The 257500-nt window shown below is 45.7% G+C and overlaps 4 protein-coding genes across 5 annotated transcripts in view; 2 read left to right on the top strand and 2 right to left on the bottom strand.

Moving 5' to 3' along the window:
• Nucleotides 1-14175, top strand: part of RRP8 (ribosomal RNA processing 8) — a 29688-nt gene extending 15513 nt beyond the window's left edge. The window contains exons 4-8 of the mRNA XM_077451309.1: nt 6172-6982; nt 8968-9097; nt 9923-10029; nt 12499-12595; nt 13828-14175. Of these exons, the coding sequence (XP_077307435.1) occupies nt 6172-6982; nt 8968-9097; nt 9923-10029; nt 12499-12595; nt 13828-13941 (1259 nt within the window). The 3' untranslated portion in view covers nt 13942-14175. The remainder of the gene's footprint in view (nt 1-6171; nt 6983-8967; nt 9098-9922; nt 10030-12498; nt 12596-13827) is intronic.
• Nucleotides 14176-23549: 9374 nt separating this feature from the next.
• DNHD1 (dynein heavy chain domain 1) lies at nt 23550-197353 on the bottom strand. Of its 2 annotated transcripts, none has more exons than XM_077451307.1 (45): nt 197293-197353; nt 191533-191602; nt 190565-190661; nt 188848-189442; nt 177604-177789; nt 177325-177528; nt 175121-175231; nt 173747-173903; nt 172987-173211; nt 170518-170661; nt 168181-168253; nt 167796-168025; nt 166068-166305; nt 159478-159635; nt 148994-149119; nt 147377-147653; nt 146505-146632; nt 145904-146102; nt 145733-145824; nt 137045-137261; nt 125374-125499; nt 123365-123462; nt 117028-119980; nt 116825-116957; nt 107269-107419; nt 106796-107078; nt 100553-101930; nt 93651-93811; nt 87335-87521; nt 84329-84431; nt 80324-80473; nt 72463-72645; nt 64017-64448; nt 62796-63195; nt 60915-61013; nt 60485-60727; nt 60232-60410; nt 57559-58452; nt 55801-55936; nt 55547-55621; nt 46340-46544; nt 39834-39925; nt 38159-38311; nt 36440-37341; nt 23550-24062 (listed from the first exon to the last, which is right to left on the bottom strand). In XM_077451307.1, the coding sequence occupies exons 3-45, from the start codon at nt 190635-190637 to the stop codon at nt 23718-23720; spliced, it is 13494 nt and encodes a 4497-aa protein (XP_077307433.1). In that variant the 5' UTR covers nt 190638-190661; nt 191533-191602; nt 197293-197353; the 3' UTR covers nt 23550-23717. The 2 variants fall into 2 exon arrangements, with proteins under 2 accessions (XP_077307433.1, XP_077307434.1); XM_077451308.1 differs by having other exon boundaries at nt 55547-55618.
• Nucleotides 197354-213160: 15807 nt separating this feature from the next.
• Nucleotides 213161-219388, bottom strand: TIMM10B (translocase of inner mitochondrial membrane 10B). Its single transcript, XM_077451306.1, has 3 exons — nt 219255-219388; nt 217398-217493; nt 213161-213946 (listed from the first exon to the last, which is right to left on the bottom strand). Exons 1-3 carry the CDS (start codon nt 219288-219290, stop codon nt 213698-213700), a joined length of 381 nt encoding a protein of 126 aa, XP_077307432.1. The 5' UTR covers nt 219291-219388; the 3' UTR covers nt 213161-213697.
• A 222-nt stretch (nt 219389-219610) lies between these two features.
• ARFIP2 (ARF interacting protein 2) overlaps nt 219611-257500 on the top strand; it is a 141370-nt gene continuing 103480 nt past the window's right edge. The window contains 1 exon segment of the mRNA XM_077451304.1: nt 219611-219902. The gene's annotated coding sequence lies outside the window, so the exon portion shown is untranslated.

Genomic DNA, 257500 nt, shown 5'->3' with positions numbered 1-257500 from the left:
GGTCTGGCGCTAGAATTATTGCTCTCACTCTACCGATCGCAGCGATACCTCACATGTGTGGTTTGAACACCGCTTTCATATATGCGTTCGCTTCTGCACGCAAGCTTGGCGGGACAGGGCGCGTTTAAAATAATTTTTTTTTTTCTTATTTTAACTTTTATTTTTATTTTTTTCACTGTTCTTTAAAAAAAAAAAAAAAAAAAAAAAAGTGTCACTTTTATTCCTATTACAAGGAATGTAAAAATCCCTTGTAATAGAAAAAAACATGACAGGTCCTCTTGTATATGAGATCTGGGATCAGAGAGACCTCATATTTACACTAAAATGCAATTTAAAAAAACTTTGTCATTTGAAAAAAATAAAATGTCCCTCTAAGAGCTATGGGCAATGACTTGGAGACAGGTGGGGGGCTGGGGGCGCTATCTTCCCCTCACTCGCAAATTTGTCAACCCCTGTGTGTGTGTGTGTGTGTGTGTATGTATATATATATATATATATATATATATATATATATATAATGTGCGTGTAAAATAAAAATCCTGGCATAAGTATCATAGTTTGTAGACACTATAAATTTAAAACCAAACAATATACACTTTATTGGGATTTTTTTTTTTTTTTTTCCCACCAAAGACATGTACAAATACATTTTGGCTAAAATTTATGAAGAGATTCGATTTATTTTTTTTGATTATTGAATGTTTTGATAGCAGAAAGTATAAATTTCTCAGTCTTTTTTCCATTTGTACTCTGGTGTGCCGTAGTCACGAGGTCAGTATGCCTAACAGGGGGCATACCTAAGAGTAGTTAGAAATAAAATAAAGTAAACCTAAAGAGGAATGGGTGGGTGGGATAACGTGGCAATGAAACATCAAGATTGGTGGGATGAGGCCAGGCTTTTAACAGGGCGAGACTCCTACAAATTCAAGCTGACCTACAGCCAGCCTTCCCACTTATATCGCAACAAATATAAAAAAAAGTGATAAACACCACCAAAAGAAAATGTGAGTGTGAAAAACAATCATAACTTTTGTTTGTGTACAGTGTTGCATGAGCACACAATTACCAGTTAAATTAGTGCAGTGCCAAACGAAATGGCCTGGTCATTAAGGGGGTAAAATTTTCAGGAGCTGAAGTGGTTAAAATCTTCATTATGTTATTCAAAACTTTAATTTTAACCACTTGCCGACCGCCGCACGACGATATACGTCGGCAGAATGGCACGGGCAGGCATATGGGCGTATATATAAGTCCCTGCCTTCCCGCGGGTGGGGGGGCCCGATCGGTGCCTGCGGCGGTCGGTATTCGTTCGGGAGCGATCCGGGATGAGGGGGCGGCCATTCATTCATGGCCACCCCCTCGCGATCGCTCCCGACGAATAGAAATGCTCCGTGACATCACTTCCTCTCCTGTAATGTAAGCACAGGAGAGGAAGTGATGTATTATCTCCTCCGTGTCGGTATTTTTCGTTCCGGCACCGAGGAGAGAGCATCGGTGAGTTGCACCAACACACCACACATACAGTAGAACATGCCAGGCACACTCACACCCCCCCTTTACCCCCCCATCACCCCCCCCCCAATTACCCCTGCCCCCCCCAATTACCCCTGCCCCCCCCAGTCAGTGACACCAATTGCATTTTTTTTTTTTTTGCATTGGTGTCATTTGTGACTGTAATAACTGTTAGGGCAGTTAGGGTTAGCCCCCTTTAGTTCTAAGGTACCCCCCTAACCCCCCCAATAAAGGTTTAACCCCGTGATCACCCCCCCGTCGCCAGTGTCACTAAGGCTGGGTTCACATTGCAGCGGTTTGAGAACGGATGTGATTCGGACCGCACTGCAGTGCAAATCACATCCGATCTCTGTGCGATTCGAGTTCAGACATACAGATAGTATGGCTGAATTCGTGTCGCAACCCGCCGCAAACTCGCACGGGACCCTTTTTTTGGTCCGCAGCAGAATCGGATCGCATGGGTGTTCACACCATGCGATCCGAGTTTGCAGATCGCACTGCGATATGCGAACTGATCTGGGGGTGTCATTAACATTTCACTGACACTCCCAGCAGTTCGCATAGGGCAGTGTGAACTGCCGCCGGGAGGCATGCGATGCGGGAACCCGCCGCGGATTTGTGGCGTTCCTGCATCGCTCCAGTGTGAACCCAGCCTAATAAGCGATCATTTTTCTGATCGCTGTATTAGTGTCACAGGTGACGCTAGTTAGGCAGGTAGGTATTTAGGTTCGCCGCAGCTTTTTATAACGCCAGGGACCCCCATATACTACCGCATAAAGCCCCCTGATTGCCCCCTAGTTAACCCTTTCACCAGTGATCACCATATAACTGTTACAGGTGACGCTGGTTGGTTAGTTTTTTTATAGTTTCAGGGCACCCGCCATTTATTACCTAGTCTCACTAGTGTACCCCTAAATTTAGGGGTGTCTACTTTCCAAAATGGGGTCATTTGGGGGGGGTTTGTGCCATCTTGGCATTTTATGGCCTTCAAAACTGTAACGCCCTTAGAAAGCCTGAAGGCGGTGCTTGGTTTTCGGGGCCCCGTACGCAGCTAGGCTCCCAAAAAGTCCCACATATGTGGTATCCCCGTACTCAGGAGAAGCAGCAGAATTTATTTTGGGGTGTCATTTCACATATGCCCATGGCATGCGTGAGCAATATATCATTTAGTGACAACTTTGTGAAAAAAAAAAAAAAAAAAAAAGTTTGTAATTTTCCCGCAACTTGTGGCAAAATATAAAATATTCCATGGACTCAACATGCCTCTCAGCAAATAGCTTGGGGTGTCTACTTTCTAAAATGGGGTCATTTGTGGGGGTTTTGTGCCATCTTGGCATTTTATGGCCTTCAAAACTGTAATAGGTAGTGAGGAGTGAAGTCAAATATTTACGCCCTTAGAAAACCTGAAGGCGGTTCTTGGCTTTCGGGGCCCCGTACGCGGCTAGGCTCCCAAAAAATCCCACACATGTGGTATCCCCGTACTCAGGAGAAGCAGCAGAATTTATTTTGGGGTGTAATTTCACATATGCCCATAGCATGTGTGAGCAATATATCATTTAGTGACAACTTTGTGTAAAAAAAAAAAAAAAAAAATTTTTTTTTTGTCATTCAATCGCTTGAGGCAAAAAAATAAAATATTCAATGGGCTCAACATGCCACTTATCAATTTCCTTAGGGGGTCTACTTTCCAAAATGGGGTCATTTGGGGGGGTTTTGTACTGCCCTGCCATTTTAGCACCTCAAGAAATGAGATAGGCAGTCGTAAACTAAAAGCTGCGTAAATTCCAGAAAACGTACCTTAGTTTGTAGATGTGACAACTTTTGCGCAAACCAATAAATATACAATTATTGACTTTTTTTTTTACCAAAGACATGTGGCTGAATACATTTTGGCCTAAATGTATGACTAAAATTGAGTTTATTGGATTTTTCTAATAACAAAAAGTAGAAAATATCATTTTTTTTCAAAATTTGCGGTCTTTTTCCATTTATATCGCAAAAAATAAAAATCGCAGAGGCAATCAAATACCATCAAAAGAAAGCTCTATTTGTGGGAAGAAAAGGACGCAAATTTTGTTTGGGTACAACATTGCATGACCGCGCAATTACCAGTTAAAGCAGCGCAGTGCCAAATTGTAAAAAGACCTCTGGTCATTTACCAGCAAAATGGTCCGGTCTGAAAGTGGTTAAACCATTTCATTGTGGCCTGCAACAGGTTATCAAATCACTTAAGCGGCCCGTGCTCTTTAAATGTTGAGCACACCTCATGTAGGAGGTATTTATTAAAGGAGACACAGTGGAACAGTCCATGGGCCAGGAGGGGCAATGAAATGGAGGAAACATTGGAACAGTCCATAGGATGGTGGATATTAAAGGAGACGACATAGTCAAGCAGTCCATGGGGGGATAATGAAGGAGGTGACTCGCTGGAACAGTCCATGGGGGGGGGGGGGGGGGTATAAAAAGAGCGCACAGCGGTCCAGTCAATTGGGGAAAGGAGGGGTAGATATTAAGGGAGTAGACACAGTGGAGTTGTCCATAGTGTGGAATAATAAGAGGACACAGTGGAGCAATCTGTTTTGGGTGGGGGGTGCTTATTAAAGGAGAGGACAAAGTGAAACAGTCTGGCGGAATGAAGGAACCATAAAGAAGAGAACACAGTGTATGGATATGGAAGACCCAGTGGAACAATCCAAGTAGGAGGAGTAATAATAAAGGAGAGGAAACAATGGTAAAATCGAGCTGGGTTGGAAAATAAAAGTGGGGACACACTGGAACAATCCATGTAGGGGGTAGAGATTAAAGGAGGGGACACAATGCAACAGTCCATGGGGGATAATGAAGACGACACATTGGAACAGTATATGGGGGAGGGGGAAGGGTAAAGGAAGGTAAAGGCACAGTAGACCAATCAGTGCGGGGGGGGGGTTAAGATATTGAAAGATAGGTGTGACCAACCCTCTGTGCTCAAACAGAACTTTGTCTGCCGTCAATGCTTCCTTCGTCCAGAACCAGCACTATCCAAGACCCTTTAGCCCACCCAGTCACCAGACAACACCAGTCTTGGATTGGCAAACAGCAAACTGCTTTATTATCACACGTGGACTTCACACCACTTCCCTCGCAGCCTTGGAAAACAGGGCGGGGTAAACTGTCCAATGACAATGGACACACAGGTTAGGTGTGTTCAAACTTCTCAGTAAACAGTCTTATACGCAGGGGGGCTGCTAGAGGAATCCCCCCTCCCTCTTTCCTCATAGCAAGACACTTTCACATCCCATAATATTTGAAGCAGACAGCCACAATAGAATACAGCCACACCCCAAACGAATCACAACAAAGTCAGACAATATATCCACTTAAGGACCGCCTCACGCTGATATACGTTGGCAGAATGGCACGGCTGGGCACAATCACGTACCTGTACGTGGCTCTTTAAGTGCCCAGCCGTGGGTTGGGAGCTCGCCGCTGGCGGCACGCTCCCGACGCGGTCCTGAGCTCCGTGGCTGCGGGACCAGCGGACCCGATCGCCACTGGTGTCCCGCGATCGGGTCACAGAGCTGAAGAACGAGGAGAGCTCTGTGTAAACAAACCTCTCCCCGTGCTTGCTAGTGTTGCTCTCGCCGATCGCCTGTTCCCTTTTATAGGGAAAGACGATCAGTGACGTCACATGCCAGGCCACGCCCCCTACAATAAAAAAAAAAACCGCATAACGTCACACATGCCCCCTAGTGGATAACTCCTTCACTGCCAGTGTCATTTACACAGGAATCAGTGCATTTTAAATAGCACCGATTGCTGTATAAATCCCAATGGTCCCAAAAATGTCCAATGTGTCCGCCATAATGTCGCAGTCACAATGAAAGTCGCTGATCGCCGACATTACTAATTTTTTTTTTTTTTTATAAAAATGCCATAAAATTATCCCCTATTTTGTAAACGCTCTAACTTTTGCACAAACCAATCAATAATCTCTAATTGCGATTTTTTTTATTTTTTTTCCCTATAATATGTAGAAGATTACGTATTGGCTTAAACTGAGGGTAAAAAATGTTTTTTTGTATATATTTTCGGGGGATATTTATTATAGCAAAAAGTAAAAAATATAGAATTTTTTTTCAAAATTGACGCTCCATTTTTGTTTATAGCGCAAAAAATAAAAACCGCAGAGGTGATCAAATACCACCAAAAAAAGCTCTATTTGTGGGAAAATAAAAGGACGCAAATTTTGTTTGGGAGTCACGTCGCACGACCGCGCAATTGTCAGTTGAAGCGACACAGTGATGAATCGTAAAAAGGGGCCTGGTCCTGCAAATTGGTCCGGGGCTGAAGTGGTTATACAAGATTGCCCCTATTAGAGACACGGGGTGATTTACACATAAGAGGGTCCGGGGAAGCTGGAGAAGGAGCCTCCAGAACTCTCCAGGGCAAGCTGAGCTCCACAAAGCCCCGACCTAAAGTCACTCCTGTCACAATGGGACACATGGGAACAGTCCAGGGATCTGGACCGCCAATAAAGGAGAGAACACAATGGAACAATAAAGGAGAGAAGGCACTGTGGGAGAATCAAGGGTGGGGGGCAAAAAATGGGGAGGACTTCTTGGCACAGTTCCTATTCTAATATTCTAATAATGTTTGCTCTGTTCCTTTCATCTGTAGGTATCAGTGCTACAAAGTCTTCCACACCCGAGTCCGAGGCTCCTTCCACTGACACAGGAACACAACTGAGCCGCAAGCAATGGAAGAACAAATTGAAGAACAGGAAGAGAAATCGAAACAAGTTCAAGCCGTGTCCAGAGAAGCTGAAGAACATGGATAGTGGAAAGAGAGAGGAAAAAGTGACAGATGGGGCGAAGTCTGAATGTCATCCCCTAAGGGACCCGGGCAAGGACCATGGTGGGAAAGGAAAAAGATTGAACAAAGGCAGAGGAGGACCAGAAAGTGGGTCCCACGTAATTGTCCAACCACGAGGTGTAAATGAAGTAGAAGATGACACTTCCCTCCCTGGGGATAGTCCTACAGACAAAGACGAAGGAAAGAAGGTCTATAGGAAGGAGAAGATGCCAAGAGACCATGAATGTGACCCAGGTTCACCCAGAATGACGCCAGCGGAGAAGGCCAGATTGGAAAAGTTGAAGAAGCTGCTGAAAAAAGAATTCGCTAGGGGGGAAAGAGAGATGGCCCCCGTTGAGAATCCTGAAGACACCACTGGTGCGAATGACCCAATTCTACCAGAGGGAGAGGGAACAGACCGCTCCGTGACTCTGCGTTCCCGTATGGAGCAGCGGCTGCATTCTGCTCGCTTTCGATACATTAATGAACAGCTGTATACATCAGAGAGTCAGGAAGCTGTACACCTCTTCCAGGGTGATCCTGAGGCCTTCACCATCTATCACACGGGATTCTCCCAACAGGTCCAGCGCTGGCCCGTCAATCCCATCACTGAGATCATCAAATATGTCAAAAACAGGTGAATATATGGGGGAGGATGTAGGGAGTATACAGGGGAGGGTGTAAGGAATGTACAGCAGAGGGGACTGCGAGGAGAAAGGTGCAGGAAGTGTCTGGGGGACCATGGATGGGTGTTGATGGTCTTGGATAGTGTTTGGGAAGGATGGAGGTGGTCCAGGGAATGTGCAGCAGTAGAGTTGTAGGAGGAGGAAGATGAAAGGTAACCGTGGGGGGAACACTGTATATACCAGGGCTTGACAAATTTGCTTGGAATCTAGGAGCCAGCTAAAAAAAATTAGGAGCCAGGTTTTTTTTTTTTTTTTTTTTTTAAACGACCAACAAACCCAACCCCCCACCCCCGCCGCGCTCCGGTGCCCTTCACTGCTTACCGTGGCCATTGGTAACCATGGAAGCGATCCGGACCTGTCCCTTTTTTTTTTTTTTTTTTATGCGTTTTAGTTTAAATAGGAGGTCTTTTTGACCCCAGATCTCATATATAAGAGGTCCTGTCATGCTTTTTTCTATTACAAGGGATTTTTACATTCCTTGTAATAGGAATAAAAGTGACACAATTTTTTTTAATTTTTTTAAAGAACCGTGAAAAAATAAAAAATTTGTTAACATAAATAATTTTAAACGCACCCTGTGCTGCCGAGCTCGCATGCAGAAGCGAATGCATACTTGAGTAGCGCCCGCATATGAAAGCGGTATTTAAACCACACATATATGGTATCGCCGCGATCGGTAGAGTGAGAGCAATAATTCCAGCCCTAGAACTCATCTGTAACTCAAAACATGCAACCGGTAGAATCTTTTTAAACAGTGCCTATGGAGATTTTAAAGGGTAAAAGTTTGTTGCCATCCCACAAGCGGACGCAATTTTGAAGCGTGACATGCTAGGTATCAATTTACTCTGCGTAACATTATCTTTCACAATATAAAAAAAAATTGGGCTAACTTTACTGTTGTCTTATTAATTAAAAAAAAGTATTTTTTCCCCAAAAAAGTGCGCTTGTAAGACCGCTGCTCAAATACGGTGTAACAGAAAGTATTGCAACAGCTGCCATTTTATTTTCTAGGGTGTTAGAATAAAAGTTATATATGTTTTGGGGGTTCTAAGTAAAGGGAAGGAGATGGGAAGGAACACAGGCAGGGGAAGCTCCATTAGCATAGGTGGTGGTCTTGTCATACCAACGGCCACCACAAGAGGGCTCCATATTCGAGAAGGAACCATGGGACTGCAGAAGGCCGCAAAGCCACGGTCTCAATTACCGGCGTGACCCAACGCGATCGCGCCGGAGGGGGGGGTGGGGGACGGTGTCACACGGAGATACCTCAGCTATGCCGCCCCAGGCGCCAGATCGCTAATTCTAGTGCGACCTGGCGCCTGGGGTTTGTCGAGCCCTGGTATATACTATATGTTTAAAGATTTAAATGAGCTTTTTGGACATTCTATTACAAGTGTTGCACCCAATCCATCCTTTTTTTTGTGGCTACAATGCAGCTAATTTTTTGGGAAGGCTTTCCACAAGATTTTTGGCATGCCTGAGGAAAGAGCACTTTTGAGGTCGGGCACTGAAGTTGAATGAGAAGACTTGGTTCACAGTTGGTGTTGCAAATTATTCTAAAAGTCAGGGCTCTGTGCAGACCACTTGAGTTCCTCTACAGCAAACTGGTCACTCCATATCTTTATGGAGTTGGCTTTGTACATGGACACAGGCATGCTAGCACAGAAAATGTTCTTTACCAAACTGTTACCACAAGGTTGGAAGAATCCAGTTGTTTAAAATATCTTTGTATGCTGCAGTATCAACAGGACCCGTAATTGGAAACACCTGAACCCAATCATTTGGAAGGGTGGGGTCTTCATACATTTAGCCATATAGTGTCTCCATATAGAAAATATATATGGGATATTTGGGGGGGGGGGGGGGGGGGTGGTCATTCTGCTGCTTGTGTTGATTTCCCACATATCACTAATGGTGGTCACTCTTTATGTTCTAGGCCGCCCTTACTGGTGGTAGCAGATTTCGGCTGTGGTGATGCTCAGCTGGCACGCAGTGTTCGAAATAAAGTTCACTCCTTTGATCTGGTGGCTTTGAATGATCTTGTGACTGTGTGTGATATTGCGCAGGTAAGGATTTGAAAATATTACAGAAGTGACTGCAGACTTGTACAATGTATCACTTCTTTATGTACAGATCTGGGGGGGGTCGAAAGAGCTTTCAGTGGGGTTGCATCAGCACTCTCCCTCTTGAGGTCCTCTGTAACATAACCCACAGAGAGAAATTTAGTACTCCCCCCCCCCCCACCGCCACCCAGGGATGTGACTGTAAAGCCAAACATAGACGGAGCGATTTTGTTTGGTTGCAGGAAAGAAAATCGCTCAATTCCCAATCAATAGTCAGTGCTGATGGGGAAATCTCTCCCGCTGAGCCATTGTGTTCTCCTGGTGGGGGAAGCCATCCCCACTTGGAGAACACAGCGATTATTGCTAGCGGCTATAATAGCTGCTAGCAATAAGCGCGTGTAAAATGGGACAGGCTGGTTGTACTCAAGTTAATCGATTTATCAACTTGGGTACATTCAGCCTGCCCATGGTTCAAATACCAGTCGGTCCCTGCTGAAACGGCCAAGATTTTAACGGCCTATGGCTGACTTTACTGCTGGTAGAGGAGAGCTTGCTGGGAAACACTCTAACTCCACCGATCAAATGAACATATTCGCCGGAACACCGCGAATCGTTGACTAATGTCCGAAATCTGTGTTGTCTCCCTGTTCGATGATCCGTAGTGTGCTGACGAATATGTGCATTTGATCTGTGATGTCTACAGTTCCGGCTGGTTGTTACTGGAGCACCCGTCACTCCCAGGCCTTATCCAGGAAAGTGTGCGATGGGAATATAGATATTATCTTGTGACCATCCCCTCTAGTGTCTCAGACTCTCGCCTGTCTCTAGGTACCGCTGTCAGATGGGATTGTCGATATCGCTGTCTTCTGTCTGTCTCTGATGGGGAAAAATCTCAACGATTTTCTAAGAGAGGCAAATCGGGTTTTAAAGATGGAGTAAGTATGCCACTTCCATCATTTCATGGTTTAGGCTTAGCAATCTCTTAACATGGGACAGTCATGAAGTGTCTTTTCTAACGTAGGTGTGTTACTGGTCATTGAGGTCTCCTTATGATATAGTCAGTGGCATCCTATCTCTCTCTCGTCCTGAGGTGTTACTGGTCCCTAAGGTCAGCCAACTCTTATGAGACAGGGAAAGTTTCTTATCTCTCTCCGAGGGGTTATACTGGTAACTGAGGTCAGCAGTCTCCTATGAGAGAGTCAGTAAAGGTCTTATTTCCCTTTCCTACTTGGGTATCGCTGGTCATGAATGTCACTGTCACGTAAGAGACTACTAACAGGCTGTTAGCTTTCTTTCTATCAGGGGCTGTTACCGGTCGCTAAGGTCAGCAGTCCCCTTTTGGGACGGTCAATAAAGATTTCTTGTCTTTCTCAGCAGGTATTACTGGTTGCTCCTATGAGACAGTTGGTGAAGGTTTCTTTTCTGTCTTAAGGAGGGTTTTACTGGTCATTAAAACCAGCAGTCACTTTAAAAAGAAAAAAAGGAATTCAAGGTCTCATCTCACTCTCCTACAGAGGTGTTTCTGATCCAAAAGGCCAGTAACAGTCTCTTATCTCCCTAGGGGTGTGGAATTTAATCGATGCATTGCGATTCGGGGGTCCCCGATGCGACATCGATGCATGCGACCCGAAAAATCGATGTCGGGTGACGTCATCCCGACTTGTCAAAATGCTTTTTTTTTTTTATAAATACAATTATCATGCATTAAGTGGTCGTGTGTGTGTGTGTGTGTGTGTGTGTGTGTGTGTGTGTGTGTGTGTGTTTTTTAATATAGGCAGGTTTAAACCTCATTTTTTTTTTTTTAGCGTGTGTATATAACTGTATACACCGCTCATGTGACTGCTCAGTCTGGCCAGCCCCTCTCCTCTCACGTCTCTCCTGACGTCAGCCCCGCCCGCCTCTCTTCTAATCTGATAGCTACAGTCGGTGGGCGGGGCTGAGAACTCCTACTGACCTGATGAGAGAGGCGGGCCAGAACGAGGAGAGTAGAGAGCAGTCACATGAGCGGCTTATACAGTTATACGCACACTAAGAAACGAGGTATGAAAAACTGCATATATTTTAGAATGCACATACAGCGTTGGGCACTTAATAGATTATAATTGCATTTATCACCAGTCTCACCACACAGCAGCAGCAGTATGTAGAGTACAAGTATGTTTGTACTCTACATACACTGGCTCCTACACGTGCTCTGTGATGACATTTACCCGGCCCCCCCTCGTTTGCACATTCCACTGTGTTAACTCCTAGTATGCTAAAAGGTACAAACAAGGGGGGGGGGGGCGAGTAAATGTCATCACAGAGACAGTACAGGGAACTTCACAGGGCTGTTTGTCAGTTGTGGATTTGGATTCTAATCCCTCCTGACCTCCCAGCAGCCGGGTGTGTGTGAATTCCTTTACCCTGTAGTGCACCAGATTAGTGCACTTAGTAAATCGGAGTTCCACCCGTTTTTTACTTTATTAAAAGTCAGCAGCTACAAAGTGTAGCTGCTGACTTTTAATAATCGCATTCACCTGTCCCACGGTCCATCGATGTGGCCGCATAGAGCATCGCTCCTCTCCCCCTCCTCTTCTCAGCGCCATCATCTATTGTGGGCAGTGACACCCACCCGTGACAGCTTACGGCCGGGCACTCACTGCGCTCTGCCATTGGCCAGACAATGGTCCCAGAAGATCGCTGGCAGAGAGGGGCCGCCTAGTATTTTTTTTTTTTTTTTTTTTTTTGTTTGTTAAAAGTCAGCAGCTACAAAAAAAGTGTATCTTCTGACTTTTAAAAAAGACACTCACCTGTCCCACAATCCAGCGATGTGGCCACCCGAACCCTCCATTCTCTCCCCTGCCTGTCCACGGTGCTGACAATACTACTGTGGGCATCCAGGTGTGACATCTTGCAGCTTCACAGCCAGGTGCGCATGTCTCACTGCGCTGTCCTGCACAGCCGGGCAATCTTCTGGGACCTGTGATGTGTCCCAGAACATTGCAGACAGGACGGGCCGCCTAGGTGGCCCAAGCGGAAGTGGGGAGCATGTCAGTAATCGTGATGCATCGCGGAATTGAACCGTTGACCAGATAATCGAATCGTGAGACCAGTGAAGATGCGCACCCCTATATCTCCCTCTCTTCTGTTTAGTTGGTATTATTGGTCACTGAGGTCAGCAATCTCCTGAAGGTCTTGTATCTCAGAGGGGTGTTACTTATTACTGAAGTTAGCAGTCTCTTATGAGAAGATCAGTGGGGGGCTCTTATCTCTCCTAGGATGGTGTTACTGGTCCCTAAGGTTAGCAGTTTCTTATGAGAAGGTCAGTTGGGCTCTCTCTCATCTCTCTGGGGGCCTAAAATTAACCCTAAAATTAACATTCTCTTATAAGACAGAAACCATCTTTTATCTCTTTCTCATAGGGGGGTGTTACTGGTCGCTGAGGTCAGCAGTCGGTTTGATGACGTCAGGCAGTTTCTTTCTGCCATATCACAGTTGGGATTCAAGTGCGTGAATAAGGTAAGCTGGGTCTCTGGATTCTCAAAGGTGGGATATTTTGGTCAATGAAACTCTAGCCACTAGCCGACCAGTGCACAACAATGTACGTTGGCACAATTGCACGGCTGAGCAAATGGGCGTACAGGTACGTCCCCTTTAATTCGAGGCATTGTGGGCGCGTGCTCCATGCTCGTGGGTCTGACTCAATGTCCACTTCAGACCCGCGATCATGTCACAGAGCAGAAGAACGGGGAGATGCCTTTGTAAACAAGGCATTTCCCCATTCTGCCTAGTGACGTCAGAGATCTACTTCTCCCTGTCATCGGGAGCAGTGATCTGTCATGTCAATGGAAGCGCACACACACACACACACACACACACACACACACACACACACACACACACACACACACACACACACACACACACACACACACACACACACACACACACACACACACACACACAATCTCAGCCTAAACTGAGAAAAAAAAGTTTATATATGCATTTTTTTTAATAGCAAAAAGTTAAAAATAGCTTTTTATTTTTTTTTCAAAATTGTCACTTTTTGTTTGTTTTTATAGCGCAAAAAAAAAAATGCAGAGGTGATCAAATACCAAAAAAAGGACATCAATTTTGTGTGGGTGCAACGTCGCACAACTGCGCAATTGTCAGTTAAAGCGGCACAGTCCTGTATTGCAAAAAGTGCTCTGGTCAGGAAGGGGCTGAAGTGGCTAGAGAGTTGCACCCGATGGCATCAGAATCAGATCAGGATACTGCAGTGAAGGTATTTAGTTGAGGTACACTTTTAGCGCTGCGGCCTCGTTCATCCTTTGGAAAAATTGCTGGAAAGTCAATCTATGGGATGGGAGGCATAAACAGAGCCACGGACATTTACTGATTGGCTTCTAAAAAAAAAAGGGGGGGGTTTCTCTGGGATCGTGCTGCAATTATTTATTTTTCTCTACATGATGCACAGAGCAAGCTGAAATGTCAGAATAGTCGGGGAGGTACCTGAAGGCTCCAAGCATGCACACAGCAAAGACGTACCTTATGGCATCAATAGCCGTAATTGCTTTGTGTTCCAATAGTGGGCAGCTTGGCCGATTGCTGCTTTTTCTCCATCACCTGATCAGGTGACACCAAGTGAGAGTGGTTCTTGAGGGTGGTTGGACCATGGAGGGTTAATTCTTAATGCAAAACCCCAGACTGCGATATACTAGTTTATGTAACACTGGTATTTCTTTCCCCAGAATACAGACAACAGTCACTTCTACCTCTTTGAGTTCAGCAAAATCCGCTTGGCTCGTGACGCTTCCAAACATCCAGGACTGCAGCTCAAACCATGTCTGTACAAGAAGAGGTGATTGGCCAGGGCCCCTGGGACACTTGTAGTGATTGGCCATCCCGGACATTCGGGACACTGGAGGTGACAAATCAGACACCTGGTTTGATTTACCTGGGGCTCCTTCAACACTAGAGGTGATTTAATGGGCATCTATGGACAACAGAAGCAATTGCCTGTACCCTCAAAAGACTGGAAGCAATTGCCCAGGACCCCCAGGATCCTTTAACTGTTTAAATACATTTTATTTTATACACGTCTTGTTGTTTTCATGCTGGTGGCTATGTATATTGGGGTGTGGGGGGGGGGGGGGGGGGCAGACATTGCGGAGGGGCAGACCGCACTCTTTTGGAGATCTTACCCTACCGTATAATCTATGGATCCAGTTTACACACATCTACATAAAGGGCTTTATCAACTATTACACCCTTAGCCCTGTAACATAACCTCTGCCATTTGGTGCTTGGACAGTGGCTGTGCTGACCCCCCTCCCCCCGTCTGAAAATACCAGTTGCTTGGCTCTTATGCAGAAAAATACTTTGAGTCCTTCTATGCCTACTTGTCCAAGGACTCAAAGCCAGAGGCCACTAACCTTTCCAAAGGAGAACCTTCAAATGCTTGGGATTCCTTCCTATCTCAGACTGGAAACGCTGGTTGGATGAGCAAGAGGGATTTCCAGAATAAGTCCCCTGTGATTTACCACAGCTAGAAATCTAAAATCCTTCACACACCTATTTATTTCTGACACTTCAGAATACACGTTTCTTAGAACTTTCTGCTCAATGATACATTTTGGAATCTTTTTACAAAAAAAATGAAAGCTGGTGGTAGTTTTGCTTAATTTCCTTACAAGTGCCATCGCCAAAATTCCGTAAAAAAAAAAAACACCCACTAAGAATACAGGACTTATTCTAACTAAAAAAAACAAATGCTCCACTGTCACAAATTACAAGCAGGCAGGTTGCACTGGGTGGTGTGTTGTGCGCTCCATACTGTCTTTCCCACTATTCAGTCTTGAGAAGGCATCATCTGCTGCTTTGCAGAGAACCACATGGAGCTCTAATATCCAGTCTTTCCCATCGCATGTCTACATTGACCTTGCTAGCCTTGGACCCTTCACTGACTGCCAGTTTTTTATTTTATTTATTTATTTTTTTGTTTTTTAGTACTGCAGCCTTGCCTTCTACCCTGATTTTAGTTACATCACCAACATGGTGGTCACAATGAGGTTGGTTTACTAAAACTGGACAGTGCAAAATCTGGTAAAGCTCTGTATAACCCTTTCATGACTAAGCCTATTTTCGGAATTTGGTGTTTACAAGTTAAAATCAATATTTTTTGCTAGAAAATTACTTGGAACCCCCAAACATTATATATATTTTTTTAGCAGAGACTCTAGAGAATAAAACGGCGATTGTTGCAATATTTTCTGTCACACGGTATTTGCGCAGCGGTGTTTTAAACGCAACTTTTTGGGAAAAGGGACACTTTCATGAATTTAAAAAAAACAGTAAAATTAGCCCAATTTTTTTGCATAATGTGAAAGATAATGTTACGCCGAGTAAATGGATACCAAACATGTCACACTTTATAATCACACACACTTCGTGATTGACGACAAAGTACGGTACCTAAAAATCTCAATAGGCGACGCTTTAAAAAATGTTTACGGTTACCAGGTTAGCGTTACAGAGGAGGTCTAGTGCTAGAATTATTGCTCTCGCTCTGACGATCGCGGCAATACCTCACATGTGTGATTTGAACACCGTTTACATACGCGGGCGCGACTTCCGTATGCGTTTTCTTTGCTTCGCGGGGACGGCGGGCGCTTTAAAAAATTTTTATTTTTTTTTATTTATTTTAAAATGACTAAATTGTTTTTTAAAAAAATAATAATAATTTGATCACTTTTATTGCTGTCACATGGAATGTAAACATCCCTTGTGACAGTAATAGGTGGTGACAGGTACTCTTTATGGAGGGATCGGGGGTCTAAAAGACCCCCCACCCCTCCTTTACACTTCAATGTATTCAGATCGCCGAAAAAGGCGATTCTGAATACCGTATATTTTTTTAAAACCGGCGCCATTGGCAGCCGAGTAAACGGCAAGTGACGTCATGACATCGCTTCCGTGTTTACTATGAGGAGACTGGAACGAAGCCGATTATGGCTTCGTTCCAGTTCCTCCCCAGTGGCCGTAGGCAGCGCAACTTGAATCGGTGCTCCCAATCGAACGGGAGCACCGGTAACAGCATCGGTTGTTATGGCTGGAAAGCCAATCGCCTGCTGAAGAAAATGGTACCGGGATGATGCCTGCAGGTGTGGGCATCATCCCGGTATACCCCCCGGAAGCCGAGTACGCAGATCTGCCTACGCTCGGCGGGAAAGGGATAAATACCAATTGACTTCCAGGTTTTTTTTTTTTGTCAAAACTTATGATCATGCTGAGGTTAGTAGCTGATTGGCTACCATGTATAGCTGGAAAAAGAGGGGAAAAACTGTGCTACGGGAAAAAAAACAAATAGTGTTGAACGGAAGCTGCAATTCAAATGTATACCAAAAATACACCAAACAAAAATAGAAAGAAGAAGAACTGCGCTAGCCACAAAATACCCAATATGATTAGGGTATATGAAAGTACCAGACCCACACTGTGGGTCTTAGTATCTAGTGTCTCAAAAGACCACCCCCAAAGTGTGGTATAAACCATATACGGATAAGTGCAATTAAATTCAAAAAACAAAAAAATAAATGCGTATCAATAATGTGAATTCCCCAAACACAATATATGTGTATCAGACTCTGTGTATAAACCCCTAAACCATAAAGGTAAGAATATGAAAAAAATGTATATTCGCTATTAAGCATAAATGACCTATCGAGAAAATAATAAATCTGTGTTCAGAGACACTCTATGTAATGTCCATACAGTCATATATCAAAAAAATGAAAAAATAAAATAAAAATAAATGTCCATATAGTGAATGAACACCAGTGGAACAAAACTTCAAATGAGGTACGGCAGTGAAGAAAAGTTCCAAACGGCTGGATTGCAAATACACAAATTGAAAATCTTCTCCAAAGATGTGGTGTGCTTATCCCATCACCGAAATAAATGAATCAGCTCCTTACCAGATCCAAGCGACCCCCCGTTACAGAGGGTCACCACAAGCAGCAGCAGTCAAAGGGTATCCGGATAGCGCCTCCTCCTCAGATGGTCACGAATCTTCCACGCGATGGGGTTATGGCTGTTACTCACTCCCAACTCGACGTGGTGTCACATAAGGGAAAACATAGGCTCCAGATAGTGTAAAACCAAATGACTTTAATTCTTAAAAGCGAACGTAAACACTTACATAAAAGACTTTAAAAGCAGGTTCAAAACAAAGACGTGCACCGGCCGGATACACGCCAACGCAGAGACCAACCCGTCCTTCCTGGTCCACAGAAACGAACACGACTGGGGTGACGTCGACACGTTCGCACCGCCCTACGCGTTTCGTAATAATTTACGTCGTCCAGGGGCACGGGCGGCGTGCGACGTCACCCCTTTTATAACCATATACTTAACCAAGCCTCACTTTGGGTCAGCGGCCATCTTAGATGTCACAAACATTAGTGATCAAAAAACGTAGGCCAAGCCTCACTATCACTCACGAACGTCAGATGTGCGTATCCGCAACGAACGTCCTATGGTTGCGGGCCATACCTCGTTTTCATACGAACGTCATAGGATCATAAGCCAAGCCTCGCTTCCAGGTATTAACCCTATCGGCAGAGTGACGTGGCAAATACCTTCACCTTAAGGTGCGCCTCCTGAACCCCGAAACAGGGTACAGTGTAGATCACCAAAACAGGGGGGTAAAATAGATTAAAAATCAATAAGGTAAAAAGGATAATGATAATGAATTAAAAAAAGTTGAATAAAATATCACAAATAGGGACAAAAATGCATCAGAAATTCTACGCTTCCTGGTGCATTCATACGGCCATCAAGTCCAATTACGTGTGGGCAAATAGGTGTGGAGGTACCTCAAAAATAGTGCGTTTACCCGGTGTATTTATATAGCAATCAAATTCAGTTAGGAAATGAGATTACTGTAGACATGTGTTTCAAGTGCCTTGTTGTCTCGCGCATTCCCCAGGGATTATTCTGGAACGCCCCAAACAATGTCGAGGGATAGACCTAACGGTGACCTAAAGGGCCGCCAGACCCAAAGCCAGGCCTATCACACAAGAATATGCTCTACAGTGATATACACCAAAATAAACAGCAAGAAAAAATAATACAATCGAGTGGTTTTTCACAGTAACTAATACAGTAAAACCGTTGTAGGGAAGCATTACATCAAACAGGTCACCTCAAGAGTTATTAATGAAGGCATTTACATCGGTGTCCACATTAAGGCCAAACGGAGCATATGTTTTTAATTTATGAATCCAGGCCATTTCGAGCTTGGATATCTCCCTAACCAAGGACCCTCCCCTCCAGTGGGGCCTATATTTGTCTAGGCCAACAAATAGGGTACCTGATGGGTCTCTCTTGTGTGTCTGGTCGTAATGCCTGGACACAGGGTGTTTGTCAAACCCCCGTCTGATATTGCCAATGTGTTCGTTCACCCTGACCCGAAGTGCCCTCTTGGTCCGCCCAATATACTGGAGGCCACAGGGGCACTGTAAAAGGTAAACCACAGCCTCCGAGGAGCAAGTAATAAAGGACTCTATATCATATGTCCTAGAAGTACTCGAAGATACGATACTAGAAATCTTAGAGCCCCTATACGAATTCAGGGTACAGACCTGACAGTTCTTACATTTATAGTAGCCAACTAGATTTTGAAAAAAACATCTATTGGCCTTAGGCGGGTCTTGTACACTGGGGGCAATCTTGTTTCCCAGTGAAGAGGCCCCTTTGAAAATTATTTGGGGTTTAGCAGGCAGAACTGGATTCAAAACATGGTCACTAGTAAGTAAGTGCCAATGTTTCTGAATCAGATTTCTCACACCACGATGCTGGACTGAGAAAGTCGTGACAAACGGTACACCACCCTGTGTGCCAGCCCTGGCACTTTGTCTGTCTGCCAGTAGTGAGGGTCTGTCTCTAGTCCGGGCAATCTCCATAGTTTCAACAAGGGAAACGGGATCATATCCCTTTTCCAGAAATCTACCTGCCAAAATCGCTGCCTGTTCATCATATTTTACAATATCCGAACAGTTCCGTCTGAGGCGTAGAAATTGCCCCAGGGGAACAGCTTTTAGCCAAGGTTGAAAATGGCAACTATCGGTAGGGATGTACGAGTTCCTGTCTGTTGATTTGAAATATGTAGATGTAATAAACTCATTACCAACCCTCCTGATGTTAAGATCAAGAAAGTTGACCTCGTCCTGGCTAGCCTCAAAGCTAAATTTAATTCCTCTATTGTTTTCGTTTAGACCAGCCATGAACGACCGCAAGTCTGACTCTGTTCCTTCCCAAGGTAAGATAAGCTTGGCTTATGATCCTATGACGTTCGTATGAAAACGAGGTATGGCCCGCAACCATAGGACGTTCGTTGCGGATACGCACATCTGACGTTCGTGAGTGTTAGTGAGGCTTGGCCTACGTTTTTTGATCACTAATGTTTGTGACATCTAAGATGGCCGCTGACCCAAAGTGAGGCTTGGTTAAGTATATGGTTATAAAAGGGGTGACGTTGCACGCCGCCCGTGCCCCTGGACGACGTAAATTATTACGAAACGCGTAGGGTGGTGCGAACGTGTCGACGTCACCCCAGTCGTGTTCGTTTCTGTGGACCAGGAAGGACGGGTTGGTCTCTGCGTTGGCGTGTATCCGGCCGGTGCACGTCTTTGTTTTGAACCTGCTTTTAAAGTCTTTTATGTAAGTGTTTACGTTCGCTTTTAAGAATTAAAGTCATTTGGTTTTACACTATCTGGAGCCTATGTTTTCCCTTATGTGACACCACGTCGAGTTGGGAGTGAGTAACAGCCATAACCCCATCGCGTGGAAGATTCGTGACCATCTGAGGAGGAGGCGCTATCCGGATACCCTTTGACTGCTGCTGCTTGTGGTGACCCTCTGTAACGGGGGTTGCTTGGATCTGGTAAGGAGCTGATTCATTTATTTCGGTGATGGGATAAGCACACCACATCTTTGGAGAAGATTTTCAATTTGTGTATTTGCAATCCAGCCGTTTGGAACTTTTCTTCACTGCCGTACCTCATTTGAAGTTTTGTTCCACTGGTGTTCATTCACTATATGGACATTTATTTTTATTTTATTTTTTCATTTTTTTGATATATGACTGTATGGACATTACATAGAGTGTCTCTGAACACAGATTTATTATTTTCTCGATAGGTCATTTATGCTTAATAGCGAATATACATTTTTTTCATATTCTTACCTTTATGGTTTAGGGGTTTATACACAGAGTCTGATACACATATATTGTGTTTGGGGAATTCACATTATTGATACGCATTTATTTTTTTGTTTTTTGAATTTAATTGCACTTATCCGTATATGGTTTATACCACACTTTGGGGGTGGTCTTTTGAGACACTAGATACTAAGACCCACAGTGTGGGTCTGGTACTTTCATATACCCTAATCATATTGGGTATTTTGTGGCTAGTGCAGTTCTTCTTCTTTCTACCATGTATAGCTGCACTAGATTTTATGAACTCCATTTTTTTTTTTTTTTAAAGTACATCAGCCCTACTATGTCTGTATTTAGACATGGAGGGGACAGTCACCTGTAATGGGGGGGACCCCAGCTCACACTCTCCAAATAGTTCTGGAAGACGTTTACTACTGTTTCTTCTGAGAATATTGATGTCTGGAATCTTGTTTCTCTATGGTTATGGGATCTGTCTCATCGGAGGCCTCCATGGCCCCCAACAGGTGAGGCAGAGTCCCCTGCCTTATTGCCAGGGACCTCAACTGCAGTCACACAAGACTCTGTGGCTGAATCCAGCCACTAACTTGGTGGTGATCATAGAGGCCCTGAGTGAACTCCTGCAGAATCAATCTCTGATCTCCCCATGCAGGACAAGAAAGGGGCTCTCCTAGTGCAGTATTAAGAACTGTTATTGTTAAAAAAAAAATTCCATATAAAATATAATACAAATAACAGCTAGAAAGCATACAAAACTGCTGCTGCCTGTTGTGATGTCAGCAAACTCTGCCCACAAATTCCAGCAGAGTTTATGCTTGCTGACATTAGATGCAGCGTTTTTGTAAGTTTTCTAGTCAGCATTTAACCACTTGATTCTGTGTTAACAAGTTTGTTTTTTTGAGGGGGAGCTTGGCAAGTTACCACAACACCATTATCCCATAGCTTTTAAGATCAAAGATACAACTATGTTGGTGTCCCTTGTTCATTTTAAATTGTATTTTTTAAAATGTAGCTGCGTACTCCCAAACTGTCATTTGAGGTAAAACACATAGCCAAGTATTATTCGCCACAAAAACAAAACAAATACAATTAGACATGCTATCTGCCAATAGAACATAACCAAAAAGTACATTCTATGCATCCAAAAGTATACCAAATCAAATCATTATTCAACCCAAAAAAATAAAAGCCTCATGCATGTGTCCTGCTTCTTAATATAGGGGGTCAACAGTGCCAAGAGTTGGTGAAAGCAGGGGTCCGTCATCCGGAGATAATTCTAAAAATCATCCAGATTATTCTGGAGCTCCCGCAGCAAAGGCATATGAAAGAATTGGTCACAATTAAAGTGGTTGTAAACCCTTACGACACACTTTGACCTACAGGTAAGCCTAGATTAAGGCTTACCTGTAGGTCCAAGAAATATCTCCTAAACCTATACGGTTTAGGAGATATTTGTCCGAAGACAGGCACCGCTGTCTACGGCACATGCGCCATAGACAGCGGCGCACTGAGCGCGGCATTTCCAAGAACGGAGCTGCCGCGCGTGTCGGCTCCCATGCGCGGGAGTGATGTCATCGCGGCTTCACGGAATGACAGTGGCGGAGCTGCGAGACCCACCGACAACATGGATGCGCCGGACTACAGGGGACAGCGGCGACTTCGCTGGCTCCTGTGTCAGGTAAGTGACACATAATGCACTACTATGCGATGCATAGTAGTCCATTTTGCTTTGCCTTTGCAGGGAATGAAAGAGGAAGTAAACTCATCAGGGTTTACTTCCTCTTTAATAAAGCAACCAATTTTCCTCCTGGACTGGACTTGGATCAAAGCAATAACTCAGAGGCCAATAATAAATAACACATTATCTCCTCCGATTCCGCAACATGTCTGGTTGGCGAATGGCCGTTCAGAAACAAACTGAAAAGTGCAAACACTCACCAAACTTCTACTAACATTAAATTAGCAGAAGGAGCCCAAAGGGTGGTGCTAGAGAATTGAAAAAAAACACGTAGTCAGGGCTGATGCAAGGATTTTTTACACCCTAGACGAAACCTTCTTTTGCTGCCCCCTTGGGTCTGCACCTGACCCCGCCTCCTTTGCACTTGCCCTGACCTTTTTTAGTCCTTAAAAAAATAAATCCACTGATGTAGCCTGTGATCCATATAGCCTCCAAAACAGTGCTGCACATCTAATTGCTCGCCAGATGTCATGTCCGACATATGCCCACACTATCGCCTGGCTGGCTGATGATGGCATCGGGAGACACTGCTGCCACCACTGAGCAGCATGTGCAAGGTAGAACTGATTCAGGTGCACATTCACTGTGGTCGGCCTGCCATCATGCCCTTGGGAGTGAGAGAAAGAACTTTGCCTGAAGGGAAATGAAGGATGGAACAGACCCTAACCACCGAGAACCCATCGCCAAGAAACATCTCAGCAATCCTCTGCACCAAACATTCCATACAATTATATAGAAATGCATTTACAGTGCAATACAAATATCATATAAAATGAACAGGAAAGAGAGCTGAAAAATACACGTATCACGCCTACAGTCTCTGACCATCTCTTGTATCATTTCCTCAGTCTCTGGCCACCTCCTGTATTTTGTCCTCAGTCTTACCATCTCTTGTATCATATCTGCAGGCTCTGGCCATCTCTTGTATTATGTCCCCAGTCCCTGACCATCCCTTGTATCATATCCAAAGTCTTTGACCATCTCTTGTATCATTTCCTCAGTCTCTGACCATCTCTTGTATCATGCCCTCAGTCTCTTACCGTCTCCTGTATTTTGTCCTCAGTCTTACCATCCCTTGTATCATGTCTGCAGTCTCTGGCCATCTTTTGTATTATGTCCGCACTCTCTGACCATCTCTTGTATCATGTCCACAACCTCTGAGATCTGTACAATCTCTATCCATTCAGACAGGCTGTACATATTTGATTTTCGGTCTAATTGTCACCAAACATTTTACAATCTGACCATACAATCTTTGTACAGTCAACTTTAGATTTACCAAATCTATTTAATAGAACATACCTACTCTAACCAATCAATTTGTATACATTCTGGCAGACCCTTACACTACATGCTTGTTGGTAGATCTAAAGAACATTGCACAGATTGCAACATGTATGGTTATGTTTTATAGATGGCAACAGCTGTCCTGTGTCTGTGTAAACTCTTTGTGTTTATGCCCATCAGTCAGGAAAAAAGTCACTCCAAAAAGATGTTTTTAGAGAAATTTATTCACTGAACATTAAAATAAAGTGATATTGTGAGGGAAAACAGTGGCTATAATTTCAGTCAATGGACCACTATCTGAGGATGAAATTCCATCTGTGATCTGCAAACAGCACATAGATGAGAATTTCCTGGCCTGGCTCCTCTCGGTGATGTCACAGCAGGCTGAGGGCGTGGACTCTGCGCAGGCTCCACACAGCAGGAGCCATCTTGGTAGGGAGAGGTATGTACAGTAATGGCTGCTGTTGATGCTGAGGGTTGTCCTCAAGAGTCTGATGTAAATACACAGGGCACAGATAACAACCTGATATATTCTGCTGGCACGTGGTTCTGCCATTTCCCTGCACAGCAGTGATGTGTATTTCCGGTAGTGCACACAGCTTTGGGGACAGGGTCTCCTGCAATGTACACAGCCTGGTGTCCCATAGGGCATGCTTCAGGTGTATCCCACCCAGCGCAATGCACACACTGTCCACCGGTGGTGCTCTTCTGTCTGACACCTGCCAAGAAAAGAGAGTAGGGGTAAATTCACGATTAAGACCTTCTGTAAATTAGTTAGCGTTTGGGACGGTCTCTCAGAACCCCATGCACTGGATCTATGGATACATGTCTGTTGAGTAGATAAAGTTGCACCTAAAGTGTAACTTTGCAGAAAATAAAAAATTACAAATTTGATGCAGCCCCCCATAATTGTTTGTTGATCCTGCCAGTAAATCTATTATTTTTCTCACTCGCTGTAACAGAATGACAACACTGTTTGCTCTACACTAAAATTGCACAGCAGCATTGTCACCCTGTGGACAGGGAAGTCTTCGATGGATGTATAGAGTAAGATGGGCTTTAATTTGCTTATGTTTTACTTAAAGTCTAACACCAGCTAACACTTTTTTTTTTTTTTTAACAGTTATCGTAACATGTTTTACATTATTTTGGTGAAAAAAAATGTAATTCACATGAACAAAAGTTGATTCCTATAAACACCCTCAGCAGTGTTGATTTGTTCCAACTCCTGTGTAACTTTATTGGAGTTCCCCTTCAAACATCCCCCCCCCCCAAAAAAAAAAAAAAAAAAAATCTGTACAATTTCAATGTAGAATGAACATTGTCATCCTTGTGACAGACCTAGCTTGGACTGAGGCTCTTGGAGGGGACTAAATGCGAGCCTCTTGCCTTGTGATTATGGGCCCTCGCATTTGGGGGAACGGTGCTCTTTGTGAGCTGTATGCCTGGGGACCCCTGAGATGGTGTTCCTTGGATTCAGGTCCGTGCCCCCCCCAAGACACACAGACTCTGGATATGTAAATGCCATGTTAGCAATAGACTGAATCACACTATTGGGACACAAACTCTTAGATGCTAATATCATCACCTCCAGCCACCTGTCTGTGTCTTGTATAATGTAAATGAGTCTAGTCTGGCTTGACTCAGATTCTAAAGAGTATTTCACCTATTGTTGTTTGTGCTAATTAACCTGCAATTGAATGAAGGAGTCCAGCGTTGATTAGCTCATGCTAATTAGGTTAGGTTAGGTTTTAGTCACCCCGCTGTATATATTTTGTGTGAGATCTCAAATAAAGGTCATGTCAGGTCACCTAGAGGCGAGGTGACAGGTGCACCCCGTAGGGATCCGGAGTGCACCACAAGGTAGTGGACCCTAGGGCTGACTGCTGCAGACGGGGGACAGATCCCACTGGGGTAAGAGCGTAAGATTCCCCGGGGCGCGGAGTCTAAGAGCCAGCTGGTGTTCACCAGAGCTTCGAGTGGTGAAGATGGTCTTGGCTGCAACTGGCTCCAGGTCGCGACCCCCAGCTCACACCCACAGTAGGGAACAGGAGGATAGGGATGGTGAGGGACAAAGCCAAGGTCGGGGCCACAAGCAGAACAGAATAGTCGGGTACACGCCAATAGGTCAGGGTCACAGGCAAGCAGGGATGGTCAGAACACGCCAAGGTCGGTAACGGAAATCAGAAGCAGAGCACACGACAGAAAACAGGAAGCTAATACACAAAGGAATACACAATGGTTGATCAGCACTGAGCCCTGCAGTGCACAGGTTTATATAGGCTCCCTGATAGGGCCTGGGGTGGAGCCATGCTTAGAGGAGAGGTTATAAAAACCACCAGGTGGAAGTAGCTGGCTTCTTAGTCTGAAGACATGAGGGAAGGTAAGCAAACACAGGAAGATCACTGCATAACCATGACAGTACCCTCCCTCTTACGAGGCCTCCCCCTTCCCTGCCTGGGTCCAGGCTTAAAGGGAAACTCCAGATGGAACCTCCTTAACAGACAGGGAGCAAAGACCTCAGATGCAGTGATCCAAGACCTCTTCTCAGAACCCAACCCTTTCCAAAGTACGAGGTATTGAAGAATGCCTTTACGGAGCCGGGAATCCAAAACTTGACTAACCTCGTATTTTAGATTATCCTCAGAAACCAAAGCAGAGGTAGGGAGAGGACGAGAGGACTTGAGGACTAAAGGCTTTTTAGGAATGGGTAAGGGCATGAGAAGATCAGGAGTCTGAGCAGGGACCCCCAAACCCTTAAAGTTGAGTTGGGCATCCATCACAGGACCACCAAACTGGGCAGAGGTCAGTGGATCCCTGAGGTCAGGTTGGTTAGAGGGTGACATGTCACAAGATTTAAGCTGGATAGCAGAAACACAAACAGAACCCAGAGAAAAAGATTGAAAACCCCTCTTGGCCGAATGAGGTATTCTATCCAAAGGATGGATTGAGCCTCTTAAATGGGTTTGAACGGACATAGTAGTAGTAGGGTGAGACTGGGTCACAGAAGGTCCTGAACAAGAAGCAGGAAGCTCATAGGGCATGGGCTGGACTGGCATAAGTGGTGTGGAGGCCAACTGATTAGTATAGTCAGATGTAGCGACCATCGCATCACAAGGCATAGCGACTCTGGAACTTGCAGACAAGTTAACCTGGCTGTGTGTCCAAGGGAGATTAGGGACAGGCAAAGGTAAATGGTTATGCGAACTGGAGTGAATGATCGACTCAGGTTCATAGGTGGGCTCCTCATCCAGAGTACCACATGACCTAGAGACTGCTCCAGTCCGACTATTGCAGGACGTATCGCAGGGATCGCTATATACAGCAGGAAAAGCAGAAGATACTGGGATGGTGGAAACAGGAAGTCTCTCCTTTGGGGTACCCTTGAGTAGGCAGGAAGAGGAACAGGAGGAACCCCAAGCCAGGATCTGTCCAGCAGACCAGTCAACGTGTGGAGAATGGAGCCGAAACCAAGGAAGACCTAATATGATAGGAGATGAAGCCTTAGGTAAGACAAGGAAGGAAATCCACTCCTGGTGGAGGGTCCCTACTGACATCTTAACAGGAATAGTCTGGAAGCGGATAGGGCCCTCTGGGAGGACCGTGCCATCAATCGCCAAGACCACCAATGGTGTTGTAAGGGGCAAAAGGGTAAGTCTCATGGAGGATGCAGTTTCCTAATCCATGAAATTGGCAGCGGCACCGGAATCCAGATGTGCTGAGACCGAACGAGAGGAAGCACCGACATGAAGCAACACAGAAAGGAGAAAACGAGAAGGTGAAGGTGATATTTCAGGGTCTAATACTCCACCTTCCAGATGTATTAGCCCTGAGCGTTTTTCCGGACGAAGAGAACAAGTGTCACGGAAATGACCTTTGGCCCCACAATAGAGGCATAGGCCCAGAGTTCTGCGCCTAGCGCGTTCTTCGGGAGATAACTTAGTCCAGCCCAACTGCATAGGTTCCTCGGTAGGCAGGGGGTGCTCCTCGGATCGAGGAGAAGGGACTGGGGACTCAGGCTGCCTAAAGAACGGGGAGTGCTGGCGTCTTTTTTCCAGGGCCCTCTCCTGAAAGCGAATATCGATCTGGTTACACAAGGTGATGACACTGTCCAGATCAGCAGGAAGGGATCTTCCTGCTAATTCATCCTTCACGCTATCAGAGAGGCCATGTAAAAAGGTTGCAACTAGGGCCTCATTATTCCAGCTCAATTCAGCTGTGAGGATACGGAACTGAAGAGCATACTGTCCCACAGAAGCGGACTCTTGACGGAGACGTAAAAGAGCGCTAGCCGCTGAGGAGACACGACCCGGTTCCTCGAAGATATTCCGAAAAAGTTTCAAGAAATCAGACAGGCTAGAAATCACTGGATCATTCAGTTCCCACAGAGGAGCGGCCCAGGCTAACGCCTCGCCGGACAGGAGGCATATGATATATGCGACTTTTGCCCGATCGGACAGGAAGTTTTGGGGCAGAAGTTCAAAATGAATTGTGCATTGGCTGAGGAAGCCCCTGCAGGCCTTGGAGTCCCCAGAGAAACGGGACGGAGCTGGCAGTACTAATGAATGCGTGGATGCGACTGGTGCGATAGGTGCAGTCGCAGATAGCGGTTGAGGTTGTTGAACTGGGGGTCCTAATGAGGCCTGAACCTGTTCAAAACGGGATGCCAAATCCTGAAGGAATTGCATCACCTGCGTCTGATGCGATTCTTGGGTCTCAAGTCGCCGAACTAAGCTCTGCAATGGATCATCTGCAGGAAGCGGCACGTCAGCTGGGTCCATGGCTGATCAAACTGTCAGGTCACCTAGAGGCGAGGTGACAGGTGCACCCCGTAGGGATCCGGAGTGCACCGCAAGGTAGTGGACCCTACGGCTGACTGCTGCAGACGGGGGACAGATCCCACTGGGGTAAGAGCGTAAGATTCCCCGGGGCGCGGAGTCTAAGAGCCAGCTGGTGTTCACCAGAGCTTCAAGTGGTGAAGATGGTCTTGGCTGCAACTGGCTCCAGGTCGCGACCCCCAGGGTCCCCCAGCTCACACCCACAGTAGGGAACAGGAGGATAGGGATGGTGAGGGACAAAGCCAAGGTCGGGGCCACAAGCAGAACAGAATAGTCGGGTACACGCCAATAGGTCAGGGTCACAGGCAAGCAGGGATGGTCAGAACACGCCAAGGTCGGTAACAGAAATCAGAAGCAGAGCACACGACAGAAAACAGGAAGCTAATACACAAAGGAATACACAATGGTTGATCAGCACTGAGCCCTGCAGTGCACAGGTTTATATAGGCTCCCTGATAGGGCCTGGGGTGGAGCCATGCTTAGAGGAGAGGTTATAAAAACCACCAGGTGGAAGTAGCTGGCTTCTTAGTCTGAAGACATGAGGGAAGGTAAGCAAACACAGGAAGATCACTGCATAACCATGACAGGTCATTCCTGATGTCCTCCAAGACTGGTGTCGGCTAGTTCTTGGGGGTTCCGATAGCCGGATCCATTGGACTTGTGTTCCAGGACTTAGGAAGCGGTATATAGACGGAAACACTCAATTGGAGTGTGGGGGACGTTCTGTCACAATCCTATTACAGGAAAATGGAGGCTCAGAAAAACAAAAATTGCTGTCCTGCTAGTGATAAGACTGCAGCATATACAGTATGCCATTTTATTTTTATTTTTGCGCAGAGTTCCACTTTAAAGAAAAGCTTTCCTTGCATTGCCAACCTCCTCCTGAATGACTGCCTATTACTTTGGCCTACTGAATTCATAACCTTCTGATCAAACTGCCTGTGCTTTTGAAAGAGCAGATGCTTTAATATTCAATTATATCTCAGTATTATCTCTCATGTTGTGGCTGGTATTTAATTAATTCACAAAAAAATTAAAAATAAAGCCCCAACTAAGTCAGAATATACAAACAGTAAATACGGAGGAGTCACCGGTATTACAAATTATAGGGAAAAATGAAGATAAAAAGTCTAGCTTGGACTCAAAACTCCACCATCAATCTGATAGTACATATATATAAAGATCAATTTTACTTACACCTGCCAGATGATAACCTGAATATGCACACATGAAATACAACATGGGCACAACACTGCAATGACCTTATAATGGGCACAGATCCACCCCATAGACACGCAATGTGATTCATGAAAGCCATGGCACCATAGTTTAAGCCATTAAAGACGCAGCTTAGGGATCACAAGGGTGATCAGGTTCACCTCATGATTGTGTAGTTTTGAGTCAAAGCCAGACCTTTTATCTTCATTTTCCTGGTGTTTTATATAGCCAAAAGTTTGTTGACACCTGACTCTCACACCTATTATATGGCCAAACATATCTGAACACCCCTTCAAATGAATGAGCTCAAGTGATTCCACTGAAAGGTACTGTTAATACTACAACATACAAACACATTGTAGACAATTGTGTTCTCCCAGTCTTGTGGTTAGGGTTTGGTGAAGACCCTTTTCTATTCAAGCATGACTGAGCCCCTGTGTACAAAGCCAGCGCCATAAAGACAAAGTTTGGTGCAGAGGAACTCAAGTAGCCTGCAAAGAGTCCTGACCTCAACCCTACTGGACACCCTTGTGATGAATTGTAATGCTGATTGTGACCTGGGAAAAGTGTGAGTGCCGCTCAGGCTCGATAGGGAGGGGGTATGTAGACAGTGCATCCACAGCAGCTACTAGAGTGCTGACGGGTAGTGATGGACGAACGTTTCGCCCGGCGGTCGTTTCGCGGCGAATTTCCGACATTCGCGGTCCGCACGTTCGAACGCCTTTTTCCGTCGTTCGCCGCGGCGGACTTACGTGTTTAATGTATACAAGAACTTTAACCTTTGGTGACACGTTTATCATGTGATACAGGACAGCCAATTGAGACATGACAGCACATGGACACTTGGACATTCCCCCTAACCTATAAATACACCCGATCCGGTGGCCATTTTACATTCTTTCTTCTGTTACGATAGGGACAGGTTCCTGTGTGGAGTAGGGAGAGATAAACCACTAGCTATTTGGTACACAAAAGTTCTTTTCAGGACTGGTATAGGTGTTAGGTGTTGATAGGTTTGCTGTGCTGCTGATTCTTGCAGCAGCCTGAGTGTCTTTTGTTAGTTTAGAGAAAGGGAAAGGACGGTGTATGCTACAGGGACAGCCAGATTAGTCTTTCATCATCATCATCATCATCATCATCATTAGCTGTTACTATCAAGGTCCACAAAAGAGCTGTTCCAGTAACCACTAATCGTTCTCTTTTTTTGCCAATTTGTATAGGGACAGGAAGGAAGCAGTGTTGTCAGGCAGTGAGGGTAATTTTAAAGACTTGCTGTTATTATTAGTTCCACAAAGGTTCTTTTCAGGACTGGTATCAGTGGTACAGTAATAGGCTTGTACATGTATAATATTCTTTCTTCCAAATATAGAAAGGATATTATACTTGACTGCTGCCCTTCTGCTGCAGTCTGCTAAACATTCACAACTCACTTGTTCCACAAAAGTTCTTATAAGGACTGGTAACTTGGTATAGGGTGCTACGGTACATAGGCTTGAGTGCGGTACAGTCTGCTGTTCTGTAAGGACCGCTATCGGTCCACAATAGATAGGGTTGACGTGCACCACTGCTGACCGCTGCCCTATACTGCAGCAGTCCTTCAGCGGTATAGGGACTGATGTACAGTCTGCTAAACACTAATACACAACCTGCTTGGTCCACAAAAGTTCTTATAAGGACTGGTAACTTGGTATAGGGTGCTACGGTACATAGGCTTGAGTGCGGTACAGTCTGCTGTTCTGTAAGGACCGCTATCGGTCCACAATAGATAGGGTTGACGTGCACCACTGCTGACCGCTGCCCTATACTGCAGCAGTCCTTCAGCGGTATAGGGACTGACGTACAGTCTGCTAAACACTAATACACAACCTGCTTGGTCCACAAAAGTTCTTATAAGGACTGGTAACTTGGTATAGGGTGCTACGGTACATAGGCTTGAGTGCGGTACAGTCTGCTGTTCTGTAAGGACCGCTATAGGTCCACAATAGATAGGGTTGACGTGCACCACTGCTGACCGCTGCCCTATACTGCAGCAGTCCTTCAGCGGTATAGGGACTGACGTACAGTCTGCTAAACACTAATACACAACCTGCTTGGTCCACAAAAGTTCTTATAAGGACTGGTAACTTGGTATAGGGTGCTACGGTACATAGGCTTGAGTGCGGTACAGTCTGCTGTTCTGTAAGGACCGCTATCGGTCCACAATAGATAGGGTTGACGTGCACCACTGCTGACCGCTGCCCTATACTGCAGCAGTCCTTCAGCGGTATAGGGACTGACGTACAGTCTGCTAAACACTAATACACAACCTGCTTGGTCCACAAAAGTTCTTATAAGGACTGGTAACTTGGTATAGGGTGCTACGGTACATAGGCTTGAGTGCGGTACAGTCTGCTGTTCTGTAAGGACCGCTATAGGTCCACAATAGATAGGGTTGACGTGCACCACTGCTGACCGCTGCCCTATACTGCAGCAGTCCTTCAGCGGTATAGGGACTGACGTACAGTCTGCTCACTTCCTTGACCCAAAAAAGCACACCGTACTATATGCCCCTACCCTCCTCTTTGAAGAGGTTGAGCGGTGTCATATTTCTACTGGGGCTGCTTATGATATCCCTGTGCTGTGCTGACTTCCTCCTGGGGGTTCTTATTATGAAGGGATCACACTATCCCTGTGCTGTGCTGACTTCCTCCTGGGGGTTCTTATTATGAGGGGATCACACCATCCCTGTGCTGTGCTGACTTCCTCCTGGGGCTGCTTACGGTGCTGCTGTCAGTGCTGTATGTCACGGTGCTGCTGTCAGCGCTGTATGTCACGGTGCTGCTGTCAGCGCTGTATGTCACGGTGCTGCTGTCAGCGCTGTATGTCACGGTGCTGCTGTCAGCGCTGTATGTCACGGTGCTGCTGTCAGCGCTGTATGTCACGGTGCTGCTGTCAGCGCTGTATGTCACGGTGCTGCTGTCAGCGCTGTATGTCACGGTGCTGCTGTCAGTGCTCTGTATTACGGTGCTGCTGTCAGATGCCTCTATCACGGTGCATGTGTCATTCCGGTATGTCACGCTGCTGGTGATCATCTCCTGCACCCTCTTCTTTGCCTACCCTGGTCCCTGACCTTCCCTCTCCTCCATTGCCTTCATTAGCTCCATAGTCCTGAATTGTTAGAACAATTTCCCAAATAAAATAAAAATGCTTGTAGTTATCGATCCCAAATTCACCTCATACATGTATTATGTCATTGTCCAGATGGTGGGACTACGTTTTACCCCCTAATAATTACCACGTGGCCGCAAATTCGACATGAAGGTTTGCAAAGTTCGCCTCCCATTGAAGTCAATGGGGCCCGCGGCGAACGTTCGGTTTCGCGAACGTTTGGGTCCGTTCGCATTTCGCTTTCGCGAAACGTCCCGTCGGAAGTTCGTCCATCACTACTGACGGGATGGAGCCCGTCCTGGCTCCTGCAATGGTTCAAGGAAGGAAGGGTGACCCCCGGAAGTCGCACATCTATGGTGTCTTGCTGTGATGAATGGAGTGGCAACTTCAGCCTGGACTCTGACCAGACCATACCCCCAACATGTTTTACTCTGTCCCCCGCAGCTTAGTCACGGGGAGGGCTGGGTGAAATGTGTTGGGGGCGTGGCCTGGTCAGAGTCCAGGCTGAGGTCACCACTCCAATGCTGATTGTGAGCCAGGTCTTCTCATCCAAGATCATTACATGAATTCACAAATTCCCATAGAAATAAGACTGCAAAATCTTGTGGAAAGCCTTCCCAAAAGACTGAAGTCTGTTACAGCTGCAAAGGGGTTAAATTCCATAATAATACCCATGGTCCTGGAATGGGATAACAAAACAGAAAAGGAGGCCGCACCAACCTAGTGCATTACCACTGATAGAGCTTTATTCAAATCAAACACATAGCAAAATGACTACTCACAAACGAGTATTGATAAAAGGCATAATCAATACAGCAGGGTCCACTTCTCTGAACATCAACAAGCCCGGACCTGATGTCAAGTAGACCGGACGATACCCCAGAGAAGTGGACCCTGCTGTATTGATTATGCCTTTTATCAATACTCGTTTGTGAGTAGTCATTTTGCTATGTGTTTGATTTGAATAAAGCTCTATCAGTGGTAATGCACTAGGTCTTTCAAATACCCATTATTCTGAGGAGGGCTGCAAGACGTTAGACACTACCTTGTGAAGCTGCCCGCACCACATATCGAGGACCTTGACACCAGAGCGCAGGAGAAGTGGTTTCTTTCTTGTGTCCTGGAATGGGATATCCATCAAGCTCATATAGAGTTGTGCTCATAAGTTTACATACCCTTGCAGAATTTATGATTTTTTTTTTACCATTTTTCAGAGAATATGAATGATAACACAAAACTTTTCTTTCACTCATGATTAGTGTTTGGCTGAAGCCATTTATTATCAATCAACTGTGTTTGCTCTATTTAAATCATAATGACAACAGAAGCTACCCAAATGACCCTGATCAAAAGTTTACATACCCTGGTGATTGTGGCCTCATAACATGCACACAAGTTGACATAAAGCTGTTTGAATGGCTATTAAAGGTAACCATCCTCACCTGTGATCTGTTTGCTTATAATTAGTGTGTTTGTGTGTGTGTGTGTGTGTGTGTGTAAAAGGTCAATGTGTTTATGGACTCCTGACAGACCCTTGCATCTTTCATCCAGTGCTACACTGATGTTTCTGGATTCTGAGTCATGGGGAATGCAAAATGATTATCAAAGGTCTGTGGGAAAAGGTAGTTGAACTGTATAATACAGGCAAGGGATATAAAAAGATATCCAAGGAATTGAGAATGCCAATCAGCAGTGTTCAAACTCTAATCAAGAAGTGGAAAATGAGGGGTTCTGATGAAACCAAACCACAGTCAGGTAGACCAACTAAAATTTCAGCCACAACTGCCAGGAAAAATTGTTCGGGTTGCAAAGAAAAACCCACAAATAAATTCAGGTGAAATACAGGACTCTCTGAAAATGTGGTGTGGCTGTTTCAAGATGCGCAATAAGGAGACACTTGAAGAAAGATGGGCTGCATGGTCAAATCGCCAGAAGAAAGCCATTACTAAGTAAATGCTGCAAAGTATACTACTTACAATATGCCAAACAGCACAGAGACAAGCCTTAAAGCGGAAGTCCGCCGGGACTCTGCGTTTTTTTTTTTTTTTTTTTAAAGCCAGCAGCTACAAATACTGCAGCTGCTGACTTTTAAAATAGTGACACTTACCTGTCCAGCGCGCCCGCGATGTCGGCACCCGAAGCCGATCTCTAGATCGTCTTGTCGGGTGCTGCCGCCGCCATCTTGGGTATGGGAATCAGGAAATGGAGCCTTTCGGCTTAATTTCCCGGTTCCCTACTGCGCATGCGCGAATCGCGCTGCGCAATAAGAATGGTCCCCGCTGCCTCTGGGATCTGTGTGTTTCCCAGCAGGCAGCGGGGCACTTGCGGAAAGGGGCGTAATCTACGCCCCTTTCCGCAGAGAGCTATCCCGGAAGTGGGTGCAGAATACCTGTACTGTACAGGTATCTGCACCCCCCTCCCCCCTGAAAGGTGCCAATTGTGGCGCCGGAGGGGGGGAGGGTTCCGATGAGCGGAGGTCCACTTTAGGGTGGACCTCCGCTTTAAACCTTCTGGCACAATGTCATTTGGAGTGATAAGACCAAAATTGAGCTTTTTGGCAACAACCATAAACGCTACATTTGGAGAGGAGTCAACAAGGCCTATGATGAAAGGTCCACCATTTCTACTGTGAAACACGAAGGTGGATCGCTGATGTTTTGCCGATGTGTGAGCTACAAAGGCACAGACAATCTGGTCAAAATTGATGACAAGATGAATGCAGTATGTTATCAAAAAATACTGGAGGAACATTTGCATTCATCAGCCAGGAAGCTGCACATGGAACGTACTTGGACATTCCAACATGACAATGATCCAAAACACAAGGCCAAATCAACCTGCCATTGGCTATAGCAGAATAAAGTGAAAGTTCTGGAGTGGCCATTTCAGTCTCCTGACCTCTATATCATTGAGCCACTCTGGGGAGTTCTCAAACGTGGAGTTCATGCAAGACAGCCCAAGAATTTACAGGAACTGGAGGCTTTGTACCAAGAGCTTTACCATCTGAGAAGATAAAGAGCCTCATCCACAAATACCACAAAAGACTTGAAGCTGTCATTGATGTTAAAGGGGGCAATACACAGTATTAAGAACTGGGATATGTAAACTTTTGATCAGGGTCATTTGTGTAATTTCTGTTGCCATTATGATTTAAAGAGTAAACACAGTTGATTGATAATAAATGGCTTCAGCAAAACACTAACCAATAAGTGAAAGAAAAGTTTTTGTGTTCTCATTCATATTCTCTGAAAAATGGCCAAGAAATCATACATTCTGCCAGGGTATGTAAACTTATGAACACAACTGTATCTGTGATGGTTAGGTGTCCACTTTTCGGCCAGGTTGTGTATTTTCACCTATAAGAATAAATTCCACCAAACTTCTTAGCCCTTGTACACACGGTCGGACATTCCGACAACAAAATCCGTCGGATTTTGTCCGACGGATTTTTCCGAAACTTGTGTTGCATATACACGGTCAGACAAAGTTGTCGGAAAATCCGATCGTACATAATGTGATGACGTTATTTCGTTAGGACGGGACTACGTTCAGGCTAGTAGCCAATAGCTTTGGTCTAGGAATTTGATCTGAGCATGCGTGGCACTTCTCTACACACTGGAATTCTCTACACACAATCAAAGTCCGATCGGATCATGTTGTCGGAAAGTTTTATAGCCCAGCTCTAAAACTTTGTTGGTCGGATATTCCAACGGAAACAGTCCGATGGAGCCCACACACAGTCGGATTATCCGACAACACGGTCCGATCGGACATTTTCCGTCGGAATGTCTGACCGTGTGTACAAGGACTTATACATTCTGTCCACTATCTCTACATCATTATAAACCCACCTTCTGTGTTCAGACAGATATCACCCACCACCCCCTGAGTACCTGAATGCTCAGAGAGTATTTGTCTAGTTCCTGATGATCTCTCAGTGCTTGCTGCATCAGGACAAGCTGCAGAATCTGAGCTGGATGGCAAAAGGCACTCAGGTTGTAGGTCACGTGAAGTGATGGTTCAGAGACATAGCTGGACAGAAGCTTCATACGGGTTATTAGGCTGGAGATCCAGGACAGAGGGCTGACTGTGGGAGGGGAGGAAGAGTAGATGTTCCACCATGTTGGCACACGGCTCTCTGAGATAGCTTCCCTAATCCTCTGACACCGCAAGCAGCAGCAGGGAGAGTCTGCATCCTTTAACTCTTGGATGACCTGATTGATGAGTCCACTCAGAAGATCCCACTCTTCCCGCAAAAATCTGAGTAAGGGCGAAGGCCTCCTCCATGCCAGTAATGGTTTGTTTTGCTCATTGCCTCTGGCTTGTGTCTCCTCCATTAGATCAGTAGTTGGGTTTTCTCCCTCTAACGTGTTCTCTCTTTGATGAGTATTACAACAATCTGCTTCTTCTATGCTGTTTTGAACATCCAGATTGTCTATCTCCCTCTGCCATGCTTCTTGAATACCTTTAAGGTCCATCAGCTGTGACAGACATTGACTTAAAGGGTTCTCCCAAATTATTTCTAATTTTGGACTACATGAAGAAGCTGAAGAACTGCTTCTAAAAGTATTTTCAATTCCAGCCAGGTCATTCATCTGCTGTCCATCAGTCTGACTGTCTTTTTTATTAATTTGGATGGTCCAGATATCTTGCGTAATCAGCAGGTCTGGTAGCACTTTGCGTCCATAGACTTCCATGGCTATATTATGCAGCCCCTCATTCAATCCCAGAGCTGCTGGGTTCCGCTGACTGGACAAGTTCCGCAAGAATCTCTGGATGCTGTAAACTCCAGGACCTATAATATCAGTAAAACAGGTCATCAGATACAGATAGAAGTGAAAACGTGGAGATTTCCTCATTATGAAATCTTCAATCTTTAAAAAGGAATATAGAAAACCTTAAAGTGGTTGTAAACCCTTACAACACACTTTGACCTACAGTTAAGCCTAGATTAAAGCTTACCTGTAGGTCTAAGATATATCTCCTAAACCTACACGGTTTAGGAGATATTTGCCGAAAGACTGGCACCGCTGTCTACGTCGCATGCGCAGGCGCACTGAGCGCGGCATCGTCAACGACGAAGATGGCGCGCGCGTCGGCTCCGGTGCGCATGTGTGGGAGTGACGTCATCGCGGCTTTGCCGAATGACAGCGGCGGAGCAGCGAGACCCACCGAGAAGATGGATGCTCCGGACTACAGGGGACAGCGGTGACTTCGCTGGCTCCTGTGTCAGGTAAGTGACACATAATGGGCTACTATGCGATGCATAGTAGTCCATTATGCTTTGCCTTTGCAGGGAATGAAAGAGGAAGTAAACTCATCAGGGTTTACTTCCTCTTTAACACCAGCTTTCCTGCTGAGTAATGATGTCTTTAGAAATCAAGGGCTTCTTGCAAACAAGCTGCGCAAAGAAAGCTGAATGGTGATTCTGATTGGGGAAGTGTAAAGGTTTCCCACATTCTTTATGGAAGAAGAGCCTTGTTTTTTTTCAATTCACTCCTTCCAAACAGATGACTGTTTGTGTTTCACATATGAGAATACTCTTTATCCAGTATCTTTATACAAGACAAACTTCAACCACCACCTTTTCATGCTAGGATTCATTCCCTTACCTGTCATTCTGCTGGCTGCCACTGTAGACAGGAAGCTGGAGAGTCCACGGCAGAGTCGGAGATTTGGCTGGTCCTGTAGGCATTGCTCCACAGCCACCATGACACTCTGAGCATCCCCTTCATCCACAATGTAACCTCCATATATGATGTCACCTATAAGAGGAACAAGGTATGAGCTTAGAGAATCAGGTCTGTGAGATGTTATCGGGAAATTGCACATTTCATATTTCCTTATTAGTATTATTATTATTCCTTATTATTGTTGGCTCACAATATCTTATAATGAATTCTAAACCTGGTTAAGGAGCCATACAAGACATATAAGGATGATCATTTTAGCTGACTTCATACTAAAGGAATGTCAGGATTGACCTATGTTCCTAGAAGCTAATGTTACTTATAATTGGTATTTTTTTACCAAATCATCTTGTATATACTACAGCTAAAACATGGAATAATCAGTCTCATCTCTAAGCTTGCTATCGTGCATGTGTCTGCTTCTGATTACCTGTGCCACACTGCTCAAGCGGGCGTTAAATATCTTTGTTGTATTTTCTAATATTATTACGGTGACAGACCCAACCAGGACAGGGGCTTTTGGAGGGGACTGCAGGTTAGCCTCTTGCCTACTGACTTTGGACCCTGGCATTTGAGGGTGCATTCAGGAAGATGTCCTGTTATTACCGCATTTAACAGTCAAGGAGTCTAGATGGTCTCTGTCAACTTGAAACTCAGTGAGAAGATGGATATGAAAATAAGCTGGCTAATGAGATCTGTTGCTGGACTGTCTGGGATAGGCAATTCTATAATTCTAGGGGCCTAGCTGTTGATTAGCTTACTGTTATATAGACACTGTTTAATTAGGTTACTGTTAGCTGCTAGCTGTTCATTAGATGTACTGTTAGATGTACTGATGATATTACTCTTTAAAGATTGCATTGTTTAGGATAATGTGCTCAAGTACCATCTGATTTTGTGTGGTTTATATTCTGTGTGAATTTACAATAAAGAGAATTCCAGTTTGCACCTAAGCCAGTGTTGTTTAGTTCTAGTGCAATTCTCAGCTATAATACCTGGTTCCTGGTTCTAGAGTAGAGGAAGCGGTATCTTGGCAGAGGCACCCAGGCAGGGTGCCAGGTGTTTCCATCACAATTCCTTATCTGTAGCTGTCATTACTTAAATAAATGTTATCCTTATAAGAATTTGTGTGATCTCTCCATGCACATCTCTAATACACCCCCAAAACCATAAACTATCACATATCTATGATAAAATAGATATACAATGTCAGGGAGTGTTGATCAGAGCCAACACAGTAAAAAATGTGCAGTGTTTATGGGTAGATTGTCTCCACTGTTATTTGCATATACAGATATTGAAATATTGTAACTATTATTAATCTAAATATAATTGCAAATACATTGACAGTTCGGGCTATTATTAGTGGTATCTTTCAGCAACATTTTTTTTTTTTAAAGTCTGTGTCCCTGTTGGAGAGATCTACAATTATGCCATGTTCTGAAAGAAAGTAAGGGGATCTCCCCAATAGGACAAAAATAGAAATATAATGCTTTAACCATTACCTGCTCTATTCAAAATGCAATAAAAAATGGCTACAGTTGGGCTTTAACAACAAATTATTGGAAATTTAGAGGTCAATAATAATTAGTTTTACCTGTGAGATAAGACATGGTGTCCGCCCAGTCTGTAGAGCCAGAGGTCATCCTTTCTGCACAATGTAGTGCCAATCTCAGCTCCTTGTAACCCCTAACAATGAGACACACACAGTCACATAACATGACTTTTTTTCTTCCACTCCATAACATACTGATGAATTGTAACCTGGTAAAAGTGGAGCAACTCATCTCAAGAGTCCAACCTATGGGGCAGAAGGTACACTATATGGCCTAATGTATGTGAACATCCCTCCGGGTAATTGTAAGTTTTCCATGTTTCCAGTAAGGCCAGACATAGACGGTTCTCAAACTCAAATTTGAGAATCTCAAACCGTGTAAAAGCAGGCTAAATGTACCAAGTTGGTTGACCGATTAACTTGGGTACAACCAGCCTGCCAGATTTTACTTTTGATTATCGCTAGCTGGGACAGTTTCCCCCACATCCCCCCCCCCCCAACCGGGAGAAGACAATATCTCGGGAGGATGGATTCCCCTGTCAACACTGTCTGTATTCTGGGAAAAGTGTGTGGGCTGCTCAGACTCGATAGGGAGGGGGTATGTAGACAGTGCATCCGCAGCTGCTACTAGAGTGCTGACAGGGGATGGAGCCTGTCCTGGCTCCTGCAAAGGTTTGCAAAAGGAAGGGTAACCCCTGCAAGTCGCATATCTATGGTGTCCTACTGCAATAAATGGTGTGGCGACCTCAGCCTGGACTCCGACCAGGCCAAGCCCCCAATGCATTTCACTCCACCCCCCGGAGCTTAGTCATGGGGAGCACTGTCTGTGTTGATGGGGGAATAGTGCAATTTGCACTGTCTATGGCCTGCCTAAGGGCTATTGTTAATGCTACAGCATGCAAAGACATTAGAGACAATTTTAGTTCCCAACCTTGTAGCCACAACTTGGTGATTGCCCTTTTTTTGTTTCAGAAGTACTGGAAAGCAGACACCATAGGACATGGTATGACCAGTTTGGTGTGGGGGCATAAAGTGGCCTGCATGCAGCCCTAAACCTCAACCCTACTGAACACATTTGAGATTAATTGGATTGAGAAAATGAAGAAGAGGAAAGTAAATGGGACTTTACATGAGACATGTCATTGTGTATAGAATAATACATCTGTCTCTATTGATTTAACATCTCAATCCCATACGGTCATCTATGATTGTAGAAAAAATAATATATCAATATCAATCGTATTCAGAAAATATAACAATGTAATCATAAAAGATTTACTCAGCAAATGTACGTGTTATCAGTGGAGGCCGTAGTGCTGGAATTGCGGGTTCGTTCCACCCTACATCGCGGTGGAGGTGAGTGGGTATCCACTGCGGTTGTACAATACCGCAAGTGGGTTGGTCCTCCCACTCCTCCAGTGCCGCCATGACGTTGGCGGAGACCTGCCCTGGACCTGGGGGGGTACTTCAGCCAGGAGTGGCCAGCTGTCCACTTCATGTGATTCCACCACAAGGAGGGACACTTTTTAAAAAAAACACATTTTCCTTATCCAGGTATTTCACACACACACTTTTTTACTTCATTCACATCCTTTTTTTTTTTTTTTTTTCTCAGCAGTCACTAGCGCACTCATACGGAGCGTGCTAACATTGTCCACATGTAGGGTGTGTCTATACACACTCAATTACAATATTAGGATTAATTTATATATTTTTGGTTTTTACCCATTTTTACAATTTTTCCACAGATTGGGTACAAGCAAAGTGCACACACATACACATAGTACACCAACATTTTGTTACATAGCAGCCTTTAGTTCAATGTTTTTTTAATCTGAATTATATATGATGGCTCAGAACACAATAGTCTAAGTTGGTGTTATCCCCTTTGTTATGAAGCCCATAAAAAGTTCTGGTGCAACCAATTACCTTCAGAAATTGCATAATTAGTGAAATGATGTCCACCTGTGTGCAATCTAAGTGTCACATGATCTGTCATTACATATACACACCTTTTTTGAAAGACCCCAGAGGCTGCAACACCTGAGCAAGAGGCACCACTAACCAAACACTGCCATGAAGACCAAGGAACTCTCCAAACAAGTAAGGGACAATGTTGTTGAGAAGTACAAGTCAGGGTTAGGTTATAAGAAAATATCCAAATCTTTGATGATCCCTAGGAGCACCATCAAATCTGTCATAACCAAATGGAAAGAACATGGCACAACAGCAAACCTGCCAAGAGACGGCCGCACACCAAAACTCAGGGACCGGGCAAGGAGGACATTCATCAGAGAGGCAGAACAGAGACCTAAGGTAACCCTGGAGGAGTTGCAGAGTTCCACAGCAGAGATTGGAGTATCTGTACATAGGACGACAATAAGCCGTACGCTCCATAGAGTTGGGCTTTATGGCAGAGTGGGCAGAAGAAAGACATTACTTTCAGCAAAAAACTAAATGGCACGTTTTGAGTTTGTGGAAAGGTATGTGGGAGACTCCCAAAATGTATAGAGGAAGGTGCTCTGGTCTGATGAGACTAAAATTCAACTTTTTGGCCGTCAAAGAAAACGCTATGTCTGGTGCAAACCCAACACATCACATCACATCACCCAAAGAACACCATCCTCACTGTGAAACATGGTGGTGGCAGCATCATGATGTGGGGAGGTTTTTCAGCAGTCGGGACTGGGAAACTGGTCAGAGTTGAGGGAAAGATGGATGGGGCTAAATGCAGGGATATTCTTGAACAAAACCTGTACCACTCTGTGTGTGATTTGAGGCTAGGACCAGGGACGTCTTTTCACATGGGCACGCTGGACAGTTGCCCGGGGGCCCCACTTGGCTGGGGGGCCCCACCTGCCCAGCGTCCCCAAAAAGCAGTGGCTTACTAATTGGGGGCGGGCCGCCCTGGGTGCCATACACTGGGGGGGGTGTCAGGCCGGTGGCTCCCCCCCATCCATGACTGAAGCAGAGATAGGGGATTAAGGATTAAGGAAGCGGCACCGTGGTGACCGGCACATGGACAGCCAGAGGCGAGGCAAGCTGTAGTGGTGCTTTGCACGGAGGGTGTGAGCCGCACCCGAGTTGCACCCGTCAGCACACCCGGGACCTGCAACGATCCCCTACAGGGGTCCAGAGCTGTGGGGGGCTGTGTAATGTAAAGGGGTCCAGAGGTGCAGAGGGCTGTATAATGTAAAGGGGTCTAGGGGTACAAGGGCTGTGCAATTTAAAGGGGTCCAGGGTGCTGTGTAATGTGAGGCTGCATTCAAGGGCACAGTGAGGCTGCAATGGCGAGCAGAGTGAGCCTGCTTTCATGGGCACAGTGAGGCTGCATTCATGGGCACAGTAAAGCTGCATTTGATGGGTGCATGAATGTGTAGACAGGGCCCCAGTGCACTGTATTGCCTGGGGGCCTATAATGTTCTTAAGATGGCACTGGCTAGGACGGAGCTTCACCTTCCAGCAGGACAATGACCCCAAACACACCGCTAAAGCAACACTTGAGTGGTTTAAGAGGAAACATGTAAATGTGTTGACCTAGTCAAAGCCCAGACCTCAATCCAATAGAAAACATGTGGTCAGACAAGCGCAACCCATCCAACTTGAAGGAGCTGGAGCAGTTTTGCAAGGAGGAATGTTCAAAAATCTCAGTGGTAAGATGTGGCAAGCTCGCAGAGACTTATCCAAAGTGACTTGGAGCTGTGATAGCCGCAAAAGATGGCTCTACAAAGTATTGACTTTAGGGGGGGTGAATAGTTATGCACATTGACTTGTTCTGTTATCTTGTCTTTTAAAAAAAATCTTCAAAGTTGTGGGCATGTTCTGTAAAATTAAATGATGCAAATCCTCAAACAATACATGTTAATTCCAGGTTGTGAGACAATAAGACATGAAAAATGCCAGGGGGGTGAATACTTTTGCAAGGCAATGTATACGATGGCTGGTCTGGCATGCCCCTTGGTCCCTATTTACCACTTTCTTTTGGGGGGATCCTCTGCCTCAACCCCAGGTGAGACAGTGCATCCTAGGCCACCGCCCTATTACAGCATAGAAGCTGGGTACAGCCTGTGAGCTGTATACGTAAGTAACTTAAAATTAGTTTTCCCTTTACATTTTATTATATACTAATGGATATTTATCTGATTTTCAGCATTTACTGTGCATTTTAGTCCAGATGATTGGCTATAACGCCATGAAACGCGCTTCGTTTTCAAACAAGAGTGCAGAGACATGCTCCCCCAAATTATGCATTTTAATATTACCATCTTACCATTTGCACATGTACTGTGTAAATTTATCTACATGTTTCATATCTTGTATGAATTTGATTTTATTCATTCTGTACTGATTACATCAATTATGTCTACCTGTATTAAATATGTTATATAAATTTGCTGAATAAATCTTTTATGATTACATTGTTATATTTTCTGAATATGATTGATGTTGATATATTATTATTTTTTCTACAATCATGGATGATTGTATGGGATTGAGATGTTAAATCGATACAGACAGATGTATTATTCTATACACAATGACATGCCTCATGTAAAGTCCCATTTGCTTTCCTCTTCTTCATGCAACATATAGGGATGGAGGCATGGCATTGTTTTAATATGGTTGTGACAGGCCACATATTCCTAATGGACTGAGAAAATGTAAAGCAGGTCTTCTCATGGAACATCAGTACCTCACAAATGCTCTTTTGCCGGAATGGGAATACAAATTTCCACAGTTAGCCCTTGTACACACGGTCGGAGATTCCGTCTGAATGTTTCCTATCAGACCGTTTTGTCAGATATTCCGACTGTGTGGACTGTCTGGAATATCCGACAGACCAACTTTTCCAACTTGCCGGTAAAATTTTCAGACAAAATGCTCCTATCGGACATACTCCGATCATGTGTAGCCTATTCCAACGGACAAAGTGCCATGCATGCTCAGATCAAATTCCTAGACCAAAGCTATTGGCTACTAGCCTGAACGTAGTCCCGTCCTAACAAAATAACGTCATCACGTTATGTACAATCGGATTTTCCGACAATTTAGTCCGACCGTGTGTATGCAACATCACTTCCGGACGTCTTCCGGAATTAATACGTCGGAATAACTCAGACGGATTTGGTTGTCGGAATCTCCGACCGTGTGTACAAGGGCTGACACTTCAATAGCTTGTGCAGGATGTTAAAGCTGCAAAGGAGAGCCAACTACATGAAAACACCAATGGCTTTTAAACAAGTTCATATGAATGTGATGGCCAGGGATCCACAAATCTTGGGTCATATAATGTATTTATCGTATCCAATTGAGACAAGAGATGGGGCAGAAACAAGCTTTTAAAGGTTTTAGTGCCTCCCTCTGTTTTCAGTGAATGTTGAAATGCAGTGGCGTAACTAGAACCTTCAGGGCCCCGATGCAAGAAACCATGAAGGGCCCCCCTGAACCCCAGCCAGGGCCCTTCCCTCCAAGTTCGGCGGTGGAACTCCAGGGCGTGGTCACAGGTATGACCTTTGTGAGCCCTGTAGTTCCACCACTGGCATCAGTAGTTTTTTTTTTTTTTTTTTAGGTGCCCCACTGGGGGACTGACCCTAGGCATGGTGGGGTCCCGGTCCCCAGAAGAGATGAGGTCCTTCTCTCCAGGGCAGATGAAGTTACTGCCCCCAGGTGAGAAGGGGTCCCTGTCCCCAGGGGAGGTGGGGGTCCCTGTCCCCACGTTAAAAGGGGTCCCTGTCCCCAGGGGGAGATGGAGGGGGTATGTAATGGTGTGTGGGGGATGGGGTCCTCTCACTCACCATGACCAAGCTGTAGTCCGCGCACTCATCCATGTTGGCCTGGGCTCCATACAGTGTGCTGGACGGGCGATCAGCATATCTCCCAGAAAGACCTTTCATCATCTGTGTATGACGGGGGAGGAGGGGGGCTGGCAGACAAGCCTGCAGTGTCCTCCGGGGAGGCGGCTCTCATAGGGCTGCACTGCATCTGTGTGCTTAAAGTTTGTTTACCCGGGAGAAGTATGCAGTGCAGTGTGGGGGGGGGACTCTGGCTGGGGAGAACGGACATCGGACTGAGCGGCAATGCATGGAGCAGGAGAGGGGTACTCTGAGGAGCCGGCTGAGGACACAGGTCACGCAGGGAATGCACAACTAAAGAGCAGTCAGTGCGATAGTCGAGCATTGAGCTCTGCTAGTCACCCTCCACCTCCAGCCACCCATGTGCATGGTGCACTGGTACCCCTAGCTGCCTATGCTGCTGCCAGCCATATGTAGAGGGGGCTGCATGGGCCCCTTGCATCACAGGGCCCGGTTGCGGTCGCAACTGCTGCACCCCCTATAGTTACGCCCCTGTTGAAATGGTTGGAAAGCTCTCAGCTGCTTTCAATGTAGGCCAATGGTAGAAGAAAGATGTGACCTTATCATGCCATCAGTGATTCCAGCATTGGGCAAAGGAGGGAGAGAAGACGAAGAGTGAAAGTTCCTGCTGGAGGGCTGTATACAATAGCAGGAAGACATAATATACACGAAGCAAGAGGGGCAAGTTGTTCTCACCAGGCATAGGCATCACTTTGGACATAGTTGCTGTATTCCTGCCTGAGGAGGAGAATGCTGTGGAGAGTCAGTAAACTCAGGATTCTGGAATCATTCAGCCTCTCCCCGAATTCCTCTGCATTTGCCGTGCAGCTCTGTGGAAGGAGGTGGCGGAGTGTGGGCCGAAACACGCAGGGTGTGGCCTGCCAGGAACGCCTCAAGTGAGCTGCAGAAGAAGAGAGGAGCGGTCAGAGGTCATCAAGTCTGGAAACATCATTTGGTATTGAGCGGGTAAATGGAATCACCATTTATTTATTAAAAAATGTAGTTATGATTATCAAAAACATGTATTCTGATTAAGCAGAGGTATTTGTTGCAAATGTCCAGGATGTATGTAACAGCTGTCTTGGTTGTGTCCAAGTGCCAATCACAACTCCAGCTGTGAAAAGGCATTTTCCCAGAGAACCTGGAAGCGATGTCTAGGTGCGAAGTGACCATCTGTTTTTGAATGTAAATAACCAACAAATTGATTAGGCCTACAAAGAGGCTCACAAGGTACCTCAACCCCCTTTATAATTGTATAAATGTTTTTAGGCTCCCAGCCTTGAGAGAGCAATTACTTCACCATGTGTACTGTATATGCTTGCTCCCCTGCCTATGGCTAAAACTATAGGCTTGAATATTAAATACATCTTTTTGAATGTGGTTCAGCAATCAACATGTTATTGGAATCCCCTAAGTTCTGGGATTTCCCTATCAGTATGATCAAATGTTATTTATTACAGGATGAAACCCAACAAAGCAATGCCAGGTAATCGGCCAGTGGGTAATGATACATGTCATTGTAGCGGCCATAACCCTTTTGGGTTTACCGGTTACCGCCTCTTGGATGCTGCCACCATAACAGTCCTTTAGAAAAGGTTTTTATTTTGTAGGGGTAACATCCAACAAACACAGTCTCGTATGGTAACAGAGGGCAAGGGTGAAGAAACTCAGGCACCTTGAACTGCTAATATCTGAAAGTCTCTAATACCACCCAGAGAGTAGCCACTCGCAGCTGGGCGCTTCAAGGCTGAACAAATCTCTAGCCAGAGATTATGGCAGTCAGCACTTTGATCCAGAACTTCTGAAATCTCTGACTTTAAGTAACTGGTAACAGAAGTGAACAGGAACCTTTTTCCTCAGTACCTGGAATGTTCTCTGTCTCCTTGACAGTACTGGAAAAAGCGTGAATTCATCAGTGTCCTTTACAGCTCAGCAACCAGGCACTTCTCAGGATGCCAGCTTGTCGGCCCTCCTCCGAAGAGTCCTCACCCGGTCACTTACATGAGCTGCGGTGCCCCGCCAAGCCGAGAGCACACCCGGACGCCTTGAATCCTCCCTCAGTTACTGCGCCTCGGAGCAGCCGGTTCCGAGACTCAAGAACAGACGGATCCTCACCCCAGACCAGGCGGGTCTATCGGGGGTAACCAACAGAAGCATGTTGACGAGCGACACCCGCTCCCGTGACCGGGACCCCTCACGGGGCTACCCCAGTCCAGAATCAGGAACAGACCTCTAAGGTCTCACGAATGAACCTTGAACACGTGACTTCAACATCTTAAGTACCCTTCCCCAGACTCCTCAGCGGGGCCAGACGCACCCACTGATTGGCTCTGGGGAAGCTGATACCCAAAACGTCCAACCAGGCCTGGTTCTGGCCTGTCATGTGCACCTCACTGTTCACATGACCAGGCAGAACTCTAACAAAGCCCAGCCAAACTGAGGCCAAAGTTACACCTACATAATTAACCCTCAGAACCCCATTACTGTTCTGAGGCAAAAAACTAAATTTGTACATGACAGACACCTTGTCCACACTGTCATCGCTACATCATGATGAAGGGTTTGTATTGTAAACCTCAAAGAACCCTCATTATCTCATTTTGCAAAGCCTATCCTATCCAGGAACCTCTCTGTGTTTTTGTCTATTCTGTCAACATATAACAGTTGGTAATGCCATAATTTGCATAAGGAATATCAGGAGTTATGCCTATTAGGGCTCGTTTACATGAGCAGCACTCTCCCCTGTGGGACGTGTGTTTTCCATGGGTGAAACCATTGCCTTTTTTAATTTACTTTTCACTCTATTGGGATTAGGTTTGCACTGATACTAGTATCGGTATCGATATCGGTGCCGATACAGAGTATTTGCACAAGTATCGGTACTCGTGCAAATACACCGATACCTGAAACCGATACTTTCAGGCTCGGTTCTTTGAGCTGTCAGTGGGGTCTCCCCTGTTGACAGCTGAAGTGTTAAAGAAGTCCAGTAATTGGAGCTGTAAAAAATAAAAAAAAATAAAATAAAAAAAATAAATAAAAGCAGCCGGCAACCCTGAAACACTAAAATAAAAAGAAACATTGTTTCTTTTTGAATCTTTCTGTTTCTTCATCTGCAGATCAAAAGGATGAACAAATGTTCCTTGGTTAACCCCTTATAAACCTGTAATTTACTCTAATCAGCCTTAATTAGCTCCCTATTCTCCTCTATTTAGTTATTTTCCTGTTTTTTTTTTGGGGGGGGGGGGTTCACATCTATTTTATAAACAAACAGTTAAAACTCGTTTTTGTTTGCTTTGTTAGTGAATATTTTTACACATATATATATATATATATATATATTAACATACATTTACACGTTCCACGTTGAAAAAGCACAAAATTAAAAAAAAATCTATTTAATCCATTTGTAAATAACTTTTCAATGCTTTGTAACATTGCTGACAGCTGAAGTGAAAACAAAACAGCTGCATTAGGTATCGGTAATTGGTATCGGCGAGTACTAAAAAAAAAAAAGTATCGGTACTTATACTTGTAAAAAAAAATGGTATCGGTGCATCCCTTATTGGGATACCATGTTAGGACTCCAAACCAATGACACTATTGCCTGCCAAATGCAAGAGGTAGTGTTAATTTTAGTGCCACACAACCATAGCAATGTGTACTAACATGTTAAATTGTGGATTGGCGGTTAAGGATGCAGTAAAACCACGGCTCAACAGCCTACTTTTACTGCCTCCTGGCCACCTGTGTAGGCAAAGCCATACTCTTGCTGTAGAAAGTCTCTAGCCACTATAGGCAAATGACGGCTGCAAAGTGGTTTCAAAATCCTGACTGGGCGTCATATGAAGTCCTCAGGATTTTTAGCCGTTGCACGCCCCCGGGGGCGCACCTCGCGACGATCGTTGTTGCGGTGTGTGTCAGTCTGACACCCCGCAACTACGATCTCGGTAAAGAGTCTCCGACGGAGACTCTTTACCACGTGATCAGCCGTGTCCAATCACAGCTGATCATAGTGTAAATAGGAAGAGCCGGTGATCGGCTTTTCCTCACTCGCGTCTGTCAGACGCGAGTAGAGGAGAGCTGATCGGCTGCTCCTCTGACAGGGGGGGTCTGTGCTGATCGATTATCAGCACAGCCGCTCGAGGATGCCAACACTGGACCACCAGGGACGCCACCAGACCACCAGGGATGCCCAGCACTAGGTATGCCACCCTAGACCACCAGGGATTCCAGTCAGTGCCCACAATGGATGCCAATCATTGCCCACAATGGGCATCACTGATTGGCATGCATTATTGTTTGGCACTGATTGGCATCCATCAGTACAAAACAATACAATGCCGCCTATCAGTGCCCATCCGTGCCACCTATCAGTGCCCATCCATGCCGCCTATCAGTGCCCATCCGTGCCACCTATCAGTGCCCATCCATGCCGCCTATCAGTGCCCATCCATGCCCATCTGTGCTGCCTATCCATGCCAATCTGTGGCGCCTATCCATGCCCATTCATGCCGCCTATCCATGCCAATCCGTGTCAGCTATCAGTGCCAATTTGTGCCACCTATCAGCGTCCATCTGTGTCGCCCGTCAGTGCTGCCTATCAGTGCCACATATCAGTGCCCATCAATGCCACCTCATCAGTGCCCATCAGTGCCGCCTTATCAGTGCCCGTCAATGCAGCACCATCAGTGCCCATCAGTGAAGGAGAAAACTTACTTATTTACAAAGTTTTGAAACTGAAAAAAAAAACATATTTTTTTTCAAAATTTTCGGTCTTTTTTTATTTGTTTAGCAAAAAATAAAAACCGTAGAGGTGATCAAATACCACCAAAAGAAAGCTCTATTTGTGGGAAAAAAATTATAAAAATTTCATTTGGGTACAGTGTAGCATGACCGCGCAATTGTCATTCAAAGTGCGACAGAGCTGAAAGCTCAAAATTAGTCTGGGCAGGAAGGTGTATAAGTGCCCGGTATTGAAGTGGCTAGGCCAATTTTGCTTGATGAGCATAGCTAGCGCTCTATTGATGAGGCTTTCCACAGGATTTAATGAGTCTGAGGAAATGTGTTCCCATTCAGCCAAAGGAGTACTTGGGAAGTCAGGTACTGATGTTGAATGAGAAGACCTGATTTAAAATCAGTTTTAATTCATCACAAAGGTGTCCAGTGGGGTTGAGATGAGGGCTCTGTACAGGTCACTTGAGTTTCTCCACCCCAAACTGGTCACACCATGTCTTTATGGAGCTGGATTTGTACACAGGGCATGTATAAGCCCTTGTACACACGGTCGGACATTCTGACAACCAAATCCGTTGGATTTTGTGCGACGGATTTTGTCCGAAACTGTTGCATACACACGGTCGGACAAAGTTGTCAGAAAATCCGATTATACATAACGTGATGACGTCATTTCGTTAGGACGGGACTACGTTCAGGCTAGTAGCCAATAGCTTTGGTCTAGGAATTTGATCTGAGCATGCGTGGCACTTTGTCCGTCGGAGTAGGCTACACATGATCGGAGTATGTCCGATCGGAGCATTTTGTCGGAAAATTTTACCGGCAAGTTGGAAAAGTTGGTCCGTCGGATATTCCGACGGAAACAGTCCGATGGAGACCACATACAGTCGGAATATCCGACAAAACGGTCCGATAGGAAACATTTCGTCGGAATCTCCGATCGTGTGTACAAGGGCTAAGAGTCCTCCCCAAACTGTTACCACAAGGTTGGAGATGCACAATTGCCTAAAATGTCTTTGAATGCTGTAGTATTAATAGGACTCTTCACTGAAAACACTAAAGCCCCGTACACACTATCAGATTGTTTGCTGAGTTTTTCCTTCAGATTTACCAAAATCATATAATATGAGGTCAAACCTTAGGAGTTTCAATGTGTATGCAATCAGCCAGGCCCTTCTACTACATGGTTTTGGTAAATCTGAAGGAAAAACTCAGCAGACAATCTGATAGTGTGTATGGGGCTTTACACTCAATAATTTGGAAGGAGGTTGGGATCTGTATTCTTTTGTCCATGTACGTAGGCGTCAGGTGTCCACAAACTCATGGCCGTAGTGTGAAATGGAATTATGGGCTTCATTCACAAAGCGGTATCAGACAACGTTTGCGCTACTAAAAAATGTATGAAGTCATGTGGTATTTTAGAAGTGAAAGCTTGCAGTAGCCGGCATTCTTAACACAGACTAGAAATAACTGGTTGTTAAGGACTTCACCAACCACGGGCATGCTGGGTCGGTGACATCACAAAGGGGCAGTGCCTCCTGTTGACTTTACTTGCTGGCACCGCCCCTTAATTATTTAAGAACTATCAGATGTTGGGAGACTTTGTCAGGAGTGGAGCTGTTTTGGTTCTTTTTTTTTTTTCAGGCGGTGGGCATTGTGATCGACAATGGATCTACACCAGGGGACATTTCTTTTTATTTTTGTTTTCAACCACTTCAGCCCCGGAAGGATTTACTCCCATCCTGACCAGAGCAATTTTTGCGATTCAGCACTGCGTCGCTTTAACTGACAATTGGCGGTCGTGCGACGTTGCACCCAAACAAAATTGACATCCTTTTTTCCCCACAAATAGAGCTTTCTTTTGGTGGTATTTGATCATCTCTGCGGTTTTTATTGTTTGCACTATAAACAAAAAAAGACCAACAATTAAAAATAAAAAACACAAAATGTTGTACTTTTTGCTATAATAAATATCCCCATTTAAAAATAAATAAATAAAATAAAATAAAAATGTCCTCAGTTTAGGCTGATATGTATTCTTCTCTGTGTATATTGATTGGTTTGCCCAAAAGTTATAGCGTCTTCAAAATAGGGGATAGATTTATGGCATTTTTATTATTAATTTATTTTATTAGTGATTGTGGCACTCTGCGATTTTTATCATGACTGTGACATTATGGCGGACACTTTTGACACTATTTTGGGACCATTGTCGTTTATCAGTGCTATAAAAATGCACTGATTACTGTGTAAATGACACTGGCATGAAAGGGGTTAAACACTAGGGGGCGATGAAGGTGTTGAGTGTGTCCTAGGGAGTGATTCTATCTGTGGGGGGGATGGGCTACCACTGACATGACAGAGATCACTGCTCCCAATGACAGAGAGCAGTCATCTTTGTCATGCCATTAGGCAGAACGAGGAAATGCCTGGTTTACAAAGGCATCTCCCCATTCTGCTGATCCGTGACATGATCACGGGACACAGGCGGACATTGAGTCCATGGTCATGGAGTCCGCGGGCATGCGTGTGCCCACAATGCCGCGTCTTAAAGGGGATGTACAGGTACGCCCATTTGCACAGCCGTGCCATTGCGCTGACATATATGGTCATGCACTGGTCGGCAAGCAGTTAAAATGAAGGACTTGTCAAAAAGCGCTTACTGTAATTTTTTACACTACACCCCATACTCATTCACATGAGAGAGGGGCGGGATCTGGGGGCTTCCAGGTTCCAATAAGCCTCCTGCTCACAGAACCCCACAACCACCGGCCACAGTTGTGGGGAAAAGGCCAGTCCCCCCCCCCCTTTTCTGACCTGCATGCTCGGATAAGGTTCCGGTATGGATTTTGACATGGTGATCTCCTTTAAAATCCATACCAGACCCGGTTCCTTGCTGACAGCTGATGACTCTTGGGTTGTTAAGGAAGCAGCAGCCACCCGCTCCTTAACAACCATGTTAAAGTGGTTGTAAACCCTTACAGACCACTTTTACCTACAGGTAAGCCTAGATTAAGGCTTACCTATAGGTGCAAGAAATATCTCCTAAACCTACACGGTTTAGGAGATATTTGCAAAAGACAGGCACCGCTGTCTACAGAAGTCCAGGATAGATGGCGGGGTCAGAGGAGGACAACGAGGGTCGCTTCGGGGGCTTGCATCTCAGGTAAGTTATTCATAATGAGCTAGTATGCTATGCATACTAGCTCATTATGCCTTTGCCTTGCATGGTCTATTTTTTTATTTTTATTTTTTAGTTTGGCTTTACTTCCTCTTTAACTGATGGTTGTTTACTGGTTGCATTGAGGTGAAAAACCTTCTGTAGTGCAGAAGCCCCCCAACAGCGCCCCTTTTACTTACCTGATCCCTATCTTTCCAGTGATGAGAACAAGCCCAGCAGCTCCAGCCGCTGTCTCAGGTCCTCATTGGATAGATTGATAGCAGCAGCAGCCATTGGCTCCCACTGCTGTCAATCAAATCCAGTGACATGGGAGCAGTGGGGAGGGGCCAAGTCCTGCTGTCTGTGTCAATGGGAGCGCGCCTATTCGGGGGGCCCCCTTGGAATGCGGGTCTCCGAAGAGGGCACTCGATGCAGAGAGGAGCCAGGAGCACAGCTGGGGGACCCCAGTATACCATGTTTTTTTTTTTTTTTTAAACAAGCTTTTACAACCCGTTTAAGTAGTGGGCGGCTGCGTGCTCCTTAACAACTATTACACATTCTATAAATTTGGCATGCCTTGACCACTTAAGGACCGGGTCTATTTTTTTTTGCTTGGTGCTTACAAGTTACAATCAGGTTTTTAATGCTAGAAAATTATTTAGAACCCCCAAACATTATATATATGTTTTTTCAGACACCCTAGAGAATAAAATGGCGGTCGTTATATTTTTTGTCACACTCTATTTGTGAAGCAGTCTTACAAACGCAATTTTTTGGGAAAAAATACACTTTTTTAACTTAAAAAAATAAGAAATCAGTAAAGTTAGCCCAATTTTTATTTTTTATTTTGTGAAGGATAATGTTACCCGAGTAAATTGATATCCAAAATGTCATGCTTCCAAATTGCGCTCGTGGAATGGCGACAAACTTGATACTTAAAAATCTCCAAAGGCAAAGTTTACAAATTTCTACAGGTTACCAGTTTTGAGTTACAGGGGAGGTCTTTTGCTCTAACGATTATGGCAATATCTCACATGTGTGGTTTGAACACAGTTTACATATGCAGGTGCGACTTGCGTATGCGTTCGCTTCTGAGCACGAGCACGGCGGGATGGGGCGCTTTAATTTTTTTTTTTTTTATTATTATTTACTTGACTTTTTATTTTTACATGGTCCCTTTAAAAAATTGTGTCACTTTTATTCCTATTACAAGGAATGTAAACATCTCTTGTAATAGAAAAAAAGCATGATAGGACTGCTTAAATATGAGATATGAGGTCAAAAAGACCTCAGATCTCACATTTACACTTAAATGCAATAAAAAAAAAAAGTTTTCTTTTTTTTTTTTCATTAAATTTTGTTTCCCCTTTAGGACCATTGGGAGGAAGTGACATTTGATGTCGCTTCCATCATCCAATGGTACGGAGTCAAGGGGGCGCCACCAATTCCTCACTCGACTTCCAGCCTGGGATTGTCTCCGCCACTACTAACAGCTCCAGTAAGAAGCAGAGATGACCGCAACGTGGTGATGTGGGGGGGTTGCACCTCTACCGCCGCCGATAAAAGTGATTTTGTGGCGAATCCACCGCAGAGACCACTTTTATCTGAAAGTGGACCGCCTGCGGTTTTTAAAAGCATCGGGGTTATGGCAGCTATCTGCTGCCATAACAATGGTGTTCAACGTCAAAGTACCGATGTATAACGCAATGTCCACGGTCCGGAAGTGGTTAATTACAACATGTATTTCTTTTTTTTTTTTCTTCTGTGAATTGAGTTTACCGCCTGTTCATGCAGTACTTACCAAGCATTTTCAGTGTTTTGCTGTAAATACTGCAGAACAATATAGGGAACTGAGAGTTTCAGGATTGCATGCGGTATTTAGGGGAAATGTGTTTGGACACCTATGTACCGCATGCGAGATGCTTTTGGGAATGAAGCCTTATGTCACGTATGTTCCGGATACACAAATGGTAGACAATACATGGCAGAAAAAAATCTGGTAAATTTACCCAACACAGTGCCAAGCTCCTCCTCCTCTACAATGATACACATCCGAAACTCGGGATTTATCTGTGCTGGATCTTCTGAAAAAAATAGAGAAGCATATTATCAAATACAACATCATACATTGTCTTTACCATATCTCCCACTAGTGCTCATCCTGCTGCCAATACCCTCCATGAAGGGAGTTGGATGGTATGAGGTGTGCCTTAGTATTATTGTCTCTTTTGATTTCTTCTAATAAGGGACTGCGGTCACTTACCTTTGGCAGCCTCCAGCACACTGGCCAGCTTGGGGTGCCAATACAGTAGGACCCAGAGACCCTCCTGCTGACTTCTCACTAATGAGTTTGTGATCTCATTATCGGGAAGGGATGAGCCGCACATCATTACTTTCACCTAAAAAAAAATATTTCAGAAGATTTAGGGATACGTTTGCATTCAATAAATAATCACATCCTATTTACTACTCCAATTTCATGTTCAATGATCTATATATATATATTTATTTTATTTTTTTTACATTTTTGTGTTTAACAAATTGATCAGCTTAAAGGCTAAGTCCACCTTTTGCTGAAAAATAATAAACGCATGATAAAAGTGCATTTATTTGTTTTTGAATATGAGCTTGCAAAACACTGCAACCTAATCAGTAGATTGTGGGTTTATTGCGCATGCTCCCGTAGGTTCATCCTCCAGTTCCATGTCTGTACTGAGGTACGGATTTTCAGTTACAGAGCTGACAGAAATGTCAATGGACTACAAGTGCAGTAGTGACTGCAGTTATGTTCCATTAATAACATATCCATCATCCACGGTGGCTGACGGGACTTATTGTTTATTCATTTACAGATCTCAGTGAATAAATGACACGAGGGGTTGTGGTGATTAGGCACCATGTTACGTTATGCCTTAAAGTGGTTGTAAACCCTTACAAACCACTTTGACCTACAGGTAAGCCTAGATTAAGGCTTACCTGTAGGTCCAAGAAATATCTCCTAAACCTACACGGTTTAGGAGATATTTACCTGAAGACAGCCACCGCTGTGTGCGGCGCATGCGCCGTAGACAGTGGCACACAGGCGCACTGGGTAAGCTGCAGATCGCGGCGATATGCCGCGAGTGTCGGCTCCCGTGCGCATGCGCGGGAGTGACGTCATCGCTGCTCCGGCGAATCACAGCACCGGAGCAGTGAGACCCACCAAGGTGACTTCGCTGGCTCCTGTGTCAGGTAAGTGACACATAATGGACTACTATGCGATGCATAGTAGTCCATTATGCTTTACCTTTGCAGGGAATCAAAGAGGAAGTAAACCCATCAGCGTTTACTTTTTCTTTAAAGCGGAGGTCCACCCTAAAATGGACCTCCGCTCATCGGAATCCCCCCCCCCTCCGGCGCCACAATCGGCACCTTTCAGGGGGGAGGGGGGTGCAGTTACCTGGATAATCCAGGTAACTGCACCCACTTCCGGGCTAGCTCTCTGCGGAACGGGGCGTACGTTACGCCCCCGTTCCGCAAGCGCCCGCCCCCTTCAGCAAGTGCCCCGCTGCCTGCTGGGAAACACACAGCTCCCAGAGGCAGCGGGGACCGTCCGGATTGCGCCGCGCGGCTCGCGCATGCGCAGTAGGGAACCGGGAAATGAAGCCGAAAGGCTCCATTTCCTGATTCCCATACCCAAGATGGCGGCGGGACCCGGCAGCCGAGCGAGCGATCGGCTTCGGGTGCCGACATCGCGGGCGCGCTGGACAGGTAAGTGTCACTATTTAAAAGTCAGCAGCTGCAGTATTTGTAGCTGCTGGCTTTTAAAAAAAAAAAAAAAAAAACGCGGAGTCCCGGTGGACTCCCGCTTTAAATTTGGGTGTAACATGCTAAAAGAGGTGGACTTTAACTTTCTGTTTATTTCCAAATACAGTAATGATTCTACAGGCAATTCCAAATCTTTGAGGAATTTAGGAATTGTAAGTTCTGAATTTCTATTTAGTCCTGGAGACGGTGTGACAATAGTGTCCCTGACCCTCACCTCCTTCCCATTGCTCCGAGCCTTGTGCAGGATAAAGTCTTGGGGATGGTACGGCAGCGGAGAACATCCAGGAATTGGGAATATAACTGGAGAACGTGCATCAGATACAGCAATAATATCTTCTTCTTGGCCTGCAGAATCTGGTCCCAGAATACAGGTGACAAGGTTGGTCAGCACCAGACCCAGGCTCTCCGGCTTCACAATTCGCCATAAGATAGCCGTCTGGAAGAGTGTGAGGTGGGAGAAGTTGGAGCAGGGAATGGGCCCAATCACTGTGGAGCTGAGTCTGAAGTATTCCTGCCACTGGCGGGCTTGTGTGCTCAATGAGGACCTGATACCCTTGAAACAAGGCATCCTTTCCAGTTGTTGGAGTTCCTCCCAGGCAATGGTACTCAGCCACTGGGGTCTCTGGATGTAGGATGAGGACGCCTCTGGAGCTGTCTTACTTGCAAGTCCCAAAAAAGAGAACCACTCTAAATCGGGTGGCTGTCCTACCGCTAGCAACACTCTGAATATTTTTTTGTGCTCTTCTGTAAGAGCAGGGAGCACATGAGAGAGGATCCCTGTGGTCAGTACTTTCTCTATGGTACTCCCCTCCTCCACCTTACTACGCAGAGCCCAGGCAGCCCAGCACAAAACAGACCTGGCGGAGAAGTGGTACTGCGGACATAGCCGTGATATCTCCTGCAGACGGGAGTACAGATTGCAGCACTGTTCTGCTGCAGACGTGTGCTGGGTAATATTATCTGCTACCCGCTGCTGAAGCACCTCAACGTCATTAAGGGACTCCACTAGTGAGCTCTGCCGCTCCTCACATGCGGTCACTTGGTGCAGAAAGTCTGTTCTCTGAAGAAGCGGCACAGAGTCGGAGGTGACGTAATCCAGAAAAGTTTCCTGTTAGCAGAAAGAGAGACATCACAGATGAAAGTGGCTTTATTTAATGTATGTCCTAGAATTACCCAAATTTACCCCCAAATAACCATTTCCTCCTTTTCAGATCATTTCCCAGCATTATATTTTCTTTATCCTGTTCTGTTAGTAAGGTAAAGCTTTTATTATTTGTTGCGATTTGATCACCAGTAGAAATGAGATTGCATTTGTTTGGAAACAGTTGCGGGTCCGAACCCAGATGCCAGCTGTCTTTCCTTGTCCGACTTGTTGCAGTCTGTGGATTCCCTCAGTTGACATCACCAAAGGGTGGGGATGCTCCTGACGTCATTGACCTAGTATATTCATAAGCATCCCTGTCCCTTCACAACATCAGCTGTGGGACGGAGACCCCCCCCCCCCCCACTTTTGCAGCACGTTGGACTAGGAATAAGAGCTGGCTTTCAGGTTCAGACCCAAACCCACTTCTGAACATTTGCAAACACATCCTGAATGCTTCCATTCTCAGCCATTGACCAGAGCCACTACCTGATACTATATCCCCACTGTAGATCTATGGGAGGGTGCACTTTCAGTTCTGGTGATAGGTATCCACAGGAAAAGCAGAGAGCAGAACCCCCCCCCCCATGTAGTTCTCTTTGTGAACCCCAGACAGGCAACCTTCTTTCTACTGTAGTTGATTCCTGAGCCAGAAGCAAATGTTCAGCATCACTGTGATGTCTGTGAAGGGTCACATTTATCCAGGTCATGGTATATCTAGTAGTAGTTGGTCACATTCAACTGGACTTGTTCTGTAATGTTGGAGAAGTTTTGTAACTTATCTAAACTGTTTCCCCAGTTCTAATGAGTGTCGGCAGCTTACCTTAGTATTAAAGTGGTTGTAAACCCTTACAAACCACTTTGACCTACAGGTAAGCCTAGATTAAGGCATACCTGTAGGTCCAAGAAATATCTCCTAAACCTATACGGTTTAGGAGATATTTACCTGAAGACAGCCACTGCTGTCTACGGCGCATTCAGGCGCACTGGGTAAGCTGCAGATCGCGGCGATATGCTGCGAGTGTCGGCTCCCGTGAGCATGTGCGGAAGTGACGTCATCGCTGCTCCGGCGAATCACAGCGCCGGAGCAGCGAGACCCACCAAGAAGATGGACGCTTGGAACCACTGGGGACAGCGGTGACTTCGCTGGCTCCTGTGTCAGGGAAGTGACACATAATGGACTACTATGTGATGCATAGTAGTCCATTATGCTTTACCTTTGCAGGGAATGAAAGAGGAAGTAAACTCATCAGGGTTTACTTCCTCTTTAATAGCCACACAGGTTGCACCAACACTTTAATCCAATCACCATGGAATGTGTTATGGCAAATGTTCATTGCTCAAGAACAGGATAGGAGGCACGAGAGCTTAAAACCACCTTTTTTCTAGTTACATTATTCTATCCTTTCCATGTCTTTCTGGCATCAATGATGGCATTAGAACTGGAACTAGGATTTAACTAGAACTACTCCAACCTTCCATCCTGTTCTTGGACAATTAACATCTACCTATCTAACATTCATTGGTGATTGGATTTAAGCATCTGTGTTACCGTGAAGATGTAAATGTTGGGATATGTTCCTGACACTCATTGGAGCTGAGGATGTGGCTTGGATAGGCTAGGACATGTCTTCAAGATTACAGAATAAGTTAGCAGAGATTTAACCCTTTGTTTCCATCTACCCTGACACTGCTCTCCATCCTCCTCCTGGTCATGTGGTATGTAAGGTGTGCACCGCGGTTCACCTTGGCTTGCTGCACGCTCCCAGTCAGTTTTAAATAGTTTGTGTAGAGACTCCTCCTCTCCTCCTGCAGGCGCAGATCTTTAAGCAACAGAATCTGGTGGATAAGCTCTTCCTTCAGCCCAGCAGAACCAAGACTCAGATCCATCACAGTTACCTCTTTTATGAAGGCTGGACCGGCTTCTGTAAAGGAAGGTAAAAGTGAGGTAACAGAATGAACACATGGCATCATCTTTGGTCTTTATAGCGGTACTCACCTTCCACAAACTCCCGCAGAGGGAGAGAAGTGCTCAGGAAAACTTGGAAAGGCAATGGTGCTTCATCCTCTGGGGTGGACACGGCTCCTCTGGGGCGGGGACAGCTTAGAAGCTTGGGGGAGGGTGGAGTTATGAGTAATGCTTCTCTAGAATTTGTAGAGTTTCTGATCCGATGGAATAATTCTTGTACGATATTCACACAGGATAAATTTTTCTCCATGTTGGCTATGAGAAGTGGCACACCTTTCATAAAAAAAAAAAAAAAGATGACTTATAAACGCAAAGATTTTATACTTGGTGTCACACAATGTGATCAACAAATTGTCTAGCCGGCGTCACAAACACAGATTACATTTCTGATGTCATACACAAATTATATCCTCAGTATCGCATACACAGAAGATGGAACCGGATTTGTGGGTTGTCTCACCTCCTCTCACTGAGACATCCAGTTTCTGAGATAGTTCCGGTTCAGAGGCGTCAATGACCTGCAGATTTTGTCTCTGCCCTGCCTGGGTTTCAGGTGAACCTGCACAGACAAGGAGGAAGTTAAAGAGGAGGTTCCCTCTGGAAATTCTCTTTTTTAAAGCTAGCAGCTTCAAATTCTATAGCTGCTGCCTTTTAATAAAAGGACACTTACCTGTCCAGGGATCCAGCCCCGTTCTCAGTCAGGCTAGTTCTTCACTAACCTTCGAGTTCCTGGCGCTAGCATCAGAACCGTGGGCAGCCGGCTGCACTGCTTGTATCTTCACAGCTGGCTGCCCACTGTGCATGTGCAAGCCGCACCGCACTCTGTAAATGGCCCCTCAGTCTTCTGGGATCTGTGACATGTCCCAGAAGACTGCGAGAAGGGGATGGGGAGAGGAGAACTTCCACTTGGCTTGCCCAGGCCCTAATTCAGCGATGGCGAACCTTGGCACCCCAGATATTTTTGAACTACATTTCCCATGATGCTCATGCACTCTGCAGTTTAGTTTAGCATCATGGGAAATGTAGTTCCAAAACATCTGGGGTGCCAAGGTTTGCCATCACTGCCCTAGGTGATCCAAGCAGAGGTTGGAGCAGGTACCTGTCAAAACCTGGTACCCCTATCCCCCCCCCCCCAAAAAAAGAAAAATGACATGCCAGGGGGAGGACTTAAAGTGGAACTTTCCCTTTTTAAAGAAAATTTGTTATTAGCACAATACTTACTGTATGCTCCTATTTCTGAACCCTGCGTGAAAATATTAAATTGTCAATCTGATTCATTGGTTTCACTGCTTAGTCACACAAAAGTACTCGGGTCTGGAGTTTTATTAAATAATTATTTGTTTTTCAAAAAGGGGTCAGGAATTGCAGCATGTGTACTTTGTCTTAGTAACCCTAGGACACGGAGGGGGGGGGGGGGGGGTGATTCACTAAAATTGGAGTACCGTATGTACTCGAGTATAAGCCGAGATTTTCAGCCCCTTTTTTTAGGCTGAAAGTGCCCCCCTCGGCTTATACTCGAGTCACCGCCGTCTGCCTACCCGATCAGCGTGTCGTGCAGACAGACGGCGGCCATTCCACTATTCAAAAGCCGCGCCTCCCTGTCGGTGATAGGCGGAACACTCAATTTCCCAGCAGTCAGTGGTCCGCCTATCATGGACATCAGCTCATCCTCATACTACGGACGAGGATGAGAGGATGTCCGTGATAGGCGGACCACTGACTGCTGGGAAATTGAGTGTTCCGCCTATCACAGACGGAGGCGTGGCTTTTGAACAGTGGAATGGCCGCCGTCTGTCACAGACGAGGAGGAGAGGTGCGGCTTTTGAATGGCATGGCCGCTGTATGTTTTTTATTCATGCAGATCGGTGCAAAATGGCACACAGAGGCTGCAGAAGGACACAGAGGCTGCAGATTGGCACATGGAGGCATGCACAGGACACAGGTAGGCTGCAATGGTCACAGGAATGGACACGGATGGTCACAGGGATGGACACAGGGAGGTATACAGCTGCAGATGGGCATTGTTGACCCTCTTTCCACTCTTTTAAGCTGTAACAGTAGCTGCTGCATGTCTCACCCTCGGCTTATACACGAGTCAATAAGTTTTCCCAGTTTTTTTGTGGTAAATTAGGGGCCTCGGCTTATATTCGGATCGACCTATACTCGAGTATATACGGTACTTAGAATTTGATGCAGCTGTGCATGGCTTCTAACTTCAGCTTGTTCAATTATTCTTTGGCAATACAACCTGGAAGCTGATTGGCTTCTATGGAGAGCTGCACCAGATTTTGCACAGGTTTTAGTAATTTCCCCCCCAGGGTATGCTGAAGCTTGCTCTCACCTGTCTCGCCTGTCCCCAGTAGAGCAGACAGCCACCTCTCAGCCATGTAATCTGGGTCTATGACCAGCATCAGGGTATCTGCATAATGGCTGCCGGCTCGGAGCAGTGTGGCACGGGTCTGTGTCTCTATTGTGACCGGTAATCTCCTTCTAAACCATCCTATCCTCTCTGTTGGAACGCTGAGCGCCTCTAGGAGGAGGGACCCTTCATTGTGCCTGGAGCGGTCCAGAGTGTCCCTAACATCATCTGGATCCAGAGGAACTTCCACTCCATTGCAGAGACTCTGCCACTTCTCCAATAATTCTGTACAGCGAGGCCATGGGAGACTGCCAAGGTAGGAAATAGAGGCAGCAACAAGAAGAGACTGAGATGGAACCAGCTGAAGACGGTTCTGTAATGTCTGAGGATGGAATGAGAGAAGATCAGTGAGTCACAGAGAATCCACATCCTCACCTAAATATTTTACACATGACTATCAACTGCTGACTCTGGAAAAATCTCTTCCTGACCTCTAAAGGGATTTATAGGTGTTATAACCCTCCCTTGCTCTATCCAAAATGGAAAAAAAAAGTTTTCCCTATAGTTCTATCTTAAAGAGGAAGTAAAGGCTATTTAAAAAAAATAAAATGCAACCTGCAAGGCAAAGCCATAATGAGCTAGTATGCATAGCATACTAGCTCATTATGAATAACTTACCTGAGAACGAAGCCCCCGAAGCAGTCCTCCATCTTCATGTTCGCCACTACCATGTATCCCGGAGTGACTTCTGGGTCTTGCTGCTCTGGCGCTGTGATTCGCCGGAGCCGCAATGAGGTCACTCCCGCGCATGCGCACAGGAGCTGACACAAGCGGCATATCGCCGCGATCTGTGGCCTGCCCAGTGCGCCTGCGCACCGCTGTCTACAGCGGTTGCTGTCTTTTTGCAAATATCTCCTAAACCATATAGGTTTAGGAGATATTTCTTGGACCTACATGTAAGCCTTAATCTAGGCTTACCTGTAGGTTAAAGTGGTTTGTAAGGGTTTACAACCACTTTAAGTCTTCCAATACACCAAGAAGGCAAGTTTTAGGGATCATGTATGTTAAGAAGAACTAAATTTTGCTTTTACCTTTGGATTATCACTGAGAGAATTTTCTATCAGCAGGCCGCTTTACTTTATATGACCCTCCTGAGTGTGCGGATACTGCCCCGGATAATCAGGTCCAGCAGGCATCACTTACCTCCAGAGCAGATCTCCATGCAGATTCGTGAGCTCTTGCCCTGTCTTCATACTCCTCTGCCAGTCTCTGCTTCTCCTGACACAGCGTCACCTGTCTGCGGAGGTCTTCTTCTGTCTTTCTGGTGTTCTTCAGTTGGAGGGATAGCTGCTCAAACTGGACCCTCAGACGCTCCAGTTGGAGCCTCCGCTCTGCTATCCTTTCAGCCACCTCCGAGTCCTGTGCCTCTGCTCGGGACAGAAGGCTCCTACTCTTCTCCAGCTTCCGGAGCACGCTGCAGTATTGGTGGAGACCACGCAACCACTCGCAGAGAGACGCAGCCGCTGCACTGGCCGGCCTGACACAAGAAGCGCTAAATTCAGACCCTCTGACTGCACGAGACAGAGCGTAGAACACAGCGTCTGACATCCCACGGCCATCATAGAACTGCAGATCCTGCAAATACAACAACTGACACTGAGGGATCGATTCATGATGTACTCATCCAACCTGGAAGATGTAGAGCCCCAGGGTGAGACATTTGTAGATTCTCTAACCTCTAACCTGGACACCTCCAGAGTACTCTGTATATACCCAGATACACCCATAGTACTGTCTATATACCAGGGGCGGACTGACCATTGGGCTACTCGGGCACTGCCCGAGGGCCCCATGCCACTAGGGGGCCCCATCAGGGTTGCCAGCCTCAGTAAAACCCAAGATTATAGTTGCCCCATCTCTCCAGTACCTTCTCAGCCAATAGAAACATGTCTGTGTGTACTGTGTGTGTGATATTATACTGTATGTGTGTTTGTGTATACTATGTGGCCCCATAATCTCTGATTGCCTGGGGGCCCCATAATCTCCTATTGCCCGGGGGCCCCATGAGTTGTCAGTCCGCCCCTGCTATATACCCAGACACCTCCATAGTACTGTCTGTATACCCAGACACACCCATAGTACTGTCTATATACCCAGACATACCCATAGTACTGTCTATACCCAGACATACCCATAGTACTGTCTATATACCCAGACATACCCATAGTACTGTCTATATACCCAGACACACCCATAGTACTGTCTATATACCCAGACACATCCATAGTACTGTCTATATACCCAGACACACCCATAGTACTGTCTATATACCCAGACATACCCATAGTACTGTCTATATACCCAGACATACCCATAGTACTGTCTATATACCCAGACACCTCCATAGTACTGTCTATATACCCAGACACATCCAAAGTACTGTCTATATACCCAGACACATCCATAGTACTGTCTATATACCCAGACACATCCATAGTACTGTCTATATACCCAGACATACCCATAGTACTGTCTATATACCCAGACACCTCCATAGTACTGTCTATATACTCAGACACATCCATAGTACTGTCTATATACCCAGACATACCCATAGTACTGTCTATATACCCAGACACATCCATAGTACTGTCTATATACCCAGACACATCCATAGTACTGTCTATATACCCAGACATACCCATAGTACTGTCTATATACCTAGACACCTCCATAGTACTGTCTATATACCCAGATACCTCCATAGTACTGTCTATATACCCAGACACATCCATAGTACTGTCTATATACCCAGCCACCTCCATAGTACTGTCTATATACCCAGACATACCCATAGCACTGTCTATATACCCAGACACATCCAAAGTACTGTCTATATACCCAGACATACCCATAGTACTGTCTATATACCCAGACACATCCATAGTACTGTCTATATACCCAGACATACCCATAGTACTGTCTATATACCTAGACACATCCATAGTACTGTCTATATACCCAGACATACCCATAGTACTGTCTATATACCTAGACACCTCCATAGTACTGTCTATATACCCAGATACATCCATAGTACTGTCTATATACCCAGATACACCCATAGTACTGTCTATATACCCAGACACCTCCATAGTACTGTCTATATACCCAGACACCTCCATAGTACTGTCTATATACCCAGACACATCCACAGTACTGTCTATATACCCAGACATACCCATAGTACTGTCTATATACCTAGACACATCCATAGTACTGTCTATATACCCAGACACATCCATAGTACTGTCTATATACCCAGACACACCCATAGTACTGTCTATATACCCAGACACACCCATAGTACTGTCTATATACCCAGACACATCCATAGTACTGTCTATATACCCAGACACACCCATAGTACTGTCTATATACCCAGACACATCCATAGTACTGTCTATATACCCAGACACACCCATAGTACTGTCTATATACCCAGACACCTCCATAGTACTGTCTATATACCCAGACAACTTCAGAGTGTCCTGTATATGTCCAGATACACCCAGAGTACGCTATATATGACCAGGTACACCCAGAGTATGCTATATATGACCAGATACACCCAGAGTACGCTATATATGACCAGATACACCCAGAGTACGCTATATATGACCAGATACACCCAGATTAGGCTATATATGTCCAGATACACCCAGAGTGCGCTATATATGACCAGATACACCCAGAGTACGCTATATATGACCAGATACACCCAGAGTACGCTATATATGACCAGATACACCCAGAGTAGGCTATATATGTCCAGATACACCCATAGTGCGCTATATATGACCAGATACACCCAGAGTGCGCTATATATGACCAGATACACCCAGAGTATGCTATATATGTCCAGATACACCCAGAGTAGGCTATATATGAACAGATACACCCAGAGTATGCTATATATGAACAGATACACCCAGAGTATGCTATATATGTCCAGATACACCCAGAGTAGGCTATATATGACCAGATACACCTAGAGTACGCTGTATATGACCAGATACACCCAGAGTACGCTATATATGACCAGATACACCCAGAGTATGCTATATATGACCAGATACACCCAGAGTAGGCTATATATGAACAGATACACCCAGAGTATGCTATATATGTCCAGATACACCCAGAGTAGGCTATATATGACCAGATACACCTAGAGTACGCTGTATATGACCAGATACACCCAGAGTACGCTATATATGACCAGATACACCCAGAGTATGCTATATATGACCAGATACACCCAGATTAGGCTATATATGTCCAGATACACCTAGAGTACGCTGTATATGACCAGATACACCCAGAGTACGCTATATATGACCAGATACACCCAGAGTATGCTATATATGACCAGATACACCCAGAGTAGGCTATATATGAACAGATACACCCAGAGTATGCTATATATGTCCAGATACACCCAGAGTAGGCTATATATGACCAGATACACCTAGAGTACGCTGTATATGACCAGATACACCCAGAGTACGCTATATATGACCAGATACACCCAGAGTATGCTATATATGACCAGATACACCCAGAGTACACTGTATATACCCAGCCAGACCTGATGCGTGTGGCTGGTGGCTGCAATGTCCGCCGGCCACCCACGATCGTTCCACAGAGAGGCAGAACGGGGATCTGTCAATGTAAACAAACAGATCCCCGTTCTGTCAGGGGAGTACAGTGTGATTGTCTGCTCCTAGTTACATAGTTAGTCAGGTTGAAAAAAGACACAGCCCATCTAGTTCGACCATAAAAAAAAATGTAAAAAAATAAATAAAAATATCATACAATCCCATATACTCAATCCTATAGCCACAGTTGATCCAGTGGAAGGCAAAAAAAAAAACAACCCAGAAAAGCATGATCCAATTTGCTACAGCAGGGGAAAAAATCCCTTCCTGATCCATAGTGATAAGGAACAGCAATCTCTCTCTACTCCCTGTCAGTTCCTCCCCCCCACAGTTAGAAACACCTCCCAGGGAACACACTTAACACTTTGATCACCAACTAGTGTAAACCCCTTCCCTGCCAGTGTCATTTATACAGTAATCGGTGCATTTTTATAGCATTGATCACTATATAGTTGTCACTGGTCCCAAAAAAGTGTCAAAAGTTTCCGATCTGTCCGCACAATGTTGCAGTCCCGTTAAAAATTGCTGATCACCGTCATTGCTTGTAAAAAAAAAAAAATTTTATGATAAAAATGCCATAAATCTATCCCCTATTTTGTAGATGCTATAACTTTTGTGCAAAGCAATCAATATACACTTATGCCGCGTACACGCGTAGCCGACTTCCCGCCGGACTGTCTGCCGGACTTTCCGAACGGGCTACTTGCCCACACACGGCACTTTTTCAGCGGACTAATACGGCGCACTAAGTCCGCCGGACTATCCGCCGTACTTTTGAAATGAACGGACTCGCCCACACACACGGAGGAAAGTCCGCTCATTTTGAGCGCGTCTCCAGTTAGGCGGGGCCCGCGAAGGAGATGTCGCTGGCCCCGCCACCTGGTATGGACTTAAAGGGGAACCCCAACGCCGAAAAAATCGGCGTGGGGGTCTCCCCCAGGTCCACATCAGACCCTTGTCCGAGCACTCTACCCGGCCGGCCAGGAAAGTGGGGGACAAGCGAGCACCCCCCCTCCTGAGCCGTACCAGGCCGCATGCCCTCAACATGGGGGGTGCCTTGGGGAAGGGGGGGCCGCGCGGCCCCCCCACCCCAAAGCACCTTGTCCCCATGTTGATGAGGACAAGGGCCTCTTCCCGACAACCCTGGCCGTTGGTTGTCGGGGTCTGCGGGTGGGGGGGTTATCGGAATCCGGGAGCCCCCTTTAATAAGGGGGCCCCCGGATACCGGCCCCCTACCCTATGTGAATGAGTATGGGGTACAATGTACACCTACCCATTCACCTGTAAAAAAAAGTAAAAAAAAACACAACCCACAAGGGTTAAAATAGTTTATTGCACAGCTCCAGGGGTCTTCCGTCTTTGGGGGTCTTCTCGCCGGACCCCCTCGCTATCTTCTTCTAGCTTTTTTGGTAGTGGAGGAGCCCGGCTTTCTTCCTCGCCGCCGCCCTCTTCTTCCGACTTCGGGGGTCTTGTCCCCCTCTTCGGTTCTTCTTGCCGGGCCACCGCGCCTTCTTCTAGCTCTTTTACAGGTGGTGGTCCGGTCTTCTGTTGCCGCTTTCGTCCGTCTTCTGTTCTTCTATTCAGATGTTGCCTCGTCGCATCCTCCGCTCACAGTGGCACGGACGCGACGTGCGCCGACTTATATGGGGACATCACCGGATGATGTTCCCGCCCATTATGGTGTCACAGTCCCAGAGGATGCTGGGACTGTGACATCATAATAGGCGGGCACATCATCCGGCGATGTCCCTATATAAGTCGCCGTGCGTCGCGTCCGTGCCACTGTGAGCGGAGGATGCGACAAGGCAACATCTGAATAGAAGAACAGAAGAACCGAAAATGGCGACAGAAGACCGGGCCACCGCCTGTAAAAGAGCTAGAAGAAGGCTGTGGCCGAGGGGGACAAGACCCCCGAAAAGGGGGACAAGACCCCCGAAGTCGGAAGAAGAGGGCGGCGGCGAGGAAGAAAGCCGGGCTCCTCCACTAGCAAAAGAGCTAGAAGAAGATAGCGGAGGAGTCCGGCGAGAAGACCCCCGAAGACGGAAGACTCCCGGAGCTGTGCAATAAACTATTTTAACCCTTGTGTGTTGTGTTTTTTTTTTTAACTTTTTTTACAGGTGAATGGGTAGGGGTACATTGTACCCCATACTCATTCACATAGGGTGGGGGGCCGGGATCCGGGGGCCCCCTTATTAAAGGGGGCTCCTGGATTCCGATAAGCCCCCCGCCCGCAGACCCCGACAACCAACGGCCAGGGTTGTCGGGAAGAGGCCCTTGTCCTCATCAACATGGGGACAAGCTGCTTTGGGGTGGGAGGGCCGCGCGGCCCCCCCCCCAGGCACCCCCCCATGTTGAGGGCACGCGGCCTGGTACGGCTCAGGAGAGGGCCGCTCGCTCATCCCCCCCCCTTTCCTGGCCGGCCGGGTAGCGTGCTCGGACAAGGGTCTGGTGTGGACCCCTGGGGGGGACCCCCATGCCGATTTTTTCGGCGTTGGGGTTCCCCTTCAAGTCCATACCAGGTGGCAGGGCCAGCGACGCATCCTTCGCGGGCCCTGCCTACCTGGAGACGTGCTCAAAATGAGTGGACTTTTCTCTGGGCGGGAAAAGTCCATTCATTTCAAAAGTACGACGGACTGGCATACGCAAGACCGGATTGTCCGCCGAAATGCAAGTCCGGCGGGAAGATTGGAGTGCAAAACTACTTTCTAAGTCCGCTGTACTTTCGGGTAAAAAAAGTCCGCCAGAGGCTACACACGGGGGGATTGTCCAGCGGACTTGAGTTTCCCGGACTTTTCCACCTGATTGTTTGATCATGTGTACGCGGCTTTATTGTTAATTTTTTTACCAAAAATTTGTAGTAGAATACATATTGGCCTAAATTGATGAAGAAATTTGTTTTGTTTTTTTACATTACAAAACCACAGAGGTGATCAAATACCACCAAAAGAAAGCTCTGTTTGTGGGGAAAAAGGGACATCAATTTTGTTTGGGTACAGTGTTGTACGACTGCACAATTGACAGTTAAAAATGCTGTATCACAAAAAATGGGGGTAAATCCTTCTGGGGCTGTATTGGTTAAGAGTTCCCTTCACTGGAACTAAGGGGCCAAGCCCAACCCCTGAAAAACAACCCCCACACCATAAGCCCCCCTCCAACAAATGATATGGACCAGTGCACAAAGCAAGGCCCATAAAGACATGGATGAGTGAGTTTGGGGTGGAGGAACTTGACTGGCCTGCACAGAGTCCTGACCTTAACCTGATTGAACACCTTTGTGATGAATTATGCCTTGTACACACGGTTGGACATTCCGACCACAAAATCCATCGGATTTTTTTCCAACGGATTTTGTCCGAAACTGGTGTTGCCTACACATGGTCGCACAAAGTTGTCGGAATTTCCGATTGTCAAGAACATGGTGACGTACAACACGTACGACGGGACTATAAAAGGGAGGTTCAGCACCACGTGCGGCACCCTTTGGGCTCCTTCTGCTGATCTCATGTTAGTAGAAGTTTGGTTAGAGACGATTCGCGCTTTTCAGACTTGTGCTTCAGATCGTTACTGCTCTACAGTTTGTGCTTGAAACACATCAAAAAAATTACAAAGATGACCAAAATTTAAAAAAAAGGAGATCTTGATTAAAAAAGCAACCACAAAATAATAAAAAAAAAATTTAGAAGATAAAAATCCAAAATGATTGGGGAGATCTGACGAATAAAAATATTGTATTCATGAAATCAGGAAAAAGAATAAAGAAATAAGTTTGGGAGAAGTCTGTGTGAATATGAGCAGCAAAACAACTTTATTCTTGTAGCATTGTAAAGAAAAAGAGAATGCGCTGCATTAAACAATTTTTAACATTGCAGTGCGACGAATGTGCTATATCGATTATGAACGCTAGTTTTACCTGACCGAACGCTTCCATCTCAGAATTTATTCTGAGCATGCGTGGCACCTTGTCCGTCGGACTAGGCTACACACAATCGGAATTAACGCGATCGGATCATGTTGTCAGAAAATTTGAGATCCTGCTCTCAAACTTTGTGCGTTGGAAATTGCGACGGAAAAAGTCAGATGGAGCCCACACACGGTCAGATTTTCTGACAAGATGATCCGGTTGCACATTTTCCGTCGGAAATTCCGACCGTGGGCACAAGGCATTAGAGCGTAGACTGCGAGCCAGACCTTCTTGTCCAACATCAGTGCCTGACCTCACAAATGTGCTTCTGGAAGAATGGTCAAACATTCCCATAGACACACTCCTAAACCTTGTGAACGGCCTTCCCAGAAGAGTTGAAGCTGTTATAGCTGCAAAGGGTGGGCCAACTCAATATTGAACCCTATGGTCTAAGACTGGGATGCCATTAAAGAGGAAGTAAAGGCAAAAAAAAATAAAAACACACCCTGTAAGGCAAAGGCATAATGAGCTAGTATGCATAGCATACTAGCTCATAATGAATAACAATTCCCCGAAGCGTTCCTCCGTCTTCATCTTCGCCGCTGCCATGGATCCCAGAGCGACTTCCGGGTCTCACTGCTCCGGCGCTGTGATTCGTCGGAGTCGCAATGACATCACTCCCGCGCATGAGCGGCATATCACAATGATCTGCGGCCTGCCCAGTGCGCATGCGCCGTAGAGAGCGGTCGCTGTCTTTTTGTAAATATCTCCTAAACCGTATAGGTGTAGGAGATATTTCTTGGACCTACAGGTAAGCCTTAATCTAGGCTTACCTGTAGGTCAAAGTGGTTTGTAAGGGTTTACAACCACTTTAAAGTTCGTATGCGTGTAAAGGAAGGAGTCCCAATACTTTTGGTCATATAATGTATATATTTGTTAACCTTTAGAGTACTTTGTATATACTTCAATATCTCCAGAGCACACTATATATATATACCCGGACACCTCCACACTACTCCAAACATACCTGATAGAATTCTTCTTGCCCCAGCAGTAGTTTGGCGCTCTCCCATCCGGTCTCTTTTCCAAACACAGTACACAGGACATCCGTGACCATTATTACCGGGGGCGGGGGGGCCCTGTAACTCCTTATCTCCTCCACATCCGACAATTTCAGCTGCTTCTGGACCTCTGACCACTGGACACAGGCCTGCAGGAGGGGACAACATAACATGGCGGACAAATGACAGGAGATGAGCCTTAGGCTTATGCAATTAGGCTTCCGTCTACACAGGGGCGTAACTAGAGATCACAGGGCCCCATAGCAAAATGTTGTATGGGCCCCCCCCCCCCACCAAAAAAAAATGAACTAATGCTATTAAACAACAGACTACCACACCCATGTGGCACAGTACCCAGGCAACAGCTTATATAAATTTTGAACAACAAAGTATGCAGTATACTCTATGCAGCCCCTGAAGGGAACACATTGCTGACCTCCAGGCCTTTTAACCAATTTCTGTTCTGTTATATAAAATGAAATAGTTCAACTCACCATAATGCAAAATCAGTGGGATCCCTGAGCGTGTCACTTGCCATCATCGCCTGCCACCAGATGCAGATTGTAACTTGTCAAACGTTGCGGAATGTCACCTACCACATGTTGCGGATTGTCCACTTGCCACATCCCAGATTGTCACTTGCCAAGTCACCTGCCACACATTATGGATTGTCACTTGCCACATCCTGGATTGTCACTTGCCACACATTATGGATTGTAACTTGCCACGTCCTGGATTGTCACTTGCCACGTCACTTGCCACACATTATGGATTGTCACTTGCCACGTCCTGGATTGTCACTTGCCACGTCACTTGCCACACATTATGGATTGTCACTTGCCACGTCCTGGATTGTCACTTGCCACACATTAAGGATTGTCACTTGTCACATCACCTGCTACACATTGCGGATTGTCCACTTGCCACGTCGCCTGCCACCAGATGCAGATTGTCACTTGTCACACTTTGCAGAATGTCACCTGCCACATGTTGCGGATTGTCCACTTGCCACGTTACCTGCCACACATTACGGATTGTCACTTGCCATGTCCTAGATTGTCACTTGCCACGTCTCGGGTTGTCACTTGCCACGTCACCTGCCACACATTACGGATTGTCACTTGCCATGTCACCTGCCACACATTACGGATTGTCACTTGTCTTGTCACGGATTTTCACTTGCCACGTCACCTGCCACATGTTACGGATTGTCACTTGCCACATCCAGGTTGTCACTTGCCACGTCACCTGCCACACATTACGGATTGTCACTTGCCACGTCCTAGATTGCCACACATTACAGATTGTCACTTACCACATCCTAGATTGTCACTTGCCACACATTATGGATTGTCACTTGCACGTCCCGGGTTGTCACTTGCCACGCCACCTGCCACACATTACGGATTGTCACTTGTCATGTCACGGATTTTCACTTGCCACGTCACCTGCCACATGTTACGGATTGTCACTTGCCACATCCAGGTTGTCCCTTGCCATGTCACCTGCCACACGTTACGGATTGTCACTTGCCACGTCCCTGGTTGTCACTTGCCACGTTGCCTGCCACACATTATGGATTGTCATTTGCCATGTCATGGATTTTCACTTGCCACATCACCTGCCACATGTTACGGATTGTCACTTGCCACATCCAGGTTGTCACTTGCCATGTCACCTGCCACACGTTACGGATTGTCACTTGCCACGTCCCGGGTTGTCACTTGCCACGTCGCCTGCCACACATTATGGATTGTCACTTGCCATGTCACCTGCCACACGTTACGGATTGTCACTTGCCACGTCCCGGGTTGTCACTTGCCACGTCGCCTGCCACACATTATGGATTGTCACTTGCTCTGCCACTTTCCTGCTGTGTCACAGAGTTAGGCAGCAGATTATCAGTCAGGCAGCAGAGAGATAATGTCATCTCTCTGCTTCCTGGCTGCCTGCACAGTGAGGGGGAACTGCACTACAGGGATGAGAGGGCAGCGAGAGATGATGTCATCTCTATGCTCCCCCGCCCGTCAGCTCCCTGATTGGCCAGCCCACTCATGCCCACTCTCATCTGCCTCCCAGTCCCACTATCACCCGCGGAGCCGCTCGCGGACCACCCGCGGAGCCGCTGACTACCCGCGGGCCGCCCGCGGACCACCCGCGGAGCCGCGGACCACCCGCGGCCGCCCGCGGACCACCCGCGGACTACCCGCGGAGCCGCGGGCCGCCCGCGGACCACCCGCGGAGCCGCGGGCCGCCCGCGGACCACCCGCGGACAGCCCGCTCTCACCCGCTATCTCCCGCGGAGCCACGGAGCCTATCCTCACCGGGCCCCACTTGACTGCGGGCCCCATAGCGCCCGCATGTGTTGCTATGGCGGTAGTTCCGCCACTGCGTCTACACATTGCACACAGATCCTCGTCTGGGCAGGTACCAGAGCGGTGAGCCCCATTTGTCAAAGTATCGAAATAAGAACTATCTGCATTGCCCCACAGCAGCCAACAATAATCAACACTGCTTTGGCAAATGACAACTGGAGACTGAAAATCACAATCTGATTAGAAAAAGAATGGTTTCCTCTACGGGACTTTGAAAGGCAGAAACTCCTTGATAATCAAGTTATATATTGAAAATATATTTATATTTTTATTAGAAAAGTTAAAAATGAGAGCATAATATTAATGGAAAATAAATTTGGATGCATACATATTACAGGTGTAATATCAAAAGAAACATGTATATATAGACAACCACTTGGCTCTGTCGAGTAGCAAACTAAGGCAGAGGATTCAACGCGTTTCGAGGTTAGTAGTGGTGAACACAGGGGCGTAACTATAGGGGGTGCAGTAGTCGTGACCGCAACCGGGCCCTGTGATGCAGGAGGCCCATGCAGCCCCCTCTACATATGGCCGGCAGCAGCATAGGCAGCTAGGGGTACCAGTGCACCATGCACACGGGTGGCTGGAGGGTGACTAGCAGAGCTCCATGCTCGACTATCGCACTGGCTGCTCTTCAGTTGTGCATTCCCCGCATGACCTGTGTCCTCAGCCGGCTCCTCAGAGTACCCCTCTCCTGCTCCATGCATTGCCGCTCAGTCTGATGTCTGTTTTCCCCAGCCAGAGTCCCGCCCCCCCGAGTCTGGCCCACACTGCACTGCATACTTCTCCCGGGTAAACAAACTTTAAGCACACAGATGCAGTTCAGCCCTATGAGAGCTCCCCGGAGGACACTGTAGGCTCGTCTGCCAGCCCCCCTCCTCTCCCTCATACACAGATGATGAAAGGTCTTTCTGGGAGATATGCTGATCACCCCTTCTCCCCTGGGGGCAGTAACTTCATCTGCCCTGGAGAAAAGGACCTCATCTCTTCTGGGGACGGGGACCCCATCCTGCCTAGGAATAGTCCCCCAATGGCGGACCTAAGAATAAAATAAAAATAATTAAAAAAAACTACTGATACCAGTGGTGGAACTACAGGGCTCACAAAGGTCATACCTGTGACCACGCCCTGGAGTTCCACCACCGGACTCGGAGGGAAGGGCCCTGGCTGGGGTTCAGGGGGGCCCTTCATGGTTTCTTGCATCGGGGGCCCTGAAGGTTCTAGTTACGCCACTGGGTGAACATCTTCTTCAGGGGCTAGTGGTTCAATAATTGCTTGTCATGTATTTCTTGAGAGTCAACAATATTGCATCCAATTTAAAAACAGGGAGAAATTCCACTGTCATATGTCAACCAGATTGAAGAAAGCCAATGAGGGAGGAGGGCACGGCAGGCACAGACTCAGGATCAAACACAGAGGGCACTTTTCATCCACCCAGCCCCAATAAATGCCACAGCTGGGGCAGAAAACACTTCAGACTTTTAGGGTCTTAAGGCAAGCTGGTATGTTGATTAGGAGCAGACAAGGAGAGAAACATGTATACAAGACCGGACAGGACCCATCAATCATCTGTGATCTTTGCAATAACAGCGCTCTGTCTGCATGGTGCTTCCAGCACTGTTATTGCAAGATCACAGATTCTTCAATCTGGTTGACATATGACAGCAGACTTTCTCCCAGTTTTTTAAATTGGATGCGAAATTGGTGACTTAAGAAATACATGACAACCAATCATTGAGCCCCTAGCCCCTGGAGGCGAGGTTTACCACTACTAACCTTGAAACGCGTCGGCCACCCTCTGAGTTAGTTTGCATCTCAATAGAGCCAAGTGGTTGTCAATATACCCTGTTTCCCCTAAAATAAGACCTAGCGTGATTGTCAACGATGGCTGCAATATAAGCCCTACCCCCCAAATAAGCCCTAGTTAACGTCCTTCTATGTCTTATTCTGAGGGTAGGGCTTATTTTCGGGGAAAGAGGGTGGGGCTTATTTGGGGGGTAGGGCTTATATTGCAGCCATCACCGACACTCACGCTAGGTCTTATTTTAGGGGAAACAGGGTATACACGTTTCTTTTGATATTACACCTGTAATATGTATGCATCAAAATGTATTTTTCATTAATATTTCACTCTCATTTTTAACTTTTCTAATAAAAATATAAATACATTTTCAATATAACTTGATTGTCAAGGAGTTTCTGCCTTTCAAAGTCCAATAGAGGAAGTCATTCTTCTTTCTTTTTTTTTTGTATCAAATTAAGACCCCTTTCACACTGGGGCGTTTTTTGGGCGTTTTTCAGGCGCTTTAGCGTTAAAAAAGCGCCTGTAAAGCGCTTGAAAGAAGCTGCAACTGCAATACCAATGTGAAAGCCCGAGTGCTTTCACACTGAGGCGCTGCGCTGGCAGGGCGTCAGAAAAAGTCCTGCAAGCAACTTCTTTGCAGCGGTGAATACAACGCTACTAAAGCGCCTTTTCCCATTGAAATCAATGGGAAGCGCCTGTAAAACGCCTGAAAAGCGCCTGAAAAGCGCTATTGGCAGCAGCGTTTTGTGGACGCTTTTAACCCTTTATTTGGCCACTAGCAGGGGTTAAAAGCGCCCCAATAACGCTCGAAAAACGCTGGTAAAGCGCTGCTAGATTAAGCGGCGCTTTACGAACGTTTTTCGGGCGCTGACATTGTGAAAGGGCTCTTAAATAGAAAGCTAAATAGAAAGAATATTTACTCTTTATTATGCTAGAAATATATGGGCAGCACAGTGGTGTAGTGGTTAGCACTCTCACCTAGCAGTAGGAAGGGTCGCTGGTTTGAATCTCAACCATGACACTACCTGCCTGGAGTTTGCATGTTCTCCCTGTGCCTGCGTGGGTTTACTCCAGTTTCCTCCCACACTCCAAAGACATGCAGGTAGGTTAATTGGCTTCTGTCCAAAATTGACCCTATTATATGAATGGGGACCTTGCATCGTGGGCTCTTTCAGGGTAGAGACTGATGTGAGTGTGCAATGTACAGGGATAGGGACAATTGTAGACACTCACACTGGTTGGACTGGTGTCTTTATTCAACCTTACTAACTGTGATAATGGAAAGATCAAAGGGATTTTAACAGTGCTTGTTATTAGAGAAAAAAAAAAAACATAGAAAAAAGAAAAAATTGTAATACAAAATTATGCAAAACTTTTTTTATTTAGATATTTTACTGTTTGAATATTCGCACATCCCCTGAGGAAGCATTTCTTGCGAAACATGTTGGGAAAATGTGCAATAAAATATTGTCATCCAGTATATTTGTTCATCTAGACCACCATTGTATCGCACTGCATTGTACTGTTGCGGTTTCTATATTTACAGTATATTTTAATCTTGAGCTAAATAAAAAAAAAATGTGTATAATTTTGTATTACAATTTTTTTCTTTTTATTATGTTTTTTTTTTCTCTAATAACAAGCACTGTTAAAATCCCTTTGATCTTTCCATTATCATATTTTCTATTTTTGGGATGTGGTGCCTATCCTTATGGGTACTTATTCTGTTTAGCTGAACCAAACCCTTTTGTATGAAACTATATAGGTCTGTAAAGACAGTGCTAGCCATATATTTTTCTAGCCTAATAAAGTTTTAAAAAAAAAAATACCGTAGAATTTTTTTTTTATTTGTTTATTTTTTTAAGATAGAGTAATTTAAAAAAAAATATATATTTTTTTAGCTTGCTGTGTTTCAATAAGTAGTTTTTCTTAAAAACTCCCATCTTTTAAAGTGGTTGTAAACCCTTTTGAAATGTATGTCTGCAAAGATAGATCCAGACATATATTTTTATAGAAAAATAAATTATTTTTAATAAACTATTATTTCTTTTTTATGATGGATTACCTATTTAAAAATTGTTTATACAGAGCTTCTAATCCTTCACCACTACATCCAAAACTAAAAAAAAAAAAAAAAAAAAAAAAAAAAAAAAAAGCTTTGGCTATGTATAGATGAAAACTGTTATGCCCCATACACACGTTCGGACATTCCGACCACAAAATCCATCGGATTTTTTCAGACGGATTTTGCCCGAAATTTATCTTGCATACACACGATCACACAAAGTTGTCGGAAAATCCGATCGTTCGGGAAACGAGGTGACGTTATACACGTACGACGGGACTACGTAGAGGGCAGTAGCCAATAGCTTTCGTCTCCAAATTTTTTCTGAGCATGCGTGGCACTTTGTGCGCCGGAAATTCACTACACACGATCGGAAAAAGTCAGATCGGATTTTGTTGTCGGAAAATTTTAGAGCCAGCTATATTTTAGATCCGACATAAAAAGTCCGATAGAGCCCAGATCGGATTTTCCAACAACATAATCCGATCTGGCTTTTTCCGTTGGAATTTCCGACCGTGTGTATGGGGCATAAGACTGGCTAATTATCAATAAGCTGAAATCAATTAATGTGTAAGGGGATTTGACCACAAGACTGTTACTATGAAAAGTCTCCCCTGGGGGGGGGGGCAGAGATATCAGGGTGCATAGACATGTTTAAAGGAGTGTTGTAGTACAGATATTCGGTGACTGATTTTGAGTTGCACTGACATTTCGGGTTTTACAGCACAGCTGTGGGGGTACAGAAGTTCAAGGACAGATATTGGGTTGCAATGACATACAGAGCAGTATTAGGGTACAGTTAAGGGCAGATATTGGGGTACACCAACATGTAAAGGTAACAGAACAGTGTTGGGTTACAGTTACTTGGGGTACATTCATATGTCAGGTTATACAGAGCAATGTTGGGTACAGATAACTATTAACTGATATTGAGGTGCACTGACAAGTCATGTTTTATTGCAGTGTTGGGGTACAGGTACTCAGAGGCAGTTATTTGGGGTGCACTGACAGATCAGATAATATATAAGCCCTTCTACACACGGTCGGACATTCCGACAACCAAATCCGTTGGATTTTGTCCGACGAATTTTGTCCGAAACTGTTGCATACACACGGTCGGACAAAGTTGTCAGAAAATCCGATCGTACTTAACGTGATGACGTTATTTCGTTAGGACGGGACTACGTTCAGGCTAGTAGCCAATAGCTTTGGCCTAGGAATTTGATCTGAGCATGCGTGGCACTTTGTCCGATCGGAATTCTCTACCCATGATCGGACAAAGTCCGATCGGATCATGTTGTTGGAAAATTTTAAACCCAGCTGGAAAACTTGGTCCGGTGGATACTCCGACGGAAACAGTCCGATGGAGCCCACACACTGTCGGATTATCCGACAACACGGTCCTATCGGACATTGTCCATCGGAATGTCCGACCGTGTGTACAAGGGCTAACAGTGTTGGGGTACAGATGCTAAGTGATAGATATTGGGGTGCACTGGTATATCAGGATATCCAGCACAATGATGGGGTACAGATGTTAAGTGATAGCTATTGGGGTGCATGGACTGTATCTATGTGCTCACCTCTTCCAGTCGGAGTTGTCTTTGGCCCTGTAATGTCTTGACTTGGTTTCTCACACGTTCTTTGGATCTTTCCAGCTCCTCACATTCCGCCCTCACCTGGCGCTCGCCTTCCCGTGTCTCTTCCAGCTCTTTCCTACGGCCTTCTGTCTCCTATCAGAGAAATCAGGATTTTTAGAAGGTTATAACAATGAGAATCTGTGCCATGAAATGATGAGGATAATAAAGAGGCCTCTGATAGTATAGGAGGAGTCCAGAGTCACTGCTGGTCTAGCTGGTCATACAGCAGTAGAATCTTGTTCCTAAATATTCACTTTCTGAATGTGTGTTAGATCATCTAATAAGGGTCAAATTAACGTTTGTCTTCAACTATAGTGACAAGTAAAAATCGGAGAAGAAAGGAACATTTTTGTTTGCGAATTAGTGAAATTCTGCCTGCAAATGTGATTCTCATTCAGAAAAAAAAAATATATAATAATCCGACTTAATATGTGCACGGTGAACTCAAAGGCAGAATTTGAAATATTGACATGGCAATTGAACAAAATGTTTCAGGGTTTTCATATGAAATTAATCTATAATGAAACTATGGAATTCTGACGAGTGATCTTTCTGTATATGACGATTTTGAAAAATGACATTCTACTGGTGTATGGCCAACTTTAGAATCATTGCTTCCTATCTCGTCTGTGGGCCCCTCACATTCTGTACTCTTTATCCTCTTAGCTGATACTCTATAAGCATATTAAAGAGGAAGTAAACCCTGGTGGTTTTTTCTTCCTTTCTTCTTCCCTGCAAAGTAAAGGCATAATGTGCTAGTATGTGTAGCATTCTGGGGTTTAGTCGGGGATGCTCCTCCAAATTTACTTGCCAGGAGTAGTTATCTAACCTGTTATTAGAGATTTATTGATTTCTCCCTAAGTTCGACCTTGTTGTACATTTCTCTTCTACCACTAGGTGATCAGGCACTTGGTGGTGTTAGATATGAGAAAGACAACTCAAGGTCAGGTTATGTGTATATGGGGTATCTCAGCCACTGGGCAGGGGTTTTCTTGAACCCCTTGGCCTGCTGGCAGAGCCTATATATATGGATGAGGTCAGGTGATCACTGTTCTGTGCCACCTGGACGGCCGTCTGGGTGGATGTGTGTTGTACTACCCGGGCTGCTAGGCCAGAGATTGGGCCTATCCCAGGGGGCATCTGGCTGCCAGACTGTGTGAGGGCCTATCCAGAAGTATGAGGGCAGCGCTGGGTTGGGATTGCGGCTTGCAGTCCAACCAGAAGTGACGGTTCTGCCGGTCAGAGAACCTGTCATGGTCAGAGGTAGAAGGGAAGCTAAGGGACCAACCACCTTGTTACCAGGGACCACAGTGAGTAACTGAAGCAAGTACTGGAGCAGCATTCTCACTGGACGGGCATGGTGGAGAATCGGGAAACTTCAGGCGGCGATCAAGTCAGGTACCCAACTAACGGAGGTGACGCTTGCAGACCAGCCTTGTGAGTTAAGCCAGGGACCGAGCTGGTTAGCAGGGGTGAAGCTTGAGAAGTATCTGGAGTGCCAAGCTAGGGACCCAGCAGGGAGGCATGGGTGACGTTTGAGGGAGATACCACCGCAAACCTTTGAGGAGCTCACAGGATTCAGTGTCAGTGAATCAGAGGGTGCAGTGAGAGACCAGGAGCTGGAGGGGCTGAAGAAGTACAAGTAGAAGTTGTAGTGAAGCTGAGAAGACTGTTACGATTTGTGTTAGGAACTGTTAAAGACTGTTATCATAGGAGACAGCAATCTTGCATGTGCAGATGTGGCGCCTTGCTGGGGCCTTTCCCTGTATGTCTGTCCTCCTATTGAAGTCTCGGAGTCTGCCAATTTGAAATTGCAACTGCTTATGGGTGTCCTGGCCCTAACCCTCTTTCCCTCATAAAAGAATGACTGTAAAAGAAATAAACATCTCTTTTGCATTCAAGAAGTGTCTAGCACCCAGTAAGTTACACCTTGCACCCACTATGCCTCACAACCCACCACTTACAGAAGGATCCCCACTGATAACGTCTGTTGATGACAAAATGCGTCTGAAGGAAGGCATCACCACGCGATCCGACTAGGAGGACGGGCTCCGTTTGTGTATGCCGGCTGGCAATATTTTTTATGCATTCTAGTAACTACGCAATTGTAAGTGCAATATTTATTTAATACATTTACTAAGTTTGGAATATACTACACTATGGCTAGTCCTTTTCTCTTCCTGAGCATTCATTGAAAGCACATGGATATTGGGACGGAGGAAGCGAGCAGTACTATTCGATTTTCATCTGTGTTGTGGTCACCTGCAAGTTTAAAGGCCCAGGCTGGGTTCAAGCCACCTGCCTTTAACGTTTGCTGTTTGGTAAGCAGAATCTACAGCTACGGTGGTCGGGCACTTTATCTGTTTGTGCATGCACACCGCGGTGTTATGATTAACCAGTGACTACAACTTCTACATTTCATTTCCCTGGCATCATGTTGGTTTTATGGACTCACATTTTTAAAATTCTGTAGCGCAGCTTTTTCCATTTTTTATTGATTTCCTGTGTTACCAGCACTGTCTGCTGCTGCTTGTTGTCGCTTGTATGCCTTCTTTATATTATTCTAGCACGGTTACACCCCTCTCTTACTTACAGAAGGATGTCAGCTATCTTCGGCCTTAGAGGTCCTCACCAGACTGGAAGAGTCTAAAGACTTTGCTACATATGTATATTGCATACTGGCACATTATGTGACACTTACCTGCAAACGTTGCCCGCGTCGTCCCCTCTGCAGGCCACATCCATCTTCACCCATCTTCCTTCCAGCGCAATGGGCTCCAGTTGTGATTGGCCGGAGCCGCGTGACGTCACTCCCACACGGGAGCCGCAGATCACGACACACGCTCCTGAAGTAATGGCGTTCCTTCAAGGTGAATGCGCGATGACATAATCGGCGCAGTATACATGAAATAAACGCCGCAAGTTTAGGAGATGTTTACAGTACCTATAGGTAAGCCTTATTCTAGGGTTACCTATAGGTACAAATTACACAGGGAGGTTTACAATCTCTTTAAAGAGGACTCTATGTTGGAAAAGATAGTATAGAAGGTGTCCAGGATCATTGCTACCTTAGAGTCTTCACTTTCTACCTGGTCATCATGCCCCTCTCATTCTGTCTCTGGTCATCTGAGTTGACACTCTAATCTTTGTGATAAGAAGGATATGAAGGAGGCCTTTGTATTGGGAGGGATTGTATAGGTGGAGTCCATGGTCACTACTGTCGGGAGATATTTGCCAGTTTGAAAAAATATATAAAAACAGCCAAAATCCGCTGTGTGTATGTCGGACTGGCTTCTGTCAGACATGCATGCTGGAGAACCAGCAGCCGACCAGCTCCTGATCAGCGCCCTCAGCCAATGGCAGAGAGCACTGATAGAAGTGTCCCCTCGCATGGTTAGTACAGTGGCTCCGTCCGGAGATGACAGTTTTGTTTTTGATCAACCCGCGGGGTTGAACGGAAAAAAATAATAATAATAGTGTGTACCTGGCTTTAGGCTGGCCATGCATTATATAATTTTCTTGTACAATTTTTCTTTAGATTTACCAGAACTATATAATATGGGATCAAACTTAAACACTTTCAATTTCTATGCAATCAGGCAGGCCCTTGACACTACATAGTTGAAAGTAAATCTAAAGGAAATTGAATAAGAAAATTGTATAATGTATAGCCAGCTTTAGAGTCTCTTCTTTAAGATCTGGTCATTGGGCACTTTACAATCTGCACTCTGGTCCTCTGAACTGACACTCTAATCTTCATGGTGAGAAGGATATTGAAGAGGCCTCTGTATTGGGAGAGATGGTAGAAGAATCCAGGTTCACTGCTGCCTCAAAAGCTTCACTTTCTACCTGGTCATCAGCCCCTCCCATTCTCTGGTCCTCTGAGCTGACATTCTAATTTCCCTGTATTTTAAGTATTTTTTTTTTGCAGGAAACCCGTACACGCACCAGCTCTGCATCTTGCTGTCGTTGTGAGAGGATTTCAGCTTCCTTTGTCCACCTTTCCCGTTCCACATAAACCTCCTCCACCCGGCACACTGCAGACTGGAGCCTGGAAGAGACATAATAATATAAAACTAGTCTCCATATTACGTTCTTCCACTGTTCTCTACATCTCCATCTCATATTTATCTAATTTATCCTTTAATGCTTCCTCTCACCACTAATCCTCCTCATCTCTATCTGGATTACTCTATACTTTAGTTCCTTCTTTCATTCCTCCTCTCTGTATAGTAGGGTTGCCACCTCATCCCTTTCAACCTGAACACATATGAATTACATGGGTTCTGAGGCTGATTGAATGCAGATAAGGCACTGAATGAGTTTAAAGCGGGAGTCCGCCGGGAGTTCCGCCGTTTTTTTTTTTTAAAAGCCAGCAGCTACAAATACTACAGCTGCTGACTTTTAAAATAAGGACACTTACCCGCCCAGCGTGCCCGCGATGTCGGCACCCGAAGCCAATCTCTCGATTGTCTCTCGGGTGCTGCCGCCGCCATCTTGGGTATGGGAATCAGGAAGTGGAGCCTTTCGGCTTCATTTCCCGGTTCCCTACTGCGCATGCGCGAGTTGCGCTGCGCAATAAGGATGGTCCCGCTGTCTCTGGGATCCGTGTGTTTCCCAGCAGGCAGCGGGGGACTTTTGGAAAGGGGCGTAGATTCTGCAGAATCTACGCCCCTTTCCGCAGATAGCTATGCCAAAAGTGGGTGCAGATACCTGTACTGTACAGGTACCTGCACCCCCCCTCCCCCCTGAAAGGTGCCAATTGTGGCGCCGGAGGGGGGGGAGGATTCCAATGAGCGGAAGGTCCACTTTAGTGTGGACCTCCGCTTTAATTACCACCTTAATCAGCCACAGAACCCGTATAATTAATATGTGTTTGGGTTTAAAGTGATGAGGTGGCAACCCTATATCCAAGCAAAATAAAAATCATACTCACTACATATCTGCAATAGATGCTCACTTCCCCAAGTTGTATCCCCTGCAACACTGCAATTACTCCAAATATCACCCAAACCGTCCTCTACGCTCTTTTCAAGGCCTCCTACCCTCAAGCTCCCTTGTCTCCTCCTCCCATGCTCGTCTCCAGGATTTATCCAGAGCCTCTCACATCCTCTGGAACTCTCTACTTCAACCTGTCTGGCTATCTGCTACTCTAACTGCCTTGAGGCCATCCTGGAAACCTCATCTCTTCGGGGAAGCCTATCACACCTCCAACTAATCTTTTACTACTTCCATCAGCTCATTCCCCACAGTCACAACCTTTTGAATCACCTACGCTGATCCAAAAAGTGCTAGTGCAATGTAACGACTGAAACGGTGTCTATACTTTGTATAAAATATGAACTGCAAAGGGCCAATAAATCATTACAAAGGCTTCCTGATGACACTTGTGTATGCGAAATGCATAGAGGCTTCTCAGGAATTGTTGACGTCACTTCCTGTCACTGACCCGTCACAGATCGCGGCTTGGAACATACGCCGATTTTGGTAAATGAATACAGTGTGGATATGAACCTTAAAACAAACTGCTGGAAAGACTCAGCGCCAGTCTAGAGGCCCTTTAAATGTACATGTCAGACAGGCTGGATATTGTTTATTAGCCAAAATAAATATATTTATTAAGTACATTGCACAATGATGGATGTTTAATATGATTTTTATGAGATACTAAGACTGGCATGGAGATATGAGGAGTATCCAGTGGCAACCCACGTGGAGGAACGCCAAGATAGTGGAGTGGTTATCCCAATATGAACCAAAGGCAAAACTTTTTCTAGGTTCTGGTGAGTGCCCTTTTCAGAAGGTGGGGGTGGCACATGAAATGGTGAAAAAGTTCCTGGATTGGGAGCACAACAAGTTGTGGATTGGAGCACAACACACACATTGAATATATATGAGAAATGGAAGTGAACTTGGGTTTTATTGAAAAATATCTATGTGCTGGGGTTGCAATATTTCACCCATGATATTTTGCACATGATAACTTGCACCCTATGATGATTTATTGGCATGTTGCACTTTATAGTTTTTTTTTATTGTACAAGCTGTATACAAAGTATAGACACCGTTTTGGTTACAGTGCACTAGCACTTTTTGGATTAGCGCAGTTACACATTCATATACACAACAGTTCACTATTACAATATAGGATTTTTTAACAGCAGATCAGATTTTTTTTTTTTTCACTTTTGTACCACCTGCCCCACACTATTATTATTATAATACAGGATTTATATAGCGCCAACAGTTTGTGCAGCGCTTTACAACATCGGGGAAGACAGTACAGTTACAATACAATTCAATACAAGAGGGATCAGAGGGCCCGGTTCGTTAGAGCTTACAATCTAGAAGGGAGGGTCAAGTGGAACAAAGGGTAGTAATTGTGGGGGGTGATTAGATTGTAAGCTCTTCTGAGCAGGGCCCTCTTAATCCTCTTGTATTTTACTGTATTGTAACTGTATTGTCTCCCTTTTATATTGTAAAGTGCTGCATAAACTGTTGGAGCTATATAAATTCTATATAATAATAATAATAATAATTACAGTGTTTGCTGTTGATCTGCCAGAAATCCAGTAAGTTCCCAACTTCCTGTTTGGGCTGACAACATGGTGCCTCTGCTGCAGCAAAATCCTGGAGTGTTGTCAGCCCTGCCTGAGCAAACTATAGAGCCCTCCCCCACTCGACTACAGAAATCTGCCTATCCCCCACATACTGTTCATTGATTTATTTACCAGCAGAACAAGGCACCTTGACTTTTCCAAAAATTATTTGACCAAATTGTATTGTAAATGTACTGTCTGCTCTCATTTTGTAAATCGATGAGCAAACTGTTGGCACTATATAAATCCTGTATAGTAATAATAACCTGTCCTTCACACTCTGTGTAGGGAAATGACCCTTGAGATGTGCTCCACAAATTTTCCTCCCATTTCCCCCTTCAGTTCCCCCTCTCACCGTTCTATTTCCTTCATAATGGTATCTCTCCGATGTGCAAAGAATTTAAGGAAGATATTGATGAAGGAGATGAAGGTCCTTGGGGAGGTCAGGGGGAGTTCTGGCCACATCCTTTGACAATAACTCTGAGCCGATAGGTGGATAAGAGACATCACTTTGGGAAGAGACACAGGTGAGCTCCAGGTACCTAAGAGGAAATGAGATGGTCACAAGAAAGGCAATAGGCAACAAGGGTCTCCCTGAAGATCAACACAACACATGCCAAATCGTTAATAGAAAACAACAAAGCGTGGTGGCTAAGTGGTTAGCACTTCTACCTGGCAGCACTGGGGTTGTCAATTTGAAACCCAATCACGGCACTACCTGCCTGGAGTCTGCATGTTCTCCCTGTACCTGTGTGGTTTTCCTCCAAAGACATGCAGGGAGGTTAATTGGCTCCTGTCTAAGTTGTCTCTAGTATGTATACAAATATGAGTTAGGGACCTTAGATTGTAAGCTCCTTGAGGGCAGGGATTGATCTGAATGTATATGTAATTTGTCAGCGCCATATTAGTACTTGTAATAAATAATGCCAATGATGAGACTTGTGTGACCCCTCAGCAAAATGGGCACAACATGTAAAGGTAAAATTGTTGATAGATTCTTAAAGATGTGGAAACCATGTCTGGATAATATGTGTCGCCCACCATGAGGGACTACGAGAGGAGGACAGAGTAGAATTATGTGCTTGGAGTTTTTGAGCTTTAACAACACGTATATAGGATTTTAATAAAAAAAATTAAAAAAAAGAGAACAGGTTAGTGGTGGTTGGTTATTGGGAAGAGAGAGAGGGAAAGGGAGAGGAAAAAACACAAAAATATAGTCTTTAAAGCGGAGGTCCACCCTAAAGTGGACCTTCCGCTCATTTGAATCCTCCCCCCCTCCGGCGCCACAATTGGCACCTTTCAGGGGGGAGGGGGGTGCAGGTACCTGTACAGTACAGGTATCTGCACCCACTTCCGGGATAGCTCTCTCTGCGGAAAGGGGCGAAGATTACGCCCCTTTCCGAAAGTCCCCCACTGCCTGCTGGGAAACACACGGATCCCAGAGGCAGCGGGTCCATCCTTATTGCGCAGCGCGACTCGCGCATGCGCAGTAGGGAACCGGGAAATGAAGCCGAAAGGCTCCACTTCCTGATTCCCATACCCAAGATGGCGGCGGCAGCACCCGAGAGACGATCGAGAGATCGGCTTCGGGTACCGACATCGCGGGCGCGCTGGACAGGTAAGTGTCACTATTTTAAAGGTCAGCAGCTGCAGTATTTGTAGCTGCTGGCTTTAAAAAAAAAAAAAAAATGCGGACTCCCGGCGGACTCCCGCTTTAATATAATTAGACACGGTGTGTGGATAAGAGTGCCAACATATTTTCACAAGGAATCTTGGGATTGGGGGTGGGGGGTGGCAATGGGTGGGTATAAAGAGAGGTGACGCACAAGTGGGCATAAGGTTGATATTCTCTATTAGTACACCAGTATGGATGTACCGGGGGGGAGGGGTGGGTGTGGTGTCCTCCATCCTATGACACAGCTAGATCCCAAAAGGGGTTGTTCCCAGATGTCCTGTGTATCTCAGCGGCGCGCGATAGTTCTTGGCGGAATTCGCCTGCTTTCGGTGTTCTCGCGGCTTCTGGCAGCTCTTGACCATTCTCAGCCACTTTTGCCGGCTCACGCGGGCCTGCGAGAGCCACCGAGAGCGGCCGAAAGCCGGCAAGAGTGGCCGAGTCCCATCTAAGGGGTCTCGCCTGAAAAGTCCCATCATTTGCTTTGTTGTCTTCTATTCACAAGACAGGCAACAGAGAGAAAACAAGCACACAATAGACAGAAGCCCTCAATGCAACATTTATTGGTACCATATGTGCTAATACTACAATTAAAGGCCAAATAAACTTTCCGTTTGAATTAGCTGAATACATTTCAGTTGTATAAAAACATGAGGTGTGCAAAGTTCTGTTCATTTTCTTTAGAAAGCAGCCACAGCCTGAGTAGAAAAGTTGGTCCCTTGCCAGCAGAGTAGAAGTCTTGCTCTCTGTGTGTGGAAGCAGCGGTCTCTCCGCAGAAGTCGGACATGCTCCCTGCTAAGTTAGAGCTATAACTCTGCGATCAGCTCATGCTCCTTCCTGCTTGGAGAGCTCTATCTGAGACTCCACAGGGGGCATGTCAGACTCTGCAAAATGGTTGCAACCAAAAGAAAAAAAAAAGAAGAAAATCCCGCAATTGCTTAACAAGTGTTAGGTGGAGGTGGACTTTAAAACAGATGTAAGCTTTGTTGGTGGGGGTGAGCTTTTGCCATAATCTGGAAGTATACAAAGCATACTCGCAGATTGTAGCACGCACCTACTTCCTCCAGCAATGATGGGTCCAAGCATCTCCGCTGCTGCATACCTCCCCACCTTCTGAGATGGGAGTGAGGGACACATGTTAGCAAAGGTACACGGGCATCGGACACAACCCACTGCCACGCCCCCTTAAAAGAGAATTGTACAAAAAAATAAGGAAGATTGATTAAACCCACAAGTGCTTTTTTTTTTACCACTACTATTCCTTTATACTGGATTTTGAAAATGTACAAAAGCAGCAATTTAGAAGTCAGATGAAAGGTTTAGCACTGGGAAACACTTTTTGACAGATAAAAAATGCATTTTATATACAACTATATAGATCAGACCAAAATGAGGGACAAATGAGGGGGAATGAGGGACAATAAATTAAAAAAATATATGTAAAAACTGCGCTAATGGAACTTCTAATAAACAAGAAAGCAGCAATAATTATGTGCAACACAACACAACACAAACAATATTATAAACAGGTAACTATTGCGCTAAATTAAAAATAAGTGTATATAGTTAAAGTGGAACTTCCGCTCATCGGACCCCCCCCCCCCCCCCGGTGTAACATTTGGCACCTTTCAGGGGGGGTCTATGCTTCTTCCTGTCCTGCTGGGACACACACGGGTCCCAGAGACAGCACGGACCATTCTCATTGTGCTGCGCGACTCGCGCATGTGCAGTAGGCAACCAGGAAGTGAAGCCGCAACACTTCCTGATTCCCTCACCGAGAATGGCGGCGGCAGCAGCCGAGAGCCAAGCGATCGATTGGCCTCGGCTGCCAACATCGCTGGACCCTGGGACAGGTTACATAGCTACATAGTTAGTCAGGTTGAAAAAAGACACATGTCCATCAAGTTCAACCACAAAAGTGAGTGTCCATTTATTAAAAGTCAGCAGCTGCAGTATTTATAGCTGCTGGCTTTTAATATATTTTTTTTTCCAGTGAAATCCCTCTTTAACCACTTGCTGACTGCTGCACACCGATATACATCGGCACAATGGCAGCGGTGGGCAAATGGGCGTACCTGTACATCCCTTTTAATTGGCGGGGCTAGCGGGCGCATGCTTGCCGCCATGTACAGTGTGACCGTGCCTGTGGGACCCGCTGACTTAATGTCCGCCGCCGATTGTGACAGAGCCGCAGAACGGGGAGATGCCTACGTAAACAAGGAATTTCCCCATTCTGCCTTGTGACATGACAGAGATCTACTGCTTCCTGTCATTAGGAGCAGTGATCTCTGTCATGTCAGTGGTAGCCCACCCCTCCCCACAGTTAGAATCACTCCCTAGGACACACTTAACCCCTTGATCGCCCCCTAGTGTTTAACCCCTTTCCTGCCAGTGACATTTATACAGTAATCAATGCATTTTTATAGCCATCATCGCTGTATACATGACAATGATGCTAAAATAGTGTCGAAAGTATCCGATGTGTCTGCCGCAATGTCACAGTCATGATAAAAATTGCAGATCGCCGCCATTACCAATTAAAAAAAAAAATCATACTAAAAATGCCGTAAAACTATCCCCTATTTTGTAGATACTATAACTTTTGCATAAACCAATCAATATACGCTTATTGCATTTTTTTTTTACTAAAAATATGTAGAAGAATACATATCGGCCTAAACTGAAGATAAAAAATATGTTTTTTTTATATATATTTGGAGAATATTTATTATAGCAAAAAAGTAACAAATATTGCTTTTTTTTCGAAATTTTCGCTCTTTTTTTGTTTTTAGTACAAAAAATAAAAACCGCAGAGGTGATCAAATACCACCAAAAGAAAGCTTTATTTGTGGGAAAAAAAGGACGTCAATTTTGTTTGGGTGCAATGTCGCATGACCGCGCAATTGTCAGTTAACCACTTCCCGATCACCTCACGTCAGAAGGGCTCGTACAGGCAAAATCACGTACCTGTACAATGCCCTTTAGGAGGTGGTGGGGGCGCACTCTGGTGCTGCCGTGGGAAGCTCCATGAGTCCAGTCGCTGGTCCCGCGGACTCGATCGCTGAGGGGATACCCGCGTTCGCCTCACAGAGATACTAAAGTAAACAAGCATCTCCCTGTTCTGCCTAGCAATAGTGACACTGATCTCTGCTCCCAGTGATTGGAGCAGCAATCAGTGATGTGTAAAACACAGCCACGCCCCCCCACAGTTGGCAACACGCCCCTAGGACACACTTAACCCCTACACTGCCACCTAGTGGTTAACCCCTTCACTGCCAGTGTAATTTACACAGGAATCACTGCATTTGTATAGCGTGGAATTTTTTTGTTTTATAGCACAAAAAATAAAAACCGCAGAGGTGATCAAATACCACCAAAAGAAAGCTTTGTTTGTGGGGAAAAAAGGACATCATTTTTGCTTGGGTACAGTGTCGCACAAACGTGAAATTGTCAGTTAAAACGACGCAGTGCCATATCTCAAAAAATGGCCTGGTCATTAAAGTGGTTATAAACCCTTACAACACACTTTTTGCTACATGTAAGCCTATAAATATCTCAATGGTTTAGGACAGGCATGTCCGAAATCCGGCCCGTGGGCCAATCACGGCTCACGTTCCGGTTTCGGAAGGCCCGTCTGGTAATGTTGACATATATATCTTTTGTGGCCCCCAACGAATCCCCGAGCACCGGGGGCCAGAAAAGATAGATATGCTGGCTGCCATGGAGGGGGCGGGACCAGTGCCATGCATACAGGATACAGGAGTATTTCCTGTTTACACAGTGTCCTGTGTAACAGGAAGTCATGTCTCCTGCGCTGTCATTGGACAACTGTTTTGTCCATCATAGGAGGCGGGACTTTCAATTAGAGAGGCCGTCAATAAAAACAGGAGTTTCTCCTGTATGTCTGTCGGCGCTCATCCCGCCCCCCTCCCTGTCTCCTCCAAGGCTGCAGATGGACATGAATCAGGCTGCACTGATAGCAATGGTGAGTCTGCATTCATGTCTAGGGCGGTACAGTGGTACAGTGGTACAGTGGTGTAGTGGTTAGCACTCTCACCTAGCAGTAAGAAGGGTCACTGGTTTGAATCCCAAACATGACACTACCTGCCTGGAGTTTGCATGTTCTCCCTGTGCCTGAATGGGTTTCCTCCGAGTACTCCGGTTTCCTCCCACACTCCAAAGACATGCAGGTAGGTTAATTGGCTTCTGTCCAAAAATTGGCCTCCAGTATATGAATGGGGACCTTGGATTGTGGGCTCCTTGAGGGTAGGGACTGATGTGAATGTGCAATGTACAGGGATAGGGACAATTGTAGACACTCAGGTTGAACTGGATGGACTGGTGTCTTTATTCAACCTTACTAACTATGTCAGTGTGGAGGCTGCATTCATGTCAGTGTGGGCGCTGCATTCATGGCAATATGGTGGGGGCTGCAGATGGGCAATGTTTAGGCTGCATTGATGGGCACTGATCCCTATTTTGCTTCACCGTTCTTTATTTAAAATTTAAGATTTATTTTTTTCCTGAGACTTCCTTTTTAAATTTAAGGTGTGTGGTATAAGCCGATTAAATACGGTATATCCAAATAACACACCCGAGCTCATCTATTCACCACACACAGCACAAAGGCAAGATAATTCTTGTTGGGTAGTGTATTAGTGCTCCGATGAACACACTTAGACCGAGTTTAATGGTTTAAAGAATGTCAGGCAAAATGGTCGGCCCTCAGGCATGTTCACTTCATCAAATCTGACCCTCTTTGAAAAAAGTTTGGACACCCCTGGTTTAGGAGATATCCCCTGTATCTGCATGTGCCGACGTCATTGGCACATGTGCAGTGAAGCAAACTTATGTGCCATTGCTTAAGTTAGACTGTGCTGTTACCGGTGGCTCCCGCGCGCATGCACTCGAGTGCCGTCATCGCGGCTCCGGCCAATCACAGCCGGACTGAAGTTTAATAAGTCCCGATATATCATTGGGATCTCTGGATATGACTCACCTGGCAGTTGGTGTAGAAGCTTTTCAGAAACGTGGTACAGAGAGGTGAAGTCCCATGGCTGATAAATATCTGTATAGGTGTACCGGGCCAGCCAGGGTGAAGGGCTCAGGCCTCTCTGAATAAAGATAACATGAAGGTTATCCCGAATTTGGCTGCTGAACCTGTAGAAAGAGGAAAGAGACTAACATTTCTATTGACTTCCATCCACGTTACATCTTCTACATATGAACCCCTGAATGGTCACCATTCCACAGTGACCCCAATCACTTCTGTATCTTCCTGCCCTACTCACTGACAATCCTTACCATCTTCTTTCCATGTGTTTTCTTTTGTAAAATACACTTTAAAGGGATATATGTCATGGGAAAGCTATAAATATTGGCAAAAGTCAGTGTAAAGTCAGGTGGCCCTTTGTTTTGGGTCAGTTAGTAAAATAATTGAAGTAAATGAGTCAACAGCCAGGTGACTAGTATTTTCAAAGAAGACCTCAGAAACAGCAGCCTCTATGACAGTTCTGCTTTAAGCAACATGTTCCCTTGTAGGAACCCATACTTTTTATAAATATATTATTATTTATACTTTTTTTTTTAAGACCCTCTCTTTTTATATCCCATGTTTATTTTTATTTTTTTCCCCCTGTGCTATATCCTATGTCCTTTATCTTTCTCTCTCACTCTCTGTCCTATATTTGTGTTTTTCTGGACTCCCTCTGTTTCTTTATACACCCATCAGCAATATAATGATCCCCCCCCCCCCCCCACCACCACCATAACATTGGGGCCATCCACCTAACATGGACTAGGTCCCCCTTTTGATGCCATAACAGTTCTGATGCTCAAGTGACCATTGTAGGCACTTTTGACTGTGGACACGGGTCAGCATGGACACCCTGACCGGTCCGTGGCTACACAGCCCCAAACACAACAAACTGTGATGCTCTGTGTGTTCTGATAATTTTCTATCAGAACCAGCATTCACTTTTTCAGCAATTTGAGTACAGGGATGGTGGAACCACTCATAATGGGCACAGCAGACATGCAGAGCCAGCAACTCAACACAGGGTTGGTGGGAAACCCTCATATTGGGCACAGCAGGTGTACAGACCCAGAAACTCAGCACAGGGCTGGTGGGAACCCCTCATAATGGGCACAGCAGGTGTACAGACCCGGGAATTCAGCACAAGGATGGTGAGAACCCCTCATCATGGAGATTACAGGTGTACAGACCCAGGAACTTGGCACAGGGATGGTGGGAACCCCTCATAATGGGCACAGCAGGCATGCAGAGGAAGCAACTCAATGCAGAATTGGTGGGATCTTCTCTTAATGGGCACAGCAGATGTACAGACCCAGGAACTCAGCACAATACTTTGTGCTGTAATGCGTCCCTTGTTCTCATCTCAGAAAGTTGGGAACAGGGAGGGGAAGTCGTCACCACAGCTACAGGCAGTAGTGGTGTTTGACTCTCCAGCATTTAACAAATACCAGAAATATCAGCTTTGGCTGGAGTGACCTTTTAAGAAAAAAAAAGAAAATCATTATTCTCTTCAAATGTAACATTGGCTGTATTATAAACATGGTAGACGTTAGTAAGACCTGAATTTCTCTTTGAAGTGTTGGCAGCAACAAATGCGGCTCAATAACACATAGTCCAAGAAAATGTGTCATGCATACAATTAACCTTCCATGATCATTGGCAATAAAAAAAAAGGAAAAAATACATTTGTTGGTTTAAAATCTGTCACTTGGGTTCATTTGGTTTCCTTGTGATTATGTACATGTATTTGACCACAAGATGGAGCCTTGGAGCACAGTTATTTCCCAAGGTGCAATGTTGTACCTGTATTCAACCACTGGATGGAGCCAGAGAGCAGACTGGTTTCCTAATGGGAGATGTTATACCTGCATTTGACCACAGGATGGAGCCTGAGAGTCGAATATATATCAATGGGCGATGTCATGCATGTACTTGACCACAGGAGGGCACCAGAGAAACAAATGATTTCACAATAAGCAATGCTATACCGTATTTGGTCACAGGATAGAGCCAGAAATTAAAAAGAGGTCCCACTGAGCGAACTGCAACGAGCACAAGAAGGCGTCATAGAGAGAAAAAAAAAAACATTTTACTCTCTGACTCCATCGTGTGGTCAAATATGTGCATGGAAATCATTCTACTCTCTGGCTCCATCTTGTGGACAAATAAGGGTATAACATTGCCCATTGGAAGTCATTGTTCTTTCTGGCTCCATCCTGTAGACTAATATGGATATAACATTTTCCATTGGAAAATCATTCTGCGCTCTGGCCATCTGGCGCCATCCTGTGGTCAAAGAAGGGCAACAAAGCTGATAAAGGGTCCGGAGGATATTAGTTATGAGGAAAGGTTGCGAGCACTGAACTTATTCTCTCTGGAGAAGAGACGCTTGAGAGGAGAGATGATTTCAATATACAAATACCGGACTGGTGACCCCACAATAGGGATAAAACTTTTTCCAGGAAGGGAGTTTCAAAAGACACGTGGCCACTGATTAAAATTAGAAGAGAAGAGGCTTGACCTTAAACTATGTAGAGGGTTCTTTACTGTAAGAGCGACTAGAATGTGGAATTCCCTTCCACAGATGGTGGTCTCTGCGGGGGGCATCTTTAATTTCAAGAAACTATTAGATAAGCACCTGAACGACCACAACATACAGGGATATACAATGTAATACTGACATATAATCACACACATAGGTTGGACTTGTGTCTTTTTTCAACTTCACCTACTATATAACTATGTAGCAGTGTCCATTGGGAAATCATGCTGCCCTCTGGCACCATCCTGTGGTCAAATATGGGTATAGTATCACCCATTGGAACAAAATTGAATTCTCTGGTGCCCTCCTGTAGCCAAGTATGTGTATAGCATCACCCAGTCAGGAGTAAGTAACACAGAGTTCAGTGGTCAGGGTTAAGTAACACTTATGCCCTGTACACACTATAGGATTTTCCGACAACAAATGTTGAATGTGAGCTTGTTATCAGAAAGTCCTACTGTGTGTATACTCCATAGAACATTTGTTGTCGGAATTTCCGCCAACAAATGTTTGAGAGCAGGTTCTCAAATTTTGTCGGAAATTCCGAGCGTGTGAACACAATTACAATGTACAAAAATCCATGCATGCTCGGAATCAAGCAGAAGAGCAGCGCTGGCTATTGAACTTAATTTTTCTCGGCTCGTCATACGTGTGTCATCATTTTTGGAATTTCCAACAACATTTGTGTGACTGTGTGTATGCAAGACAAGTTTGAGCCAACATCCTTCGAAAAAAAATCCATGGTTTTGTTGTAGAAAATCCTATCGTGTGTACAGGGCATTAGAGGTCAGGGTTAGTAACACACAGAATGCAGAGGTCAGGGTTGAAGCGGAGTTCCACTGGTTTTTGAGTTTATTAAAAGTCAGGAGCTACAAAAAGTATAGCTGCTAACTTTTAATAAACAGACACTTACCTGTCCCACGGTCCAGCGATGCGGCCTGATGCCTCCGTTCTCTCCCCCTCCTGTTCACGGCGCCGACACTGTGAGTGTGGGCGCCTGGCTGTGTCAGTTTGCGACTTCACAGCCGGACGCACACTGCGCATGCACGAGCCGCGTTGCGCTCCGTCAATTAACCAGGCACTGTTCTGGGACCTGCGACGTGACCCAGAACATTGCCAGGAGGGAGGGGTCGCCTAGGCGGCCGGAAGTCAGACAGAAGGAGGAAGTGGGACAGGAAATCCCACTCCAATCCAGCCCCCCCCCCCCCCCAAAAAAAATGGGCATGGCAGGGGGCAAGGAGTATTTAAAGTGGAAGTTCCACTTTTGGGTGGAACTCCTCTTTAAGTAATGGAGTGCAGAGATCAGGTTTAACTAATGCACAAAGTGCAAAGGTCCCATATTTTTCTGTTCATGTTCCATGTCTCCTGTCGCTATCTATGTCCCATATCTCTCTGTCCATATTGTTCTCTATGTCCCATATCTCTCTGTCCATATTGTTCTCTATGTCCCATATCTCTCTGTCCATATTGTTCTCTATGTCCCATATCTCTCTGTCCATATTGTTCTCTATGTGCCATGTGTCTCTCTCTAATGTCTATGTCCCACGTATCTCTCTCTCTAATGTCTATGTCCCACGTGTCTCTCTCTCTCTCTATATGTCCCACGTGTCTCTCTCTCTCTCTATATGTCCCACGTGTCTCTCTCTCTATCTATATGTCCCACGTGTCTCTCTCTCTATCTATATGTCCCACGTGTCTCTCTCTCTATCTATATGTCCAACGTGTCTCTCTCTCTCTCTATCTATATGTCCGTGTCTCTCTCTCTCTCTATCTATATGTCCAACGTGTCTCTCTCTCTCTCTATCTATGTCCAACGTGTCTCTCTCTCTCTCTATCTATGTCCAACGTGTCTCTCTCTCTCTCTATCTATGTCCAACGTGTCTCTCTCTCTCTCTCTCTCTCTATGTCCAACGTGCCTCTCTCTCTCTCTCTCTCTATGTCCAACGTGCCTCTCTCTCTCTCTCTCTCTCTCTATGTCCAACGTGCCTCTCTCTCTCTCTCTCTCTCTATGTCCAACGTGCCTCTCTCTCTCTCTCTCTCTCTATGTCCAACGTGCCTCTCTCTCTCTCTCTCTCTCTCTATGTCCAACGTGCCTCTCTCTCTCTCTCTCTCTCTCTCTCTATGTCCAACGTGCCTCTCTCTCTCTCTATGTCCAACGTGCCTCTCTCTCTCTCTCTCTCTCTCTCTCTATGTCCAACGTGCCTCTCTCTCTCTCTCTCTCTCTCTATGTCCAACGTGCCTCTCTCTCTCTATGTCCAACGTGCCTCTCTCTCTCTCTCTCTCTCTCTCTCTATGTCCAACGTGCCTCTCTCTCTCTCTCTCTCTCTATGTCCAACGTGCCTCTCTCTCTCTCTCTATGTCCAACGTGCCTCTCTCTCTCTCTCTCTCTATGTCCAACGTGCCTCTCTCTCTCTCTCTCTCTATGTCCAACGTGCCTCTCTCTCTCTCTCTCTCTCTCTATGTCCAACGTGCCTCTCTCTCTCTCTCTCTCTATGTCCAACGTGCCCCTCTCTCTCTCTCTCTCTCTATGTCCAACGTGCCTCTCTCTCTCTCTCTCTCTCTCTCTCTATGTCCAACGTGCCTCTCTCTCTCTCTCTCTCTCTCTCTCTCTCTCTCTCTATGTCCAACGTGCCTCTCTCTCTCTCTCTCTCTCTCTCTATGTCCAACGTGCCTCTCTCTCTCTCTCTCTCTCTCTCTCTATGTCCAACGTGCCTCTCTCTCTCTCTCTCTCTCTCTATGTCCAACGTGCCTCTCTCTCTCTCTCTCTCTCTCTCTCTCTATGTCCAACGTGCCCCTCTCTCTCTCTCTCTCTCTATGTCCAACGTGCCTCTCTCTCTCTCTCTCTCTCTCTCTCTCTATGTCCAACGTGCCTCTCTCTCTCTCTCTCTCTCTATGTCCAACGTGCCTCTCTCTCTCTCTCTCTCTCTCTATGTCCAACGTGCCTCTCTCTCTCTCTCTCTCTATGTCCAACGTGCCTCTCTCTCTCTCTCTCTATGTCCAACGTGCCTCTCTCTCTCTCTCTCTCTCTCTCTATGTCCAACGTGCCTCTCTCTCTCTCTCTCTCTCTATGTCCAACGTGCCTCTCTCTCTCTCTCTCTCTCTATGTCCAACGTGCCTCTCTCTCTCTCTCTCTCTATGTCCAACGTGCCTCTCTCTCTCTCTCTCTCTCTCTATGTCCAACGTGCCTCTCTCTCTCTCTCTCTATGTCCAACGTGCCTCTCTCTCTCTCTCTATGTCCAACGTGCCTCTCTCTCTCTCTCTATGTCCAACGTGCCTCTCTCTCTCTCTCTATGTCCAACGTGCCTCTCTCTCTCTCTCTCTCTCTCTATGTCCAACGTGCCTCTCTCTCTCTCTCTCTCTCTATGTCCAACGTGCCTCTCTCTCTCTCTCTCTCTCTATGTCCAACGTGCCTCTCTCTCTCTCTCTCTCTCTATGTCCAACGTGCCTCTCTCTCTCTCTCTCTATGTCCAACGTGCCTCTCTCTCTCTCTCTCTCTCTATCCCATGTGTCTCTCTCTCTCTATGTCCCATATCTCTCTCTCTCTGTCCCATGTCTCTCTCTCTCTGTCCCATGTCTCTCTCTCTCTCTCTCTCTCTCTCTCTCTTTGTCCCATGTCTCTCTCTCTTTGTCCCATGTCTCTCTCTTTGTCCCATGTCTCTCTCTCTCTTTGTCCCATGTCTCTCTCTCTGTGTCCCATGTGTCTCTCTCTCTCTGTGTCCCATGTGTCTCTCTCTCTGTGTCCCATGTGTGTCTCTCTCTCTCTGTCCCATCTCTCTCTCTCTCTCTCTCTGTCCCATCTCTCTATCTGTGTGTGCCATCTCTCTCTTTCTGTCCCATGTGTCTCTCTCTATCTCTCATGTCTCTCTCTCTATGTCTCATGTCTCTCTCTCTCTCTCTCTATGTCCCATGTGTGTCTCTCTCTCTCTCTCTCTATGTCCCATGCGTCTCTCTCTCTCTATGTCCCATGTGTCTCTCTCTCTCTATGTCCCATGTGTCTCTCTCTCCCTATGTCCCATGTGTCTCTCTATATATCCCATATGTCTCTCTGTCTATGTCCCATGTCTCTCTTTATGTCCCAAATTTCTCTCACAGTATTCCATGCCTCTCTATGTCTCATGTTTCTCTCTTTCTTTCTTTTTCTTTCTCTCTCTCTCTGTCCTATGTCTCTCTGTCCATGTTCCATGTCTCTCTCAATATCTTATGCCTCTTTCTATGTTTTATGTCTTTCTCTTTCTCCATGTCACATATCTCCATATTTTCCATCTATCTTCAAGTCCCATGTCTGCCTCTGTCCCACAGAGCCGTGTTTCTGATGTACACTTACCTCTCTCGCAAAGCTCTGTCACCAGTAGGCCTATTGCGGTTCTTTTCTACTTGCAGTACAGCTTGCATTAATTTCTCCTCTTCGTCTTTGCTGTACAGTCCTGGAAAGGTCCCTTCACGGATCAGAACCTCTAGTTCTCTCAGAGATGTCTGTGGGGTGCCCTCATCCACTAGAAGAGCTGTGGCAGTTCCCAGGACTCCAGCTTTCCAACAGGCCTCTCTAACCACAGCATGGATTTCCTCTGCTGTCTCTTTGCCGCTAATTTCCAGTAAAGTGCAACTGGTGATTTGGGCTGCTGGTCTTGCCAGGCTTTTTCTACCAGTGCTGGGGTGTTGTGAGAGCAAAACTAAGTGCCCCCGGGGTAGAAGAAGTGCTCGTTTCAGACGGGACAGGTGCAGCTGGTCAGTAGGACTTAGAGTCAGGTCCTTAGTCTGTACGGTGGTGATGGTGTTTAGTGGGCGTTCTTTGTAAGTCAGAGAGTCTACTTTTTCTATGATACCAAGAGGGGATTCATGGCAGAAATTTAGATCGTCAATGTGTTGATCATCCAAGACCAGTTCAATAGGAAGTAGACTCTCTTTCTCCTGAGTCAATGGGGAGGAATCACGGCTTGTAATAGTACTCACATCTGTAATTGTGAATAATTGTGCCTCTTCGGTTTTCTCCAATGCTTGTTCTTCACCCTTCATCAGCTCTTCCACTTCTCTAGTTTCCTTGGTTTCAACTGATGATGGACAGGTCTCTGTTATGATATCTGAGGAAAGTGATAAGTCCTCATCTGCAGTATTCTCGGGGGTCTCCTGAGTGCAGAATGCCCCCACTGTGCAATCCTGAAGGAGAACTGTAAACTTCTCTTTGTCCATCTGGGTATCCAGACCATCACTAAATGTGCGCAACACTTCATGCATCCAGAGACGGACAACATCATACCTGATCTGTAAGGGGCTGGGGGCACCGGCAGCAGGTTGTACCGATAGATGTGTCCCTGGTGATGGGCACAGGAAGGTCATACTCCGGAGCACTCTATGCAGGTGATGGAGGGAGAAGCAGTATTTTGGGGGAAGAGCTTGGGTGACTTTCTGATAAAGATGGATGGATGCTAGAGCCAAGGCTTCTCCAAACCCTTTAGAAAGCTGGACAGGGGCCGATTTCTTCAGCCACGCAGTAAAGCGAGTAGTAAACAAGGTAAGTAGGATCTCTGGTCCAAAAGGAGCCAGAACAAGCACAGAAAACAAGCGAGAAAGTCTGGGAGGCAAGGGAGTGAAGCCATAATCAGGAGGACTCGCTGTGGCCAGGAAGATACTAGATGGTGAAGAAGATGGGTCTGACAGAACATGACGTACCACCTCTAAAGCAGGATGGGTGTGCCCCTCAGAATCTGTGGGTACAAAGGTGATTAACATACGTCATACCTAGTTACATAGTTAAACAGAAAGGGGGACCACACCAAGGTACACGAGTTGATTTATATATAATATATAATAAAGTATATGTAGAAGCTCCTGTGTGAGCTCAAAATAGAGTCTGAATGTAAGTGTTTTTATATGTATTTTAAAAAAAGCAATAAAGACATTTACAAAATAAAAAAGAAAGGAAGGAAATTTACTAAAACCGGGGTAGCTTTTTATAATAACCAATCAGCATCTAATTTCAGCTTACTCAATTTAGCTTTGACAATTAAACCTGGAAGCTGATTGGTGGAGGTGCACCAGATTCAGTGTACACCAGTTTTAGTAAATCCCCCCCAAATAGTTATGTCCATCAAGCCTTACACACAGCAGTTTTTGTTTTTTTAGAGGAAACAGAAATATCCCCAACTTTTCTTTTGAAAATAATAATTGTGGCTATCACAGGATATCATCAAAATCACCCAACTCCTTTAAAATGTCCACTATTGATTCTGCCATTATTAGATTATGTGATAAAGCATTCCGCAGTGTGACCTCTGCACAGTCCAGGGGATAAACAGTTTGCCAGATCTTTACAGTAACTTTGGATATTTTTATACATAATAATTAGATAATAATAATCGCTTTAAGGTCATCTGCTGTTCTTTAAAAGGAACTATAACCTTACTGAGAAAAATTGTTGTCAGGTTTATTGTAGAAGCAACTCTGCCACCAGATCTTCTTCTCCCAAACATACATGGAGCTGCAAATGCGCAGCTCAGTGCACATTCCCAGCATTACCACATGCACAGGAGATATGTCATCCCAGTCTGTCCAATCAAGTTGGCTGAAAACCAGAGAATGTAGTGTGGACAACGGGAGGAGACCTACCAGAGAATATAGTGCAGAAAATGGGGGGGAGAGCTACCAGAGAATGTGGTGTGGACAATAGGGGGAAGAGCTGCCAGAGAATGTAGTGTGGGAAATAGGGGGGGACCTACCAGAGAATATAGTGCAGGCAATGGGGGAAGAGCTACCAGAGAATGTAGTGTGGACAATGGGGGAAGAGCTGCCAGAGAATGTAGTGTGGACAATGGGGGAAGAGCTACCAGAGAATGTAGTGTGAACGTTAAGGGGAGAGCTACACCCTAACGTCCACACGTTAGGGGGTTGCTCTCCAAAAAAGGGCTACCAGAGAATGTAGTGTGGACAATGGGGAGAGAGCCACCAGAGAATTCAGTGTGGACAATGAGGTGAGAGCTACCAGAAAATATAGTGTGGGCAATGGGAAGAGGGCTATCGGAGAATTTGGTGTGTACAAAGGGGGAAGAGCCACCAGAGAATGTAGTGTGGACAATTGAGGGGGGGGGAGCTACCAGAGAATGTAGTGTGGACAATGGAGGGGGGGGGAGCTACCAGAGAATGTAGTGTGGACAATGGGGGGGGGGGAGCTACCAGAGAATGTAGTGTGGACAATGAGGGGGGGAGCTACCAGATAATGTAGTGTGGACAATGGAGGGGGGAAGCTACCAGAGAATGTAGTGTGGACAATGGGGGGGGGGGGGGAGAGCTACCAGAGAATGTAGTGTGGACAATGGGGGGGGGGAGCTACCAGAGAATGTAGTGTGGACAATAGGGGGGGGAGCTACCAAAGAATGTAGTGTAGACAATGAGGGGGGGAGCTACCAGAGAATGTAGTGTGGACAATGGAGGGGGGGAGCTACCAGAGAATGTAGTGTGGACAATGGGGGGGGGGGGGGGGGGGCTACCAGAGAATTTAGTGTGGACAATGATGAAAGAGCTATCAGAGAATGTACTCACTTTTGTTGCCAGTGGTTTAAACATTAATGGCTGTGTGTTGAGTTATTTTGAGGGGACAGCAAATTGAAACTGTTATACAAGCTGTACACTCACTACTTTAGGGGGTTGCTCTCCAAGAAAGAGCTACCAGAGAATGTAGTGTGGACAATGGGGAGAGAGCCACCAGAGAATGCAGTGTGGACAATGAGGTGAGAGCTACCAGAAAATATAGTGTGGGCAAAGGGAAGAGGGCTATCGGAGAATTTGGTGTGTACAAAGGGGGAAGAGCCACCAGAGAATGTAGTGTGGACAATGGAGGGGGGGAGCTACCAGAGAATGTAGTGTGGACAATGGAGGGGGGGGAGCTACCAGAGAATGTAGTGTGGACAATGGGGGGGGGGGGGGCTACCAGAGAATGTAGTGTGGACAATGGGGAGGGGAGCTACCAGAGAATGTAGTGTGGACAATGAGGGGGGGAGCTACCAGAGAATGTAGTGTGGACAATGGAGGGGGGGAGCTACCAGAGAATGTAGTGTGGACAATGGAGGGGGGGAGCTACCAGAGAATGTAGTGTGGACAATGGGGGGGGGGGGGGAGAGCTACCAGAGAATGTAGTGTGGACAATGGGGGGGGGGAGCTACCAGAGAATGTAGTGTAGACAATGGAGGGGGGGAGCTACCAGAGAATGTAGTGTGGACAATGGAGGGGGGGAGCAACCAGAGAATGTAGTGTGGACAATGGAGGGGGGGAGGGGAGCTACCAGAGAATGTAGTGTGGACATGGGGGGGTGGGAGCTACCAGAGAATGTAGTGTGGACAATGGAGGGGGGGGGGAGCTACCAGAGAATGTAGTGTGGACAATGGAGGGGGGGAGCTACCAGAGAATGTAGTGTGGACAATGGGGGGGGGGGCTACCAGAGAATGTAGTGTGGACAATGGAGGGGGGGGGCTACCAGAGAATGTAGTGTGGACAATGGGGGGGGGGGGCTACCAGAGAATGTAGTGTGGACAATGGAGGGGGGGAGCTACCAGAGAATGTAGTGTGGACAATGGGGGGGGGGGCTACCAGAGAATGTAGTGTGGACAATGGGGGGGGGGGGGCTACCAGAGAATTTAGTGTGGACAATGAGGAAAGAGCTATCAGAGAATGTACTCACTTTTGTTGCCAGCGGTTTAGACATTAATGGCTGTGTGTCGAGTTATTTTGAGGGGACAGCAAATTTACACTGTTATACAAGCTGTACACTCACTACTTTACATTGTAGACAAGTGTCATTTCTTCAGTGTTGTCACATGAAAAGATGTAATAAAACATTTACAAAAAAGTGAGGGGTGTACTCATTTTATTAGATACTGTGTACATATTTTTTTTTGAAGTGTTGTGAAATCACTTACAATGGTTGGCAGGTCAGCATATGCATTTATTCATTATGTTTAATAGTTTTAATTATTCATCATCCTTTGCGCTGATTGCTATACCTTTTTCTTATCAGAGAATGGAGTGTGGAAAATGGGGAAAGAGCTATGAGAGATTATAGAGTGGACAAAGAGGGAAGAGCCAACAGAGAATGTAATGTAGGCATTAGGCGGCGAACTACCAGAGAATGTAGTGTGGACAAGGGGGGAAATCTAGCAGAGAATGGAGAGCTACCAGAGATTGTAGTGTGATGGACTGAGCTACCAGAGAATGTAGTGTGGACAATGGAGGGTTAGCTACCAGAGAATGTAGTGTGGTGGAATGAGCTACCAGAGAATGTAGTGTGGACAATGGAGGGTTAGCTACCAGAGAATGTAGTGTGGTGGAATGAGCTACCAGAGAATGTAATGTAGGCATTAGGCAGCGAACTACCAGAGAATGTAGTGTGGACAAGGGGGGGAAAATTTAGCAGAGAATGGAGAGCTACCAGAGAATGTAGTGTGGTGGAATGAGCTACCAGAGAATGTAGTGTGGACAATGGAGGGTTAGCTACCAGAGAATGTAGTGTGGACAATGGAGGGTTAGCTACCAGAGAATGTAGTGTGGTGGAATGAGCTACCAGAGAATGTAGTGTGGACAATGGAGGGTTAGCTACCAGAGAATGTAGTGTGGTGGAATGAGCTACCAGAGAATGTAGTGTGGTGGAATGAGCTACCAGAGAATGTAGTGTGGACAAAGGGGGAAAAGCCACCAGAGATTGCAGTGTGGACAATGGGGTGTTAGCTACCAGAGAATGTGGAGTGGACAAAGGGGGAAAAGCCAGCAGAGAATGTAGTGTGGACAATAGGCAGAGAGCTACCAGAGAATGTGGTGTGGACAAAGGGGGAAAAGCCACCAGAGAATACAGTGTTGATAATGGGGGGGGGGGGGGGGTATGGGCACTACCAGAGAATGTGGTGTGTACAATGGGGGGGAAGCTACCAGAGAATCTAGTGTGGGAAATGGGGGCCGAGCTACCATAGAATGTAGTGTGGACAATAGGGACAGGGGGAGCTGCCAGATGATGTGGTATGACGGTAGCGGAAAGCTGCCAGTGGACATGTATGGACATCTCAATCTCCAGCTAGTATTAGAATTAGAAAACTGTGGACAAACACAAAGCATTCGTATTTAACTTTGAGAAACAGTTCTACTACATGCAACTGCTGCACCTGGAAATGTTCATGTACCATAATGCAGTAATTAGTAGCCATAAACTGTAGCATTTTCAGGGACTTCACAATTTAGAATATTAAAGCAGAACAAAAACCCTCCCAACCTTTACAGCTAAGGAGGCTGCCATCTTGGCCAGTATTTGAACTGCAGTTGCCACTGTGTTGTGCATGTGATCAGTTATGACACCACTGATTTGATGGCATAATAGTTCGGCTGAGAAGCAAAGGTGACATTTATCATTTGCGGCATGCCTTGGCTACTGAAGTACTGCATTGTGGTACATGAACATTTCTAGGTGCAGCAGTTGCACATCGTAGAACTTCACTGTTCTGGGAAACAGTTACATTGACAGGTTTAGCTCCAGTTTATGAGCAGATGACTGATACACAAACATATAAATATGAAAATTAATAGATGGAGTTACCAGCTGCTGCTTCATGCAGGTCATCCAGGAAGAATACATTACGAACTCGGTGGGGTCGGGCTCGTTTTAGCCCCACAGGAAGAGGAGCTTCCTGTTTGACTGTGAGGAGATGTCTCAAGTGTGCAGCCTTTAACACTGGATGAAATGAAATCCTCAGAGATAATGATCCATGTGGTATCGCTGATTGTACAAGGGTGGTCTTTCCACTACCAGGAGACCCCACCAATAACAGCGGGTGTCCAGAAGAAGCCAGCAGCTGAGCTGCATACAGGGGGCTCTCTGACTGTAAGATAAACCGTGAGATGTGAGAGACACAGACTGCAGAGAGAGATAAAGAAGGTGAGGAGGTGAGACACAGACAGGGGGACAGGTTGAGGAGAAATAGAGACACCTGTGTGATAAGAAGAATGAGACAGACGGACACAGTAAGACATGGGGGACCTGACATGCACTGTATCTGATATGGCACCCACCTGTGGTAGAAGAGTCCCGGGACAGGGTGTGAGATTTGTCCCATCTGGGCTCGGCGTCACTTCAAACACTGATATGTCTGGAGGAATCTTATTTTGTACTGCAAAATCTGACAGAGACTCACGGAAAAATGTGTCAAATTCAGAACGATGTCTGTGGGGTACAACAAAAAGCAGTAGAGTGTAAGCTCCAGGGGCTGGAGACACATAAATACTAATAAAAGGCAGTGACTAGCCTGCAGAAAACTGAACCCTTATGCCCTGTACACACGGTCGGCCTTTCCGACAGAAAATTTGCGATCGGATTGTGTTCTCGGAAATTCCGATGATGTGTGGGCTCCATCGGACAAAATCCAATCGTTTAAATTCCAATCGTGTGTAGACAATTCTGACGCACACAAAGTGCCAGGCGTGCTCAGAATAAATCACAAAATGAAAGCTATTGGCTACTGGCCTCTTTATATAGTCCCGTCTTATGTTATATTCTTCTTAATATCTAAATTTTAATTGGCTTTATTATACTTTATTTAGAATATGAATTCTCCTCTCCATACTGTGTGAAAGAAAACTTTGAATCGTTTAATCCTATGTTATGACGTGCGATGATTGAAAAAGTAAACATTTAAAACCTGTAAGGATTTTGATGAATATTGTATATCTTATATATGCTTTTAAGAGATCTAATTCTATGTAAGTGATACATTGTTTAGTTTTTACTTCCCCCAACTCATAAGTGTTAACAGATGGTAGCTTTATTATAGTAACCACTCTTTAGCCCACACCTTTGGGAAGGAGGGTTTATTCTTTTGGCGCGAAATTAGAAGTCTGTTTTATATAAACAAAAGTTAGGTGGTAAGACTTCCTGTTGGAACCTACTCACTCAACTAAGCAGACTTTCAGCAAACATACATCTACTTGCAGCATACAAAGGGTTATTCCACCATTTTATATAGTACAATAGACCACATGGACAAGCTTGATATCTTTAATAAGAAAGATACTAATAATTTTATCATTGTACTATTTTTTGTAAGTATTCTTTTCCATTTAAGTGTGTACAATAAAATACACATTTTTGATTTAAGCTGACTCAGAACTAATTAAGGAAATTCGTCTCACAATCTCAATCGGTCTCACCAGATATATATAAGAGATATATATAAGACATTTGCAAATATTTTTACATCGTACGAGTTGTACGTCACCTCGTTCTGAACGATAGGATTTTCTGACAACTTTGCGTGACCGTGTGTATGCAAGACAAATTTGGGCCAAAATCCGTCGGAAAAAATGCACCTACTCTTATTGATTTTCCCCTTCCCTGTTTGTCACTACAAGATATAAAAAATACCTGAAGAACATTGAAAACATTTCCCAACACTCAACCATACTTGTCAGTAGGGATGAGCTTCGAGCAAACTCATGTTCGAATCGAACATTGCCTGTTCGCCCGTTTGCCGAGCAGCGAACAATTTGGGGTGTTGGCGGCAAAGTCGAAAAGCCACGTAACACCCTGTAAAAGTCTATGGGAGAAATCTAAAGTGCTAATTTTAAAGGCTTATATGCAAATTATTGTCATAAAAAGTGTTTGGAGACCTGGGTCCTGCCCGAGGGGACATGTATCAATACAAATTTTTTTTTTTTAAATGGATGTTTTTTCGGGAGGAGTGATTTTAATAATGCTTAAAGTGAAACAATAAAAGTGAAATATTCCTTTAAATTTCGTACCTAGGGGGTGTGTATAGTATTCCTGTAAAGTAGCGATTGTTTCCCACGCGTAGAACTGTCCCTGCACAAAGTGTCATTTATGAAGTAAAAAAAGTAATTTAAATGCACTCGCGGTTATAATGAATTGTCGGCTCCTGGTAATACAAAGAGCAGTCATTGAAAGTCATTGATAAAAAAATAAAAATGCATGGGGGTCCCCCTAAATTCAATTATCAGGCCCTTCAGGTCTGGTATGGATATTAAGGGGAACCCTGCATCAAAAAATAAATAAAAAAAATGACGCGGGGTTCCCCCCAAAAATCCATACCAGACCCTTTATCCGAGCACGCAACCTGGCAGGCCGCAGGAAAAAGAGGGGGGGACGAGAGAGTGCCCTCCCTCCTGTACCGTACCAGGCCACATGCCCTCAACATTAGGAGGGTGCTTTGGGGGTAGCCCCCCAAAGCACCTTGTCCCCATGTTGATGGGGACAAGGGCCTCATCTCCACAACCCTTGCCCGGTGGTTGTGGGGGTCTGCAGAGCGGGGGGATTATCGGAATCTGGAAGCCCCCTTTGACAAGGGGACCCCCAGATCCCCCCGTTTGAAATGGTAACGGGTACATTGTACCCCTACCATTTCACAAAGAAAGTGTAAAAAAATAAAGAAAAAACAGGCAGGGAGTCTATTCCACATTTTCACAGCTCTTACTGTGAAGAAACCTTTCCGGAAAAGAGATTTCATCTCCAAATACGGAAAGGTTTCTTCACAGTAAGAGCTGTGAAAATGTGGAATAGACTCCCTGCAGAGGTGGTTATGGCCAGCTCAGTGGATTGCTTTAAGAAAGGCCTGGATTATTTCCTAAGTATACATAATATAACTAGGTACTAACATTTATAGGTAAAGTTGATCCGGGGAAAATCCGATTGCCTCTCAGGGGATCAGGAAGGAATTTTTTCCCCTGTTTTAGCAAATTGGATCATGCTCTGCTGGGGTTTTTTGCCTTCCTCTGGATCAACTGTGGGTATAGAATTGGGTATATGGGCTGGTATGATATTTATTATATATATATATATTTTTTTTTGTGGTTGAACTGGATGGACTTGTGTCTTTTTTCAACCTGACTAACTATGTAACTATGTAACACACAGACACCTTTGGGATAAGTCCTTTATTAAAAAAAAAAAAGATTCCAGCAGTGATAATCCACTCTCTGTATCCTGCGATGGGGGATCATCTCTCCAGGGTCCAGCGATGGATGATCTCTCCTCTCCAGGTCCAGGGTCCAACGATGATGTCCAGCGCAGCACATCCTGTCTCCACCAGAGACACCGCGGGAATCCCGGCAGCCTGACAGGTCTCTTAGCTGAGGACAGGGCCATCCGTCACGTGACCCTGTCCCCCTCTGACGCAAGGGGAAACCTGGGCTTCCCCAGTGATGTGCGGGTGACCCCGCCCCCCTCTGATGTAACGTAAATGTGCATTACATCAGAGGGGGGTGGGATCACCCACACGTGACGGATGGCCCCGGCCTCAGCTAAGAGACCTGTCAGGCTGTCGGGATTCCCACTGTGTCTCCGGTGGAGACAGGATGCTCTGTGCTGGACATCATCTTTGGACCCTGGACCTGGAGAGGAGAGATCATCCATCGATGGACCCCAGAGAGATGATCACCTATCGCAGGATCCCGAGAGTGGATTACCAACGCTGGAATCTTTTTTTTATTTTTAATAAAGGACTTATCCCAACGGTGTCTGTGTGTTTTTTTACAATTTTACACTTTCTTTGTGAAATGGTAGGGGTACAATGTACCCGTTACCATTTCAAACGGGGGGGCCGGGATCTGGGGGTCCCCTTTGTTAAAGGGGGCTTTCAGATTCCGATAAGCCCCCCACCCGCAGACCCCCACAACCACTGGGCAAGGGTTGCAGGGATGAGCATGGATCAACATGGGGACAAGGTGCTTTGGGGGGCTACCCCCAAAGCACCTTCCCAATGTTGAGGGCATGTGGCCTGGTGCGGTCCAGGAGGGGCAGCCTGCCAGGTTGCGTGCTCGGGTTAAAGGATCTGGTATGGATTTTTGGGGGGAACTCCACACCCTTTTTGTTTTTTATTTGGCGTGGCGTTCCAGTCTGGTATGGATATTTGGGGGAACCCCACGTTATTTTTTTTATTTGATGCGGGGGTTCCCCTTAATATCCATACCAGACCTGAAGGGCCTAGTAATTTAATTTGGAGTGACCTGCACGCATTATTTTTTTTTTTTATCAATGACTTTCAATGACTGTTCTCTGTATTACCGGGAGCTGACAATTCATTATAGCCGCGAGTGCTTTTAAATTACTTTTTTTACTTCAGAAATGACACTTTGTGCAGGGACAGTTCTAATTAGGGAAGAATGCGCCCCTTTACAGGCATACTATACACACCCCCTAGGCACGAAATTTAAAGAAATATTAGACTTTTATTGTTTCACTTTAAGCATTATTAAAATCACTGCTCCTGAAAAAATGGCAATTTTTAAAACTTTTTTTTGCATTGATACATGTCCCCTGGGGCAGGACCCAGGTCCCCAAACACTTTTTATGAAATAACTTGCATATAAGCCTTTAAAATTAGCACTTTAGATTTTTCATGTTCGAGTCATAGACTTTAACGGTGTTCGGATGTTCGAACAAATTTATTGCCTGTTCGCATGTTGTGATGCGAACTGAACTGGAGGGTGTTCGCTCATCCCTACTTGTCAGCAAAGTGGACCAGACAAAAGCCATTTCCCGCATTTCAGTTCAGATTTTAAATTACAGTAAGTGTAATAGAGCTCAGCAACCCAAACAAAAGAATGTTGAGCAATTCAGATATCAAAATTTAAACTAAGACTATCTCCGACAGATTATTAGGTATACTTTCAATTATTATTGCACCTGGCCAGGTTGTGTACTTAAAGAGAATGCAAACTCCTAATGGATCAAGGGGTGCAACTCCTTCTCCTTACACTAGACAGGGAGAAAACATTTAACAGAATACATCTTTTTCCTTGCATGACCCTTGAAAGATTCAAATTGCTGGAGCAATGTGAGCTGTAATTATGTCACTGTACATTAACCCCTCAATGATGGTGTACACAAACTGTATAATCTCTCCTTTTTACATATTCTGTTATATTCTTTGTAACATTTAAACGATGATAGTGTTCCTTCATTTTTATATTTTTTTAAAAGCTCTTTTGTTATTATTTATAGCTATTTTAACTTTGGTTGTGAGCCACATAGGTTTTATTTTTAGCCCTTTAAACTTATTGCCCATGGGAATATACTTTGCAGTGAGTTTACATACAGTCACTTTGAAGAATTCCCATTTCTGTTCTGTGTTTATTGATGCCAATATTCCCTCCCAGTCTAAGTCCTGAAGAGCAGCCCTTATCCTTGGAAAATTTGCTCTCTTAAAGTTAAGTGTATTTATCTTTCCCGTATGTGTTTGTTGCTAACAGCTAACATTAAATGAAATCATGTTATGGTCACTGCTACCCAGATGTCCTTTTATATGAATATTGGTAATAAGCTCTGTATGGTTTGAGATTACCTGGTCCAGCAGAGTGTCATTCCTAGTCGTGGCCTCAATAAAGTGGATCATAAAAATTGTCTTGCAATAGGTTTATAAATGTTTGCCCTTTTACTATCCCAGCAGTGCCATTACTCCAGTCAATTTCTGGGTAGTTAAAACCCCCCATTATTACCACTGTCCCAGCCCTTGTAGCCCTTTCCATCTGTGCAATGGGCTGAGTCTCCACCTCCTCACTAACAATGGGAGGTCTATAACAAACTCCAAAGACAACCTATGCAGTATGCACACCCATGTACAGTTCCACCTATAATGCTTCAGATTCATCACACTCTCCATCAACTAGGTCCTCTTTCACACTCGCTTTGAGATCACTTCTCCCATAGAGACAGACACCACCACCCCTCCGTTTTACCCTGTGTCTCCCAAAGAGAGCATAGCCAGGAATATTAATAGCCCAATCATGAGAAGAATGAAGCCAAGACTCAGCAATGCCAATTAGATCATAGTTCTCTTCATACACCAGAGCTTCCAACTAACCTATTTTGCTTGGCAGACTTCTGGCATTGGTAAACAAATGCTTTAATTCATTGTAACATTTTGCAAACGCATGTTTCATATTTTTTTATTTTAGTACAAATAGTACCATTTCCAATGGTTGACTGTAACGTAGGAATCATCATATCATCTGCCATAACTCTCCCCCAGCTTTCCCCATTCGACCCACCAATAGGGGCTAACCCCTGTCTGACCTGTCTGCCCCATTATAATCTAATTCACCCCCCCCCCCCACAATTCTAGTTTAAAAACGACTCCAGCCTTCCCATAAACCTCTCCCCCCAGCACAGTAGTCCCTCTTCCATTTAGTTGCAAACCAGCTTTAGCATATAGGTTGCACCCCAATGAAAAGTCAGTCCAGTGCTCTAAAAACCCAAATCCCTCCTACTTTGGATTGAGGTCTGGAGAATTTGGAGGCAAAGTCCACTCCACAAACTCATTTCTGTGTTCCTCAAACCTTGAACCATTTTTGCAGTGTGGCAGGGTGCTTTATCCTGGTAAGAGAGGCCACTGCCATCAGAAAATACAATTTCCTTGAAGGGGTGTACTTGGTCAGCAACGTTTAGGTAAGTGGAACATGTCATAGTAACATCCAAATGAATGGCAGGACCCAAGGTTTCCTAGCAGAACATTGCCCAAAGCATCACACTGGCTCCACTGCCTTGCCTTCTTATCATACTGGTCAATCACTAGTATTCACTTAACCTGTCAGTGGTCATAAATGTTATGGATTATCAGTGTATGTTAACCAATAAGTCTCAATATACTGCAAACCCAAATGCATATGGTCAGCTGGACAAGGCTCCTGGATATTCACCATAACATATCAAGCTATTGTGTTAGACCAAATCTAATTCTGGTGTCTCAATAGCCCAGATAAGCTTTGGGTGAATATAAAGCATCATTTCCTTCCTGGGAACAACCCTACTAGTAACTGATAAAGTTGGTGTTCCCCTACCTAAAAATAAATTTGCCACTATACAATACACCTGCGATATCTGGAAGTCTACAGACCTTACACCACGGTTTACTATCCCTTCTCATACAACATTACTGCCACTTAAACATCTGGAATATTTCATAACTGACCTTAAAACAAATTATTGGTCCTCAAAATCCATTTCATTTCATCAATGACCTATATGAAGCTGGCAACCAAAATACTTTTTCCATTCTAATCAAACAATTCTCAGACCATTATGTGTACTCTCAAGTAACCATCTTACTCTGCACAAATCACAATGTTATGCCCTACCATATCAATGCCACCTTATACAGTATCTCACAAAAGTCAGTACACCCCTCACATTTTTGTAAATGTTTTATTATATCTTTTCATGTGACAACACTGAAGAAATGACACTTTGCTACAATGTAAAGTAGTGAGTGTACAGCTTGTATAACAGTGTAAATCTGCTGTCCCCTCAAAATAACTCAACTCATTAATGTCTAAACCTCTGGCAACAAAAGTGAGTACACCCCTAAGTGAAAATATCCAAATTGGGCCCAATTAGCCATTTTTCCTCCCCGGTGTCATGTGACTCGTTAGTGTTACAAGGTCTCAGCTGTGTGAATGGGGAGCAGGTGTGTTAAATTTGGTGTTATTGCTATCACTCTCTCATACTGGTCACTGGAAGTTCAACATAGCACCTCATGGCAAAGGATCTGAAACAAAGAATTGTTGCTCTACATAAAGATGGCCTAGGCTATAAGAAAATTGCCAAGACCCTGAAACTGAGCTGCAGCACGGTGGCCAAGACCCTACAGTGGTTTAACAGGACAGATTCAACTCAGAACAGGCCTTGCCATGGTTTACCAAAGCAGTTGAGTGTTCAGCATCATATCCAGAGGTTGTCTTTGGGAAATAGACAGTATGAGTGCTGCCAGCATTGCTGCAGAGGTTGAAGGGGTGGGGGGGTCAGCCTGTCAGTGCTCAGACCATATGCCACACACTGCATCAAATTGGTCTGCATGGATGTCATCCCAGAAAGAAGCCTCTTCTGAAGATGATGCACAAGAAAGCCTGCAGACAGTTTGCTGAAGACAAGCAGACTAAGGACATGGATTACTGGAACCATGTGCTGTGGTCTGATAAGACCAAGATAAACCAAGATAAACTTATTTGGTTCAGATTGTGACAAGTGTGTGTGGTGGCAGCCAGGTGAGGAGTACAAAGACAAGTGTGTCTTGGCTACAGTCAAGCATGGTGATGGGAGTGTATTATCTGGGGCTGCATGAGTGCTTCCAGCACTGGGAAGCTACAGTTCATTGAGGGAACCATGAATGCCAACATGTACTGTGACATACTGAAGCAGAGCATGATCCCCTCCCTTCAGAGACTGGAGTGCAGGGCAGTATTCCAACATGATAACGACTCCAAACACACCTCCAAAATGACCACTGCCTTGCTAAAGAAGCTGAGGGTAAAGGTGATGGACTAACCAAGCATGTCTGCATACCTGAACTCTATTGAGCATCTGTGGGGCATCCTCAAATGGAAGGTGGAGGAACGCAAAACCATACCATCCACCAGCTCCGTGATACTGTCATGGAGGAGTAGAAGAGGACTCCAGTGACAACCTGTGAAGCTCTGGTGAACTCCATGCCCAAGAGGGTTAAGGCAGTGCTGGAAAATATTGGTGGCCACACAAAATATTGACACTTTGGACCCAATTTGGACATTTTCACTTAGAGGTGTACTCACATTTGTTCCCAGCGGTTTAGACATTAATGGCTGTGTGTTGAGTTATTTTGAGGGGACAGCAAATTTACCCTAATACACAAGCTGTACACTCACTACTTTACATTGTAGCAAAGTGTCATTTCTTCAGTGTTGTCACATAAAAAGATATAATAAAATATTTACAAAAACATGAGGGGTGTACTCACTTGTGTGAGATACTGTATATGTTTTTAGAAGTTCCTACCAATAAATCTACCTGGCATACAGCACCATAACCTGCTTCAAGTATTTATTTAAATCCCACAGAATGGTTAAATGGGAAGCAGAAATGGGCAAAGTATTCTCCAAACTACAATGGTAGAACCCTTCAAAGATCCTTTCAATTGTCACACTGCTATGTGCTGGAGACAGTGCAGAAAAATAGGTTCCCTTAGCCACATCCTTTGGTAATGAGCATCAATGAGATCACTTTGAAGCAGAGTCATTCAAATTATATCAGGGATTGTAGAGCAATTAACAACTTCTTCTATAAAACTAACCTTGCTACATATGGGCATAAATGACAGAGAATTCATGAAAGAATAATAACACATTTACTTCTAGCGGTAAAACTGAATTCCTTGTCTCTGGAATGTGTTCCAGAGACAGTTTGCTGTTGTTTCATTCCCACTGTACCATATTATATAACTAAAGCCCATCAAACTTAGAAGTTGCAAAGTTGTTTTTTCTGTTTGTTCTTTTATTTTCCCAAGTTTCATTATATCAAGACTGGTAGTACTGCTTCAATGCTATTTCATAAAGCTTTCAATAAAGCAATATACTTAGTTTCTTGACCCAAATTTTCCTCAGCAAATGCGTATACTTTTCTTACAGATCCAATGAGATCTTGGTGACAAATTATTTTGTGATGCACGTCATACCCTTGCTAATAGTCACAAACCATATATATGCACAAGTATGTCTTTATTATAAAATCCAATAAATAAATATTGTTCAAATACATAGTAGGTGGAAACAACTACACAACAGCCAAAAGTTAAGAATCTGTACTTACTTAGGGTGGAGGTGTCCACCAAACCCCCAGATAAAAGCATAAAGGAAGTAGCTTTGTGCACAGTGGTGGCTACTGTCTGTAACGTCCTGGTGGGAAAAGCCTGGTGACTCGATGAAATCACCTCCAGCAATGCCTGTAAAAAGAACACGTGAAAATCTATGACAATACACCAGACCTCATCTTCTGCCAGCTAAGTTGCTTACCAATTGGGGGTTCTGTGGTCAACCGGGAATCATCATTGACTTTTGGCACACCAGGAGTTTTCTGTAGAAGCTCTGAAGTTTCAGATGTCTGAGCAGAGATCCTTAAGAGACGCTGATCCATAAGAGCTTGGAGAATTGTGCAGAAAGAGGAGACTTCCTGCACACCGCATGCTGTGTTTCTAGACTGCACACTGTGTGGGTACAATGCAGAGGTGCAGTGTTGCTCCAGGAAGCAAAGAGTTCTGGGTATCAAACTATCACTTAGATTTTGGAGAAGGTCCTGTGTGCTCCATGAGATTCTGTACTTTACATATAAACTGGATGTGAAGGCTCTGAGTATCACTTTCCAAGTCTCCTGTCCACCAAAGTGTACGACGGTACATGCGGTTGATACAGCAGGACTCAGTGTCGACATGTCAGTCATTTCAAACAACAGTTTGATACAATTGTTGATATGAAGCCGCTGTCCATTTGCCAAAGTCAGTGTTGGGTGTGGGCCAAATAGACAGGAAATGGGCTCTATCCATCCTGGGGTTGCAGAACCATCAAGTATCACCCACTTCTGTGTTGAAGACTCTTTTTCTGCCCTGCGGAGAATGTTGGAGAAAATTCCATTGGTTTGTCCCTCATCCCTTTCTCCACCCAGGAATTCCGTAGGGCTTAGACTGTTGGGGAAGAGATGGACAATGTGTACTGGTTGGTGTTTGTCATCATTGTGAACATTCAGGGCTTTATCAGATTCCAGAGGATCCACATGTTCTGCCAGGAAATTTAAGGCTCGATGGAGAACTTTCCAGCAAGTGGTTTTTCCTCCACCTGGTGGACCTGTCAGCAGAACTCCAGAACTATGCTGAAGTGCCTGGAAGAGTTGCACAACATTATTACTGAATTCTGCATGGACTTCAAGGCCAGATTCTTGCAAATTTTGAGCAATGGCACTCCACAGAGCAGTGTCCTTGTTGGCGTTAAATGGAGGCATGTACATTGGGAAAATACCTTTGAGGATGCTTTGAAGATGACTAAGTTGAGATACTGAAAGACTAGACCAAATGGACAATGTGGAGATTGCTATCATAATGCTCTTTTCTTCCTGTAGGTTGATGTGCACAGTATTATTTCTGGAGTTGATAAAATGTGGATCTACAGAGTTGTAATCAATTTCTTCAGTCCTTGTCTGAGATGCCCTATCTTCTCTGGAGTTCTCAATACTGCTATAATAGTTGTTTATCTTTAATATAGAGATGGCTCTCTGTATTACAGTTTTCATAAAGATGGAAGCTTTGCCTGCAGAGACAGCCCCACACTCCTGCGCTATCTGAAAAAATCTTGCTATCTTGTGGGCAAGATTGAAATGTCCCTGGAACCCCGCAGCAATAAATGCAAGTTCTGCTGAGGAGCAGAGTTCAGGAGGGCGGAAGGACACTGGTCTGAGGAGGAGGCGAAGGTTCTGAGGGAGGGGACAGGAACTGTTAATGTCAGGAAGAGTCACAAGGCAACCATAACCTTGATTCACTGGTACTGTCAATCCATTTAACTGGATACTTCCTTGTACTTTGGGATGATCCATGGACTTTTCTTCCCCCATTAAACCCTGCCAGGAAGACTGTATTTCCTGAAGAAGCTGTCCTAGTGATGCCTGGATGCTGCTCTTTAATTTGTGCACAGAACCCAAAACAAGCCAGGCCCCACTTTGCAGAGCTCCCTGGAGGTGCTGAGTAAGTCGCTTCAGCGTTAGTCCAGACCAGCATTTCAACACCTCAACATGGCGGCCAAGAGTGTTGCCTAGAACCATCAAAGTCTGCATTCTGCTACTCTCATCTTGGCCAATCACAGCCACACACTGAGAATGGTGTAGTCCCATTATCAGGCCAATAGCTGTTCTCTCAGAAAGCAGTGTTTCTGCAATGCTCATGTCCAACCCAACATACTCATATCCATATGGCAAACGATAGCCACACACATCCACATAGCATTGAAGTGATGATGATCCTGGATGTGTTTGTGAGTCTGACATCTCTGGATCATCATTGTCATGCATTAGATCTTCAGAGCACAATCTCGGTGAAACCCTGTACTTAAACTGCTTGGACCAGGAGAAAGAGTTCAATGTCTGTATCTCAGTGTTCAGCAGACTTAGTGTTCGGTCCCTCTGCTGTATAGCTAATATTATCCAGGCTGAGAAAAAAGCCTGTTCCCTGTAGAGGATTTCTTTAGTGACAACCTGCGTGTAGTTTGTCAATCTGTCAGTTAGGAGCTGTATTTTTAATCTATGCTGGTTTTTAAGAGATGACTTCTGGTCGGTAAGGAGGACCTTCTCTATATCTTCACACCACAGCACTTCCTCAGTGACTGCTAAACATTGCCAGGGATAGGATATTCCCCTAGTTACCCACTGTCCTGTACCCTCAAGTCTTTCCTTCCTGAATTCAGAAAGACAAAGCTCCAGCTGATCTCTGATACTGTCCTTCAGCTGGCCCTCCATCTGTATCAACCATGCAACAGTCTTTGGATTCCACTGAATTGCAGATTTGAAGGTCAGCATCTCTTGGAAGTTCCCCGTCACCCCCACAGTTAATGACTGGCTGCTATAGAGGGGAAATGTGGACATGTTGGGGGACTGACTCTGAAAAGTCACGTCAGTAAGATGGGGGAAACATAAGAGGGCACAGGGCAGACGTTCTGAAGGTTCTGCTGAGGCTGCAAGAATTTCCACCAAATCCTGATCACCTAAAAAGAAGAGACGTGGAAATGCATAGCAGTATGAATACAGTACATCTGCCATGTTTATTATGATGTCTTCCATGACACTGATTCCTGTACGAAAGGCAGAACATAAAGCTTCACCATGAAAATGGTGATCCCTCTTTCTTTTGGGATTTAGGATGGACAAAACCAGAGGATCTTGACGCGTCACCTCCAGGAATGAGCGGAAAGTCTGGTCAATGGGCAGGAACTACGAAGAAGAAGAGGACATGATAAGTTGAGCATTCAATAAAGGAACATGGAAGACAGGAAATAGCAGAAGCAAAACACAAAGGCTTACAGATACTGGTGGACACAACATGATCTAAGCAGGGATAATATTGTCACCCTGTTACAGTTGGGTCTCCATAGATCTGTAAACCAAAATATTGAACACATTCCAATGTAGACAATAGATACCAGAATAAAATCTCAGAATTTTATTAGATTAACTGTGACTGTGACAGGTCCTCATTGAAGTGGGCAGTAACATCCAAAACTCCCAGATGGGTGGGAAGACCCAATTTCAAATGGGTGAAAACAGAGCCAGAATCTTTGGATGGGAAGATGCTGTTGGAATAGCCAAGACATATAAGAAGCTAATGGGTACTCTCCCCCGCCAGATCTCATCTATAACTGAAATATTACTTGAATTCACCAAACTGGTGAATATTTTACTGTAGGTCAGTACATAGTGTATATACAACAAATGTGACACTGCGCTATCCAAACAGAGCAGCTAACACGCTATACGTGGATATTTTAGCACAAACGTAATAAAAATGATATATAAAGTGTAGCGCTGTATAATAATGTGTGAATCTGTACACACATTAAATTAATGAAGAAAAGGTACAAACACTTGCAATATTATAATACCACAGTGAGGTGCCCACCAATAGTACTGTGTATTAGTACTTATTAATATGCATTATACAAAAGTGAACACCATATGTGAAAAATAAAGAAAAAAACACTGTGAAAATCTAAACATAAAAAGTCCATATATGAGAGTGAAGTCCCAAATATAAGATTAAAATGTAAAAAGGCATTCCAAGAATGATTCTCCAGAACCGTCACCCAAGTGCCGATACCACCACCTCAACAGATGTAGGCTTACCGGATACTATTGACCCGAATTAACTTATATTCAAGGGGACATACGTGCTTATCACTCTGGTTATAAGGAACAGGCTCCCAGCTCACAAATCGATCAATCAGACCATAGAACTTGCCCTCCTCCTGGTCCCAAATGTTCTTGGACTTTATCACTTAAAAGAGATCTCCGACACCAGCCGAAATCCACATAGAACAAAGAGATGTGGCTAAAATAGCGTGATAACGTTTTAAAATTAAATTTATTAAAAATAGTAGCAAACTTACATATATGTAGTTGTTCAAGCGCTTATCAATAAAATAGGCAGTAGTAGAGTCCTCCCGGCGTGTTTTGTCCACTTGGACTTCATCTGGGGACCAGGAGGAGGGCAAGTTCTATGGTCTGATTGATCGAATTGTGAGCTGGGAGCCTGTTCCTTATAACCAGAGTGATAAGCACGTATGACCACTTGAATATAAGTTCATTCGGATCAATAGTATCCAGAAAGCCAACATCTGTTGAGGTGGTGGTATCGGCACTTGGGTGACGGTTCTGGAGAATCATTCTTGGAATGCCTTTTTAAATATTCATCTTATATTTGGGACTTTACTCTCATATATGGACTTTTTATGTTTAGATTTTCACAGTGTTTTTTTCTTTATTTTTCACATATAGTGTTCACTTTTGTAGAATGCATATTAATAAGTAATAATACACAGTACTATTGGTGGACACCTCACTGCGGTATCATAATATTGCAAGTGTTTGTACCTTTTCTTCATTCATTTAATGCGTGTACAGATTCACACATTATTATACAGCGCTACACTTTATATATAATTTTCAGTTACATAGTGTGTCTGATGAGTATAATGAAGTCACTTTATCTGACAGATTCTAGACTGGGCCTCTCTTTATAATGTAAAACTGAACTCCAACCTTCTCTTGCGCAGCTGTATCGGCTCCTCTCCTTGACAGAAATTTCTTACTCTGATTTCACTGCACACTGTGAACTTCCCAGGCTTTTAGACGTTTTAGTAAGTCAGAAAGGGATTGATTTACTAAAACTGGGGGGTGCAAAATCTGATGCAGCAGTGCATGGTAGCCAATCAGCTTCGAAGATCAGCTTGTTTGAATTAACCCCTTCAATACTGGGCACTTTCACCCCCCTCCTGCCCAGGCCAATTTTCAGCTTTTAGCACTGTCACACTTTAAATGACAATTGCGTGGTCATGCAACACTGTACCCAAATGACATTTTTATAATTTCTTTTCACACAAATTGAGCTTTCTTTTGGCGGTATTTAATCATGCTGGGTTTTTATTTTTTGCTAAATATACAAAAAAAGACTGAAAAACTTAAAAAAAAAATGTTTTTCTCCATTTCTGTTATAAACTTTTGCAAATAAATAATATTTCTTCATAAATTTAGGCCAAGCTGTATTCTGCTACATTTTGTTTGTGAAAATAACCCAAATAAGTGTTTATTATTTAGTCTGGAGGAAAGTTATACAGTCCACAAACTATGCTGTGTGTATATATATATATATATATAAATATATATATATATATATATATATATATATATATATATATATATATATATATATATATATATATAAGAATATTGATCAATCCTGATGTACTGATGGCCTATCTCATTTCTTGGGGTCCAAAAAAGCCAGTGAGGTGATCAGAATTTATTTTATTTTTTTTACATATTATGATTGCTTTTACCATTGAATTTCATTAGTATAAGCAACCATTTATGCTGAAAGAAATTTATTTATTCAGTGTGTATTGTTGTGATTAGCTGTGATTGGCCACAGCTAATCACATGGTACAGATGGACTGTGATTGACCCTGTCTGTACCATGTGATCACTGTGACCAATCATAGCTAGCAACACAATTGTACACAATGAAGGGCATGAAAGGAAGCCATCCATTGTGTACGATTGTCATGTGATTTGCTGTGATTGGTCACAGTGATCACATGGTACTGGCAGCAATCCAGTACACTGATCAGTCATTGGCTGTTTCCAGTGGATACAGCTGGTGACAAATTGTGCCGCAGTGAGTTCCATGGGGTGCACATGAGGTGGGTTCCAGGTGGATGTCATATGATGTCCACCCATAATGATGAATGTCCCGCCTAGCTGTCATTTGACAATAGACTGGGCAGGAAATGGGTAAGCTTTGACACAAAAAAAAACTGAAAGCTGATTGGTTGGGGGGAGGGGGACTTGGTGGTGGGAGATGAACCAGGGAAGACAAAATATAAGTAGAATAAACCTCAACTTTACACTTACTGACCCTTAATGACCCAGTGATGACTTTGCTGGGTATGAAATAAGGTATGTAATGAAAACAGGAAGGTTTTATTCAATGATTTTAAGGTAGCAACCAGGAAAATCAATATATAAGCAGATTAAGCTTTAGCTTTAATTGTAGGGAAAAGTCTGCAACCTTCTGCAAGAGGACAAGGAAGAGGTACACACCATCTCCAGACTGGGAAGCTGTATCTCCAGCTCACACTGAATCTTCGTCAGGAAGACCCATCGCCGCTGGAAAGAGATCCAGAGATCCAGAGCAAGTGCTGGAAGAGACAGAGAGATGCAGTATGAAGAGAAGAGAGACCATTGATACCTGGCCTGCCAATTACATCCTGTATATTGTCTGACAGTGCAGATACAAAGTCCTACACAAGATTTTGAAGGCCTCCTAGTTTAACCCTACCCAATCACCTTGCAGCTCTTCATAATATATAGGCACAATACCTGAACATGACCTGTCTTATCTGCCAAAGAATTTGTAGTTCTCTCCATCTGCATTTGCGATTTACACCTTTACCAGACAGCACCACCAGAAGGGTGACGCCTGCGATCTCAGTTATGGAATACAGCAGCATCACCGCAGCTTACTGGACAATGAAGGAGAAGCAATGCACTGATTAGCCACCAGCTCTGCTCACTTTGTTCTCTCCTACTGTGAGCATGTCACATCTCATTGCATGTGCAATGGAGCTGAGGCTTATTGACTTCTGGTGCTTTGCCCTCCCTCTGCCTAGTTTGAGTGCAGGAGATGGTCAGAGGCTGATATAAATAGAGATTTAGGTACTTATTCGTTATTTATCATTAGTATTCTAAAATTATTAATATAAATAGAGAAAGAGGCTGGTGTAAATAGAGGTTTAAGTACGTATTTGTTATTTTTTCTATCATTAGTACAGATTAATTTAAAATGATTTATTATTAGTATTTATTTGTTAATTTAGGTGCTAGCTCTTTGCTACAAGAAATGTCATTATGGACAGCTGCATGTTTTTTTTGGAGGGGCTGCCTTCTGCCTCTGTATACAGTATATGTATATTGTATTACATTTTGTAAAACATAAACGTTATCCCTAATTAAAATGTATTCTATAAAAAATAACTTTTCATAATTTTTAAAGCTAATGTTTGGTTAAAGGTTTTTTTTAATGTTTTTTTTTTTTGCTACAGTTGCAGTCTCATTATTTACCAATAATAAAGGAAGCCCTGTGTTCTGCAGGCTGATGGTTCCTGTAGAAATGTTCTCTCCACTGATGCCTGGTCCTCTTCCTAGTGCTGAACTTCCGATGCTAAGGGAGTTAATAACTTTGGGTCTAACATTCTATGTACTGATAAAAAAAAGCCTCCCATCTCCCTCCAATCTGTCCTCTCCTCCATCACAACATTTCTTGCTTGGTTTTCACAGTATGTACCACAGTCTATGTATGGGGGAGAAGCAAACCAGTGGCAGGATACCCTCTCCCCACTCAGTGTTACTTTCTGTGAAAACAATGTAATGCAGTGTTGTGAATGGAGGAAAGGACAGAAAGAAGTAGATATACTATTCACCCATCTTTTAGATTGTAAACTCTAACAAGTAGGGCCCTCTGATTCCTAGTGTATTAAATTGTATATAATAATAATAATGTACTGACGTTTACCACCAGGAAGAGGACCGGGCATCTGTGAAAGAGGGCTTCTATAGGAACCATCAGCCTGTAGGACATTAAACAACCTTCATTAGGTTGTAAGCTCCTTGAGAGTAGGGACTGATGTGAATGTACAATGTATATGTAAAGTGCTGCGTAAATTGATGGTGCTATATACCTTAAATAATAATAATAATTACAGGTAAGTGATGTGGCTGCAGCTGTAGGAAAAGAAAAAAAAAAACTAAACTTCACACAACTTCATTAAATGGTGTTTTTATATGTACTGTTAATTTATTTCCAAAGATTTGCCTTTCATTGAGTTTAGGCGTCCCTGCGTGAAGATGGCAGGCTTACAAATGGGCCATTTCCATATAGTATCTCCTACAATAAGACACTGAGATCTATCTACATACACTATCTATGTAAGAAAAATGATGCTGCCTAAGCACCCCTGCTCCGGGCAAAGGGTATCAAGAGACACTAGTAATGTGAATTCACTGGTGTCTATGGCTGGCTTATGGCAGACTTCAGTCTTATATAAGATTACCCAAATCCTGAAGATTCTGGATCCACCCTGAAATGTCATCACAAAGATTGGTGGAGAAAGGGGACCCTCTCATTGTCTGAAGGGACAGCAGATTGTCATCAATGAGACCGCAAAGGGAGCGGGTGTCTGAAAGAGATTGCATACAGGTACAAAGCCATCATCAACACGGTGTATATAACAGAGATGAGACAACATAGGTATAAACAGAGATAACACATTAGCTGGCTGAATGACATCCTCCTGGTTATCTGTGATAGTCAGCATTGAGTCTGGCATCATCTCACCACCACAGAAACAATAACAGGATATACCGGAGGGAGGTATGAGGGTGTACAGCCCAAGGGGGTGCGATTTCTGAATATATGGGGGACCTGTATCATCGAATCTGTGGTTGGTGAATCCATAATACAGTATTATATTTATAACAGGTACAAGTGAGGGATATGTAACAAGGAGATCTTAGTATATAGAGAAATAGAAGGCTGTATATATACACTAATCAGCCATAACATTATGACCACCCACTATAATCCATCAAGTCATGGACTCCACTAGACCTCTCAAGATAAGATGTGGTAGCTGGCACAAGCCATCAGTAGCAGGTCCTGTAAGTCCTGTAAGTTGGGAGGTGGGTTCTCTAAGGATTGGACTTGTTATTCCAACACATCCCACAGATGCCCCAATGGACTGAGATCTGGAGAATTTGAAGGCAATACCTAGTTGTTGTGTTCCTCAAACCATTCTTGAATTCACCAAACCAGACCACTTCTTTCATTGCTCCGTGGTCCAGTTCTGATGCTCACATGCCCATTGTAGGCACTTTTGGTTGTGGACACGGGTAAGCATGGGCACCCTGACTGGTCTCTGCAGCTACACAGCCCAAAACACAAAAAACTGTGATGCTCTGTGTGTTCTGACACCTTTTCTATCAGAACCAGCATTACCTTTTCAGCAATTTGAGCTCCAGTAGCTCTTATATTGGATTGGAATACACTGGCCAGCCTTTGCTCGCCACCTTCATCAATGAGCCTTAGCTGCCCTGTCATGGACGGTTTGACTTTCTTGGACCACTTTTGGTAGGTCCTGACCACAGAGCTGGCGCTATCGCTAAGCAAACTAGGCAGTCGCCTAGGGTGCAGCCACGGCCACTGGTTCATACTGTTTGACCCTGACCTTTGATTGCCTGGGTCATGGGAGTCATGCAGACAGGTTGTCCCCCTTTCCCTGTTGGCTCCGGTGCCTGGATCTCGGTATGCCACCGCCCTGCCCTCTTTCAAGATGGGGGAGGCCGTTATCAGTTCTGTTGCGCATGTACAATCGGACATCTTGCGCATGTGCTGTGAAACTGTGGGTCTTGGACTGGGCGAGCGCCACACACCGGATCAGGGTCTGATGCGTTCTATACCATGGGGAGTATATAGGGTGGCTTGGTAGGTAATTTGGCCTCTTGTGGAGGCACCAGTGGTACTACCCTTTGTTTCTTTCCCTGGATGGGGCAGTTGGACTGGTAAGCCTATCACAGCCTTGTGTTCATTTAGGGGCTGAATTTCGCTGCACACTATCACTGTTTTTTCATCTCCTATAATTTCTTCAAAAATATAACATTGCTGACTGAAGAGAGGGGAGGTGCAAGCAGCTGGTCTTGCCTAGGGTGAAAAATTGTCTAGCACTGGTCCTGCCTGACCACAGCAAATCGGGAACATCCTACAAGAGATGTTGCTTCTCTGATCCAATTATCTAGACTTTACAATTTGGTCCTTGTCAAAGTCGCTCAAACCCTTATGCCTGCCCATTTTCTTTTGCTTTCAACAAGCCAACTTCAGAGACATGTTAATTTTTCTGTGTTTTAAGATATGTTTATTGAAAGTTTTATTTTTTATTTTTTGTTTAGTATAATTCTTTATTCAAAAGATTTTTTTCAATTATAACAAAACATATACGTAATAACAAGAAAGGACATAAAACCTATATAAGAATAGTCAAAACCAACATCGCTTAGCAAATATAACAGATAAACCAGCAGCGACACATATTGAATGAACTAAAGATAAAGGTTAATACGGATTATGAATTAATACACCACCCTAATGAAAATTCATTTTTGAATTAAATAGGGTGATATAACCTCCAAGTATACCTAATATATTACATCAACTATTAACCTATGGTACATTACGTTTATATCGCTGCTTAAAATCTTCCTTTGTTATACCTTGCCTTATCTTCATAGTTAGTAAGGTTGAATAAAGACACCAGTCCATCCAGTTCAACCTTTGTGAGTGTCTACCCCTATCCCTGTACATTGCACACTCATATTGGTCCCTACCCTCAAGGAGCCCACAATCTAAGGTCCCCATTCATATACTAAGGCCAATTTTGGACATAAGCCAATTAACCTACCTGCATGTCTTTGGAGTGTGGGAGGAAACCAGAGTACCCGGAGGAAACCCACGCAGGCACAAGGAGAACATGCAAACTCCAGTGTCGTGGTTGGGATTTGAACCAGTGACCCTTTTTACTGCTAGGTGACAGTGCTAACCACTACACCACTGTGCCGCCCAGTACTTCTATCCTATTGAAAGTTTTAGGTAGACAACAAACAATAAGGTTACAACTGCAACCAAAAAGAAAGTCCAGATTAGTGATGGCCGAACGGTTCGCCCGGCGGTCGTTTCGCGGCGAATTTCCGACATTCGCGGTCCGCACGTTCGAACGCCTTTTTCCGTCGTTCGCCGCGGCGGACTTACGTGTTTAATGTATACAAGAACTTTAACCTTTGGTGACACGTTTATCATGTGATACAGGACAGCCAATTGAGACATGACAGCACATGGACACTTGTACATTCCCCCTAACCTATAAATACACCCGATCCGGTGGCCATTTTACATTCTTTCTTCTGTTACGATAGGGACAGGTTCCTGTGTGGAGTAGGGAGAGATAAACCACTAGCTATTTGGTACACAAAAGTTCTTTTCAGGACTGGTATAGGTGTTAGGTGTTGATAGGTTTGCTGTGCTGCTGATTCTTGCAGCAGCCTGAGTGTCTTTTGTTAGTTTAGAGAAAGGGAAAGGACGGTGTATGCTACAGGGACAGCCAGATTAGTCTTTCATCATCATCATCATCATCATCATCATTAGCTGTTACTATCAAGGTCCACAAAAGAGCTGTTCCAGTAACCACTAATCGTTCTCTTTTTTTGCCAATTTGTATAGGGACAGGAAGGAAGCAGTGTTGTCAGGCAGTGAGGGTAATTTTAAAGACTTGCTGTTATTATTAGTTCCACAAAGGTTCTTTTCAGGACTGGTATCAGTGGTACAGTAATAGGCTTGTACATGTATAATATTCTTTCTTCCAAATATAGAAAGGATATTATACTTGACTGCTGCCCTTCTGCTGCAGTCTGCTAAACATTCACAACTCACTTGTTCCACAAAAGTTCTTATAAGGACTGGTAACTTGGTATAGGGTGCTACGGTACATAGGCTTGAGTGCGGTACAGTCTGCTGTTCTGTAAGGACCGCTATCGGTCCACAATAGATAGGGTTGACGTGCACCACTGCTGACCGCTGCCCTATACTGCAGCAGTCCTTCAGCGGTATAGGGACTGACGTACAGTCTGCTAATCACTAACACACAACCTGCTTGTTCCACAAAAGTTCTTATAAGGACTGGTAACTTGGTATAGGGTGCTACGGTACATAGGCTTGAGTGCGGTACAGTCTGCTGTTCTGTAAGGACCGCTATCGGTCCACAATAGATAGGGTTGACGTGCACCACTGCTGACCGCTGCCCTATACTGCAGCAGTCCTTCAGCGGTATAGGGACTGACGTACAGTCTGCTAAACACTAATACACAACCTGCTTGGTCCACAAAAGTTCTTATAAGGACTGGTAACTTGGTATAGGGTGCTACGGTACATAGGCTTGAGTGCGGTACAGTCTGCTGTTCTGTAAGGACCGCTATCGGTCCACAATAGATAGGGTTGACGTGCACCACTGCTGACCGCTCACCTATACTGCAGCAGTCCTTCAGCGGTATAGGGACTGACGTACAGTCTGCTAATCACTAACACACAACCTGCTTGTTCCACAAAAGTTCTTATAAGGACTGGTAACTTGGTATAGGGTGCTACGGTACATAGGCTTGAGTGCGGTACAGTCTGCTGTTCTGTAAGGACCGCTATCGGTCCACAATAGATAGGGTTGACGTGCACCACTGCTGACCGCTGCCCTATACTGCAGCAGTCCTTCAGCGGTATAGGGACTGACGTACAGTCTGCTAAACACTAATACACAACCTGCTTGGTCCACAAAAGTTCTTATAAGGACTGGTAACTTGGTATAGGGTGCTACGGTACATAGGCTTGAGTGCGGTACAGTCTGCTGTTCTGTAAGGACCGCTATCGGTCCACAATAGATAGGGTTGACGTGCACCACTGCTGACCGCTGCCCTATACTGCAGCAGTCCTTCAGCGGTATAGGGACTGACGTACAGTCTGCTAAACACTAATACACAACCTGCTTGGTCCACAAAAGTTCTTATAAGGACTGGTAACTTGGTATAGGGTGCTACGGTACATAGGCTTGAGTGCGGTACAGTCTGCTGTTCTGTAAGGACCGCTATAGGTCCACAATAGATAGGGTTGACGTGCACCACTGCTGACCGCTCACCTATACTGCAGCAGTCCTTCAGCGGTATAGGGACTGACGTACAGTCTGCTAATCACTAACACACAACCTGCTTGTTCCACAAAAGTTCTTATAAGGACTGGTAACTTGGTATAGGGTGCTACGGTACATAGGCTTGAGTGCGGTACAGTCTGCTGTTCTGTAAGGACCGCTATCGGTCCACAATAGATAGGGTTGACGTGCACCACTGCTGACCGCTGCCCTATACTGCAGCAGTCCTTCAGCGGTATAGGGACTGACGTACAGTCTGCTAAACACTAATACACAACCTGCTTGGTCCACAAAAGTTCTTATAAGGACTGGTAACTTGGTATAGGGTGCTACGGTACATAGGCTTGAGTGCGGTACAGTCTGCTGTTCTGTAAGGACCGCTATCGGTCCACAATAGATAGGGTTGACGTGCACCACTGCTGACCGCTCACCTATACTGCAGCAGTCCTTCAGCGGTATAGGGACTGACGTACAGTCTGCTAATCACTAACACACAACCTGCTTGTTCCACAAAAGTTCTTATAAGGACTGGTAACTTGGTATAGGGTGCTACGGTACATAGGCTTGAGTGCGGTACAGTCTGCTGTTCTGTAAGGACCGCTATCGGTCCACAATAGATAGGGTTGACGTGCACCACTGCTGACCGCTGCCCTATACTGCAGCAGTCCTTCAGCGGTATAGGGACTGACGTACAGTCTGCTAAACACTAATACACAACCTGCTTGGTCCACAAAAGTTCTTATAAGGACTGGTAACTTGGTATAGGGTGCTACGGTACATAGGCTTGAGTGCGGTACAGTCTGCTGTTCTGTAAGGACCGCTATCGGTCCACAATAGATAGGGTTGACGTGCACCACTGCTGACCGCTGCCCTATACTGCAGCAGTCCTTCAGCGGTATAGGGACTGACGTACAGTCTGCTAAACACTAATACACAACCTGCTTGGTCCACAAAAGTTCTTATAAGGACTGGTAACTTGGTATAGGGTGCTACGGTACATAGGCTTGAGTGCGGTACAGTCTGCTGTTCTGTAAGGACCGCTATCGGTCCACAATAGATAGGGTTGACGTGCACCACTGCTGACCGCTCACCTATACTGCAGCAGTCCTTCAGCGGTATAGGGACTGACGTACAGTCTGCTAAACACTAATACACAACCTGCTTGGTCCACAAAAGTTCTTATAAGGACTGGTAACTTGGTATAGGGTGCTACGGTACATAGGCTTGAGTGCGGTACAGTCTGCTGTTCTGTAAGGACCGCTATAGGTCCACAATAGATAGGGTTGACGTGCACCACTGCTGACCGCTGCCCTATACTGCAGCAGTCCTTCATCGGTATAGGGACTAAGAGTTTTGTCACAGGGTCATTTAAAAAATGACAGGCAGAGGAAGAGGCAGGCCCTTCCGCAGGGGTGGTAGGGGTAGGGCAGGAGCAACAGGCTTGAGCCAAAGTGGGAAGTTGCAGAAGGTGCGTTCAATTACTTTAAAGGATGCACCAGACTTGGTTGAGTGGCTCGCTCAGCCTTACTCTTCTGCACCCTCCTCATCCTCTCGATCTGCACCCTCTTCTTCACTCTCTGCTATGTGCACCCCCAAAGACACTACCACCAACAACACGACCACCACCACCACCACCACATACCTTCCGCTTGAGTCACTGGAATTATTTTCCGATCCATATCAAGAGGACATTTCTGATGCGCAGCCACTCTTGGTATTGGATCAGGAAGAGGAGGTAGCAACAAGCGCTACTCAGCAGTCTGACGCCAGTACCCAGATCAGCCCAAGGAGGAGGTTGGTCCCCGGTGTTGCTGCCTACTCCGAGATCTCTACTTATAGCGGTGGGGAAGGTGACGTTGATGATGACGTGTCTAGTGATGTCACGTGGGTGCCCACAAGAGAGGAAGAGGAGGGGAGTTCAGAGGGAGATATGGACCAGCAGATAGGGAGGAGAAGCAGCAATGACTTACATTGCACAGCAGGGACAAAGCAGACTGCAAATGTATCAGGAGCGAGTCATCGACCATGTACGGTCACATCTGGCGCTCCCAGGACACCGGCACATGGCTCCGCAGTGTGGGCTTTTTTTAACGTGTCCGCTGCTGACAATAGCGTTGCCATCTGCAATCTTTGCAGTCAACGCGTTAGTCGCGGTAAGCCCAATACTCACCTAGGGACGACCGCCTTAAGAAGGCACATGAGCAGCCATCACCGAGCCCAGTGGGAGCAACGGAACACACAAAGCCACACTGCAGGCTCTCACCGTCCAGCCTCGTCTTCTACTTCTCCTTCTCCTCTCTCCTCACAATTGTCCTCCACTCCACCTTCCATCACGCCAAGCTCACATTTTTCTGCAAAAAGGCAGGCTTCCGTGGGCCTAATGTTTGAGCGTAAAAAAATGATGACGCCGGATAACCCTCTTGCCCAACGGTTGGCGGCTGGCTTGTCAGAACTCATAGCCCGCCAACTACTGCCATATAAACTGGTGGACTCGGAGGCCTTTCGCAAATTTGTGGCCATTGGAACACCACAATGGAAGGTCCCAGGAAGGAAGTATTTCTCAGAGAAGGGCATCCCAGAGCTATATGGCCATGTTCAGCGGCAAGTGAATGTATCTCTGGCACACAGTGTCGGTGCCAAGATACATCTGACCACAGACACGTGGTCTAGCAAACACGGGCAGGGAAGGTATATCAGTTTTACTGCCCACTGGGTGAACCTTCTGACGGCCGTCAAGCATGTAACCCGTGGCACCCGTGTAGATTTGGTTTTACCGCCACGGATTGCATGCAGGCCTGACTCTTCTTCTCCTCCTCCTACTCCATCCTCCTCCCTCTCCTCCTCAGCTGCCTCCTCCTTTTCCGCTGCTAGCGTCTCTTCCACTGCACCGCCCAAGCTCCCCAGAACCTATTCCACATGCCAGGTGAGACGTTGCCATGCCGTGCTGCGTCTGTTGTGCCTGGAAGCAAAGAGCCACACTGGCCCGGCACTCCTTTCAGCTTTGCGTTCACAGGCAGATGAGTGGCTAACACCGCTCAATTTGACAGTTGGTAAAGTGGTGTGTGACAACGGTGCCAATCTGCTTAGCGCATTGAAACAGGGCAAAATCACGCACGTGCCGTGCATGGCACACGTCTTAAACTTGGTCGTGCAGCGATTCCTTGTCAAATACCCTGGGGTCCAGGACATCTTGCGGCAGGCAAGGAAAATCTCGGCCCATTTCAGAAGATCTTACACGGCCATGGCTCGCCTTGCTGACATTCAGCGGCGACACCATCTGCCGGTCAGACGTCTTATTTGCGATTGCCCGACGCGATGGAACTCAACCTTCTATATGCTTGATAGGCTGCTCCAGCAGAAACGTGCAGTTAACGTCTACCTGTATGAACTCTGCGAAAGAAACGGTTCTGGGGAGCTGGGTTTTTTTTCACCGCGCCAGTGGCTGCTCATGCGCGACACATGCAGACTTCTGCGGCCATTTGAGGAGATCACCAAACTGGTCAGTCGCAGCCATGGCGCCATCAGTGACATGGTACCTTATGCCTTCTTTCTGGAGCGTGCATTGCGTCGTGTCATTGATCAGGCTGTGGAGGAGCAGGAGCGGGAAGATGAGGAAGTCGCAATGCTGGATGAATTCCCAGGGGGGGCTACTCTATCTGAGACAAGTCAACAACAGGAGTCTGATGAGGAGTCAGAGGAGGATGGTGCCGGGGCGGATGAGCAGGAGCAAGAAGAGCATGCTTTAAACCTTTCTGGGATCCCTGTTGTGCGAGGATGGGGAGAGGAGAATGAAGAGGACGACATTATCCTGGATGATGAGCAGGAGCCAGGCCACCACACCGCTTCCACTTTAGTGCAAATGGGGGCCTTCATGCTCCAGTGTTTTAATAGGGACCCCCGTATAAAAAGCATGAGGGTCAAGGACCAGTACTGGGTGGCAACGTACTTAGACCCCCGGTACAAACACAAAATGGCGGAAATGTTACCGCCGTCGCAGAGGGCTGTCAGAATGCAGCACTTCCAGGCCTTGCTTCGAGAAATGCTGCATTCTGCTTTTGCGTGCGCTGGCAGAGGAGCAATTCCCACTCCCAGAGAAGGATTTGCGGGTACCAATCCAACAGCGCCTGCAAGAAGAGGCCGGTTTGAAGATGTGTTGGTGACTTCGGATATGAGGTCATTCTTTCAGCCGACCCATCGACAGGTGTCATCCGGATCCAGCATCAGGGAACGCCTAGACCGTCAGGTGTCCGACTACATTGGGTTAACGGCCGATGTGGACGCTCTGAGGAGTGATGAACCCCTAGACTACTGGGTGGGCAGGCTTGACCTCTGGCCAGAGCTTGCCCAATTTGCAATCGAACTGTTGGCTTGCCCCTCATCCAGTGTCCTGTCCGAAAGGACGTTCAGCGCAGCAGGGGGGATTGTGACCGATAAGCGTACTCGCCTAGCTCACCACAGTGTTAACTACCTCACATTTCTAAAAATGAATGAGGCATGGATCTCGGAGGAATTCAACACATGTGACCAGTAGACCATGTATATGTCTATAAACTATTTTTTTAATCAAGCACACAGACCTTCTTAATTCATTTGGCTCACTTCCTTGACCCAAAAAAGCACACCGTACTATATGCCCCTACCCTCCTCTTTGAAGAGGTTGAGCGGTGTCATATTTCTACTGGGGCTGCTTATGATATCCCTGTGCTGTGCTGACTTCCTCCTGGGGGTTCTTATTATGAAGGGATCACACTATCCCTGTGCTGTGCTGACTTCCTCCTGGGGGTTCTTATTATGAGGGGATCACACCATCCCTGTGCTGTGCTGACTTCCTCCTGGGGCTGCTTACGGTGCTGCTGTCAGTGCTGTATGTCACGGTGCTGCTGTCAGCGCTGTATGTCACGGTGCTGCTGTCAGCGCTGTATGTCACGGTGCTGCTGTCAGCGCTGTATGTCACGGTGCTGCTGTCAGCGCTGTATGTCACGGTGCTGCTGTCAGCGCTGTATGTCACGGTGCTGCTGTCAGCGCTGTATGTCACGGTGCTGCTGTCAGCGCTGTATGTCACGGTGCTGCTGTCAGCGCTGTATGTCACGGTGCTGCTGTCAGCGCTGTATGTCACGGTGCTGCTGTCAGCGCTGTATGTCACGGTGCTGCTGTCAGCGCTGTATGTCACGGTGCTGCTGTCAGCGCTGTATGTCACGGTGCTGCTGTCAGCGCTGTATGTCACGGTGCTGCTGTCAGCGCTGTATGTCACGGTGCTGCTGTCAGTGCTCTGTATTACGGTGCTGCTGTCAGATGCCTCTATCACGGTGCATGTGTCATTCCGGTATGTCACGCTGCTGGTGATCATCTCCTGCACCCTCTTCTTTGCCTACCCTGGTCCCTGACCTTCCCTCTCCTCCATTGCCTTCATTAGCTCCATAGTCCTGAATTGTTAGAACAATTTCCCAAATAAAATAAAAATGCTTGTAGTTATCGATCCCAAATTCACCTCATACATGTATTATGTCATTGTCCAGATGGTGGGACTACGTTTTACCCCCTAATAATTACCACGTGGCCGCAAATTCGACATGAAGGTTTGCAAAGTTCGCCTCCCATTGAAGTCAATGGGGCCCGCGGCGAACGTTCGGTTTCGCGAACGTTTGGGTCCGTTCGCATTTCGCTTTCGCGAAACGTCCCGTCGGAAGTTCGTCCATCACTAGTCCAGATAACCGAACTGTGCCTTCAAGGTGTCATATGTTATGTATACATGAATGGAATACAGCTTCAACAATTAGCCTGAGGGCTTTCACACCGGAGCGGTGCCCTGGCAGGATGTCAGGAAAAGTCCTGCCAGCAGCTTCTTTGGAACGGTGAAGGAGCATTGGGTTTACGCAGCTATACCGCCGGCAAAACGCCACTATTGCGAGCGGTCTTAACCCTTTCTCGGCCACTAGCGGGGGGTAAAAGCACCCCGCTAGCGGCCGAAATGCACTGCAAATCTGACGGTAAAACGCTGCTAAAAAAATTGCGTTTTACTGCCGATGCTATAGGCTCGGCGGTGTGAAAGGGGTCTTAAACCTTAAATTCAGCAGGGGCAGAGCAGTACAAGTCACTGAGACATTCGGTCAAGGGAGTGTGAGCTTTATGAACTAGTCTCCCGAACCCAAAGACACCAAAGTAAGAGGACTGGATAACCATCTTTTTATAATTTATAAAATTATAAAATATCATAATTTATCAAAGAGCAAAGGTCGCTTTCGGAACTCAAACCTTATATAGAGGTAAACTATTATTAATCAATTGATGCCAGGTTGGTTTCAGGGTGCTGCAAGGTCCCCTTCCAGCTCAGGAGAATAGAGAATATAAGAGAATATAAGATATGTAGTAAACGTTTAATTTATACAGAGACAGATAGTACACCAAAAACACCTAATAAACAATTTTTAGGGACAACATGTTGACTTATGCCGCGTACACACGACCGGACTTTCTGGCAGACTAGGTCCGAAGGGATTAGTCCGTCGGACAATCCGATCGTGTGGGGGCTAGTCCGATCGTTTAAGAAAAAATAAATAAAAATCAGGCAGACCTAGAAATAGAACGTTTCAAATCTATCCGACGGACTCAATTCCAACAGACTAAAATCGGGAGAACCGTTCATCTGTGTGCTGGTCCGATAGACCAAATACGACGCAAGGGAAGCTATTGGCTACTGGCTATTGAACTTCCTTGTTTAGTCCTGTTTACATCATCGCGTTAAAAAGGAACGGACTTTCGAACGGACTTAGTCCGTTCATGTGTGGCCAAGTCTGTTTGTTCAGAAATTCCGTCTGCTGGAAAGTCCGTTGTGTGTATGCAGCATTACTGTCTAATATATTCCAACTACTCTCAGGTGCCATTGTCACAAGAAAATCATCGGTGGTCATAATGTTATGGCTGATCGGTGTATATAATACGCAGCTAATAATAAATAATATTGTATATTATCAGTACAGGAAGGTCTCACCGCTCAGGAGGTAGGTGCCACTGTCCTGAGTACACAGTCCGCTCTGTGGCTCACGGAATCGGCCGCTCGGCGGTCTCTTGGAGCGGTCGGGGGAGGGGTCTTGTGTAGGGACACAGAGGAGAAATCTAACCAGCCGGAATTCTTTCTCCTTCCAGAACGTCTGAATGGTCTTCAGGTCCATGGCCAGAGAGAAGTCAGCCTGAGCCCGGAGGATGACCTGCACCACAGAACATCAAACATAGTGTTACAGAGAGAGGCCAACCCACACACACACAGCTGTGTTAAAATCAGACTAATCCACAGATTACCTTTAGTACTAACTTGATAGAGGTGACTGGGGTTTTTTTGCTCTTCGATGTGACTGCAGCATCTTGTTACATGATTCTGCACAGTGTTGCTGTCTCTGAGTTATATCTACAATGAGTACCTGATCAGCCCTACCAAACACTGAAATATCAGTTCAAGGAAACTGGAGCGTATTTTGTGTTCCATTTTTGGTTCTTATTGCACATTTGTACCGCCTCCTCTCCTGTCCCGAAATGCATTACTCTGATTTCCCTTCTCACAATGTGCATTAGGAGCTGCAGCAAGTCAGGTAGAGCCCGCATTGGGTTGCCACCTTTTCTTCAAGTCAAACCCGAACATTTTAGTGTCACACAGCAATTTTTTTTGTAGTATAAGGCCTCATACACACGGATGTTTTAACAGCGGCATTTTTGAGCTTTTTTGCTGCTTAAAGAGGAGGGCCGGTTTAAAAAAAATAAAAATTAAAAGTCAGCAGCTGCAAACACTGTAGCTGCTGACTTTTAATAAGCACACTTTCCTGTCCAGGAAACCCGCGATGTCGGCTGCCCGAGGCCGACCCGTCCCTCGGCTCTCGGGTCCCGGCACCGCCATTCTATCTAAGGGAAACAGGCAGTGGAGCCTTGCGGCTTCACTGCCCGTTTCCTACTGCGCATGCGCGAGTCGCGCAGCACTTTGTGAATGGGGCACGCTGTGTTCTGGGACACACAGTTCCCAGAACACAGTGCGACCCATTACCCAGAAGACGCCGCACGGAGGAGAGAAGAAAGAAGATCTCCGCGGAGGAGGAAGAGGCAGATTAGGATGATGTGCCTAGCAACAGGCATTTCTGGTAAATTAAATTTTTTTTTTTTTTTTCCGAATTTTTTTCACATTTTTTATGTATTTTTTTTTTCAGGGTGGCCCTCCACTTTAAGAATGCCACTCTGTTATTCATTGACGCCAAATAAAATGCTAATAAAATCGCGTTTTTAACGCTGCTTTTTTTTCCAGGTGTTGTTAATAGCTTTACAGCCCGTTTTTTAAAACGTCCGTCTGTAAGAGGTCTAAACTATACATATATTTTACTATTAAATAACATTTCTAATCATATGAAGTTAATAATAAGAGTCCCCCTTTACATCAGAGTCCACAGAGTTCCCCTTTTACATCTGAACTCTGCAGACTCTGATGTAAAGGAGAACTCTGAGAACCCTGATTTAAGGGGGAACACTGAGAACTCTGATGAACAAAGAAGACTCTGATGTAAGGGGGAACACTGTGGCCTCTGGTGTAAAGGGGAATACTGATGTAAGGGGTGCACTGAGAACACTGATTTACCTTAGTGTACCCAGAGGCAGGAGATAGAAGGGGGAGACTTCAGTTACAGACAGAGATGGATGGTGAGCTCACTCACCCCGTGGCAGTCAGCACCTCTCACCCAGATGTATCTCAGGCTGTTGGACTTCAAATTTCCAGCCCCCACTTTCCTTTTCTAAGGAGTGTGGGCAGACACAGAGGGGTAGGGCCTTGAGGCGCCGTCGTACGTCATCACCTTCAAAACGAACGGACTTTCGAATGGACTTTAGTCTGTTCGTGTGTGGGCAAGTCCGTTCGTTCGGAAGTCCATCTTAACTCCATTGAAAGTCAGTCGGGAAGACCGTCGGACCTTTTCTGCTGGAAAGTCTGATCGTGTGTACACGACATTTCAGATAATCTCAGCTTAGACAACTGCAGCCAGCAACCCTGCTAGGAAGCCATAGTCCAATCTGAATAATGTGTCCGGGTTTCAGGCAGTCTGAAACCCAAACACATGATTCCAAACCTGAACTGTCCAGGTGAATCCGGGTGGCAACCCTAAGCCCGCATCATTTCCTGGCTGCAAGATGTCCAGCATCATCTAGCCCTTAAAACACCACACCGCAGAGCTCCAAAAAATAAATTATCCCCAGTCCCCAGCCTGACTGTCCCCGGCCCTCTTCTTTTATTCATTGGATTTCAGTTCTGTCAATCATGCCGGCTCAGAATCTCATGTGGATGTTACCTAGGGGTGACCTGCATGCAAATACAGTCTGCCTAGGAACGCCCACTCCTCCAGGCTGACACCCCCCCATCAAGAGAATTTTATAATTACATAACTCCTCCCAAGAGCCAGCCCACTGACTGCATCAGGGTTGGGGGCTCCTAAGAGGTGTACTGAGACAAGGTGCTGTGATGTTTTCAGAAAGCTACTATGTTCCCCCAAAATAAGACTGGGGCTTATATTAATTTTGGCTACGAAAAACAGTAAAAAAAAATACACTGCTTCTAGACTAACTTCTGGTACAAAAATAGGTACCAGGTGCCGACCTCGGCTCACCACCATCCACAATGGATAACAAACGAAAAATAATCACACACTGGAAGTCCAAAATCTTGCTTGAATATATTCTTTATTGTCAAAGGTTTGCCAGACAAATACAGGGATTGCAGATGACGCGTTTCACAAGCAAGCTACACGCTTGTGAAACGCATTAACTGCAATCTCTGTATTTGTCTGGCAAACCTTTGACAATAAAGAATATATTCAAGCAAGATTTTGGACTTCCAGTGTGTGACTATTTTTCCTTTATTATACAAAAAACACACTAGGGCTTATTTTCAGGGGATGTCTTAGTTATTTACGGTATGTACAATAATCTACATTTATTCAAATACAGTCATCATAACAATCTTAAAGTGGTTGTAACCCTAAAAACATAAATAAAACAAATCCTGCCCAACATACCATCTACATGCTGGAAATGTTCCGAAGGGGAAGGCAATATGCTCCACATCTGGTGGACATGCCCCCTTATCCAACCCTTCTGGAAGGAAGTCCACCACCTAACCACAAAACTTACCACCCACCACATAGAATTCTCGCTCGCACAAATGCTTCTGCACCACACAACTATCCCGACCAGACATTACCTTTGATCACTAGTTCTACATCTACTAAACTCAGAGAAAATGTGCATTGCACCCCTCTGGAAATTGATCAAACCGCCAACCATAGCGGATTAGATCAAACGCACATCAAGAGTGGCAGAATTGGAAGACCTGATCCACCAATCCAATGACACTCCCACTAGCTATTGGAAAGCATGGTCTTGCTGGCACCACTTCAAAACCTCTGAAGAATGTGCACTCTTATGCCGCGTACACACATAGCAGACTATCCGGTGGATTTAGTCTGGCGGACTTTCCGCCAGACTGTCCGCCGGACTTTCCGAACGAGCTACTTGCCCACACACGGCACTTTTTCAGCGGACTAATACGGCGTACTAATGAACGGACTCGCCCACACGCGTGGAGGAAAGTCCGCTCATTTTGAGCGCGTCTCCAGGTAGCCGGGGCCAGCGAAGGAGGTGTCGCTGGCCTCGTCACCTGGTATGGACTTAAAGGGGAACCCCTAGGCCGAAAAATTGGCGTGGGGGTCCCCCCTAGGTCCATATCAGACCCTTATCCGAGCACGCTACCCGGCCGGCCAGGAAAGGGGGTGGGGACGAGCAGGTGGCCCCCCCTCCTGAGCCATACCAGGCCGCGTGCCCTCAACATGGGGGGTGCCTTGGGGAAGGAGGGGTGCGCGGCTCGCTCATCTCCACCCCCTTTCCTGGCCGGCCAGGTAGCGTGCTCGGATAAGGGTCTGATATGGACCTAGGGGGTAGGGGTTCCCTTTTAAGTCCATACCAGGTGACGGGGCCAGCGACGCCTCCTTCGCTGGCCCTGGCTACCTGGAGACGCGCTCAAAATGAGCAGACTTTTCTCCGGGCGGGATTGTCCGCTGAAATGCGAGTCCGGCGGACAGATTGGAGTGCAAAAATACTTTCTTAGTCCGCCGGACTTTTGGGTAAAAAAAAAAGCCCACACACGGGGGATTGTCCGACGGACTTGAGTCCGCCGGACTTGAGTCCGCTGGACTTTTCCACCGGATTGTTTGATCTTGTGTACGAGGCATTACTCTCTTGACAGCCAACAACCCCACAAGATCCCACTCCTAGACACCCCCACCCTATTTTTTTTAACCCAACCCCCAAGAAACCCTCCCAAAATTCACACCACACAAACAGTGTAGCTTGCAATGTCACAGGAAACATCGCCACCCACACTTCCCCTTTCCAATTCTTCACTCCTTATACTGGAACAACCCCCCTACACGCTCCTAAGTTAAGAATACAACAAGGTCCACAAACCCTAGCAGACTTCACTCCATGCACCATGGGTAACCTAACCCCAATTTATACATCAATTCTACCACTATTAACAAGCCTGACACCCCCAAAAGACCACGAGAGTCTTTCCACAAGACGAATAACTCACACCCCCTTACTTTCTTTCCCAAACAAACAGAATCATTCTTCTTCTTGTTTCTCTAATAGAAGAAGACAAATTAACCTTAGGGTCTACTCCTGGTTCACATACAATATTCATGAAAGTACTCACACCCACCTAACGTCTAAAGCCCTTGTACACACGGTCGGACATTCCGACGGAAAATGTCCGATCGGATCATGTTGTAGGATAATCCGACTGTATGTGGGCTCCAGCGGACTGTTTCCGTCGGAATATCCGACAAACAAAGTTTGAGAGCTGGGCTATAAAACTTTCTGACAACATGATCCGATCGGACTTTGTCCGATCGTTTGTAGAGAATTCCGATCGGACAAAGTGCCACGCATGCTCAGGTCAAATTCCTAGACCAAAGCTATTGGCTACTAGCCTGAACGTAGTCCCTGTCGTAACGAAATAACGTCATCACGTTACGTACGATCGGATTTTCCGACAACTTTGTCCAACCGTGTGTATGCAACACCAGTTTCGGACAAAATCCGTCTGACAAAATCCAACGGATTTGGTTGTCGGAATGTCCGACCGTGTGTAGAAGGGCTAAAGGTTAATTGTGCTTTTCAAACTATGTTTCATGGTTACCTCTTTGTGTCTTTGCCCCTTTCCTATTCCCCCCTCCATGCTTTCTTAAAGCGGAGGTCCACCCTAAAGTGGACCTTCCACTCATCGGAATCCTCCCCCCCTCCGGCGCCACAATTGGCACCTTTCAGGGGGGAGGGGGGTGCAGATACCTGTACAGTACAGGTATCTGCACCCACTTCCGGGATAGCTCTCTGCGGAAAGGGGCGTAGATTACACCCCTTTCCGAAAGTCCCCCGCTGCCTGCTGGGAAACACACAGATCCCAGAGGCAGCGGGTCCATTCTTATTGCGCAGCGCGACTCGCGCATGCGCAGTAGGGAACCGGGAAATGAAGCCGAAAGGCTCCACTTCCTGATTCCCATACCCAAGATGGCGGCGGCAGCACCCGAGAGACAATCGAGAGATTGGCTTCGGGTGCCGACATCGCGGGCGCGCTGGACAGGTAAGTGTCACTATTTTAAAAGTCAGCAGCTGCAGTATTTGTAGCTGCTGGCTTTTAAAAATAAAATAAAACGCAGACTCCCGCTTTAAGATACATACCTCATATTCTTCGATAAGACAAGGTCCCACGGGACTCACATACTCTCTGTATTGTCATGATATACAACAACTGTATTTTTCTTTATTCTACCTGTTGAATGTTCCATCAACATAACTACTGTATTGTAAGGGCCGGTTCACACTGCAGGCGAGGCGAGGCGACTCCGACTTGCCTCGCCGCGACCTGCAGCGGCCTCAGCGGCGACTTGCAAATGACTTCTGTATAGAAGTCAATGCAAGTCGCCCCGAGGTCGCCCAAAAGTAGTACAGGAACCTTTTTTCTGAGTCGGAGCGACTCGAGTCGCTCCTCTCAGAACGGTTCCATTGTACAGAACGGGGGCGACTTGCGAGAGCGAGGCGAGGCGAGTCGTGTCGCCTCGCATCGCCCGCTGTGTGAACCGGCTCTGATTCTTCAATAAACTTTGTTTGAAAAAAAATAAAAAATCCTGATCCTAAAGCATGATAGAAAGCAGAGTACTTGTGCTATGTCATATACCCCTCTCTATGTTCTAAAAAAACTTGGACTAAAACAATAAAATGTTTTTAAAAAGTTCCTCTTTCCCCTCTCCTCCCTCTTCACTCCCTCTCTCCCCCTGTCAGCTCAGGACTCAGCATTATGGCATTCTGTAATCCCAAAAATAAACCTAGGTTTAAGGTATTTTCCACAATAAAGTTACAAAAGGAGACACTGCACATCAAATAATCTTTTTCCTAAACTGATTACATGTTTTTTATGACGACTAACTAGGACTTATTTTTGGGGTAGGGCTTATATTGCAACTATGCCCGAAAATGATGCTAGGTCTTATTTTTGGGGTAGGGCTTATTTTCAGGGAAACAGGGTACAACACCCTGCTTGCTCCTCCCAGCAGCCATAATCTACTTGCATTGCATAGACAAGCACCGAGAGCCAGTAATGACTACAGTCTAAAATAAAGGTGTGTAATGAAAACAGAAAGGTTTTATTTAATAATAGTATTAGCATATTGATGAAGGGGGGGGGGGGGGAGGACCCAGGGAAGGTAAATATACGCAGATTAAACTTCAGGTTCAAGAGACCCTGTCACACTATAAAACCTATTAATCAAAACCCCATACTTCCAGGAGTATAAATCTCATGATGGTTCCTCCCCTTTCCCTACCCGTCTGTGTTGTGCTCTGTAATGATGTACAGATACATATAGACTCTCCCCTTAGTGGGCGTCTATAAATCACTTTCCTCCCTGAACAATAACTGCTGAGATTAAAGCGGAGGTCCACCCTAAAATGGACCTTCCGCTCATCGGATTCCTCCCCCCCTCCGGCGCCACAATTGGCACCTTTCAGGGGGGAGGGGGGTGCAGTTACCTGGATAATCCAGGTAACTGCACCCACTTCCGGGCTAGCTTTCTGCGGAAAGGGGCGTACATTACGCCCCTTTCCGCAAGTGCCCACCCCCTTCCGCAAGTGCCCCGCTGCCTGCTGGGAAACACACAGATCCCAGAGGCAGCGGGGACCGTCCTCATTGCGCAGCGCGGCTCGCGAATGCGCAGTAGGGAACCGGGAAATGAAGCCGAAAGGCTCCATTTCCTGATTCCCATACCCAAGATGGCGGCGGCAGCGCTCGAGTGTCGATCTAGAGATCGGCTTCGGGTGCCAACATCGCGAGCGCGCTGGACAGGTAAGTGTCACTATTTTAAAAGTCAGCAGCTGCAGTATTTGTAGCTGCTTACTTTAAAAAAAAAAAAAAACGCGGAGTCCCGGCGGACTCCCGCTTTAAAGTGTTACTAAACCCAGGAGCCTCCATTCAATATATCTGGTCTCCCACAGTACACAGAACATGGAAATGCAAAGGGTTTAGTAAATATAAACTGCTAAATACCTTTTCTCATCAGCAGTATATAGCAGTCTTGTGATTTCTATCAGTGTCCGGTCAAGCACTGGTTAAAGCTTGTAGGAGGAGTGTTCATTCTCCTCTGACTGTCCTATGAGTCTGCATGACCCCCTAACCCTCCATCTGAATAGTGCTGATTGGCCCTGTGCTGTTCACATGCACCCTCCCAAAAAAACAAAACAACTCTCTAGCATAACAACACCAAACTGAGCATGTGCAAAGTGCCTCCTAGGGCTCTGTTCTATCAGCAGATGAATTGGGGAATGTAAAAGAAGGGGTGGATCAGAGAAAACAGGATCAAACAGCCTTTTTACACAATGTATAGGGTTATTATTATTATTATTATTATTATTATACAGGCTTTATATAGCAGTTTGCTCAGCGCTTTACCCCTTAGGTTTCACAGTGAGTATAACACACATGCTTTACTACATCTAAACACTGATTTTACTGTTGTCGGTTTAGTAAGACTTTAACACTCAGAGAGTGCATTGTTTCCGGTTGGTCAACCTGTAACATACAGCCACCAGGGGCGGACTGATAACTCATGGGGCCCCCGGGCAATCAAAGATTATGGGGCCACACAGTATACACAAGCACACACACAGTATACAATCACACAGGTTACACATACATGTACACACAGTATACACAGATATGTTTCTATTGGCTGAGAAGGTACTGGAGAGGTGGGGCAGCTATAATCTCAGGATTTTTAGACCAAAAGGATGTCGGTAAGGGACATTTCAGAGGCAGATGTAAAAAAAAAACACAGATTTTTACATACTGTCCCTGGTTTTACTGAGGCTGGCAACCCTGATGGGGCCCCCTAGTGGCCCGGGGGCCCTCGGGCAGTGCCTGAGTGGCTGAATGGTCAGTCCGCCCCTGACAGCCACTGTGCAGCACTACTAAGCAGGAAACAGGATCTGCATATGTACTGATCACATATGTCTTCTCCCATATGCAGATATAATCACACACTGCACACAGATTTATTTATACAAGGTTATGATATTCTCAGGTTACACACTCTGCCATTCCCACCTTCTGCATCTCCTCCTGGCCGTTGGGTGTCAGATGAGACAAAAGATCCTTCAATGTCAGGGCCTCCACACTAGAGAACGTCGATCCCATCACTAGAAGGTGACAAGATGGTCATGTGACTCTCGGGCACCATGTGACAGATGATTGGGACATAAAATGAAAATATGTTACCAGTGAAGATAGCCGCCCAGTGGCTCGGTGTCAGCGCTGGGCTGAGCAAAGATTGGAGCAGCGGCAGGTGCTGGAAGATATCCTGCAGAATCAACCGCACGCTGATTATAATGGGGTCATCCGCTGACAGCAGCGCTGCCAGATCCTGGAGACTTCGCTCCCAGCGACACAACTTCTCCCTCATCTGCTCAGTGTTCACCTGGAAGCACACAGACAACCAGTTAGAGCATATCAAAATACTATGACCCTAGGAATTCAGTGGACCCTGCACTCTGTGTATTAGAAGGAGGGGTTCTAAGCTGCACCCAAGTACTATATTAGAAGGAGGAGGGGGCTTTAAGCAGTAGATCCTGCAACCTGTGTATTAAAAGGAGGAAGGGGTGTTATAGGCAGTTGGCCCTGTACATAGTGCATTAAAAGGATAAGGTGGGGGTCTAAGCAATAATAAGCAATGATGAGATAATGAGCATCTGTACTTTGAGTTTTAGGAAAAGTGGGAGGTTCTAGGCATTATGTGGGACCTGCACTCTGTGTATTAGAATAGTAGAAGGAGAGGGGGTACTGTAAGCTGCACAGTATTTTAGGACAATGTTGACCTCACCTTGGTGAAGGGACGGAGCTTCCAAGCTCTGACCTGCTCTTGGCTTCTTGTCAGCAGCTTCCAGGATTCCTGTCTTGCCTGTATGCACTGCTCTCCACGACTGATTGCTGAGATGTCTAATGCTTTACCTACAGAGGGAGAGAGACACCAATGGACTTCAAAAATTAATACACAACCTGGATAAAATATGACAGTTACAAAGACCAGTAGACCATCCAATGATCCTAGAGATTATTTATTGACCAGGTAGACCATCCAATGATCCGAGAGGCCATCCATTGAACCAGAAGAACATTTAGCAGGGGTCTCAAACTGGTGGCCCCCCAGCTGTTGCAAAACTACAAGTCCCATCATGCCTCTGCCTGTGGGAGCCATGCTTGTAACTGTAAGCTTTGCAATGCCTCATGGGCCTTGTAGTTTTGCAACAGCTGGAGGGCCGTCAGTTTGAGACCGCTTATTTAATGGAACCGGAGACCATCCAATGAACAAGGAGATTATCCAATGCACCCAATAGACGACCCAATGACACAGGAGACTATCCAATAACCCAAAAGACCTTCCAGTGATCCAGGAGACCACCCATTGACTCAGAAGACTTTCTAGTAATAAGTCTTCTAAGTAATAAGTCTTATAAATGGTATGGCAGAGAATGTACACTGAGAAATGCCTCCCTGTAGGCCACAGAGGTCTATGATGGAGACTCCAGGAGGAAGTGTGCCTATAAAAAGAACATGACTGATACCCAGAGATCAGCTAACCCAGAGTTATTATCACATATAGAGAAAGCTCTGGTTAGTGATATGAGTTCTTGAAAATTATATCTCAGGCCATCATCTTTACAGAAAGACCCCCCAAAGCGATCTGTGTCTCACCTTGTAAAATGTAATGAGAGTGGCTGAAATCTCGCAGCTGAGAAAGAAGAGTCCGCAGATTGTGGTGGAGATCTCCCAGCTCAGTCAATATTAGTGCTGGGTTCTTTTCCGGGTCCAGAAATTGAGGAGATGAAGCGGCTGCAATGATGCCCTCCGCCTCTCTGTAACATGTTAGGAAGGATTGCTCTAAGCTGTCGGACATGGAGGAGAGGTGGCCGCTCAGGTACTCTGCACTGGTCTTCAGGTGATGTTGGAAGGAATCCCAGGTGTCCACCAGCTGAGGGGGAAAATTAATATCAACCTGGTACAGAGGCATGCTAAAGTCTGGGCACCACCCAACATTGTATACATTTTTCAGGGTAAAGTTAAAGGCTATGTACTCCAAACAATCCTCATCTTGTATTTGTTCCCTTTTGGTCTGTTAAATAAACTATTGGAAGCAGTTTGTTATATTTGTTTGATAAGTGCAAAAATGTAATATTAAATTTACTGAAAATTATTTGCAGACCACTGGCAATGTCAGGGGCCTCACTTAAGGCCCCTTTATCAAGAAGGTTCACCACCACTGATCTACTGCCTTGCATGTTGCTGTCAATCAAACAGTAAGCTTGTCTGATGGAGGAGAAAGTGATGATGAGGTTTTTTTTTCTAGGTCTGGTCAGGTCTATCCCTAAACCTGTGGGTTGATTTCAACTGTGTGCCTCTGGAAGAAGCTTACAGAAATAGAATAGGAGGGTCAGGCTTGTGGCTGGGGAGAAGATAAATGCTTGGGAGGGTCTGCTCAGATCTCTCTATCTAGCTCTCTTACTCCTGGGGCCTCTCCCACTGGGAGGCAGCCCGTGTTACAGAAAAGCTGTTATGCCTTAGCAATAGGGTTGCCACCTTTTCTTCAAGCCAAACCCGAACACTTTAGCGGCACAGGGCACATTTTTTTCGTAGTATACACTATAGGATTATAAAAGACCTGGGACACCTTTGGGTGCCCCAAGGAGAGTGGTAATGCAGTGCGCTGCAGCAAACAGTGGGTGTGGCCAAAATGCTCTTACTAACATCATGTCCCCCAGTGATACCAAACCTACCCTCAGAGAGCGGGTCGCAGATCCCGAATGGCAACAGATTTTTGTGTTACTATCTAAGCTACTTGGGGAGCCACAGCCCAGTCTAAATAATGTGTCCGGGTTTCAGGCAGACTGAAACCTGGACACAGGATTCCAAACCCAAACTGTCCGGGTGAATCCTGGACAGGTGGCAACCCTACTTAGCATGTGGTGAGCTATGACTCTTGCTACAGAGTCTCAGGCTTGCTGGCTGTCTCCTCTACCTCCAGCAATACTAAGGGCTGCTCCTGAAGAACTTTGTATAACTATACCTATAACTGAATGTGTTTTGGAGTACTTTGCACCCTCATCCCTCTACCCAACTGTGTTCAAGAACTGTAATAAATCTTCAAAAAGACACCCCTAGACTGAGCCTGAATTTTGGCGGTGTGTTCTCAAGCTGGCAGCCTCTGAACAGGTAAGGGAGGTCTGGGGTATTTCCAGTAGCTCCTCTAGGGGTAAGTGCTACATAAGTCTTCCCCAGGGACACCCCCATGATGTCTCTCCTGAGACTCCTCACCTTACTGTTCTCGATTTGCTCCTCTGCAGTTGCCTGGCGAAAATTCATGCGGATAACCTCGCGAAGAGATTGCACATATTCTACACGTTCCTGCAATTCCTTCTTCTTCTGAGTGTACTCCGCTACCTGAAGGAAGAAAATACAGGGCTTAATAAACTAATATGTGCTGTACACAAGGAGACCAGAGGTCAGAATTATAAAGAAACATTTGTTTAGTTGTGAAATAATTTTACAGATTTGCATCATTTTGAATTGATCTTGTGATTGCAGCAGCTAACCCGCTTCAGCTACTCGGGTGCAGGAAATAGACATGCAGTACTGTTTGTTACATAGACAGGTTGAAAAAGGACCAACGAAAAAATGAATAAATCTGCACCCTTAGCTGATCCAGGGAAAGGCAAAAACCTGTATAAAGCATGGCCCAACACAGGAGAAAAAAATAATTTCTGTTTCTCTAAAGCCGCATACACACGGGCGGACTGTCTGGCCAACTAAGTCCGTCAGACAATCCGACGGACAGTCCGTTCAACTTTTGAATGAACGGACTTGACCACACACGATGAACAGACAGTCCGCTGAAAGCTTGCGCGATGACGTGTACAGCACGTACGACGGGACTAGAAATACGACGTCCAATACACTGCAATGCAACCTTCGGCCGTGTAAATCCTTTCTGAGCATGCGCCATACTTAGTCCGTCCAACTTGCCTACTCACGAGCGGACTGTCCGCTGAAACCAAAGTTGGACGGACTGTATTACGGAAATTCCGAAAGACTTAGTCCGCCAGACTGTCCGCTGAAAAAGTCCGCTGAAGCCCACACACAAAAGTCCGCTGAAATGTGTTTCAGCGGACTAAGTTGGACAGACAGTCTGCCCGTGTGTACGCGGCTTAAGGCAGTGGTCTCCAAACTGCGGCTCGGCGGCCAGATGCGGCCCTTTGCTTGCTTTTATTTGGCCCTTGGGGGACTATTTCATCCACTGACACTGATGAAGGGTCACAATTCTTCCCAATGGCATCAATGATGGGAAACAATTCTTCCCAATGACACCAATGATGGGACACAATTCTTCCCAATGGCATCAATGATGGGACACAATTCTTCCCAATGACACCAATGATGGGACACAATTCTTCCCAATGGCATCAATGATGGGACACAATTCTTCCCAATGACACCAATGATGGGACACAATTCTTCCCAATGGCATCAATGATGGGACACAATTCTTCCCAATGGCATCAATGATGGGACACAATTCTTCCCAATGGCATCAATGATGGGACACAATTCTTCCCAATGGCATCAATGATGGGACACAATTCTTCCCAATGACACCAATGATGGAGCACAATTTCTCCCACTGAAGGGGCACAATTTACCCCAATGGTGCCAGTGAAAGGGAACACTTTTTCCAAATGACACCAATCATGGGACACAATTCTACCAATGACATCAATGATAGGGCGCAATTCCTCCCACTGACACCAAAGATAGGGCATTGTTTTGCCCCACTGACTTTGAGACCTATTCTACTCCCAATGGCCACCGTCCGTCCCTCCTAAAGTTTGAAAAATGCTAAACTGGCCCCTTGTTTAGAAAGTTTGGGGACCCCGGTTCTAAGGCAATCAGAAGTTTCTTGGATCAACAACTGCTGGTATTATTAATAACCTGTTATATTCTGTGTGTTTGGAAACATTTCTCACATTTTCAAGATGAAACTCCAGGTGCATTAGGCCTGATAACATCTCCAGGGATGTCATTTTTCATAAGTCAGGACACCTGCAAATTGAGCTCAACCTTTGGCAAACTTCAAAGTAAGGGATTTAAAAAAAATTCCCATTTACAGATTGTTTTTTCTGTGACAGAAATTTGAACATTTAAGGCTGGGTTCACATCTAAGCCGCATGCGGCTCGTAACAGGGGTCCAGTGTGTCCCTGTTATCAGTTTCATTCAGTCGTTTTTGCCTGAATTCAGGCACTGAAATGGTGCTAAAAACGCACAGGACGAAGAAAGGTGGTACTCCCCTACTGGACCAACACAGGTGTATATGGGATGTTGCTCAGGGGATGGTCGGGGCCGATAGGGTGCACTCTCACACCCCACTGTGGCACAATCCCCACTTGGGGGAGCTCAGATCGATACCGGGAGTGGGGCTGTGGGCATCTAGGGGGGTGGTGTACCTACATCAGGTCGTCACCCCGATGGGAGTCCGCAGTTTCCATGCATTACAGGTGGAATTTGGAATACCCTCGCACATGGCTTTTCGCTATGCACAACTCTCGCATGCCCTCCGGGCCCAATTCGTGGACGGGTTCCCCAGTGCCCAAGAGCTGCCCCTGGTGGGTGTTATAGTGGGGGAGGACACCGCCAAGCTCATCTCTACTACATATACTCTCCTTAGAATGCGTACGGTGACCGGGATTGCGGAGGTAGCTAAGCATAGATGGGAGGAGGAGGTAGGCCCACTGGACACTGAAGAATGGGAGGACATTCTCACCAATGTTGGACTGGTTTCCCCTAGGTTGTCGGATCGACTGACCCAACTTTACATTATACACAAGGCATACCTCACGCCGCTAAGACTAAGCAAATTCCGCACATCACAGGACCCGGGGTGCCCACGCTGTGGGGATCACCCGTGTACATTCTATCACTTAATATGGGCATGCCCGGACGTTCAGGCCTATTGGCTACGCGTCATTCAGTTTTTACATGACCACATGGGTTCTCCTTTACAGGTTGACCCCAAAATCTGTCTACTCGGTCTTCTGCCCGATACACGGAACACTCGCTGTCATACCACTTTTCTCCACGAGACCCTGTTTAGTGCTAGGAAACTGATTGCTAGGCTGTGGCTACGTACAGAACCTCTCACGATTAGAGCATGGATAGCCGAGGTGAATCTATCGCTGCCTCTGAAGAGGGTTATTTACGCACATAGGGGTTGCCCCAACAAGTTTACCAGGATATGGGACAGGTGGCTCGCTAGCCCGGACACCTGTGCGGAGTCTACTTAGGCCGCGTACACACGCGGGGACTGTTCGCCCAACTTTGTCCGCTGAACAGTGTTTCGGCGGACAGTCCGTTCGTGTGTGGGCTTTCAGCGGACAGTTTCAGCGAACGGTCTGCTGAACAAAGTTTTTCGGAAATTCCGAAAAACTGTCCGCTGAAACTTGGTTTCAGCGAACAGTCCCCTCGTGTGTAGGCTTGTTCGTCAAACTAAGTTCCGCGCATGCTCAGAAAGGATTTACACGCCGAAAGTTGTAATGCAGTGTATAGGACGTCGTATTTTCCGTCCCGTCGTACGTGCCGTTCACGTCATCGCGCACGGTTTCAGCAAACTGTTCGTTCGTCGTGTGTGGGCAAGTCCGTCCATGCTAATTTTGAGCGGACTGTTTGCTGAAACTGTTTGACGGACAAAGTTGAGCGAACAGTCCCCGCGTGTGTACGCGGCCTCAAAGAAATACATTAAGTGACCTGCTGGTGGTCATGGTTTGGAAACTATTTATTACCCGCAGTCTCAGTCCACTGGGGGAGCTGACCGGTGGGTGGCGGGGATGGAGGTGTGGTGTGGAGGTACTTGTGGTATAGATTTGGTCTAAATTGCTTCAGAGTGCGGCCTCCCGGGCAGCCCTGCTCCCCGGGCCCTATCGGCGGTTGCCTGGAGGGTCTGGTGGGTGGGTTGTTGGGGCGGTCTTGTACGCAGTATGACCAACGAAGCCATAATGTATGTATGTGCATTGTATAACATCTGTGTATGTGATTTGATTGCCTTGTTACCCTCTATACATTATTTGCTGTATGCCATGTTGTTCTAGTCCACCAATAAACTTGTTGTTCTTAAAAAAAAAAAACGCCACAGGACCTCTGTGCAATCCGCTCCACCGCTATGTGAACCACCTCCATAAAGAGATGGTTAAAATCTAATGTCATGCAAATTGGATGCAGAGAATTTGAGATTTAGATTGAGATGGAGGAAGGATTTTTAAAATTAAAGTATAACTCTAACAAAACATTTTTTTTCTAGTTTTGACTATAGTGTGGAACGTTGAGAACCCCTGTCAACACTGTATTGATCTAAAAATGCATATCCAAGCTGTGACTTCAAAGTTTATTGGTTCAATAAAATAGAGAAAACATAATTACGCAACAAATTCACTGGCTCTGGTGAGGCTGCTCAAGTACAACAAGGCTCTCCTTTAACGGGTACTCAGAATGTGAAAGTAAAAACTTGATTAGGAGTGCCAGACCAATGGTCAATAGTGGAAGAGTCCAAGTAGCATTAATAATTCATTATATGATCACATAAAACATTCAACACGTTTTGGGGGCATAGAATACCACATTCATCAGGGCCTTAAATGTTGAATGTGATTAAAGTGGACCTTCACACAAAAAGAAGATTACAGTATTTGTACCCTCCACATAGAATAAAAGAAGTTGTCTTTTTTATTTACCTTTTTTCTACTTCACACTTGTCCCAGTCCCTTGCTTCTATTCTAGGCAAGAATGATATATACTGTACTTTGTCCTGAAACCTCCTGAGATTTTTGCATCAGATATCTCAGGAGGCATTGTGTACTCACTAGGTTAAAACAGGGCCATCTTACTCCATGTCTGCACTTATTCATTCATGTCTGTTAGTTGCTCTACTGTCTAACCGTTTCTTTCAGGTGAAGTTCACGTTGCTTATGGGTTCCCTTGTTCACGGGGGAGAGTGGCTCCTCCTTTCCCTTCTATGGTATTTCTTATTGCATTCTACTTTGTTTTGTTCCTCTGGTGGGTGTGGGGACTGTGCCCGTGGCGGGTGGGGGGTGCCCCGTCGCCCGCTAAGCCGTCCTCTGTGGGGGCTCTTCCCCTGGTATCCTTCGGGCCAGGGTGTTTATTGCTGGCTTCCCCGCCTCCGATATGGGATCCCTGCTTGTCATGGCGACCCTTAAGGTAGTTACGTGGAATGTGCGGGGCCTACGGGATAGATCTAAGAGGGTGGCTGTGTTGTCTCATCTCAGGCAAATGCAAGCGGATATCATGGTGCTGGTTGAGACGCATATTACGGGTCAGCTGCAGATGTCTCTTAAGAAGCCATGGGTCGGGTGGATGTACCATGCCCCTTATACCAATAATTCCAGTGGAGTCGCTGTCCTGGTAGCTAAAACTGCCCAATTTACACTACATAACTTACAGACGGACAGGCGGGGACGCTATGTGTTCTTACATGCTACCGTGGGTGGCATAGAACTCCTTTTATTGGCCTTTTACATACCACCGCCCTTTCACTTTGAGGCCCTCCAGGCAGGGATTGAGTTTATGTTGCAGCACCCCACCCTCCCGTCTATGTGGTTGGGCGATTTCAACTCAGTGGTATCTCCTGCCGTGGATAGACTGCACGGTCCCTCTATGCCACCCCCCTCCCAGACTAGGTTTGGCCGATTCCTTGCTGAGTTCGCCCTTGCGGACACCTGGAGGTATATGCACCCCACCTCGCGTGCGTACTCCTGCTTCACGCCGGCTCGAGATGCCATGTCCCGGATTGACATGATCCTGGTCTCCTCTGCTCTGCTCCCATGTTTGCGGGACGCGGGGATTGGGATCAGGGTCCTGTCCGATCACTCGCCCTGTTGGGCCAAGTTCAGTTTACCCTCCACCCCGGTTTCCCGGATGTGGAGGCTGAATCCTTTCTGGTTGACGATCCTCCCTGACTTGGAGGCGATCCGGCGTGAATGGGACTATTTTTTCCAGGCTAATACGGGCACTGCCCCGTTTGGCCTGGTGTGGGAAACTTTTAAATTACACGCACGCTCCCTGCTGTCAACTCATATTACTCGTTACAAGCGCTCCTCGCGGCTCGCTTTACAGCGGGCTGAGGGGGTGCTGGCTGAGATGGAAAGGGAGTTTCTGGTGCATCCCACTCCCTCCAATTCCGCTAGGGTGAAAATGCAGTCCAGACTTACTGACCATTTGCACCTTGATAGAGCAGAGAGACAGGTTTTTTATTGTAAACAAAAGGGTTATGAATATGGGGAGAGGGCTGGCAAGCTACTTGCCTATATGGCCCACCTGGACCATAGCCCTCCAGTTGTGGTCCGACTCAGGTCTGCATCTGGAGCTACGCTGTCGGACCCAACGGAGGTGGCCCATGAGTTTAGGCGCTTTTACGCAGATCTTTACACCTCGGGGGCTGCTGACTCCCTGGTTGGACTGCGTGCTCTACTCCAGACTGTGACTTTCCCAGTCCTCACGGACTCCCAAGTGGAGCTCCTGGAGGCTCCCATAACTGAAGACTGTATAGCAGAAGCCATTGCATGCCTACCACCGTCCAAGGCCCCTGGTTCAGACGGTCTCCCACGGGAATTCTATACTCAGTTCCAGGAGGTCCTTCTCCCTAAACTCCACCTACTATACACGCATATATTTGACACCGGTGTGCTTCCCAGGTCCATGAATGAAGCTTTGCTTGTGTTGATCCCGAAACCGGGTAAGGACCCTCTCTGCCCCGAGTCCTATCGCCCCATATCACTTCTGCAATTGGATATCAAAATCCTGGCTAAGATCCTTGCTCTTAGGCTCAACAAGGTTATTCTCCACCTCATTCACACTGACCAGACAGGTTTTATGCCTAGAAAGAATACGGCCTTCAACCTTAGGAGACTGTTCATGAACCTACAGGCCCCCCACGACAATCCCGGGTCCAGGGTGGTGGTTAGCTTGGATGCTGCTAAAGCGTTTGACTCGGTGGAGTGGGGGTATCTGTGGGAATGCCTCCACAAATTTGGCTTCGGCCCTAGATTTATACGGTGGATCCAGCTTCTCTATCAGGCCCCCACTGCCCGCATCCTGGTTAACGGCCGGATATCCAGCCCCTTCTCCCTGTCGCGGGGCACGCGTCAGGGGTGCCCTATATCGCCCATGCTGTACGCGCTGGCGGTGGAGCCCTTGGCTATTGCCCTTAGAGCTCACCCGGGCATTCGCGGACTTCGTCTGGGTCGGATGTCCGAGGTTGTGAGTCTCTACGCGGACGATATGCTGCTATACCTGGAGGATGCTGGCCCCTCCCTATCGGCGGTGTTGGAGGTGATTCGACGCTTTGGGGTATTCTCCGGATTACGTATAAATTGGTCCAAATCCCAAATTCTCCCCATCGATGTCTCCGTCCCCTCGGAGGCGCAGGCCCTACTACCCTTAATGTATACGGATAAGATTAAATACCTAGGAGTGTACTGCTCTAGATCCCCCGCAGACTACGTTAGCCTTAATCTTACGCCTGTTTTTTCTTTGTTAAAACAAAAGACCCAGGTGTGGTCCAGGCTCCCCCTTGGGGTCATGGGCCGTCTGGGTCTTGTTAAAATGATTCTTCTCCCAAAGTTATTGTACCTGTTTTGGCATGCCCCGCTTCGGGTGCCGCCCCGCCTGTTCCGTGACATGGAATCAATCATCAACTCTTTTGTTTGGGGTTCTTCCAGGCACAAGTTAGCCTGGCAGACCCTCAAATGTCCAGTTCGCCTCGGGGGGGTTGCGCTCCCTGACTTGGAGACGTATTACCTGGCATCCCAGCTCTCACACTTTTATTACTTTAACTCATACGATAAAATGCGATACTCGTATTTGGTATGTACCTCGGCGACCGACGTGATCGCGCACCCCTTTCAAATTGTTTTCTGCAAACACAGAGGCGTCCATCGCTCGGATACCGGCCGCAGCATGCTCGCACATCACGCCCGGGTTTGGCGGCTGGCGCTGTCCAGATCTGAGGCTCCTTCCCTACATGCACACACACCCATTTGGGATAACCTTGAGTTGCCTGAGCTACTAAGCGTACCAGATTATAAGGTGTGGATTTGCAGAGGTATTATATATTTATCTCAACTTTTTACCAACCAGGGTGTCAAGACGTTCCAGGCACTTAAGGAGGAATTTGGCCTCCCTAATCATATATTTTTTCGATACCTACAGGTCCGCCATGCCCTGCAGGCACAGTTTGGGAGTGCGCCCCCCGGACTCGCGGACACCCCGCTGGCGAAATTGTTTTTTGGTGAGGATCCCCGTAAACTTATCTCCACCCTGTACGCATATCTACTCACCCCACGGGCAACAACTCATGCGTATAGTCTTAGAACTAGGTGGGAGGCTGACATTGGGCGGGTGGAGGACGATCACTGGGAGGAGATGTTGGCAGTGTCGACTGAGGTATCCCCCAAATTGTCTGACAGGCTGACCCATCTTTATATATTACATCGCTCCTATCTGACCCCGGCCCGGCTTGCCAAATACAGACCCGACTTTGCTCCTATTTGCCCCAGGTGCGGCGACGGAGACAGCACGTTCTTCCACCTTATCTGGACATGTCCTCCCATTCACAGATACTGGGCACAGATCATACAATTCCTACATGACCATATGGGCTCCCCCCTTACGCTTTGCCCACGCCAATGTGTCCTTGGTCTCCTCCCCCTCCAGGAGGAAAGTAAATACTTACGTACCTTCTTACAGGAGACTCTTTTCACCGCTAGGATGCAGATAGCACTGGTGTGGCTTAGGCCTGACCCCCCTACGATCCAGCAGTGGAAGGCAGCTATTAACCGCACCTTACCTTTTAAGAAAATTATATACTCTAATAGAGGGTGCCCGTTGAAATTCCATAAAGTTTGGGATAGGTGGCTGGAAAGCATTAACAGCTGTGAGGACTAGCCCTCTGGGATCATTCTATGGGATGTGGCCGTTTCCTTTTTATTGGATCCACCTGGACGAGTTACTGTTGTATCCATGTGTGTACTGCTGTTAGACATAGAAACATGTATATTGCACTTTTATTATACTATGTCAGATATGGAGTGTATCCTTATTTTTCTGATGTTCGGTGCCTGTTGCACCATTCTTGGGTTGAATACTCCTTTGTAACCTTTTGTTTTGCTCATGCTCAATAAACCTTATCTTGTTTAAAAAAAAAAAAAACAGGGCCATCTTCATGAATGGGCTAACCTGGGCACTGCCCAGTGGCCCCAGCTGCATGGGGGGCCCATGATCATGGCCAGGAAAAGGGGGATTGGAAGCTGTGTTGGGGAGTGCACTGGGTGATTTGGCTGCTTGTGCTGCTCTTGTTTGACAGTAGTAACTTCAATGTCACTCCTGGCAGAAGGAGCAGCCACTGGCCTCTGCTGGAGATAGGAATCAGCCCTCTCCTCCCTCCTGCAGGGGGCAGAAGAGAGCCAACACCAAGACTGAGAACTCGCCTCAGTCTCAGGTGGGAAAATGTGTAATCTGTGCGTACATGGGGACTACGAGTCTGATGTATGGGGGCACTGTGATGGGGACATCTGATGTATGAGAACACTGTTATGGGGACACCTGACATATGGGTACACTGTGATGGGGACAGCTTACGTATAAGGCAGTGTGATGGGGACACCTGACATATGGGTACACTGTGATGGGGACAGCTTACGTATAAGGCAGTGTGATGGGGACACCTGACATATGGGTACACTGTGATGGGGACAGCTTACGTATAAGGCAGTGTGATGGGGACACCTGACATATGGGTACACTGTGATGGGGACAGCTTACGTATAAGGCAGTGTGATGGGGACACCTGACATATGGGTACACTGTGATGGGGACAGCTTATGTATAAGGCAGTGTGATGGGGACACCTGACATAGGGGTACACTGTGATGGGGACAGCTTACGTATAAGGCAGTGTGATGGTGACACCTGATGTATAGGAACACTGTGATGGGGGCAGCTTACATATGACAGCACTGTGATGGGGACACCTGATGTATAGGAAACACTGTGATGGGGACACCAGAAGTATGGGGACACTGTGATGATGGACACCTGATGCATGGGGACACTATGATGGGGGGGGGGTGTTCATGTCTATCATAGAAACCCTGAAACGTGGGACCTGCCGACAAGGTACCTAACCCCCCCCCCCCAAAAAAAAAAAAACATGTAATATTGGATTGTGTAAGGGGAAAAGGGGGGGCAGAGACAGGTGGGAAATCATGTTGTAACATCATAGATAGGGGGTGAAGGTCCCTTTTAAGAGTTCTTGTTCTTTCTGTCCTTGATTTACACACACACAGTACTTTATGTTCAGATCAATTACATTATTGTCCCCATTGGCATTCCCAAATGTCAGAGGGGTCAATGGGGGCCCCATTAAAATCTTGCTATGAGGCCCTATAGATTGCAATGCCACCCTTGCCTGCACACTCTCACTCTTTCTGCTGTAGGAGAACAAGGCCTTTCAGGTGGGTGGGCCTGGGGATAAAAATGCAGAAATCTCACCACTTCGAGAGATCCCATGGGCAATTCATTCTGCTTGCACGCACCTAAATACTAAAATATTAGCTTTTTGTGGAGTGACTATCGAATACTGAAAGTGAAATGAAGGGTGGGAGTTTGCACAGCAGGCTGACACTGGACAGTGAGGTGTGGTGAGACATATCTGATGGGTTTCACTCCTCCTACTGCTCACCTTATGCGCACATGCGGAGAAACACTGGACATTCGTGGTGGCTCCTTGGAAAATCTCTAGAACATGGCTAAGCTCCTCAATGAGGTCTTGCGAATGGCTGGCAACCTCAGAGGTCAGGAGGGAGAAAACATCCTGGATAATGGAGGTCAGACTGGGACCTAAGACAAGAAAATATATACACATTCATTATTTCTTTTACTTTTTAGCAGCATCAGATATAAAACTCAGTTCATCATCCTGAGATCATCTTCCTTCAAATTTTAGAGCCTAGTCACAGGAAGAGAATAAAGACAGGATGGTATTAAACAGCCATGTGAATATGGATGTTTATACATCACATCTGAATATACTACTGAGATTGTAAGGCAACTGTTATTAACCACAACTAACCTGTATTACCCCTTCCTGTCCAGGGCATATTTCAATGCTATGATAGTTTGATTAACAATTACTCAATCAATCAGTAATGTACTTAAATTAATTTGATATATATATATATATATATATATATATATATATATATATATATATATATATATATATATATATATATATATATATATATATATATATATATATAGTGGTATTGGTATTTAACCACTTCAGCCCCGGAAGGATTTAATTTACCCCCTTAATGACCAGGCCATGTTTTGCGATACGGCACTGTGCCGCTTTCACTGACAATTGCACAATCATGCAACCTTGTACACAAACAAAATTGATATCCTTTTTTTTCCCACAAATAGAGATTTATTTTGGTAATATTTGACCACCTCTGCGGTTTTGTATTTTTTGCGCTATAAACAAATTAAGCGACAATTTAGAAAAAATAAATAAAAATAATAATTTTTACTTTTTGATATAATAAATATCCCCCCCCCCCAAAAAAAATAAATAAATAAATAAAAATGTCTTCATTTTAGGCCAATATTCTTCTACGTATGTGCAAAAGTTAAAGCGTCTACAAAATAGGGGAAAGATTTATGGCATTTATGTTATTTTTATTTTTTTTACATACTAGTAATGGCCGTGATCAGCGTTTTTTAGTGGGACTGCAAAATTGCGGCGGACAGATCGAATGCCTTTGACACTTTTTTGGGACCATTGACATACAGTGATCAGAGCTAAAGATAGCTGCTGATTACTGTATTAATGACACTGGCAGAGAAAAGGTTAACACTAGGGGGCGATCAAGGGGTTAAATGTTCCCTAGGGAGGTGCTTCTAACTGTGGGGGAGGGGACTTACTGGGAGTAGAGAAAGATCCCTGTTCCTGATCACTAGGAACAGCAAATCTCTCTCTCCTCCCCTGTCAGAATGGGGATCTGTCTGTTTACATTGATAGATCCCTGTTCTGGCTCTCTGTGGAGCGATCGCGGGTGCCCGGCAGACATTGTGGCCCCTGGCCATGCACATCGGCCAACATACACCTACAGCGATTTGCGCAGCGGTGCCAAACTGCTGCTGTATAATGACGGCAGCTGGTCAGCAAGCAGTTAATAGCCTTTGAATGTTTCATTTATTTTTACTATACAAAGAAAGATCAGAAACTTTGAAAGAAGACCTTATGCCAGGACAGTATAAAACACTCCCAAAATTAACCCTTTTTGAAAGGTAGACAACCCCAAAATGATCACATTTTTTGCCACATTTTTTTTTGCAGATGAAGGAACATCCTGATATCTAGCCCCGGAAGATTTGGCTGCTCAATGACCATAGCACTTTTCATGATACGGCACTGCATCGCTTTAGATGACAATTGAGTTATAGCATCTACAAAATAGGGGATAGATTTATGGCATTATTTTTTTTTTTTTCTACTAGTAATGGCGGAGATCTGTGATTTTTATCATGACTGCAACATTATAGCAGACACATTGGACACATTTGAAACATTTTTGGGACAACTGACAATTATACAGAGATCAGTGCTATAAAAATGCAGTGATTACTGTATAAATGTCACTGGCAGGGAAGGGGTTAACACTAGAGGGGGCGATCCAGCAGTTAACTGTGTTCCCTGACTGTGTGTTCTAACTGTAGGGGGAGGGGACTGACTATAGGGGATGACAGATCGTAGTTCCTAGCTATTAGGAACTCACAATCTGCATCTCCTTTCAGAGCAGAACAGGGATGTGTGTGTTCACACAGGTCCCTGTATATATATATATATATATATATATATATATATATATATATATATATATATATATTTTTTTTTTTTTTTCTTTATTAAATCCAAGAATTGTAAGTACTTAAATTTGGCTGCTGGTGTGCTGCTTCTCCAGTCACTGTCCAGTCATAGAACAGAGGTGGGGGAAAGTGAAACTGCAACAGAGGGGAAAAAAAATGTCCTTCTTTTTCAGACCTGGCTGAGCTATGTGGCTGTGTAAATCTCAGGACTGGAAGGACAGAAATACAAACCCTATGTCAAGTGGAATTAGATTTTTGTATTCGGCCATAAAGTCTTTTTCTTGAAGTCCATTGAGGGACAATATTAATTCTTAGATTTGGGGTTTCATTGTCACTTGCATGACATTTTTGGACACTGACATACAAAAGAAAGCTAAGCGCAGCCCATGTTTAACCCAACAACCAACCGTCATGCCTCAGTTTTGTGATGAAGCAGTAATATATAAGGCCAAAACACAGAGGTACAAAACCTGCGTCCCTCAATGGACATCAAGAAAAAGATTTTAATGCAAGTACGAAAAGCTTATTTTCTTTATTGTTTATTGAAGGACATAGGAAGAGAGGAATTAGACATTTGGGGTATCCAAAATCAGTATAACTAAGGGGTGGGCAACAGGCACTGAGAGAGCCAGCAGATGTGAAATCTCAGCACAAGGAGATCCGAAGCAAACAAACCCCATAAAGGCTAGTTAAAAAATTAATAAATAAATAAAAAAGTGTTGAAGGCAAATATATAATTTGCCATGTCCAAAGTAAAGGGCACAAAGGTTCAACTTGGTGTTCCAGAACGGGGCAGGTAAACACTTCTAAGGGAGAACTGCTATATGATAGAATGATGGACCTCAGCTGCAAATGTGGACAATCAATCATCCAGCATAAGACAAATAAAAGATGGAATAATAAAGTACCGGAACAGAGGGAAAAAAAATAAACCAACAACAATATGATCAGGAAAAAAAGGGAGTCTCTGAGGAATAGACTGAATCCTAGGATACCTAACCCTTAATTTCCGATAAAGGAAGGATGGACAGACAAGGTTGTCCAAGCAAAAAGACCAACATGGTAACAACCAGAGACTCCTAACATTAGACTTTAGGGAAGGGATAACTGGTTAAACAACGTATGTCCAAACAAAAATATTAACTGGTAAATTGTCATAGTCTTTAGTGGACCACCCCTAAAGCTGGCTACACGTTATACAATTTTCTTGTACACATTTCCTTTAGAGCCGGTTCACACAGCGGGCGATGCGAGGCGACACGACTCGCCTCGCCTCGCTCTGGCAAGTCGCCCCCGTTCTGTACAATGGAACCGTTCTGAGAGGAGCGACTCGAGTCGCTCCGACTCAGAAAAAAGGTTCCTGTACTACTTTCGGGCGACCTCGGGGCGACTTGCATTGACTTCTATACAGAAGTCATCTGCAAGTTGCCGCTGAGGTCGCGGCAGGTCGCGGCGAGGCAAGTCGGTGTCGCCTCGCATCGCCTGCAGTGTGAACCAGCCCTTAGATTCACCAAAACCATATAATAAGTAAATTTGTATGCAATCAGGCAGGCCCTTTTACTACATAGTTGAAGGTAAATCTAAAGGAATTTAAACAAGAAAATTGTATAATGTGTAGCCAGTTTAAAGGGTTTGTGAAAGTCTATGCCAGCCCCTCTATCGAGTGCTGTAAATACCGATTTCCAGGTGTCTTCAGGCCGGTCACGTGACTTGTGGCCGCTTTCCAGCTCCGATGGATTGCTTCTGCGGGAAGAGCCGTGATCTCCCTCTGATGTCAGTCACGAGTCAGATGACCGGCCTGAAGTCAGCTGAAAATGGGTATTTACAGCGCTCATTTAAAAAAAATGCTTAACACAGTGTGCTATGGCAGCCTATCATAGAGGGAGGCACTTTGACCATGGTGATCAGGGCAGAGGAAGAGACCTGTAGACTCCATATCACAGGGTAGGCAGAAGAAGGATAATTTTGCTACAGTTGTATATGAACCAGAAAGGTGAGGGGAACTTTCAACTCATGTCCAAAGGTCAGGGTTGGGGTAGCATAGTTTAGACTCCTGACTATTTATTAAATATATGATTCTAGTGTAGTAAAGTCCTGAAGCCCAATGGTGACCTCCAGAGTAAGGGCATGGTGGGTGTGATAGAAGATGAACAGGTGGGCGCCGGACACTTTTTTAATGCAAAGAGATTTATTGTCTCTTAAACAGAACTGTGGGAGAGAGGATTAGGGCCAGGACACCCTTAATGTTAATGTTAACACCCTGCAATGTTAATTGGCAGACTCTGAGACGTTTATAGATAAACAGTTTTACAAGTTTTACAAGTGGTGTCCAGTTACAACTGGACACCACTTCTGTATAGGTAGGACCGATGTCTCCTATGGCAACAATATTGTAGCTGTTATGAATGGTAAAGTTATTCAACTATCTGCAACATGAACAGTTCTCTTTACCCCACACTCACTCACTGTGGGTCTTAACTCAACGAGCTCCCAGTCTCTCTCTCTCTAGACTCCAGATCCACTAACCACTGGATCCCCTGAGATCTCACTGTAGCACTCAGTATCTTCCTCAAGCACCAGCCCCGCTTCCCTGCTGGGGCCCTGGCTTGGTACTCAGATACTCCTCAAGCTTCGCTCCTGCTGACACGTTAGGTCCCTGGCTTGGCACTCCACAAGCGTCACCTCTGCTGTCCCGCTGGGTCCCTGACTTGGCACTTACTGATTCTTTCCCACTTCTTCACCGTCACCGGCTGGTGAGAAGGCTGCTCTGATACTGGCCTCAGTTTACTCACACTGGTCTTCAGTAGCCAGGTGGATGGTCCCTTTGTGGCAACAGCTTCCCCTCTACATCCGACCACATCTGGTTCCCCAACCAGGGGAACCGTTACTTCTGGTTGGACTACAAGCACGCAGTCCCAACCCTGCACCACTTCTGGATAGGGTCTCAGATAGCCTAGGAGCCAGATGTCCCTGGGATTGGCCTTAGGTTTCTGGTCTAGCAGCCCCGGGCAATAGGACCCCTGTCCACCCAGACAGCCATCCAGGTGGCACAGAACCCCGATTCACCTGACTCCAACTAAATAAATAGGTTCTTCCAGCAGACCAAGGGACCCAAGAAAATCCCTGCCCATTGGCTGAGACACCCCATTCATTCCTAATCTGTCCTTGCAATGTCTTATCTAATGTCACCAGACACCCAGCCATCTAGTGACAGAAAAGAGAAGGGCAGCAATTCCAGAATTAGGGTGAAATCAATTGACCTTCTAACAATTGGCCAAGGCAACTATCACATGTCAAATAAATGTAGTAGCAACCCTACCAACATTGGGATGCTACACTAGGAATCATGAAAATCATGAGCTTTGTAATGGGCAAAACATTTTTCCTAGTAGGAGTATCACTGAGGAAAAGGCGTCCAACCGCCTAGGGCACTAGCATTAACCTGAGGCATGATGGTTGGAGGCAGGGTTATATGACTGGCTTAAAGTGGATGTAAACACTTACAACACACTTTGACCTACAGGTAAGCCTAGATTAATGCTTACCTGTAGGTCCAAGAAATATCTCCTAAACCTGCACAGTTTAGGAGATATTTGCCGCTGTCTACGGCGCATTCGCGGCACCGTCAACGACGAATATGCCGCGCGTGGCGGCTCCCGTGCGCATGCACAGGAGTGACGTCATCGCGGCTTCGCCGAATGACAGTGGCGGAGCAGCAAAGAACCACCGAGAAGATGGAGGCGCCGGACTACAGGGGACAGCAGTGACATCGCTGGCTCCTGTGTCAGGTAAGTGACACATAATGGACTACTATGCGATGCTTAGTAATCCATTATGCTTTACCTTTGTAGGGAATGAAAGAGGAAGTAAACTCATCAGGGTTTACTTCCTCTTTAACAATATTTAATTTGGCTGTGTTCAAACCTTGTGAAGGCGGTATCATAACATACATGTGTCCCTCAAAGGATGATAAAAAAAAAACAGCCTCCCATATATGCATTTTATATGTTTGTTTAGCTGGAGTTTGGCTTTAAAAGTCCAGTTCAGTTTCAAAATGCACCCCCATCAAATAACCCACGGTGGTGCATGTTGAACATGCATAGGAGTGTCCAAAGCCAGGTCATGTTCGCTTTCTCTTCTACATCAAAGTGCATTCACCAGCCACAGACAGTGATAGTTGCTTTGTGTCATATACTGAATAAGAGATGAAGATGGCTGTTGGATGTTCAGAGGGAAGGTAAACACTGCCCAGCCATTGACATATTGTATACCTGCCACCAAGACCCTGAAACACATCGTACAAACATTATAATTCAGTTCAAACTGCTGCCTGTCATTTATGCTTTTTGTGGCAGCCAGCACAAAGATATAGGTTCATATCCCCCATGGTTTTCTCACCTGTCTGTACCTGGATGGTGGAGCAGCTGACAGACAGGACAGGTGTGATGATGGAGTCTCGCACTCCGTACACTCTCTCCTCCCAGCGCTGCAGTCTCAGGATAAGATCTTCATACTCTCTGGCTGTTCCACCCCGGAGCTGCTCCAGAACTTCGGGAGACCAAGACTGGACATACTGGCGGATCTCCGAGACCCACTCGTGTTCCTGACAAAACATCCTCACCTCGGCCAAGCTTTCCTGACACCAATAAATGATAGTAAAACTGTTACTGCCTATATTCTCTACCCATAGCAGTCTCATTGACTTCCATCAGTCTTTGCTGCATTTCCCTACTCTAGCAGTCACTGTAATCTTCCACTCACCTCCACTTGTTTCCCACCAACCTATAGCAGTCTGTGTCTTTCCCCTAACAGTCCTTGTAGTCTTTTACTCACCTTCTGCAGTCTCTCACTGACTCTAACAGTCTCTGCAATCCTCTATTCAATTCTGGAAGCATCGGAAGCCTCTCATTCACCTCCAGCGCCACTTCACTGTTTCCCACCAACCTTGAGGAGTCTCTCAAGCACTCTTTCACTCACCTACAACAGCCTCAATTTACTTCCAGCAGTCTCTGCAGTCTCTCATTTACTTCCAGCAGTGTCTGCAGTCCCTCATTTACTTCCAGCAGTCTCTGCAATCTCTCATTTACTTCCAGCAGTCTCTGCAATCTCTCAATCACTTCCAGCAGTCTCTGCAGTCCCTCATTCACTTCCAGCAGTCTCTGCAGTCCTTCATTCACTTCCAGCAGTCTCTCATTCACTTCCAACAGTCTTTGCAATCCCTCATTCACATCCAGCAGTCTCTGAAATCTCTCCTTCACTTACAGCAGTCTCTGAAATCTCTCATTCACTGCCAGCAGTCTCTACAGTCCTGCATTCACTTCCAGCAGTCTCTGCAGTCTCTCATTCACTTCCAGCAGTGTCTGCAGTCCCTTGTTCCCTTCCAGCAGTCTACAGTCCCTCGTTCACTTCCAGCAGTCTATGCAATCCCTCATTAACTTCCAGCAATCTCTGAAATATCGCATTCACTTCCAGCAGTCTCTGCAGTCTCACATTCACTTCCAGCAGTCTCTGAAATCTCTCATTCACTACCAGCAGTCTCTGCAGTCCCACATTCACTTCTGGCAGTCTCTCATTCACTTCCAGCAGTGTCTGCAGTCCCTCGTTCCCTTCCAGCAGTCTCTGCAGTCCCTCATTCACTTCCAGCAGTCTCTTGCATTCACTTACAACAGTCTCTGCAGTCTCTCATTCACTTCCAGCAGTCTCTACAATCTCTCATTCACTTCCAGCAGTCTCTGTAGCCCCTCATTCGCTTCCAGCAGTCCATGAAGTGTTTCATTCACTTCCAGCAGCATCTACAGACTACCATTCACTTCTAGCAGCATCTACAGACTACCATTCACTTCCAGCAGTCTCTGAATACTTCCTTTCACTTCCAATAGTCTATGCAGACTCCCTTTCACGTCTAAGAGTCTCTACAGTTTCCTATTCACTTTCAGTAGTTTCTGAAGAGTATTATTCTGATTCCAATTTCCTTCATGCAGGCTATGAAGACTCCCATTCACCTCCAGCAGTCATTGCATTCTGTCACTAACCCATAGTAGTTTCACGCTCAACTCCAATAGTCTCTTATCCAGTTCCTAGCAGTCTCTTACTCACACCCAGCAGTCTATGTAGTCTCTTACTCACCTCCAGCAGTCTCTGCAGCATCTCTCTGGCTTGGTAGATGGAGGGGTCACTGCTGATGAGGTGTGAAAGTGATGTGAGATTCAGGGGCAGATAATGAGATCTATGAAGGTGTCCCTTAACGCTCAGCTCTCCATCTTTGGGCAGTTCTCTGCATGTACCAGGCGGGGGGGTCGGAGAATGAATAATTGTCAGTATTTGCTCCTCACTTAAGGCTAGGAGCCTGGGGCAATCTGAAAAACAACACATTGATTTTTGTATTATTACTATTAGTACCATTAGGAGAAACCCAATTACTGGATATCAGCGCACAGGATTAATCTGTTTTTGATATAAGTGACCTGTTAAAAGAATGTCACTCAAACACACAGTGAAATGGCTCTATTACCAGGCTCTTTGGCATCCGACAAGATGGCTGTTGAAGACTGATTCACCTTATTCTGAAGAAACAGCTCTGTCACCTGTGGGGGAAGAGGTATAAAGTTCATAATTCACAATTTACTGGAATAAGGAACAGAAGGAGCGCCAAGGAGGGTTCTGACATATGGGTCATTTTTAGGGAACTCCATAAGGCTGGAATATCTAGTAGTAGTACTGTAGTTACATTCTACTGGGTGTGTTCTGTAATGTTTAAGACATTTCATAGATTCCCTAAGCCAATTCTTTGGCTCCAATGAGTGTCAGGAACATACCCCCCGGCATTTATCTCCACACAAGTAGCAGTGACGCCTTCATCCAATCACTAGGTGAATGTGTAGACCAGCCTCTCTCAACCTTTTCAACACAGAGGAACCCTGGAAAAAATTCTCCGGTCTTGGGGACCCCTGCTAAAAATGACAAATCTACAACTAATCATATATTAGTGTGATGGTCAATGAGAAGAATGATTCTTACACTTGTGGTTATTGGGGAGAATTACCCCCCTACAGATAACTAAAAAGATCTATGGTGTCCTTGAGAACTTACCTGAGAGGCAGAAATTGACCATTGCTCAGGGAACCCCTAGCAACCTCTAAAGGAACCCTGGTTGAGAAACTCTGGTGTAGACATTGATTGTTGAAGAACAGGATGAGAGGAGTGAAAGTCATAGAATCGCCCTGTTTTAGGTATTCCATAATAATCTCATCTTCTGTGTCAGGAAGTCTGCATAGGTGTCAGTTTTCTTTATAACTGCTTTATTTGTGCTGCTACCTGTGCATGCACAGATGTGCCAGAGGGCTAAGGTACTGAGAGCCCTGCAGCAAATCTGATCATGCGCCAGGCCCCTGGGCATCTGCGCATGTGCAAGGTTTCTCTGTGCACACGCAAAACTGTGTCCAAAGAATTCTGCAGACTGCCCTGCCTTTATGGGTGCGCAGATATGTCTACAGGCTCTGTCAGGACCCAAAAGCCAAGCAGAGAATGTGGGACACATCTGCAGATGCACAATTATGGTGGAGCCGGAGGAGGGGGCAGACTGAAGTTCCACTTTAAAGAGCAGTATAAACAAAACTTGTTTGGCTGTACTTCTCCTGCGGATCACAAGGGTGCAGTCCATTCTGTACTCCTGTAACCCATTTTCAGCAGACAGTGGGCTGAAGCCCGCTGTTGGCCGACGTCAAAGAGTCTGTCCAGCCTCTGGAAAGATTGCCTCCATATGCCCGGGATCCGCCCACATGCCTGGACTGGCACCCGCCTCAGCCTTTAAGCGAGCCGCTGAGCACCTGAGCCAGCTGCTCCCGCCCCCTCCACAGCCCAGCACTCCAGTGAGCAGGGGGGGGGGCAGCTTTCTGCTTAGGGAGCTTTGAGAACCAAGCGATCAGCTGTGTTTGACCGCTCGGTTCTCAGTGTAAAAAACATTCTCATACTTCTCTTTTAAGGTGTAAAACAACTGCTGAGTCTTGACCTGTAGTATTTATCCTCCATTGGGGCATTCAGTACCTGCTTAGCTCCATCCTTAGTTCCTCACCATGGCAGTTAAAACAGATGATATCTGTTGCTCAGACACCAAAACAAATAATATCCTGAAAATTATATTTCTCTTAGACCCCTTTCACACTGGGGCGTTTTTCAGGTGTTTTTCAGGCGTTTTAGCGTTAAAAAAAGCGCCTGTAAAGCGCTTGAAAGAAGCCTCATCTGCAGTCCCAATGTGAAAGCCCAAGTGCTTTAAGAACCCTTTCACAATGTCAGCGCCCGGAAAACGCTCGTAAAGCGCCGCTTAAACTAGCAGCGCTTTACCAGCGTTTTTCGAGCGTTATTGGGGCGCTTTTAACCCCTGCTAGTGGCCAAATAAAGGGTTAAAAGCGCCCACAAAACGCTGCTGCCAATAGCGTTTTTCAGGCGTTTTTCTGGCGTTTTACAGGCGCTTCCCATTGATTTCAAGTCCCATCATGCCCCTGCCTGTAGGAGTCATGCTTGTAACTGTCAGTCTTGCAATGCCTCATGGGCCTTGTAGTTTTACAACAGCTGGAGGGCCGCCAGTTTGAGACCCCCTGATGTAAGGATTTCACAGGCAGGAAACTGCAGGCTAAACTGTGACACATCAACAATGTGTTCAATGTGCCATTTTCTTGCAAATGGCAACGTCATATTATGGAGGATGGGTGGTTGCAGGAACCAAAACTTCCTTTCCGGGACTAAAGGTCTGCTTTAAGTTATCTTCTATTATCTTATATAAATATTAACACTGCATCTGTTAAATAGAAGAACATTGAGGACATAAAGGTGAGGGTAGATGGCTCAGTACCTGCAGGACAGAAGTCAGTACAGAGTCCAGCGCCTGAGTGAAGCTTTTTTGTATTTGATCGTCAGAAGGGCAGAGGGTCAGCTCCGCTGCCTCCCCGAACTCCAGGCTGACTTGCAAGAAAGACGATTCATGTACCGGCGGAGTCTGTGAGCAGAAAGAAGTTTTATCAGTGAATGAATATAATGGTCCCCATCTTCGCAAGCAACTGGATCAAAATATCCAACAAGTTAAACGGTAATATGATATATAATATGAATCATAAAAAACAGTATAAAAAGACAATTATGCCCCATACACGAGCGGAATTTCCGTCAGAAAAAACTTGGATGTTTTTTCCGTCGGAATTCCGCTCAAGCTTGCACACAAAAGTTCTCTGGACTTTCAACTGTCAAGAATGTGGTGACGTACAATACTACGACCAAGAAAATGACGTTCAATGCTTCCGAGCATGCGTCAAATTTTTTCCAAGCATGCCTAGGAATTTTGCACGTCGGAATTTGTACAGACGATCAGAATTTCCGATCGGAGCTTTTTCAGACCGAAAAATAGAGAACCTGCTCTCAATCTTTTGCTGGCTGGAATTTGGCCAGCAAAAGTCCGATGGAGCATACACACGGTTGCATTTTCCAACCAAAATCTCTCATAAGTCTTTTGCTGGCCAAATTTCCGATCGTGTGTACGGGGCATAAGAGTCTGGGGGTCATACGGGAGTGGATCTTATTAAAACCCTCATAAAATCTACACCCAGAGGCGCCTCTCTCCTTGTCTTCTCCTGTCCCTATTGCACTCTTCTAGAAAGTTATATTTTTCAGGGAAGAACAGCACAGCCTCAACAAACAGCACCGTGTGCATAAACCTAGACAAAGTATCCAATAAAAATCACAATTATTCCAAAAATTTGTATTTTATTAAAGCCCAAATTCAGCCAAAAGTTTTCATTTAGTTTTGGATAGAGCAAGGAAGGGAAGTAACTTTGGAAGCTAAAGTTTAATCTCTTTATATTTTGCAATCTCTGTTTTTTTTCCCATATTTAGGGAGTAACATGTGTTATGTTCCTGCTCCTGTCCTCCCTCTCCCCCTGACCCCCTTTCCTTGTAACAGCAGGCGAGAGATCTTCACCACCACAGCTGCTGCCACATTTAAAATCAGCAGGATGCACAGCTGTATACAGCCACATCATTCATTCAAGAAGAATGAGTAAACTACAGGTTCTGTCTGCCACAGTGGCAGACAGACTCGTAGTTCTCAATGGACTACAAACACATTGATCAGCCCATAGTCTATTCACTCTTTTTTCTGGTTTCTAACTGAAAGGCCATATGGAGGTACTGTCAGAAAGCTGGAGGGAGAGTATGTAGGAGCCTGACATTGCATCCGCATAAAACTGATTGCAGGCTCCTGTAAGAAAAAATAAAAAAATGCACATTTTTTTTCACCTGCAAAAATATGGACTTTTTTTTTTCCTAAAAGGTGAAAAAAAAAAAACTTTCGTTTTTTTTTTCCTACCTTATTTTAGATTCGGAGATGGCATCACTGGTTCTCTGTGCTTCTTTATGCAATGCAGACAGATCATGGCTGGTGGAAGGGACTGGCAGGGTGTTATACATATATTCCTGAAAACATCACAGCACCCTCCCTCCGTACTCCTCTCAAGAGCACTCTGTCTAGTCAATAAAAATGAAGTGGGCTGTATCTAATTTGCTGCAGCTTCTAGTGCACATTGTGAAAAGCTTACAGTGTGCAGTGAAATCAGAGTAAGGCCGCGTACACACGGGCGGACTGTTCGCCCCAACTTTGTCCGCTGAACAGTGTTTGGGCGGACAGTCCGCTCGTGTGTGGGCTTTCAGCGGACAGTTTCAGCGGACAGTTTGACGGACAAGGTTTTTCGGAATTTCCGAAAAACTGTCCGCTGAAACCTTGTTTCAGCGAACAGTCCCCTCGTGTGTAGGCTTGTTCGTCAAACAAAGTTGCGCGCATGCTCAGAAAGGATTTTCACGCCGAAAGTTATAATGCAGTGTATAGGACGTCGTATTTTTCGTCCCGTCGTACGTGCCGTTCACGTCATCGCGCACGGTTTCAGCAAACTGTTCGTCCGTCGTGTGTGGCCATGTCCGTCCATGCTAATTTTGAGCGGACTGTTTGCCGAAACTGTTTGACGGACAAAGTTGGGCGAACAGTCCCCGCGTGTGTACGCGGCCTAAGCCATTTCAATGAAGAGGAGGAGACTGTACAGCTGTGCAAGACTGAAGGGACTAAATACGTAACACCGCTCGGAGAAAGCCTACATAGATACAAGGACAACAAACTCAATGCAGACAGTAGTATGTGTTAAACTAAAAAGCCTGAGCTACAATAAGAGTAAGATTTGATAAGGCCTCTTTTTTGCCTTCTGCACATCTACACATATTATCTTGCCACAGCTTCCAAGAGCCCATAGCCCTGGCTGTGAAGGATGACAACATGTCTCACCTGGATGACATCATTAACGAAGGCCAGTATATTTTGCTGGATGACAGTGGACAGGTTCTGGCAAATCATATGACCAACAAGAGAAGCAAAGTTGCCCAGTCGATGCAGCCAGGACTCCACTTGTTGATGTCCTCCCCTGGAGCTCTTTACTGGCCTGTGCTTGGACTGGGCTAGTTGGGCATCCCTCTTTGTGGTCTTCAGCAAGGTGTATGTGTCCTCTCTCACCTTCACAGGAAATAAAGAGATAAAGATAATAATAATGCCATATAGTAAAGTCACCCAATACAGGCTTGCCGGTGCTATCAACCTACGTTACTCCTTTCATTTGAAGGTCTTTGTCTTATTTATTCAAGGCATGCCCCATCTCATGGTCTCTTTGTTGTGTCATGTCTAATTCTCTCGTGCGCCATGCCTTACATCTTCAAACAATGTTTGAAATTTTTGGTCTTAGATAACTTAGTCCTATTTAGTCTCCACATCTTACACCCTACCAAGTCTGTTTCCCCCCTTGAATATCATTGTTAAGTCATAATGTCACTCTTGTATAAAGCAGAGGCTGTGTTGTTTTATAATTCATGGAAATGTCCAACTGCCTGAGGATTTGATTTGGTGGGTTACCCCGTGGTTTCTATGAGCTGAGCAGTCAAGACCTATACAGAGCCCCACACATAAGTGAATTTATTTTGCTATTTTACTGTTTCTGTTATATAAAAACATAAACAGAGAAGTTATCGGTTTCCCTACACATGAAATGCCCTACCAGCTCCAGGATTTGGACCACCAGGGCCAGCAGGCGATACAGATGGTTCCCAGCTTCACATCTAATTTCTGACAAGGTTAATTCCATTTGCTGAATAGACTGAGTGCAGGATGGGCTGACAGGAAGCCAGGGGATATCTGCCAACTCCTGGAGAAGCCTGAGGACAGAAGAAAACATTACAGGTTCCTCGCGGAAACAGAGCCACACCAACAAAAGTGAACTTTTCACATTGGGAGTATAAAAAGAGCAATGTCTGGAGGACTAAAATATCCAACTAAGAAATACACCAGAAAGTATTGGGTCCCCTGCCTGTCCAACATCTTAGTTTGCAATCCAAGAGTATACTGTAGATATCCAGTGTAGCGCTACACTGGAAGGAGCCTGTTTCCCCCTTTACAGCACCCAAAGCCAGGCATTTTGAGCATTCTTCTACAGGCTCAATAATCAATCTAGGAGCTTCATTGTTGGTGGTTTTATTGGGGGGTAATGAACTTGGATAGGGATGGAAGCATGGGATACCTCAAACTTTACAACTTGAGGATGGCTATACTTCTGACTGTCTGTACAGAATGCAAGGTGTATTGCACAACTTTAGGCTGCAATGTACTTTCTCTAAATTTATAGTAGTAGTAGTAGTAGTAGCAGTAGTTTGACTCCTGGCTGTCTTGCACTGCACACTGGAAGGAGCCTGTTTCCCCCTTTACAGCACCCAAAGCCAGGCATTTTCAGCGTTCTTCTACAGGCTCAATAATCAATCTAAGAGCTTCATTTTTGGTAGTTTTATTGGGGAGTAATGAACTTGGATAGGGATGGAAGCATGGGATAACTCAAACTTTACAACTTGAGGATGGCTATACTTCTGACTGTCTGTACAGAATGCAAGGTGTATTGCACAACTTTAGGCTGCAATGTACTTTCTCTCAATTTATAGTAGTAGTAGTAGTAGTAGTAGTAGTAGCAGTAGTTTGTCTCCTGGCTGTCTTGCACTGCACCTAGCTGCACTAAGCTAAGTCTCTGAGAAATGCTCTCCCAATGGCTGTCTTGCACTGCTCCTGGCCAAGCTCAGTCCTGACTTGTAGGGTATTGCTGCCAAAACCTGTGGATCCTGCCTCTTTGTTGTCGTTCCATGCATATTTCTGTGGTACTACTGTTCTGTATAATGTGAATAATTGTTCCATGTAACGGTGAACTTGGATTAGTAGTAAAAAATGTACTTTAAAAAAGTGGACATGCTTTGGAGATGCTGTATATGGGGACAGTTTGGACATTCTGTGGATATTCTGCAAGAAAGTTATATAGTAAGGGTGAATTGGGCATTCAAGTGCAGACCTGCTGCAGGGCAGCCGTATAATGGGGGGTGCTTTGGACACTCACCTGAGGACATGCTGCAGGGATGCTGCATAATGGGGGACAGCCTGGACAAGGTTTCTGCTTATGAATTCCTGTTTTCTGAGAAAGTGGATCTGGCGGACATTCATTCTCCATCTGTAAGAAGGAAAGAAATGAAGAAGGCTACTACAGTGGCAGGCAGGGTACCAGTCAAATTTGAAAAAAAAAAAAATTATCAAAGTAGGTGGACAAATATGCTTGTGAAGAAACAGGCAAAAGGTCAGAGCGGGCAAATAACAAGGTTCCCTTAGAAACAGGCAGAGGTCAGTAACGTGAAATTGACAGTGGAAGCGTCTCAGTAAGTGAGGAGAATGAGAGGAACCCAAGAACATTTATCTTGAACGTAACTCTTTCATTGTACTAGGTACTAAAGTTGCCCTCGGGATACTCTAAAATGAAAAAAAATCCTCCAATTCATGGTCAACATCAGCATCTACAGAGATGGGGTGCCCAGAAATAAATGCCTCATGGGTTAGTTTCCTGATATTTGCTAACCTCTGGCTGAAAATAAGGTGTCAGAAGCCAGCAGGACACAGTGATCAGATGATGTAAGGCAGGAATTAGGTAGAGGTGTGGGTGTTAGGTACCCTTCCGTAGTATGAGGGTAATACCAACTGCTTTAATAATACTCTATAGGTTGAGGGTAATACACTGCCTTTTTAATGCTCTGTAGGGAGAGAGTAATATATTGTCACAATAACACTCGTGAAATCTGACGTTTATATAGGATTTTTATAGCATAGTTTCATTGGTCCAGCTTGGACCAATGTAAGTATGCATATCTCATACTTGACCGATCTCTGTGCCACTACTACAGTGATAGCAGCAGTCTCCTGGGTCAAATACTGACCAGATGCAATTCTGCATAGTAACCACAGCAGGGTAGCTTGCTCAGCACCACCACCATTCAGAGAAAGTCTTGTATTTTGTTTTCTTTTTCTTCAATAAAAACAAGGCATTCTTTGATTGGAAGTGGAGATCATGACATCACCCCCCTTCCATTTAAGTCTCCATGAGACTGGTTCTCTTTATTAAGGCACCAGAACTTGCCATGATGGTAAGGGTTAACGAATAGACTTATTTTCATAATCCAGTTTATTAATATGGAAGAACCTGCCAGAAAATCCCCAACATCCACTGAAAGGCTGTGATATTATAATGAAATGCCCATTAGTGACTGGTCTCCTTTAAGGACATTGCTGAGTTTTATCTTTGTGCTGGATATGTCTTGACATTCGTCTGCAGCTGTAAAAGCATAGAAGGTATTCCAATGGCCCCACACCAAGTCACATATACAGCAGATAATGGCAGTGTCGGCTCACTCCATCTAGTCAATGCCCCAAACGTGTTTTGCCCTGCCCTCGGGGCTTAATCTTGGGCTCTAGGTGCACTTTGCTGTAACCGCAATATATTTGTAACAGCACTCTGCAAACTTTACCAAATGTTTCTTTACGCAGCAGATAACTAATACCTCATTGTCATGGTTATGCAGTGATCTTCCTGTGTTTGCTTACCTCCCCTCATGTGTTCAGTCTAAGAGGCCAGCCACTTCCACCTGGTGGTTTTTATAACCTCTCCTCTAAGCATGGCTCCACCCCAGGCCCTATCAGGGAGCCCTATATTAACCTGTGCACTGCAGGCCATCAGTGCTGATCAACCATTGTGTATTCCTTTGTGTGTTAGCTTCCTGTTTCCTGCCGTGTGCTCTGCTACTGTTTTCCGTTACCGACTTTGGCGTGTCTTGACTATCCTTGTTTGCCTGTGATGCTGACCCTTTGGCGTGTACCCGACTATTCTTGTCTGCTTGTGGCCCCGACCTTGGCTTTGTCCCTCACCATCCCTATCCTCCTGTTGCCTACTGTGGGTGTGAGCTGGGGGACCTTGGGGGTCGCGACAGTTGCAGCCAAGTCCATCCTCACCACCAGAGGCGCTGGTGAACACCTGCTGGCTCTTAGACTCCGTGCCCCAGGGAATCTTACGCTCTAACCCCAGTGGGATCTGTCCCCCGTCTGCAGCAGTCAGCCGTAGGGTCCACAACCTTGCGGTGCACTCCTGATCCCTACGGTGTGCACCTGTCACCTCGCCTCAAGGTGACCTGACACTCATCCCACTACTCAACCCCCTATTACGCAGAACATATTTAAGCTCTGATATGCGACACAGAGGTATGGTAGGTGGAGAAGTCTCACCGATTTATCGCTCTTCTCTTCAAGAAATCTCGAAAGAACGGGGTGGTCCTCACAGCTCGGCACACCACGGCTTCCCGGTGCCATGCGCCAAGCTCCAAAGTCTCAGAACCATCCAGTGGGTCCACATGGAGAATCCCAAACGGCGAGAAGACAAAGTGTTCTGGGTGAAGTTGAGATGGAGGGACGATATGTAGGTCATAGTGGCTGCAAAGACATGAAATTTCTATTATAAACAAGGTCTTTTTGTGATGGAAATACTCTGTGGATCCTGACACTTACCAATCCCGGATCCCGTTCATCTTGTTAAGATAGAGGAAGACAACTTTTCCCAGATGTCTGTACTGGACCAGCAGCTCTGCAGCTGTGTACCCACTGATGTCAGCAGACACACCTTTCATGCTCCTCTCTCGGCGCAACCGCTGGCGAGGAGGAGAAGGTGGAGGAAATGGATTGGTGGGTACCTGCCTGAGAAGAAGAAAATGGACAGTGTATAAGAATGGTGAGTAGCGATGAGCTTCGTGTTCGGCGAATTCCGAATGTTAAGGGCCGTTCGAACCAAATTCGTGTGGCGCTCACGGCCCAAAATGCACTGCGATGGCGCAGTGCATTGCTGGCTCATGATTGGTCAAGCATGCATTGTGACCACGCATGCTTGGCCAATCACAGCGCCGGCAGCGAGGAGAGCCATGATTGGCCACAGGCAGGATGCCTGTGGCCAACCATAGCTCAGGCTGTGTAGTACACGCCCCACACTATATAAGGCCGCCAGCGCGGCGGCCTTGTGTAGTGTGTTGGCGTCTGAAGCAGTTAGTGGGTGTTCTGTGTACCTTCAACACAGTATACACCGATCGTTATTGGCCGATTTTTCGTTCTTGCTCTTCTGAAGTGGTTGTTGTCTGCGTGCTCTGACCGCAGTATACACCGCTATATTCACCTATATATCTAGCGATATATCTATCTTTTATAATAGAGCTGTCAGTCAGTGTTAGGAGATTGTGCGTGCTGTCTGCATGCTCTGAACGCAGTATACACCGCTATATCCACCTATCTAGCTAAATATCTTGCTCGTTTTAAATAGAGCTCTCAGTCAGTGTTAGGAGATTGTGCATGCTGTCTGCGTGCTCTGAACGCAGTATACACCGCTATATCCACCTATCTAGCTAAATATCTTGCTCATTTTAAATAGAGCTCTCAGTCAGTGTTAGGAGATTGTGCGTGCTGTCTGCGTGCTCTGAAAAAGACGGACGGCAAAACAAATTATACAGGGGTGATAACCCTTCCCTATGTTTTCCAAAAAGCTTAAAAATAGTTTTTTTGACTGGAGCTACACTTTAAAAATGTACCAGTTGAAAATTACAAACCGATTCAACTTAACACAACAAACCTACACAGTCCCTGTCTTGTTTGCACCGCCTGTATACTGCTGTTCTGAGTATATAGGGCCTGGGGGCCACACGTATTTCCTTTTTTTAATATGGGTACGGGGTTCCCCTTAATATGTGTACAAGACCCAAAGGGGCTGGTAATGGGCAGGGAGGGCTACCCATGCCATTTTTCTCAATGATTTTCAACCATATTGCAGGAACCAGATATAACATTAAAACCGCAAGCAGCTTTAAATAACGTTATTTCCGTTAAATGTCATTTTGTGCAGGAACTGTTCTAAACACCGGAAACACGTGGCACTTCACAGGCATACTACAGACACCCCCCAGGCACCATATTTAAAGGAATATTTCACTTTTTTTTTCATTTTAATCGTCATTAAAATCAGTGCTCCCGCCAAAACGGCCATTTTTAAAAGTTTTTTTTGCAGTGACCCATGTCCCCTGGGGCAGGAGCCAGGTCCCCAAACCCTTTTTAGGACAGTATCTTGCATATTAGCCGTTAAAATTAACACTTTTAATTTCGAACGTTCGAGTCCCATAGACTTCAATGGGGTTCTAACGTTCGTACGAATTTTGGGTCCGTTCGAAAGTTCTGGTGCGAACCAAACCGGGGGGTGTTCGGCTCATCCCTAATGGTGAGCTATCAATGGTACATGAGGGAGACAACAAAACATAGAGACAGTCAGTCAATGTACAGAGTCTGCTGGACAACCAGAAATGGAGAGAGACAGTCAATGTACAGAGTCAGATGGACAACTGAAAACAGCAAGAGGCAGCAGAATATGCAGACAGAGTTGGTGTAGAGAGTAAAGAAGACAACTGATACATGAGAGAGACACCAGAATACAGTGCATTGAAAGAGTATTCATACCCCTTGAAATTTTCCACATTTTGTTATGTTACAACCAAAAATGTAAATGTATTTTATTGGGATTTTATGTGATAGATCAGCACAAAGTGGCACATAATTGTGACGTGTAAGGAAAATGTTAAATGGTTTTCATCATTTTAAAAATAGAAAAAAAAGTGAAAAGTGGGGGGAGGGGGGCATTTGTATGGCGCACCCCTGAGTCAATACTTTGTAGAATCACCTTTCTCTGCAATTACAGCTGCAAGTCTTTTTGGGGATGTCTCTACCAGCTTTGCACATCTAGAGAGGAACATTTTTGCCCATTTTTCTTAGCAAAATCGCTCAAGCTCTGTCAGATTGGATGAAGAGTATCTGTGAACAGCAATTTCAAGTCTTGCCACAGATTCTCAATTGGATTTAGGTCTGGACTTTGACTGGGCTATTCTAAAACATAAATATACTTTGATCTAAACCATTCCATTGTAGCTCTGGCTGCATCTTTGGGGTCGCTGTCCTGCTGGAAGCTGAACCTCCGCCCCAGTCTCAAGTCTTTTGCAGATTCTAACAGGTTTTTTTTCTAAGGTTGCCCTGTATTTGGCTCCATCCATCTTCCCATCAACTCTGACCAGCTACCCTGCCCCTGTCACCATGCATAGCGTTTTGCGTTTAGGCCAAAAAGTTCAATTTTGGTCTCATCTGACTAAAGCACCTTCTTCCACATGTTTGCTGTGTCTCCCACATGGCTTCTCGCAAACTGCAAACGGGACTTCTTATGGCTTTCTTCTTGCCACTCTTCCATAAAGGCCAGATTTGTGGAGTGCACAACTAATAGTTGTCCTGTGGACAAATTCTCCCACCTGAGCTGTGGATCTCTGCAGCTCCTCCAGAGTTACCATGGACCTCTTGGCTGCTTCTCTGATGAATGCTCTCCATTGAGGGCTTCACAGAACAGCTGTATTTATACTGAGATTCAATTACACACAGGTGGACTCTATTTACTAATTAGGTGTCTTCTGAAGGCAGTTTAGGTGGACGGCCATGTCTTGGTAGGTTTGCAATTGTGCCATACTCTTTCCATTTTTGGATGATGGATTGAACAGAGCTCCATGAGATGTTCAAAGCTTGGGATATTTTTTTATAACCTAACCCTGCTTTAAACTTCTCCACAACTTTATCCCTGACCTGTCTGGTGTGTTCCTTGGCCTTTATGATGCTGTTTGTTCACTAAGATTTTCTAACAAACCTGGCAACTTACTATTATGTTCTGCTATGGTGAAAACATCCATCTAGAAGTTCAATTTTGGTCTTATCTGGCCAGAGCACCTTCTTCCATATCTTTGCTGTGTCGTCCACATGGCTTCTCGTAAACTGCAAACAGGACTTCTCATGGCTTTCTTTCTACAAGGTCTTTCTTCTTGCCACTCTTCCATAAAGGTCAGATTTGTGGAGAGCACGACTAATAGTTGTCCTGTGGACAGATTCTCCCACCTGAGCTGTGGATCTCTGCAGCTCCTCCAGAGTTACCATGGGCCCCTTGGCTGCTTCTCTAATTAATGCTCTCCATTGAGGGCTTCACAGAACAGCTGTATTTATACTGAGATTAAATTACACACAGGTGGACTCAATTTACTAATTAGGTGTCTTCTGAAGGCAATTGGTTCCACTAGATTTTAGTTATGGAGTATCAGAGTGAAGGGGGCTGAATACAAATGCACGCCACACTTTTAATTTTTTTATTTGTAAAAATATTTGAAAACCATTTATCATTTTCCTTCCACTTCACAATTATGTGCCACTTTGTGTTGGTCTATCACAGAAAATCCCAGTAAAATACCTTTAAGTTTTTGGTTGTAACATGACAAAATGTGAAAAATGTCAAGGGGTATGAATACTTTTCATGATACTGTATGAGTTAGGGTTTAGGATTATGGTTAGGCATTAATAGGGTTAGTATTAGGAGTTAGGGGTTAATATTAGGGTTAGGATTAGGATTAGGGGGGTCAATATTAGGGTTTAGGATAAGGGGTTAATATTAGGGTTAAGGGTCAATATTAGGGTTAGGTGCTAGGATTAGGGATCAATATTAGGGTTAAGATTAGTGGTTAATATTAAGGTTAGGGGTTAATATTAGTGTTATGGTTTAGGATTAGGAGTTAGGGTTTAGGATTAGGTTTAGGGGTTAATACTAGGGTTAGGAGTTAGGATTAGGAGTTAGGATTAGAGGTTATTAGGGTTAGGGGTTAGGATTAGGATTAAAGTTAGGGGTTAATATTACGGTTAGGGGTTAAGATTAGGGGTTAGGGTTTAGGATTGGGGCCAGGGGTTAATATTAGGGTTAGGATTAGGAGTTAGGGTTTAGGATTAGGGTTAGGATCAGGGGTTAGCGTTTAGGATTAGGGGTTAATATTAGGGTTAGAATTAGGAGTTAGGGTTTAGGATTAGGGTTAGGGGTTAATATTAGGGATTATAATTAGGGGTTAGGATTTAGGATTAAGGTTAGGGGTTAATATTAGGGTTAGGGGTTAAGATTAGGGGTTAAGATTGGGTTTAGGGGTTAATATTAGGGTTAAGATTAGGAGTTAGGGTTTAGGATTAGGGTTAGGGGTTAATATTAGGGATTAAGTTTAGGGGTTAGGATTTAGGATTAAGGTTAGGGGTTAATATTAGGGTTAGGGGTTAAGATTAGGGGTTAAGATTGGGTTTAGGGGTTAAGATTAGGGTTAAGATTAGGAGTTAGGGTTTAGGATTAGGGTTAGGGGTTAATATTAGGGATTAAGTTTAGGGGTTAGGATTTAGGATTAAGGTTAGGGGTTAACATTAGGGTTAGGGGTTAAGATTAGGGGTTAAGATTGGGTTTAGGGGTTAATATTAGGGTTTAGGATTAGGAGTTAGGGTTTAGGATTAGGGTTAGGATCAAGGGTTAGCGTTTAGGATTAGGGGTTAATATTAGTGTTAGAATTAGGAGTTAGGGTTTAGGATTAGGGGTTAATATTAGGGATTAAGATTAGGGGTTAGGATTTAGGATTAAGGTTAGGGGTTAATATTAGGGTTAGGGGTTAAGATTAGGGGTTAAGATTGGGTTTAGGGGTTAATATTAGGGTTAAGATTAGGAGTTAGGGTTTAGGATTAGGGTTAGGATCAGGGGTTAGCATTTAGGATTAGGGGTTAATATTAGGGTGAGGATTAGGCGTTAGGGTTTAGGATTGGGGGTTAAGGTTTAGGATTAGAGTTAGGGTAAGGAGTTAGGGTTAGGGATTAATATTAGGGTTAGGGGTTAATATTAAGGTTAGGATAAGTAGTTAGGGTTTAGGATTAGGGGTTAATATTAGGGTTAGGATAAGGAGTTAGGAGTTAGGGTTTAGGATTAGGAGTTAGGGGTTAATATTAGGGTTAGGATTTGGAGTTAGGGGTTAATATTAGGGTTAGGATTAGGAGTTAGGATTTAAGATTAGGGTTAATATATGGTTTAGGATTAGGGTTAGGGGTTAATATTAGGGTTTGGGGTTAGGATTAGGGGTTATTATTAGGGTTACGTTTTTTATTTATATTATTAATTTATTGTATTTATTATTTATTTATTTTCATTTAATTGTTGCATTTGAAAAGAAAAACACTGAAAAATGTGTGACAAAATGTTAAAAAACAAACAAAAAAAAAAACGCTCAAATCAAGCATTTCCATGCATTTCTAAGGTACAACAAAGGCTTCAAAAGCCAACCAATCTGCCCAATTCGAGCAACAAAAAAAGCTCCAGAACATTTTTGGCTTCTGGTGACTTGATTTTTTTCTACAAAATTTCTACAAAATGCGGAGGCATGAATGGGGCCTTAAAGCGATGCAATACTCTTCTATCCATTACAGCCATGGTAGCTTCGCTCTTAGCCTCTGCTTGATCTGCAGTTGCCATGGTGATGCACATGGCACTATTCGGCCGCTTGCGGGGTGTTTTTAACCACCGCTAGCAGCTGAAGAAAGGGTTACTAGTGCCCGCCTTTCGGCCCTGCCTGATTGCTTTGCAGGCGTTTTTGGCAGCGCTGCCCATTCATTTAATTGGGCAGGGGCAGTTTAGGAGCGGTGTATACAGCGCTCCCGCATCGCCCCAAAGATTCTGCTTGTAGGACTTGTTTTTGTGTCCTGCAAGCGCACCGCTCCAGTGTGAAAGCACTCTGGCTTTCACACTGGGGTGGCTTGAGAGGCGCTTTTCAGGCGCTGTTTTTAGCGCTAAAATGCCTGAAAAGCGCCCAAGTGTGAAAGGGGTCTTAGTTTGAGATCCAACATAAGCACACTAGGAACCGTAACAGTTAGACCCCTTTCACACTGCCAGCATTTTTCAGGCGCTACAGCACTAAAAATAGCGCCTGTAAAGCACCTGAAAAAGGGTCTCCTCTCACTCCAGTGTGAAAGCCCTCGGGCTTTCCCACTGGAGCGGTGCGCTGGCAGGGCGTCACAAAAATAAAATAAAAATAACAGCTTATTTGGAGCGGTGAAGAAGCGGTGAACTCACCGCTCCTCCCCATTTAAATCAATGGGGCAGCGCTGCGATACTGCCGGCAAAACGCCGATCCGGCAGCATTTTGCGGGCGGATTTAACCCCTTTACGGCCGCTAGTGGGGGGTTAAAACTGCCCTGCTAGTGCCCAAATAGCACCACTAAAATGACGGTAAAGCCGCCGATGCCCCCCCCCCTCCCGCGGCTCAGTGTGAAAGAAGCCTTATTCTTCAGGTCATGCCTTTAATGTAACTGTGGATTTAGTTCCACTTTAAGCGCACAGGACCACCCCACAATTGCGTGTGACGTATGCATGGTGGTTCAGCATTTACAGGGAAAACAGGTGGTGACATATCGCCTTCTCACCACATGTCAAACATTTTTGAAAAGTGATCAACTGCAGACTGCTGTTCAGAGAGGGCTACCACATTTATGAATGAGCGCTAATAGTAATCACATTGAATTAGTGGTCACATTTGAGTAGACTTGTTCTGTGATGTTGAAGACATTTCGCTGCTCATCCTAGTAGCTTTCTCAGTTCTAATGAATGTCAGGATCATGGAGTCAAGTAAGCTACTTGTATAAATAATGAAACTGTAAATGAGAGGTCTGGGGACTAGTGTTGGTCATCTTACTTTAAAAAAGTAATTAGTTAAGTTACAAATTGCTTCTCCCAAAAAGTAATTGCGTTAGTAACTCGGTTACTACATTGGAAAAGTAATTAGTTACTCAGCAAAGTAACTGTGACAGGGGTGGCAGCGGTGGTACTTGAGGGGGGTGGCAGCGGTGGTACTTGAGGGGTGGCAGCGGTGCTACATGGGGGTGGCAGTGGTGGTGGTGTACAGTACTTAGGGGGTGGCATTGGTGGTACTTGGGTGGGTGGCAGCGGTGGTACTTGGGGGGTGGCAGCGGTGGTGTACTTGGGGAGGGTGGCAGGCAGAGGTGGTACTTGGGGGGGTGGCAGTGGTGGTGGTGTACTTGGAGGGGGTGGCAGTAGTGTACAGTACATGGAGGGGTGGCAGCGGTGGTACTTGGGGGGGTGGCAGGCAGCGGTGGTACTTGGGGGGGTGGCAGGCAGCGGTGGTACTTGGGGGGGTGGCAGCGGTGGTGGTGCCATCCTCTCCCACCACCACCTCTGCCTCTTACTGATCCCATCCGCCACCACCACTGATCTCATCCCTACCCTATCCCCCCCCCCCCCCATCACCTCTGTTGTAGAAGTGATGGTGGGTGGGTAGGGATGGGATCAGTAAGAAGCAGAGGTGGTGGAGGACTTGGGATGGATCGATTGCACTGCTATTCGAATCATCAGACAGTCACTTACTTGAATGCCTCCAGGGATGCCTTTTCTCATGGGGAGAGAGAGAGACCCTCCCCTTCATTCGATTGATGTCAGCTGACTTCATTTTTCAGTGTCTGCCCCCTCCTCCCTACATTCTCTCTCTCTGGATAGACGGGGTAGGATGGGGCGGTCCAGACAGTCTCTCTGATTCTCAGTCTCTTCTCAGCTCAGCGGGCGAAAGCCCCCTCCCCTCGGCGGAACGAACGGCCAGGCAGCGCGGCCACGGCGGGCCTCCCAGGGTGGTAGATGTAATTGCCGTAACGCCGCCCAAGTAATGGAAACTGAGTTACCATGAGGGGAAGAGTAATCAGTTAGATTACTTGTTACCCTCTAAAGTAACTGCGTTAAGTAACTCTGTTTATTTTAACTGAGTTACTTACATCACTGCTGGGGATACATGGCTTGGCATTCAAGCAATGTGTCAGTACACCTAAACTGACATGACACCCCCCTTATCGCCTCCAGTGGCCTCTGTGCCAAGTACCCCTTCCCTTGTGTCTCAGTGTCTCTCCTGCAAGGGCTCCCCATGTTTCCAATTACTCTCTGTGCTCCTCCAAATCCGTGCTCTAAACACCTTCAACATTGCAGAACCAGTCCAGTTAAAACCTGAACTCAAGGCAAACAGATAAATACATAGTTAAAATGCATAAACAGTATTGTAAACATTTTGCTGTTTTGTTTTCCATCCAGTTCTGAGACTACCATAGCTCTGCCACGCAGTGTTTAACAAAATATTAATGAAAAGGTTTAATTCACACAGGCAAACTAGAGTGTACACCCATGCAAGGCCCGCTTGCCCACATGGGGATGTACTGGTGTCCCGTGCAGGCAGTCCTATTCATGTCAATTGGGATGCAGCGCCTGCACAAAGACAGCTGTTGCTCTCTCTTTCTTATTTTGACTGCTGATGCAGATACTGCTGGCCAGGAATCCTAATTCAGCAATCAGCTTCCCTGGCGTGGCCAATCCCCAGACCACGTCCGATAGTGACGAAACGCATAGAGTGGAGCCTATGATGGTGACGTCATCACGTTTTTTTTTCATCCCAGGACGTTGATGGGCAAACTAATTAGGAAGTGAAGGGAAGCCAGAGGAGACGCCACAGTCTTCATTACGGGACACATTGCTGTATCGCCTTTGAACGTTTTACATCTTGTAAGTGCAACCCACTTATTATATTAAATTCATTTTTATAAAGAACTGCACTATAGGAACATTTTCTTGAATATTTTTTGAGTGGTATCATCCTAGCTGTGGTTCCAGACATCTTTAAGGGTCTTGGGAGACTGATTTCCCTGTGCTGGGTGAGACTACTGTTTCAGTTGTCACGAATAGCTGGTAAGAAGGCTACTTACTCACTTGGGTGTGGAGTTGAATGCACATTCGTAGTAGGATTTTTCACTATTTCAATCTTTGCAATTTGCCACCAATATCTCACATGAATGGATGTCTGTTTTATTCTCTATTCATGGACTGAAGTTTTCACTGGGACTCTTCCTTTTTTTTCTTTTTATATATTTTTTTCACTTGAAAATTAGAAAATTTAGCTACGTTGTTATTTTATTAGGGCTGCACTTACTTTGTATATATTAATCAGCTTCCCTGCACAGATTCAAACAGAAAAGCCTTGAGCCCTGATGAAGAGGGAGTTCCTTTGATCCCTTAAACGCATTGCTGTCTTTTAGCAAAATAGCAATAAATTAATTTGGATTCTTTTATCTTTTGGTATGTCGCTCCTTTCATATGTGCACTTCTTTTTCTGGCAACCTGTTGGAGTACCCACTGGAGGGTAGCCATGTCTGTTGTGAGCAGCCTAACCTGAGTCCGTGGGCTCTTCAAATGTTTTTTTTTATGTGGACTACAGTCATAATATGGTGCAATTCTCCATCATTCTTCACCTATAGACATATTCCTCTAGTGCTGGGTGCCAGTCACTGTCATCACATCTGTGAGCCTGACCAGAATGGATTGTGGGATCAGTAGTCTTTCAGACCGGCGTTTCTTTTGTGTGACATGACATCTGGACTACACATCCGAGGGATCCTTGCTACAACCGAAGAGACTCCTGGGAGGAACTATAAAAGGGTCCGGGGATTCGCGCTGCGCTCTCTTCTTCCTGGGCCTTACTGTGCGCAGATCTCCCTGTGCGGGGAGAGAGACTGCAGCCTATCATGTGGTGATCGAGTGATTCCAACACGGCCACCGGAGGGCCTAAGCCTGCCTGCTGTTCGTCGGACATCCACGTGGCACCCACCCAGCAGATCTACACTATGTTCATCCGAATCCATCAGCCGTGGGCTATCGCTGGTCGTTTCGCTGAAGGACGTCTCTTCCATGATCGTTGTCTGCAAGGTGTAAGCTGGTCTGGTCACTGGTCAGAGGGCAATTGCCAATTCTTTGCAACCCTTCCTTGCTACTTTATCTGAACACTGTGTACAGACACCTTTAACTTGGGAACACTTTATTGCATTACTGGTTGGAACACTGTACATAGACACCTTTACTTAAAATCACTTCACGGAATATCACTAGCCTGTGTAAGCTCTTTGGCTATTACCACACCATTGTGCCTAATTGGGTACAATCTAATGAGCTCCAACTTCCGTTGAAGACTATCAGATCAGCATCTTGGACACTGCTGTTATTACCATTTAAAGGGCCCTATTCTCTCCCCTATTTCTTCTGATCTCTCATTAGGATATAAAGGTTGAATAGGCCGGCCTGGGGTTCCCCTTTAGTGTGAGACTGCCTGGCCTAGATTACTAACCTTTTACTGCCTTCATAGGCTATACTTCAAGTGGTAATTCATTGTATATATATGTAAATTGTGTTTTTGTGCTGTTGAAATGTATTAAGCTGTCTTTTAGGGAAATTATTCTCCCGAGTCTGGACTGTTATCCAGCATCAATACCCCTCTTCTGTGTATCAATACCACATTACTTACTCCAGTAAAAACGTACTTAATATAAACATATTTGACTTGTGTGACGTGTTGCATTTAAAGGTGTGGTGGAAGATGTCTGAACCCAGAGTGTCAAGTGGGTTGGAATGTTTACAGGGTCATGGCGATGCAGAAGAAGAGGTGAATCCAAGCATATAAAAGTCTCAGCACCTCTTGGATGCCCTTTTTTTCAATGCAATTGCTCCTAATTAGACAGCCATGCAGGTGGATGGCCCCAAATGAATACTGTCTGCTTTCGGGGTCTTTCCCCATGCACATCTGTCAAATTTGGAGCAGTGGCTGTGTCCGTGCAACTGTTGAGTCCCAATTGGCACAAATGGGACTGCCTGCATAGGGATGTATGGAACCCCAGTACATCCCTGTGTGGGCAAACATGGCCCTCACACATGCCTACGCTGCAGTATGCTCATGTGAATGAGGACTTGCACATAAGTGCAGGAGATGATAGTGATGAATGTAGATGACGTGTGGAACAGATCACATGGTCACTCACCATAATGACCTCAGTGCAATATCTGGAAACACCTCTACAGGTAGGTTGGTTCGTAGCGCCATGGAAGTGCTTCCCGGGTTGTGGCGCCATATGGACTCAGAAGTGGCAAGCTCTGTCCCCACACTGGCCAGGTAGAGTGGCAGGTCTCGAAGGAGGACAGCTGGGGGTTGCGGTTGGAAGAGCTTCTCCAGGTCTTTGGGAAGTTTAAACAATGTGGAGCGGTCCAGGGGGAAGGCAGCGGCCAGAGCGCCAGATATGTCCAGGTCACTGAGCATGCTCCGGTGTTCTTCATACTGTCGATGGACTCTCTCCAGGGCCGGCAGGAGGATTCCGCGATCATCAGACAAAAATTCCCTCAATGGCTGGAGGAGCTTGAGGATGTCCACCAGCTGCAGCCACCAGCTGCGATCAAACTCCAGAGGGGAGCCACTGATGAAGTGGACCACTTCACCGGCCACCTGAGACACATAGGCAGATGAGACATGACTGGAGGATGAGCGAAGTTCTGACAGATGACAATACAAATGTTCAGCAGGAATTAATGCTGTAGACTGACTGTGACCTGAAGGAGACTGGACACCACCATCGCCAACACCTGAAAGAAAAACACAAAGACATTGTGAGGGTATGGTCAGAGAGAAAAGATCAAGAAAAACACAGGTGACAGAGCCATCCACTACTGCTGTATATGTGCGGAGGACTCCCACCACAGTTCTGGATCAAATCCTGTCCACGCATCTTGAAGTGTGAAAATCCAGCAGGGATTGTGGGAACCTCTCAAAATGGGCACAGCAGGTACAGACCCAGGACCCAGCACAGACCCAGGAACTAAGCACAGGGATGGTGGGAACCCCTCAAAATTGGCACAGCAGGTGTACAAACCTGGGAACTCAGGACAGGGATTGTGGAAACCCCTCCTATTGGCACAGCAGGTGTACACTCCTGGGAACTCAGTTCAGGGATGATGGGAACACCTCAAAATGGGCACAGCAGACGTACAGACCTGGGAACTCAACACAGGGATGGTGGGAACCCCTCCTATTGGCATAGCAGGTGTACAGTCCTAGGAACTCAGTTCAGGGATGATGGGAACCCCTCCTAATGGGCTCAGGAGATGTACAGACCTGGGAAATTAACACATGGATGGTGGGAACCCATCATAATGGGCACAACAGTTGTGCAGACCTGGGAACTCAGCACCGGGATGGTGGGAACCCCTCATAATGGGCACAACAGTTGTGCAGACCTGGGAACTCAGCACAGGGATGGTGGGAGGCCTTCATAATGGGCATAGCAGATTTTCTGTCCCAGGAACCCAGTGCAGGGGAACATATGGCTGCATGTCTACTTTGTGGTCAAATCAAAATAAAGAAACTGTGAAGAAACATAAGATGCATGCATAATCAAAACAGGGTTGGAGATCAGGCAGCTTCATATTTCACAGGCCCCTGGAACTTTTATTTTTTTTTAGGACTTTGGTTGTTGATCAGAATCTCAATCATCCAGATGGCATTGTGCAGGATGGAGCAGTTACAGAGTAATTCCAACACACTAGAGCATTCCCAGACTGATCTTTGGTGACTATGCTGTGTGTCCAACAATGTAAATTCAATTCAGAATCGGCCATGCCACCAGATCAATGGGGTTTCTGCATCTGTGGCCGGCCTCACTGACAGTATAAACAGACAGCGATAAGGGTGATTGGAGGGTTGGTTACCTGGCTGAGGTTGGGTGATGTAGCGAGGAAGTGGGGGGAATCTGGTTCCAGGGGATCTGGTTGGATCTTCCATGATATCAGTGTAAAGTGGAGAAGCCTGGAAGGATAGACATTTGGTCACAGGAATCTGAAACCAACCAACATCCAAAATAACGTTCCCTCACCTCGCCGTGTGTCACACATTATAATGTCCCCTTACGTTTCCATGAGTCGCACATTATAATGTCCGCTCACCTCCCCATGTGTCACACATAACAATGTCTCCTCACCTCCCTGCGTCACACATAATAATGTCCCCTCACATTCCCATGTTACACATAATAACACCACCTTACCTCCTCGTGTAACACATAAAAATATCCCCTCACCTCCCCATGTGCTGCACATAATAACATCTCGTGACCCGCCACATCCCCATGTGTCACATATAATAAGGTTCCCTCATATCCCCATATGTCAAGCAAAATAATGTCCCCTTACCTCCCCGTGTGCCACACATAATAATGTCCCCTCACATCCCAATGTGACACATATAATAATGCTGCCTCATATCCCCATGTGTCAAACAAAATAACGTCCCATTACCTCCCCGTGTGTCACACATATTAACGTCCCCTCACGTCTCCATGAGTCACACATAATAATGTCCCCTCACCTCCCCATATGTCACACATAATAACGTATCCTCGTGTCACACATAATACCATCTCCTCACATCCTCAATGTTTCACACAATATTTTCCCATCACCCACCCATGTATCACGCACACAGTCCCCTTACCTCCCCATGTGTCACATATAACAATGTCCCCTCACCTCGCCATGCGTCCCTTCTTCCCCCATATGTTCCCAATCAGAATTTTAGCAGAAATAAATATTGTCGCTCACTTACGCAGGATTGTCACACCACATCCAGCCAGATAAACAGATATACCCTTCCTATTATGAAGACAGGGTCCAATACTTACCGATCCCCTGCTGTGCAGAATTATGGGAGGAATCTTTTCTTGGTGCACAGATCACATCCTGGAGCCAGACCTGCCAGAGAGTATGAGAGGAACATAGAGTATGTACCCTGCACATAGGGATCTCTTATATATAATACAACCACTAGACAGGTCTCTGAACTGTATATGATGTTATCTCTATAGGTCCCCATATGAGTCTCAGTATAATCTGTATGCTGTATACCCTGTATACGGTATAAGATCTATGGTTCCCTCCTATGCCATTACATGTTACCGTATACAGTATAATCTTTATATCATACTCTGTATATACCACAATATCTACATATGCCTCTAGCCTATACAATGTCCAGAATACAATATAATCTCTATAGATCCTCCATACAATGCCCAGTATATAGTATAATCTCGATAGATCCCCATAAAATGTCCTGTATATAGTATAATCTCTATAGATCCTTCATACAATGTCCAGTATATTGTATAATCTCTATAGATCCCCCATACAATGTCCAGTATATATTATGATCTCTATAGATCCCCCATACAATGACCAGTATATAGTATGATCTCTATAGATCCCCCATACAATGTCCTGTATAAAGTATGATCTCTATAGATCCCCCATACAATGTCCTGTATATAGTATGATCTCTATAGATAACCCATACAATGTCCAGTATATAGTATGATCTCTATAGATCCCCCATACAATGTCCTGTATAAAGTATGATCTCTATAGATCCCCCATACAATGTCCTGTAAATAGTATGATCTCTATAGATCCCCCATACAATGTCCTGTAAATAGTATGATCTCTATAGATCCCCCATACAATGTCCAGTATTATTATACAGGATTTATATAGCGCCAACAGTTTGCGCAGCGCTTTACAACATGAGGGCAGACAGTACAGTTACAATTATAAATCAATGCAGGAGGGATCAGAGGGCCCTGCTTGTTAGAGCTTACAATCTAGAAGGGAGGGTCAAGTTGAAACAAAAAGGTAATAACTGTGGGGGATGAGCTGATGGAGAAAATGAAAATACAGTTGTTAGGTGTGGGTAGGGTAGGCTTCTCTGAAGAGAAGGGTTTCCAGGGATTGCCAAAAAGCTAATAAAGTAGGAGACAGGTGGACAGATTGGGGTAGGGCATTCCATAGGATTGGAGAGGCTTTGGAAAAGTCCTGGAGGCGAGTATGGGAGGAGGTGATGAGGGAGCTAGAGAGCAGGAGGTCTTTAGAGGAAGAAGAGAACGATTAGGTTGGTATTTAGAGACTAAGCTAGTGATGTAGCTGGGGGCGAAATTATGGATGGCTTTGTACGTAGTTGTTAGTATTTTGAATTTAATTCTTTGGCCGAGCGGAAGCCAGTGGAGGGATTGACAGAGAGGAGTAGCAGAGACAGAGCGATTGGTAAGGTGGATGAGTCTGGCAGCAGCATTCATGATGGATTGAAGAGGTGCTAGACTATGTAGAGGTAAGTCAATGAGAAGGGAGTTTCAGTAGTCGAGGCGAGAGATAACCAGCGGGTGAATTTAGAGCTTTGTTGTGTCATTGGTTAGAAAGAGGCGTATTTTGGAGATGTTGCGGAGGTTGAGGCAGCAGGATTTGGACAGTGATTGGATGTGTTGAGCGGAAGCCAGTGGAGGGATTGACAGTTGCTTGAAGGAGAGGTCAGAGTCCAGGACTACACCTAGAACCTTGGCATTTGGGGAGGGGCTTATGGTTGTGCCATCAATTTTGACAGTGAGATCAGGGAAAGGGGCATATGTGGGAGGAAAAATTACAAGTTCGGTTTTGGATAGATTGAGTTTGAGGAAGTGATGTGACATCCAGACTTATATATCTGATAGTAAATTAGTGATACCTGAGGAGACAGAGGGAGTGAGCTGAGGGGTAGAGAAATAGATTTGGGTGTCGTCAGCATAAAGGTGGTATTGGAAGCCGTGGGAGGCTATCAGTTGACCCGGGAGGAGGTGTAGATTGAAAATAGGAGCAGTCCAAGAACAAAACCTTGGGGGATCCCAACAGAGAAAGGAAGAAGAGAGGAGGAAGTAGAGTTGTAAGAAACGGTAAAGGTGCGGTTGGATAAGTAGGAAGAGAACCAGTGAAGAGTACAGTCACGGAGACCAAAGGTGTAGAGTTTTTTGATGAGGAGGGGGTGGTCAACCGTATCAAAGGCAGCAGAGAGGTCCAGGAGTAGGAGTACCAAATAATGTCGATTGGTTTTGGCCGTTAGTAGATTGTTAGTTTTAGGAGAGCAGTTTCTGTGGAGTGTTGAGGACGAAATCCAGACTGAAGGGGATCAAGAAGGCTATTATCAGCGAGGTGGACACTCAGTCGGTTGTAGACCAGACGTTGAAGGAGTTTGGATAAGAAGGGGAGCAAGGAGATGGGGCGTAGGTTGTTAGGATTGGATGGGTCCAGTGAGGGCTTTTTAAGTATGGGTCTGACAAGTGCATGTTTTAGAGAGTTGGGGAAGATGCCAGAAGAGAGGAAGAGATTGAAGATGTGGGTTAGAGAGTGTAGTATAGAGCCAGAGGGTGAACGTCAGGGGTCAAGTCCTGGGGAAGAAAGTGTGGGAACTCCCACACAAGATTCGCACCATAAAAAAAAATAAAAAAATGATACGCTCATATGCACGAACGCTTCAAAAGTGGTATTTTTCATCCAATTTTCATATTGTGTGTATGAAGCTTAACTGTTAGTACATAAAAAAAACAATCCTCAATAAACATAAATACAGTCATTCTCTGAATAATCAGCATTCATTCAATTGTGCTTCCATGCAAATGTGAACATCATGTCTGATCTTTATTGGGGAATGTTATTTTGTATATAGTGTTTATGTGGTGAGTTTACACTTTTCATTGAACAGAGTTTGGATAACACAGGGTTAAACGGAAAGGTCATAAATGAACTGCACATTATCTGGACAGAATGCTTGGGGAGATAGTGATGTGTTCCTGCTTAGGAGATGTATGTGAGCTTGGGGGGCTGCAAACTCTGCAGGGCTCCAACACACACTCACTGCTATTCCAACCCTTCACATATTTCCACATAAACTTCCCTCCTGGCATTAAACTTTGCCGGGTATTGTGCTCAGCTTACCACACCAAACTGATGTTCCTCCCTCACCTCACCTCTCTCCCTGCATGTCCTGTGAGCAGAACAGCTGATCTACCCCTCAGCTAGACCTAGACCTGATCTACCCGTCAGCTAGCTGTGATTGACAGGTAGATCGAAGCGGAAGCTGTCATGGGGCCCCTTACTGCAAATGCTTGAATGGTCAGGTGTGCACTTACTATTGCGAGCTGTGTCAGCAGCTGCTGGTGTAGCACCTGCCACACTGCTCGCACACTTCAAAGTCTTGCAGGACACGGCTGCTAATGGGAACTGAGTTCCTGTTGTGGAAAAAGTACAGGAACTCCGTTCCTATGCGTTCCCGCAGGACTTGAGCCCTGGTGAACGTAGCATTTGTGAGGGAACAGGATCCAGAGGGCAGGTGGTAAGGTGGACATTATCAAGTAGTTTAGCAACTTCGTCTATAGTGGTGGGGTTGAAAGAGGGAAGTAATGATTGTGTCTGGGGGCATGAAGTGTAAAGCGTGGAGGGTATCGGAACAGTAGAGATCTCTGCGCGAATTGTATCAATCTTCTGTTTGAAGTGATTGGCCATCTCCTGGGCAGTGAGTGAGTTGGCGGGTGGAGGCGGTGGAGGACAAAGTAGAGAGTTGAAGTTAGAGAAGAGTTGATGGGGACGGGATGAAAAGTTGCTAATGAGAGTGATAAAATAGGTTTGCTTGGCAGAGAGGAGGCTGGAATTGTATTTTTGGAGGTATTTTTGGAGGGCAGATTTATATTGGTTGAAATCTTTCTGAGACTTGGTTTTACACCACAGGCGTTCATGAGCACGACTGTTTTTTGAGACTTCTAGTAACATCTGTTTGCCAAGGTTGAAGGGGTCGGGGCTTGATTCTGTGTGTAGTGAGGGGGGCCAGTGAGTCCAGTGAGGCTAGAAGTGAAGCGTGGTAGACAGAAGTGGCTAGGTTGGTGCAGGATAGGGTGAGATTTTGTCGTAGAGGTTGTCGATAGCAGAGTAGAGAAGAGAAGGGTTGAGATGACATAGGTTTCTGTGGGTAACTTTTACGCGATTTGAGGGAGAGGAGGTAAAGGAGAGGGAGAGAGTGAAACTAATAAGGTGGTGATCAGAGAGCGGGAATGGATGGTTAGAGAGGTTGCATGGAGTGCAAAGGTGAGAGAAAATGAGGTCAAGGATATTGTATATAGTATCCCCCCATACAATGTCCAGTATACATTATGATTTCTTTAGATTCCCTATATAATGTCCAGTATACATTATGATCTCTATAGATCCCCCATACAATGTCCAGTATACATTATGATCTCTATAGATCCCCCCATAGAATGTCCATTATACATTATGATTTCTTTAGATTCCCTATATAATAGGGCTGCAACTAACGATTATTTCCATAATCGATTAATCGCCCGATTATTTTTTCGATTAATCGATTAATCGGATAAAATCCTATTTAAAAAAACAAAAAAAAACGCACAATGTAAAAATGAATCAATTATCAAATGTTGATCTATAAATTATACCACGTGATGAATATATATCTCAGAGTGCACAATGACTAAATAAAAAAGCCAATACTATTAAAAATATATATATGAAAGAACGCTTGTCACAATTGAATTTAAATTGTGCAGATACAATAATGCAAATATTAGTCCTCTAATTAACAAGATTTGCACATTGCACTTTGCACAGATTTTACAAAAACACACCCACTAATTTCATTTTAATTTTTGTATATTTTACATTTCCTGGGGTTATAAAACATCAGAGTAGAGCGCTTTTACTACCTGTATTTATAACATTGGTATACTGTTCCAACTTTTTGTTGCGAGCCTGGGGTAGTGGCAGCCCTCTTATATCCACCGTTCCTTTTTGCAGCTTATCCATAGCGCAAACCCCCTTTTTTCTGTTATTATCTGTCCAACTCCGCCCGCCCGTAAGTCTCCGCCCGCTTCAGTCCATACTTTTTCTCTGCCGCTAAAGAAATATCCTGCGCATGCGCTGTTAATAGCATTGAAGTGGCGCATGCGCGTTAAAGGGCCGCCGTCAGCTGTTTCAGTGGCGGAGCCGCACCGGAAGTGACGGGGTTACAATTTACAACACCGCCGCCGGGTGTGCCAAGATGGCCGCCAGCTCCGGAGCTAAGCCGAAGCCGCGGCCTTTCCTAAGGCCGCAGCCACGGACCGCTCCGCGGATCGCATGGTGCGGACCAACTAATCGATAATGAAAATCGTTGACAACGATTTTCATTATCGATTATTATCGATGATGTCGATTAATCTTTTCAGCCCTACTATATAATGTCCAGTATATAGTATGATCTCTATAGATCTCCCCATACAATGTCCATTATACATTATGATCTCAATAGATCCCCCATACAATGTCCAGTATACATTATCATCTCTATAGATCCCCCCATACAATGTCCAGTATACATTATGATTTCTTTAGATTCCCTATATAATGTCCAGTATATATTATGATCTCTATAGATCCCCCATACAATGTCCAGTATACATTATGATCTCTATAGATCCCCCATACAATGTCCAGTATACATTATGATCTCTATAGATCCCCCCCCCCCCCCCATACAATATTCATTATGATCTCTATGTCCTGAATATACTATAATCTATGAAGATACATACCACTCTGTACATTGCACAGCACACACGCTCTGTCCAGCCCTGGAAGTGTCCGGTTGCCAGGGACTCTGAGCGGTTGCTGGGGACAGGAGGAGGAGGAGGGGCTGGGTGTACAATGGCCTGCTGCTGGAACTGCAGAGATTTGTAAAGACAGTCCAGCTCTTTCAGATTTCTCTCCAATCTTTACTGGAACAAGTGAAGCTGACCGCTGGGGGGTGAAATCTACAGGACAAAGGATGTTTTGGGACTATTTCAAGTTAATTATGCATCTTAATTGTGAAAAATATTGTATTCTGAAAACTTTAAAGTGGTTGTAAAGTCATTTTTTTTTTACTTTTACCTATAGGAAATCCTATAATAAGGCTTACCTGTAGGTAAAAAAAATATCTCCTAAACCATACAGGTTTAGGAGATATTTTTTTTACCTACAGGTAAGCCTTATTATAGGATTTCCTATAGGTAAAAGTAAAAAAAAAATGACTTTACAACCACTTTAAAGTTTTCCCCTCGCAATGTGCCGGTGACTGCCGCGGCGCATGCGCACAGGGGATTCTCGGCTGGAAGCCCGGCAGATGACAGACCCTGCTGGGAAGAAATCTCCAACGCGCATGCGCGGGAGTGACGATATCGTGGCTCTGGCCACTCACATCGCTGGAGCCGCAATACCTGGAAGAAACGCTGAGGGAACATGTCGGCTCCCGCGGCGTGGATCAGGCCATATGTCGGGGCCTCGTTCTAAGGTAAGTATTTCATAATGAGCTAGTTTGTGGTGCATACTAGCTCATTATGCCTTTTCCTTTGCAGTTGAGTAAAAAAAATAAAAATTCATCAGGTTTACAATGGTTAATATATCTTTGCCAGGGGCATGGAAGGCTGACCACACACATTACACAATCGGATTGTACAATCCTCCTTCATGGCAAGCACACACGATCAGAAAATCGTACGAAAAATACCGCTTTGGAAGCGATTGTACCATAATCTGATCCTCAATACACAGCTTTCGAGAGCCAATCACCACAGTTCATCTGATATTATCCGATGGGGCAAGCACGAAAAGTTTTCTAGGATGATAACAGATTGTACGATTTCCGTTTTAAGCAGTACACCTGTCATTCGAAAATACCAATACAAATACACTACAACACATGACATCCCTTCCAAATGTTTATTTTGGTGCATGAGAACTTTAGAAAACTCCCCTTTTTTTTGCTATGGGACTAGCATACAAAACCCCCCCCCAAAAAAAAACAGTCGATCATTTGTTCGATAATCGCATTGTGTGCACCAGGCATTAAATCAACCATGAACTATGCAGTGCAAGGGCCGGTATGGTATTATAGCAAAGTCCCGGGCCCCTGCGTCAAAGTGCCCCATTATCAGTGAGTCCTACACTAGTAATAGAAAGAAAGATCCTGCGACTCCCCCATGGGAGACAAAAACTCCTCTTTGTGGGAGAACGGGACTCCTCCTCTTTCATTCTATTACTAGGTGTAGGACCCACTAATAATGGGCCACTTTGATGCAGTAAGTGGGCTTAGCACTATATGACCATATAGTGTGAACAAACCCCCATATTTTTTTCTTAAAGCGGAAGTCCACCCTAAAGTGGACCTTCCGCTCATCGGAACCCTCCCCCCCTCCGGCGCCACAATTGGCACCTTTCAGGGGAGAGGGGGGTGCAGATACCTGTACAGTACAGGTATCTGCACCCACTTCCTGGATAGCTCTCTGCGGAAAGGGGCGTAGATTACGCCCCTTTCCGCAAGTACCCGCCCCTTTCCGCAAGTGCCCGGCTGCCTGCTGGGAAACACACAGATCCCAGAGGCAGCGGGGACCGTCCTTATTGCGCAGCGCTACTCGCGCATGCGCAGTAGGGAACCGGGAAATGAAGCCGAAAGGCTCCATTTCCTGATTCCCATACCCAAGATGGCGGCGGCAGCACCTGAGAGACGATCTAGAGATCGGCTTCGGGTGCCGACATCGCGGGCGCGCTGGACAGGTAAGTGTCACTATTTTAAAAGTCAGCAGCTGCAGTATTTGTAGCTGCTGGCTTTTAAAAAAAAAACGCGGAGTCCCGGCGGACTCCCGCTTTAAATACGTTCAGGCATTTTTAAATAGCCTTGCAGAATTTAAAACTCTTTTTTGTATGTGTGCGCTGTAATCTATTTTGTACTGTTTGTTGGTCTTTTAGCAGCACCATCTTGAATGTAAATGCATTTTTAGGGTGTGCCCCGCCCCTCCCCCCCCCCAGTATTATTTTGTAGCTTTCATTCTACCTCCGACCACAACTGGTTTCCCCCCGCCGATGGAACCGTTACTTCAGGTTGGACTGCAAGCTGCAATCCCAACCCTACGCTGCTCTTTAGTGATGGACGAACGTTTCGCCCGGCGGTCGTTTCGCGGCGAATTTCCGACATTCGCGGTCCGCACGTTCGAACGCCTTTTTCCGTCGTTCGCCGCGGCGGACTTACGTGTTTAATGTATACAAGAACTTTAACCTTTGGTGACACGTTTATCATGTGATACAGGACAGCCAATTGAGACATGACAGCACATGGACACTTGGACATTCCCCCTAACCTATAAATACACCCGATCCGGTGGCCATTTTACATTCTTTCTTCTGTTACGATAGGGACAGGTTCCTGTGTGGAGTAGGGAGAGATAAACCACTAGCTATTTGGTACACAAAAGTTCTTTTCAGGACTGGTATAGGTGTTAGGTGTTGATAGGTTTGCTGTGCTGCTGATTCTTGCAGCAGCCTGAGTGTCTTTTGTTAGTTTAGAGAAAGGGAAAGGACGGTGTATGCTACAGGGACAGCCAGATTAGTCTTTCATCATCATCATCATCATCATCATCATTAGCTGTTACTATCAAGGTCCACAAAAGAGCTGTTCCAGTAACCACTAATCGTTCTCTTTTTTTGCCAATTTGTATAGGGACAGGAAGGAAGCAGTGTTGTCAGGCAGTGAGGGTAATTTTAAAGACTTGCTGTTATTATTAGTTCCACAAAGGTTCTTTTCAGGACTGGTATCAGTGGTACAGTAATAGGCTTGTACATGTATAATATTCTTTCTTCCAAATATAGAAAGGATATTATACTTGACTGCTGCCCTTCTGCTGCAGTCTGCTAAACATTCACAACTCACTTGTTCCACAAAAGTTCTTATAAGGACTGGTAACTTGGTATAGGGTGCTACGGTACATAGGCTTGAGTGCGGTACAGTCTGCTGTTCTGTAAGGACCGCTATCGGTCCACAATAGATAGGGTTGACGTGCACCACTGCTGACCGCTGCCCTATACTGCAGCAGTCCTTCAGCGGTATAGGGACTGACGTACAGTCTGCTAATCACTAACACACAACCTGCTTGTTCCACAAAAGTTCTTATAAGGACTGGTAACTTGGTATAGGGTGCTACGGTACATAGGCTTGAGTGCGGTACAGTCTGCTGTTCTGTAAGGACCGCTATCGGTCCACAATAGATAGGGTTGACGTGCACCACTGCTGACCGCTGCCCTATACTGCAGCAGTCCTTCAGCGGTATAGGGACTGACGTACAGTCTGCTAAACACTAATACACAACCTGCTTGGTCCACAAAAGTTCTTATAAGGACTGGTAACTTGGTATAGGGTGCTACGGTACATAGGCTTGAGTGCGGTACAGTCTGCTGTTCTGTAAGGACCGCTATCGGTCCACAATAGATAGGGTTGACGTGCACCACTGCTGACCGCTGCCCTATACTGCAGCAGTCCTTCAGCGGTATAGGGACTGACGTACAGTCTGCTAAACACTAATACACAACCTGCTTGGTCCACAAAAGTTCTTATAAGGACTGGTAACTTGGTATAGGGTGCTACGGTACATAGGCTTGAGTGCGGTACAGTCTGCTGTTCTGTAAGGACCGCTATCGGTCCACAATAGATAGGGTTGACGTGCACCACTGCTGACCGCTGCCCTATACTGCAGCAGTCCTTCAGCGGTATAGGGACTGACGTACAGTCTGCTAAACACTAATACACAACCTGCTTGGTCCACAAAAGTTCTTATAAGGACTGGTAACTTGGTATAGGGTGCTACGGTACATAGGCTTGAGTGCGGTACAGTCTGCTGTTCTGTAAGGACCGCTATCGGTCCACAATAGATAGGGTTGACGTGCACCACTGCTGACCGCTGCCCTATACTGCAGCAGTCCTTCAGCGGTATAGGGACTGACGTACAGTCTGCTAAACACTAATACACAACCTGCTTGGTCCACAAAAGTTCTTATAAGGACTGGTAACTTGGTATAGGGTGCTACGGTACATAGGCTTGAGTGCGGTACAGTCTGCTGTTCTGTAAGGACCGCTATAGGTCCACAATAGATAGGGTTGACGTGCACCACTGCTGACCGCTGCCCTATACGGCAGCAGTCCTTCAGCGGTATAGGGACTGACGTACAGTCTGCTCACTTCCTTGACCCAAAAAAGCACACCGTACTATATGCCCCTACCCTCCTCTTTGAAGAGGTTGAGCGGTGTCATATTTCTACTGGGGCTGCTTATGATATCCCTGTGCTGTGCTGACTTCCTCCTGGGGGTTCTTATTATGAAGGGATCACACTATCCCTGTGCTGTGCTGACTTCCTCCTGGGGGTTCTTATTATGAGGGGATCACACCATCCCTGTGCTGTGCTGACTTCCTCCTGGGGCTGCTTACGGTGCTGCTGTCAGTGCTGTATGTCACGGTGCTGCTGTCAGCGCTGTATGTCACGGTGCTGCTGTCAGCGCTGTATGTCACGGTGCTGCTGTCAGCGCTGTATGTCACGGTGCTGCTGTCAGCGCTGTATGTCACGGTGCTGCTGTCAGCGCTGTATGTCACGGTGCTGCTGTCAGTGCTCTGTATTACAGTGCTGCTGTCAGATGCCTCTATCACGGTGCATGTGTCATTCCGGTATGTCACGCTGCTGGTGATCATCTCCTGCACCCTCTTCTTTGCCTACCCTGGTCCCTGACCTTCCCTCTCCTCCATTGCCTTCATTAGCTCCATAGTCCTGAATTGTTAGAACAATTTCCCAAATAAAATAAAAATGCTTGTAGTTATCGATCCCAAATTCACCTCATACATGTATTATGTCATTGTCCAGATGGTGGGACTACGTTTTACCCCCTAATAATTACCACGTGGCCGCAAATTCGACATGAAGGTTTGCAAAGTTCGCCTCCCATTGAAGTCAATGGGGCCCGCGGCGAACGTTCGGTTTCGCGAACGTTTGGGTCCGTTCGCATTTCGCTTTCGCGAAACGTCCCGTCGGAAGTTCGTCCATCACTACTGCTCTTTTGCTTCTGGATTAGGGTTGCGACCTTTTCTTCAAGTCAAACCCAAACACTTTAGTCGCATACAACAATTTTTTTTTTTTATAGTATAAACTATACATATATTTTGCTATTAAATAACATTCCTAATCGTATGAAGTTAATAACAAGAGTCCCCCTTTACATCAGAGTCCACAGAGCTCCCCTTTTACATCTGAATATACAGAGCTCAACTTTTACATCTAAATCTACAGGGTTCCCCTTTTACATCTGAATCTACAGAGCTCCCCTTTTACATCAGAGTCCACAGAGTTCCCCGTTTACATCTGAACCTACAGAGCTCCCCTTTTACATCAGAGTCCACAGAGTTCCCCGTTTACATCTGAATCTACAGAGCTCCCCTTTTACATCTGAATCTACAGAGCTCCCCTTTTACATCAGAGTCCACAGAGTTCCCCGTTTACATCTGAATCTACAGAGCTCCTCTTTCACATCAGAGTTCACAGAGCTCCCCTTTTATATCTGAATCAACAGAGCTCCCCTTTTACATCTGAATCTACAGAGCTCCCCTTTTACATCAGAGTCCACAGAGTTCCCCGTTTACATCTGAATCTACAGAGCTCCTCTTTCACATCAGAGTTCACAGAGCTCCCCTTTTATATCTGAATCAACAGAGCTCCCCTTTTACATCTGAATCTACAGAGCTCCCCTTTTACATCAGAGTTCCCCGTTTACATCTGAATCTACAGAGCTCCCCTTTTACATCTGAATCTACAGAGCTCCCCTTTTACATCTGAATCTACAGAGCTCCCCTTTTACATCAGAGTCCACAGAGTTCCCCGTTTACATCTGAATCTACAGAGCTCCTCTTTTACATTAGAGTTCACATAGCTCCCCTTTTACATCAGAGTCCACAGAGCTCCCCTTTTACATCTGAATCTACAGAGCTCCCCTTTTACATCTGAATCTACAGAGCTCCCCTTTTACATCTGAATCTACAGAGCTCCCCTTTTACATCTGAATATACAGAGCTCCCCTTTTACATCTGAATCTACAGAGTTCCCCTTTTACATCTGAATATACAGAGCTCCCCTTTTACATATGAATCTACAGAGTTCCCCTTTTACATCTGATTCTACGGAGCTCCCCTTTTACATCAGAGTTCACAGAGTTCCCCTTTTACATCTGAATCTAGAGCTCCCCTTTTACATCAGAGTCCACAGAGTTCCCCGTTTACATCTGAATCTACAGAGCTCCTCTTTTACATTTGAATCTACAGAGCTCCCCTTTTACATCTGAATCTACAGAGCTCCCCTTTTACATCTGAATCTACAGAGCTCCCCTTTTACATCTGAATCTACAGAGCTCCCCTTTTACATCAGAGTCCACAGAGTTCCCCCTTTACATCTGAATCTACAGAGCTCCTCTTTTACATCAGAGTTCACATAGCTCCCCTTTTACATCAGAGTCCACAGAGCTCCCCTTTTACATCTGAATCTACAGAGCTCCCCTTTTACATCTGAATCTACAGAGCTCCCCTTTTACATCTGAATCTACAGAGCTCCTCTTTTACATCAGAGTCCACAGAGTTCCCCTTTTACATCTGAATCTACAGAGCTCCCCTTTCACATCTGAATCTACAGAGTTCCCCGTTTACATCTGAATCTACAGAGCTCCTCTTTTACATTTGAATCTACAGAGCTCCCCTTTTACATCTGAATATACAAAGCTCCCCTTTTACATCTGAATCTACAGAGTTCCCCTTTTACATCTGATTCTACGGAGCTCCCCTTTTACATCAGAGTCCACAGAGTTCCCCTTTTACATCTGAATCTACAGAGCTCCCCTTTTACATCTGAATCTACAGAGCTTCCCTTTTACATCTGAATATACAAAGCTCCCCTTTTACATCTGAATCTACAGAGTTTCCCTTTTACATCTGAATCTACAGAGTTCCCCTTTTACATCTGAATCTACAGAGCTCCCCTTTTACATCTGAATCTATAGAGCTTCTCTTTTACATCAGAGTCCACAGAGTTCCCCTTTTACATCTGAATCTACAGAGCTCCCCTTTCACATCTGAATCTACAGAGTTCCCCGTTTACATCTGATTCTACGGAGCTCCCCTTTTACATCAGAGTCCACAGAGTTCCTCTTTTACATCTGAATCTACAGAGCTCCCCTTTCACATCTGAATCTACAGAGCTCCCTTTTACATCTGAACTCGCAGAGTTCTCTTTCACTGTATGGGGGGGACTCTGCAGACTCTGATATAAGGGAGAACTCTGGGGACTCTAACATAAGGGATGTTCTGGGAACCCTGATCTAATGCCCCGTACACACGAGTGGATTTTCCATCAGAAAAAATCTTGGATGGTTTTTCAACTGGAATTCCACTCAAGCTTGGCTTGCATACACACGGTCACACAAAAGTTTGCTGAACTTTTGACCGTCAAGAACGCGGTGATGTACAACACTACGACGAGCCGAGAAAATGAAGTTTAATGCTTCCGAGCATGTGTCAAATTGTTTCCGAGCATGCGTAGGAAATTTGCACGCCGAAATTATTACAGACGATTGGAATTTCCGATTGGAACTTTTTCAGACCGAAAATTGAGAACCTGCTCTCAATCTTTTTCTGGCTGAAATTCGGCCAGCAAAAGTCCGATGGAGCGTACACACGGTCGCATTTTCCGACCAAAAGCTCTCATCGGTCTTTTGCTGGTCGAATTTCCGATCGTGTATACGGGACATAAGGGGGAACACTGAGAACTCTGATGTATGGAGAAGACTCTGATATAAGTGAGAACACTGTAGTCTCTGGTGTAAAGGGGGACTCTGAAGCAAGGGGTTCTTGGAGAACCCTGATTTACCTTACTGTACTCACTCAGAGGCAGGAGAGAGAAGGGGGGGAAACTTCAGCCACAGATAGGGATGGATGGTGAGCTCACTCACCGCTTGGCAGTCAGCACCTCTCATCCAGATGTATCTGAGGCTGCTGGACTTCAAATTTCTGGCCCCTGCTTTCCTTTTCTGAGGCACAGCACTGGGGATTAGAGTGTTGGCAGACACAGAGGGGTAGCGGGGAGGAAGGGAAGCAGATCAAGCCCTCTTTCCTCTCCCATCTCAATGGGGGTGGGGAGGGGGATTGTTAGTGCTGGCTTTGGGCAGTGTGAAAGAGAGTGTAACAGACACTCTCAGCTTACACAGCTGCAGCCAGCAACCCTGCTTGGAAGCCATAGTCCAGTCTGAATAATGTGTCCGGGTTTCAGGCAGCTGAAACCCGGATGCATCATTCCAAACCCAAACTGTCTGGGTGAATCCAGCACAGGTGGCAACCCTATTCTGGATAGGCCCTCAGTAGCAGCTCAGGGCAATATGACACACATCCACTCAGACAGTAGTCCAGGTAGCACAGAATCCCGATCACCTGACTCCACCCAAATAAATAAGCTCTCCCAGCAGACCAAGGGACCCAAGAAAATCCTTGTCCATTGTCTGAGACACCACATCCATTCCTAATCTGTCCTTGCATTGCCCTTGTCTTATCTAATGCCACCAGATACCCGGCCATCTAGTGACAGAAGAGAGAAGTGCAGCAATTCCAGAATTAGGGTGAAATCGATTGACCTATCGATTGGCCAAGGCAACTATCACTTGGCAGATAAATTTGATAGCCATCCTGCCTAAACATCAGGGTGCTACATCATGGTATACACTATATTGCCAAAAGTATTGGGACACACATGAACTTTTATGGCATTCCAGTCTTAGTCCGTAGGGTTCAATATTGAGTTGGCCCACCCTTTGCAGCTATAACAGCTTCAACTCTTCTGGGAAGGCCGTCCACAAGGTTTAGGAGTGTGTCTATGGGAATGTTTGACCATTCTTCCAGAAGGGCATCTGTGATGTCAGGCACTGATGTTGGACAAGAAGGTCTGGCCCGCAGTCTTTACTCTAATCCATCCCAAAGTTGTTCTATTGAGTTGAAGCCAGGACTCTGTGCAGGCCAGTCAAGTTCCCCCAACCCAAACTCCCTCATCCATGTCTTCATGGACCTTGCTGTGTGCACTGGTGTGCAGTCATGTTGGAACAGGAAGGGGCCATCCCCAAACTCTTCCCACAAAGTTAGGAGAATGAAATTGTCTAAAATATCTTGGTATGCTGACGCCTTAAGAGTTCCCTTCACTGGAACTAAAAGGCCAAGCCTAACACCTGAAAAACAGCCCCACACAATAATCCCCCCCCCCCCAAATGATTTGGAGGGGTGGCCTAATAATTTTGTCAATACAGTGTGGATGAGCGTGTTTGGGGTGGAGGAACTTGACTGTCCTGACCTTGCAGACGGCCTTCCCAGAAGAGTTGAAGCTGTTATAGCTGCAAAGGGTGGGCCAACTCAATATTGAACCCTATGGACTAAGGCTGGTGTAGCAAGGTCTTTTACCTCTTTTGGTCTAATGAGGACCTCCAAGGCCAAAGACAGCTGACATCCTTCAATATGTGGTGGGTTGTGAGGCATAGTGGGTGCAAAGATGGTGAAAGTCATTGGGCGCTAGACACTTCTTGGATGTAAAAGAGGTTTTATTTCTTTTGACAGTCCTTTTTTTATATATATTTAGGGGAAAGATAGTTAGGGCCAGGATGTCCTTAGATAGTTGCAACTCAATTGTCAGACTCCGAGACTTCAATAGGAGAACAGCCGTACAGGGAATTGCCCCAGCAAGGACGTGCAGGATTGCTGTCTCCTATGGTAACAGTCCTTTAACAGTTCCTAATTCAAACATAACAGTTCTCTCAGCTTTACTACAACTTCTGCTTGTAGTTCTTCAGTCCCTTGAGCTCCTGGTCTCTCACTGGACCCTCTGATTCACTGACACTGAATCCTGAGAGCTCCTCAAGGCTCTTGCGGTGGTATCTCCCTCAAACGTCACACAAACTTCCTTGCTGGGTCCCTAGCTTGCCACTTCAATACCTTCAAGCTCCACCCCTGCTGACTGGCTCGGTCCCTGGCTTGGCACACACGGCTGCTCTGCAAGTGTCACCTCCACTTGTTGGGTCCCCGACTTGGTCACCGCCTGAAGTTTCCAGATTCTCCACTGTGCCCTTCGGTGAGAATACTGCTCCGCTACTTGCTTCAGTTACTCACTGTGGTCCCTGGTAAAGATGGATGGTCCCTGGTGACAGCTTCCCTTCTACCTCCGACCACGATTTCCCAATATAATACATTTACGTTTTTGGTTGTAACATGACAAAATGTGGAAAATTTCAAGGAGTATGAATGCCTTTTCAAGGCACTGTATATATTTGGACACAGGTACAATTTTCATACTTTTGGCACTGTATGCCACCAGAATAAAATTAAAACAAAACAATCCAAATTAATTTGAAGTGCAGACTTTCAGCTTAAAGGCCTCATGCCCACGGGTGTTATAAAAAATGAGCTGTAAAGCTATTACCGAAATCAGTGGTTCCCTATAGGAGAGCCCATTGATTTGAATAGAAGTCACACCACAAGGGCGGACCATGATGATCTGACTTGTGGTGCGACTTGTGTGCTGAGGATCTTGAAGGGGAACCCCCCACAACCCCACCAAAATGAAAAAAAAATGATCGTGGAGTTCCCCCCAGGACGATACCAGACCCTTTGGACTGGTATGGATTTTAAGGAGAACCCCCACGTCAAAAAAATGGGTCAGGAAAGGGGGAGGGGAAGGAGTGAGCGGCCATATGCCCTCAACATGGGTGGTGGTTACATTGTGGCAGTGGATCCATGCACCCCCCCCCCCCACCCCAAAGTACCTTGTCCCAATGTTGATGAGGACAATCGCATCTTCCCAACAACTCTGGCCGGTGGTTGTCAGGGTCTGCGGGCAGGGGGCTTATCGGAATCTGGAAGCCCCCTTTAACAAGGAGGCCCTCAGATTTCAGCTCCCCACCTTATGTGAATGAGTAGGGATACATTGTACCCCTACCCATGCACCCAAATATAAACACAGTACACAGGTTTTTGAAAGTATTTTTATTAAGGCAACTCCGGCATCTCTTCCAATTTCTTTTTCTGCTGGGTCTTCTCCATTATGTAACTATAACTTGAATATGTTTTAGTAAATACCTGAAAAAAAACACAAAAATTGTGCCTTTGTCCATACATACATATATATATTATATACACCTAACTGTATATTTCAGGAATTTTAACAAACTTTGTCCCAGGTTCCTACCTTTTGTTATTCTGAAGATAAAGCTGTTAGTTTATCTGTGTTAACTGAATCTGTATGGGAAAGTGGTTTTATAATTACCAGTAAACTGCTGCACTTGCAGGGCTCTAATGAGGAGAGTAGCAGGGTCTGCATCCCTTTAGACATTTTTTTTTTCTTTGGGAGTATCTCATCAAAAATGACATTTGTTGCAGGGGGTGCCACAAATCTGACGTGTCTTAGTATACACTTCTGCAAAAATCAGTGAGCCAATCACTCAAGCAGGAAATTAAATATCTGGGGAGTTTGGGGGGCTTCTGTATACTATCTGTGTACAGAATACCTCCAAGATGCAATGTCTCAAGCTGACAGGCAGGGAGGGAGAGAGAGGAGAGGAGGAGGGCAAGAGCTGCGGAAGACAGAGGCACGCAAACTGACTACAGTGTCAGGGTTCAGCATCGATGATAAACTGTGGTCAGTTTACAGAGGGTAGAGCAGAACCAGGCAGGATCAGCCAGGTTTTTTGGGTTATACAGGGTGCAGATGACACAGCACAAGCACTGCCCTGTTATGCATGCTTTAAGGTAACAGGATCTATTTTTTTTTAGGGTAACAAACACCTGTGACTGTAAAGTGATAAGGGTTTTTTTTTTTAATAACAAACATGTCATACTTACCTCCACTGTTCAGCTCGTTTTGCACAGAGTGGCCCCCCGAAGCTGCTCTTCTGGGGTCCCCCGGCAGCTCCGCCCGCCAGGTAATTTGATTTGATTGACAGCAGTGGGAGCCAATGGCCGCACTGCTACCAATCTATCCAATCAAGAGCCGGGACCTTGCGGAGAGCGGTTGAGCGAGTCACCGCCAACAGAATTACAGGGCTCAGGTAAGTAAAACGGGGGGGGGGGGGGTTTGCTCGGTCACTGCCAGGTGTTTTTTTCACCTTAATGCATAGAAACACAAAGGTTTACAACCCCTTTAAGTTCCACTTTAATGTGATCAGAGGCTGAGGGTACCGGGTGACATCACACTGTCATGATAACATGGTTTACACAAATTACTGAGACTCCTAATAGGATACTAGCTGATTCTGAAAATGAAATGATTTTGAGCAGCCTGTAACTGTCTCCATCCCACCAGTGAGGGTATTCCCCCCCCCCCGCCGTTTTTATTACACTGAGAAGCGTGTCTCCGGTCTTCATTCAACCAGGATGATGTTCTCCATCTTCATTCCACCCAACAGGATGTGTCCTGTCTTTTACCCCCATAAAAAGAAATCACCTGTTACCATCTCATCCAGAAGGATGTAGTCTCTATTCCACCCTGGAAGATGTCCCTGCCTATGTTCATCCCACTCAGGAGGAAGTTCCTCTTTTTTTATTCCACTCAGGATGATATGCTTCCCCTCCCATCTTCAGCCCACCAAGGAGGAGGTCATTTATCTTCATTCCACGCAAGAGGTGGTTATCCCACCCAGAAGGACATTCCCTATTTTCATTCCAACTAGGGAGATGTGCCCCATCTACAGTCCCCCAAGGAGGATGTGCCCTGTCTTCATCCCACCCAGGAGGATGTCCATCCTATATCCACCCAGGAGGATGTGCAAGATCTTTATCCAACCCATGAGGATGTCCCCCGTCTTCGTCCCACCCAGGATGTGCCCCGTCTTTGTCAATGTCCCAGGAAAAGGTAATCTGTCTCCATCTCTCCCAGGAGGATGCCCGCCCCCCCCCCCTCCATCTTCATCCCACCCAAGAGGATGTTCCACCTCCTGATTCAATCCAGCAGGATGTCCCCCATCTTCATACCATCCAGTAAGATGTCATCTGTCTTCAGACCATAAAAGCCATGCTAGCATTAATCCCAGTCCCTTAGTACAGGTTTGCATCAATAAGCTACCCATGTGGACTTTAGTGTTCCCGGCTAGCTACAAATATTATTTATATAACAAATGAAAAAATTGTCCCATAATGACTAACTGCACTTATGTTGAGAAAAAAAGAACTCGGTTCTGGATGATCAATGTACATTGCGGGGGGATTTAACAATTGGTGCTCTGTAGAAATGTGCAGACTGATCCTGAATGGGAGGGCCCTGTTAATTATAATCAGCTGGTGCACTCTGTGTTCTAATGAGAAAAGCTGAAGGGTCTGCATCCCTTAAGACTACAATTTTCCAGTTGCATGCAGATAACCATTGACAAGAATCAGTAGATTATTGGTGGCAGGACTAAACACTGCCTGCACACACTGTGTGCAACCAGCAGCAGCTGTCATATTTATACTCTGTACAAATCAATTGCCGGTGCCACCGTTGTTTGAATGTAACCGCTCATATGACCAACCCTGGAGGCAGCCGGTGTGCATCCTGGGTCTGCGTTTCTGTAGAGTTCTTGCCGCAGCCAGTTTGAATAAGGACATGGCAGAGAATATTGCAGTATCCAGGAACAGATTTAGATACCACGGAGAGCGGCAAATTACCATATTTAGCGGTGGATAACACACACAGGTGTATAACCCGGACCTTAATTTTAAGAGGGAAGTTTCAGGAGAGAAAAAAAACGTACATTTTAAATAAAGAATTTTGAAGCAAAATAAGGGTCAGTGCCCATCATTGGAGCATGATCAGTGCCCATCTGCAGCCTTGCCCATCATTGCAACATGATCGGTCCCCTTCTACAGACTTGCCCATTATTGCAGTCTGATCGGTGCCCATCTGCAGCCTTGCCCATCATTGCAGCCTGATCAGTGCCCATCTGCAGCCTTGCCCATTATTGAAGCCTGATCAGTGCCCATCTGCAGCCTTGCCCATTATTGAAGCCTGATCAGTGCTCATCTGCAGCCTTGCCCATCATTGCAGCCTGATCAGTGCCCATCTGCAGCCTTGCCCATCATTGCAGCCTGATCAGTGCCCATCTGCAGCCTTGCCCATTATTGAAGCCTGATCAGTGCCCATCTGCAGCCTTGCCCATTATTGAAGCCTGATCAGTGCTCATCTGCAGCATTGTTATTGCAGAAATAGACCGTGCAGGATCTCCTGTGTACTCGGCTTGCAGCAACACCCAGTCCTGCCCCCTGGCCCAGCTCCTATGATGGACATAACAACGGCCCAATGGTGGGATGTTAATGCTAGGAGGTGGGACTGAGCATGACTGCGAGCGGAGCTAAATAAACAGGGGATCCAGCTCTGTCTATTTTGGCGGCGCTCATTCCCTTATTCCCCTCCGAGACAGCCGATCGGCGTATAGCATGCCTCCATGGTTTCCCCCAGATTTTAAGGGGGGGGAAAAAAAAGTGTGTGTTATATGCCGATAAATATGGTATCTGCACTGTGCAAATGTAGCCTTAGAAGTGTTTAACCCCCTGGGGAGTATCTCACCAAAACTAACATTCTTATTGTTGGGGTGTCTACAAATCTGACTCGTATCTTATTGCAGACTTCTGGGAAAATGATTGAGTCAATCACACAAACAGGATATTACTGTGCAATAATGCTTTGCCATAACACATGTATAAAAATTACATCACCTGTAGATTTATGTCTCATTCAGATGGGCGATTTAGCCTATCCTCTGTACAGAGCCGCTGGCAAATGTGTGAGCCCACTTCAGAGCTTCATGAAGGCAGCCCATAGAAGTGGATGCACATGCAGTAAGAGCACATACACAATCACACATCAAAGTTTGAAATGCGGGCAGGAGCATGGGTCCAAATACAGAGCCTCTGCATTAAGATCCCTGCACCCAATCCTGCCCGCACGTCAAAATTTGACACGAGATTGTCCATACCAGAGCTGCATGCGCATTCACATCTATGGGCTGCCCGCATGCAGATCCAAGGTGAATGCACACACATCAGCCAGCAGCTCTGCACAGAGGATAGGCAAATCTGGCTGAATGAGCCCTTAACCCCTTCCTCCTAAATGGTTCTAAAATGACAGGAGACGAACATTCGGGTCATGTAACCACTGTGATTGGCTGTCACAGCAATCACATAATCGGAAAGCTCCCTATCGCTAATATGCATCGGGAGCTTTCCAGTAACCGCTCTCAGCACGGTAAGTGGTTTACACAGGGCCGAATATATGTGGCTGCTCGGCCTGAAGGCCCGCATGCCGAGGCGACATATGTGCATTTGGCCGGTGTGAAGAGGTTAAAATAAGGGTCATTTTAATATTAAATTAGTGTGGCTTGTGTAGAAATTGTATATGCTATATTTTTCCAAAGTGGGGTTATCCTTTAACAGGGCATATACTGTACTTAGCTGTCAAAAATAAAATAAAATTAAAATAAAAAATAAAACGGAGGGAAATGCACAAAAAGTATAAAACATTCTGGGAAGCATACAACAGCCACCATACAAAGTAATAACACGAGGCAGATACGTCTGGAAAGCTTCATTAAATATTGTGTGTACATAAAACACACCAAACAATGCCCTGATGTTCTCACTTCCTGTGACTGGCACTTTGTATTTAAGGAGAATTTCTGTGCGGCTTGAGCAGCTGTCAGGTGAAGTAAAAATCCAGCACAGAAATGACACCATCCTGTAAATCCTGGTGCCTCTACGGTTCTTGTCTGTCTTGACACAGATGAGCCACTGCTGCAGCCTGTCACCTAGTGACCTGCTACAAAGTTACAATACTGAAGTCTGATCACTGGAGAGGAGAGACTGAGGAAATGCTTCCTCCTTCCTGCAGCAGACTGATAACATCTCAAAGTCACTGAATGGAGAACAAGAGTCACTTCTCATACATGCTGTACGTTGGTACTGATAACTCCTCTGATAACTATCAAGATGGCCACCACGCCAGCTGGGCGGACCCAGGCTTAGGCCGCTGTAAACATGGAAATGATCAGACCACTCCGGTGTTGGAGGACAGAAAATGCTCCATATTGGTGGCTGTAGCGTTCAGTCCTTATGGAGATCCTGATGTACTAGTTACATGATCCGTGACACCTGCTGCCTCCACAGGGACTGCACTCTCAGGACTGGCTCCCGGCAATAGCTCTGGTTTGGATTCAGCAATCGCTTCCATTTCCTTGTTCTGCTTCTCCATGTCCTCCATCCTGCGCTGCACGACGGTCGGCATCAGTCCCACATACGCTGCCATTAGACGGTGGTTGGAGCGGATGAGTTTGGTGGCACAGCTGTCCAGACATTTCTCCTGCGAGGTGAGAGAGGACAGAAAGATGAGGCACTGTGTCATCATCAACCTTCCCCCTTGTCACTAAAATCCTCCTCTTCCCCATCTCAATCAGCCACCTGCCCACAAAAATTATCATCACAAGTCTCCCTCTTTTTCCGTTATACATCCTCCATACCATCATGATATACCTCCCCTTTCTTACCATGATCATCATCCACTTTTCCCCAACCATCATCATGCACCTCCCCAATGTCACCCTTCACCCACATCATCACAAACCTTCCGCCACCACCATAATTATACGTTCCCCTGCTGCCATCATCATCCACCCCTCCCCCGAACCATCATCACCACAAGCCTTCCGGCACTACCATAATCATTCACTCCCTCCCTCAACTATCATCATCATTCACCACCCCAGAATAATCATTACATCTCTTGCCTGCCACCCCTATCATCCATCCACCTTCTGCTGCCATCATTCATTATTATATGCATCCTTGCACCTCAAACCCCCCCCCCAACTATCATCATCAGAAGCCTTCCGCCGCCACCATAATCATTCACCCCCTCCCCAACTATCATCATCATATGCCTTCCTGCACCACTATCATCATCATCATTCACCACCCCAGAATTATCATATCTCTTGCCTGCCACCCCTATCATTCAACCACCTTCTGCTGCCATCATTCATTATTATATGCATCCTTGCACCACTATATTAACTCCACTCCCCGCCATCATCACACACCTTCCCCCACCCCCGTATTCATCATACGTTCCCCTGCATCATCATCAAACCCCCCCCCCCCCATCATCATCATCAGCACAAGCCTTCTGCCGCCACCATAATCATTCACCCCCTCCCCCAACTATCATCACCACAAGCCTTCCGCCGCCACCATCATCATTCACCCCCTCCCCCAACTATCATCATCACAAGCCTTCTGCCACCACCATAATCATTCACCCCCTCCCCCAACTATCATCATCACAAGCCTTCTGCCACCACCATAATCATTCACCCCCTCCCCCAACTATCATCACCACAAGCCTTCTGCCACCACCATAATCATTCACCCCCTCCCCCAACTATCATCACCACAAGCCTTCCGCCGCCGCCATCATCATCATCATCATCATCATCATCCACCCCCTCCCCCAACCTATCATCATCACAAGCCTTCCGCCGCCATCATCATCATCATCATTCACCTCCAACCTATCATCATCACAAGCCTTCCGCCGCCACCATAATCATCATCATTCACCCCCAACTATCATCATCACAAGCTTTCCCCGCCACCACCATAATCATTCACCCCCTCCCCAACTATCATCATCATATGCCTTCCTGCACCACTATCATCATCATTCACCACCCCAGAATTATCATTATATCTCTTGCCTGCCACCTCTATCATTCAACCACCTTCTGCTGCCATCATTCATTATTATATGCATCCTTGCACCACTATAATAACTCCACTCCCCGCCATCATCACACACCTTCCCCCACCCCCGTATTCATCATACGTTCCCCTGCATCATCATCAACCCCCCCCATCATCATCATCACAAGCCTTCTGCCGCCACCATAATCATTCACCCCCTCCCCCAACTATCATCACCACAAGCCTTCCGCCACCACCATAATCATTCACCCCCTCCCCCAACTATCTTTACCACAAGCCTTCCGCCGCCGCCACCACCATCATCATCATCATTCACCCCCTCCCCCAACTATCATCATCACAAACCTTCCGCTGCCACCATCATCATTCACCCCCTCCCCCAACTATCATCATCACAAGCCTTCCACCGCCACCATCATCATTCACCCCTTCCCCCAACTATCATCATATGCCCTACTGCACCACTATCATCATTAGGGATGAGCTCCGGCGTGTTCGCATGGTCCACGTGCAGAGCCCGCCAGGAAGTCGGCGCAGCGCTGCGCTAATCACAGGCAATGAGACATTGCCCCGATCTCTGCAGCCGCGCATCGGGACAATGTCTCACTGTCTGTGATTAGTGCAGCACTGCATCGACTTCCTGATGGGCTCTGCATGTGCACTATGCGAACACACCTGGGCTCATCTTTAATCATCATCATTCACCACCCCAGCATTATCATTACATCTCTTGCCTGCCACCTCTATCATCCAACTACCTTCCGCTGCCATCATTCATTATTATATGCATCCTTGCACCACTATATTAACTCCACTCACCACCACCATCACACACGTTCCCCCAGCCCCATATTCACCATGCCTTCCCGTGCCACCATCATCAACCAACCCCTCCCCCCAACCATCATCACCCAGCATGGACCACTACAATATCATCTACCTTCCCCCACTATAATCATAATATATCTCCCCTCCCTATAATCATTCAACCCCCCCCCACTATCATTCAGGAGAGGTCAGCAGTGGATGTCCTCTCAATCCTCAGCATTGCCCTTTTGAAGATCAAAATATGGTAGATGTGTATCCTTGAAGGAAGCCTGTACATGAGAGCTATGGACGACGCCATCACTGAGTTTCTCATGAAAAATGCTAGTTGTCTGGCTGCCCCTGCCTTCACTATTTCGAGAGACACTGACCTGAAATGAGTATGCAGCCAGTCAGACGGATGTCAGCATTGCTTACATGTGCTGGGAGAGTGTCGCAGAGAATACTAAAACCCATGGATCGGCATGACAGCCAGGTAGCCAGTGTTCTGTCAAAATACCCAATTCATCATGATCTCAAATTACATCACTTCCACCTATTGTAAACCATCAGTAATTGGAAATTTAGATGATTTGCCGTTTTGACACACCGGCAAGCGTGTACTCTCCAGTACACAAAGACTTTGCAGTTTTCACACAACAGCGGGTAACTAGGAAAAGATGTCGCTGCCGTGGTTAGTTTCGCAGCGGACTACCAATATCCACTCATAACCGTTACTGGCGTTGCATCCAAACAGCAAGTGCTCGAAATCTCCAATACTGTCAGTGTACAGTAACAGGAAGTGATGTAATTGGAGATCTTGATGAATTGGCTATTTTGACAGAAAACCAGCATTCGCAGTGCCAGCAATGGTGACCTCCACATTTCTAGACTCCAATTTACAGTTTTAAATGGACTATGGAACAGTCAGGACTTCCGTCAAGTGTCCCAGGAACAGGGATTGGGAGGAAATCTCCCCTAAAGAGGAAATCCGCCATTTAGTTGTCTCCAGCAGAAGATCCTCACTCACTTCATGTTCTGGTGACACAAAAAAACCTAAGAGAAGAAATGTGTCAGGTGGTTGATAGCACAGAGATCTGCCAGCATGCTGGATAGTAATATAGAAGATGAGTTGTGTAATTGTCTGATGGCACACACGGTGTGCCCCCTTCCAGTGACTCGTATCCAATATGATGACAGACAAAGCTATACAGGACAATGGTATGTCCCATTATGATGCCTCATACCTCGTCCATGGTCACAGATCTGTAGTTGAGGTTCTTGGCACAGCGGGTGAAGCACATCTCCGTCATCTTATTATAAACCAGCAGAAAGTCCCGCAACTGTCATAAAATACATAATGGTATATATTAGTATGGGTCACCAACCACCCACCCACCCACCTTCCTCTCACTTGATTTGTGTGCCCGCCCCCATCTTGCGCACCCTTCACTGCCCACCTGCCTAATCCCCAACTCTTTTGTCACAGCCTGCCACCAAATTTCCCGCCACATCTGTCTTGGCGACTTCCACCTGTGGCTAACCTTCACTTCCTGTGACTGGCCAACCTTAGGGATGAGTTCAGGCGTGTTCGCATGGACCACGTGCAGAGCCCACCAGGAAGTCGGTGCAGCGTAACAACATGCAGCGACACCTCTAATCACAGGCAGTGAGACGTTGCCCAATCTCTGCAGCCACACATCGGGGCAATGTCTCACTGCCTGTGATTAGTGCAAGTGCTGCGCTGACTTCCTGGCGAGCTCTGCTCATGGACCATCCGAACACGCCTGAGCTCATTCCTAGCCAACCTCCTGACCCCTGACTTATATACTCCTCACTTCCTGTCAATGTGACACCACCCTGCCCTCACTTCCTATGAATTGGACACCTCTCATTTTCTGTCTGTGACACCCACTTGCCCTTCCCCACTTCCTATCAATTTGACACCCATGACCCCCCCCCCCTCCTGGACACCCCTCATTTCCTATCTCTGTGATACTCACCTTCCCCTCTTCTTATCACTGGCCTAACCTCCTGACTCCCAACCTGGATACTCCTCACTTCCTGTCTCTGTAAATCCCACCTGCCCCCCACCCACTTCCTGTCACTGCCCAACCAGGACACCCCTCACTTCCTGCTTGTGACATCCACCTGCCCTCCCCACTTCCTGTCACTGCCCAACCTGGACACCCCTCACTTCCTGTCTGTGACACTCACCTGCCCTTCTCCACTTCCTGTCACAGCCCAACCTGGACACGTCTCACTTCCTGTCACTGCCCAAACTGGACACCCCTTACTTCCTGTCTCTGTGAAACCCATCTGCCCTCCCCATTTCCTATCACCATGCAACTTCCTGAGCCAAACCTGCATACGCCACACTTCCTGTCTCTGCCACACACCTGCACCTCCTCCTCACTTTTGATTAATTTGACACCCACGTATCCCCCCCCCCCCATCCTAGACACCCCTCACTTCTTATGTCTGTGACACTCAACTTTCCCCGTTCATCACTTATCACCGGCCTAACCTCCTGACCCCAACCTGGACACCCCTCACTTCCTGTCACTGCCCAACCTGCATACTCCCCACTTCCTTTCTATGTGACACCCACCTGCCCCCCCCCCCCCCCATCTCACTTCCTATTTGACACCCACTTCACCCCCAATCCTGGACACCCCTCACGTCCTGTCTCTATGACACCCATCTCCCCTCCTTCACGTCCTGTCTGTGTGACACCCATCTCCCCTCCTTCACTTCCTGTCTGTGTGACACCCATCTCCCCTCCTTCACTTCCTGTCTGTGTGACACCCATCTCCCCTCCTTCACTTCCTGTCTGTGTGACACCCATCTCCCCTCCTTCACTTTCTGTCACTGCCCAAACTGCATGATGAGGACAGTAGAGGAGACATCACCATTCCTGATCCGCAGCATTGTCCCGAGTCAGTGCTGAAGACAGAGGATTCGGTGATGAAGTACAAGGTCAGCCATTGGTCGTCCTGAAAATGCTGTTTCCCTGGCTGAGGTGGGAACCCGTTTTCCTCACTGAGCTAGCCTTCGGACCCCTCCACACGCAACCTGGCCAAGGCCTCCCCCTCTGCCCTCACATTACGGAGCTGCTGCTGATCCTCTCCCGCCATCATCACTGCTCTCCGCTCGTGTGACCTCCCGGCACCGCCATCTTCCCGGAGACCACTTCCGGCCTAGAGAAAAGACTTCCGGCGCCGCCATATTTCCGGAGACCACTTCTGGACTGGATTGTATCCAGGCCCTTTTTGCTGAATTATTCAGTCACTACAATTCTCATGGACATAATTTTAGCCCAGGTCCCGTTGCCATCTTTCTGAAAACCAATTCTAGTACACAGCCAGATTGAAGGGGAACTTCCGGCATTGCCAATCACAATACGGCGGCTGTCCCTGAGAGCTACGCGGCCACTTCCGGCGAGCTGGGGGGGGGGGGGGGCAGCTGTCATCCTGGCTCCGCCCACTAGAGAGACAGCAGATTACACAGAGAGAGCGCAGGCCGGATAGAGAGCTGAGGAAGAGGCCTGATAGAGAGCCGAGGAGAGGCAGAGAGATCCCCGGGGAAGAGAGACAGCTGTGGGTGACACCGGGCAGAGAGAGAGAAGAGTGACACCGGAGAGAAAGAGACCGCAAACATCTCCAGGAACGGAGAGACCGCGCTCTGTCAGGATGAGAGACCACCGCTAATAAGAGCGAAAGACCACCGAATGTCCATCGTCTGAGCATCAGGTAAAAGTCGTCCTCCGGACCCCTCCGTAACCGGGGACGTCATCCTCCGGACCCCTCCGTAACCGTGGACGTCGTCCTCCGCACCCCTCGGTAACCGTGGACGTCGTCCTCCGCACCCCTCGGTAACCGTGGACGTCGTCCTCCGCACCCCTCGGTAACCGTGGACGTCGTCCTCCGCACCCCTCGGTAACCGGGGACGTCGTCCTCCGCACCCCTCGGTAACCGGGGACGTCGTCCTCCGCACCCCTCGGTAACCGTGGACGTCGTCCTCCGCACCCCTCGGTAACCGTGGACGTCGTCCTCCGCACCCCTCGGTAACCGTGGACGTCGTCCTCCGCACCCCTCGGTAACCGTGGACGTCGTCCTCCGCACCCCTCGGTAACCGTGGACGTCGTCCTCCGCACCCCTCGGTAACCGTGGACGTCGTCCTCCGCACCCCTCGGTAACCCGGGACGTTTTCCTCCGAAGTCAGGAACGTCTTCCTCTGGACTCATCCTCTGTAGCCAGGGACGTCGCCCTCCGGGCAACTCCGTAACCGGGGACGTCGTCCTCTGGACCCCTCCGAAGCCGGGGACGCCGGCCTCCGGACCCCTCCGTAGCCGAGGACATTGTCCTCCAGACCCCTCCTTAGCTGGGGACGTCATAGTGCGGACAACTTGCGTACAACAGGGGATACACTGGGTATAGAAAAGAATCACCCCACTTATAAAATAATCACATTTTGTTGCTTTGCAGCCTGAAAGGAAGACCAACACAGTTTTTGTTTTATCTAGCTGTACTTACGCAGTGCAAGTTATAAAATTCCAGTGATAGGTATACAGTGAGGGTAAAAAGTATTTGATCCCCCTGCTGATTTTGTATGTTTTCCCACTGACAAAGAAATGATCGGTCTATAATTTAATGGTAGGTTTCTTATAACAGTGAGAGTTAGAATAACAACAAAAATCCAGAAAATTGCATTTCAAAAAGGTAATAAGTTGATTTGCATTTTAATGAGTGACATAGGTATTTGATCCCCTATCAATCAGCAAGATCTCCTATACAGGTAACAAGCTGAGATAAAAAGCACTCTCTTAAAAGGAGTGCTCCTAATCTCAGCTTGTTACCTGTATCAAAGACACCTCTCCACAGAAGCAATCAGATTCCAATCTCTCCACCAAGACCAGAGAGCTGTCCAAGGATGTCAGGGGCAAGATTGTAGACCTACACAAGGCTGGAATGGGCTACAAAACCATCGCAGAGCCGATTGGTGAGAGGGTGACAACCCAAATGGACGTAACACAAAATAACTGTCAATCTCCCTCAGTCTGGGGCTCCATACAAGATCTCACCTCGTGGAGTTTCAATGATCATGAGAACGGTGAGGAATCAGCCCAGATCTACACGGGAGAATCTTGTGAATGATCTCAAGGCAAATGGGACCATAGTCACCAAGAAAACAATTGGTAACACTACGCCATGAAGGACTGAAATCCTGCAGCGCCTGCAAGGTCCCCCTGCTCAAGAAAGCTCATGTCTGAGGTTTACTAATGAACATCTGAATGATTCAGAGGAGAACTGGGTGAAAGTGTGGTGATCAGATGAGACCAAAATCAAGCTCTTTGGCATCAACTCAACTCGCCGTGTTTGGAGGAGGATTAATTCTGCCTATGACCCCAAGAACACCATCCCCCACCGTCAAACGCGGAGGTGGAAACATTATGCTTTGGGAGTGTAGTTCTGCTAAGGGGAGAGGACAACTTCACCACATTAAAGGGACGATGGACGGGGGCCATGTACCATCAAATCTTGGCTGAGAACCTCCTTCCCCTCGGCCAGGGCATTGAAAATGGGTCGTGGATGGGTATTCCAGCATGACAATGACCCAAAACACACGGCCAAGGCGACAAAGGAGTGGCTCAAGAAGCACATTAAGGTCCTGGAGTGGCCTAGCCAGTCTCCAGAACTTAATCCCATAGAAAATATGTGAAGGGAGTTGATGGTTTGAGTTACCAAATGTCAGCCTCAAAACCTTAATGACTTGAAGAGGATCTGCAAAGAGGAGTGAGACAAAATCCCTCCTGAGATGTGTGCAAACCTGGTGGCCAACTACAAGAAACGTCTGACCCTCTGACTGCCAACAAGGGTTTTGCCACCAAGTCATGTTTTGTGAAGGGGTCAAATACCTATTATTATCTTCAAGCTGAGATTAGGAGCACTCCCTTTTAGGGCTCTTTCACACGAACGTGTACGGCGCCCGCTTTGCTCAGCTGGGGGATCGTTCCGTCCATCCCCGCTGAGCAGGAAGATGACAGGTTTCGTCTGTGCACTGTGCAGGGACCGACCTGTCGGAGCGCCGCTCTCCCCTATGGGGGATCGGATGAAGACGGACCGTAGAGTCTGTAGTCATCCAATCCGCAGACAGATGGAAAAATAGGTTTTTCCTCCGTCACGCTTTTTCGGATCGGATGTCAGCGGGCATGTCACCGCTGACATCCGACGCTTCATAGAGGTCTATGGAGTGTCCGTTCAGGTCCAACTAAAAAAGTAACAGGCGGATCTGCAAGGACAGTCCGTGTGAAAGAGGCCTTAGACGTGTGCTCCTAATCTCAGCTCGTTGCCTGTATAGAAGACTCCTGAGAGCCAGAAAGCCTGCTAACTGATAGGGGATCGAATACTTATTTCACTCATTAACCACATAAGCCCCGGACCATTTGGCTGGCTAAAGAACAGACCACTTTTTGCAATTCGTCACTGCGTCGATTTAACTGACAATTGCGTAGGCGTGCAACATGGCTCCCAAACAAAATTGACGTCCTTTTTATTCCCACAAATAGAGCTTTCTTTTGGTGGTATTTGTTCACCCCTGCGGTTTTTATTTTTTGCACTATAAACAAAAAAAGAGCGACAATTTTGAAAAAAAACACAATATTTTTTACTTTTTGCCATAATAAATATCCCCCAAAAATGTATAAAAAAAAACATTTTTTTTCCCCAGTTTAGGCCGATACGTATTCTTCTACATATTTTTGGTAAAAAAAATCACAATAAGCGATTATTGATATGTTTGCGCAGAAGTTATAGCGTCTACAAAATAGGGGATAGTTTTATGGTATTTTTTATTAATAATTTTTTATTTCTTTTTTCTTTTTTTACTAGTAATGGCGGCGATCAGCTATTTATTTATTTATTTTTTATATTGTGACTGCGACATGGTGGACACATCGGAAATGTATAACACATTTTTGGGACCATTTTCATTTATACAACAATCAGTGCTTTACAAATGCAGTGATTCCTGTGCAAATGACACAGGCAGTGAAGGGGTTAACCACTAGGTGGCACTGTACGGTTAAGTGTGTCCTAGGGGCGTGTTGCTAACTGTGTGGGGCGTGGCTGTGTTTTACACATCACTGATCTCCGCTCCAATCACAGGGAGCAGAGATCAGTGTCACTGTTGCTAGGCAGAACAGGGAGATGCTTGTTTACTTTAGCATCTCTCCGTTCTTCCTCCCCGTAAGACGATCACGGGTATCCCCGTGGTGATCGAGTCTGCGGGACTCGGGATCGGACTCACTGAGGTCCCGACTGACGCGCATGTGCGCCGCCAGCGGCAAATTTAAACGGACGTACCTGTACGCCCGTTTGCCTGTCCGTGACATTCTGTCTACGTACATCGGCATGCGCCGGTCGGGAAGTGGTTAAAATGCAAATCAATTTATAACTTTTTTTTTTATTATTATTTATTTTTATCTGTTTTTCTGGATATTTTTGTTTTATTCTGTCTCGCACTGTTCAAATAAACCACCTATTAAAATGATACATTTAAAATTGAAATATATATATATTTGCCCTGCACTTAATATTATATCTTCTTTGGATTTGTTGTGAAAATTCTTCAGTGTTCAGCTTGCCTACAAAGGTGTGTGTTTGTTTTTTTTTATTTTTTAATAATTCTTCACACTTTCTGCTTTTTATATTAAAATTATAGACCATCTCTATGTCCCATCTCTCTCTCTCTATGTCCTATGTCTCTCTCTCTATGTCCCATGTATGTGTCTCTCTCTCTCTCTGCCCCATGTCACTCTCTATGTCCCATGTGTCTCTCTCTCTCTATGTCCCATGTGTCTCTCTCTATGTCCCATGTGTCTCTCTCTATGTCCCATGTGTCTCTCTCTCTATGTCCCATGTCTCTCTCTCTATGTCCCATGTGTCTCTCTCTATGTCCCATGTGTCTCTCTCTCTATGTCCCATGTGTCTCTCTCTCTCTATGTCCCATGTGTCTCTCTCTCTCTATGTCCCATGTGTCTCTCTCTATGTCCCATGTGTCTCTCTCTATGTCCCATGTGTCTCTCTCTCTATGTCCCATGTCTCTCTCTCTATGTCCCATGTGTCTCTCTCTATGTCCCATGTGTCTCTCTCTCTATGTCCCATGTGTCTCTCTCTCTCTATGTCCCATGTGTCTCTCTCTATGTCCCATGTGTCTCTCTCTCTATGTCCCATGTGTCTCTCTCTCTATGTCCCATGTCTCTCTCTCTCTATGTCCCATGTGTCTCTCTCTCTATGTCCCATGTGTCTCTCTCTCTATGTCCCATGTGTCTCTCTCTATGTCCCATGTGTCTCTCTCTCTATGTCCCATGTGTCTCTCTCTCTATGTCCCATGTGTCTCTCTCTCTATGTCCCATGTGTCTCTCTCTCTATGTCCCATGTGTCTCTCTCTCTATGTCCCATGTGTCTCTCTCTCTTTGGTCCTTGTCTCTCTCTCTCTCTCTCTCTCTCTCTCTCTCTCTCTCTCTCTCTCTCTCTCTCTCTCTCTCTCTCTCTCTCTCTCTCTCTCTCTCTCTCTCTCTCTCTCTCTCTCTCTCCAGCACAGCCCCCATCAAAAGGTACCCATTAGCTGCCAATCAGTGCCCAACACCTACCAGCCCCCATCAAAAGGTACCCATAATAAACGCCTTTCAGTGCCCAAAAAAGTGCCAATTGTTGCCCCATCAGTAATGCCTGTCAGTGCCCCATCAAAGTGCCAATAAGTGCCACTCGGTAATGCCTGTCAGTAGCTCCTCATAAGTGCTGCCTATCCAGTGCTGTAAATGCCCCCCAGCAGTGCCCATCAGTTTTTTTTTTTTTTTACTTTTCGCGTTACTAGTAAAAACAATAATAAAAAAAAAAAAATTGAAATCTATCCCATAGTTGTAGTCGCTATAACGTTTGCGCAAACCAATCAATATACGCTTATTGGGATTATTTTTTTTTTTTTTACCAAAAATATGTGGCAGAATACATATTGGCCTAAATTGGTGAAGAAATTAGATTTTTGATATTTTTTTTACTGGGACTGCTTTTATAGCAGAAAGTAAAAAATATTGTTTTTCATTTGAAATTATTGGTCTTTTTTCATTTATAGCGCAAAAATTAAAAAACGCAGAGGTGATCAAATACCACCAAAAGAAAGCTCTATTTGTGGGAGGAAAATTCAAAACACTTAGTTTGGGTACAGTGTAGCATGACTGCGCAATTCTCATTCAAAGTTTGACAGCGATGGAAGCTAAAAAATTGTCCTGGGCAAGAAGGGGGAAGGGTGTCTGGTATGGGAGTGGTTAACCACTGTGTAGTCGTTTTTGCTGTGTGCTTTGGCTGATTGTCGTTATGTTGGAAGGCAAAACTTCTTCTTCCCATTGACAACTTTCTGGCAGAGGGCAGCGGATTTTCCTCAAGTATCTATGCTGAATAAAAAGCATAGGTGTGAACGTGTCCCATAGGAAACCATGTTAAATGGACTGGAGTGCCTTTCTGCAAAAAGCACTAAAAAATGCTTAGGCGTCAACACTCGCGCATTGTACTGTATCTGTAGAGGCTCAGCGTTGTCACCCTAGGATAGGACTACGGGATATCTTCACCTCCACCTAGTCCACAGAGAGAACTGAGAACAGTGCAACTGATAAAAAGATCAGTCCAAGCAGAGCCCAGGAAGGTATGTTTTCCACTTGAATGAATATATATATATTTATACACACAGTATCTCAAAAAGTAAATACTTTTCTATATCTTTTCATGTGACAACACTGAAGAAATTACACTTTGCTACAATGTAAAGTAGTGAGTGTACAGCTTGTATAACAGTGTAAATTTCCTGTCCCCTCAAAATAACTCAACACACAGCCATTAATGTCTAAACCGCTGGCAACAAAAGTGAGTACACCCCTAAGTGAAAATGTCCAGATTGGGCCCAAAGTGTAAAAATTTTGTTTGGTAACCATTATTTCCAACCCTCTTGGGCATGGAGTTCACCAGAGCTTCACAGGTCGCCACTGGAATCCTCTTCCACTCCTCCATGATGACATCACAGAGCTGGTGGATATTAGAGACCTTGCGCTCCTCCACCTTCCGTTTGAGGATGCCCCCCATATGCTCAATAGGGTTTAGGTCTGGAGACATGCTTGGCCAGTCCATCACCTTTACCCTCAGCTTCTTTAGCAAGGCAGTGGTCATCTTGGAGGTGTGTTTGGTGTTGGAATACTACCCTGCTGCCTAGTCTCCAAAGGGAGGGGATCATGCTCTGCTTCAGTATGTCACAGTACATGTTGGCATTCATTGTTCCCTCAGTGAACTGTAGCTCCCCAGTGCCAGGAGCACTCATGCAGCCCTAGACTATGACACTCCCACCACCATGCTTGACTGTAGGCAAGACACACTTGTCTTTGTCCTCCTCACCTGGTTGCCACCACATATGCTTGACACCATCTGAACCAAATAAGACCATAAGTCTCATCAGACCACAGGACATGGTTCCAGTAATCCATGTCCTTAGTCTGCTTGTCCTCAGCAAACTGTTTATGGGATTTCTTGTGCATCATCTTTAGAAGAGGCTTCCTTCTGGGACAACAGCCATGCAGACCAATTTGATGCAGTGTGCGGCGTATGGTCTGAGCACTGACAGGTTGACCCCACCACTCCTTCAACCTCTGCAGCAATGCTGGCAACACTCATACATCTATTTCCCAAAGGCAACCTCTGGATATGACGCTGAGCACGTGCACTCAGCTTCTTTGGTCGACCATGGCGAGGACTGTTCTGAGGGGTGCCAGCGGTTTAGACATTAATGGCTGTGTGTTGAGTTATTTTTGAGGGGACAGCAAATTTACACGGTTATACAAGCTGTACACTCACTACTTTACATTGTAGCAAAGTGTCATTTCTTCAGTGTTGTCACATGAAAAGATAGAATAAAATATTTACAAAAATGTGAGGGGTGTACTCACTTTTGTGACATACTGTGTGTGTGTATAAATGTGTTTTTTTTTTTTTTTTTTTTTTTTGCAGAGACCCTAGAGCAGGGGTAGGCAACCTTAGAGTAGTGGATATCGACCTGACCAATGTGGGAAATATCAAAGATCACCAGGCACAACGCACTATTTTTTGGGAGCTAACCTAGCAAGGCCATTAAAAAGTAAGGCAGTTTTGAAGAAACCTTGGGGCCAATTTGGGATAACACAGTGATGCGGCACACACTCCTGTGCATTTCCTGCATGTAATGGATTTTGACAGCCCATTAATTTGCATGGGCTGCAAATCACAATGGATTGGAGAAAAAATAATGCTTGCATTACTTTTAAATGCATGCTGCAGAAAACAGCATGGCACTGCAGAAACCATGCGATATGGTGCCCACAAACACACTGTGTTTGTGATCTGCATTTGGGGGGCTGTTACCAAATTCACTGGCACCTGCATGCAGCATGCAAAGGCAGTGTGCTCACTGGCAGTGCAGGAAACAAGTTTTCTGCACCGCATTCTGGTGTCAACTGGCCCTTAGAAAAATATATTAATGCAAATGTAAAAATATGAACTTATCCAGGTCAGGAATAGCTAAAGTTCACAGGTCAAGAGTACGTAGAGCAGCATTACAGGCCAGGAGTATACAGCCCGGCATTACAGGCCAGGAGTATACAGCCCAGCATTACAGGCCAGAAGTGTACAGTCAGGCATTACAGGTCAGGAGTGTACAGCCCGGCATTACAGGTCAGGAGTGTACAGCTCGGCATTACAGGTCAGGAGTGTACAGCCCGGCATTACAGGTCAGGAGTGTACAGCCCGGCATTACAGGTCAGGAGTGTACAGCCCGGCATTACAGGTCAGGAGTGTACAGCCCGGCATTACAGGTCAGGAGTGTACAGCCTGGCATTACAGGTCAGGAGTGTACAGCCTGGCATTACAGGTCAGGAGTGTACAGCCCGGCATTACAGGTCAGGAGTGTACAGCTCGGCATTACAGGTCAGGAGTGTACAGCCCGGCATTACAGGTCAGGAGTGTACAGCCCGGCATTACAGGTCAGGAGTGTACAGCCCGGCATTACAGGTCAGGAGTGTACAGCCCGGCATTACAGGTCAGGAGTGTACAGCCCGGCATTACAGGTCAGGAGTGTACAGCCCGGCATTACAGGTCAGGAGTGTACAGCCCGGCATTACAGGTCAGGAGTGTACAGCCCGGCATTACAGGTCAGGAGTGTACAGCCCGGCATTACAGGTCAGGAGTGTACAGCCCGGCATTACAGGTCAGGAGTGTACAGCCCGGCATTACAGGTCAGGAGTGTACAGCCCGGCATTACAGGTCAGGAGTGTACAGCCCGGCATTACAGGTCAGGAGTGTACAGCCCGGCATTACAGGTCAGGAGTGTACAGCCCGGCATTACAGGTCAGGAGTGTACAGCCCGGCATTACAGGTCAGGAGTGTACAGCCCGGCATTACAGGTCAGGAGTGTACAGCCCGGCATTACAGGTCAGGAGTGTACAGCCCGGCATTACAGGTCAGGAGTGTACAGCCCGGCATTACAGGTCAGGAGTGTACAGCCCGGCATTACAGGTCAGGAGTGTACAGCCCGGCATTACAGGTCAGGAGTGTACAGCCCGGCATTACAGGTCAGGAGTGTACAGCCCGGCATTACAGGTCAGGAGTGTACAGCCCGGCATTACAGGTCAGGAGTGTACAGCCCGGCATTACAGGTCAGGAGTGTACAGCCCGGCATTACAGGTCAGGAGTGTACAGCCCGGCATTACAGGTCAGGAGTGTACAGCCCGGCATTACAGGTCAGGAGTGTACAGCCCGGCATTACAGGTCAGGAGTGTACAGCCCGGCATTACAGGTCAGGAGTGTACAGCCCGGCATTACAGGTCAGGAGTGTACAGCCCGGCATTACAGGTCAGGAGTGTACAGCCCGGCATTACAGGTCAGGAGTGTACAGCCCGGCATTACAGGTCAGGAGTGTACAGCCCGGCATTACAGGTCAGGAGTGTACAGCCCGGCATTACAGGTCAGGAGTGTACAGCCCGGCATTACAGGTCAGGAGTGTACAGCCCGGCATTACAGGTCAGGAGTGTACAGCCCGGCATTACAGGTCAGGAGTGTACAGCCCGGCATTACAGGTCAGGAGTGTACAGCCCGGCATTACAGGTCAGGAGTATAGGGCTCGGCATTGCAGGTCAGGGGTATAGGGCTCGGCATTGCAGGTCAGGGGTATAGGGCTCGGCATTGCAGGTCAGGGGTATAGGTCTCGGCATTGCAGGTCAGGGGTATAGGTCTCGGCATTGCAGGTCAGGGGTATAGGTCTCGGCATTGCAGGTCAGGGGTATAGGTCTCGGCATTGCAGGTCAGGGGTATAGGGCTCGGCATTGCAGGTCAGGGGTATAGGGCTCGGCATTGCAGGTCAGGGGTATAGGGCTCGGCATTGCAGGTCAGGGGTATAGGGCTCGGCATTGCAGGTCAGGGGTATAGGGCTCGGCATTGCAGGTCAGGGGTATAGGGCTCGGCATTGCAGGTCAGGGGTATAGGGCTCGGCATTGCAGGTCAGGGGTATAGGGCTCGGCATTGCAGGTCAGGGGTATAGGGCTCGGCATTGCAGGTCAGGGGTATAGGGCTCGGCATTGCAGGTCAGGGGTATAGGGCTCGGCATTGCAGGTCAAGGGTATAGGGTTCGGCATTGCAGGTCAGGCGTATACAGAGCACTACTGTTTGCCCTTCCCTAACGATCAGTTCCTTACTTGCTTGTTCAGACATGCTTCTTTCTGTCCCTCCCCTCACATCTATATAGAGTACCTGAGCTGTATAAAATGGGCGGGACAGATGTGAGGGGAGGATCACAAGAGTCGGTGTAGCGGTCCTGCAGAGCTGGCTGCTTCTGTGTTCTGCTCTGCTCAGAAGTTGGGAAGGAGTTATTTTCACAGGGGGTCGACGCTGCGGACACGGGATCTACCCGTCACCCTCTTGCGATCAATGGGTAGATTGCAATCAACTGGTTGTCGACCCCTGCCCTAGAGAATAAAATGGCGATCGTTGCAGTATTTTATGTCACGCTGTATTTGCGCAGCGGTCTTTGAAACGCAATTTTTTGGGAACAAATACACAAAAAAAATAGTAAAAGTAAATAGATACCTAACATGTCCTGCTTTAAAACTACGCTGCTGAAAAATTTCCATAGGCGATGCTTTGAACATTTTTACAGGTCACCTGTTCAGTGTGCATTAGAACCCAGCAAGTCAGATAGAGCTCCACCTCATTTCCTGGCGGGACATCCAGCATCCTCTAGCATTTTCCTCCCCAACCTGACGGTACCTGGCCCACCCCTCTTATCTATTGGATTTCAGTTCTTTCAGTCAAGGAGGCTCATGGTGTTACCTAGGGTAATCTGCATGCAAATACAGGCTGCCTAGAAACGCCCACTCCTCCAGACTGGCATACACCTATAGGGGCATTCTAAATATTTCCATAATTCCAGCCCGCTGCTTGCATCAATGCTGAGGGAATGCGAAATATAAGCAGATTAACCAGTTCATGACTGCCCTATAGGGTAGAAATGGGAACAGAGGGGCGCCAGAAGGTTAAATTAGATGAGTTCAGTATGTAGTGAAAATCGCCAGTCCTGGAGTCTCATAAATGTCTTCCCTTTGCAGCCTGGGGCACTGGTGTGATCTTACAGGGATCCAGAGAATGCTGGGAACCAGGAGGCAGGAAACAAGAATCAGCTGGTGGTGACTTCACAGGAACAGGAAATGTGATTATTCACAGTGGCAAGGAATGGTAATGCATTTCGAAGCTACAGCTTCTTCATCAGACCAAATGCATTACCATTCCTCGCCACTGTGAATAATCACTTTTCCTGTTCCTGTGAAGTCACCACCAGCTGATTCTTTTTTCCTGCCTCCTGGTTCCCTGCATTTCTAATTTAACCTTCTGGCGCCCCCCTGTTCCCATGGCTTCACACTAAGGGAGCTGCCTCCAGGTGCTAATCATACAAGGTCTTGGATCATTTATGGACATTATGTTTTAAACAAATTGTTTAATATTATGTGTGCTTATTTACACACATGTTATGTATACCTATATTCTAGTTGCTATATAATTTTGTTATCACCATATCTAGCTCCGCTGTTCACCCCTGTTTATACTGCTACAGGGTGGCCATTCTGTGCAGTATCAAATGTATACATGATTCTGCACTTCCACCTAGGGGGACGTACACTGCTGGACAGCTGCTTCTGCTGTGCTTAGCCACAGTAGAAGCCGATCTGCGGATCACTAGATGTCCGCCAGGACCCACCGATCATTGGGAAGAGACACAGAACAGAGCTCTGCCTATGTAAACATGGCAGAGCTCCGTTCTGATAGGGGGGGAAGGGATGGATTTAGTATCCATGCAAAGCATGGAATAAACTCCATCACTTCCTTTAGTAAAAGCACCTCACACTGTACACGCACATAAACACTGGTTAGGCGCACTGTTAACCCTTTGATCACCTCATCCTGATCCCAATCCACTGGAAATCCAAACAGGTCCCGACAATATCAGAATGGGTGCGGAAAGTAGAATACAAAAGGGTAATAGAAGAGTCTATACAGAAACTGGAAGAAATAGGGCAAAAATATCAAGGAAAATGGCAACAATGAAGAACTTTCTTGAAGGAGGATGGCCTCAAGGGGTGTGAAGAGAATGGGGAGGGAGGGGGAGAGGAATAGAAGGAATAGAAGGGAGAGGCAAGGGTTTTTTTTTTTTTTTGGGGGGGGGCAGGGGGGGGGGGGGGTAGGTTAAGTAATTGGATGTGAAATACAATTGTAAAATGTGACAATGATTTAATGATATAAAAGATATTTGTATTTAATACATACTTTTTAAAAATGAAAAATAAAGAATATATATAAAAAAAAAACCCCTTTTGATCACCTCTGATGTTGAACCCGTTTCCAAGCTAGTGTCATTGGTACAGCGATCGTGCATATTTTTACCACTGATTATTGTATTAGTGGCTGTTCCGCTGCTTGATCGTTCTTACAGGAGGCAAGAGGGGACGTCTCCTCCCATCCCCTCCCCCCCTCGCCGCCCTCCGGTGCTTCTACCGACTCGCCAATACGATCAAAGCCAGAATTATTATTTTTTTTTTTTATTATTTCAGGCTTCCCAGCCTATAGGTGAGATGCGGGGTCTTATTGACCCCATATCTCACTGTAAAGAGGACCTGTCATGCCATATTCCTATTACAAGGGATGTTTACATTCCTTGTAATAGGAATAAAAGTGATCAAAAAATTTATTTTTGGGGGAAAAAAATGTCAAACTAAAATAAATAAAGTAAAATGAACAATAAAAAAAATATAAATTAAATTTAAAGCGCCCATGTCCCCATGTGCTTGCATGCAGAAGCGAACGCATACATAAGTCCCGCCCACATATGAAAACGTGGTTCAAACCACACATGTGAGGTATCGCTGCGAATGTTAGAGCGAGAGCAATAATTCTAGCCCTAGACCTCCTCTGTAACTCAAAACATGTAACCAGTAAAAAAAATTAAAATGTCACCTATGGGGATTTTTAAGTAGCGACGTTTGGTGCCATTCCACGAGCGTATGCAATTTTGAAGAGTGACATGTTAGGTATCTATTTACTCAGCATAACTTCATCTTTCACAATATGCAAAAACATTGGGCTAACTTTACTGTTTTTTTTTTTAATCACAAAAGAGTTTTTTTTTCCAAAAAAAAAAACGCATTTGAAAAATTGCTGCGCAAATATCGTGCGAGATAAAAACTTGCAATGACCACCATTGTATTCTCTAGAGTCTTTGCTAAAAAAACATTATATATATATATATATGTGTGTGTGTTTTGGGGTTCTTTGTAATTTTCTAGCAAATAAATGATGATTTTTACATGTTGGAGAGAAATGTCAGAATTGTCCTGGGTGCTCCAGAACGCCTGATGGCGCTCCCTGCATGTTGGGCCTCTGTATGTGGCCACGCTGTGTAAAAGTCTCACACATGTGGTATCGCCATACTCGGGAGTAATAGCAGAATGTGTTTTGGGGTGTAATTTGTGGTATGCGTATGCTGTGTGTGAGAAATAACCTGATAATATGACAATTTTGTGAAAAAAAAAAAAGGAAAACCTAATTTTGCAAAGAATTGTGGGAAAAAATGACAACTTAAAAAAACTCATCATGCCTCTTAATAAATACCTTGGAATGTCTTCTTTCCAAAAAGGGGTCATTTGGGGGGTATTTGTACTTTTATGGCATGTTAGAAATAAGATAGAACGTCAGTACTTCAGGTGTGATCAATTTTCAGATATTGGCACCATAGCTTGTGGACTCTATAACTTTCACGACGACCAAATAATATCCACCAATTTGTACTTATTTTTTACCAAAGATATGTAGTAGTATAAATTTTGGCCAAAATTTATGAAGAAAAATTACTATTCTACTAAATTTTATAACAGAAACAAAGAAAAATTCATTTTTTTACAGAATTTTCGGTCTTTTTTTCTTTCATAGCACAAAAAATAAAAAACCCAGCAGTGATTAAATACCACCAAAAGAAAGCTCTGTTTGTGTGAAAAAAAAGGACAAAAATTTCATATGGGTTCAGTGTTGCATGACTGAGTAATTGTCATTCAAAATGTGAGAGCACCGAAAGCTAAAAATTGGTCTTGTTATTAAGGGTGTTTAAGTGCCCAGTGGTCAAGTGGTTAAATTAAAGCAGAGTTTTGCCTTGGTTAAAAAAAAAAAGATTTAAATAAGTCAGCATCTACAAATACTTTTAATATAAGGACACTTACCTGTCCTGGAAGCCCACGATGTTGGCCCCTGAAGCCGACCCGTCCCTCGCCGACCTATGCATCTCCCATAAGACAGTGGGGGGGGAGGGAGGAGGTGGGGCCAGACATTACTGGTGCCCGTCTGATGCAGCCTCACCTGCTCCCGTCGGATGCAGCCTCACCGGTGCCCGGATCACACAGATTGTGTGTCACGGAGATGCATTTGATTTTCCTCCTATGATACACGTCACACTGATTCAATTTCTCGGCATTGGATCAGTGTGCCGTCTATCACAGGAGGAAGGACATTGTTACAGGGGCTGCCGAAAAAATCAGCTCCGTGACACAGAGGAAGACCGTGACTCTGCATGACAAGGGGAGGACTGGGGCGTGCCAGGATGACACCCCCTGTAATGTGGAGCACCCGGGGCAGACCGCTATATATACAGTGGTGTGAAAAAGTGTTTGCCCCCTTCCTCATTTCCTGTTCCTTTGCATGTTTGTCACACTTAAGTGTTTCGGAACATCAAACCAATTTAAACAATAGTCAAGGACAACACAAGTAAACACAAAATGCAATTTGTAAATGAAGGTGTTTATTATTAAAGGTGAGAAAAAATCCAAACCATCATGGCCCTGTGTGAAAAAGTGATTGCCCCCCTTGTTAAAACATACTATAACTGTGGTTGTCCACACCTGAGTTCAATTTCTCTAGCCACACCCAGGCCTGATTATTGCCACACCTGTTCACAATCAAGGCATCCTTTAAGTAGGAGCTGCTTGACACAGTAAGGTCCACCAGAAGATCCTTAAAAGCTACACATCATGCCGAGACCCAAAGAAATTCAGGAACAATTGAGAAAGAAAGTAATTGAGATCTATCAGTCTGGAAAGGGTTATAAAGCCATTTCCAAAGCTTTGGGAATCCAGCGAACCACAGTGAGAGCCATTATCCACAAATGGCGAAGACATGGAACAGTGGTGAACCTTCCCAGGAGTGGCCGGCCGCCCAAAATTACCCCAAGAGCGCAGCGACGACTCATCCAAGAGGTCACAAAAGACCCCACAACAACGTCCAAGGAACTGCAGGCCTCACTTGCCTCAGTTAAGGTCAGCGTTCATGCCTCCACCATCAGGAAAAGACTGGGCAAAAATGGCCTGCATGGCAGAGTTCCAAGGAGAAAACCACTGCTGAGCAAAAAGAACATCAAAGCTCGTCTCAATTTCTCCACAACACATCTTGATGATCCCCAAGACTTTTGGGACAACATTCTGTGGACCGATGAGACAAAAGTGGAACTCTTTGGAAGGTGTGTGTCCAAGTATATCTGGCGTAGAAGGAACACTGCATTTCATAAAAAGAACATTATACCAACAGTAAAATATGGTGGTGGTAGTGTGATGGTCTGGGGCTGTTTTGCTGCTTCAGGACCTGGAAGACTTGCCGTGATAAAAGGAACTATGAATTCTGCTGTCTACCAAGAGATCCTGAAGGAGAATGTCCGACCATCTGTTCGTGTACTCAAGCTGAAACGAACTTGGGTTCTGCAGCAGGACAATGATCCTAAACACACCAGCAAGTCCACCACCGAATGGCTGAAGAAAAACAAAATGAAGACTTTGGAGTGGCCTAGCCAAAGTCCTGACCTGAATCCTATTGAGATGTTGTGGTATGACCTTAAAAAGGCCGTTCATGCTCGAAAACCCTCTAATGTAACTGAATTAGGACAATTCTGCAAAGATGAGTGGGCCAAAATTCCTCCAGGACGCTGTAAAAGCCTCATTGCACGTTATCGCAAACGCTTGGTTGCAGTTGTTGCTGCTAAGGGTGGCCCAACCAGTTATTAGGTTTAGGGGGCAATCACTTTTTCACACAGGGCCATGATGGTTTGGATTTTTTTTCACCTTTAATAATAAACACCTTCATTTACAAATTGCATTTTGTGTTTACTTGTGTTGTCCTTGACTATTGTTTAAATTGGTTTGATGTTCCGAAACACTTAAGTGTGACAAACATGCAAAGGAATAGGAAATGAGGAAGGGGGCAAACACTTTTTCACACCACTGTACATATTGGCCTAAATATATATTTATTGGATGTGTTTTATAGCAGAAAATAAAAAAGTATTATTATTATTATTATTTTTTTTTTATTATTGTTGATTAATTTTTGTTTGTAGCGCAAAAATTTAAATGTGGTGATCAAATACCACCAAAAAAAGTTCCATTTGTGGGGAAAAAAGGACATACATTTTATTTGGCTACACTGCCGCACGATCGCGCAATTGTTAGTAAAGTAACAATTAAAAAAAAAAAAATCCCAAAATATGGCCTGGTAAATCTTCTGGAGGTCAAGTGGTTAAACTTAAGCTTGAGGCTGGGTTCACACACTATTGTGAATTGGATTTAGGTTTCCCCGCATCCAATTCGCACGTCAGGAGATTGTGACTGGCTCTCTATGGAGCCGCTTCACACATCTCCGGATGGCTCCGGTGCGAATTGCACATCTTCTGATCCGAATTCGGGCCAAAAATTTGGACTGAAATCAGACCTAATACGGTGAACGAGGACGCACGGGACCCCGCTGTGAGACGCTTTTTGTGCTTCACTGGGAACCCAGCCTAAAAGTTCATATAAACACTGACATTGAACTTCTCTTGTTTAACCGCCTCTATTTTCTTCCCACAAATAGAGCTTTATTTTGGTGGTATTTAATCACCTCTGGGGTTTTTTTTTCCGTTGCTATAAAAAGGCTGAAATAAAAAAATAAAAATAAAATAGTTTTTCTTTCTGTCAGTAAATTTTGTAAATAAGTAATTTTTCTCCTTCACTGATGTGCGCTAATGATGCAGCACTGATTAGGATGCACGAATATGCGGCACTGATGGGTGGCAATGATAGGTGGCACTGATAGGCATCATTGGTGGCACTACTGCGGCTACATTGGTAATCGGTGCCCTGATTGCCTCTACACACTCTGCTGCGAGAAGATGCCGCTGATCTTCTCTCCTCGCCTCACACTGACAGTGTGTGTCAAGCAAGGAGAGCCGAAAAATGGCACTTTTGTGTTGACGTGTGATCGGCTGTGATTGGACACAGCCAATCACATACTTAAAGAGCCGGGCATGCGATAGCAGTGACACTGGGGCAACATCATGAGAGGGGATCCCGCCCACCGTCATTTTACTATAGAGTGTGTGTATGTGTGTAATATATGAACTGAAGGTATTTGACACAATTGTATATACAGAAACACACACAATGTACATTATATACTACAGTAATAGAGTGGATTATAGGATTTTACAAAGATTTTAAACTAGGACTTATTTTCGGAGTAGGGCTTATTTTCAGGAAAACACAGTAGTTCAATGTAAAATGCCTATTGGGGATAGTAAAACAACGCAGGAGATGGCAGATGGAGATGTGTGTGGTAATACTTATGCATACGATGCAAGTGTATTCTATTGGAGTAGAATAGCAACCAGCCTCTTGGCAACATGGGATGCTGGGCAGCAATAGCCACCTGCCCCTTGGCAGAGTAGGATGCTGGGCATAGCAACATAGGATGCTGGGCAGCAATAGCCACCTGCCCCTTGGCAGCATAGGATGCTGGACATAGCAACATAGGATACTGGGCAGCAATAGCCACCTGCCTCTTGGCAACATGGGATGCTGGGCAGCAATAGCCACCTGCCCCTTGGCAGTGTACAATGCTGGGAATAGCAACATAGGATACTGGGCAGCAATAGCCACCTGCCTCTTGGCAACATGGGATGCTGAGCAGCAATAGCCACCTGCCTCTTGGCAACATGGGATGCTGGGCAGCAATAGCCACCTGCCTCTTGGCAACATGGAATGCTGGGCAGCAATAGCCACCTGCCTCTTGGCAACATGGGATGCTGGGCAGCAATAGCCACCTGCCTCTTGGCAACATGGGATGCTGGGCAGCAATAGCCACCTGCCTCTTGGCAACATGGGATGCTGGGCAGCAATAGCCACCTGCCTCTTGGCAACATGGGATGCTGGGCAGCAATAGCCACCTGCCTCTTGGCAACATGGGATGCTGGGCAGCAATAGCCACCTGCCTCTTGGCAACATGGGATGCTGGGCAGCAATAGCCACCTGCCTCTTGGCAACATGGGATGCTGGGCAGCAATAGCCACCTGCCCCTTGGCAGAGTAGGATGCTGGGCATAGCAACATAGGATGCTGGGCAGCAATAGCCACCTGCCCCTTGGCAGCATAGGATGCTGGACATAGCAACATAGGATACTGGGCAGCAATAGCCACCTGCCTCTTGGCAACATGGGATGCTGGGCAGCAATAGCCACCTGCCCCTTGGCAGTGTACAATGCTGGGAATAGCAACATAGGATACTGGGCAGCAATAGCCACCTGCCTCTTGGCAACATGGGATGCTGAGCAGCAATAGCCACCTGCCTCTTGGCAACATGGGATGCTGGGCAGCAATAGCCACCTGCCTCTTGGCAACATGGAATGCTGGGCAGCAATAGCCACCTGCCTCTTGGCAACATGGGATGCTGGGCAGCAATAGCCACCTGCCTCTTGGCAACATGGGATGCTGGGCAGCAATAGCCACCTGCCTCTTGGCAACATGGGATGCTGGGCAGCAATAGCCACCTGCCTCTTGGCAACATGGGATGCTGGGCAGCAATAGCCACCTGCCTCTTGGCAACATGGGATGCTGGGCAGCAATAGCCACCTGCCTCTTGGCAACATGGGATGCTGGGCAGCAATAGCCACCTGCCTCTTGGCAACATGGGATGCTGGGCAGCAATAGCCACCTGCCCCTTGGCAGTGTAGGATGCAATAGGATGCTGGGCAGCAATAGCCACCTGCCCCTTGGCAGCATAGGATGCTGGGCATAGCAACATAGGATACTGGGCAGCAATAGCCACCTGCCTCTTGGCAACATGGGATACAGGGCAGCAATAGCCACCTGCCCCTTGGCAGCGTACAGTGCTGGGCATAGCAACATAGGATACTGGGCAGCAATAGCCACCTGCCTTTTGGCAACATAGCATGCTGGACAGCAATAGCCACCTGCCCCTTGGCAGCGTAGGATGCTGGGCATAGCAACATATGATGCTGGGCAGAAATAGCCACCTGCCTCTTGGCAACATGGGATGCTGACAGCAATAGCCACCTGCCTCTTGGCAACATGGGATGCTGGGCAGCAATAGCCACCTGCCTCTTGGCAGCGTAGGATGCTGGGCATAGCAACATAGGATACTGGGCAGCAATAACCACCTACCTCTTGGCAACATGGGATGCTGGGCAGCAATAGTCACCTGCCTCTTGGCAGCGTAGGATACTTGGCATAGCAACATAGGATACTGGGCAGCAATAGCCACCTGCCCCTTGGCAGCGTAGGATGCTGGGCATAGCAACATAGGATGCTGGGCAGAAATAGCCACCTGCCTCTTGGCAACATGGGATGCTGACAGCAATAGCCACCTGCCTCTTGGCAACATGGGATGCTGGGCAGCAATAGTCACCTGCCTCTTGGCAGCGTAGGATACTTGGCATAGCAACATAGGATACTGGGCAGCAATAGCCACCTGCCTCTTAGCAACTTAGGATGCTGGGCATAGCAACATAGGATACTGGGCAGCAATAGCCACCTGCCTCTTAGCAACTTAGGATGCTGGGCAGCAATAGCCACATGGATCACCTATGTCCATTCCCCTCTGCTGGAAACCAGTCCTTAAACTTTTATTTTTTTTGTTTTTTTTACACCTGAAGAACCCTTGAAATAAATAAAACAAGTCTCTTACTCTTCTGTGTGATCAGAACAGTTTGCTTTTCTGTGCCAAATTTCCTGCTTCTCAGTAGAGCGTCATCATCAGATGAAGCCAATAGGTCTTGTTAATGGGCGACTATACCTCAACACAAGCTTATTACTTTGTTCTGACATATAGCCGTATTCCCATAAACACCCCACCTCATTCCACTACTATAAAGGATAATGTCGTCATCCTTACCGCTTATATCCGGATCAAGACATCTGATCCCCCCCCAGGTATTGGCTCATACACTCATGCAGGCCACAGATGGGTAGAGGATGAGTGTAAGTATTGGTATTTGTTACCAATTCACCTGAACCAGGGATTGAAAGAAAATCAAAATAGGCTCTGATTTGACATGCGATGTGAACGGGGCCTAAAACCCACATGAGCTTTCAGTATAAATCAGCTAAATACATTTCAGGTGTAACAAAACCCAAAGGTGTGCAAAGTCTTAAAGCGACTGTAAAGTCTAGTTTTATTTCAGATAAAAATAACAAACATGTTATACTTGCCTGCTCTGTTGCAGTGGATTTTGCACAGAGCAGCCCGGATCCTCCTCTTCTCAGGTCCCTCTTCTGTGATCCCTGCCCTTCCCTTCTATTTTGTGCCCCCACTGCTTGCTATAGGGACACCCAAACGGAGTCACCGCTCCCTGTGTCCATTCAGACACAGAGCCCCGCCCCGTCTCTCCCCTGATTGATTGGCTAGCTGACTTTGACAGCAGTGGGAGCCAATAGCGACACAAATCAGGAAGGAGAATCGCAGATGGCTGAGACACTCCTGGGCATCGCTGGGCAGAGAGAGGGACCTCGGGTACATGTTAGGGGGGCTGCTGCACACAGAAGGCTTGTTTTTATGTTAACCACTTAAGGACCGGACATTTTTTTTCTAACACCCTAGAGAATAAAATGGCGGTCGTTGCAGTACTTTCTGTCTTACCTTATTTGCGCAGCGGTCTTACAAGCGCACTTGACGTCCTTTTTTTCCCAAAAATAGAGATTTCTTTTGGTGGTATTTGATCACCTCTGCATTTTTTTATTTTTTGCGCTATAAACAAAAAAAGAGCGTAAATTTTTTAAAAAAACACAATATTTTGTACTTTTTACTGTAATAAATATCCCCATTTGTTTTTATTTTTTCAAAGTTTTCTCAGTTTAGGCCAATTATGTATTCTACATATTTTTGGTAAAAAAAAATTGCAATAAGTGTATATTGATTGGCTTGTGCAAAAGTTATAGTGCCTACAAAATAGGGGATAGATTTATAGCATTTTTATTATTATTCCTTTTTTTTTTTTTTTACTAGTCATGGTGGCGATTTTTATTTTTTAAAAATTTTTTTATTTAATTTTTATTTCAACTGCGACATTATGGCGAACACATCGGACACTATTTTTGGGACCATTGTCTTTTATACAGCGATCAGAGCTAGGGGGCGATCAAGGGCTTAACTGTGTGTTCCCTGTGTGTGTGTCTAACTGTAGGTGGAGGGGACTGACCTAGAAGAAGTGACGGATTGTGGTTCCTAGCTAATAGGAACTCACAATCTGTCACGCTTCACAGAACAGGGAACACACGCGCACGCACGCGCACGCACACACACACACACACACACACACACACACACACACACACACACACACACGTCCATGTCCTGCCTCTCATGCCCACAACCATCGGCCATGGGCTTCAGCCCCCCCCCCCGCAATGCAACAGGCGTGTACCTGCCATCCCGATCCCACGAGCTGACATATAGCTATGACGGCTCGCGGAATCGTTCTAACCTGCCACAGTAGAATGACAGCGGCTGGTCGGCAAGCGGTTAAGGCCCGTACTTGTGATCAGAAAATCATACCAAAAATATCGCTTTTGAAGTGATCGTACGTTAATCTGTTAGTTAGCTCACAGTTTTCGAGAGCCAATCGCAACAGTTCATCTGATATTATCCGATGGGACAAACGTGAACATTTTTCTCATATAAAACCAAATGTGAGCGGGGGCTTGGGGAGTCTCTGGGGATGATTTACTTTCTCGAGGTGACAGACCCATGTGCACTTCAGCAATCTCCAACATTCACACCCATCAATTATCAAACCATTCAACACACCGGTAGATTTACCCACGCCTCATGCTCGATCAGATAGTGGTAGTTTGTTCCGCTGCACTTTTTTTTTCTGTGATTAATGTTCTTTTCAGTCTTCTGAAGGTCTGTAGGGACAATGGTTCTCCTCCAGGGCTGGGATTTCATGGTTCAGTTAGCAGAGTTATACTTTAACAGTAACGAAACGTAAAGCTCAGAGCTGTGATTAGACACCTCAATCAGTTCTCAAAGAACTCCCTTTTCTGTCGGCCAACTATAGGTGGAGTCCTAATTTTAAAATTGCAGGGAATTTTTAGCCTGCTAATTTTCTGATAAAGTATACTTGTGAGGTTTCGAAATATGTGCGTCATTTTCGTAGACATTTATAATATTTAACATAAAATTTTAAGCTAAACCTAACTAATCTTAAAAATGTCCCCTTCCTCCTCCTAACACCTGTGCTGACTAATTGGCTCTGGTCTGGTCACATGATCACCTGTGTCAGCAGAAGCAGCTGCAGGGGAGAGGATGGAGTGCTCAACAAGGACTGGGAAAGCCTTGGAGTAACGACATCACCCAGTAGGCTCTCATAGTCCATTTGTTGTTGGCGTTATTGGAACTCGCACAATTTCAAACCTGCATTTCAGTGCGCGTTCGGAAGGCGATTTGAAAGACATGCGTGCGGGTTCATGCACCAGATGTCTATTGGAATCACCCCCAAAGTCGTAAAAAGTTGCTTAGGAACTCTCCCCTGCAGCCACCACTGACTGACACAAGGGAGTCAGATCATGTGACTGTAGTGGTCTGAAAATGGGTAAGTATATTCAGTTGGGTCCATATATATATTTGGACACAGGCACAATTGTCATACTTTTGGCTCTATATGCCACCAGAATAAAATTTAAAATGAAACAATGTACATGAATTTGAAGTACAGACTATCCGCTTTAATTCAAGGGGTTGAACATAAATATCAAGTATAAACTTTAGGAACTGCAACCATTTTTATACGCAGTCCCCCCCCATTTTCAGAAGCTCAAATGTAATTGGACAAATGAAGATAATTACCGTATTTATTGGTGTATAACACGTGCCGGCTTATAACACGCACGCCAAGTTTAGGAGGGAATTTTAAAGAAAAAAACTTTCAGGAGGGAAATTTAGGGAAAAAAAAATTACATTTAAATGACCATCAATGCAGCCTTGTCATGCAGCCTGTCCGTCAGTGCAGCCTTGTCAGTGCAGCCTGTCCATCATGCAGTTTGTCCGTCATTGCAGCCTTGTGCATCGTTGTCCCCTCAGCTTTTGTTTTTAAAAATGGCGCCGGCGAGATGTCCTTCTTATCTCGGCGGCGCCCGGAAGTTCTCGGCGGCTTGCGGCTGTACTCGGAGGCTTTCGACCGCCTCGGCCGTACTCGGAGGCTTTCGGCCGCTTCTCGGCGGTTTTTGGACGTACTCGGAGGCTTTCGTCCGCTCTCGAAAACCGCCGAGAAGGGCCGAAGGCAGCCCAATGCCCAAAAATCGCTAGTAAATCGTGGCGGGCCGGCGTGTAACACGCACCCGCGATTTTCCCATGATTGTAAGGGGAGAAAAGTGCTTGTTATACACCGATAAATACGGTATAAATAAAATGTTAATTTTTAATATTTTCTTGAGAATCCTTTACTGGCAATGGCTGCCCAAAGTCTGGAACCCATGGACATTACCAAAGACTGGGGTTCCTTCTTTCTAATGCTTTGCCAGGCTCTAACTCAGTGGTCATCAATCATGTCCTCAGGGCCCACTAACAGGTCAGGTTTTATGTGTTACCTTGGGGAGATGCAGACTAGAATACTGCAATCACTGAGCAGGAAATAATCTCACCTGTGATGTATTTCAGTTATCTTGCAAACCTGGCCTGTTAGTGGGCCCTGAGGACAGGGCTGATGACCACTGCTCTAACTGCAGCTGTCTTCAGTTCTTTGTTTGTGGCTCTTTCTGCCTCTACTTTTTGTCTTCAGCAAGTGAAATGCTCAATTGGGTTGAGATCAGGTGATTGACTCGGCCATTGCAGAATATTCCACTTCTTTTCCTTCAGAAGCTCCTGGTTTCTTTTGGAGCGTGTTTTGGATAATTGTCCATCTGTACTATTTAGCGCCGTCCAATCAACTTTGCTGCATTTGGCTGAATCTGGACTGACGGTATATCTCTAAACATTGCACAATTCATCCGGCTGCTTCTGTCATATCATTAATAAACACCAATGACCCAGTGCCACTGGAAGCCATGCATGCCCATTCCATCACACTGCAAGCTCCACCGTGTGACCACAGATGACATTGTGTACTTTTGGATCATGAGCGGTTCCAAGCCTTCTCCACGCTTTTTGCTTTCCGTCATTCTTGTACAGATTAATCTGATGCCCCGTACGTATGAGCGGATTTTCCATTGGAAAAATCTTGGATGGTTTTTCCAACAGAATTCCGCTCAAGCTTTGCTTGCATACACACGGTCACACAAAAGTTTGCTGAACTTTCGACCGTCAAGAACGCAGTGAAGTACAACACTACGACAAGCCGAGAAAATTAAGTTCAATGCGTCAAATTGTTTCCGAGGATGCTTAGGAATTTTGCACGTTAGAATTGGTACAGAACATTTTCTGACCGAAAAATTGAGAACCTGCTCTCAATCTTTTGCTGGCTGGAATTCTGCCAGCAAAAGTCAGATGAAGCATACACATGGTCGCATTTTCCCCACCAAAAGCTCTTGTCAGACTTTTGCTGGCGGGATTTCTGATCGTGTGTACGCGACATAAGTTTCATCAGTCCAAAGAATGCTTTTCCAGAACTAATCTGGCTTTTTTAGATGTTTTTTGGCAAAGTCTAATCAGGCATTTCTATTCTGCAGGCTCATGAATGGTTTGCACCTTGTGGTGAACCCCCTGCATTTGCTCTCGTGAAGTTTTCTCTTGATTGTAAACTTTGACAATGATACGCCCACCTCCTGGAGAGTGTCCTTCACTTGTCTGGATGTTGTGAGTGGATTTTTCTTTACCATAGAGAGGATCCTGAGATCATCCACCACTGTTGTCTTCCGTGGACGTCCAGGCCGTTTTCTGTTGCTGACCTCACCAGTGCATTCTTCTTCTTTCCTCAGAATGTACCAAACTGTTAATTTGGCCATTCTTAATGTTGCTGCTATCTCTCTGATGGATTTGTTTAGTTTTTGAAGCCTTACAATGGCCTGTTTCACTTGCATGGACAGCTCCTTTGAATGCATGATGGAGGTTCGATCGGCATTTTCGACAACTGATTTTGCTGTCGGAAAATTTTGAGATCCATATTTCAAATTTCTTTTGTCGGAAATTCTGAAGAAAAAAGTCTACACACGGTCGGAATTTCTGACAACAAGCTTCCATCGAAACATTTCTTGTTGGAAATTCCAACCATCTGTACGCAGCATTAGAATCAACTCCAGATTTTTACCTGCTTAATTAATGGAGAAAGTATGAAGGAGTAGCCCACACCTGACCATGAAACAGGTTTTGATTCATTTGTCCAATTACTTTTGGTCCATTGAAAAAAGAAAAGGCGGGGGGGGGGGGGGGGGGGGTTTATTCTTAAGAGCTATAATTCCTAAACCCTTCCTCTGATTTGGATGTACATGCCCTCAAATTAAGCCTGAAAGTGTGCAATTCAATCCATATTCATTATATAACTATAACTTGAATATGTTTTGAAAAAAATAATAATTGTGTGTGTGTGTGTATATGTGTGTGTGTGTGTGTGTGTGTGTGTGTGTATGTATGTGTATGTGTGTGTGTGTGTGTGTATATATGTATATATGTATATATATATATATATATATATATATATATATATATATATATATACACAAACTGTATCTTTCTTACTCAGGTTAGTCAGTATAGGTGTTAGGAGGGGTGGAGCATTAAGACTGGAATTCTACTTTAACCTCTCGAGTACCAACTTGTATATAGGCTTCCATTAGGTCTCCTTTACAAATGCATTCGGAAGGGAGGTAAAAAATAGGCAGTTTCACTGTGGTTTTACCACCCCCCTAAGCCGCAAAGGTAGCTGGACAGGGGTGTACATGTGCTGTGATTATGTAAAAATGATACCCGCTGTTGTGTTTGGCTGGCAGTACCGCTCAGCTGCACCTGTCTGCAGTGGGTCATTTTCTTTCTCGTACATCACGGGACATAGACTCAGTAATTACTGATGGGTTATAGGATTTCCCTTTCGTGGTGCAAAACTGTTTGGAGAGGATTTGGAAAATGATATCCAAAGGCTCTCTAGTGGGAAAAGCACCCTTTTACCAGTCAAGAAAAGGAGTAAACATCCCTCCTTTTTAAACGGGCGCTTTCTCCAGTGCCAGGGTCATCAGCCTCCAGGCAGTCACTATGGCCTCCTCCGTCAGGCTCAAAGGTTAATGGGCGGCACAGTGGTGTAGTGGTTAGCACTCTCGTCTAGCACTAAGAAGGGTCTCTGGTTCGGATCCCAACCACGACACTACCTGCCTGGAGTTTGCATGTTCTCCCTGTGCCTGCATGGGTTTCCTCCGGGTACTCCGGTTTCCTCCCACAGTTTGGCTTATGTCCAAAATTGGTCCTAGTATATGAATGGGGACCTTGGATTGTGGGCTCCTTGAGGGTAGGGACTGATGTGAGTGTGCAATGTACAGGGATAGGGACAATTGTAGACACTCACTCAGGTTGAACTGGATGGACTGGTGTCTTTATTCAACCTTACTAACTATGTAACTATGTTAAAACAGTCAACATCAGAGAAAAAAGAAGTCCTGGGGGAGAAGGTCTTCAAGACAAAACACTAAGACCTCCTTATGAAGGGGCGCCCCGCTGACTGGAGTGGGGGGAAGACTACTAAAGTTCTCAGGGCTCTGGCAGGAGGAATTTCGGGACAAATGGGTGGTGTCCACAATAACTCTAGGTTACAAACTAGAATTCTGAGAATTTCCTTCTCCTTTCCTCAGATCAAATGTAACCAGAGACCCTGAGAAAAAGAAGCCTCTCCTTTTAGCGTTGGAGCGACTATTATCGCAAAAAGTTATCATGGTAGTTTCCATGCAAGAGCAGGGAATGGGGTTTTATTCAAACCTTTTCATGGTACCAAAGCCACACGGAGATGTCAGACCCATCCTAGATCTCAAAGATCAAAACCGATTTCTAAAGATACAGTCTTTTGGCATGGATTCGATGCGATCGGTAGTATCCATCCTGCAAGGAGGAGAACTTCTGGCGTCAATAGACATCAAGGATGCATACCTGCATGTACCTATTTTCCCTGCTCCTCAAAATTCCTGCGTTTTGAAGAAGAAAAACGCCAATTTCAGTTTGTAGCTCTGCCTTTCGGGCTAGCTACTGCACCTCGGGTGTTTACAAAGATCTTGGCCCCTTCTCTGGCCAAATTAGGGGCCCAATGTATAACAATAATAGCATACCTAGACAACTTGCTCTTGATAGACCGGTCAGTAGCCCGACTGGACCAAAATTTGGTCACCACAATCAACTACCTGGAATGCCTAGGTTGGGTCCCCAACTTAGAAAAGTCTTCTTTAAAACCAGTAAGAAGACTAGAGTATTTGGGTCTGGTCATAGATACAGCCCAGCAGAGGGTACTCCTACCCCAAGCAAAGATCGGGGCTATACGAGAACTGATTCAGGTAGTCAGGGCAAAAAAGGGTCCTTCTATTCGTCTTTGTATGAGGTTGTTGGGGAAGATGGTGGCTTCTTCAAAGCAGTTCCCTACGCTCAGTTTCATTCAAGGCTGCAGCAAAACAGTATCCTATCGGCCTGGAACAAGAAGGTTCAGGCGTTAGATTTTCTGATGCATCTGTCCCCTATAACGCGTCGGAGCCTCAGCTGGTGGTTGATACCCGAAAATCTGCGGAAAGGAAAATCCTTTTTACCAGTTACCTGGACAGTGGTAACAGATGCCAGTCTTTTGGGTTGGGGGGCAGTCCTGGAACAGTCGACTGTCCAAGGGAGATGGTCCAAGACAGAGAGGGCCTTACTGTAAGGGCTGGCTTAGCCCTTCCTTCTCTGGGCTGGCTGTTCAGCTGTCAGCTAATTGCCAGCTCTCATCTCTCTCCACAGTTACCAGCTGTTCCTTATCCAGCTCGTCTGACCTGCCTACTTAAAGCTGTCCAGCTCACTTCAGATCTGCCTTAGCCTTGGTCACATCACAAGAAACCATCTCCTGCGGTTCTGTTCAAAGACTGGATTGCTGACTTCCCTTCTGGCTCCTTATCCTGCTTGCTGTTGCTCTACTTGGATCCCTGACTTCTGGCCTGGCTGATTACCCGATCTGGTTATTGAACTCTGGACTGGCTGACTACTCGATCCGGTTAATGGACTCTGGCTATGCTTTGACTACGCTTTCTCTATTTACCCTTTTTATTTTTATTTAATAAACAAGTGTGATTTAATTGTACTTCTATCTCGGTCTGATTCATGGTTTCTGACACTTACCCATCAACATTCTGGAGATCCGTGTGGTGTATCTAGCCCTAAAAGCCTGGACACCCAGGTTGCAGGTTTGCCCTGTCAGGATCCAGTCCGACAATGCTACAGCAGTGGCTTGTATCAATCACCAAGGGGGCACCAAAAGTCGTGCAGCTCAGAGAGAAGTAAACCAGATCTTAATCTAGGCAGAAAGAGATGTTTCATGCATATCGGCAGTCTTCGTTCCGGGGGTAGAGAACTGGCAGGCGGACTACTTGAGCCGCCAGCAGTTAGTCCCACTGGAATAGTCTCTTGGCCATATGCCAGAGATGGGGGGTGGGGGGGGGGGTCCGGATGTAGATCTCTTTGCGTCCAGGTTCAACAACAAGGTCGACAACTTTGTGTCAAGAACGAGGGATCCTCTTGCATGTGGGACAGATACGTTGGTAACTCTGTGGCATCAGTTATCTCTGATTTATGCATTCCCTATTCTGCTACTGCCAAGACTTCTTTGAAGGATCAGGCAGGAAAAGAAGCCGGTGCTTCTGGTGGTCCCAGCATGACCATGAAGAGCTTGGTATGCCTAAATAGTGAAGATGGCGGTAGGCTCTCCTTGGACCCTACCGTCCCATCCAGACCTGCTATCCGAGGGACCAGTATTCCATCCTGCCTTACAAACGCTAAATTTAATGGTTTGGCTATTGAAACCCACATTCTGAAGAATCGTGGACTTTCGGGCCCTGTGCTATCTACCTTGATTTAATGCAAGAAAGCCAGCTTCCAGAATGATTTATCACAGAGTCTGGAAAGCATATGTCTCCTGGTGTGAATCCAGGGGTTGGCACCCCAGAAAATATGTCATAAGCAGAATCTTTGAATTTCTGCAAAATGGGTTAGAGATGAAACTGGCCTTGAGTACCATTAAGGGCCAAGTCTCTGCCTTATTGGTTCTGTTTCAACGTTCACTTTCTTTGCATTCTTTGGTTCGAAGCTTTATACAGCCCTTAATCCTCCAGTTAGGGCACCTCTGAGCACCTGTGATATAAATTTTGGTTCTGTCAGATTTACAGAAGCAGCCTTTTGAACCAATACATCAAATTCCCTTAGTTCTGTTGACAAGGAAATTCATTTTTCTGGTGGCCATTTCTTCTGCCAGAAGAGTATCAGAATTAAAGAAATAAAGAACCGTATCTGATAATGCACAAGGATAGAGTGGTGTTACGCCCTCATCCTAGTTTTCTACCAAAGGTGGTCTCAGGTTTTCATCTAAACCAAGATATTGTTCTGCCTTCCTTTTTTCCAAATCCCTGCTCTATGGAAGAGAAGTCACTACATTCTTTGGATGTAGTGAGAGCAGTCAAAGCCTATCTGGAAGCGACTGCTCAGGTTCGCAAAACGGATGTTTTGTTCGTATTGCCAGAGGGTCCTAAGCGAGGACAGGCAGCGTCGAAATCTACCATTGCTAAATGGATTTGACAAGTAATTGTTCAAGCTTATGGTTTGAAGCAAAAGATTCCGCCTTTTCAGATCAAGGCGCACTCCACTAGGGCTATTAGTGCTTCGTGGGCGGTGCATCACCAGGCCCCCATGGCTCAAATCTGAAAGGCCGCAACCTGTTCATCAGTCCATACATTCACCAAATTTTATCAGGTGGATGTGAGAAGGCATGAGGACATCGCCTTTGGGAGTAGTGTGCTGCAGGCAGCGGTACAGGGTCCTCGGGTCTGATTACACCCTATGTTGTGTGGTTCCCTTCCCCTCAGATAGCATTGCTCTGAGACATCCCATCAGTAATTACTGAGTCTCTGTGTCCCGTGATGTACGAGAAAGAAAATAGGATTTTTTATAACAGCTTACATGTAAAATCCTTTTCTTTTGAGGTACATTACAGGACACAGGGGTCCCTCCCCTCTTCTAATACACTTATATTGCTTTGCTACAAAACTGAGGTACCTCCAGTGGGGGGAGGGGTTATATGGGGGATTGAACTTCCTGTCTAGGGTGTGCCAGTGTCCAATCACCTAGTGATATCCTATAACCCATCAGTAATTACTGAGTCTCTGTGTCCCGTGATGTACCTCAAAACAAAAGGATTTTACAGGTAAGCTGTTATAAAAATCCTATTTTTCAGAGAAAGAAAGAGAGCAACACAGGTGTAAACTAAATCTGGCCATACACTGATTGAGATTTGATTGGTCCAGTAGGGACCGGCCAAACTTTTTAATTGGTGTGTTCTCTCCAAACCCCTCCCTTTACACTGGACTCTGAATAGATAGACTTCTATAGAAGGATGTGTCAGAAAATGTCCTGCCAATCAGCTTCAGCTACTGATCGGTGTATTCTCTCAATGGCACCTGAAGGGGAATTCCTTCATCCTCCTCATTTTGTGGATGCCTAAAACTGGCCATAGATGTTTTGTTTTCTTTCCTGCAACCACAGGCTGCCTGAAAGAAAATTGTTTGATTTCACCCATTAACACAGTCAGTGTTGATGGGGAAATCTCTCATTGCATGCTGGTTGTACCTCATTCAATCATTGGATCGTTTAATGGTCTGAAGCACTTTAAAGCCCCCCACCTTGACTCTGTTGCGGTGATCCCTTCTTTCCTTCAATCCTCCCTCCTCCCACAATAGACTAGGCTTGAAGTGGAAGTAAACCCTTTTTGTACACTTGTACCTACAGGTAAGCCTATAATATAAGGCTTACCTGTAGGTATTGGGAATATCTCCTAAACCTGCACGGCTAAGTGCCGTCCCTTCAGAGCTCTGTGTGGCGGTCTGTGACTCCCGCTCATCGCAGTGTGGCTAATCGGATGGCCGGAGGACACAGAAGAAAGATCGGGTGAAGATGGAAGCTCTGTCAGCATTGACTGCGCAGCGCTGGAGGGCTTCGTTTTAAGGTAAGTATTTCATAATGTGCTAGTATGTGATGCATACTAGCACATTATGCCTTTTTACCTTGCAGGGTTTAAAAAAAAAAAAAAGTTGGTGTGGTTTTACTACCACTTTTAATATTTGTAAACACAAACAGCTTTTCCACTTGTAATCACTGTGATTGGTTCACAGCAATCACAAGGTACAAAGCCACCCTAACTGGATCTGTACATTTTGCTTGGGACCTGTGCTGTCGCATGATGGCATGATCGCAGGCACTCAACAAATGCGCTACCATCCTGCGCCTCTTTTCTGCAGTGCCATTTATACTGCGGTCAAAAAAACACACAAGTTTTTCAACAATGTAGCAGAAGTCAGGTGTTTCAAGGTAATGCTCCGTATTATTTGGTTTTTTATATATATATATATATATATATATATATAATATATTTATAAAAAATAAACCCATGTGTACACAGATCTCCCCGTGTATGGGTGTTGTGTACACACATCTCCCCGTGTATCGGTGGTGTTGTGTATCGGTGTTGTAGTGTACACAGATCTCCTTGTGTATTCGTGGTGTTGTATACACAAATCTCCCTGTGTATCGGTGGTATTATATACACATATCTCCCCGTGTATCGTGGTGTTGTATACACAGATGTCCCCGTGTATCGGTGGTGTTGTGCACACAGATCTCCCCGTGTATCGGTCTTGTAGTGTACACAGATCTCCCCGTGTATCGGTGGTTGTGTACACAGATCTCCCCATGTATCGTGTTTTATACACAGATCTCCCCGTGTATCGGTGGTTGTTGTGTACACAGATCTCCCCGTGTATCAGTGGGGTTGTGTACACAGATCTCCCTGTGTATCATGTTTTATACACAGATCTCCCCGTGTATGGGGGTTGTGTACACAGATCTCCCCGTGTATCGGTGGGGTTGTGTACACAGATCTCCCCGTGTATCATGTTTTATACACAGATCTCCCTGTGTATCATGTTTTATACACAGATCTCCCCGTGTATCGGGGTTGTGTACACAGATCTCCCCGTGTATCGGTGGGGTTGTGTACACAGATCTCCCCGTGTATCATGTTTTATACACAGATCTCCCCGTGTATCGGTGGGGTTGTGTACACAGATCTCCCCGTGTATCATGTTTTATACACAGATCTCCCCATGTATCGGTGGGGTTGTGTGCACAGATCTCCCCGTGTATCTGTGGTGTTGTGTACACAGATCTCCCCGTGTATCATGTTTTATACACAGATCTCCCCGTGTATTGGTGGGGTTGTATACACAAATCTCCCCGTGTATCGGTGGTGTCGTAGTGTACACGGATCTCCCCGTGTATCGGTGGGTGTTGTGTACACAGATCTCCCCGTGTATCGGTGGGTGTTGTAGTGTACACGGATCTCCCCGCGTATCGGTGGTGTTGTAGTGTACACGGATCTCCCCGCGTATCGGTGGTGTCGTAGTGTACACGGATCTCCCCGTGTATCGGTGGGTGTTGTGTACACGGATCTCCCCGCGTATCGGTGGTGTTGTAGTGTACACGGATCTCCCCGCGTATCGGTGGTGTCGTAGTGTACACGGATCTCCCCGCGTATCGGTGGTGTCGTAGTGTACACGGATCTCCCCGCGTATCGGTGGTGTCGTAGTGTACACGGATCTCCCCGCGTATCGGTGGTGTCGTAGTGTACACGGATCTCCCCGCGTATCGGTGGTGTCGTAGTGTACACGGATCTCCCCGCGTATCGGTGGTGTCGTAGTGTACACGGATCTCCCCGCGTAGCGATGGTGTCGTAGTGTACACGGATCTCCCCGCGTATCGGTGGTGTCGTAGTGTACACGGATCTCCCCATGTATCGGTGGTTGTTGTGTATCATGTTTTATACACAAATCTCCCCGTGTATCGGTGGGTGTTGTGTACACAGATCTCCCAGTGTATCGGTGGTGTCGTAGTGTACACGGATCTCCCCGTGTATCGGTGGTGTCGTAGTGTACACGGATCTCCCCGTGTATCGGTGGTGTCGTAGTGTACACGGATCTCCCCGTGTATCGTTGGTGTCGTAGTGTACACGGATCTCCCCGTGTATCGGTGGTGTCGTAGTGTACACGGATCTCCCCGTGTATCGTTGGTGTCGTAGTGTACACGGATCTCCCCGTGTATCGGTGGTGTCGTAGTGTACACGGATCTCCCCGCGTAACGGTGGTGTCGTAGTGTACACGGATCTCCCCGCATATCGGTGGTGTCGTAGTGTACACGGATCTCCCCGCGTATCGGTGGTGTCATAGTGTACACGGATCTCCCCGCGTATCGGTGGTGTTGTAGTGTACACGGATCTCCCCGCGTATCGGTGGTGTCATAGTGTACACGGATCTCCCCGCGTATCGGTGGTGTCGTAGTGTACACGGATCTCCCAGCGTATCGGTGGTGTCGTAGTGTACACGGATCTCCCCGCGTATCGGTGGTGTCGTAGTGTACACGGATCTCCCTGCGTATCGGTGGTGTCGTAGTGTACACGGATCTCCCCGCGTATCGGTGGTGTCGTAGTGTACACGGATCTCCCCGTGTATCGGTGGTGTCGTAGTGTACACGGATCTCCCCGTGTATCGGTGGTGTCGTAGTGTACACGGATCTCCCCGTGTATCGGTGGTGTCGTAGTGTACACGGATCTCCCCGTGTATCGGTGGGTGTTGTGTACACAGATCTCCCCGTGTATCGTGTTGTGTACACAGATCTGTATCTTTGTGACGGGTCTGCTTAGAAGTTAGAACAGGTGTCGTTTTAGTGGGTGGGACTGCGATTGTGAGGTTGGAGTGTTGGGTGGGGTCAATGGGCACAAGTACAGGTGCAATGGTTGGTGATTGGTTGTGGGGTGGGTGAGGGGGGTGTGGTCCCAGCTAGTGCTGACTCTTGGTTAGTCCTGCTTGCAGTGTACTCTGTCATGCTCTCTTCTGCAGGTGAGTCAATGTTTTACTTCTCCCCAGGCCGGTGTCCTCTGTGTGCACCCTTCCCGGGTGTGTCCCTGCAATCTGTATGACATGCAGAGCTCGGTGTACAGGGACAGGATAGTGTGTGTTGTCATTAGAGGTACAATGTGTAGTGTGTTGTCACCAGCGGCGTGACATGCAGTTCATGTTGTCACTGCCAGTGCTGGGTGCACCATGTTGGTAATACTTTGTTGTGACTTGCTGTGGAATGAGACCAGCGCCCCCCTTCCTGTGATGTTTGGAAGCACCTCTTGTGTTCCTCTCGCTGTGTGACACCGAGTCTCAGGCAGCCTTACTCCTATTCCAGGGCACACCGGGCAGGTCTGCTGCTTGCAGCAAAGTTCTCAGTAGAGTGTGCTAAGATGCAATACCTTGTGTAAGAAAACACTAGCTTACATTTTATGTTTTTTTTTATGTTAAATTAAATTAAAATTGATTGGAAAATGTGTATATACAGTTGGGACGGGTGGTAACTGTTCTGATGTCAAGGGTGCTTGAGGTTAATTGATGTGGGGGAGGGGAGACTCGGGAAACAAGGGGGCATTCTTTCATCAGGATGACAAATACTGTGACAAATTACCTGAATATATACTATTGTGCGTACAGACCGGTTTATTCCTCGCAACCCCAGAAACTCCTTTGTGTGTATCAATCTTCCTTTTACTACTCCTTCACTTACAAAGAATTGTGTCTCAGGTTAGATCTGAACTTTCCTCCTGCTAGTTTGAGGTTATGTCCCCGTGTTCTTATTCTTCAGCTTCATACTGAACGTTCAGCCCTCCTGCACCTTGTTTACCCTCTTGTTGTATTTAAAGTTTTAGGCCCCTTTCACATTTGTATGACTTGTCCTACGACTTGGGACTGCAATGTCGTTCCCCATGATTTCCAATGACTACCATACATATTAGTACGGCTTCAAGTCGCGATGACTTCAAAGTAGCCCTTACACTACTTTGGTCCAACTTTGATGTGAGTTACACAGGCATTCCCTAAAATAACGGCAACATTTGCAGCCACATCACGTGACTTTGAGCGGTAGTGTGAAAGGGGTCTTAGTCATGTCTCCCCTTTCCCGTCTTTCCTCCAAGCTGTAAATGTCAAGTTCCTGAAGTCTGTCCTGGTTAGTTTTCATCCCTCAGACCTTTCACCATTTTTGTTGCCCGTCTCGTTCTGTTATCAATCTCTTTTTCTAAGAGAGATCAACAGAATTGGATGCAGTATTCTAAATTAGGTCTACCCTGAGCCACCCCATCGAATCATTCCCCGCATCTATTACCTTTTGTACCATCACCCCCTCCCTTTTTAGAATGTAAATAAACTCTACGAGCCGGGCCCTCCTGTCCCTTCTGTATTGTACTGTAATTGCGCTGTCCCCCGTCTACATTGTAAAGTGATGCGTAAACTGTTGGCGCTATATAAATTGTGTATAATAATAACCTGAGGAATTAGGACCTCCTACCCCCTGCTGGTGGTCCCTCTAGTGATAAAGATCTATACAAGGGAATCGGGACCCCCTTCCTCCTGCTGTTGACCCTTCTAGTGATATAAAGATCTATATAGGGGAATCAGGACCTCCTACCCCCTGCTGGTGGTCCCTCTAGTAATATAAAGATCTATATAGTGGAATCAGGATCTCCTACCCCTTGCTCGTGGTCCCTATAGTGATTATAAAGATCTATATAGGGGAATCAGCATCTCCTACCCCCTGATGGTGGTCCATCTAGTGATATAAAGATCTATATAGGGGAATCGGGACCTCCTACCCCCTGCTGGTGGTCCCTCTAGTGATATAAAGATCTATATAAGGGAATCAGGATCTCCTACCCCCTGATGGTGTTCCATCTAGTGATATAAAGATCTATATAGGGGAATCAGGACCTCCTACCCTCTGCTGGTGGTCCCTCTAGTGATATAAAGATCTATATAGGGGAATCGGGACCTCCTTCCTCCTGCTGGTGGTCCCTCTAGTGATATAAAGATCTATATAGAGGAATCGGGACCTCCTTCCTCCTGCTGTTGACCCTTCTACTGATATAAAGATCTAATATAGAGCAGGGATAGGGTAACCTTTAAATATTATGGACAGTCTCAAGGCACCCCATTCTAAAATTGAAAAATTATTCTAATAGTTTTTCATAATTCAGCAACGTCCAAGTAGGACACCTAACATTAGAGGTGATTTATTCTTCCAAAGAAAATACAATTTTTCAAACTGATACTGACTAGTATTCCAATGTTTTTCTTGGTTTTTCTCCAACACTCAGCTAATGTGACTCCAAAGCTGATGGAGAGGGTTAGGGGAGGGTCGAACAAGGATGCTATGCAGGTGACTGACATCCTCCATATCAACTGATGATGCAATTGGTTGATAGGATGCTGGAAGGTTGTAATGGTGCACAATGAAAACCTGTGTAACTAAAAGGCAGCATTCATCCACATACCGGCTTGTATACAATTTTGGGGTAACTTTTAGGCATTTTGCCAAGGCACCCCTGCAGAAACCTCAAGGCACCCTGGTTGAAAAAGGCAGATATAGAGGAATCAAGACCTCCTTCCTTTTGCTGGAGATCCCTCTAGTGATATAAAGATCTATATAGAGGAATCGGGACCTCCTTCCCCCTGATGTTGATCCCTCTAGTGATATAAAGATCTATATAGAGGAATCGGGACATCCTTCCTCCTGCTGGTGATCCCCTTAGTAATAATTAAATCTCTATATAGGGGAATCAGGATAAGGGATTCATGACCTCCTCGATCCAGCTAGTAATCCCTCTGGTGATAATAATGATCAATGAATAATCAGAACCTCCTTCCTCCTGCTATCGACCCATCTAGTGATAACAAAAGATCTATATAGGGGAATTGAGACCTCCTAAATCCCACTAGTGACCCCTCTAGTGATAACTAAAGATCTGTAATGGAATCAGGACGTCCTAAATCCCTCTAGGTATATAAAGATCTAGTGATAACTAAAGAGCTGTATAAAGGAATTAGGACCTCCTGCTGGTGATCCCCCTAGCGATAAAGATCTATATAGAGGAACCAGGACCTCCTCCTCCTTCCTGATTGTGACTCCTCTAGTGATCTAAAGATCTATATAGAGGTATCAGGACCTCCTACTGGTGATCCGTCTAGTGATCTAAAGATCTATATAGAGGAATCAGGACCTCCTTCCTCCTGCTTGTGATCCCTCTAGTGATATAGAAATCTTTATAGAGGAATCAGGAGGACCTCTCCCCCCCCTGCTGTTGATCCTTCTAGTGATAGAAGGATCTATATACAGGAATCAGGACTTTCTTCCTCCTGCTGATGATCC

Source organism: Lithobates pipiens, unplaced genomic scaffold, assembly GCF_037356315.1.
Source record: "Lithobates pipiens isolate NorthernLeopardFrog02 unplaced genomic scaffold, aLitPip1_a1.2 Scaffold_23, whole genome shotgun sequence".
NCBI classification, from domain to species: domain Eukaryota; kingdom Metazoa; phylum Chordata; class Amphibia; order Anura; family Ranidae; genus Lithobates; species Lithobates pipiens.
Note: the sequence above shows the minus strand (reverse complement) of the source record. Positions and strands in the feature narration are given on the sequence as shown.

What these genes read in the sequence shown, in the direction of transcription:
- DNHD1 (XM_077451307.1), bottom strand. Translation starts at nt 190,637, where the DNA reads ATGGAAGATCCAACCAGATCCCCTGGAACCAGATTCCCCCCACTTCCT. An exon ending in ACTGGGGACAGGCGAGACAG is followed by an intron (nt 61,014 to 62,795) that starts GTGAGAGCAAGC and finishes TTGTCTGTGCAG; the next exon opens with GTTCACCTGAAACCCAGGCA. An exon ending in TCTGCGGGAGTTTGTGGAAG is followed by an intron (nt 60,411 to 60,484) that starts GTGAGTACCGCT and finishes CTTCCTTTACAG; the next exon opens with AAGCCGGTCCAGCCTTCATA.
- TIMM10B (XM_077451306.1), bottom strand. Translation starts at nt 219,290, where the DNA reads ATGATGGCGGGAGAGGATCAGCAGCAGCTCCGTAAT. An exon ending in ATCAGCAGCAGCTCCGTAAT is followed by an intron (nt 217,494 to 219,254) that starts GTGAGGGCAGAG and finishes ATTTTATGACAG; the next exon opens with TTGCGGGACTTTCTGCTGGT. An exon ending in GATCTGTGACCATGGACGAG is followed by an intron (nt 213,947 to 217,397) that starts GTATGAGGCATC and finishes CTCACCTCGCAG; the next exon opens with GAGAAATGTCTGGACAGCTG.